Source organism: Symphalangus syndactylus, chromosome 24 (genome assembly GCF_028878055.3).
Source record: "Symphalangus syndactylus isolate Jambi chromosome 24, NHGRI_mSymSyn1-v2.1_pri, whole genome shotgun sequence".
Taxonomy (NCBI): Eukaryota; Metazoa; Chordata; class Mammalia; order Primates; family Hylobatidae; genus Symphalangus; species Symphalangus syndactylus.
The window spans coordinates 39,298,104-39,527,528 of NC_072446.2; the positions used below are offsets into that span (position 1 = coordinate 39,298,104).

Genomic DNA, 229,425 nt, shown 5'->3' on the forward strand with positions numbered 1-229,425 from the left:
TGAACACTGAGTGCCAGGAGCCGTGGGCTCTGGGGATCCCACAGAGAGTGGTCAGGCAGGGTCCTTGTCCTCATGGAGCTCACATACCAGTGGGGAGACACACAGTCTTCAATTATCCCTGCAACTGAGCATAGGATTATGAAGTATGGCCCAGCGGTGAAGGAGGTGGGAGGTACCGTGGGAGGGCACAGGGAGGGGATACCTGGCCAATGGGGGAAAAGGGATGTCAGGGAAAAGACCTCCCCGAGGAGGTGGAGTTTCTTCAGCTGACATTCAAGGGAAAAAGCCCGGGTTGGCTGGGCACCCCACGCTGGTGCTCTCAGGGAGGATGGTGGTGGATTGAGGACTGCTCCTTAGTGAGCAGCTACCTGGAGGCTGGTGGGGCTGGCGTTTCTCTGTTGGGACCCTTCCCTGTGTGAAGCCCGCTCTGTGGTCTATCCCATTCCATCCTCATGCCACAAAGGTGAGGAGACGGGGACCCAGAGAAACCCAGCGGCTGCCTAAGCTCCCAGCCAGGAAGAGGCTGAACTGGCATCCCAGCGGTCTTTCTTGCCTTCCCCAGAACTGCCTCAGACGCTGTTTTCCTTAGACACTGGAGCTGTGGAACACCACTGAGCCTCACACATTAGCAGCCTCCTTCACTATTCCAAATAGCTTTCCTTAAAACAAGCTTCTTTACTTTCTTGGGGGACATTTTGAAAATGCACTGGAAGCTTTGGTTTGTCTTTTAGGGAAAAAAATGCACCAAGCTAAAAAATGTTGCACACAGTACCAGGATTGCCATGGACCTCTTAAGGCATGCCCATGGGTTCAATGGTAAAACCCTTGCTCTCCTGGGAAATTGGCTTTCAAGGAGTTTGACTTTGAAAAAAATTCATTTATCCATCCACCCAATCGTTATTTACTGTGGGCCAACTGTGTGCCAAGCACTGTGCTTGACTCCAGGGAATAACAGTCACCCTATTCCCCAGCAGCTTATCATCTGGCAAGGGAATCAGAACAAGGTGAAATAAACAAGAAACCAAATAACCATAAATTGTATTATGGGGAAAAAGCTTAATGTGAGATTGGAAATAGCAAGGAGGCCACATTAGACCAGGGTTAGGGAAGGTCTCAGGTGACATTCGAGCAGAGCCCAGGAGGAGAGGAGGAGATGGAGCCAGGCTTTAGTATAAAAATGGGGAAGGGGAGCCAGGCAGAGGGAACCATGAGGGCAAAGGCCCTCGGGTGGGAAAGGGCTCGGCAGGTTGGAGGAAGAAAGGAAGACAGTAGTGGCTGTCTATGGGGTGAGAAGTCTGTACCCACGTGCCCAGGGAGAGGGCCTGTCTCACATCCCTGGCTGCAGGAAGAGGCTGTCCAGTGGGACAAGGAGGCAGGAACCTCCCTTGGCAGAACTCTGGGCCAAGCAGGCTTATGCACACCTGTGAGCTCCAATGGCCACTTGGGGTGGCCACTTCCCCTCCTTGGGGCTCTAAGGAAATTCCAAGTCCCTAGCAAAAGGCAGAGGTCCCCAAACTCCAGGGAACAGCAGAAGAGGCAGAAGCATTAAATGCAGGTTCCTGAATCTGATTTAGTAGGGGCTGGGGGGAGGTGCTGGGAGCTGCCTTTGGAATGAACACCCTAGGGAGATGATGCAGGGGATTCAGTCCATACTTTGAGAGTTACTCTTCTAAGGAATGGAATTCATTATTCATCTAATCATTCATTCGTTCCATTCTTTACATATATATATATGTATATATATATATACATATGTATATGTATATATATATATACATATGTATATGTATATATATATATACATATGTATATGTATATATGTTTGTGTGTGTATATTGTTTAACATAAATATGCTTAACAACTACACTGAACTAGGGGCTGGAACTTTAATCCAAACGCGAATTTCCTTAAAATGGCAGGGGAAGAGAGAGTGGGGACCGTTTCTGAATGGCATATTGGGTTTGACAAAGGAAGAGTTGATCTTGTCTGGGTTCTGAGGGCGGCCTGGAGAGGGCAAAGGGAAAATGGAAAAGCTGGAATTTCCAGGGGAGCATCACTGAATTTTGGAGGGAGAGATGGGACTTGTAAAAATGCAGATTCTTAGGTCACCTCTGATGAATTGAGTCAGGCTCTCTGAGGGGGATCCTGGGAATCAGCTTCTGGACAATTCTGATGCACACAGTGTGTGAAGATCACTTAGCTGAAATAATAACAGTGATACTAGCTAACAGTTATTGAGTGCTGACTGAGCTCCAGGGCAAGCTAAGTGCTTTACCTGTAATGACTTATTCAATTCTCAACACAACCCTTTGCAGTAGGTACTGTTATTATTGGCCTCCTTTTGCAGAGGCACAGAAATGTTAAGTAAAATCCCCAAATCCACCCAGCTGGGGAGGGGTGGGGCTCGGATGGGAGCCAGGTAGCCTGGCCTGCAGGAGGGAGCTCAGAGGAGCTGTTGCTCATTCCCCACCAACTGCTTCATCCCACACCCCATTCTGCTGCCCAACATGATCCTCAGCCCCCATTCCCCCAGCCACAAGCATTGCAAGGAGAGGCAGGAAGAATAATAATGGCAGATAGATGTTGAGCCCTGACTCTGGAGTCACTTGTCTAAGGATACACAGCTGGTAAATGTGGAGCTAGGATTTGAACTTGGGCCACCTGGCTCTAATAGGCTCTACCTTGTTTCTGGATAAATTCACTTACAGCCCTTGACCTTCCCCTGCAGGGGTCTGCAAGCCTGTTCTGTCCAGCTGCATTTCCTCTTATATACTACAGAGGCCACTAAGATTCTGTGGGACACACATGGGAAATGCCAACATTTTCAGAGAGTTGATCCACCAGATGGACTGAAGACTGCAGGTCTCACCATAACCATGAACACTCTGGACCACAAGGGGGCAGGAACCAACCTGTCAAGCCCCGAGGCTTACCTAGCAGGAGTGTTCTCAGGAGGAAAGGAGGAAGGCAGGTCATTAAAGATAACCAGCTAGGCACAGCCTCACCTGCCCTTAAATGTCAGCCAGTAGGAAGAGGAAACGGGCATGGGTCCTTCTTTTAAAAATGCACATTCAACCTGTTTGATCATTAATTTTATTCTTCAAGCAACTTGGCTTCTCTTCTGCTTCCGGCTGCCTTTCTCAAAGGGACCAAACTTGCTTTCTGTCTTCTTCCATTTTCCGCTTTTGGATCCCAATCCCCCTTTTATTAATTTTCTCAAACATGTGTCACCCAATATTTGCTCATTTTGCTTCAGCTGATCCTAAATTCTCATGGTTACTGGAGATAGCTGCAGCACTAAATTTCTTCACCTGGATCCTCTGGGAATTGGGGAACTGTCTTTGGGAGAGGGATTTTGTGACTCTGAGGGCCACATTCTCCATGCTATTGTGCAGTGTGTGGCATCTCCCAGGAGCGAGCATTTATCAGGGAGTTGGCAGGTTTCACTGAGCCCCTCCATGTGCCAAGCAGTGAACAGGACAGATAAAAATCCAGTCCAGTGTTCAGCCCTGAGGTTGGAACAAGCTGAGGAGGCAGCACAAGAAAGCCAGTGTGATCGGAGCAAGTGAGACAAGGGGAGAGTGGTGGGGACGGGGTCAGGAACGTGAATATGGACACAAACAGTGTGCCCACAGGCCCAGTGAGGACCCAAACTTTCATTCTAAGGCAGACGTAGGTTTGAGTCCTGACTCTCTCATTATTAGAGGTGCAGCTTGCACACATCACTGCACCTCTTTGAGCCTCAGTTTTCTCACCTATTCAAGAGAAAACAACAGTTACTTCCTAGGTTTATCATGAGAATTAAATTAGAATAATACTTTGGAGAAGGAAGCCATATTTAAAAAAAAATGATGGCCGGTTGCAGTGGCTCACGTCTGTAATCCCAGCATTTTGGGAGGCTGAGGCAGGTGGATCACTTGAGTCCAGGAGTTCAAGACCAGCCTGGCCAACATGGTGAAACTCCATCTTTACTAAAAAATAGGAAGATTTGCTGGGCATGGTGGCACACGCCTGTAGTCTGAGCTACTCAGGAGGCTGAGGCAGGAGAATTTCTTGAACCTGGAAGGCGGAGGTTGCAGTGATCCGAGATCACACCACTGCACTCCAGCCTGGACGACAGAGCAAAACTCCATCTTAAAAAAAAAATGAGCAAAGGTCGAAGGTGAGGAAGGAGAGGCAGTGAATAGCAGCATGTGTTTTGGGAAGTTTGGTGATACAGGGAAGAAAAATGGAGTTACCAGGGCCAGGATAAAATTTCTCCCATAAATCACAACTTTGTAGGCTGTTCCTGCCTGAGGGCTCTGGGAAGATGAGATCAACATTCCCACTGCACAGTGAGGAGACTGTGGCCAAGAGGATGGAGCCACCCAAGGTCACAAAATTAGTTCAGAAAACATCCCAGACAAGACAGGAAATCTTTTAAAAATTTTAATTAGCCTTTGGGAAACATCATGCCAGAGTTTTCAGATGTTTATGAGATAATGGATAAATCAACCCAAGTATCCTCCCCTGCTTTCCCGACTTTTGTTATCATGACCAGACTCACCACCATCTCTGGCTACATTGCCCCCATCCACATGGCGCTGTGGAAGCTGGACAGTTTGCAGTTCAGAGCTGCTAAAAATTTATTGTGGGAAGATTACAGGGAATCAGCACATGGGTTCTGGTGAGGATTTACAGGGAAATAACCTCCGTATCCGGAGAAGCAGGGGATCTTTTGGTCCAGGGTGGGTCATGCAATTCCAGGCATCAGCTGAATAATCAACACGATCTACGCAGGTGGTGTCCTGGAGTGTGGAGGACATTCCAGGGAGGAGATTAAGATGCAGAAGCTGATTCTGTGTGAGATAATCCAGGTATTAGTAAATTTCATACCCTTTCTTCCGGTCAGAACTGACAGCCTTTCCCACGTCTGCCCTCCCACTCCGCACTGGCACGACTGCTGTCCGTGGTGCTGAAGTCTATTCCTGTCGGGACACCCATCCACTGCCTCTCTCTGGATAACGTTTTCTCATTGTTTCCCTGGACTTCCTCTCATCGATTAAGGTGGCTCTTCCTCGTCGCCTTGGCCTACTTCACAACACAATAATACAAAATATCACCAGGTACCCTAGCTAATCAAAAGACATTTCTTACTTTTAATATTGGCAACTCAGTCACATGTATAAAACACTTTATAGGCTAAACCAAACATGTCTGTAAGCTGAATATAATATGGAGCGGGGGTCACAGATTTGGGACTTCTGTGCTAAGTGGCAGCCTAGATATATTGGCAGGAATACATGAGATGCCCTAGACCTTTCAACGTTTTGCAACTGCCAGCCGATTTACTTAGAGAGAGCTGCATTGTCCAATATGGTAGCCACTAGTCACCCATGGATATCAACATTTGAAATGCAGCTACTCCACATTGAAATGTGCTGTAAGTATAAAATACACATCAGACCAAAGACTTACTGCAAAAATAGAATGTAAAATATTTTATTACTTTCATATTGATTCCATGTTAAAATGATAATATTTTGGATATGGTGGGTAAATATAAACTAGTAAGGTTAATATAATCTGTTTCTTTTTCCTTTTAAAGATGGCCTTGCCAGAAAATTCAAAATTACTTGTGTGTCTCTTGTTATATTTCTATTGGATAACATTGGTTTAGAGTATTACATAACTAAGCTAATTAACTCAAGGATGTAGATTCCATTATGGTGTTGGGCACTTAATTTTTTATGTCCCCTGTCATGGACTGTACCTTCTTACAGCCCGATTCATCACATGTGACCTTGTTCTCACAAAGCATGTGTACAGCATAGCTTATTACATGCTTATCCTTACTCCTCAGGGGAGGATACCTCTGTCCCCCATGACTCCTATGGGCAGTCACCCAGAGCTTCTCCCCATTGCCCAGAGCTTCTCCCCATTGCCCAGAGCATCAGACCCTTTCCTGCTTCTGTGTACTTGCACATGCTGTATCTTCTGCTTATAATGTCTTTTCTCACAAAGTGAGTCTTTATCATTTTTCAATACCCAGTTTAAATCTTGCCTCTTCTGTAAAGACTCCTAGAAGTCCCCTGGCTACTGGATCTTGCCTCTCTACTTCCATAGAACCTCAACTGAGCACCTCAATGCACATGAAATTGCCGATTTATTTGTTTTATCTCTTGCTAGGCTGGGAGCTCTTGAGGTCGGGGCCAAGTGTGATTCGTTTTTGTAATCCTGGAACTTGGGATAAAACAGGGAATAGATGAAGTCCCTGACTTCATGAGGTCTAAATTCTTTTAAGATGTGGAGAGAAAAGATACAAATAATATAGTGGGAAGTCAGATAATAATGAGTGGTATGAAGAAAAGTAAAGCAGGGAAGAGAGTGGTGGATGTGCCACTTTTGAGAGACCTGAGATGGTGACATCTGAGCAGAGTGTATTCAGCACCAAAGAGTTGCAAATACATACATGATAAATGAATGAATAATGACATCTCCTTTTATAGAAAATCCCTTCCTTTTCTCTGCCAAATATCACTCTTGTAAAGATGTCTCCTACAACTGAGTTCCCTACACACTCCAGCCCATGTCGGCCTCTTTCTTTACTTCAGAAAGGCAAGTTCCTTCATTCCTGCCTCAGGGACTTTGCACATGTTCATCCTCTTGCTTGTGATACTTTTCTCCTGGGCCTCGGCACAACTCCTTCTGCCTTATCATTCAGGGCTCAGCTGAAATGTCTGTTCCCCAAAGAGCCTCTGTCTGACTATATTAATTTGATGACTCTCTCTCTGCCCCCACCCCAGTTACTTTTGCCCACATCCTCCTGCTTTGTTTTCTTCTGAATACCCACCATCCTCTGGAATTTAGTTGACTATATATTTATTTCCTTGTTCACTGTTAGTATTCCCAACTAGAATACAAGCTCTAGGAAATCAGATTCCTTGTCCATCTTGTTCACTGCTGTATTCCTAACATGTGGAATAGAGTCTAGCATATAGTAGAGGCTTAACTAAAATTTAACAAATGAATGAGTAACACACTTATAATGACCCTAAAGGCCAAAGGTCATCACTAAGCAATGGAAACATGCTCTGGTTTCTCACCGGATTGCTACAAACATAGCTTCTTCACTTTGGGGACATTTAGATGGTGACTTGGTACTTTTCCTGCAGCAGGACCAGATCTAGAATGCAAAAGAGATACCTCAGACAGTGGGGGTGGAGGAGGATCAGAGAGGCCAGGGAAATTTCCCCCTTGGAACAGCACTGGGAGCAGAATAGGGATGAGAAATGAGCCCAAGGTGTGGAGACAGAAGGCTGAGGCTGGAAGCTCTTATTTGCCACTGGCTGGCTTGTATGATTTAACTGACAGTTCTTTATCCATGCAGTACAGTGACTACCAGTGTGGGCTCTATAGCTGGAGGATGTAGGTTTACTCTGGCTCTGACATTTTCTTCCATGGAAATATGGGCAAACATTTTGATCTTCCTTTGTTTCTGTTTCCTCATCTTTAAAATGCAGATAGTGATAATACCTAGTTCACGGAATTGTGTGGACTGATCAAATTAACATATATAAAGTCTGCAAAGAGCCTGGCACATAGTAAAAGCATTTAATATGCATTTAGCTTTTATTGTTATTATTTTTTACTAAGTAATCTTAGGCAAATTGCTTAAAGTTATTGGATCTTGGTTTCCTTATCTACAGATTAGGAGCAACCACTTCCTCCCAAGCTAATCACATAAGAGCTCCTACACTGGAATGAGACAGTGGAGAAAGGTGCCATTACTACAGCCGGAGTCTCCATTCACCTGGCCGTCTCTCTGAAGGGATGGCCCATAGTAGAGCTAAGGTGTTGGTTGAGCTGTCCCATTCATTCGAGTGGGCCTGGAAACACAAGCTTTGGGAGTTTTTAGGCTCATCCAGATTAGTTGCCTGAAGCTTCCTACCTCATAAGTAGTGAGTTCTGGCCGGGCTCACTGGTAGTGGCTCACACCTGTAATCCCAGCACTTTAGGAGGCTGAGGCGGGTGGATCACTTGAAGTCAGGAGTTCAAGACCAGCCTGGCCAACACAATGAAACCCCATCTCTACTAAAAATACAAAAATTAGCTAGGGGTGGTGATGCCTGCCTGTAATCCCAGCTACTTGGGAGGCTGAGGCAGGAGAATCGCTTGAACTCTGGAGGCAGAGTTTGCAGTGAGCTGAGATCGCACCACTGCACTCCAGACTGGGCTGGATTCCATCTCAAAAAAAAAAAAAAAAAGTAGTGACTTCCCAGTTAATGGAATAAGCAGAGGTCAGAAAATTGCTTGCTGGGAGAGCCACTTGAGGAATTTTAGAAACTATGGCATCTAGCACTTGGCAGGACTAGTGAATATTCAGTGAATGAAGGCATATACCTTTCAATTCAGCATTTTTTTTTTTTTTTTTTTTTGGTGGAGGAAGTTTGGAATCCTGCTGGGGGCCTGAGCTGCTGAGATTCAATATTGCATTTTTTGCTTTGAGTTCTGGCAGATATGAAAACTTTGGATGCTTGAGGTAGGGACTACTGAAAGGAGGCAGTGTTTGTCTGGGCTGAAAACAGACCAATTTTCTGCCCATCATTTAACATCATACAATTTTAGAGGAGGACAAAGGGAGAATTGGGCAGATTTTCTCCCCTGGAGAAGTTTCCATTCATATCTCAGCTGCTCTAGGCTTTGGGGACAAGAATAGAATTGAAACCAGCAAGTCCTTAGCTAAAGGTGCATGTTCAATTGCTAGTGCAGGCACAGTGCTTCATGTTGGCACACTGGGCTCCCTCAGTAAATGTCAGCTGAGTTTATTATTAAGGTTGTTATTATTAGGGACCATTCCACTTCAGCAGGAAAGAGAATTTTGGTCTAGGAGAAGTGCCAGAGTGAGGTAAGGGGAAATGAAATACAAAGGGTGAGGGAGGGTTCTGAGCTTTCTTCTGGAGGGTTCCTGTCCCTTCCCACCTCCAGCACTTACTAATCAATTCTTTAACCACATGCTGGTCCAGGTTGTAGAGCCATTTATTAATCACAGGACACACCTGAAAGACAAGGAAATAGGCAAAAGTCAAGAGGAGGGCTCCACTAATAACGCCTAAATGGGAGTGAGCAAGGCAAGTTCTCCTAAGCCAACGCATTCTGGGGACAACCAAGTAGATGGGTTTTGGGGGCAGACTGCCCTAGGGTCACAAGCCAGCTCCGCCACTTGGTAGCTGTATGACTTGAGTAAGTCATTGGCCTTCTCTGGAACTTAAATCTGGAAAACGAAGACGATATTGTTACCTGGAGTATGAGATTGTTTGGAGGATGAGATAAGAAAATTCATTTCAGATACTTAGCACAGTGTTTGCATGCTTAGTGAATGTTAATTTTGTGATTACTTATCTCCATCTTACAGATAAGGAAACTGAGTTTTGGGGAGATTTATCTACTCACTTCTGGTCACATGGATGCTCATTTTGACCTGAATGATTAAATAATGTTTGTAAAATACTTCACCAGTGCCTGATTGCAGAATGGAAACTTAATAGATGCCACTCCATCTCTCCCTAACTCTCCTTCCTGGAAGATTTCTTCCCACTTCATTAAGAAGATCCAACCCCCCCATGCTCTGAGTCTCAGCTCAAAAACAGAAGTAATCTGGGTTTGCATACTTACTTTTCGTCCCAGATCATGGGCTACTATGTTTTTCAGGTTTCTCTCTATGTTTGCCACAACAAATTTTGCTGCTGGGGCAAGTCTAAATGAAGAGGCAGAAAATATGCAGAACAGATTAACTTCTCTCAGACTCTCCTTTATCCCCATCACTTCTTTGCTCAATGCCTGTGAACTTCTTCAAGTCCACTCCTTGTTTCCATGGCATTCCATCACCCAGCCGTGTTCTACTGCTCTAATCCACACTCTAGGGCTCTTTAAAATTAATCTTCCAATTTAAATCACCTTGCCCTTATCATTGTTATTCACCATTATATTTTCTGTGACTATTTTGCATCTCCCTCTGGAGATGCTTCTTCAAATTCTGTCACTTTGTTAGGCCCAGCCAACTGGTTTCCTCCAGAAAGCTCTTCTTGACCATCCTAGCCAATTCTATGTTCTCTCCTTCCTTCTCACTTTCCCATTTCTCTGATTACCTGATGCTACAGTAGAACTTATCTCCTCTGCCAGAGGGCCAATGCTTTCATGGAAGGAACAGTGTAACATCGTTCTTTAATTGGGAGAAAGGAGAAAGAAGCAGGGAATAGCATAAAGGTGTCCTTGTGTTCTATGTTCCTGACTCAGTCCCTAATCCTTAACATGTGAGGGTAAATCTCTCTTATTGTCAGTCAAGGGTTTATGTCTTTATTTCTTAAAGAGTTCGCATAGAAATCAGCTATGACCTACTGCTTCCAACCTGAGGTCTCAAATTCCTCACAAAAGAGGGACATGTTTTCTTTAGTATATCATGGGAGAGAGAGGTATTTGCAGAGTTTTCAGAAGGGGAGATGGGCTGTGAATCTGGCCTGGTTCTCACTTATGTCTGAGCATGTCTGGAGGACAGGACCAGGTGTGCAAGGGTGCAGAAAGCATTCCACACCCAGATCTTTCCTGAAACAGTGAGCAACTGAGATGAATCAAAATAAGAAGAAGACAGGATAGAAAATGGACTGGTGATGACTACTGGATTCAGCTAAATGTGGATATCAGCCTTAATTAAAAAAAAAAAAAACTTTAAAAAGAGCTAGGTGTGGTGGCTCATGACTGCAATCCCAGCACTTTGAGAGGCTGAGGCAGGTAGATCAGTTGGGTGCAAGAGTTTGAGACCAGCCTGGGAGACATGGTGAAACTCTGTCTCTACAAAAAACACAAAAATTAGCCAGGCATGGTGGCCTGCGCTTGTAATCTCAGCTATTCAGGAAGCCTAGATGGGAGGATCGCCTGAGCTGGGAAGGCGGAGCTTGCAGTGAGCCGAGATTGCACCACCATTGCACTTCAGCTTGGGCAACTGAGTGAAACCCCGTTTCAAAAAAAATATTTAAAAAGAAGATTTTTAAAAAGAGATTATAAATTTAGAAGTAAACACTAAAACTCTAGTTAATAAAAGGGCAAAACCTCTGAAGACAGTTTCTCTGAAGAGGAAATATCAGAGACTAAGAAATGATGAAATCCTTCTGTACTGGTAGTAAAAGTAATGAAAATAATAGCATTCATGGGATTTTCCTCCTAGTGAAAAGAAGATCTTGTCTTAACATACCTCAGAATAATCATATTCAGCACTTTCCCAGCACCAAGCAGGCTGAAATAAATGAGTGAGTAAGACTGAGAGCCATCTATAGCAGATGCTTGGGGAAGGTATGTATGTATAAAAAAATAAATGTTGTGAAAAAGAGAATAATTGGGATTGATCATATATGGGACAAAACTGCCCAGTGTCAGCTACAGACATGCCACTTGGTTCAGTTCCATTGGTAAGGCATTTGGTGAGTGGTTTGGCAGTGCCATAAAACTTAGAAGTTGTAGAACTGTGTATACTTTTGGAATAATCTTAAAAATCTACAATAAGAAAATAATTCTATTTTGGAAAGTTTCCTGTATCAAAATGTTCTGGGTTATTTATGTTAGCAAAATATTTATCTTTTTAATTAACTAATTATTTTGAGATAGGGTCTTGCTTGTTGCCCCGGCTGGAGTGCAGTGGCATGCTTATGGCTCACTGCAGCCTCAACCTCCTGGGCTCAAGTGATCCTCCCACCTCAGCCTCCCTAGTAGCTGAGACTATAGGTGCCCACCACCACACCTGGCTAATTTTTGTATTTTTTGTATAGACAGGGTTTTGCCATGTTGCCCAGGCTGGTCTTGAACTCCTGGGCTCAAGCTATCCACCTGCCTTGGTCTCCCAAAGTACTGAGATTACAGGCATGAGCCACCTGGTTAGGCCCAAAAAGTTTAGAAATAACCTATCAACAAATGGCCAAGCAATCCTTCTTTTTTTTTTTTGCTTAGTACTGTTTGGTAAGTCTCTTTTCATGTCGATAGAATTATTACTTTTGTAAAAAACAAAATTTTAAAGACACAGAAAGTCCTATTTATTATACACACATCACCATACACACAAAAGCCTAATTTTGTAGGGTATTGTTTTTCTGGTGACATCTTTCAGGTGAAACCTCACTGGGGACGTCATCATAACCAGCTGGACACAGAGAAAGACAGATTGAGAACTCACTGGACTCCAGTTTGGATCCAAATTGCCTCAGGCAAGAGCCTGCAGTTCCCAAAGGCAAGCTCATATCTGTCACCTACATTCTTCTCCAAACGAATCTGGACTTTTATATCCGACTGCATATTAGCTGTGAAGGGCTTCATGGTCAGGAGCCTGTAGGAGGGAAGAGGTAAGGCAGGTGGGAGAGAAGCTCAGAGCTTACCATATCCTCATTTGTTTCTAGAACTAGGGTTATGCAAAACCACCCTGTTAAGGTCATTTTCTCATTCTTCAAAAGAGGCCATTCAGTCCTGGAGAATGGGAATGGCTTTCTCCAAGTCATGCATCCAGCCAGTGGCTAAGTCAGAGGGTTCTGCACTCAGGGAGTCTAACTAATACTTGCTACCTCTGGCTCTGAGGACAGTTAGGAAGGAAAATGTTGATTCTAAGTATGACATCTTATCAAAGCTGGGAAACTGCATCTGACCTTGGAAAGTCCTTTTCTAGAGGTCTCAAACTCCATTGCCTTGATGGCCAGGCTTGAAATGGAAATGAATGAAGTAGACAGGCAATTAGTTTCACAGGGAGCGGTAAAGGCTGTGGTGAACTGGAGAATGCCTGGCCTCTGCAGATGCACCATGCAAACCAGACAAATATATCAGTGGGTCAGATGCAGCCCCTGGGGCGATCTCTAGGCAATAGTGCCACGGAATTGGGGTCCAGAGGTGATTCTGTGTTCTTGTCTTCAGTTACATTCAATCAGAACTAAGTAGACTCATGAAGTCCAAATAAATGAAGGTGGGGGCTGTCTGGATGAGGCAGGGAGAGGAAATCTGCTCAACTCTTCTGCTTTCCCCAGAGAGGCCCCAAGCTTGGAGCACTCAAATATTCTGCAGGCCTCTCATTCTACACATGGGGTGACTCAGGCCCAGAGAGGGTGGATGTTTTGCTCTAACCGCACAGTGAGTCTGTTGCTGAGCCCTTTAGTTAGGGCTCTGCCCACATCTCCCGACTCCTGTGCAAAAGCCGATGCAGCCTGTGAGACCCATAGCTGTGACTTACTGCACAATCAACTCAGACGTGAATGGTACTCGTACAGTGGCCTCCTTTCTTTGAGGGGTGCTCTCGATGGAGACTTGGAGGAGTTGAGGATTTTTCACCTGTATCCTGGGTGAAGAAACAGCACAACACAGGGAGGCTGTGGCTCCTGCTGCAGGTGGACCTCACTTTGTGCAATGGCAGGTCCCTTGCAGAGAAGAAGCTGAATATATGCAAAGATGGTTACTCATTCATTAACCAGGTAGTTTATTGCAAAGTTATTATGTGTTATCAGCACGGGGAATGTATCCCTGAGCAAAAAAAGCTCTTACCTTGATGTATCTCAGAATACTCACATTCAGCACTTTGCCCAGTACCAAGCAGGCTGAAATCACTGAGTGAATAAGACTGAAAACTATATACAGCAGATGCTTGCAGCAGGTATGTATGTATAGGAGAATAAATCCAGTAAATAAATACATATAGAAAGTGATAGGCACAGTGAAAAAAAAGGCCCTACAGGATCAGGAAGATGGAAGGTAATATCGGGAAGAGTGGAATTTCAGACAGGGTAGTCAGGGAAGGTTTATCATAGGAGGTGACGTTTGGGCAGAGTCACGAATGAAGTGAGAATGAGTCATGCAGATAGCCAGGAGAAGGAAAGGACAGGCTTAAGACAGAGCAAGGCTAGGTGCAGTGGCTCACGCCTGTAATCCCAGCACTTTGGGAGGCCAAGGCAGGAGGATCAATTAAGCCTGAGAACTCAAGGCTGCAGTGAGCCATGATTGTGCCACTGCACTCCAGCCTGGGTGACAGAGAAAGATCTTGTCTTGAAAACGAAACAAAGCAAAACAAAAAATCAACTAACCAAACAAAAAATTAGCTGGGCATGGTGGCACGTGTCTATGGTCCCAGCTACTCGGGAGGCTGAGGCAGGAGGATGGCTTGAGCCCAGGAGGTTGAGGCTGCAGTGAGCTGTGGTCACACGACTCACTGAACTCCAGCCTGGGAGACAGAGCAAGACCTTATCTCAAAACAATAATAATAGTAAAAATAAAGAAAACACGGCAAGTGCAAAATCCCTCAGGCTGAAATGTGGCTGGTGTGTTTGAGGAACAGCAACAGGCTTTGTGTGGTTAGCAGGCAGAGAGTGAGGTGAGACTAGTAGAAGAGGTGAGCGAGGTAGCCAGGGCCAGATTGCGTGGAGCCTTGAGGGCCAGTGGTAAGAACTTTGGGCTTGGTTCTGAGGGTGAAGAGAAGACATTGGAGGGTTTGGACAAGGGAGTTACAGGGTCGGCTCCACTTCTTAGAAAGATTTTTCTGGATACTGGCAGAACAGAACAGAGGAGATGAGGGCTGGTGGGTGGAAGCAGGATAATCTGGGGCTGTAAGTCAAGCGGGGAGATGATGGTGGCTCAGATCATCAGAGGTGGAAAAAAAAAGTGCTGAGATGCCTGGGTATGATTTAAAGGCAGAAGTGACAGGCAGGGTTTGGCAACAGGCTGGAAGCAGGTACAAAGGTGACAGAGGAGCCAGGTAGGACATCACGCTTTTTGGCCAGAGCAACTGGATGGATGGAGTTGTCATTAGGTAAGATGGGCTGGGCAGGGGGAGGCATATGTTGGGGCAGGGATGAAGGTGGGAGTCAGCAGTTGAGTTTTGGACATGTTGAGTTTAAGATGCTTGTGAGACAAGGGACCCAGGTTTTCTATATTCTGGTGGCCAGTCTAACCCTAAAGCCCAGCATCATCTAGTGTTAGGATTACCACATTCTTGTTGTTGTTGTTTATTACCTGTGATTGGATGCTTACTGAGGAGAGGAAGATGTGCAAACATTTTACACATATTATTTCACTTAATGTTCACAACAGCCCCTTGGGGGTAGAAGCTATTATTTCCCATTGAACAGGGCAGATGTTGAGGCTCAGAGAAAGGGAGAGATTGGTGATGCTGTCACAGCTGGTGAGCAGCCATCCTCTTCCCAGACAAGGGGACTGAATCCCTGTGTCTTTAGCCCCTCCCCTAGCTTCCCACCGTGGGAGTTTCTCCCAACCAGGGGATCTCAGGCCATCAGAGTTGGAAAGGCTTTTTGCAAGGGAGGGGCCTCTGTGAGGTCAGGAAATGTGGGGAGAGCTCTAACAATCCAACAAACCAGGACAACCTGGATCGGGGGTGGTTGGTGATCAGAGACCACTCACCTAACAGTGTTGATCTCATTGGTGAGTGGAGGCCCCAAGATGTCCAGGAGGCCTGATACACCGTCAAAGGCACTACTCATTGATTTCTGGAGGCCAGTTGTCTGCAGGCTGGGAAGAAAGTCTGCCCTGAGGAGTCCTTGAGTCAAATCTGTAAAGAATGCCCCACCCCCAAACCCAAGTAGACATTTAGATGCCAAAGATCCTCAGATACAACCTTGACCTCCGAGCATGTCCCCTATGTGGCTCTGACTTGTTCAGCTATTTCTGGCTTGCTGGGCTCTGGGCCAAGTTCCAGACATAATCATCCAGCAAATATTCACAGGGGCCTACTATGCACCCAGGCCATGCACCCAGTCTGTTCACCACCCTGGGCACCACTCTGATGGAGCTGGCATTCTTATGGGACTGAGGAGAGACAGATGAAAAAGTAGAGAATAAAGGGACAGGCAGGATTCAGGTGCAAACAAGTGCTGTGAAGGAGTTGGTTTCAAAGTATTTAGCAATGAGCTCAACAGGGGCACTGGCCATAGCTCTGGATCCAGGTCCTGGGCTCCCTGGGCTGTGCCAGGTGTTAATTTCATAGTTGTTTCGCTCATGGGGAAGCTAGAGTTCTGGGGGTGAAGCTGGGATGGTTAGGGCAATGGCGGGCACCTGGAGAGTCTCTAAGCAGGAAATATTTCCCAAATAGTATACCCCAAAATTTCAATGTTTTAACCACGATGACCATGCTGCTGAATATCAGTCCATCCTATGACAAAAAAATAAAAGGCAGGGTGAGGGATTCATTTATGCAGGAGGTCAAGGAAGGGCTTTCTGCAAATGTGGCATTTGAGCAGAGACCTGAAGGAAGGGAGGCAGCCATGTTGACAGGTGGGGAAAGAGTGTTCCAGGCAGAGGGAACAGCAGGTACAAAGGCTGGGACACGGACCAGTCCATGTAGAGCTGGTTCCTTTGATGGTGGGTCTTGATAGATAAAGCACAGCAAGGAGACAGGAAAGAGGGGGCTCTCGGAAAATGAGGATTAAACGATGTTGCAGTCAGGACAGCTAACAATTAATAGTGTTAATTGTGTCCCAGGCACTTTGCTAATGAGAACTTAACTGGCATTGGCTCAGGGTTCTGCATGACCCAAAGCAGGACAGTCTCACCATTAAGGAGCTGGGAAGAAACTCCAGCCAGGACCTCCTGTGCAGAGGATGAGGCAAGCAGCCCACAGAGGAGAACAAAGAGGCTGGAGACATTCAGCATCTTGGGTCAGGTCTCTGTGGAGGATCAGGGCAAAGAGATCATTTGCAAGGACACTTTCTCAGAGGGTCTTCCCAGAGCTTAGATCTGAAGTGGCCACAGAACTCATGTGGACCCATTCACCTATGTCCATTTTACAGATGGGTCTACTGAGGCTCAGCGAGGGACCTGCTTTTCCTCATAGTTTAGAGCAAGAAAGGGAGGGTCCAAGAGATGAAGTCACTTGCCCAAGGCCACACAACCTGTATTTATGCCCAAAAGCTGGACATACGGTTTTTCCTGCAGGGACACTGCCTTCTCCAGCAGGACTGCTCATGGCTGCTGCGAGAGGCTGCATAATGTTAAAGTTATGACAATGGTCTCTGAAGTCCCCCACCTGTTAGCAGCTGTGGGATTGTGGGATTTAGTGCAAGTTGCTTCACCACACGATGTTATGCAGGACACACTATCCTCATTTTACAGCAAAATGGTGGTGGTGATATGCCCTGACTTCAGAGACAGACAGACCTGGGATGGAATCCCAGCTCTGCCACCTACTTGCTGGATACCTTAGGCTTTCCTCATCTGGAAAATGCAGAGGATCCAAACTCATACCTTCCTCTTGCTCTTGTTGTAAGCACTTAGCACAGCACCTTGTACATTGTAAGTGCTTCACGATGGTCACCGCTGTGCTGATGCATCATTATGATCATGATTTTCACTTGACATTTTCAAGGGCTTACCTCACTGAGCTGGTGGGAGAGAGTAGGCTCCGCAGCATGGACAAGAAGGGCCCAGGCTGAAGGACCAGTGCTGGAGTATGTGGACACTGCAGGCCCATTTACTGTGCCCGCTTGAATGGCGCACTCCCTGGGCTAGGAGTGGCCCTCGGGATCTTGACACACCCTCCACACCTCCTGGAAAGGAGGTGCATGCAGATGTTCGTGTGGCTTCCTGGGACTTCAACCAAATGTCAGTGCAAACGGTCCCACTGGGACCTGAGACTAACAGGTAGAGGCTGGTAGGGACCGATTCTCTCCTTAGACACTTGACAGATTCCAAAGAGACTCTCAGCCCGGTCCCAGGTCACTATTCTCATGCAAATTCATAACCCATTTGGTTTAGCATTTTATTTTATTTTATTTTATTTATTTATTTATTTATTTATTTCTGAGACAGAGTTTCACTCTGTTTCCCAGGCTGGAGTGTGGTGTGGTGTGATCTCTGCTCACTGCAACCTCTGCCTCTTGGGATCAAGAAATTCTCCTGCCTCAGCCGCCCATGTCACTGGAATCACAGGCACCCACCACCACGCTTGGCTAATTTTTTTGTATTTTTGGTAGAGACAGGGTTTCACCATGTTGGCCAGGCTGGTTTTGAACTCCTGACCTCAGGTGATCCATCGACTTGGCCTCCCAAAGTGCTAGGATTACAGGCATGAGCCACTGCACCGGGCCAGGTTTAACATTTTAATTTGGGTGATCTGTTTTTAGGCAAGTAGAAAAATTAGAAAATAAAGATATGTACAAAGAGAAAAAAGTAAATAAAAATCAGTTCACAGAGATAACTTCTGTTGTATCTTTTTTCGGAAGTTTTTCTTTCCATAGGTGTGCATTCATGTAACATGATGAGAAACAAAGATTGGCCTGTCATGCTTCTACAGAAGCATTTATTCAAGTAGCAGCACATCAGGACTGTCTACCTCCTTGTCTGCAGAATTTTCTAAGGTATGTGTTGACCGATGTTCATGGAATGTCTCCTCTTTTGGGCTATTTTCATGTTTTTACCCCAGATGACACAGGCAGGAATATCCTTAGGTGTTTTTCTGCATTTACCTGCCACATTATAACCCGTGAAGCATTTTCTAGGAATAACCAACCCTGAAGTTCTTTTTGTTTGTTTGTTTGTGTGTTTTGTTTGTTTTGTGTGTTTGTTTGTTTGTTTGTGTGTGTGTGGTGTTTTGTTCTGTTTTGTTTTGTTTTTGAGATGGAGTTTCGCTCTGTCACCGAGGCTGGAGTGCAGTGGCGCAATCTCACCTCACTGCAACCTCTGCGCAAGCCACAACACCCGGCTAATTTTTTTTTTTTAATTTTAGTAGAGACGGGGTTTCACAGTGTTGCCCAGGCTTGTCGTGAACTCCTAAACTCAGGTAATCTGCCCGCATCAGCCTCCCAAAGTACTGGGATTACAGGCGTGAGCCACCACACCCAGCCTGTTTTTATAAGTATGGAAGCATTCTCTGTGTTCATCCTTCTCACCCTATCCCTGAACCCCAAATGAGGGGTTGCACAGTCCCTGTGAAATCTAAGTTCAAGTTCCATCTACAGAGTTCTGGTTTTGATCACGACAGAGTATCTTGCATCAGACTAACACTCCCAACTAAAGTCAACTATAAGAGATGGAAATCTGTAAAAACAAAGGAGGACATCCATGAGCAACTACATGGGCACAATTTGAAACCCTGTAATTCTTGAGAAAGAGGCATCATTCAAGGCGGGCTCCATATTCACCCCAGCTTTTGCCTGAGTTCATTTTCCAACATGTCAACCAGGGTCCAAGCAAAAAGAGCTAGTCTTACAGGGATGAGGAGACAGAAGTTGGAATTTGGGGCCACCGGAGTGCCTGGGACTTGAGGGGCAAAATCCCAAAGAGGAAGTTCCCCAGGGAAGGAGCCTTGAAATCTCAGCTTTTTAAGCTGCACCCTTGCAGTGTGGGACTCTCAGCCATGTGGCAGAAAATAGCAGCTGAAAGTTAAAAAGCTGAACAGAGGCATCAGCACATCCACTGTGTGATGCTGGGGAAGGAAGCACTAGTTGGAGGTGGGGCCCCTTTGATGGGAGGAACCTTGGTACACATCTTAAGCTCTCAGTGAAGACATAAAACACTGTGATCTAGGAGAAAGGGCCACACCCTAGAAATAGTCTCCCTCTAAAAGAACAAGACCAAAACAGTTCTACCTAATAAAACACAAAGCTAAGCCTAGGCAGGGTCATGATCCATTTCTGCTCTATCTTTCTGACATCTTCGTTTCTGGAAAAAAGATAATGTCATTTCACCATCACGTTCAGCATCCAATAACAATTTACAAGGCATGCATGCTTAAAAAATGACCAAGGGGCTAAAGGCCAAGAAATTAAAATATACAATATAATAAACCCACAGGCAAGTCAAATATTCAAATATTGAGCAGACAACAGGGCAAGAAACCAACAGAGGATAAGGAGGCCCAAGACCTTCAGCATCTTGGGGCAGTACCTGTGGGATACCAGGTAAGTAGAGTCAGCTTCAGGGTCACTCTGAGAGGTTCTCTATGGAGCTAAAGGAGATAGGAGGGAAGCAAAGGAGTCATTTGGACTCATTCCTACCCACCCAACACCCATTTTTTTTTTTTTTTTTGAGATGGAGTCTTGCTCTGTCACCCAGGCTGGAGTCAGTGGCATGATCTCGGTTCACTGCAACCTCTGCCTCCCGGGTTCAAGCTATTCTCTTGCCTCAACCTCCCGAGTAGCTGGGACTACAGGTGCGCACCATCATGCCCAGCTAATTTTTTTATTTTTAGTAGAGACAGGTTTCACCATATTGGCCAGGCTGATCTCAAACTCCTGACCTCATGATCCTCCCACCTCGGCCTCCCAAAGTGCTGGGATTACAGGCATGAGCCACCACACCTGGCCCAATACCCATTTTACAGATGGGACACTGAGGCTTGGATCAGGGTTAAGTTTTCTTAAGGCCAGCTGTAGTTAGTGGCTAGCACCTCGCTCTCCCGTCTTTTAGTTTTTTATACTTTAATCTGCATCTCACTCAAAAAGGTTACTAGGAGAATTCAGCAAGCATTTTGAAAATTGTTTAGCCTAGTGCCACTAAATAGAAGTTAATTTTGGATTTGCAAATTAAAGTTCCTTTTTATCCCTCCCTGGTTCTGACAGTGAGTACCCTTGGAAGACCCACAGACAGTCTGAAGGAGGGGAGGGTGGCCAGGGAGCATCTTTCCTGCTGGGTGTTGGAGGAGTGCCCCAATTCCTTACAACACCCCAATCCTATGAGACAGTTATTGACATGCTTCCTTTACAGAGCAGGAAACGGAAGCTTGGAGAGCCGAGGGCACATGCCCATTCTTCCCTCTTTATTTACAGAATCCTTTTATTTTTGAAGGAAGAAATGTGCTTAACAAAGAAATTATCTTTCCCAACCTTCTTTGCAACCAGGCAAGATCAATGAGATATAAATGGAAATGGTAGGTCGGGGCTTCATCTAGAGTGGCTGACCCAGTTGTAAATTGTATGCTTTTGTTTTCCTCTCCTGCTTTTTCCTAATTACTTATAAGACATGACGACTGGAGCCCAGCAGTTATCTTACTAGCAGGAAGATGAAAGCCACATCTTAAGGGTAGCCAAGGAAGGAGATGGCAGGCTCCGCCAGCCTAACTCTGGGCTTCTCATCATGATTGAAGCCACGATTTTTCATATTCTGTGCTAGAACCAAACACAATTGGTAATAACTGGTAACATGTATCAAAAGCTTTAGTCTGGTTCAGCATCTGATGAAGAGGCAGGTTGGAAAGTGCCATTGCCTTGTGCTTACCTGGATTTCTCTGGTGTGCTGTCGAGACACTCTGGCCTCTGTAGGTTGATTCCCGATGACTCTGTAGGGGGGCAGACTTTATAAATGGCAGGTGATCCCATTGCTGGGGGAGACGTGGCACTGGGTGATGGACAGCTAGGAAGCTGATGGAAAGCCCTTGATTTTACCACGTCTATCCAGTACCTCCAAAGCAAACATTCCTGCCTGGAAGGCCCGGGGGAATGTCAACAACATATTTGAATCTGTACATCACGAATGCCATCAAATGGAGAGGTGCAGACAGTGTGGAGAGCACCGAGAGGGGCTGCAAGTGGGAAGATGGTGTGCAGGAGTCACATTCACATCCCTGCCCCGCTCTGAGATGCTTTTCTCATCTGTACAATAAGCAAAATGGGCCTGGTGACTCTGAGGAAGGAAGCTGCTCGGTCTTCTGTGAGTGGGGAGGCAGAGGGTGTCCTAGCTTCCGTTTACTGGTCTGTGGTCCCAGACCCTTGAGTTCTAGCATGGCGCTGCCCATTTCTTGCTGTTTGATGCTGAGCAGCTCCCAAGCCCTTTCATGATCTCTGTCTCTCCATCTATAGTAATAGTAGCTCACATTGACAGGCAATTTTCACAAATGCATCCTTACCATCTAAGAACTAATTCGCCTCATTTTACAGATGAGAAAACTAAGACTCAAGAGAAGACAAATCTTGCCCAAGGTCCTAGAGCTAGTGTATAATAGAATCAGGATTTGAATCTAGTTCTACCTTCTACAAAAGCTTGTAACCTTCACACTACATCACAATTCCCTCCTTTTAGAGCAGAGCTGTGGTTTCCTTGTAGGGTAGGGGTAACTGTTCTCTATCTCACTGAAGATGTGTGTTCCTTGAAGACTTGAGAACAGATGTGCTCAACCATTTTGAAAGGTTGGGACCCCACTAAAGCCTTAATTGCAAAGATGTCTTAAAACACGTGCATGGTTTGAATGCATGTGTCCCTCCAAAATTCATATGTTGGAACTTAAACCCCAAAGTAGTGGTATTAAGAGGTGGGGCCTGTTGGGAATCAATGAAGTCATAAGGGTTCTGTACTCATGAATAGGACAGTGTCCTTATAAAGGTGGCCTCAGATAGATGCCTGGCCCCTCTACTTCTCTTCTGCCATATGAGGACACAACATTTGTCCCTTTTTGCCCTTCTGTCCTTTCTCTCTTGCGATTGCAGTGAGAAAGTGTCATCTTGGAAGCAGAGAGAAAGCCTTTAGCAGACACTAAGTCTGCTGGCACTTTGATCTTGGACTTCCAGCCTCCAGAACTGTGAGACGTAAATTTCTATTATTTATAAATTACTCAGTCTAAGATATTTTGTTATTGCAGCAGGAACAGGCTGTACTTTCCTGATGGTGGGAACAAGTCTTGCCCTCTTCCCCTCTCAGTCCCTCCAGCCCCTGCAACAGGCATAGCAGGAACACATTCCTTGCATGCTGAGGTTGGAGAGGCACTGCTTAGGTCACCTCTGAATTGCCCAGCACAGGCTTGGCTCAGCTAGATACTCAACAACCTTCCTATTTTTTTTTGAAAATGCATTTTTTTTCTTGCATGCACTAACACAGAAATAAGAGTCAGGTCTAACAAATAAACTTCTGTCAAATTTTGGCATCCCTTTTCAGTTTTTTCTCACTTCCACTTTTTTGCATCATTGTGATTCCAGCTAAGCAAATTCTTAGATCTGTATTTCCACCCAGCTGGAAACTACAGCTATTTTTCCATTTTTAAAAATGCTCAGAAAACAGTCTGTTGAGTTGGTGTAACAATTGACTCCCCTAATTTGAGAACTTTGGCTTTTCCAGTGTGATGAAATTTATTCTATTCCCATTCACAGAGCAAATATTTACTGTAAAGGTTTCCATCTGCTGGCAAAGATGTAGTGAAATATGTACACGCTATCATTGTAGTGTAAACAGAAAGATCCAGTTTGGTAAATATTTCGTGATGTGTTCCTGGGGTCACAAAATGTTCCAAGGCATAGAGTTAACAATTTGGATCCTGAAATGTTATCCTGTATAAATCAGGCAAACATTGCAAAGATCCACATGAATGAGCAGCATTGATTTAACTGAATAAAGGCTTCAAAAGAGCCTGCACTAGAGTTGAGTGCTTTACTCTCTGGATAACCTCATGTCCACTTAGGTTTTGCCTTCATTCTTCCTACATATCCCCTTATGGTAGATGTCCCTTTCCCTCCCAAAGCATCCTCCTCTTCCCCAAAACCTCCTTCATCAGACATCACCACCTCCAGGAAGCCCTCACCACATCCCCACTTTTACGTTCTGGGCTTGGTGAAAAAGAAGCCAGAGCTGGTCCTAGGGAGGCTCACAGAGGGGAAATCCCCCCACCCCACATTGGCCACATCAGTCATCAGTGGGTCCTGATGATCTTGGCCTTACGCCCTCCATAGCCTGGAGTCATGCTTCTAGGAGCCATGCGTTTGGTCCATAGTCCATCAATTTTGTCCTCCGTTATCTGTCTCTGGTTAACAGAAAATAATGCAGGTCTCCTATACCCCCTAATCCTGGTTTGCTAGAATTTTCCTGCTTATTCACCCATTCAGCTGCCCCAGAGATGGTGTCCGTGTACAGTCAAGCAGAGGTTCATTCATTTATTCGCTCATTCATTCATTCATTCATTCATCATGGGTTATTTGCTTGCACCTTTGCTAGGCACTAGGGCTGTTGAAGAGTGAAGCACCTGCCCTCAGGCAGATGGGCAGAGGGGTGAATGAGAAAAGTGGAAGCCACGCTCTTGAAAGCTGATGATTTTTGAGTGTTCTCTCTGCATTTGACGCTGGTGACAGGGTAGCTTGGTTAGACCTGCAAGTCAAGAAATACAGTGTCTCATTTTTGGAAACATTAAGGAGCAGTCCCCACTTAGCTTGGCGGTGACTCCTGAGCAGTGAGTCTGGAAGGTTGAGGAGGATTTAACCAGCAGGTGAGGGAGAAGGAAAGGTGTCCTAGGTGATTGAGACAGCACGGACTAAGGCTTGGCACCGACGCGAGTTAGTTACTGCCCAAAAGAAGCTCCAAATTTTGAGCACCTCCTTGTGTATTTTCTGTGGGAGGTGGGATTGCCACAAATTATAATCAGCAGGGAAAATTCACATCCTTCATCTTTGGCTAGTGGGGAAAGCTATGGAGGAGATGAACTTCGGATTAAATGCAATTTTGCCTCTGACCAGCCATGTGGCCTCAGGCAAGTCACTTCACCACTCTGACCCTGAGTTGCCACACCTATCCAAAGACTTATTCACTGGATCACTCAGAAAAAATCCGAATTCAATGAGATAAATGTGTATGAGGTCCACTACAGGATTTCTTCCCCATCTCACCACTCCCACAGGTTTTAAAATTTAATACATTGTAATCATAGTAGCAGCAGTAAATAAACACTTTGAAAAACAAGCAAGTATCCCCCTGTATCTGGAAGAATATTAAGTCGAAGTATTCTACATGATAGAAGGGAGAACTGCCAATGTCCGTGGTTAGATAATTCAAGGACATCTTGGAAATTTCTTTTTTTTTTCTTTTTTCTTTTTTTTTTTTTTTGAGGCACAATGTCACTCTCACCCAGGCTGGAGTGCAGTGGCGCGATCTCAGCTCACTGCAACCTCTGCCTCCCAGGTTCAAGTGATCCTCCTGCCTCAGCCTCCCAAGTAGCTGGGATTACAGGCATGTGCCACCACGCCCGGTGAGTTTTTGTATATTTAGTAGAGACGGGGTTTCACCATGTTGGCCAGGCTGGTCTCGAACTCCTGGCTTCAAGTGATTTGCCTGCCTCGGCCTCCCAAAGTGCTGGGATTACAGGAATGAGCCACTGCGTCCAGTCCAACTTGGACATTTCTAAAGCCATTTCCAAAAAATCAATGGCAACAGGTTGGGACACGGCTACTTCAAATGGCAAAATGTCTATATCTACATTGGTTTTTATTAACAGAGATCAAATTGTACCTGTATAGCATGACATTCTTGTCTTTAGCTTTAAAAGAAAAAAAAGCCTTTTCCATTTGCACCAGTTTGAAATATTTCCAAAATAAGGCTCCATTAAAATGGATTAGTACAGTACTTATTCATATGACAGAGTTCATCCATGTAATAAAAAGACAAATACAGGCCAGGTGCAGTGGCTTACACCTGTAATCCCAGCACTTTGGGAGGTCAAGGCAGGTGGATCACGAGGTCATGAGATTGAGGCCATCCTGGACAACTTGGTGAAATCCCGTCTCTTCTAAAAATATAAAAATTAGCTGGGTGTGGTGGTGTGTGCCTGTAATCCCAGCTACTCAGGAGGCTGAGGCAGGAGAATCACTTGAACCTGGGAGGCAGAGGTTGCAGTGAGCGGAGATCGCGCCCCTGCACTCCAATCTGGTGACAGAGCAAGACTCCATCTCAAAAAAAAAAAAAAAAAAAAAAAAAAGGCAAATACAGGGCTTCATGGGCTTTTTTTTGTTTATTTGGTAAATTGTAGAAAATGAGAGAGAAATACTCACAAGCATGATCTATTTAACAACTGTTTAACTCCTAGGTACATCAGAATTTAAAATATAGAATGCCCTAAAAGAGACTGACGAACAGGCATATAAAATTGTGGTGAAGCCTGGGATCAGCTCAGCTCCTGCCATCCCTTCAGCATTCCTATGAGGAGGTCTTTCTCTCCTCCTGGAGCATAGACCTTCGACCTAATAGAAAGGAACCTCAGAAAGTCAAGGCATTCTGGTAAAACACTCCTCCAGCCTTTACATGGGACATTTTATTTTTAATTTAAAAGGATCAACTGGCCTTGGTCAGCCTTAGGAAGGGAGGTATCACTTAGGTGAAAATACCTGGGGAAACTTTAAATACCTAGCTGCCTCTTTGCGCATTTAAATCAGACTGACTTTAGCAGTTCTTACAAATAATTCCGCATAGCTATTCAGAGCAGTCACTCAAGTTTTGGTTCTCTTTTACATAGCTGCATTTGGAGATACTCTATGTGAGGCATGTTTAGGAAAAGAGAAACACAGCTGGGCGCTGTGGCTCAGGCCTGTAATCCCAGCACTTTGGGAAGCCAAGGTGGGTAGATCACTTGAGGTCAGGAGTTCGAGACCAGTCTGGCCAACATGGCAAAACCCTGTCTCTACTAAAAATACAAAAAATTAGCCGAGCATGGTGGTGGGTGCCTATAATCCCAGCTACTTGGGAGGCTGAGGCAGGAGAACTGCTTGAACCTGGGTGGTGAAGGTTGCAGTGAGCTGAGATCATACCACTGCACTCCAGTCTGGGCAACAGAGCAAGACTCTAGTCTCAAAAAAAAAAAAAAAAAAAAAACCCACTTATACCTGGAACTAATAGTCTTCCAATTAACTTTTAGTCTTGTTGGTAAAGGCCGTTCCCAGATATCACTGCCTGTTAGCAGTGGGTTCACAGAGATGCTGTAGTGATGGTGTTTCCGGCGGAGAGTATCCAGGTTCTTGGCGTCTTGAACAAAGAATTGGACAAAACGCACAAACAAAGCAAGAAAGGAATGAAGAGATTTATTGAAAAGAAAGTGCAGGCCACAGTGTGGGAGCAGGGCCAAACACAGGGGCTCACAGGCCCTGTTACAGAGTTTTTGTGAGTTTAAACACCCTGTACTTGGAGTACGCCCTGTGTAAATGAAGGGGATGAAGTAAAGTTACAAAGTCTTTTACTCAGGGTAGGCCCTATGGAGAGGACATTTCCTGTCATAGCTGAAGTGTGAATTGGCCTTATGTTCCCTGCCTCCAGACCCTATTTTCCTGCTTCATCAGTGCTGATGGGTAGAGTGATTTGGTCAGTAAAGGTGAGCAGTGCTATTCTGGGGCCTTCCCTCCCATCTGCTCATCCTTGCACATCTGAACATAGCAGTCAATCAGATGAAACCACACTTGCCCATAGGACAGAGTGCAATCTGAATTTACCATCTTGGTATTTGATTGGAAGATTAGTTGGTCCAGCTGATGTTTTAACAGATATTGTTAGTAGGTCGTCTGAATGGGAGCTATCTCTAATCAAGGAAGTTCCTTCTGGTGCCTCTTGTAATTTCTCTTTGGCTCCGTGGACATATTTCCCCAGTACCATCCTGTGGGAGCTCCTGCAGGGCCTGGCCAGACATGCACCGCCTTCGGGCACAGCTCCTCAGTGACCCTGGGGTCTCCCTGCTGGCTCCGCGTCCCTTCCCTGCCATTCCTGGAGGGCTCTAGACACCGCAGGGTCATGGGAGCAGGGTCACCGTGGCAAAGACAGGTGGCCACTCGAGCTGGCTGGGGTCAGAGAAGGGTTTGTGTCCTTCCGGGAAGTCAGTGGGAACCCCAAAATGAGTCCATCTGGGGTATCTAAAATGGTGGAGAAGGGGTAGGGGACGGGGTTCTTTCTCCCCAGGTCTGAAAACACAGATGGCAAAGTCCTTCGCAGACATGGTCACCCACAAATTGCATGCCCCGGGCTCCCCAGCTGCAAGTGTGGGGAATCCTGAGGCTGCGCCCCAGGGTCCTGGCCCTCACTGTTCTCAGTCAATGCCAGTTGCCTACTATAGGGTTTCTTTTTTTTTTTTTTGAGATGGAGTCTCGCTCTCTCGCCATTACAAATGTTGTCAGCATTTCTAATCTTGTACTTGGTTTAATTATTTGCTTTTTATTTCAGGCTTTTTGTTTTTTAAATTCCCATCATGAATGCCCCTATGTCTTTGTGCTTAAATGTATCTGGACTTAGGTTTGTGGTCCACTAACACCCAGCCTGGGTGAGAGTGACACTGTGCCTCAAAAAAAAAACACCTCACAACTGAGTTGTCCCCAGTTTTCTGGACAGAACCAATGTACTTTTTACATATATCGATTGATATCTCATATATCCCTAAAATGGGTAAAACCAAGCTGTGCCCCGATCACCTTTGGCACATGTCGTCAGGACTTCCAGAGGCTGTCATGGGCGCACATCCTCAACATTGGTAAAATAAACTTTCTAAATTAACTGAGACCTGTCTCAAATTTTCGGGGTTCATACCAGACATTACCAAACATTCCCTGGAAGGCAAAGTCATCATCAGTCTAATACAGTGTCTGGCATGTAGTAGAAACTTAATAAATATCTATTCTTTCCTTCCCTCTTTGGTTATGGAAGAAACATTAATTTCTGTCCTGTCAGAGTAGGAAGAACCTTCAGGGATATGGAAACAGGGGTCTGAGAGGGGGAGTTGGCTGTCTAATGGTCACACAGCATGTGATTGGCAGAATGAGTTAGGTACAATGTAGACAAAGCAGACTTAGCAAAAAGACCCCAACATAGTGGTTTAAATAAGCAAGTTCACTCCTTTCTCCCGTAAGAGCCCAGGGCTGGGTGGTCTGGGGCTGCTGGAGCAGCTGTGCTGTACTCAACACAGGGGCTTCCACCTCTGGGTCCAGGGCAGTTGCTCCAGTTTCTCCCATTTCTAACTGCAGAGGAGGGAGAATGCCAGGAGGAAGTTGAGGGAATCCTCTTCCTTTTAAAGCACAAAGTGGAATTTGCATAATTAGTTCTGCTTATATGCCATTGGCCAGACCTTAGTCACATGGCCACAGTTAGCTGTAAGGGAGGCTGGGAGATGTGGTCTCTCGCTGGGGTCCGTGTGTCTAGCTAAAACTTGGGGAGAGAAGAATGCACACTGGGAGTTAGTTAGCAGTCCTCCCTCAGAGAGACAAGGTAGAAACTCAAGATCTCCTTGAGCCACGATTCTTCTACCTTATTAGTGTTTTTATCAGTCAATCAACAAACCTGAGTATGGCAGTCATAACAGTAGTTTCAGTGTGTAGAGGCCAACGTTTATCCTGTGCTTACTTGATGTGAGGCCCTGGTTAAACACTTTCCATTCACTGACTCTTCATTTTATCCTCACAAGCCTAGTGAGGGAGATTTTACTATTAATTCCATTTGACAGGTGAGAAAGCTGAGGTTAAGTAACTTGCCCAAGATCACACTGCTAGAAAGTGGCACGGACTGACTCGAGCTCAGATCTGCCTAAGTCCTCAGTTTCACCCTGTGTCAAGCAACTCACAGTCATAACCAGAGCTGAGGTCTTCAGCAGAGGGGCTCAGGAGAGGATTCAGCTTGCTGGTCCAAGGCTCTCTAGGCCACTTCAAGGAATCAAAGGACCCTGTAGGTCACCTGACTCCGTGAGGCTGCCTTTATCAGAGAGGAGGCCCTCGAGTGAATTAGCAGCTGGGTGCAGGCTTCTGTGTGGCCTTGGCCTCTCTGAGTTTGAGTTTTTCGTGGTGACAAGAGCCGTCCCTGCCTCCTAGAGTTGTGCGGAGTAATGAGATGGCTGCTTGGCAAAATCGGCAAAGGTTTCTGGGGCTGGGTTCCCTACTGGAAAGGAGAGGCTGCTGGGATCCTGGGGCGATGGCGTGCATTAGTGTGTGGCCCATGTTGCATCTCTGCTGAAGCCAATGCGGTGGTAGGGAACGGGCAGTGTCCTCCCCCTTCTAGAGCAAAAGAAGAGCTGAGGGTCTACACATGGGGGAGAAGAACAGCACCCAGAGCACCTCATCTGTCCTGGGCCAGGGAAGTGGAGCCTGCTGGAGGCTGGCAAGAGTAGCGGCCAAAGTGCCTGGAAGCCAGGATGTCACCTCTCTGAGCCTGGGCCCTCTTTGTGCCTCAGTGTCTTCATTTGTAGTAAATTCAGGGGTCCTACAGCTGTGGATTCAAAGCCTGGCTCTGCCCCTTGCTCACTGTGTGACCTGGAGGAGTCACTTTGCCTCCGTCATCCTCAGAGTCCTCCTCTGTCAAATGAGTGTGATAATGGCTCTCCTGGTGCATGGGTGTGGTAAGGAATCAATGGAGCCCGTGAAACGCACAAAGGCAGTCCCCCATGACGTGTTGCCGTGAGCAGCATGATGCCGTCTCTGCCATAGCCTGGTGCAGCATGGGCCGAGCTGCATTCTGGAGTGCGGATGGAGGGGCCTTGGGTGGAGGGGGAAGCTGTTCTCCATAGGATAGGTGAGCATCCCAGGGTTCTCAACCTCACTAGGGAGGCTGGGCCTCCAGGCAGCCTGGCAGGTGGGTGCACAGGCTCTTAGGTGATGGGAGGGGTGGGTGAGGGTGCTACAGACTGAGAACTCTCAGCACCACCTGGAAAAGACATCTCTGCTCCAGTGGGACCCCTAGAGGGCAGCAGGGCTAACAGGGCAGGTGGAGATGGGGCCACAGGCCTCTGACCCTGCATCACTCTGCCTTATACTCCTGACTCCAGTCAGGCTAGGTGTCCCCTGATTCTCCAAGAATCCTCAGGGCCCCTGGAGAGGAATGGAGGAAAGCGCTGGGTGGGGCTGTCCCCAGAATGTGACTTTCCAGTTCCCATTGTCTGTCTGGCACAGAGTAGGTGTTCACTACCTACCTGTTGAATGCGTGAATGGATAGATCAGGGGTCTGCTATTGCCACAGACTGGCTGTGTGACTTGGGCTAGTTTGTTGCCCTCTCTGTGTCTCAGTGGCCCCCTTTATAGAACCGGGAGATGGGGCTGGATATTCTCACTGAGACTTCTAGCTCTGGATCCAGGTCTCTCCCACCCTAGTTGCAGCCCCCAACCTCCCTCCCCAGTTCCCACCAACAAATCCCAAATGGAGGGAGTGCAACAAGCCACACAGAAGGGTGCAGAAATGGGCCTTTATTGCCAGGGGCAGGAGAACATGTGTAGAGGCTGCTGTTCTGACTGTGAGGAGAAGGGGTATCTGGGAAGGTCCTTCTGGTGGGACTCAGGCTTTCACGCTGGTTAGGTGGTGGCAGCAGCTTCCCGGAGGGAGATGCTATAAGGGGGCGGGGCAAGCCGCTGGGAACCAATCTGGAATGAGACCATAGGGGGTTAGGACATTTGCAGCTAGGCTGCCCTTACACCCAGCTGTCAGTCATCCACTGGGCACTTGATGGGACCCAAGTTGACCTGGCTCCAGTGTCCCAGCTCTTTCCCACAATACCCCATGTGGTTTAAGTCCTGGGAAGAAGAAACTGGCACCTGTGGTTTGGGGTCTTTCATTGGCACCTGGCACTGACTCATCTTCATTCCCCTCACCCTCCTTCAGAACAATGGCAGATGTGAAAAGATTGATTGGAGGCCACTACTGGAGTCAGGTTCAGGGCCCAATATGTGATCAGAATCATGGATCCATTTGAGGCCAAGGTTGGGGCTCAGTCTGTGACCAAGACTAAGGCTCAGTCAATAACTGGCATCAAAGCTCAGTCTGTGACTAGGATCCAGGCTCAGTCTGGGGCCAGAATCAGAGTTCAGTGATTAAGGCTCAGTGTTCAGAGTGTGACCAGAATCAGGGCCTAGCCTGGGATGGAGGCCAGGTCTCAGTCTATGACTGAGATGAAGGCACAGTCTTCTAACACAAAAAGAAGGGAAGCCGTGCTTGACTTTTGCTTCACCATAGGCCCCTGTGCATTGGGGCACAGAGCCTGGCTCCTCACCAGCATGCACCACAGTGGTCCTCCTCATTCATCCTCTTCAGATAAGGGTTTGCAGCTGGGTTTCGTGCTGAAGATTATCTGAAGAAACAAAATCAATAGCAGGCCTTAGTTTCTGCCACTGGAAAATTGAATAGAGACCAGACTCCAAAAGATGCCGCTCTCCAGCCGGTAACCTGACAGTTGTGGGACCCCAGGGATGTTGCTCCACTTCTCTGAGCTTCAGTTTGTTCATCTGTAAAGTGGGTACAATGACAGTACCCACCCCACAGGGTTGTTGGAAGGATCCAGTGAGATAGTGTGTACAGAGCACAAAGTGACTGCCTAAGGGACTGGACTTGTGGCTATTTCCTTTCTTCTTCTCCTTCTTTTTTTTTTTTTTTCTTTTTTTGAGATGGGGGTCTCACTCTGTCACTCAGGCTGGAGTGCAGTGACATGATGTCAGCTCACTGCAGTGTCCGCCTCCTAGGCTCAAGCAATCCTCCCGCCTCAGCCTCCTGAGTAGCTGGGACTCCAGGTGCATGCTACCACGCCTGGCTAATTTTGTATTTTTTAGTAGAGATGGGGTTTCACCATGTCACCCAGGCTGGTCTCAAACCCCTGAACTCAAGTGGTCTGCCCATCTCAGCCTTCCAAAGTGCTAGGATTACAGGTGTGAGCCACTGCGCCTGGCTGACTTGTGGCTGTTTTCATAGAAGGGTCACCTCCAGGGTCTTGACAGCTTTACTTACTCCATTTCTCCCCAGCAACCCCAGCCATGCCTGTAGACCCAAAAGCCAAAGGGAGCCCCCAGGTGCCTGTGGAGGGGAAGCCATGGCTCCCAATTTGCTTAGGACAGTGGGTCCTTCTGCTTCTCCAGGGTCCCCTGACCAGAACTCCTTATGGGGTGGGCACAGAGCTCCATGCCTGCCTCAGAAGGTCCCAACTTCCCCATTGACTTACCGATGACCTGCTGAATGACATTCACATTCAGGGAGTGGATGAAGATGCGGATCAGTGGGCATATCTGACAGCCAGAGAGAGGAGGAAGAGGAGGGTCAGGAGAAGGAGGAAGAACAGATCATTCTTCTCAGCTGGGAACAAATTGCTTGCCACCCACAGAGGAGCTCATTTCTAGGGATCTTAGAACCTTTGAACCTTAGGATTTTATTTTGTTTTAATTAATTTTTTTTTTTTTTGAGACAGAATCTCACTGTCTTGCCCAGGCTGGAGTACAGTGGTGCAATCTCTGCTCACTGCGACCTCCACCTCCCAGGTTCAAGTGATTCTCCTGACTCAGCCTCTCAAGAAACTGGGTTTACAGGCACGCGCCACCATGCCTGGCTAATTTTTGTATTTTTAGTAGAGACAGGGTTTCACCATGTTGGCCAGGCTGGTCTTGAACTCCTGACCTCAAGTGATCTGCCCACCTTGACCTTCAAAAGAGCTGGGATTACAGGCATAAGCCACCTCGCCTGGCCTGAACCTTAGGATTTTAGAACAATGGGATCCCAGCGGTCTTAAATCTGGAAACCCTAGGGCGTTAGAATCCTAACACCTTAGAACACTAGAATTCTAGGACCTCAAAAATCTACATTCTAGAGTGTTAACATCCTCATGTTGAACTTTGGAACCCTGGAATTTTAAAGGGTCAAATGGTGCCCTGAGGCATTTGCCCTGAGGTTGTAGAGCAGAGTATCTCACGCTCTTGTGTGTACACAGTTCCCCGCAGATTGCAATTCAGCAGGTCTGGGGTGGGGCCTGAGATTCCGCATTCCAATCAAGCGCCCAGCTGAGGCTGAAGCTGATGGAGGATCGCTTTTGGAATATAACTAAACTCCAGTTCAGGGGGTCACAGAGCCATCCGGAGGATTTTTCTTTTATAAACCCACATTCCTGGGTCCCCTTCCAGAATGACTGATTTAGAATCTCTGCAATTTGGGGCCTAGTAATCCTGCACATGGTACCTATGGTTTTGGATGATGCACAGATGGAAAAAAAAAAAATTAAAACTATTTTATAAGTCCATTGATTGTATGATATGTGATATTAATTTTCTATTTTTGATAGGGATATAAAGTTTTATTTTCAAAAATAAATGCTTCTAAAGAAACGTATTTAAGTAGAATTGTGTTGAAGATGTTAGCTACAAAAGCATATTGGTAGTGCGTGGATATGGTGAGTGGCTCAAGTTTGGAACCTGGCAATTTCAGCTAATGTCAGGTCTCTGTTCTCCCCTGCTACCCACCAGGCTGATTAGTAGAGGAGGAAGCTCCAGCTGACCTCCTAAGGAGAAGCTTTCACCTCCGAAGGAAAAGGGCTCAGAGGATACAGCCAGGCCTGCAAATTCCCCCACCTGCCCCCACCAGGCCTGGATCTGGGCCCCAATGAGTGGGAGACTCACCTCCTTCTGCACCAAGGAGGATATGCTGCTTTTCAGCGTGTTGATCACGCTATTCAAGAAATTGTTGATGATTTGGCTGTGTCTGGAAAACACAGGGAACTGTTAAAGTCTGGTCAAGTGGGCAAGAGATGGGGGAACTGCCAAGAAGTTGAGGGGGGGAATACTGTGGAGTCAGATAAACCCCAGGGACACGGAGACACCTTTCTAACTACAGACAGAGCCTCCCATCCACATGGATCATCACTTAGAATCCCACATCTGACCAGCGGCTCACCCCAGTGCCTCATGAAATTCTCAGCACAGAGACCTTATTCGTTCATTCATTCAACCCATATTTACAGAGCACCAACTATGCACCAGGAACCTAGCTGGGCCCTGAGGATACCGAATAAGCAAAGTACAAACATCCCCTAACCTGGTACCTAAACATTAAGGGTCCAAACATACCCTAATGTGGTACCTAAACAAATCTTGCCAAAGTTGGCTCCTCCCACCTTCAACTCTTAGTATAATTGCCACCTCCTCAGGGCATCCCTCCCTGACTACTTACCTAAGAGAGAGCTTTGCTATCACAGTGCCCAGTTAAGGGTAATGCTTTGTGCAGGACTCATATTTCCCTGGAGCGTTCTTTACTGATGGACTGAATTTGGGTTGGACTGGATCCAAAGTGCAAAGAAAAGCCCTGAGAGGATTTGGAGCTGTAGAGTGGTGTCATTTCATAGATGTGGACACAGATCCAGGGCAGCTTAGCTTTCCCTTAGGTAAGCTCCGCAAGAACAGGGACCTTGTCTGTCATCACCAATCAGTTCTCCACAGCCCAGAATGGTGCCTGTCTGGCACATAGCAGATGCTCAATACGCTTTTTTTTTTTTTTTTGAGACAATGTCTTGCTCTGTCACCCAGACTGGAGTGCAGTGGCACGATTTTGGCTCACTGCAACCTCTGCCTCCTGGGTTCAAGCAATGCTTGTGCCTCAGCGTCCCGAGTAGCTGGGATTACAGGCACCCGCCACCATCCCCGGCTAATTTTTGTATTTTTAGTAGAGACAGGATTTTGCCATGTTGGCCAAGCTGTCTTGAACTCCTGACCTCAAGTGATCCACCCACCTCAGCCTCCCAAAGTGCTGGGATTACCGGTGTGGAGCCACCGTGCCCAGCCTCAATACATTTTTGGCTGAAAGAATGAAAGAAGTGAACATACAATTAAATATATATTGAGAACTTGTGACAAGTGCTTTAAAGGCAAGAGTTAGACTCTTACGAGAGAGAATAGGAGGAGCCCTGTGAAGGCCCTGAAGGATGCAAAAGTCCATCAAAGTGGAGTGAGAAGAAGGTGCTCTACGTAGCCAGAGCACCCCATGCAAAGGTCTTAAGCTGGGAAAGAGCCTATCTGAGACACGGCACAAAGGCCACTGTATCTGGGCACAGTGAGTAAGGGGAGGGTGCAGGGATACAAGGGTGGGGCCAGATCAAACAGAGCCTTCATGACCATGGGGAGCACTTGGGATTAAACCACAAGTGCAAAGAAAGGCCCTGGGAGGATCTGAAGCTGCAGAGTGGTGCCATCTCACAGATGTGGGCATAGACCCAGTGCAGCAGGATGGAGTCCCTGAGGCTACTTGGGAAGATAGCACCCAGCCAGGCTCCGGCCTCTGAATTTACACCCTGGCCTTCGCAACTCACATCAGGCTATGGAAACTTTCTTTAGTTTTCAGGTGTCTTTGAGCAACCTGTGTTCAGATCCCTTGGTGCAGGGCGAGTGGAGTGTCCTCTGCTCATGGCCACTGGGGCTGATAGCTGAGGACCCAGCTTTGTTCCTGGCAAAGGCCAAGTAGCCCCAGCCCTCAGCTTCTGGGTCGTTCATCCTTTCCCAGCCATCGGCCAGCATCACTCTCCTTCCACCCTCTTGCCTGAGTCAAACCTGCTCTTTCAAGCACAGAGCTTAAGATGTAGATTTTGTGGATTAAAAGGGATCAATGAGTCAAATGGAGAGGACTAAGTTTTCAAGATCTCCTTTCAGGAAATTTCCACTGGGTGGAGGACGATTTGGGGACAATCTGAAATTAGAGCCCGTGGCAGGCACTTACTCTCCCCTCTCCCTCCCAACTGGAGGCAAGAAGGTAAATATAATTTTATCGTTATTATTATTATTATTGAGGGACATTACATAACAATAAAGGGGACACTTCTCCAAGAAGTCATAGCAATCCTAATGTGCATGCACCTAACAACAGAGCTCCAAAGGGTATGAAGCAGAAACTGACAGAGTTGAAAGGCGAAATGTACAAATCCATGATTATGGTGGGGAGCTCAACACTCCAGTCTCAGTAATAGAGGGAACCAGCAGGCAGAGAGGCAGCATGTTCCAGGCTGTGCTAAATATTTGTATTTTCTCATCTGGTCATCTCAGAAGCCTATGAGTAGTAATTATGAACACCCCCAGTTTACAGATGTGAAAACAGCCTTGGGTCAAGTTGGTGATAAAGTTACAAGTTAGTGGCAGAGCTGATGTCTAAACCAAGGTCAACATGACTCCAGAGCCTGAACACTTTCACCACTAGGCCTCCTCTTAGGTATAGGACTAGAGCTGAAATTAGGGGTCCTCAAGTTCCCTGAGAGCCCAGCTCTGCTAAGATGAATGGGACTTACTTGTCCAGCAAGGAAAGTGAGATGCTGGTTGGGTCACTGGTGCATTCTCCCAGGACGGCAACAGGCTGGTGTGTCTGGGGATCAGTATCAATTCTGACTGCAGTCAGGAGGTCCAAGGAGGCTTTCAGGTTGATAATCTGGCCAATGATGGGCCTGCAGGAAGTTAGATGCACAGTGAACAAAGTCTAGAAGTTCCTGCCTGTTGCCCAGTTGGGTTCCTCCACCTGTGTGGACATGAGTCAGAATGTCTATGTGTAATGTCAACATGGCCCAGGTAATGTCAACATGGTCCATATCCTCTATGAGATTTACATGTTTATATTAGGGGCTTCTTCGCCTGGCCACTGGGTTTAGCTCATATGAATTTTTATACGTTACACTAATAGGTAAAATAATAATAGTTAACATTTATTGACAACAATTTGTGTGTAGGTACTTTAAAAAAGTATTTTAGCGGGATTCATTTATTACTATCCCTATTTTCTGAATGAGGAGACCTTGGTACAGAGAGGTTAAGTAACTATCCCAAGATCTCATAGCTAAATAATGGGTGGCATCATTAGTGCACGTAGTTTACAGAAGTGCTTTCACATATGCTCATTTCTTGTCTATCTCCTTTAAAATTAAAATTTTTTATTTTTTGTGAGACAGGGTCTCACTCTGTCGCCCAGGCTGGAATGCAGTGATGCAATCAGGGCTCACTGCAGCCTCAACCTCTCCGGCTTAAGCAATCCTCTTGCCTCAGCCTCCCAAGTAGCTAGGACTACAGGCGTGTGCCGCCACACCTGGTTAATTTTTGTATTTTTTGTAGAGACAGGGTTTTGTCATATTGTCCTGGCTGGTCACGAACTCCTGAGCTCAAGCAATCCTCCCACCTCAGTTTCTCAAATTGCTGGGATTACAGGTATAAGCCACCACTCCCAGCTAAACTTAAAAGAGTTTAAACTTATATTTTGCACACACACACTTTATTATACACTGTGTATTATTGTATGAATTTTTCTGTAATGGTCACTGCAACTTAGAGAGAATCTTGACAGACAAAATAATGCTGGAGGAAATTTTGCCAAAGAATGATAAATGTTTGTTTTCTCAACTTGTCAAATTTTAAAACCAGATAAATGTCATGATTTCAAAACTATATTCAATGGAGCATTGTTTTTAAAAGACACTTGGTTATGGCCAGAGTTCTCTAGAACATTTTAAGGGTTGAGATCTTAGACCCAGAAGGGTTCCCTCACTCACAGATTGGGAAACTGAGACCCAAGGCCACCCAGCAGCAGGAGGAGGTGCCTAATTCCCAGGTTGGGCATCCATCGGCCAGGTTGCACTGCCTTTCCCAAATGTCAGATTCTAGTGCATACTCACCCGGCCACAGTGACATTCGCGGTGACAGGGAAGCTCAGGTTAAGGCCTTTGCCATCATCGATCGGTTCAGCTTTGACATCCAAGATGAGGGAGTCTCTGATTTTCAACCTGTGTGAAACCCACAATTCACCCTCGTCACTCCTCATGATAGCCACTTGCCAAGCACTTCCCTGGGCCAGCCTCGAGCTGAGCGCTTGGGTCTCGTCAGCCTTGCCTCCTTTAGTTCTTCACTATAGCCCTGTTCAGAGGTTTGATTCTCTCCATTTTATGGCACAGCACACTGAGGCTCAGGCTCGTGTGATTTTCCCCCAGATTCCTAGGGGAGTAAGTGCCAGAGGCAGATTTTGAGGCCAGAACTGTCTGACTTTAAAAGTTCATGAGTGGGTCCGGGCACAGTGACTCACGCCTGTAATCCCAGCACTTTGGGAGGCCGAGGCAGGCAGATCTCCTGAGGTCGGGAGTTCGAGACCAGCCTGACCAACATGGAGGAAACCCCGTCTCTACTAAATATACAAAATTAGCCGGGCGTGGTGGTGCATGCCTCTAATCCCAGCTACTCAGGAGGCTGAGGCAGGAGAATCGCTTGAACCCGGGAGGTGAGGCTATAGTGAGCCAAGATTGTGCCATTGCACTCCAGCCTGGGCAACAAGAGTGAAACTCCATCTCAAAAAATAATAATAATAACAATAATAATAATAAAAGTATATGAGTGGATCCACTGCCTGGGGTTATGTGGCAAAGACTCCAGTTTCCCTTCCCCTAAGGGGATCTGGGCTTTTACCCCCAGTTATATATGGAAAAGAAAAGTTTTATTCCTTGGAAAGGGACTTTGTGTACCAGCAAACAGGTAGAGGTAAGGATGAATATAACCTTCACCCTGACCCTGAAATTAAAGAACGCGGAAGCCCGAACCCATAAGATGCCCAGATTGACCCTGTAGCCCTGCCTCTAATTTACTCAAGCTCTGGTGGGTCTGGCCTCGCTCAGACCGCCTTGGCTCTGTGGGAGGGAAATGAGGCCTGTCCATCTGTCTTTCATCTTAAACTTACCTCCTCAAAGATATGTTTTGCCTTTTCCTAGAGCAAAGATGTCCACCCTGAAGCACCAACTCACCCAAAAATGTCCGTGTTAGTTGGAAGCAGCTTAGAAATGACATTGTTCAGCAATTTCTCAGCTTCCTGGGCCTTCTGCTTGGCCAGTTGCCAAGCACTGGATTTCTGAAGCACCCCTAGGTCGACCTTCAGTTTCTCAAGGACGCCTGCCAAAAATAATCGCCATTTTGTGTCATGCACCACTTACGAAGTAGCTGCAGTGCTCCAGGTACCGGGTAAGACTGTTTGCCTATGTTATTTCATTTAATCTTTATAACAACTTAGTGAAGTAGATATTGTCATTGCCTGCTTTTTTATAGCTAAGGAAATAAAGGCTCTAGATGGTTAAGAAATGTGTCTAACCACACAGCCAGGGAACTCTTGTTTCCTCCATGCTGCCTCTGTACTATTAATAATATATACTGATTATTTATCAACAGTGCAATCAACCAATTGGCCAGGCAATTGATACTGATTGTACACCAGTGTCTAGGAGTGACTTAGGGGTCTATTGTGCTATGTTAGATGCTCACGTGAGTTTGAAAAACCAGAAAGAATGAGAGAATACACTCAAGAAATGAAAAATCTAGAAGCAAGGAGAAAAAATGGCTCCAATCCATGAAACTGGCAAATGAGAGTCCCAGAATGACAGCTTTGCAGCAGGCCCACAAAGCAATAATTGTTACTATTATTTTTTTAACTTTAAGTTCCGGGATACACGTGCAGAACATGCAGGTTTGTTACATAGGTATACATGTGCCATGGTAGTTTGCTGCACCTATCAACCCGTCATCTAGGTTTTAAGCCCCACATGCATTAGGTATTTGTCCTAATTCTCCCCCTCCCCTTGCTCCCAAGCCCCCAAAGGGCCCCAGTGTGTTGTTCCCCTCCCTGCGTCCATGTGTTCTCATCATTAAACTCCCATTTATGAATGAGAACCTGCAGTGTTTGGTTTTCTGTTCCCGTGTTAGTTTGCTGAGGATGATGGCTTCTGGCTTCATCCATGTCCCTGCAGAGGACATGATCTCATTCTTTTTTATGGCTGCATAGTATTCCATGGTGTATATGTACCACATTTTCTTTATCCAGTCTGTCATTGATGGGCATTTGGGTTGGTTCCATGTCTTTGCTATTGTAAATAGTGCTGCAATAAACATATGTGTACATGTGTCTTTATAGTAGAATGATTTGTATTCCTTTGGGGATATACCCAGTAATGGGATTGCTGGGTCAAATGGTATTTCTGGTTCTAGATCCTTGAGGAATCACCACACTGTCTTCCTCAATGGTTGAACTAATTTATGGTCCCACCAATAGGGCAAAAGTGTTCCTATTTCTCCACAGCCTTGCCAGCATCTATTGTTTTCTGACTTTTTAATAACTGCCATTCTTACTGGTGTGAGATGGTATCTCATTGTGGTTTTGATTTGCATTTCTCTAATGATCAGTGATGATGAGCTTTTTTTCATATGTTTGTTGGCCACATAAATGTCTTCTTTTGAGAAGTGTCTGTTCATATCCTTTGCACACTTTCTGATAGGGTTGTTTGTTTTTTTCTTGTAAATTTGTTTAAGTTCCTTGTAGATTCTGGATATTAGACCTTTGTCAGATAGATAGATTGCAAAAATGTTCTCCCATTCTGCAGGTTGCCTGTTCACTCTAATACTAGTTTCTTTTGCTGTGCAGAAGCTTTTTAGTTTAATTATATCTCATTTGTCAATTTTCCATGCTCATGGATAGGAAGAAACAATATCGTGAAAATGGCCATACTGCCCGAAGTAATTTATAGATTCATTGCTATTCCCATCAAACTACTATTGACTTTCTTCACAGAATTAGAAAAAAAAACCTACTTTAAATTGCATATGGAACCAAAAAAAGAGCACATATAGCAAGACAATCCTAAGCAAAAAGAACAAAGCTGGAGGCATCATGTTACCTGGCTTCAAACTATACTACAAGGATACAGTAAGCAAAACGGCATGGTACTGGTACCAAAACAGACATATAGACCAATGGAACAGAACAGAGACTTCAGAAATAACACCACATGTCTACAACCATCTGATCTTCAACAAACCTGACAAAAACAAGCAGTGGGGAAAGGATTCTGTATTTAATAAATGGTGCTGGGAAAACTGGCTAGCCATATGCAGAAAACTGGAACTGGATCCCTTCCTTACACTTTATTAAAAAATTAACTCAAGATGGTTTAAATACTTAAAAGTAAAACCCAAAACCATAAAAAACCTAGGCAATACCATTCAAGACATAGGCATGGGCAAAGACTTCATGACACCAAAAGCAATTGCACCAAAAGAAAACAATAATTCTTATAGGAGGAGGAGGACAAAGTGTCTTTATGATAGGTCTCTGGAGAACAGGGGGATGAGAATAAATGTCGTGACTGGGTGTGGTGGCTCACGCCTGTAATCCCAGTACTTCAGGAGGCCAAGGCAGGAGGATCACTTGAGCCTGGGAGTTCGAGACCAACCTGGGCAAAATGGTGAGACTCCATCGCTACAAAAAATGTAAAACTTAGCCAGGTGTGGTGGTGTGCACCTGTAGTCCCGGCTACTGGGGAGGCTGAGGTGGGAGGATCAGTTAAGCCCAGGAGGTTGAGGCTGGCAGTGTACTCTAGCGTGGGTGACAGAGTGAGACCTTGTCTCAAAAAATAATAAATGTCATGATAGATACAGGATGATGCTCATGAAAATAATTAAGTATATATGAGAAGAAAATAACTCAAGTGAGAAACAACAGGGTAATTACTAACTTAAGGAAAAACAAAAGACTATACTGTATAAGAAAAGAGATGTAATCATAATATTGTAACTTGGCTCTGTAATGGACGATATCTACCTAGTTATAATGATTCAGAGAATGACACTTTAAATAAAATTGGTGATATAACTACATCTGATCGTATAACTCACGAGGTGACTTTGGTTTAGACATTGCTGTCTCTGGGCCTCAGTTTTCTCAGCTGTGAAATTAGAGTGTGAGTCCTTTCTGCATCTTTGAAAGTTACCTAAGCCCTTGACAAGGTTTGAAAGGCAGCCATTTGCAGAAGTTACCTCCTCCTACAAAAACTGTTTTTGATGTGCTGCTAATGTTTCCATAAAACGAAAAGAAAGCCAAGTTATTTTAATAGGTTAGCATAAAAAGGAGGTATAAATAAATATAAAGGTAAGTAGCTTTACAGATACTAAGGCTAGGTAGGGATAATTTCCTTAATTTTCACTGAATTAACACAAGTCAATAAAAGAATATTAAACAACCCAAAAGAAAAATATGCTAAGAATATAGACAAAATCCTCAAGTTAAAATGTGTAAGTACATAGTAAATATATGAAAAAAGAAGAGGGCTCCTTCATAATTAGAGGAATGCAAAGTGAAATAAGTTATAGCTTTTCATCTGTGAGACAGGCAGAATATTTAAAGTTGTCCATACCCAGTGCTGGAAAAGGAGTGGGAAAAAAGGCACTCTCGTAGACTGTTGGAGAAAGTGTTAACATAGGAGATTATTTGTCAGCAGCATAGTTTTTGAACTTTTGAAATCCCACATGTAGGAATTTATCGTATGCACGTTTATCAGGATATAATATGTAAAAGGATGTTCACTGTGGCATTGCTTGTTTCTAGAAAGATAAATGAATGAGTCAGGAATTGAATAGCCACTTTTCTCCGTAAACCACCCATAAAGAGTAGCCCCTGGTGGCAGCTTCTGGTAATGCAGGCATAGTGTTTAGGAGGCTAATTTAGGTGACACTGTTCATCACCCTTGTTTATTTACCTTTAAGAGTATTGTCAACTGTCTCAAGTCCATCGTGAAGAACAGGTTCCAGCTTATCCATGATATTGCTTAGGTCATTGCCAAGATTGTCAAGAAGAGACTCTGAGGTCCCAGTGAGCACGCCGCACAGGAGAAAAAGTTTCCAAAGCTGAAGCATCTTTTGTCTTGACACCTGGACAGTCATGGGAAGAACAGTAGTGAGAATTGCCCAGAGGCAAATGGACTCTTCAGTGAGTTCCCATCACTCTTAACATTTAGCATTCCATTAAGATAGATATGGTTATTTCCTGTTTTACAAATGGGCAGCCAAGGTCAGAAAGCTACAGCAACTTGCCCGGAGACACACAGCCAGTGAGCAGAGGAGCTGGGATTTGAAAAGTCGAACTTGACTCCAAGCCCATACTCTTGACACAAAGTTCCTTTTCATACGCTGTCTTCTCTGCCTAAAATATTTTTCTTCTTCTTTACTTTTCCACTTATGTCAATTCCTACATCATGCCCTCTGTGAAGCCTACTGTAGGCCCCTCCTCAGATTCTAGGTTGGGGGAGTCCCACCTTGCTGCCTTCATTATCCTGATCAAGGTCCTGGGTAACACTTCCCTCATGATTTGACCACCTTTCCTACCAGGCTGTGAACTCCTTAGGGGAAGGACTGTGACTTATTTTACTGTCGAATCCTCAGGCGCCAGTAAAAAGCCTGCACCTAGTACAGTACAGTAAACGAATAAATATTTGTTGAATAAAAGTATGAACAAATCAGTGGAGACCACCTCATGATCCTGCATTGTCCATTAGTTTGACACTTATTTTAATATAATCTATAGATCTCTAAATTTGCTCTGATTTGCTATTTGTCTTGACACCCAGACAGTCATGGGAAGAACAGGAGTAAGAATTGCCCAGAGGGAAATGGAATCTTTAGTGAGTACCCATCACTAACTTGCTATTTAGAGCAAATTTAGAGATATATTGATTATCTCTGCTATATTCAAAATATTAGCTACCCAAGCAATCCCACCCCTCTGCCTCTTGCCACCAAAGCCTTCTGAAGACCACCATGTGTGGTGCCACTGGGGGAAGCACGCCACTCACAGGTTTAGAGGAGGATGCTCATGAAATCCTTGCCCCCCTGCACAGTCTGCTGGGATTCTGCTGAATGGTGGCAGCTCTTATATGGTGGAGATGGGATGGAAGGCTGCCCACAGAAGCAAGCCTTGGTTCTGGGATCATCCAAGGACACTCCAAGGAAAATAACCCCTCTCCAGGATGAGCAGGGAGAGAGATTTCCAACCCAAAGGTCACCTAGGATGCTTGAATTGAAATGGGTGGCTATGGAGAGGGCTTTCTGCCAAGACTAAGACCAGGTCCTCATGGAGCCTGCAGCTACCAAGGGGGTAGCTTGTGGGTGAGGTTTGGGGAGAAGACCAAGAATGAATGAATTGGAGAATGTCCTGGCAGGAGGACCCATAATGACCATCCAGTCTAACTCCGTCATCATTTGGAAACTGAGGCTCAGAGAGGGAAAGCCACCAGCCTGGGGTCATTCAGCAAGACAGGGACAGAGATGGGTCTAGAATTGTGGCCCACAAGGAGTCAGACAGCCTCCCAGTGGACAGCGTCCTGCCCCCAGGGGTCTGCTTCCGGCAGGGGCAGCAGATGCCTGGCAGCTGCTTGTGCCGACACTGGGCTTGGTGTCCCTAAAGGGCACTTTAGATGCATTTTTCTGTTAGTCTTTATGAAAACTCTGTAAGGCAGGTTTTCAGAGCTCCATTTTCCAGTTGAGAAAGCTGAAGTTCAGAGAGGGAGGTGGCTTGTCCATACTTGCAAGGACAGGAACCAGGCATTTGGGCCACCAGGGAAGACCCTTCCACCCATATCAGGCTGGGGTCAGTTAGCAGAGAGGGAGAGTCCCTGGGCCTGAATATCCTGTTTTTGCTTTGGCCACTGATGTTTGGGTTGGTTGTAACGCCTGCTGCATTTGGCCTGTGTCAACCCGGAACAGCACAGGAAACTCGGGTGGGTGCCCACTTGGCCTCAGGCTGGGAAGGACTGGCACAGAGCTCAGGGTCACCGTGGGTCTCTGCCGTTCTGCTCTGCAATTCAGCAAGGACCTGGGGGGCCTGTCCTCAAAATGATGCAACCAAGCAAAGGGTGGGACAAGGCCAGTGGCTCCAGGAGCTGGCTGTTCCTATGCTGACCATGGCTCCACTGTTACAGCACAGAGTCGGGCGGCTGCAGGGAGAAGGTGACGGCCAGGCCCCAAGAGCCCAGACCATTAGACCCCTGCTGTGGTCTTGAATGGTTGTCATATCTCCTTCCCTGGCTGCCTGACACTGGGTTCTGCAAACGTCTGAGCCCCGCTCTTCCCCCAGTTGTGAAGCACAGAGCCAAGGGCAGTGCTGAAATCTTGTGAAGGCAGTTTGTCCCAGCCCAGGAACACAGCCCAGGGTGCTGAGCATGATGCAGTGACCTCGAGACCTGGTGTTGGCCCAGGCCTCAGTTGCCTCATCTGTAAAATGGGTAAACACCCTGTTCCTGGATCTCAGAGGCATGGTGGACAGGCAAGGATCTAGGAAATCAAAACGATGGTGAGGGGCTTTGAGGGCAGTGCTCAGAGCCTGGCACTGGACTTGGGCTGTCCTGGGCTTGAATACTCGCTCTCTGCTGGTTGCTGGCCGTGTGACCTGGGCCAGAGACTGCACCTTGCTGAGCCTCAGGCTCTTTGCCTGTGAAATGGGACTAAGAACAGTGCTCACCTCATGGTCGTGCTGTGAGGTCAAAGTAGTGTAAGACCCATGAAGGTTTAGCATAGGGTAGGCCCTTGATGCACAGCAACAGTAAAGATGGCGAAGATGATGCTGATGAATATGTGCACATGTGGTCCCGGCTTACGATGGTTTGACTTCAATATGTCAACTTTACTATAGGTTTATTGGGACACAATCCATCATAAAATGAGGACCATCTGGCCAGGTGTGGTGGTTCATGCCTGTAATCCCAGCACTTTGGGAGGCCAAGGAGGGCAGATCACCCGAGGTCAGGAGTTCGAGACCAGCCTGGCCAACATGGTGAAACCCTGTCTCTACTAAAATTACAAAATCTAGTCAGGTGTGGGGGCAGGCACCTGTAATCCTAGCTACTCTGGAGGCTGAAGCAGGAGAATCACTTGAACCCAGGGGGTGGATGTTGCAGTGAGCCAAGATTGTGCCACTTCACTCTAGCCTGGACAAAAGAGCGAAACTCCGTCTCAAACAAACAGACAAAAATAAAATAAAATGAGGAGCATCTGTCATAAGATTAATATTATATAATATATAATATATGGTCCTTGGTGGGTGGGGAGGTCAGGATCCTCAGAGGTCACCCGAGGTTCAGGCTGGCTGGTCTGAGTCATTCTGGAAAGAGAAGCAGTGACAACTCCTCCTGTGTGCTCCTCCTCCTCCTCTTCTTCCCTCTCCAGGTTACACAAAGTATTCTCATATGGAAGATGTTTGCCTCTTAGGGACAAAGGCCCCAGCCATGAGGGTCGCGAGATGAATTTCTTATTGAAAATTCCCAGCAAGGCATTAAAGATTAGCTGTGCCAAGACTAGGACATTCTACCCCCCGGCGTGACTGCTAATCCCCAGCTGGGGCAGCTTCCTGGTCCCACTGGCCCAGCCTTAACCTCCCAGCTGGTATCTTTTTCCATACCTGGCTCAGTGCCCTGGCTAGAAACAGCCTAAGAGGTCACGCAGCCTACTGAGACCAGAGAAAGCAAGTGACAGGGCTGGGGTTGCACAAGGGGCCAGCCAGGCTGGGGGGTGCTCAGCTGACCAGACTGCCCCACTGACCTTCCTTCTCCCCGTGGACAGAAGCAGCCCCCACCCTTTCTCCAGATAACAAACACACAGATGTGCGCTCCCATCGCACCCATCAAAGGTAATTGCCTTATTTTGCTAGTAAAATTGCTGAAAGGCTTGTCACCATTTTGCCTGTGAAATCAGTCAAGTACGAATCATCCATCCAATTTCTAGTAGGTCCTAGTTTCTCACACTTGAACTGCCTACTCAGGAATTCTGGGCAAATAAGAAAGATCAAAGCAACAAAACATGTTCACACATTACTGTCCTTCCTATGACTGCTAAATAGAGCAATTAATAACGTTGTCACAATGTTACAGTCTGAAGACCTTTAATTCAACTTTTAGTAATTTTGACTTTGCTGGGTTTTCTTCTGATTTCGGAGGTGACACATTTTATTCTTTCAGCTCTCAAGTATTTCCCTAAGTCTCGGATTCCACATCTGGACACTAATAGACCCCCCTCACGTCCTGCCCCTAGAATATGGAGAACCACTTCCTATGGACTGACTGATGGAGGGGGCCTTGCCCCACTGCAGGCTGGAGTCTTCTTCCTCCTGTCCCATGGAATGTTCCCTGAATGCTTTATCCAACACTCCCAGAGAAAATTTAAAGGAGTTTTCACCGGGTCAGGGTGCTCCCCTGGGTCCTTTGAAGTCTGGGCACCTTGTCTTCCTTCACCTTCGTTTCCCCAGAGCTGGCACAGGGTCTGGTCTACCGCAGGAGTCAAATGATGTTTGTGGCAGGAAAAAAGGTAGAAAGAAAGGAAGAAGAGAGAGACAAGGAGGAAAAAAGAGGAAGGAAAGAGAGAGGGAGGGAAAGAAGGAAAGAGAGGGAAGGAGGGAGGGAAGAAAGGCAGGAAAGGAGAGAGGGAAGGAACAAAGAAAGAGAGAGTGAGGATCTGGAGAGAGAAGAGAGGGAGGAGAAGAGGAAGAGAAGAAGGGAGGGAGGGAGGCCAGCCACATCCCACCAGTCCCACTCTCTGAGGGCAAGACCACACTATCTCCAAGGTCCCAGTACCCAGCACAGGGTCTGGTTCCCCTCATGGGCACTGACTTTCTGTCTTCCCCAGATGGGTGGGCCTCTTGACATGAGCGAACTCTCTCGGTCCCTCCCTGTTGTCACCTCACTCCCTGGAATTTGGCCCCTCAATCTGTCTGTGCCCTGTCTCATCTTCCAGATCCTCCCTGCTAAAGTGGGCCTGGCTCTGTACTTAGTCATCTGTCCATTTATTTATTGTTCATCCACTTTACAAGTGCAAATTATTTTCTGCTGGAGCCACTCATGCTTTTGACAACCCTTTATTGGGCACCCCAAGCCCTGTGATGGAGTCAAAAGATGTCTGAAGCTCAGTCCTTGTCCCAGAGACAAGCCAACTCCAGGGCAGTAGGTGAGCTCTTTCGATTGGCCCATGTCTGGCAAGAAGGCATAGTCTCTCCATTTACTCCTCCCAGCAACCAGAGGCAGGGACTGTCTTATTCCCATTTTATAAACAAGGAAACTGAGGCACAGAGAGGTTAAGGTGTATTGCCTAAGGTCACACACCTGGTAAGTGGCAGAGCTGGGACTTGAACTCAGAAAGCCTGGCTCCGGAGTCCATGCTCTGAGCTACTCACAGTGCACTGCCATTTATACTATATATATATATATTTTTTTTTTTTAAAACAAAGTCCATCTCGGCTCACTGCAACCTCCACCTCCCGGGTTCAAGTGATTCTCCTGCCTCAGCCACCTGAGTAGCTGGGATTACAAGCGTGCACCACCACACCCTGCTAATTTTTGTATTTTTAGTAGAGATGGGGTTTTACCTTTTGGCCAGGCTGGTCTCAAACTTCTGACTTCAAGTAATCCGCCCACCTTAGCCTCCCAAAGTGCTGGGATTACAGGCATGAGCCACCGTGCCCGACAGCACTGCCATTTATATTCTAATCGTCAGAATCCCCCCGGGGCTGTGTGGGTCCTTCCGATTCATCTCCATTGCGCTAGCACCCCCAGCCCCAAGCCTGTGTGAGAGAAATCCCTTCATAAAAGCTTACTGGTTGAAGGGATGTAGGTTAGCCCTTTCTCCTCCACTGGACTGGGGCTCCTTAAGGTTGGGGATCATGATTCTGCCATCTGTGTGTCCTCAGCAGCCAGCCTGGGGCCTGGCTTTTGGTGGATCCCAGTAAATACCACAGTTAATTAAAGTGAAAAAAGCAAGTTAATCCACAGACTGAATAGATGAATGTAGGAGATGAGACCCAAAATCAGCAAGAAGAGTCCTTCCTTCCCTCCACCCACCCATCCTGTCATTCATTCATTCATCACACACTTACGGAGCGTCTCACCTGGGTCCTGTCCTATGTGGGGCTATGGGCCCCACAGAGCACCCCCACATGTGTCCGCCCTCAGACCCCACTGGCAGGGGCAGAGGCCAACACGCACACTGACAATTACTTTCCAGAAAGCACGTGCAGTTCTTGCAAATTTTCTGTGCATTGATGGCCCCAAGCAAATGGGGAGCTGCTGTCCCTGGCACAGTGCCCAGCCCTGGCGAAGGTGCTTCCTTTAAGCACTGAATGGGGTCGAACTGAGCACTTTGGGAGTTGAAAGAGGAAGTGCTATGACACTGTGAGGTAGGCGGAGACAGATCATATAGAAGACAAATGATGAGAGGATTCCAAAACGTGGCTAAGTCTGGGTATATTTGTCTTGCAGGGGCTTTGGGTAACCAGCCAGACCTCAGTTTGGGTCCTAATCCTGCTGCTTTCTGGCTGTGCGACTCTGGAAAAGTGACATTGCCTCTCTGGGCCTCCATTTCCTCATTTGCAAAATGGTGACCATAATCATCTGCCTGACATAGCTGATCTGGGACTTAAGCCTGGACAAGAGTTAGCCCAGTGCGGGGCACATCATAAGTGCTCAGGAAAGAGAACTCAGAAGTGCCGTGCCCAGCGGCAGGATTAAGGGTGGGAAAGAGGGCAGAGCCTCATTCCAGACTCCGCCACCGGCCAGCTGTGTGATGTTAGGCAAGGCATGGCTGCTGTCTGAGACAGTGTCTTCTGCTCTCTAAAATCGGTGCTAATCCTGGCCAGTAGGGACTGGGGAGGCATTAAATAAAAGGGGGAATGCAGAATCCTGGAGCATTGTGTGGTGGCCACTCAATCAAAAGGGGGAATAAAAACCACCGGAGAGGCTGGGCACAGTGGCTCACGCCTGTAATTCCAGCACTTTGGGAGGCTGAGGCGGGTGGATCACCTGAGGTCAGGAGTTCGAGACCAGCCTGGCCAACATGGTGAAATCCCATCTCTACTAAAAATACAAAAATTAGCCGGGCGTGGTGGCAGGTGCCTGTAGTCCCAGCTACTCGGGAGACTGAGGTAGGGGAATCACTTGAACCCAGGAAGCAGAGGTTGAAGTGAACAAAGATCTCACCATTGTACTCCAGCCTAGGCGACAGAGCGAGACTCCTCTCAAAAAAACAAAAAAACCAAAACCGTGGGAGAAGTACCATAGCTCCTTGTCTTTTCTTCTGGGACCCTCGAAGGACTTGTGTCTGTGGGGTCTTGGCTTACCACCTCTGTCAGACTTCTCTGTTTCTGCTGGACAATTCCCAAAGCCTCCTCTCTGGCCTCTCAGAATTTCTTTGCATCAACTCTTCCTGGTGCCAAGGGCTAGGTCTGAGGATGTCACCCCCCCTGCAAATTCTCCCCATCCTGCAAGCACCTCTTATATAAAGCCTTCATTGAGCCACCCAGCTGACCTTTTCTCACGTTCTGCCTTGTCATTTTTGAACAGGTGTCTTCCTTGCCTACACACCCACAGCTGTCTCTCCTGCATTGTCAACTCCAGGAGGCCAAGTTCTCTCTGGGGTTCATCTTTGGCTTCCCACTACGGCTTGCCAATAAACTGAAATGTTTGTAAGTTGCATTTGTCAGGATTCTTTGGGTTATATTTGTAATTGAAAACATAACCCAAACTGACTTAGATGTGAAAGAGAGTCATTGGCTCATGTAACTAGCAGGCCAATGGGTTTCAGGCATGGCTGAATCTAGGTGCTCAAAAGAAATCTCCAGGCCTCTGTTTCTTTCCATGACTTGGCTTGGCTTTCTCCTCAAACTGACTTCCTCAAAGAGGTGGCAGAGATGGCCACCAACAGCTTCAGGTCCACATTCTCTCAATAGTCTAGCAGAAGAGAGTATGTCTTTTCTAATATCTCTTCAAAAGTTCTAGGACTGATTCTCATTGGTCCTGCTGGGGTTACATGCTGAGCACTGAACCAATCAGAGTGGCCAGGGTGAAGGAAGCCACTGGTTGGCCAGTTTGAAAATATTACATCTGCAAAGAAGGCAGAGGTAGAATGGTCAGAGGAGGAGGAGGAGAGCCAGGGGAGTAAGGCCAAGGGAAGAACTGGATTCATGGAGGAGGAAGTGATATGTGTGCTATGGTCAAGATGAGGCTGACCTCATCTATGGTCCATTGGCTTCCTCTACCTGGTGATCACGGAGGACCTGGTAAGGCCGAGTTTGGTGGGGCGACCAGTGAAAACAAGATGGGTGGTGGGGCGGATGTATCCAAAATAAGCATGCTGCTCAAAGGGTGGCCCATGGACCGCTGGCCTCTCCCTAGTTCAGACCAACTGCTCTAGAACCTGCATCTTAACAAGAGCCCAGGTGGCCCATGTGTGTGTTCAAGGTGGAGAAGCACAGCTCTAAGGAACTTTGGCTGCAAAGGGGACGAGAGAGGGAAGGAGGTTGGTGGAGGGAGTGTGGGATTACAGAAGGGACCTTTATTCTTCCTGAGAAGGGAGGGACTTGAGCAAGTTAGGTGTGTGTTCTTAACAATGGAAAAGGTGGGGGGAGGGGATGTTTTATTTAACTTTCTGTTCACCATGTAAAACTTAATATGTTGCAGGACACTGCTGCACATTTGCAGGTCGGATTCATATCAAATGGGACCTGGCTATGTTTACTGCCTGAAAGAATGAATGTCGTGATGGTGATATTTCCCAGGAGCCTCCCATAGTGGATCCTGTGGTGACCCAAGTCCTCGCCATCCATCTGAGCACTTATTGCTGGACCAAGAACAGGTGCCCTGGGCCTGTGGAGACTCAGGAACCCTGAAGGCCGGCTCCACTTGCTTCTTCTCTGCCTTCCTTGTGCCACCCTCGGGCTCCACGTGACTCTCCCCGCAGCCTGCAGGGCCCTCAGGTTGTTCACAAAGACGGTCCTGACAAAAATGTTAAGAAAACAAACATGGTCGTATGTGTCATCAGCCATGCATCCAAGTGACACTAGGGAGGCCCAGCGTGGACTGAGCTCTGGGTGGTTTTGGCTGGGGGATGGGGAGACACCCAGGAGCTTAGGGCCCTCCTCTTGCTGCAGGGCCCACCCCGCAACCCCAGCAGCCTCCTGGATATGGCTTTTTGGCTGTTGCACTGCATTTTCCTCCAGAGAACCAGGGGACTGTGAAGGCGTTCCACTTCAAACACCCCAATCCCTGTCGTACCTGTGGGGAAAGTGAGGCCAGAGGGCATGGGAGATCCAGCCAAGACATAGTAGGGTCCCCCCACTCCAGGCCGCAGACACCCACCACCTCCTGCAGCTCCTCTCGCTGCCAGAGGATCTGGGTGTGAAGCCCACCTCTGACTCCTTCCAGCTGTGCAGAAGTGGGCCAGGCAGCAGCTAACCTCACTGGGCCTCAGTTTCCTCATCTGCAAAATGAATATATATGAACAGCTGCCTCTTGGTAAAGGGTAAAGGGCGGAATGAAATGATCCATGGCTGGGCGTAGGATAAACAATCCACAAAGAGCTAAGGTCTATTCAAAACATTATTGCCATCATTGGCCCCATTTTCCCCCTTTGGAACCTGAGGCACAGAGAGATTATGTGTCCTGGCAGGCTGAAGAGCTGGGATTTGAGCCCAATTCTGACTCCCCAGTCCATCTATGTAGTCCCATCACCACTTTGAACCTCAGTCTCCTCATCTCTAAAATAGAGATAATGATACTGCTGACCTTGAGAGGTGGCTGTGAAAATCACATGCGATCCTGAAAGCCAAATGCCCAGCACAGTGCTTGGCATAAAAAATAAAAATAAAAATAAAATGTTGCATTATGCAAATATCCTTAAATTCTAACAGGTGTGAGAAACATGGAGCAGCAGGGTCACAGCTCCACCTTGTGGCAAAATCTGAGAACTGTGCCTGCCCTCACCCCAATCCATCTGCCCGGGAGCCCTGCCAGTGCCCAGGCCATTCCTGCTGCTCCCTGTGTGTGGCCAGCAGCGGGGGAGAGATGCGGAAGGACACGCAGTGTCCAGCCTCTGTGACTGTGCTTGTTTACAGGGAACAGGGAGAGGCAGAGAGTGTGACTGTGGGTTCTCACAGCCCCTTGCGGTTCACCACTCCACACCTTAGCTCAAGCTGCCTGTTCCTTCTGCCTGGTGGTGTTTAGACAATCCGCCAGTGCTCATATTGGTTTAAAAGTTGAGGAAACTGAGGCCCAGTGAGGTGAGCTGCCTGGCCCACTTCTGCACAGCTGGAAGGATGCAGAGCTGAGCTTCACACCCAGGTCCTCTGACAGCGGGAAGGAGCTGCAGGAGAGGGTAAATGACCGGAGCCTCAGGCAGGAGGAGTGTCTTGGCTGAGTCTTCCATGCCCTTCTGGTCTCAGTTTCCCCAACTGGTACCACAGGGATTGGGATGTTTGAGGTTGAGCTGCTTTAGCACCCTCTGGTTCTCTGGAAGAAAGGTAGAGTGCAGAGATGTGGTTAACTGGAAATGCAATGGTTCCAGGTAACTTTACATTTAGCATTCATTTCCTTTCATTCTTTTTCTTTTAATTTCTTTTTTTGAGACAGGGTCTCACTCTGTCACCCAGGCTCTGAGTGTAGGCTTTCTTCATGCATTTTCTCACAATTTTCCTATAAAATAGGTGCCATTCTCACTCCCATTTTGTGGAAGAGGAACCTGAGATTCCGAGTCATTGGAAGGGTGGAATTTGAACTCAGGTCTACCTGACCCTAAAGCCTGTGCGTTTCACTGCCACACCAAAGAGCCATGACAGGGGCCACCCACTTCCCAACACACAACAGCATCATGAGAGTTTCATGCAATTAAAGGACACAGGGCTTCAATCCTGTGGACCCAGCAGGCCCAGCACCTCTGCTCATTCCCACCCATTGCCAAGGTCTTGGAGTTCCCAAGACCTCTAAGTCCAAGACTCTGACCTTCTGGAATTCTAAATGTGTATAATCTTGGCATTCTTTTCTTTATTTCCCTTGGCAGATCCTGAAGTGAACCTTACTCATTGAGAAAGTGGCTTGAGAGCACCTTGCTTATGCAGGAGAGGAAAGCAGAGTGCAGAGATGTGGTTAATTGGAAATGCAGAGAGTCCAAGGGTTCCAGGTAACTTTACATTTAGCACCAATTTCCTTCAAGTCTTTTTTTTTTTTTTTTTGAGACAGGGTCTTGCTCTTCGCCCAAGCTGCAGTGCAGTGGTGCAATCATGGCTCACTGCAGCCTTGACCTCCCCAGGCTCAGGCCATCCTCCCACCTCAGCCTCCCAAGTAGCTGGAAGTTCAGGCACACACCACCACACCCAGCTAATTTTTGTATTTTCTGTAGAGATAGGAAGTCACCATGTTGTCCAGGCTGGCCTCAAACTCTTGGGCTCAAGCAATCCTCCTGCGTCAGCCTCCTGAAGTGCTGTGATTACAGACAGGAGCCACTATGCCTGGCCTCTACTTCCTTTAGTTCTAAAAGACTTAGAGTCAGGTTTGCAACCTGGCTTCATACATCTTACTGCAATGTCATTGTCCTGCTGGATGGAACATCTCATCAGCTTCAGATGGTCCTCAAGAATACTCGAACCCTAAGCTATAAATCCGACCATCTATCTGAAGTGGAAGGGACATTCACTGTCTGCCCTTCCCCCGTCAGGCACCGTTCCTTTAGTCTGGTTCTTACAGGCTCTTCTACCTCCATCAGCTCCATGCTGAATTACCTTCCCTTGGGAAGTTTCCCAGCTTATCAGCTTTGGGCATATCCAAACGTAAGCTCTAATGAAGGAACTATTTGTGGTTTGGATGCGGGAAATCATTGGTGGGTAGATCAAGGTCACAGCCACCTAGATGGGGTCAGAGAGTCCCACAGTGATGCTGTAGCGTTTGAACATCCTTACCATGTCTTGGCAGGATCCCATGCTCATCCTAGAAACAGGAAGACTGCGGGGTCACTGCAACCGACAGCACAGAAGACATTAGAAGACGCCACCATGAGAAAGACTTGCTGTGGCCAAGGTTTTGCCCTGCTTTCCACCTTCCCAACACTCATTATTGAAGGAAAGGCCTTTGGAGACTGGGCACACTTTACAGATGAGAGGAGAGAGACCCAGAGAGAGGGTGGGGCTGGCATAAATTCTCCCAGAGAGTTAGTGTCTGAACTGGGTCTTAAACCTAGGTCTCAGGATGACGGCTTAGGGCTGTTTCTGCTAACCTTTTCTGTCTTTCACCATAATATTGGAGAAGTCCCAGAGAAACAGCAAGAGGGCTTAAGACCTTCCCTGGCTCCCTAGGGGAATAGTAGGCTTCCCCACCTGCCTGGGGGAGAGGAGTGTCCCATCTTTTCTCCTGCCACCTGCCTGGGGGAGAGGAGTGTCCCATATTTTCTCCTGCCTCCTGCCTGGGGCCCAGCCTCAGTGAGGAACTGAGAAGTGGCACAAGGCACCCTATAACGGCAGTTAGTCCAGAAGTTTGGTCCAGGACAACTCTCCTTCTTTGCCTACCTCCCTCCGCTCTTGCCCTAACAGTAAGCATAGGGGATTTGGGAAATGAAATGGAAGCACAGTGATTTTTAAAAAAATTCCTCCAGACTCAGAAATCGGTTCTGGAAAGCTTCTCACAATAGAGCAGTGGGCTATCCCAGGAATTCCAGCCCTGTATTCTTCATTAAAAAGTAGTATAGCCCAGGAATGTAGCCATAATACCAAAACCGTAAAAACCATAACGTTTCACTTTAACACCAAGGGAAGGGGCTAGTCCTGAGCCCGATGGTAATGCCTTCTTTGCGGAGTCAGTTATTTCAATAACAGACCACAGTAGTGAAATATTTTAGGAATTTCACTATAATAGTCTTCCCTGTGGGGCAGGCTATCCCAGGAATCCCATAGCACTGATCATTATGGAGTGGGAAATTTCAGCAATTTCACCAGAAGGTTAGTCATCCTGGAGGGCGTGATCACAGGAAGCTCATGATAAAACCCTTCACTGCGCAGTAGGTCAGTTCAGGAGTCGCACCCTAACACTGATCAGTGTGGAGTGGGCTATCCCACGAACCTAACACTGGCCACTATGGTTTGGACACTCCAGAGATCCCTCAATAACAAGAATCACTATGGAATAGGATGGCCCTAAAATGCATTGTAACAGTAATCACCGTGGAGTGGGCTATCTCAGGAACCACACTGCAACACTGGTTACCACAAAATTGACTATTCAGAAACCCTGCTTTAGTGCTATTGATCAAGGCACAAATTCTGTGTCAGGTAGGTGCTCTGAGGCCCTACGGTTTTACACCAACGTTTCAGGAAGGACTGTTCTGCCCTGAAGAGGGAGGCAGGACTGGGGGACAGTGGGGTGGATATGAGAAAACAAAGCTTACTTTCAAGCAGCCAGTTAATGAAAGAGCCCGGGAAGTATTTGTCCTGGGGAGAAAACCAGCTAGCCCACATTAGTTGAGCGCCTATTGTATGCTAGACTCTGTGCCTCTCATTTAATCCTCACAACAACCTTGCAATATAAGAATCATGGACAAGGAAAGGAGAGTCAGAGATGGCTCTGCCCCAAGATCCCTGAAGGTTCTACTTTGTGGAACAAAACACATTCTCTGTAATTCAAGAATTCCTGTGAGTTAGAGGGGCAGGCAGGATTATGCTAAGGCTCGGGAGATGCTGAGAGGAAAGGGATGCAGGCCCACCATGGACCTAAAACCCCCGCATATTGTGATGCCAAGTAACTCACTTAATTTGACTTTTTAAACTAAGGGCAGCCTGGGCATGGTGGCTCATGCCTGTAATCCCAGCACTTTGGGAGGCCGAGGCAGGCGGATCACCTGAGGTCAGGAGTTCGAGACCAGCCTGGCCAACATGGTGAAACACCGTCTCTACTAAAAATACAAAAATTAGCCGGGTGTGGTGGCATGTGCCTGTAATCCCAGCTACTCGGGAGGCTCAGGCAGGAGAATCACTTGAACCTGGGAGGTGGATGTTGCAGTGAGCCATGATTGCATCACTCCAGCCTGAGACTCCATCTCAAAAATAAATAAATCCAAAAAAAAAAAAAATAAATAAAGGCAAAGAGGAATAAACCACTAGTGTTTGAGCTCCTAGTCTGTGCTAGATAAATAACCAGGCATGTTCTCATCTAATCATCATATTATATTCCACACACACTAGAATACCATTGATTAAGATATGCATTATTTAATGTGCCACTAAGAAATTTTTAAATTGCCAATTAAATGATGAAATGCCATTGAATATACATTGCATTCCGATTTAAGAAATTCACAATGTAAGGAAAATGCGTGTCTTGCAAGTGATGAATTAGCTTTATATGGGGAATGCTAATCATCCTCACCTGATGGAGGCGGAAACCGAGGCTTAGAAAGGTAAAGGGATTTGCCCAGGGTTGCACAGTCAAGCAGAAGCAGAGCCTGCCTGGCTCTGAAGCCATGGCACATACTCTCTCTTTTAAGGGGACAGCTGTGGGCACATTTGCCTGGGAGACTCAAGTGAATGATGGGGCACCATTGAGCTAGTTTCAGATGTGAAGAAAATCTCAGAGGCAAATCCCAGAACATTCCTCAGGAGAGAAGCAGCTGCTCCTACCTGAAAGTCCAGGCGGTGATACTGCTGAGACAACAGGAGTATTTGGGAGAGAGGTGAGAGGTGGTCCCTAAATAATCTGAGTGAGTGGACATCTGATGGAGACAGAGGGAGACAGGGGGCGACAGGAAGGGCAGACAAGAGAAACATAAGAGATAAGTCAACTGAGGTGGAGACTTATGAAGCTCATTCATTTTTCTGTGTCATCCACAGATTTATGCAGGAGAGGGAGATTATTCCCAAACTGTTACATTGCAGCTATAAAGCCCAGTGTTTTCTGGCTCAGACAGTGGAGCATTCTCAACTTGGCATGTTGTAATCCATCTCTCTTCCTTGTCCAGCCATGAAGCTCTCCTTACTGCCTGCCTAACCAGCATCTTTCTACACATCTTCCCATCCATCCACCCAGCCACCAAGTTTTCCTTTTTTTCTTCCTTCTTTTTCATTCATCCATCTCTATAGCTTTTTTCTCCCTTCACCCATTCATTAATCCATCTATTATTTATCCATCCACCTAGCCACCATTCATCTTCCCACACATCCAGTAATAAATCTTTCCTTCATTCATTCACTCACCTCTCCATCCACCATTTATGTACACTTTAATCCATTCATCCTCCTATTCAACCTTCCTTCTTTCCTTCTTTGTTTCCATACTTTTATCCAACTTTCTCCCTTTGCTTCTCTCATCCATCCATCCGTGTATTCTTCATCTTTTATCCATCTAAGTTGCCTTCCTTCCTTCCTGCCTTCCTTCCTTCCTGCCTTCCTTCCTGCCTTCCTTCCTGCCTTCCTGCCTTCCTTCCTGCCTTCCTGCCTTCCTTCCTTCCTGCCTTCCCTCCTTCTTTCCTCCCTCCCTCTATCCCTCCCTCTCTCTCTCCCTCCCTTTCTTCCTCTCTCCCTCCCTCTCTCCCTCCCTTCCTTTGTTCTCCATCCATCATTTCACATCCATACTTCCTTCTATTTAAATATCACTCATCCACCCTTCTATCCATACATTCTTCCATTCATCTTTTCATTTTTCTATTTTATCATTCATTCATACTTCTGTCCATCCACATTCATTCCTTTCATCTCCAGTTCCTATGCCAACAAAATTGACATGGTGGGTCTACTCTGTGCCCAACAAGGACTATGAGAAAAATACAACAGAGAGTACAACAAAGTCTCCACCATTAACAAGCTTCTGGTCTAGATAAAGACACAGCCAAGAAACAGAGAGTTACTAAGCTATATGATGAGTACTAGATGGGTGTGCACAGTCCTGCGGAAGTCCTCAGGAGGGATTCCTTCTGCCTGGAGAGATCTGCAAAGGCTTTGGAAGGACAAATCATTGGAGTCACACCTTGAAGTGGTAAAAGAGTTTTCCAGGCACAGAAAGAGGGTGTAGAAACTCTCCAAGAGCAAAGCCAGTGTGTCTCAAAAGGGGCTGGCATGTATGGGGGTGGCTGAGGCCAACCAGCTGGAGCAGCAAGAGGAAAGACAAGACTAAGGCTGGAGGGAGCAGTTGCAGGAGAGATCTCAACTGCCAGCCTTGAGGGTGTGCCCTTGATGCTCCTGGTCATCTGCAGAAGATTTTGATCAGAGGTGTGATCCAGAAAAATCTCTCTGGCAGCCATGAAGGGGAGAAAGCAGGAGTGGGGGAAGGGGGTATGCAATGGTCTAAACAGATTTGGTCTCAAGCCATTGGCACAACTCACTTTTCAGAACGTTCAACTGTTGATTGATAATGTAGAACCAGAACTGGACCACTGGGCACTGCTGAAATACAGAGGAGCAGAGATCTCGGTGAGAGGCGCCTTGGGCCACCCTTCCAGCCCAGCTGCCTCCACCTGGCTGTGTGACCCTAGATAAATCCCATCCCTCCATGGGCCTCGAGGTCCCCATCAAGGGGCTAAATCAATCTAATCCAGTCTAAGCTCTGCCATTTTCTGCATGATAGAAATATCATCACATTACCAACATCAACATCAACCATTTCATTCAGGGTTTCTCAGTGTTGGCACTATTGACATTTTGGATCAGATCATTCTCTGTAATGGGTGGCTGTCCCATGCCCTGTAGGATGTTTACCAGCATCCTTGGCTTCTACCCACTAGATGCCAGGAGCACTCCCCTAGTTGTGACAACCAAAAATGTCTCCAGATGCTGCCAACGTCCTTTGGCATGCAAACTTGCCTTGAGTTGAGAACCAACGTTTTAATCAGTTTGAGCTCCACTCAGCAATGAACTATATAGCAATGATAACAGCTAACACTTATATAGTGTCCTTGGGCAAGTCACTCCACCTCTCTGAGCCTTTTTTCGCATCTCAAAAATGGAAGGAATTATAGTCTACATCTCATAGCATGGCCATGTGTGGGACAAAATTATAAGCCTCAAATATTTAATTATCATAGCATTCTCTCTCTTTTCTTGAGATGGGGTCTTGTTCTATCACCCAGGCTGGAGTGCAGTGGCATGATCTCAGCTCGCTGTAATCTCTGCCTCCTGAGTTCAAGTGATTCTTCTGCCTCACCCTCCTAAGTAGCTGGAATTACAGGCAGCTCATTTCAATTACACCAGGCTCATTTTTATATTTTTAGTAGAGACAGGGTTTGACCATGTTGGCCAGGCTGGTCTTGAACTCCTGACCTCAAGTGATCTGCCCTTTTTAGCCTCCCAAAGTGTTGGGATTACAGGCGTGAGCCATGGTGCCCAGCCAATTATAGGATATTCTTATAAGCCTCAAATGCATTAATTCAACGTTCAACAAATTTAAAGAACAGAAGCACAAATCAGTAGATGTGATGGCATTTTAATGAGAAACTTTTAAGAAAAAGACTTTTGACAAAATGCTTTTGTGAGTGCATCCTAAGAGCTAATTATTACCTTTAGTTAAAAGATAAGGGAGTAAGTTGGAGATTCACATAATAGTGTAAGAGAACCAACGATTCTCTTACTTTATTCAGGTGGGGTAAATGCTTTATTCAGGTGGGGTAAATGATTTAGGTGAAATTTATGTTTATTCTCTAGCTTGTCATCATAAAATTGGATTTCTGGCTGGGTTGCTAAGAAGGTCAGGAAAACATTGTTCATACCTCCCCATACTCCCTTCCTTTGCCACTTGAGTCCAGCTTCCACTTGCATCTGTCTATTGGAGCCTCCAAAACCTGCTTTTCTTGCCTGTGCATAGGCTGGAAGTACCATGGAATCAATGTTCCCAGGAGCAGCCCTCAACCAAAGACTGATGGGAATTGGTGTATAAATACCCCAGCTCCCTTGCCCTTGGGAGGGGTAATTCTAAGGCATGTTCTATGCACTGAACCAGGCTTCCCCAGGGAGACCAAGCTCCAGTGCTCATAATGGTAACTGGCTTGATATCACACCATATGAGCTGCTTCCTCTTCCCTGTCTCATTTAATCCTCACTCTCCTACTTGTGCTTCCTGGGACGACCTCCCAAGTAAACTGCTTGCATTCAAACCCTTGTTTCAGTGTCTGCTCCTGGAGGAATCCAAACCTGGTCAGTGGGACACAGTGCTCTTTTTCAAAAAAAAAAAAAAATTCTTAAGTTACTTTGCAAGCATTGCAACCTATACCCTTAATCCAAACATATTTGTGATGGAGACACTGCGTTTATTAGACAGGCTGTTGTAGGGAATTGCGATTGTTCGTTTAAGTTGTAAACCCATGTTTGCCAGAAGAAGCTGATTGTTTACCAACCTTGTCATAATGAACTTGCTGGTGGAAATCTCATTGATCAAATTGTAACCAGTAAACAGATGCTGAATTCTCTTGATAAGAAAATATCTGTATGCCTTTCTCTTTGAAGAATAAATTTATCAGATGAGATTAAATGATTCTATCAGATTCCTTTGTAACACAATGTAAATCTTCGTCTTCCACAGGTGCAAACTACTTAGTATATAGTTGTCCCTCATGAAATGTCCCTTTCTCTCCCCCTTGCCCAGCATCAGGGACTCATAAAAAGGACAGGAAAGCAAAACTCTCAACCTTATCAAAAGCTATAAATTACCCTTCTGAGAATTAGTAAGTAAACAGAGATATGAACAAAGGTTTATTCCTCAAGATATTAATCACAAAGTTATTTATAAGCGTGAAAATTGAAAACAACCCAAGTATCTAACAATAGAATGGTTAAAAATATATCGTGGTGCATCTATGTATGGAATATTTATTGACATTCAAAATAGTGCTGGAAAAGGTCTGGAAAGAAGCAAATGAAACTGTTAATAGTCATTGTCTCCAAGCTGCAAGATTAGTGATTTTGTTTGTTTGTTTGAGACAGAGTCTCGCTCTGTCGCTCAGGCTGTAGGGCAATGGTGCGATCTTGGCTCACTGCAACCATCGCCTCCTGGGTTCAAGCAATTCTCCTGCCTCAGCCTCGCATGTAGCTGGGATTACAGGTGCCCACCACCATGCCTAGCTAATTTTTTGTATTTTTAGTAGAGAGGAGGTTTCACCATATTGGCCAGACTGATCTCAAACTCCTGACCTCAGGTGATTCATGTGCCTTGGCCTCCCAAAGTGCTGGGATTACAGGCGTAAGCCACCATGCCTGTCCAGATTAGGGATTTTTTTTCTGCCATATTTTATTTTTCTCCCCAAGTTTGTTACAATAAGACATAAAGAAATAGCAGAAAAAGAAAAACATTAATCTCACACCTAACTTTCTGTTAACAACCATCTCTAAGAAGCTGTTTAGGCAGATATTGTCAAGAATTGTCAGCAAATGCTAAGAATAACCAAAGGCCATTTTGTCAGTTGTTAAAAAACTGCCTTCTGAAAAGTAAAGAAGACTTTGTCTTGCATCTTGGATATCAGCTCAGCCACAATAGGATAGGGCACCAGGCAGAGTCGTGAGGCTGGCATTTCAGGCCCTAGCTCCTGGACCACGTTTCTAGACACACCTTGGGCCAGAAGGGAACTCACTACTTTGAAGGGAAGGAGCCAGTCCTGGGAGGATTCATCGCCTGCTGAATAAACAGCCCTTAGGCCCTGAATAACCAGCAGTGATATCCAGGTGCTACGTCAGGGCCTTGGGTGAGACTCTGAGATGTGTTGGCTTCAGGTAAGACCCAGTACACTCCCAGCTATAGTGGCAATGGTGAAAGACTCCTTCTGCTTGAAAAAAGCAGAGGGAAACATAAAGGGAACTTTGTCCTGCACCTTAGGTACCAGCCCGGCTACAGAGGGGTAGAGCACCACATAGGCTCTTGGGGTCCCCAAATCCAGACCTGGGCTCTTAGACATTTGTGGACCTGCACTGGGCCAGACGGGAGGCCACTGCCCTGAAGGATGAGTCCCAGGCGTGGCAGCATTCTCCACAAGCTGACTCGAGTGCCCTTGGGCTTTAAGTGACCATGGATGGTGGCCTGGCAGAACTCCCATGGGCTAAGGCATAAGTCTAAGGCAGTCTCTGCTCCTGTAGAGCTCACACAGGCAATATGCAGACAATTACAACATGGCATGGGAAGTGATTTGACAGAGATCCTGTCCAGGATCTCTCGCTGTGAGCACAGAAAAGGTAGCACACAACACTCGCTGTAGGCGGGGCACTATAAGGGAAGGCGTGTGCTTTCACGTGGCTGGTGGTGGTAGTGGCCACCAGAGAGGCTCCTCTGCCTGTGGAAGGAGCAGGTAAGAGCAGAAGGGCTGTGCCTTGTGGTTTGAGGGCCAGCTCAGCTGCAGTAGAATGGAACACCAGGTAGAGTTCTAAGGTTGCTGAGCACTTGAGCACCCAGATATATAAAGCTGAGAGATCAACTTTAACACTCCTCTTTTGGCATTGGACCGAGCTTCCAGATAGAAATGCAACAAAGAAACACGGAACTTAATCTGCACTATAGAACAAATGGACTTAATTGATATTTATAGAATACTTCATCCAACAGCTGAATAATACACATTCTTCTACTCAACACACAGATCATTCTCAAGGATAGACCATATGTTAGGTCACAAAACAAGTCTTAAAACATTTTTAAAAATTGAAATAATATCAAGCATCTTCTCTGACTACAATGAAATAAATGAGAAATCAATAATGAGGAATTTTGCAAACTGTAAAAACACATGGAAATTAAACAATATGCTCCTGAATAACCAGTGGGTCAATGAATAAATTAAGAAGGAAACTGAGAAATTTATTGAAACAAATGATAATAGAAACACCACATACTAAAACATATGGAACACAGTGAAAGTTGTACTAAGAGGAAAATTTATAGCTGTAAGTGCCTGCATCAAAAAAAGAAGAAAAACTTCAAATAAATAACCTAATGATGGATCTTAAAGAACTAGAAAAGCAAGAGCAAACCAAACCGAAAGTTAACAGAAAAAAAGAAATAGTAAAGATTAGACCATAAATAAATGAAATTGAAATGAAGAAAACAATACAAAAGTTCAATGAAACAAAAGTTGATTTTCTGAAAAGATAAATCAAATGAACAAAACTTTAGCCAGACTAACTAAGAAAAAAGACAGAAGACTCAAATAAATAAAATCAGAGATGAAAAATGAGATATTACAACTGATACTTCAGAAATTCAAAGGATCATCACTGGCTACTATGAGCAACTATACACCAATACACTGGAAAGCCTAGAGGAAACGGATACATTCCTGGATACACACAACCTACCAAGATTGAACCATGAAGAAATCCAAAACCTAAACAGACCAATAACAAGTAACGAGATTGAAGCCATAATAAAATATCGCCCAGTAAAAGAAAGCCTAAGACCCAGTGGCGTCACTGCTGAATGCTACCAAACATTTAAAGAAGAACTAATACCAACTTTACTGAAACTATTTCAAAAAATAGAGCAGGAGAGAATATTTCAAAGTCATTCTTATGAGGTCAGTATTATTCTGATACCAAAACCAGACAAAGACACATCAAAAAAAGAAAACTACAGGCCAATATCTCTATATCTCTGATAAATATTGATGTAAAAATCCTCAACAAAATACTAGCAAACCAAAAATATCATTCATCATGACCAAGTGGGATTTATCCCAGGGATGCAAGGATAGTTTAACATATGCAAGTCAATCAGTATTATACATCATATCAATAGAATGAAGGATAAAAACTATATGATAATTTCAAATGATGCCGAAAAAGCATTTGATAGAATTCAACATTCCTTCACGATAAAAACCCTAAAAAAAAAAACAAAAAAAACTGGGTATAGAAGGAACATACCTCAGCAAGATAAAAGCCATATGTACAGATCCTCAGTTAGTATAATACTGAATGGGGAAAAACTGAAAGCTTTTCCTTTAAGATCTGCAATAAGCCAAAGATGCCCACTTTCACCACTGTTATTCAACGTAGTACTGAGGTCCTAGCTAGAGAGAGATATCAGACAAGAGAAAGAAATAAAGGGCATCCAAGTTGGAAAGAAAAAGTCAAATTGTCCTTTCTTGCAGATGATACAATCTTATATTTGGAAAATCCTAAAGACTCCACCACAAAACTATTAGAACCGATAAACAAATTCAGTAAAGTTGCAGGATGCAAAATCAACATACAATAATCAGTAATATTTCTTTATGCCAACAATCAACAATATGAAAAAGAAATTAAAATAAAGTAATCCCACTTACAATAGCCACAGATAAAATTAAATACCTAGGAATTAACCAAAGAAGTGAAAGATTTCTACAATGAAAACTATAAAACACTGACAAAAGAAATTTAAAAAGGCACCAAAAAATTGAAAGATATTTCATGTCCATGGATTGGAAGACTCAATGTTGTTAAAATGTCCATACTACCCAAAGCAATCTACAGACTGTATGCAATCCCTATCAAAATACAAATAACATGGTTCAAAGAAATAGAAAAATAATTATGAAATTCATCTGGAACCACAAAAGACCCAGCATAGCCAAAGCTATCCAGAGTAAAAGGAACAAAACTGGAAGAATCCCATTACCTGACTTCAAATTATGCTGCAAACTACAATAACCAAAACAGCATGGTACCAGCATAAAAACAGATACATAGATCTATGGAATAGAATCGAGAACTCAGAAACAAATCCATACACTGAACTAATTTTTAACAAAGGTGCCAACAACATATACTGGGAAAAAGACAGTCTCTTCAATAAATGGTGCTGGGAAAATTGGATATCCATATGCAGAAGAATGAAACTAGGCCCCTATCTCTCACCATTTATGAAACTCAAATAAAAATGGATTAAAGACAAATATAAAACTTCAAACTATAAAAGTACTAAAAGGAAACATTGGGGAAACTCCAGAACATTGGTCTGGGCAAAACTTTCTTGAGTAATACCTGACAAGCACAGGCAACCAAAGCAAAAGTGGACAAATGAGATCACATCAAGTTTAAAAGCTTCTGCACAACAAAGGAAACAATCAACAAAGTGAAGAGACAACCCACAGAATGGGAGAAAATATTTGCAAACTACCCATCTGACAAGGGAGTAATAACGAGAATATATAAGGAGCTCAAACAACTCTATAGGAAAACATCTAATAATCTAATTTGAAAATGAACAAAAGGTCTGAATAGACATTTCTGTAAAGAAAACATACAAATGCCAAACAGGCATATGAAAAGGTGCTTGATATCATGGATCACTGGAGACATGCAGATCAAAACTACGATGAGATATCATCTCACCCCAGTTAGAAAGGCTTTTATCCAAGACAGGAAATAATAAATACTGGCGAGGATGTGGAGCAAAGGGAACCCTTGTACACTGTTGGTGGGAATATAAATTAGTACAACCACTATGTAGAATAGTTTGGAGGGCCCTCAGAAAACTAAAAATAGAGCCACCTTATGATCCAGTAATCCCACTTCTGAGTATATACACTCCCAAAGAGGAAATCAGTATATTGAAGGGATATCTGCACTCCCATGTTTGTTGCAGCACTATTCACAATAGCCAAGATTCGAAAGCAAATTAAGTGTCCATCAACAGATGAATGGATAAAGAAAATGTGGTACATATACACAATGGAGTAGTATTCAGCCATAAAAATAATGAGATCCTGTTATTTGCAACAACCTGGGTGGAACTGGAGATCATTATGTTAAATATAATAAGCCAGGCACAGAAAGACACTTTGCATGTTCTCACTTATTTGTGCAGCTAAAAATTAAACCAGTTGAACTCATGGTGATAGAAGGGTGGTTACCAGAGGCTGGGAAGGGTAGTGAGGTGATAGGAGTGGGGAGGGGATGATTAATGGGTACAAAAATCATTAGAAAGAATGAATATGACCCAGTATTTGATAGCACGACAGGGTGATTATAGTCAATAACAATTTAATTGTACTTTAAAAAACTAAAAGAGTATAATTGGATTGTTCATAACAGCAAGGATAAATGTGTGAGGGGATAGATACCCCATTTACCATGATGTGATTATTACATATTGCATGCCCATATCAAAGTATCTCATGTAACCCATAAGTATATATGCCTACTATGTTTCCACAAAAATTAAACATTTAAAAAAAACTGCCTACTATCTCCAAGAATTCTCTTCCACCTGGCTTCTCTTGCCATGAATAAGTTACTCACCCTGGGAGTTTGATAGTCAACCTGGTCTGAAATTCTAGTTGGAGGTTGGGTAAAGGATAGACCTTCTTCCATGCCACCTGGATGATATCAAAGTTGACGATTTTGAGCCTGAAGAATGGGAAGAGCAAGGTGAAGTGGAAAAGCAGAACTTCCCAGTCTTCTCGACTTATTACTCAAACTTCAACATGGCTTTTCTTCTATCCTGAGCCTTCCTATCCTTGACCTAGATTTCCATTCTAAATCCCATTTCCAAATCCTGACAAGAAAAGCATTAGCTGATAACTAACACTTTTGTAGTTAATTAAGAAGTTAAAGGAAAATTAAGATGTCAAATTCAAAGCATCCGTTGGAAATTACGGTGTTAGCATACAAAGATGCTGTTTTTAACCACTGGGGTATTAAATAATAACTAAAGTACTAGCTGGGAAGAGCTTCTGCTGTACCCCTTTTCAGTGCTATTTGTAATTTAATGGAAGCTTAGACAAACCTTCATAAATCCAAGGGGTGAAGCCATAATGAGGGGATGCTGGGCAGTGGGCTGAGAGTTTGCAGGAGGAGGCGGCGTCTGAGGCTGCCTTCTTACTGTCTGCCTTCCAATTAGGTGAGTCAGACTCCAACACAACACATAGTGAGCACCTAGAACCCTTGTTGATCAATGCATTGGGAAACTATTTTATTGATGAAGGACTTAAACTTACCAGCTGTTGAGTTTCCCGAAAGGAGTGCTCTTCAGAACACTGTTGATGCCAACAAGACTCCTGTGGCCACAGAGGTCCCCCAGAGAACCCTTGCAGAGCAGTTCTTCCAGAGCCAGAGACCCTGCTGCCTCCGGCAGGGGATCTTTTCCAATAGGTAAGGTCCTGCTGCCCAGGAGGATCTTAAGTAGTATCTCTCTCTCCCTAACCAGATTCTAGTTGTTGAGAATGATGGCTCCAAGCAGCCCTTCCTGAGCCAGGAGGTCTTTGTTGAAGACAGTTGTTGGCAATTGCTGACTGACTGTGTTTCCAGCTCCTGCTCCTATACCCCCTCCTTGACCATCATGAACCAGGGGAGGCAGTGTGTTGCCATTGACTGGACTCCTGTGTTGGGGAGGCTTATCATCCACTGGGGATCCCATGTGGCCAAGATCTCCAGATGGTGTTTCCCCAGGTGGACCAGAGGGGCCAGGGATGCCATGCCTAGGCTGGCCATGACCTAAGTAGAACCCAGCCCCAGACTTGTCATAATCATTAGGTGGCCTAGCTCCTGAGTGGTCTTAGCTAAAAGATACTCCAGCCCCAAATTGACCATAACCTCCAGATTGACCAAGCTTCAGACTGACCATGACTGTCATGTGACTTAGCTCCAGACTGACCATAGCCAACAGATATCCCAGCCCCAAACTGACCAGAATTTATAGATGATCCAGCCCCAGAATGCATTTCACGATCAGATGTCCCTTCTCCAAGTTGAACATTTCCTCCTGATGACCTTGCCCTAGATTGAACAGAGCCATCAGACAGTCCCACCCCAAGCTGACCATTCATTGCTTCAACCCTAGACTGACCCAACACACCAGATGACCTAACTCTGGGCTGACCATTCAATGATACAGTCTCAGATTGACTAAAACGACTAGGTGACCCACACATAGGTTGGCCATATCCTCCAGATGCTCCTAGCGCAAACTGACTGTCACCAGCATATGTTCCTGGCCCAGGCTGACCATTCATTGACCCTACCCCAGATTGATCAATACTACCCGTTTTCCCGTCTCCAGGCTGAACATTCATTAACCTTGCCCCAGACTGACCATAGCTTACAGATGTCTCTGTCCCAAGATGTCCATAACCACTAGATGACCTATCCCCAGTCTGACCACTCACTGACCCTACCCCAGACTGACCAAGACCACCAGATAACCCAGCCCCAGACTGATCATTTAGTGGCCTTGGCCCAGTTTGACCATAACCACTAGATGACCTGTCTCCCACCTGACCACTCATTGACCCTGTCCCAGACTGACCAAGACCACCAGATAATCCAGCCCCAGTTTGACCATTATCACTAGATAACCTATCCCCAGTCTGACCACTCATTGACCCTGCCCCAGATTGACCAAGACTACCAGATAACCCAACCCCATACTGACCATTTAGTGACCCTGCCCCAGTTTGACCATAAGCACTAGATAACCTATATCCAGTTGGATCACTCATTGACCCTGCTCCAGATTGACCCAAAGCACCAGATGATCCAGACCCAGACTGACTATACCCTCCCAATGACCCTGTCCCGAACTGACCATGGCTACCAGATGGCTTAGCCCCAGGATGACTGTTCATTGACTCTGCTCCAAGTTGACCCATACCATTAGATGATCTAGACCCAGATTGAACATTTATTGACCCTGCCTCAGACTGACCATACCTTCCAAATGACCCTGTCCTAAACTGATCATAGCCACCAGATTGCCCAGCCTCAGTTTGACCATAACCACTAGGAAACCTATTGCCTGTCTGAGAATTCACTGAACCTACACCAGATTGACCCAAATCCCTAAATGATCCAGCCCCATACTTACCATTCATTGGCTCCGCTCCAGATTGACCCAAGCCACCAGATGACCCAGGCTCAGGCTGACTCTTTATTGACTCTACCCCAGACTGACCATACCCTCCAAATGACTTGTTTCCTTGCTGACCATACTCATATGACATATCCCCAGTTTGACCATAATCAGATGACCTACCACCAGTCTGATAACTCTTTAACCCTGCCTCAGACTGACCAAAATCATCATTTTTCCCAGTCCCAGGATGACCAGTTAGAAGTCCTGCCCTAGATGGACCCAAATCATCAGATGATTCAGCCCCATACTGACCATAACTGCCAGGTGAAGCCACCCCAGACATAACAGCATTTCCTAAAGAGCATCTGAAGGTTGACCACTGCCTGAAAAGCTCATACCACCCACACCTGTATGGCCAGATTGGGTCATCCACTTGTGGTCAGAGCAGCCAAGACTCTTTATAACCTTCTGACTTAATTGTCCAGGGGTAGTCATGCCTTTGTGACCTAAGGATCCTTGACTGATCACAGCACTTTTGTCAGTAGAGCCTGGACCACCCATCTCACTCTGACCAAGTTTACCCATAGTGTCTTGATTGGTCACATGGATTCTCACAGATGGAGTAGGAGTAGAAGCAGCCATTCTCACTGGGGGTGTGGGCAGCAGAGTGGGCATCTGGAACATCCTGGATTTCCTAGACTTGGTGCTGTACTCAGTGGTGTCTTCGGCGTGAGAGGAACTCAGATAAATGTATTCCTGGTCATTCTCAAGGTGGTTTGGCTCAGAGAGGTGAGCAGCAACTCTTGTAGTTGGGGAACCACTGTTGGCCCCAGCCTGATGGTTATTCCCACTGAGAAGGCCTGTGCCAAGAACACCACCATTGCCGAGCACCTGGCCATTCTTGAGAAGTCCTGTACCCAAGAGACCACTGCTGCCCAGGAGACCTCCATCTCTACTACCTGTTTGGACAGAGACACATAAGTGAACTCAAGGCTACACACTCCCATTAGGAACATAGGAGTAAGGAGCTCAACCCAGAACCAGCTCTGTGACCACACTCAGGAATCAGGATAAGAATTACCCTTGCAAATTTAGAACTGAGACTCAATCTTGCACTAGATTTTCTTGAGCACTTGACCCAGGAGACAATGAAAAGTCAGATACATGGTGGTGACCACACTTGGGCCATCTATGGTGGAACAGATAAACAATAAAGAGAAAACAGTGATACAGTTATGCTCAGAGAATCAGAAAGAAGCACCGTGGCTGCTTTAGTTGTTGTTAGCTTCCCAGATCTTGGTTTTAATGCCCTGGGAGGTCCAGGGGATGTATAAACTTTGAGATCAGTGAGATAACTCTACTTCCCTTTTCACAATTTTTGTTTTACTGTTTTCTTTTTTGTCAGAAAAGTTTCTGCTCCTTGCAACCAAACCAATAACTAAGACAGAAACTGGTACCAGGAGTTGGGTTACAGATAAGAAATTTTCAGAGAAAACGTGGGTCAGGCTGTGGACTCGAAGCATACGGGTGATTTTTAAAGAGTTCTTTATTGTAAAATTGGAAGCTATAAATCTGTGATATGTGGTCCCAAAGCAACTGGCCAAGCTCTTATTTGCAATCTCGTGGAACTTAGATAATCAGTGATTAAGGCTAGAAAGATTTACCTGGGAACTAAGTGTAAGAATGGAATACTATGATTAAGACAGCAGAGAGTGCATGTGGTTTGTGTTAATATAATACATAACCTAGACACTAAGAGGTGATCTAAAGGAGATTAGGAACCTCTGAGTTGCCTCCAGTTGCCTCTTGTGACACTTGCAAATCTAAGCTCTTCTAATGAATCAGATTTGATGACAGATGACAGTTTGTCCAATGGAGGTAAACTTTGCTTCTTTTGAAATCTCTTTGGAAGGAGCTTCCAGGAAAGATGGGATGGCTTACCTGTTTGGGACCTGGCACCTCCCAACTGAGCATGGCTTATGCTAAGCAGGTACCAAGGGAGGAGGAAAGTCCACAAAAACATCCCCATGTTCAGAGCAGGTGCCTGTGGAGACAACAGTTGGTCAACAGGTCACCACTGATCTGGGATCCATTCTTACTGTTGCCAGGTAGGATATGTGTACCCATTCTGGATGAAACGTTCCATTACTAGGAGAAGCAGGAATTATTTTATTATTCTAATGCAAACACCTGTAAAATGTCAGTTTCTTTTTGGCCAGGTCCTTGTTTTGTTGACTTCTGTATTCCCAGCCTCTGAAAAGGGGCCTGAATCACAGTACACACTCAATAACAATTTGTCAAGAGGATGCATTGAAGCTCTTGGTTTTAAAACACCATAAACTAATTCAAAATTGTAAAATTGTTTAAATACACTTTGTCTCTCGCGCGTGCACACACACACCCACACACATCCCTGGGACTGCCAGTTTGAGAGCTCAAGCAAACCCAGGCCTAGGACTGAGTGAGCTGGGTGGAGAAGGAAGGTGGGCCCAGCGTGCTTGGGATTGGAGAACAGCAAACTAGGGCAGATCTTGCCCATCTGGGGCATAAGGAGGGCAGATACAGAACGGGAAAATCTGAGCTCTCGCTTGAAGGATGCTGAACGTGTGGCCCTCATGCAGGGCGGTGACACATGCTAGAAAGAAAGGGTCCAGGCCTCAGGTTGCTGAGGGATGGAGGCTCCAGCAGGATCCCCCAAGGCCACCCTGCAGACTGAGTGGTGAGCCTTGGTCATAGCCAACACACAGGCCAGGGGGACTTGTTTGCTGCCAGAGTGCACCCCAGCGGGGAGGGCAGGAGAGAGGAGAAGCCTGGGTTTCTGAACCAGATTTTTCTATTTTTTTCTGATTTTTCATTAAAAAAATAGATGTAGGAGTTATCTGTGCAGTTTATTACACGGATATATTGCACATAACAAATGGTGCAATGGACCAGGTGTGGTGGCTCACGCCTGTAATCCCAGCACTTTGGGACGCCGAGGCAGGTGGATCAACTGAGGACAGGAGTTCGAGACACATGGTGCAATGTTGCAGTTTAGGCTTCCAGTGTACCCATCACCCTAATAGTGAACATTGTACCCGATAGGTAATCTTTCCCCCCTCACTCCCCTTCCTTATTCCCCCCTTTTGGAGCCCTCAGTGTCTATTATTTCCCTCTTTATGCCCTTTTGTGCCCATTCTGAACTGGGTTTAATGTGTTATAGAAAAACAGATGTATTTGCTAGAAAGCTGACACAGGCAACAACATAGGGGAATCTCACAGACATGACATTGAACAAAAGAAGCCAGCTACAGAATCGCTCACACTGTATGGCTCTTTCTATGAAGTTCAGGAGCAGACAGTACTTGCCCACAGAGATAGAGGCCAGAAGAGGGGGTCACCTCTGGGGGCAGGTACTGACTGCAGTGGGGCAATAAGGGGCTCTTTCTGGGTATTGGGAAAGTCCTGTCCCTTGATCTGGGTAGTGGTTGCAAGAGTGCACACATAAGCAAAAGACTGTCTTTCTTACTGCAACTTTTACTGCATACAACTTAAACCTCCATTTAAAACACGTGGAATAGGCTAGGCAGGGTGGCTCATGCCTCTAATCCCAGCACTTTGGGAGGCCGAGGTGGGCAGATCACCTGAGGTTAGGAGTCTGAGACCAGCCTGGCCAATATATGGTGAAACCTCGTTTCTACTAAAAATGCAAAAATTAGCTGGGCATGGTGGCGCACGCCTGTAGTCCCAGCTACTTGGGAAGCTGAGACAGGAGAATGGCTTGAACCCAGGAGGTGGAGGTGGAGGTTGCAGTGAGCCAAGATGGTGACACTGCACTCCAGCCTGGGTGACAGAGCAAGACCCTGTCTCTCAAACAGGCAAACAAACAAAAACATGGAATAAAGAAAAAAAGAAAGACTACAGTGGGAAGGAGGACACTCCTTGCCCCTTAAGGCCTGGGAGTTCGTATCAATTACCTTGATGATGCCGTCATGGTTTTTACACCATGTTTCATTGGCTTGAAGACATATCTTTTTCTCATTTTACTCTCTTGGAAATCAGAATGCATCTTACCATCAATGTGTTTAGGTAGCAGTGTGTTTTCTTTCTTGGTAGTACATAGAAAAGAGTGGCATATTGTATAGCCAATGGCAGTCTTTCCATGTCTGCTCTAGAACCCTACAGACAAAGTAGGCAGGAATTCTCTCTTCTCAGAAATTGGACAGAGAAATGGAAAGACAACAACTATTGTTTGCAAACACTCAACTTACCCATCACCCCCGTGAATGGCTCCTCACGCAGCTTCCCGCCTGCAGAGTACGGGCATGAACTCGTTTCTGGAAGTGAAGGTGCTCTCTTCTCACCTGGGACCTGTGCACACAAAGCAGTTGTGCAAAGCAGGGACCCTGTTCTCTTCGGGGCTAATGGGGGAGCCCATAGAGTGATGACGACAACATTTTCTAAGCGCCAGGCCCTGTTCACAGCACTCACCTTGCACCATCTCTTTGAGTCCTTATGTCCCTACCCCCAGGTGGGAGCTTTTCTTAGTCATGTTCGACAGATTACAATTTTCTGCTGCTGATGAAATTATTATTATTATTATTTTGGAGACGGAGTCTCACACTGTTGTCTGAGCTGGAGTGCAGTGGCACAATCTCAGCTCACTGCAATCTCCACCTCCCAGATTCAAGCAATTCTCCTGCCTCAGCCTCCGGAGTATCTAGGACTACAGGCGCCCACCACCACACCCGTCTAATTTATGTTTTTAGTAGACACAGAGTTTCACCATGTTGTCCAGGCCGGTCTCGAACTCCTGACTTCAGGTGATCCATCTGCCTCAGCCTCCCACAGTGCTGGGATTACAGGCGTGAGTCACCGTTCCTAGCTGGAATCATTATTTTTGATTATCAGAGCAAGAAATTTTGTCCCCAGAATTAACGGCATTGTCTTAAAAAGGAACACATATGAGCAAAATAAACACAAAACGTCCATGAGCTGACATGGTTTGGATTCCTGGCTGAGTGGGCTTTGGTTCTCCCTCAGGTCAGGCGTCGGCTGTTTGACAGACAAAATATACAAAAGACCGAGAGTGCCTATTTTGCAGATCTGGAAATTGAGGCCCTTGGGTTCCCTGGCAGGTCAGTGACAAAGCCAGGACTGGGACCCAGGGCTCCAACTCTTTCCTCCTCATCACCTGCGCATTCCCCAGGGCTCTGAGAGCAGGGAGGGCAGGGCCCTTACCTAGGATGTGGTTCCGGTCACCCAAGACCTGTGGGACTCCTGCACCTGCCTCCGGAGTAAGATCCAGGAGGGGAAGGAAGCTTAAGTAGCAGGTAGGCAGGCCAAGTGGGGGCCAGGGCCAGGGGTGGGCAGAGCCTTGAGAGGCCTGAGCAGGGCTGCTGGAGCACCAGTCACTCTGGCTGACACCAGGACGGGGGTGGGGAGGGCATCCAGGGCCCCGCCTTGGAATCCTGAGGGGAATGAGGCCATAAGTCATCTGGGCTGGCAACTTTGGGAGGAGTGTGACTTCCTGAAGCCAGTGCGAGTCCATGTATGTTCTGGTGTGTGTCTGTGTCTGTGTGTGCTTTTGTGCAGGTGCCTGTGTGTGTCTGTGTGGACTGCATCTGTGCATGTAACTGTATGTGGCTTTGTGTGTGTGTACGTGTGTGTACTTGTCTGTGTGTCTCTTGGGGGGCGGGTCTCTGCTCTGAGTGAATATCCACAATGCATGGGAAAGAGCCCATCCCTTTCCCCTGATTGCTCAAGCTGTCTTAAGCCCCGGGAAGCAAGCTCCAGACTGGAAGGCAGCTCCCTGGGGAGTCTCTCCGTGTCCTTGGAGAGAATCACTGTCTGGGGGAGTCCGCTGCCCTCCTGTGAGGGTCTCATCGTTCCTCAGAGAAATCTCAAAATTCCCATGAGAATGCACACATTCCCGAGAGGACAGCCCAAATTCCTGAGGAATGCCAGCCTTTCCTTATGAAATGTCCCTATTTCCAAAAGACCTTTTACTTGTTTCTGAAGGAATTCTAATGACACTTCAGTGTTTCCTCAGAACTATCATTGTCCATAAGAATGTCAATGTCTCTGAAGATACCGTACAAATCCTGCAGGAATTCTAGGTAATTGGCAATGTTCCCAAGGAATCCCGGTTTTCGTGAGGGAATCCTGGTGCTGGCTGAGAGAAGTGTCACTATTTCTCTGGAAATGCCAATCATTGCACTGGAATTCTCCCTCCACCCCAGGGGCACCCAGGGCCCTTGGTGCATCCCAGGCCGGATCTGGAATCTGCACCGGGGCTTCAGGGCAGGTCTCAGCTCTCAGCTCTGCCATTGGCCAGTCGTGGGACTGACTCTTCTCTGTCTCAGGTTCCCCCTTGGTGCTGGCCTTAGCACCTGCTCCCTGAGGGACAAGGAGAGCAACTTGCAACCCGTGAAGGGTGGTACCCATTGAAGGGGCTGTTGGTCTTTCTGTCACCATTCACAACCTCAGTGTGACTCTTCCTGAAACCCTCTTGGGGGTTTGAGGAACGTAAGAGCAGGAGGCTGCAGCCCAGAGAGCCCGAGTCATATCACACAGCACTGATCCCAGTGGGCCTCTCCTGATCCCCCCTGCCATCCCTCTCAGGTACCCTGGCTCTACCCAGTGTCCTCTGAGTGTCACTGGTATGGAAACGGAAGTCAGCCACGAGGTGGCTGGGGCACTGCCCGAGGCTGGCTGGCTGGCCTCCTGTCTGCCTGCAGGCTTTTCACCTGTTTCACACTTTACTCAGCAGGAGAAAGAAAAACGGCCCCACCAGGGTGGGGTGATGCCAGGCCTGAGGGACAGGACAGCAGGGTCAGGCTGTGTCGGGGAGAGAGTGCTCACAGCCAAGGAGCCAGGGCATCCCACGCTTGAAGCTTGGTTTGCACCATCAGAAAAGCAGGCATCTGGGGGCTGGAGAGCTCCCTGTGGGAGGGCTGGCCAGGAGTTGTTCTGCTGGGGATGGTACAGACCAGCCTGGCCAGCGCCCCCACCTCCAGGGAGCTCTTCCCTGGAGTCTGATGCAGACGCTCCGTTTCTCTGGCTGTTCATAGCCTTCTGTGATTTATGCCAGGCATATTTCTACAGCCTTTGGAGGAAACACCATACTTGACGGTCAGAGCAACCTCTATGTTTTGTTCAGAATTCCTTAAAACCATGTGCCCCTCACACCATCTTTATTGAAGCAGGACAGGCATACATAAAGGGCCCATACCATAGGCAGAGGGCTGCGGGGATTTGTACAAAGTGAAACTTCCCAGGGATTAGGGACCAATCTGTGTCCCCAACCAGCACCCCAAATTCATATGTTGAAGTCCTAACCCCCCGTATCTCAGAATGTGACTGTATTCAGAGATAGTGTCTTTAACGAGGTAATTAATCCATTTAAAATGAGCTCATGAGGTGGGGCCTAGTCCAGTATGACTGGTGTCTTTATAAGAAGAGATGAGGACACAGACACACACAGAAGCAAGGCCACGGGAAGACGGAGCGAGGAGACAGCCGTCTGTAAGGCAGTGAGAGAGGCCTTGGAATGAAACCGCCCCTACCAATACCTTGAGCCTGGATTTTGAGCCTTCAAAATGATGAGAAAAATAAACACCTGCTTTTTAAGCCACCCAGTCTGGGGTACTTTGTTATCGCAGCCTGAGCAGGCTAACATGCCATGCAACCAGCATCCAAGCAAAACATATGGCATCGTCCACATCCCCAGAGCCCCACTTAGGCCCCTCCCAGTCTCTAACTCGTCCCCAGAGGGAACTCCAGTACCATTCTCACGTCTCACACCGCAGATTCATTTGGCTGGGTTTTGAATGTTACGTAAATGGAGTCGTGCAAAACGTGCCTTTTTGTGCCTGGCTCTCTCACTCAACATCACGGTTGTGCGATTCATCCGTGTGGTTGTGTGCAGGCCTTGTTTGTTCATTTTAAATGCCTGAGTGTGCTCCATTGTGTAAGTTACCGCAATGTCGTTTTTCCATCTACTGTTGATGGGTGTTTGGGCAGTTTCCAGTTTGGAGCTTATGTACAGTGCTGCTGCAAAGCTTCTGGTGCCTTTTGGTGAACGTGTGTGCATATTGCTGTTGGGTGTGTACCCAGGAGTGGAATGGCTGGATGCTGCAGTTTGTGAGTATTCAGTTCCAGTAGCCACTGCCAAGCAGATTTCCACATACACCATCTGATACTCTCACCAGCAATGAAGGCAAGTTCTGATCGCCAGCACTTGGCATTTCCCATTTTACACTTTAGCCATTCTGGTGGTATCACATGACCCTCACCCGTTTGCAAGTTGACATCTCAAATTTTCAGCATGAGTTGAAGTAGTTGCCAATTTTGTTTTCAGGGGATTGCAAATATTGACAATTAAAAGGAATACATTTATATTTCTTTATATGCATTTATACATGTATCCAATGGACTACAAATTCCACAGTGGTTTGATTTCCACCTTCATCCATTTAAAAACATGTGAACTGGCCAGGTGCAGTGGCTCACACCTGTAATCCCAGCACTTTGGGAGGCTGAGGTGGGCAGATCACCCAAGGTCAGGAGTTCTAGACCAGCCTGGCCAACATGGTGAAACCCCATCTCTACTAAAAATACAAAAAATTAGCCGGGTGTGGTGGCGCATGCCTGTAGTCCCAGCTACTTGTGAGGCTGAGGCAGGAGAATCACTTGAACCCAGGAGGCAGAGGTTGCAGTGAGCCAAGATCGTGCCACTGCACTCCAGCTTGGGTGACAGAGTGAGACTCCATCTCAAAAAAAGAAAAAAACCAAAACAACAACAACAACAAAAACATGTGAACAAATTCTTTAACAGTCGGAAATTTTGTGGCATTCTTTTTTCTCCTTGAATTTGTATTTGCATTGCACAAAAAGCACTGTCCCCCACAGAGTTTTAGTCTAATGTAATAGATATTTATGCTTGAGAGTCTAATGTTGATTAAACTCATTCATCCATTCCTTCATTTGCTCATTCCTCCATTCATCTAAATACAGTGTATTGAACGTCCGCTACAAGCCAGGCTTTGTACTGGGGACACCAGGTGAACAAAACAGATAAAAGCTCCTGTTCTCATATAACTGACATTTTAGTTGATCTATAAACAAAACAAATAAGTATAACAGTGATTGGGGGAGTAAGGGGGAGGCAGGCAGGGCAGGAGGAGAAAAGCGTTGAGGGGAAGAAGGAGAAATTTTAGATACAGAGGTCAGAGAAGCCTTCCCTGAGAAGGTGACTTAGAGTGAAGACGGCAGAGGGTGAGAGAGGCAGCCATAATTCTATTGAAGGTTGACCAGTCCAGGCAGAGGGACAGTACATGCAAAGGCCCTGGGGTGGGGAAGGTGCTGGTGCATTACAGGAAGAGTTAGGAGGCCAGCAAAGCTGGTGTGAAGCTCGCAAACGGAAAAAGAACAGAGAATGAGGTTGGACAGGGAAGGAGAGAGGTAGACTCTTCTGCATCAGAAATATGTATCTTTGTTGGTGTGGATGCGGTGAACAGGGAACACTTCTACACTGCTGGTGGGAATGTGAACTAGTACAACCACTAGGGAAAACAGCATAGAGATTCCTTAAGGAATTAAAAGTTGAACTACCATTTGATCCAGCAATCCCACTACTGGGTTTCTACCCAGAGGAAGAGAAGTCATTATGTGTAAAGACACTTGCACATGCATGTTTATAGCAGCACAATTCACAATTGCAAAAAATGTGGAACCAACCCAAATGCCCATCAATCAATGAGTGAATAAAGAAACTGTGGTGTATATGTATACGACGGAATACTACTCAGCACCTTCATCCATTTAAAAACATGTGAACTGGCCGGGCATATTCTTTCCTTCAGAAAGGAATGAATAAGTAGCATTCACAGCAACCTAGATGGGACTGAAGATTATTATTCTAAGTAAAGTTACTCAGGAATGGAAAAACCAAACATTGTATGTTCTCACTTATAAGTGGGAGCTAAACTATGAGGATGCAAAGGGAAAAGAATGACTTTGGCGGCCAGGTGCAGTGGCTCACGCCTGTAGTCCCAGCACTTTGGGAGGCCGAGGCGGGTGGATCATGAGGTCAGGAGATCGAAACCATCCTGGCCAACATCGTGAAACCCTATCTCTACTAAAAATACAAAAATTAGCCAGGCATTAGAGGTGCTTGCCTGTAGTCCCAGCTACTCGGGAGGCTGAAGCAGGAGAATTGCTTGAACCCAGGAGGCGGAGGCTGCAGTGAGCTGAGATCACACCATTGCACTCCAGCCTGGGTGACAGAGCGAAACAAAAAAAAAGAATGGCTTTGGCAATTCAGGGGGAAAGGGTGGGAAGGGGGTGAGGGATAAAAGACTACAAATCGGATCCAATGTATACTGCTGGGTGATGGGTGCACCAAAATCTCACAAATCATCACTAAAGAACTTACTCTTGTAACTAAATACCATTCCCCAGAAACCTATGGAAATACAAAAATTTTTTAAAAAGTAAACATTAAAAAAAAGAAATATGTACCTTGATTAAATTTTTTTCAAATCTCTTTTGACCAGTGGACACTATGTGTTTAAAATAATCTTTTAGATTGTTACTATTAATAGTGATATACAATTTATCAAAGCAAATTTTGATAATAATTAAACACAAAGTAATATTGATTTGGAAATGGATGTGTTAATGACATGGATTGGGGTTTTTTCCAATCAGTTCTTTTAACAAATTTATAATTTGCTTATTGCTAGAAGGAGGCAGTGTTTAGCACTCACCAGAGATCTAATTTTCATTTTTAGAGAACTAAGCGCTCTTAAAAAACATCCGCTTATTTATTTAGCAAATACAGGTAAGCAGATAAGAATGAACAGAGTTTTGATAAAACAGTGTTGCTCAATTCTTTGAACTGCTTTCAATGTAAATGCCAAAAATCATGTGATGATGTTTTACCAAAAACTGTTTCGCAACAATTCCAGCAGATTAATACTAGCAGCAGCAACAACACTCCTCTTTTGTTGAAAGCGGATTGAAAACCACCTGGCTTGCTTCTTGGCCATTGGAACATCACTCCGTCCCTTGCTTCAGAGCCCTGGAGGTTGAGCCCCCAGGCAATGCACTTGAGTAGGGGTTGGGGACAAAGAGAGAAATGCTAAGAAGCAGAACGGTTCAGTGGCAGCTCATATCTGTAATCCCAGCACTTTGGGAGGCCTAGGTGGGAGGATCGCTTAAGGCCAGGGGTGGGCAGGCTGCCTGGACAACACAGTGAGACCCCATCTCTACAAAAAATATGTTAGGTGGATGTGGTGGCTCATGCCTGTAATCGCAGCTATTCAGGAGGCTGAGGTGGGAGGATTGCTGGAGCCTGGGAGTTCAAGTCTGCAGTGAGTTATGATCACACCACTGCACTCCAGCCCAAGTGTCAGAGCAAGTTCCTGAATTTAAATTAATTAATTAATTAATTAATTTATTTTTGAGACAAGGTCTCACTCTGTCACCCAGGCTGGTGTGCAGTGGCATGATCTCAGCTCACTGTGGCCTTGACTTCCCGGGCTCCAGCGATCCTCCTACCTCAGCCTCCTGAGTAGCTGGTACCACAGGTGCACACCACCAACGCCCAGCTAATTTTTGTATTTTGGGTAGAGAGGGGTTTTTCTATGTTGCCCACACTGGTCTCGAACTCCTGAGCTCAAGTGATCTGCCCACCTTAGCCTCCCAAAATGTTCGATTATCTCTGTACTTAAAAGAAAAAACAGGAGAAAGAATGTGGAAAAAAAGATGGGAAAGGAGAAGCCACCCTTAAAAGGAAGATTCTTGGAAAAGAGAACACAGGAATGCTGACACTGCGGAAATGGATTCATTTAAATAATCCTATATTCAAATCCGTGGACAGTTTTCTTGTATCCCTGCTCCAATCCACTGGATTAAAGATGGTCGAGGCATCTGTGGGCACTGGGTTTAAATCCTGACTCTTCCATTTATGAGCAGTATGCTCTTGAAGTGGTCAGCTAACTTGACTAAACCTCAATTTCTCATCTGTAAAATGAGGACAAGAAAAAGTAAAGAAATAGGGAAATATAGGGCTTGGCCACATGGCACCTGGCACATGGCAAGTGCTTGGAACATCTGGGCTGCGACTGTGACCATCCTGTCCATCTTCCTTTAGTAGAGAGCTGTCACTATGGTTGCCATGTTATCCTCATTAAGTAGGGGCAGGCTTGGAGGTGAAAGGGTCTGCAGGACAGGGCTTCCAAGCCCCACCCTCCTGCACCCAAGCAGCTCTACCTGTTTTTCTATCAGGGAGCCCAGAAACCCCCCATCTGAAGCCGCAGCCATGCTGTGTCTTATATCAGGTGAATTGCAGCAGGGATACGAGAAAACTCTCCATGGGCTTGAGTATAGGATTATTCAAGTGTCAGTTTCAATGCTGATAGTGCAATGTGGACTGACTCCTAACCTCACCCCCATCTCCTCTGGCCACTTTCCAGGATCCTACCTATGGCTGGATTTAAATTTCCCCCTATAATCTCTGTGGCTTAGGTTATGATCTGGCGATCTGATGTCAGGACAACCTGCATTTGAAACTTAGCTTTGCTCATCATGTACCAGGTGACCTCAAGTCCCCTCTCTGGGCCTCAATTCCCCTCTCTGGGCCTCAGTTCCCTCACCTGTGGAGGTAATGGTTGTTCCTGCTTTGAGGAGCCGTTGTGATGGCTGAACGAATGCATGCCAGGAGCTTATCACTAAGCTGGGCACCGAGTAGACTCGATCCATTGTTGCTGTAATGATCAGAGGAAAGAGCCCTTCAGGCGAGATCAGGAAGCCTGAATCACCATCCCAGTACTGCCCTTTCCTCACCAGGTCACCTTCCCATGCTTCAGTTCCCCCACTTGTGAAATGGGAATTCAAATCTCTGCTTTCTCTCTCAGTTCCCAGATGAGGGTCAAGTGAGATTGCAACCACAACATGCTTTATAACCCTCTTGTGGGGTAGGGCACTGCCCAAGTGTGGGGAGGAGCATGGGAACCTGCTCCTGGACCCCTGGCAGTACCCTGGAGAAATAATAGACCCCCAGGGGTTAGTGGATGGAGATTGGGGGTGGAATCACAGACTTGGCAAAGACTTCCAGGTCCACACTTGGCAGGCAAAATAGTAGAGCTGCCTAAATGTGGAGGACAATAGGGAAGGGAGGCTGTCCATGTAACCACGTAACCTGGCATATAGTAGTTGCTCAATTAATGCTCATTGGATGAAGGATCGGATGCTCAGATCTGTGACCCATGACAGGGCAGATCTGGGCAAAGACAGGACCTGGGAGTATTTTTGGTTCCAGAAACTAGGAAAGAAGGTCCAGAACCAGAACAGTGACGACAAAAGGGTCCCAGCAACTTGAAATGGAGAGGGCTGTGGCAAGTCTGGGTGAGGACAAGAGCAGGTGGAGGAGGACTGAGAGGGCCATGGCAGGGTGGCCTGAGAGACTGGGAGGGAGGTGCGGAATCCCCCAGGGGGCAGATATATGGCCTCTGGTGAGGCCAACAGGTGAGATGTCAGCATTCAGGTGGGGTGGAGAGGGATGCAGGTCTGGAGTCAGCTCAGGGCTCAGACAAGTATTCCTTAGAGCTGGGCCCCTGTGGCTCCCTTTGGTCAAATGCCTGGCTTGTTTTTATCAAACCTGGGCCATGCCAGCTTCTGTATTCATCCTTTTCTGAGTCACCTTTTGCCTGGAAAGTGGCTGGGCTGGGATTTGACAGCTGAGCTGTCACACTTGGCTCATACCTTGAGCAGGGGAGGGAGACACTCTTGGGGTTTGGGGGATCCTGTGGAACACCCTCACATGTAAGTCATGGTCACCTGGACTTAGAGGTGGGCATCAAATATCTGGTTCTACAATCAACTCCATCACCTGCTTGCTGTGTGCCCCTTGCCCTCTCCAAGCCTTAGTTTCCCTGACTGCCTAAAGGCAACAGTCGACTAAAGCAATGTTTCTCCAAGTGTCTCCCCCAACCCAGCTGCATCAGACCCACCCATGCAGCTTATTAAACTTGGATTCCAGTTCCCCATTCTGGAACTACTGAGGCAGAAGCTCTGGGGAGTGGGGGCCTGGGGATCTGCAATTTTTTTACCTGCTGCCCTGGGGCTTCTATGATGAAGTGAGAGAAACTTTGATGAGGACTCAGAGGCTGGGTCCTGACCCTGCCATACTACTCCTGGTAAGTGGCCCTTTGATGTCCTGGGCCTCAGTTTCCACAAAAATTAAAGGTCTTCAGCGGGGAAGCAGGAGAGGACTTGCATTTCTTGAGGTCCATGCTGGGGACTTTTAGGCTGATGGTGTCAGTGAACCACAGACACTCACTCTACTCCAGAATCATGTGCAAAATGGAAAGTTTAATCATCTGAGAGCAAGCATTGGTGACATTGGCAGGGTGCCTGCATCCAGTCGGAGAACCTCAGGCATGGCAGAAAGAAGGTGGTAGCTGGGGCATGGGATGGTGCTTCATGCCTGAGCTCAGACCTTGGGGCTTGGCAGTGGGGGCACCTCAGGGATCCAGGCGGTAGCACTCACTTCACTCAAGGAGGTCTTATGAAATGAAATGCCAATGTCCACTTGATCAGATCCCCTCCCCTGCCCCCAGGGATCTCCTCTCTTCCTCCAAGGCCCTGACTCCAGCCTTTCCCACTCCAGTCTACTTTGTCCATCTCAGCATATCCAATACCAATGTCAGGTTCCTCTCCTCCCCAAGAAACTTCCATAGCTCCCCACTGCCTGCAGGAGAAAACCCAAACTCTTCAGCCAGCCTTCCAGGCATCCATGCATCCACGATCTCGCACCAATTTACTATACCCATCTCCTGCTGCTCACATGTTCTTATGAGACTAGTCCTTTTTCTTTTCTCCAAACCCTCTTGTTTTTCCTACTTCTGTGCCTCTACTCACTATGGGGCAGTGAAAGAGAGCAGGTTCTAGGGTCACACTTGGGGCCATGTCCCAGCTGCTCCACTTGCTTGCTGGATGGACCTGAGCTAGTCGCTTAAACTCTCTGAGCCTCACATCCTCATCTGAAGTGAGGATAAGCCCCCTTATTACCCAGGATGGCTGTGAGAGTTTCACAAAATAATCAATGGGTATATTAGTCTGTTTTCATGCTACTGATAAGGACATACCCAAGACTGGCAAGAAAAAGAGGTTTAATTGGACTTACAGTTCCACATGGTTGGAGAGACCTCAGAATTATGGTAGAAGGGGAAAGGCACATCTTACATGGTGGTGGCAAGAAAGAATGAGGAAGAAGCAAAAGCGGAAACCCTTGATAAACCTATCAGACCTCGTGAGACTTATTCACTATCATGAGAACAGCATGGGAAAGACCAGCCCCCATGATTCAATTACCTCTCCCTGGGTCCTCCCACAACACGTAGGAATTCTGGGAGATACAATTCAAGTTGAGATTGTGGTGGGGACACAGCCAAACCATATCATTCAGCCCCTGGCCTCTCCAAATCTCATGTCCTCACATTTCAAAACCAACCATGCCATCCCAACAGTCTCCCAAAATCTTAACTCATTTCAGCATTAACCCAAAAGTTCACAGTCCAAAGTCTCATCTGAGACAAGGCAAGTCCCTTCTGCCTATGAGCCTGTAAAATCAAAAGCAAGCTAGTTACTTCCTAGATACAATAGGGGTACAGGCATTGGGTGAATACAGCCATTCCAAATGGGAGAAGTTGGCCATGGCCAAAACAAAGGGGTTACATGGTCCATGCAGGTCTGAAATCTAGTGGGGAAGTCAAATTTCAAAGCTCCAAAATGATCTCCTTTGACTCCATGTCTCACATCCAGGTCACACTGATGGAAGAAGTGGGTTCCCATGGTCTTTGGCAGCTCTGCCCCTGTGGCTTTGCAGGGTACAGCCTCCCTCCCAGCTGCTTTCATGGGCTGGCATTGAGTGTCTGTGGCTTTTCCAGGTGCATGATGCAAGCTGTCAGTGGAACTACCATTCTTGGGTCTGGAGGACGGTGGCCCTCTTCTCACAGCTCCACTAGGCAGTGCCACAGTAGGGACTCTGAGTGGGGGCTCTGACCCCACATTTCCCTTCTGCACTGCCCTAGCAGAAGTTCTCCATGAGGGCACCACCCCTACAGCAAACTTTGGCCTGAGCATCCAGGCATTTCTATACATCTTCTGAAATCTAGGCGGAGGTTCCCAAACCTTCATTCTTGACTTCTGTGCACCTGCAGGCTCAGCACCACGTGAAAGCTGCCAAGGCTTGGGCTTCCACCCTCTGAAGCCACAGCCCAAGCTGTATGTTGGCCCCTTTCAGCCACAGCTGGAGTGGCTGGGACACAGCGCCCCAAGTCCCCAGGCTGCACACAGCACAGAGACCCTGGGCCCAGCCCACAAAACCATTTTTTCCTCCTAAGACTCTGGGCCTGTGATGGGAGGGGCTACCATGAAGATCTCTGACATGGCCTAGAGACATTTTCCCCATGGTCTTGGGGAGTAACATTAGGCTCCTTGCTACTTATACAAATTTCTGCAACCAGCTTGAATTTCTCCCCAGAAAATGGGTTTTTCTTTTCTATCACATAATCAGGCTGCAAATTTTCCAAACTTTTATGATCTGCTTCCCTTATAAATCTGAAAGCCATTAACAGTACCCAAGTCACCTCTTGAATGCTTTGCTTCTTAGAAACTTCTTCCTCCAGATACCCTAAATCATCTTTCTCAAGTTCAAAGTTCCACAAATCTCTGGGGGCAGGGGCAAAAGACTGCCAGTCTCTTTGCTAAAACATAACAAGAGTTACCTTTACTCCAATTCCCAACAAGTTCCTCAGCTCCATCTGAGACCACCTCAGCCTGAACCTTATTGTCCACATTGCTATCAGCATTTTCGGCAAAGCCATTCAACAAGTCTCTAGGAAGTTCCAAACTTTCCCACATTTTCCTGTCTTCTTCTGATCCCTCCAAACTGTTGCAATCTCTGCCTATTACCCAGTTGCAAAGTCACTTCCACATTTTCGGATACCTTTTCAGCAACACACCACTCTACAAGTACCAATTTACTGTATTAGTCTGTTTTCACACTGCTGATAAAGACATACTTGAGACTGGGAAGAAAAAGAGGTTTAATTGAACTTACAGTTCCACATGGCTGGGGAGGGCTAGAATCATGGCAGAAGGTGAAAGGTACTGCTTACAGGGCGGTGGCAAGAGAGAATGAGGAAGAAGCAAAAGTGGAAACCCCTGATACACCCATCAGATCTTGTGAGACTTATTCACTATTAGATGAATAGCACAGGAAAGACCAGCCCCCATGATTCAATTACCTCCCTTTGGGTCCCTTCCACAACATGTGAGAATTCTGGGAGATACAATTCAAGTTGAATTTGTGGTGGGGACGCAGCCAAACCACATCAACGGGCAATGCCTGGCACTGCTCTTGCACTTGATAGGCATTTAATAAACACTAGCTCCTTCCAATTTATCCTCCCCTCTGTCACACCTGAACTGTGTCCATGAATTTACACTCAAGAGGTCACTTCACCTAATCCAAAGACTAACCCACTAACACCAAAAGGCACAAGGATTTTCTCACCCAAGGAGCCCCTAGGTTGAGCTGTGGGTGCTGCCTTGTCCAAGACTCCCAAGTCACTGGGCGAGGATCCTGGCTGGGAGCACAGGGCAAGAGAAGAGGTCTTGGGAAGCCTTTACTCAAAGAGGCTCTCTTGAGCTGGGGCCGCACTGACACTAGTGAGGGCTATGCTGAAGGGAAGGCCTCGGGTGCAGTGCCTGGCTGCAATCCCCAGAGGGAATAACTGGGTTGTTTTGGTGCCCTTTGGGAATTTCTTTTTATTAAAAAAAATCAATTTCTGTGGTAATTTTTTAAAGAAGATACAAATTTGCTAAAAGAAAAAAAGAAAAGAAATCAACATCACCCTCTGAGATAACCACCACAAGAATGATGGTGTATCTTCTTCCAGAAGCTTTTCTGTGCACATACAGGTAAACTTGGGTAAAATTTTCCCTAAATAAAAATGGGATTATGCCCTGCACAGTGTTTTCATAAGCTCTTTTTTCATGTACCAATGTATTACAAATACGTTTCTGTGTCTTTTGTTAACAGTGATAGAGTACTCCACCACATATATTGAACATAATTATTTTAACTATCCTTCTTCTGTTGGGCACTAGTTGTTCCTCATGTTTACAAACCACTCTGGGATTGACACCTGGGCCTTCCACTTTGCTCACCTGCTTCACTACCAACTGGGGAGCCTGTGGTGAATTAAAGATGATCATATATTCTTTGCCACTCATTCCATTGCTGGGTGGAGTCCACTTCCTGTCTCCTTGAATCTGGGCTGACTCATGGGCTGTTTTAACAAAAATAATAGTAGAAGTGACACTGTATAACTTCCAAGGCTAGGCCTTAAGAAATCTGTAGCTTTCACGTTAGCCATTCTGGAATGTCTTTGTTTTGAACCACCATATTAGGAGGAAACTCAAGCAGTCATGTGGAGGAGAACAGAGGCTCCCTAGCCAAGAGTCCCAGCTGAGCTCCTAACCAGTGGCTGACAAAACTACCAGCTATGTGAGTGAGGTCATTTGGACTGTTCAGCTATCCCAGTGCCCCAGCCAACACCACACTTAGAACTACCTAGTTAATCCACAGAAGCATGAAAAACCATAAAGTGTTGGGTTTGTTAAGCTACTGAATATCGGGTGGCTTGTGATGCAGTAGTAAATAAGAAACCAAGTATTTCCTGGGAATCACCAGCCTGCTGCTTCTGGGGGGATGCTCTTTGTCTTTCTGAACCTCACTTGCCCATCTGAAAAATAGGAGGACTGGAGTAATATAGTACTCTTTTTAGTAGTCAACCTGCAGCTAAGATTATCAGTGTGGGATTGAAGGTCAGGGTGGTGAAGCTAAGAAGAAACAAAGTGAACCACTTCAGAGATGCTAGGGTCACTGAAAATGAGATATAAATAATACAAGGTGGTTACAAGAGAACAGAAAATTCCAGGCAGCAATTTCACATGACTAGTAAAATGAAACTGTTGAAATAGCTGATAAGATGGTGAAAAATGGTGTGCACCAAGCTGGCTAAGACAAACTGGACCAAATATGGCACTGGATTTGACCTAAGTTTCACCTAGGCCATCATTGTATGATCATTAACATACTAAATTACACACCCACCAGCACCATGATAGTTCCAGGAACATCCATATTTGGTGTAAAAATGAATGGCACCAGAGTTCCAAGAAATGTCCACCTTTTTTCAGGAATCTCCGTGCCCCTTGATTAAAGAAACCCACAAAGGTAGCAGCCTCAACCCCCCTGCATGACTCCCTTAAGTGCACCTGCACTCCACTTTTTTCGAGTGAGTACTTTTCACTTTGCAATAAATCTCCATACTTTCACTATTTTCTGACTCATCCTTGAATTCCTTCTTGCAATGGTGTCAAGAGCCTGGACGTTGGCTGGAGTCAAGGACCCACTGGCATTTGGGGACCTCCCCCAGCTCACTGGTATCATCAGGGTTCTATGCCACTGTGATAAGACTGATGAAGTGGCCCTTTGGTGAACCTGGAAGGGCTCTTGTGACCACCTTGACTAACTGTGTATAAGCAGAAGTGACACTACATGACTTCCAAAACCGGATCACAGAAGTACCATGCGGCTTCCATTTTGCTCCCTTGGGATACCAGTACCCAGTACTCAGAGGGGCCATGTGTAGGTGTCTCGGCTGACAGCCAACATCAATCAGCTGGCAGGTGAGTGAAGAAGACTCCAAATGATTCCAAACTCCTGTTGCCAAATCACCCCGAGTTGTTTGAGTCTTCCCAGCTGAGGACCCCGGATATCTTGGAGCAGAGATAAGCTGTTCTGACCCACAGAATCTGTGAGGAAGCTAAAATTGTGTTTTGTGCTATTAAGTTTTGAGATGTTTGTTACTCAGGATTAATAGCAGAAACATCTGCTAAGTGAAGTCTTTAGGAGGCTGTTTGAGTTTGTTATTTGTCATCTACAACTGAATTAAGACATTAGCGGAGATACGTGGCATATTCTGCCATGAAATCTGCTGCCACACAGGGCTTCCAGGAGCCCACAGCACTTACACACAGACAGCCAGAATTCTGACATTTTAAGGAGCATCTCTGGTCATCAGTGAAACCTCTGTATCATCCCAAACTGGTAGAGATGCTCAGTGAGGCTTTCCTTGTGTTTAAATTTAAAACAACCATTCACTTGGTTTTTTCATTGTCAACACAGGATGCAGTGATGGTTTGATCCACTGTTATGAGCAGCAGAATGGAGCAGTGTGGTCTGAGCCCTGGACCATCAGGTCAGGTGTTGAGGCCCCTCTCCTGAGTCAGCAGCACTAATCACATCCTGCTTCACTTCTCTTCTCCAGAATTCCAAGCCTTCCTGACCATCCACCATCATCTGGGCACTCAGCCCCATGCTGCTCTGCCCAAATTCTCATCTGGCCCAATCCAGTCTCTTCCTCCTTCCCTGGTCTCCCAAATCCTTCCACTTTTTCACTTTACAAGAACACATGAGCATGTCATTTCACTTTTGAGAAATCAGACCCAATGGAAAATGAAATGGGTTATTTTATTTTTTATTTATTTATTTTGAGATGGTGTCTCACACTGTCACCCAGGCTGGAGTGCAGTGGCACGATCTTGGCTCACTGCAACCTCTGCCTTCCGGGTTTAAGCAATTCTCCTGCCTCAGCCTCCCAAGTAGCTGGGATTACAGGGGATGCCACTACACCTGGCTAATTTTTGTATTTTTGTATTTTTTTTTTTTTTTTTTGAGACAGAGTCTCGCTCTGTCACCCAGGCTGGAGTGCAGTGGCGCAATCTCAGCTCACTGCAAGCTCTGCCTTCCGGTTCACGCCATTCTCCTGCCTCAGCCTCTCCGAGTAGCTGGGACTACAGGCACCCGCCACTACGCCCGGCTAATTTTTTTGTATTTTTAGTAGAGACAGGGTTTCACCATGTTGGGCAGGCCAGTCTTGAACTCCTGACCTCAGGCGATCCACCTGGCTTCATCTCCCAAAGTGCTGGGATTACAGGCATGAGCCACCGTGCCTGGCTGAAATGAGTTATTTATAATGCCAAAACTTTTTCTTAAGTTTCAAAAATCCTCTCAAAAACTGAATAGCAGAATAAATCAAACTTGTTAAAGGATGTGGGTATGTTTTAAGATGTCCGACGTAACTTGATGTGATGCCTCCTGAGGAAAGGGTGGGAGGGCCCCGTGGAGGGCTTCAGTTTCTCTTCTTCAGCAGGGGACTAGGGAGACGTGGGCTGGGGAACGGGGATGGGAGAAGACCCTGCAGGACTTTGTGGGCAGTGGTGAGGGTCTGGATTTTGCTCTGTGCCCATGAAAAGTGCATGGAAGGAAAACCTGCAGAGGGAAGTGATTGGATCTGCAGGTTTAAAAATCCAGTCCTATTACAGCTGAGTGGAGAATGGATGGTAGAGAGGTAGGAGATCACCAGGACTTGTTTTCCAAGCACTGGTCATAACCTTTGTCGTGACCCTCCTAATCAGAGCAGGATTTGGTCAAAACAGTGTGCAGTGGGGGATCCAGGGAAAACCAGCAGATGGCCACAAAAGTGACTCTAGTTGCCCCCACTGCTCATTAGCATAAGGACACTTCCACCAGGCCATGACAGTTTACAAATGCCACAGCAGTGGGCCATGGCAACAACTGAGAAGTTACTTAAATGGTTCCAGAAACTTCCAGCTCTTTTCCCAGAAAGTTCCAAAAAACCCACCTCTTAACTAGCATATAATTAAAAGTGGGTTGACATACAGCTGCCAACAGCCCATCCGCTGCTCCTCTGGGCACACTGCCTGTGGGGTAGCCTTGCTCTGCAAGGAGCAGTCCCTCTGCTGCCATGCACGGCTGCTTCAATAAAAGTTGCTGTCTGACACCACTAGCTTGCCCTTGAATTCTTTCCTGGGAGAAGCCAAGAACCCTCCTGGGATAAGCCCCAATTCTGGGGCTCACCTGCCCTCCATCAGTCAGGGCAGGAGTAGAAGGCAGGGGAGCAGCAGGGAGGCTGGAGCAGTGGCCCAGGGGAGAGATGATGGGAGTGAAACCAGGGTGGTGCAGGGATGGAAACAAATGGATGAATTCACGTGGATTTATAGCAGGTGGTTCTAACACAGTGGAAGGAAAGAGAGGGCAGCCATGACAGGAATGGAGCAGCCTCCTCCCCAAACACCACCGTCTAAGTAAGGACTTCCTCTTTAGTCCTCCCCTGGGCGGGCTGGACCGGAAGTCCCACCCTACTTCTTTCTGAGCCCCTTCCTTCTCCAAGGGGTTAGGGTTTGGGCGTTACCAAGGAGACCAGGAGGGACCTAGACCCAGGAAGCTGCGGAGGGAAGGGTGGTGGGCTGTGAAGGCCCCCAGAAGGGTCTCTGATGATGTGTTTCCTCCTGTTTCCTCCTCAGAGATGCCTTCCCTGACCACCCAATGGTGCCACCTCCTTTCCCCTTCCCTCCCCCGTAGGAGTCCCTGTTTATTCCCTTTATAGCCCCATGACAATCTCAAATGGCCTCTGTTTCTTGATTTACTCATTATTGTTTACTTAGGCTGTAATTACTTAAAGTCTGTCTCATGGACTAGAACCTAACCTTCATGAGGAAGCCCTGTGTCCCTTTTCAAGTGTAGAAATCCCAGTCTCTAAATCATTGCTAGACAGTCAGTGAATGCAAGAATGGATGGATGGTGAAGCCAGAAATCTAATATTGAACCCGACAACCCAGTAGCTTAGATTCCTGATATTTAAGTAAAAGAAAACAACAGACACCTGAAAAAAAAGTCTTTTTAAAAATCACTAGGAGGAAAAAAAAATCTTTAATTATGTAAAAGGGACTTCAGTATTTCTGCATGCCCTCAAGGCTGGGATCAAATAACTCTCCTAAACTGCCCTGAATGTGCCCTATGGCTCTACAGGGAGATGTGGCACTGTCCCTAGGAGGGATCCCCTGGGCACTGTCTCGGCCAAGAGACATGCCAAGGACCCCTCCTTGTCCTCAGTTTACCTCTGACTAGAGGCAAGGGGTTCCACAAGCTCATGCTTTAGGAATTAGTGGACTCTGTTACTAACCACAGTGAGCACATATGGAGCACCTACTGCATGTCAGCCTCAGTGTTAAGTGCCTCAGAGATACCTGATCTTATTTAATATCCTCACACTCATTTTGGAGTATAATAATTATTGCTATTATCTATTTTGCAGATGGGAAAATTGAGATTCAGAAAGGCTAAGGACCTCATCAAATCACACAACCAAGTGACAGAGTTGGGATTTGAACCTCAACCTCCCTACTCCAAAACTCCTGCACTTTAATGACCTCCTGATGCCAGAGTTGACAGTAGTGAGGTACGAAGCTGTCCTGGTGGCAGGGGACCCTCTCCGTAGAATGCTGTGTGGTTGTTTTAATATGAAGAGACAGGTTGCTTCCCCCGCTGTCCCCAGAGAAATCATCCTCCCCGCAGTTGTAGCTACAACTGCCAAGTGCCCAGGCGCAGCCAAAGAGGGAAAAAACCCCAAACCGTCCAGACCCTGAGGGAGGGTCCTTCATGGAAACTCGTCACAAGTGCGGGGAAAGTGGAATCTTTTATTGAAAGTGGGAATACTCAACCTGCTGTCAGGATGGGGTCTGAGAGGCCTCCAGCCCCAAGGTGACTCCCCTCCTCCTGGCAGGCTGACCATGGAAGGGAATGTTTGCCAACGGGGTAGTGGCTGGACCCTTTCTCGGGGTTGGGGCAAGGGAGGAAGAGGGTTGGGGGGCCAGGGAGGGACCTGTCATGGAGGCTGAGGGGACTCTGGGCAGGGGACTGTTTCCAGGCCGAGCCTCTCCGGGACTGGTTCCAGCTTCTTCCAGTTGCAGCAGCATCTCTGCCTCTGTCACTCATGCGCTCAGCACCAAAAGGTCCTTGGATGGCAGAACAGAGTAGCCAGTGAGGGGTGGGGTGGCTCTGGCTAGACCCTTTCTACTCACCTGCCTACGGATCTGGCCGGTCATGTTTCTAGGAAGCGGTAACTCTGAACAGTGGAGATAAAGGGGTCATGCAGGCCCGAGGAGCACCTGGCCATGTCATTATCTGGCCCTGTGCAGAGGACCTTGGGCAAGACACTTCCCATCCCCTTATTCCCCAAAATAAGAGAAGTAGGTCTGAGTCCCTCTTCACAGTCTTCCAAAATTCAGTTTTCATAATTAAAAAATAAAATTCTTTGGCCAGGCGTGGTGGCTCACTCCTGTAATCCCAACACTTTGGGAGGCTGAGGCAGGTGGATCACCTGAGGTCAGGAGTTCGAGACCAGCCGGTCAACATGGTGAAACCACATCTCTACTAAAAATACAAAAATTAGCTGGGCATGGCGGCACGCGCCTGTAATTCCAGCTACTTGGGAGGCTGAGGCACAAGAATCACTTAAACCGAGGAGGTGGAGGTTACAGTGAGCCGAGATCACGCCATTGCACTCCAGCTTGGGTGACAAGAGCAAAACTCCCTCTCAAAAAAAAAAAAAAAAAAAAATCTTCAACAAAATAAATAATAAAAGTAAGAGATGATAACCCATAGACCCAAAAAAAATTCATGAGTCTCTATCGACAGAAATAAATAATTAAATGGATAAATAAACAAATGGAAGAGAAGGGACAGCTCTTCCTCGGTAGAATTCCAGCTGACACATGTCAAAGGAACTGGAGAAGCAGAATATCACCATTAGGCACACACCACAATCATAACAGTTGCAGACGAAACCGTGAACACTGAATGGCAAAAATTAGTGGGAGAAAGTCTAACGAGAAACAGGATATTTGCATGGTCTCCTGGTACCTCCTCACAAGAGATGGATTAGCTACTAAGGGAAAAATAGTAATTTTACAGCGAAGAAGCACTTAAGCAAGCACTCGAAGTGAACACCTCCAGGAATAAGTCACATGGACATCGGTACCCCCTGAAAGGATGCATTGGGGACTGCGTCACTTCTGTGGTGTTCTTGCCAAAAATACAAAACTTCAATCCAATTGTGAAAAAAGTGTCCATCAAATCCAGGGCATATCGCACAAAACAGGCCAGACTCATTGGATATGTCAAGGTTATGAAACATAAGGAAAAGGTGAGGAACTGTCCCACCTTGGAGGACTCTAAAAAGACGTGACAACTGAATGCAAGAGGGGGTCCTTGACTGGACCCTGAACCAGACCAAAGGCAATGGAAGGAGAACTGGTGAATACGTCTGCAGATTCTTCATGGTTTTGTACTAATGTTGATTTCCGGGTTTTGATCATGGTACTCCGTTTATGTAAGATGCTAACGTTAGGGGGAGCTGGGAGAAGGGTATTCTGGAATTGTCTGACTATGTTTGCAACTTTTCTGTGTGCCTAAAATTATTTCAAAATAAAAAGTTAAAATAAATGGCCAGACTTATATAATAATAATAATAACAGTAATAATAATAGCAGCTGCCATTTACAGGGGGCCTACAGGGTCAAGCCTGGGACTGAGGTTTTCTTTAAACCTTTCAAACCCAATACCCATTATACATTTTATTACAGGCATTTGTGTTATCTCCCTTATTATTCTGGAATAAGGTTCACAGATTCTATAACACGTGTATACCTATATTTCAAAAACCAGCATAATTTCCTTACCAGAATATAAAGGAGAAAGAAAAGGTAAATCATTTATAATAAAATAATATGCATTTTGATATGAAAATATGCACACATTCAGGAAAGAAAAATTCATCTCTACCAATTTCAAAAAGGCCCTGGGGGCCAGGGAGGGTGTAGTACAGCCCCACTGAGAGCCATTGGTTTGAGCTGCTTCACATTGTTTTGGTGGAAACTCTAATTCTCACCAGCTGGGTGACCTTGAGCAAATGGCCTACCCTCTCTGATACTCAAGTCCTTCATCTACTAAGTGAGGGCAAACATCAACCAGGGCTGTGGTAAGGCCAAATCCATGAAAAACTATGCATGGGGCACTGAACATCTCAGTAAATAGTAGAGATGATGATGATGATGATGATGATGATGATGATGATGATGATGATGATAAACCTGTGCCAATCCTGTTCTTGTTTCCCAACCCCTTTGTTGAAGTGAATAGTAACATTTTATACTACAATGCTCTATCTCGTTTAATTTCTCATCACGAACTGTATGAGGTGGCCATTATTGTTCCCCATTTTCAGATGAGAAAACTGAGGCTCAAAGCAGTGCTGAGGTCCTGCAGGATCTCAAGAGACTGGGCCAGGGCAGGGAACTGTCCCAGAGCCAGCATCTGACCCCTGCCCACACTGCCCATCCAAGGTCATTGTCCACCTCCCTTGACTGACCCCCTAATGTGGGAAGGGGGCTCTTCCCTGGGTCCAAGCCTGCCATGAATGTGAGGGGCAAATATGAGGGGCAATTTCCTTCAGCAAGGAAATTGTCAATCTGGCACAAAGGCCCCATTCATTCCATTTTTGGGAATTTGTTCCAAGGAACTAAATCTAGAATCGAGAAACAGTTTATGCATTGAGATGTTCACTGCAGCATGCTTTATTATAGTGATGGTATTTATAATGGTGGACACTTCCAGAAGTGCTTATGATGTGCCAGGCCTGTGCAAGGCACGTTACACATAGAATCCCATTTTCTCCTAAAAGCAGCCCTATGGGTAGGTACTATGATTAGCCCCTTTTTATAGAGGAAATAAATGGAGGCTTGGAGAGGTTACCCAGCTGGAAACTGGCAGAGTTAGGATTTGAACGGGGTCACTGGGCTCCAAGCCCTCGTTCTTTAACCCCAATGCTCTACTGATTCCCTGAGCAAAGCCATGTTTAAAAATAAAACTTCAGAAAGACTGGAATGAAAAGCAGCAAAATGTTCTCAGGGGGAATTGCTGGATTGTATATATGTGTATATACACACACACACACACACATACACATATATGGATGCATACATGTTTGTTTAATCTTTTCCATATTTTCCAAATTTCAGATATTGGGCACAGGTGGTTTCTATAGTGGAAACAAGAGCCCCTGCATGTGAACTTCAAAGCAACTGCCATGATTATAATTAGCCAATTACTTCGGGAATATTTACCGAAAGGCCATCTCCCCACTGGGCTGAGAGAGCTTTGCAAGGGCCAGGATTGTCCTTGTTCACTGCTGGATCCCCAGGCCCCTGCACAGTGCCTGGCACACAGTAGGTGCTCAATAAAAGTTGTTCCAATGAACTATACCATATTCCATTTTGGGCAAGCCCCTTACTGCTGTGAGCCTCAGTTCTCACATCTGTAAGATGGCAACAATGACACCTGTGGTGAGGGCTAAATGAGACTGTGAATGGGAGAGTGTCTTTAAGGATCCTTAACAGCTCTGTTCCTTGTTCCCTCAGCCCCACACTTGGAAGAAAGAAGACCCTGTTTCCTCCTCTTCCCTCTTCTTCTCTTCCTCTTCCAAGTTCCTGGCCTGAATGCAGTGGTCAAAGGTGACGAGCGAAGGACAGGGAGGAAAAGCAGAGTGGAGCTCGATCTCCTCTTACCTCCAACACGTCAATGTCTGCATTGCTAAAGTCGATGTTGAGGATTTTGGGGAGAGGGACGCCGGAACCCAGCACAGCTGTAAAATAAAAAACAGTCAGACATGGTCAGTGGTCCAAGAGGTGTTGGTCTCACCCGAAGCCGGCAGTATTTGTAAGAAGATCGGCAATTTCTTTTTTCTTTTTTTGAGACAGAGTCTCGCTCTGTTGCCCAGGCTGGAGTGCAATGGCACAATCTCGGCTCACTGCAACCTCCACCTCCCAGGTTCAAGGGATTCTCCTGCCTCAGCCTCCCAAGTAGCTGGGATTATAGGCACACGCCAACACGCCTAATTTTTGCTTTTTTTTGTTTGTTTGTTTTGTTTTTTGTTTTAGTAGAGAGAGGGTTTCACTATGTTGGCCAGGCTGATCTTCAACTCCTGACCTCAGATGATTTGCCTCCACCTCAGCCTCCTAAAGTGCTGAGATTACAGGCGTGAGCCATGGTGCCCACGCCTGGCAATTTCTTTTTCTTTTTCTTCTTTTTTTTTCTTTCTTTTTTTTTTTTTTTTTTGACTGAGTGTTGCTCTGTTGCCCCGGCTGGAGTGCAGTGGTGCTATCTCAGCTCACTGCAACATCCACCTCCTGGGTTCAAATGATTTTCTTGCCTCAGCCTCCTGAGTAGCTGGGACTACAGGCGTGTGCCACCACGCCCAGCTAATTTTTCTGTTTTTAGTAGAGATGGGGTTTCACCACATTGGTCAGGCTGGTCTTGAACTCCTGACCTCGTGATCCACCCGCCTCAGCCTCCCAAAGTGTTGGGATTACAGGCTTAAGCTACTGCACCTGGCCCTGGCAATTTCTTTTATGCCTCTAGGCTTTTGTCCTTGCAGTTCCTCCTACCTGGCGCACATTCTCTCACCCTAGCATCCCTCTCTGAGACTGTTCAGATGTTATCTCCTCTGCGAGGCTTTCTGGAGCCCAAACGACTCTAAGCTCCTGCAGCACCCCCATCCCACCTCCGAACTGCTCTGTTAGAGAAACCGTAAAATATTAATTATCTGTTTCTGTATCTGTCACTCCCACCACATTGTGAGTTCCTTGAAGGCAAGAACTGTGTCCCCTTCGGAGGCCAAGGTGGGTGGATCACTTGAGATCAGGAGTTTGAGACCAGCCTGGCCAACATGGCAAAAACCCATCTCTACTAAAAATACAAAAATTAGCTGGGCGTGGTCGTGCACAGTTGTAATCCTAGCTACTCCGGAGGCTGAGGCAGGAGAATCTCTTGAACCCAGGAGGCAGCGGTCGCAGTGAGCTGAGATCGCGCCCCTGCACTCTAGCCTGGGCCACAGAGTGAGACTCCATCTCAAAAAAAAAAAAAAAAAAAAGAAGAAGAAGAAAGAGAGAAAGAAAAGAACTGTGTCCCCAGCATCACCCAGCCCTTTGCCCAGTCATAGAGGAGATGGCAAATGTTTGCCGAGTGAAGTAATGGAAAGTGCACGTGGAGCCCCAGCCATTGACTCTGCCATGGAATGTGCTGTTTGTTTTCAGATTGTCAGAGCCGAAGTACACCTGCTAATTACTGTTCTAGAGACAGAGCAGGAAGAGAGAAAAAGAAGTGGGGTAGGAAAGGGTGGATAGGGGAAGTAAATTAAGTGTAATTTAACAGACTTCCCTATTCCAGCAGGACTTTTCAAAAAGCTAAGGACGTTGTGAATCTACCCTGCAGGAGTATCTTCAGCACTTCCCAAACTTGCTCAGCCATGGAACGCTTTACGGAGCTCACTTTGGGGACTATGGACCTAGTCTAAGCTCTCATTTTGAAAATGGTGAATTGCACTTCAGTATGATTAAAAGACTCGCCCCCAAGTTCACACCACTCTTAGTGATTAAGCCAGGCAAGAGGCTCCGTCTCTTCCCTCCCAGGTCAGCCCAGCCCAGCACCTGACCCCATCCTCTCACAGGGGAACCACCACTTTCCCCACCAGGGAGACTCGGCTTCCTCTGGCCACAGGCCCAGAACAAGGGTTTGTTTGACATCAAGGTGGCTCCAAAAGAACCCCCTCTGGTGTAGCTGATGACATCAGCTGGGACGTGCCAGCCCTCCTTGTCTTCTCACCCAGGAAGCAGGAGTGGGAGAGAGTCTGGGGCCCAGTGGCCCCAGGGCTTAGGCAGTTTCCCAGTCCCAGTGTGTGAGTAGCCGATGACCCCCACAGTTCAACAAGTAGCCTTCCCGGTAACATTCCTGAGACGCCCCAGAGAGCAAAGCAAGCTCAGTCTATTCTGTTTATAAAGTCGGGCAAGGAAACCTCCTAACTCGATATGGCTGCCTAGGGGGGCAGATTCTGGGCTAGGAAGGAGGCTGGGGATGTCGGTAAGAGCAACTTTAGCTTTATATGCACCAATGGAACTTCTCACAGTAAGAATGTATTCCTGTAGTTCCTGTATAATTAAAAGTAAATACATGTTTAAATATGAGGCAGGAAATATCTCAATCATATGGGGAAAAAATGGAGAAAAAAGAGTTTAGAAGGAAATATACTCAGATGTTGAGATTCATTGCCTCTGCGAGGTGAGTTTTTTTTTAAATTGTTTTATATTTTCTAAAATTTACACACATACAATGTTCATACATAATCAGAATTTCCGCAGATAGTCAGAAAAATAAAACAATCAGCCAAACAAGAAAGAAGCAAATAGGAAGGTGCTGGAACTTTGGGGGCCACATTTGGATTTGGAGGCTTTCATCAACACGCTTCAAAGGAAGTGCTCAGAAATACTATTGAGGTGGGATAGATGCACATCCAGCATGCTCAACAAGCCAGTATCCCCCAGTACCCAAGCCACAAGCTCCCAGAGAGGTACAGGCACCCACTCTCACCGTTCATTGCGGGCATGAATGCCAGGTCAAAAATCTTCTCCACCAGCACCTCCATGAGGCCAATCTGCAGAGGAAGAAGGAGGACAGAGCCCGGGCAGGGGTTTGCTCAGCTTCAGGGGGCCCCCTGGGTCTGCTCCCCTGGCTCAAGGTGGAGACAGAGCTGCTCTGGGAGAGTCTAGGTTCTGGCAGTCAGAACCCCTGGGACCCCAGAATTTCTCACCAGCAGCCTTAAGGTGCCCCCCGTCCACTTGCACATTGTGCAGATGGGCAGACTGAGGCCCAGCATGGGCGGTGATCCAAGGCCCCTGTGAAGCAGGGATTGAGGGAGGCCTAGTTCCTTCCCTGGGAGGCACAGAGCACAGGTTTCAGGGTGGCCCGGCCCAGATGGCACCGTCATGGCATCACAGAAGCCCCAATGGCCCTGGAGCCAACACCCCAGGTTCCCATCCCAGCTCAGCCTCCGTGGGCCTCTGGACAGGCCCCTTCACCTCTCTAACCCTCCGCTTCCTCAGCTGTAAAATGGGTCAGCGAGCAGAGTTTGCAAGGACGCGGTAAGGATGGTGGGGAGATCATGTAAAACTCCCGGCCTTGAGGCTTTTCATATGTTATCTCCCTTAACTTCTCTAAGTCTTGGTTTCCACATCTGAAAACAGGAGTGAGTAACCCTTGCCTCATAGGGTGGTTATAAAAATCAGACATAAGCCCCTATATGTAACATGCCTGACGTTCCAATCTGCACAGGGTGAAGGCATTGACTTACTTTCCGGCAGTGCCTCTTCCTAGCTCTGTTGCCTTGGGCAAGTCACTTGAGCTTACCTTCCTTATTTGGAAGAATGGGTGTAATAATAATACCCAAATCATAACAAGATGGTAAGGATTAAATGAGAAAATCTCATTAAAAGAGAAAAAAAAGCATAATTCGGTGCCTAGGGCCCATCTCGATAGCTTCATATTCATTAATTTTATACTGTCAGCCCCTTTCTTCACTTGGAGTCCAGAGATTTCAGTTCTAGTCCCAACTCTGCCCCAACCAGCTGGGAAGCCTTGGGCACTTTCTCTCTATGAAATGAAGCTGGCAAGATCGGCTTCACAGGCTGCAGCTTTTTGGGTTAGAAAAGCTATAAAATAAGCAACACAATGAATGGGTTTGACTTTTTCTGCACATGTGGAAATCTCATCCAAGCTTGTCCCAGAAAGCTAGCAGATGCTTAGTTGTCAATTTATAAAAAGCGGAGGTGGGGGGTGGGGAGGAAGGAGTGTTTCTGAAGCCTTAGGTGGGGGTGGGGCACCCAAGAGTGAACAAAGAGATAAAACAGGACCCAACTCTAGAATGTGAGCATCTCAGATTCCTGGACCCTTGGAAAAGCAGAATTCCACAACCCAGGGGGCAAGAAGGGAGGTTAGAAATGAACTCAAATTGTATTCATTTTACAGATGGGGAAACTGAGGGTCAGAGTGGGTTGATATTGCTCAAGGTCACACAGGAGTCAGTGGGCTCCTAACTCCAGGAGGAAAGGGGTCCTGTAGGACAAGGCTGCCACCGTGCCTCCTCACCCTGAAATGGAATGATTTGGGCCAAGTGGCCCCCCATTGGGCAGCCAGTTAACATGGGACAGCACCCGAGGCAGAGTAGAAGGAGCTGCGAGTCTGTCCTCTGCCCTTCACTTGACTTGTGGGCCTCAGTTTCTACATCTGTCCATCTGCAAAACGAGGGCTGCTAGTGTTGATGGGAACACTTTGGAATTCACAAACTGCCCATGCCCAGCCAGCCTCACGGGAACACCATTCCCGGAAGACCCATCCTGGGCTCCTTCCCAGAAGATCTCGCCCTGGGACCTGAGGGTGATACTTACATCAAAGTTGCCCACATTTGAGGTTCTGAGGTTGAGGCTGGTCCTGTAGATGAAGAAAACAGCCTGTGAGAAGCAGGGATTGCCTGAAAATCATAAGGCTCTTGCATTGCAACAAATTGTGAGAAGCCCCTCCACTATCCTCACAATCACTCTCCATCTGCAGGGATTTAATAAGAACAATGCTGGCTCTCACATGCTGAGCGCTAACTACACATCAGACACCACGCTAAGGGCTTCATGCACCACACGGAGAAGGCTCAAATCATAGCTTTGCCTTAGTCAAAGTACTTTACCTTCCTATGCCTCAGTTTCTTCATCTGCAAAGTGGGTGGCTGCCAGGACTAAAGGGGGTATTCCCATAAAGCGCTGCTCCAGAGCCCCTGCCATACGTGCATGAGTGATCACCATCGCCTCGTGTAATCCTTCCAGCCATCCAGTGGAGCAGGAGGCTGAGGCTCCAGGGTAATTTACTGCAGCCACAGAGCCAGGGAGGGATAGCCCAGGCCTCCCACCCTGAGCCTGTACTCTCGCTGTTGTGCTGTTCTGAGATGGGAGGCTGAGGCCGGGGTTTGAGGTCTCACTCTGCTCTATAAGGGCCTCCGTCTTGCTGCACCTGAATCTCAATGCAGCTGTCAGTCCTACCCGAGAGAGCCCAGACCGGGCTTGCCCGTGGGGTGGAAATCGATCGGGGCTGTTCAGAAGCATCAGCTCGGTGTCCAGCAGGAGGGAAATAAAGGCATCTTCTAAGGAAACAAGACTGTCCGCTTCGGACATGTTTTCTTCCTTCCTGACTTCCTTACCCAGCCTCTCTCCCTCTCAGGCACCGCACCCCACAGTATCCATGCCCTTTTCCTCTCTGTGAAGCTTGCCCATGCTGCTCTCCCTGCAGGAAACCCCCAGCTCTTGCCCAGCTGGCCCCTACTCCTTATCCAGGCCACAGGCTGAATCTTGCCTCCTTGGGAACTCCTGGATGTCTCTGATGTGCACTATATTAATCATGAGTAACTGCCATTCGTGGGCTTAAGAAATATTGGTTGTAAAAGAAAAGCTTACAATGATCTAGTCACGTGCTAAAAATTTTACATATGACCTCATTTAATATTGAAATGGAAATAATGATAGTATTTATTTCCATAGGCTGATATAAAGAATTAAAGGAAGGCTGGGTGCAGTGGCTCATGCCCGTAATCCCAGAACTTTGGGAGGCTGAGGCAGGCAGATCACTTGAGCCCAGGAGTTCAAGACCAGGCTGGCCAACATGGCGAAACCCCATCTCTACTAGAAATGTAAAAATTAGTCTGGCGTGGTGGTGCACGCCTGTAATCTCAGCTACTTGGGAGGCTGAGGTAGGAGGATCGCTTGAGCTGGGGAGGTCAAGGTTGCAGTAAGCCATGACTGCACTCTAGCCTGGGCAACAGAGCGAGCTCCTGGCTCAAAAGAAAAGAAAAAGAAAGAATTAAATGAAGACACACCTAGGACTTAGCCAAATACCTGGCACACAGAAAGCATCCAATGAATAATAATTATTCTTTTTATGAATCTTATGAGGTAGTGACTATTACCCCCATTTTCAGATGAGAAAACTGAGGCTCAGAGTGAAGTTCGTTGGCCAATATCACACAGCCAGTCAGTAGTCACATCAGGATTTGAACCCATATTGCTTGGCTCCAAAGCGCATGATTGTACCCATCCGACGCAGCAGGTTACACGAACCTGGGTTGGCTCACAGCCCCTCTATGTACTTGCTGGGTGGCCCTGGGTAAGTAAATCCACTGTTTCCAGCCCTAGTTTTCTCCCTACAAAGGGAGAATAATAGCCCTGACTTCCATTGGGACCATCAGAGGGGAGAAACAAGATAATACGTACACTTCAAGTACATAGAGCAGAGCCTGGTGTGTCATCATCACCAGCATCCTCCTCCTCCTCGTCCTCATCATCATTGTTACTTAGAGACAGGGTCTCGCTCTGTTGCCCAGGCTGGAGTGCAGTGGCGCAATCATAGCTCACCACAACCTCGAGCTCCTGGGCTCCTGCCTCAGCCTCGTGAGTAGCTGGGATTACAGGCACATGATACCAAGCCCAGCTAATTTTTTCTAGGACTACAGGTGTGTACCTATGCCCAGCTAATTTTTCTATTTTTGTAGAGATGGTGTCTTGCTATGTTTCTCTGTCTAGTCTCAAACTCCTGGCCTCAATGAGTCCCCCAGCCTCGTCCTCCCAAAGCACTGAGACTACAGGCATGGGCTACTGTGCCCACCCCCCAGCATCATTATTATTACTGACTGTTGATTTTGGCAGTAGTTTCTTTCTAAGTTCATGGCTTCACCCACCTTGCCTGGCTTGTGACAGTGGTCTTGGCAGGCATGAGCCATCATCACCTTTGCAGCCCCTTGGGTTTACCCAGCCCTGATGGCCACACAGGAGACCTCTACCCGCTCCCTGGTGGCTCCTCCATGAGCAGCACCAGCACCATCAGGACCCCAAGGCAGCATAGCCCCTTACTTGTCCAGCTTGGCATCAATCATGAGCTTATCTCCTTCTACGGAAAACGAGGCCAAGAGTTCTGTGTCCTGGAGGGAAAGGAAAGGAGAAAGACGTCACTGCCATCACGTCTTGGCCAGTGCTTGCCAAGGACTCATTGTGTGCCCAGTGCTAGCTAGGGCTTCGTTAACCCTGAAAATGATGGCAGGTTGTTCCCTGAGGCCTGGGTCAGACCTCCTTTTACAAGCGTGAGACTCCTGGTTAACACTCACCATATAATGGATTTGCACCCCCTCTGGAGTGAATCGTAACTGTCCCATCCCCCAGGAGAAGATATAAAAGGCCCAGGATCATCTCTCTCTCTCTCCAAGTAGAGGCCTTTTTGTAGGAAAATCCCTTTTTCCTTCCCTGCCTCCCACCCAAAATAAATTGAATTTAACAGTTGGCTTTATGAAAAAACAGTAAGCTCCCGACAAATTCAGGTGATGTTAGTAGATAACAATGACCACGATGATTGGCCTGATGAAGAACCAGGGGCTCTGGGTGCACGTGGCAGGGGTGTAAGCTGGTGTGGGAAATGGTGTTTGGACTGAGGGCTGAAGGGTATGTAGGACTTGGCCAGATGAAAAGAGGGTGGGAGAGTAATCCAGGCAGTGGGGAGGGCATGGGCAAAGGCCCGGAGGCAGGGAAGAGGTTGGCATTAGAGAGGTAGAGAGGAGGCCAGAGAGCAAGGAGGTAAAAGGGTTCGTGAGGCTGCAGTGAAAAGGGGCCAAGCCAGGCAGAGCTGTGCGCTGGGGAGGAGTCAGGGCCACATCCCTGGGACAGCAGGAGTCATTGCAGGATGCCGGGCTGGCTCACACAAACCTCTGGGCTGCTAGTGGAAAATCTCCACACAGTAGAGGCTGATCGATGGAGGACAGATTGGGACAGCCATTTCCACTTGTGGGCTAGAATCGACCCTTTAACCTACCATCTTATAAGGCCCACACAAGAACCCCCACACTCTATGGCTTGGCATGCTCCAGCCTAGAGCACCTGATTCCCAACTAGAAGTGGCTCATTTGGTCTCAAGCTCTGGGAGTAGGAGGGACTAGCAGGAAGACAGCAGGTGGGACCAGAGTCCCAAGTGTCTGAGTCCAAAGCCTGAAGCCTTAATCATGGAGGGGGAAATGGCATTTAACACAGCTTAACACATTCCTCTGACCAATGTTTACTGAGCATCTACTATGTGCTGGGCCCTAAACTAGACTGTAGCCTAGGGTCTCACCACAGAGTGAGACTCCATCTCAAAGAAAAAAAACCAAAAAACAAAAAAGGAAGTAAGGGAGTAACTATGCAGATACCTGGGGGAAGAGCATCCCAGGCAGAGGGAACGGCATGTGCAAAGGCCCTGAGGTCAGACAGTGCCTGACATGTTGGAGGAACACTGAGGAGCTCAGAGGTGATGAGGGGATGGTCATGAGGACTTTGTGGGCCATTGTCAGGAGATGGGATTTTATTTCAGAATTGAAGGAATGCAGAGGAGACACATGGTTCACTTTTTTTTTTTTTTTTTTTTTTAGATGGAGTCTTGCTCTGTTGCCCAGGCTGGAGTGCAGTGGTGCGATCTCGGCTCACTGCAGCCTCTGCCTCCCGGGTTCAAGCGATTGTCGTGCCTCAGCCTCCCGAGTAGGTGGGACTACAGGTGTGTGCCACCACATCCGGCTGATTTTTGTATTTTTAGTGGAGACAAAGTTTCACCATGTTGACAAGGCTGGTCTCAAAATCCTGGCCTCAAGTGATCCACCCACCTCAGCCTCTCAAAGAGCTGGGTTCTCAGGTGTGAGCCACCATGCCTGGCCATGGTTCACATTTTAAGAGGACTCCTTTCTATGAAATCATTGTGAAAATTGTTGTATTTGTATCAGTCCCCTGCTAGGTACCAGGGACAAGAGAGCAGGCACCATCTGTCTCATTTCCCCTTTCCCCAGTGTCAAGTACAAAGCATAGCACATAGTAGGTGCTCAATAAATATTGCTGAATGAATGACCAAGACTGGCTTGGCCACACACTGGGTATATACAACCTGTGAGAATAATATCAGCTAACACTTTGGCAGCCTTTAGGGTATGTCAGGCACTGCTCTGAGCATCTTACTAATGCCCTACTGCCATCCCCCTGTGGTAGAGGAGAAAATCAGTCTTAATTTCATTCGATCATCACGACAACCCCATGTGGTATTTTTTCTCCATGTTACAGATGAGAAAACTGGGGCTTGGAGGGAAATGCCAAGCAAATTGTGCAAGGCCAGCAAGAGAGTTAAGATTCTAGTCTAGAGCTAGGGAGTGACTTGTCCAAAGTCATGTAGCTGGAAGTGGTAAAGGCTAGATTTGGGTTAGAGCCTCTGGCCCCAAAGTTGGGCCCATAGTCATGATGGTGGTGATTGAGGGGATTTGAAAGGTCTTTGGGCTCCAGGAGACCATGTGGCTCTGTCTTGAGGCCCAGCTGGGGGCCACCAGTACCTCCAGACACTCACCACGTCAATGAGGCAGATGGTAGTCTCCAGGTCGTTGGGCTGGGAGACCATGACCTCGGCAGTAGCCAACACCTTCACCAGCGCCTTGTCCTTCTGCAGCGTCACAGATGGTGGGTTCAGCACCTGGATCCTGATGATAAGTGGGCAGGACTCGGGGTACTGCTGGAACACCTGTGGGCAGGCACCAGGCCAGGTGGGCGGGGCCCTTAGCATAGGAGGTACCCAGGGGGTTATCAGCCAACCTCTAAACACAGAGCACCGGGGTCTTGTGTTGCTTGAGTCCAACAAACCACAGGCAAAGCCACTGACCCACTGTGAGAACTGGGCAAGGAGCTGCCCTCTCCGAGCCTTGCACATGGGGTTACTATGAGAAATAACTGTGATCATGCCGGCAAAATTCAGGCTCAATGCCTGACACCTGGAAATGCTCAAAACTTGGTACTGAGTGAAATGGGGTCTCCCAGGGATGCTGGCCAGGTGCTGAATGGACATTCTTAATTTCATTCAATCATTACAACAACCCATGGGGTATTTTTTTTTCTCCACATTACAGATGAGAAAACGGGGCCTCAGAGGTGAATGCCAAGGGAATTGTCCAAGGCCAGGAGGAAAGTTAAGATGCCAGTGCATGTCTGTGGGCTCGGAGCCCAGGGCCTCCCACTGCGTCTGAACACTGTTCCTGAAATGAGAAGTCCACGCCTGGGGAATCCCACAGGGAGGTCCCAGGCAAGGCACAGGCTGCCCCCGGGCCCGGATTGCTGGAGGGACTTGAGCTTGTTTGCTGCAGTTTGATTCCCTGAAAGCTAATTTACTAAAGGGACAATTCATAAAATGGCAGTTTGCCATATTTATCAAATGATTGACTTACCAAAAATACATACTTTAAGGAATATACTTCTTAAATATGTTAACTGACCATAGAGAAATGGGCAAAACCACAATATTATTTTCAAAAGAAATAGAAAGAAGTCCCCTCCCCTGGTGACTCCGTGCAGCCTGGGTCTCCAGGACACATTGCTGTGTCCAGCCTGAATCCCCCCTGCTGCAGTCCCAGCACCACTGAGGACTGAGTCCCTATTCTACCCCAGCTCTGCTACTGCCTCATCATGTGACCTCTCTGATCCTCTGTTTCCCCATCTGTAAATGGTGTGCTCCTCCTCTCTGGTCCCATGGATAGAGGGAATGATCAGAACCAACTGAAAAAGTATATTCTGACTAGGTGCTGTGGCTCATGCCTGCAGTCCCAGCACTTTGGGAGGCTGAGGTGGGCGGATCACTTGAGATCAGGAGTTCGAGACCAGCCTGGCCAACATGGTGAAATCCCATATCTACTCAAAATACAAAATTAGCCAGGCATGGTGGCATATGCCTGTAGTCCCAGCTACTCAGGAGCCTGAGTCAGGGGAATTGCTTGAACCCAGGAGGCGGAGTTTGCAGTAAGCTGAGATTGCGCCACTGTACTCCAGCCTAGGCAATGCAGCAAGATTCTGTCTCAAAAAAAGAAAGAAAAAGTATACTCTAAAAAACAATTTCATAAGCTGTAAAGTTCAGTGCACATAGGAAGTGACCCAGTAAATAAAAGGTCCAGTCGATTGAGGGGTCCACTTGCTCGCTGGAGCTGCCACTGTTATCACCTTAGAGAATGATGCTTCCGGTGTTCAATTTGCAGCCACATGAGGGCAATAGTGACCACGTGTTGAGTTTGTTCTCCCCCTAGAGCCTTTGAATTCCACCCAGAACTAAACAGGGCAGGCAGAAAAGAGGTGAAAAACGTCTAAAACGGCTATAGATTGCAGCCATCATTCGCACCTGCATAACACTTACTAGGTACAGAGCCCTTTGCTTCCAGGTGCAAGGTAATAGGCCCAGAACCAGACATGGGACCAGAACTGGGGTGGGAAAGGCCTTTGTTCCAACTCTATATGGTCACTAATTGGACAAAAGCACACTTGCTTTTTTTAAAAAAGAAATAATGTGTAATTATTAACAACAGTAATAATAGTTCACGTTGATCAAATGCCTGCTCCTTGCCTGAGTACAGACTGCAGGTCCACAGCCACCCTCTGAAGTGAGCATGGTTACCCTATTTTCCAGATGAGGAAACTGAGGCTCAGAGAGAGGAATTGTGCGCCTAAGGTCATACGACTGGGATGTGCTGACTCATGTCTGTTTGTTCCAAAGGCCTGGCTTTTCCCTCTTAGCAGCTGTGCACCCGAGTGTGCCTGGCCCATGTTGACACCTTTACATACATCACCTCATTTACCTTCCTAAGATAACCTATGGAATAGGTATCAGCAGCCTTTTTAGACAGATGAGGAAGCTAAGGCTCAGAGATGTTAAGACTCTTCCCCAAAGTCACACAGCAAGGGAAGTGGCCAGGCTAGGATTAGCCCTATGCAGGTTGGACCACCCAGAGAATTCAGGGTCTTTCCACCTCAACCCTCTGTGTCTTCCCCCGCCCCCACCCATGGGGGTCTAGCCTGCAAGCCCTTGTCACCGTCACTGCACACCCAAGCAGGGGTTCAGGGGAGAGCAACCCACCCCAGCGCTGAGCATCTTCCCTTCCAATCCAGTTTCTCAAACAACAAGATAGAGAATGAGGCTGAAGGCAGTGGGACCTGCCCACCTTACATACCTTAGGGATCAGGGCTCCCAGTGTGGCTGTTGTAAGTGGAGGAAGCTCTTCAAACTATAGGACAAGAAGAAGGGCCATGTGAATCCTGGAGGCTATCGGTACAGACAGGAGTTGCTAATACAGTGATTAAACTCCTACATGCTTTACAACACCCAGCAGGGTGTCTTCTCTCCCTTAAAGACCCCTGGGGAAGTCCTGCCTATCCAGCCATCATTGCCATACGTAGATCACGGTAGCCGGTTTGTGGTTAAGTGGCCTGGGCTGACTTAAGCTGACCAAGGAGTGTCTCAAAGAACAGCAGGCAAAACCTGAATATTTCTCCTCTAAAAATGTTATTCTTGGGCGAGAACAGTGGATCATGCCTGTAATCCCAGCACTTTGGGAGGCCGAGGCAGGTGGATCACTTCAGGTCAGGAGTTTGAGACCAGCCTGGCCAACATGGTGAAAACCCCGCCTCTACTAAAAATACAAAAATTAGCCGGGCATGATGGCACATGCCTGTAATCCCAGCTACTTGGGAGGCTGAGGCAGGAGAATTGCTTGAACCCAGGAGATGGAGGTTGCAGTGAGCCAACATCGCGACACTGCACTACAGCCTGGATGACAGAGCAAGACTGTCTCAAAAAAAAACAAAAAAAGAAAGAAAGAAACAAATGTCATTCCTTTTAAATTATTAAAACATTATTAAAACAAGGAGAGCAGCATCAAGTCCATTTGCAATTCATGACCTCTGCCACATCCTTGAACCACTTGTACTATTATTTACTTAGCATCTTTAAATTGGCTTACTTCTTACAACCTCAAATACTCAAAATGGAAAGCCAGTACCACTTGACACAAAGAGATGGCAACTGTAAAACCAAATACAATAAAAACAAAATAATGCCATTACCTTCTTCATGGATATCATTGTCTGTGGAGAGCTTTGGGCATGAGCTCTGTTCTCTCTTAGTTAAAAAGGGGACAATGACAAGTGCAAGAGAGTGCTAACTATATATGGACACCAAGTGGAGACTTTTCTCTTAATGGAAGCAAATGTTGGCATCATTTGTATGATGGCTTTGTGGAGAATGTCTTGTTCTTAGGAGACACACAGTGAAGTTTATGGAATGAAATGTCATGATGTCTCTGAAAACTCAAATTGCTCAAAAACAGATAAGATAGATGAGTAGACAGACAGACAGGGAGACAGACAGACAGATTGATAATGGGTGAGTGGGTGGATGGATATATAAATGGATGAATGCATTGGTGGATGGATGGATGGATGGATGACTTGTGAAGGAATGCATAAATGGGTGGGTAGATGGGTGGATGGGTGGGTGGATGGATAGATAAATGGATAGACGGATAGGTGGATGGATTAGTGGATATGGATGAGTGGGTTGATGGGTAAATGGGTGGGTGGGTGGGTGAGTGGATAGGTGGATGGATGGATAGATGGATGGATTGAAGGATGGATGGTTGGGTTGATGAGTAGATGGGTGGATGGGTTGATGGTGGATGAGTGGGTGGGTGGGTGAGTGGATAGGTGGGTGGATGGATGGATGGATGGATGGATGAATGGATGGGTTGATGGATGGATGTGTTGGTTGATGAGTGGATGGATGGATGGATGAGTTGATGGTGGATGGGTGGGTGGATTAGTAGATAGGTGGATGGATGGATAGATGGATGGGTTGATGGATGGGTGGGTGAGTTGATGAGTGGATGGATGAATGGGTTGATGGTGGATGGGAGGGTGGGTGAGTGGATAGGTGGATGGAAGGATAGACGGACAGGTTGATGGATGGATGTGTTGGTTGATGAGTGGATTGATGGTTGGGTGGATGGATGGATGGATGGATGTGTTGATGGTGGATGGGTGGGTGGATGAGTAGATAGGTGGATGGATGGATAGATGGATGGGTTGATGGATGGATGGGTGGGTTGATGAGTAGATGGATGGATGAGTTGATGAGTAAATGGGTGGGTGGGTGAGTGGATAGGTGGATGGATGGATAGATGGATGGGTTGATGGAAGGATGGGTGGGTGGATGAGTGGATGGATGAATGGGTTGATGGTGGATGGGTGGGTGAGTGGGTGGATAGGTGGATGGATAGATAAACGGATGGATAGATGGATAAATTGGTGGATGAATGGGTGGATGGTTTGATGGGTAGATGGTTTGATTGGTGGATGGGTGGGTGGGTGTATGGATGGGTGTATGGATGGGTGGATGGATGGATGGATAGATAGATGGAAGGACTGGTGGATAAATAGATGGATATACAAATGAATGGAAGGGTGGGTGGACGGGTGGATGGATAAATAAATAGATGTATGGGTGGATGAATGGGTAGGTGGATAGGTGGGTTGATGGGTGGAGGAGTGGGTGCGTAGGAGGGTGAATGGATGCATAGGCAGGTATGAAGCAACTGTGGCAAAATTTTAACTAGTGGATCTAAGTGAAGGATATATGTCCATCAGTTGTAGCATTTTGCAACTTTTCCGAAGGCTTGAAAGTTTTCAAAAGAAAATGACTGGAACATGCCTAAGGGTGATATTTTGTTATGTGCCATTTTGTTACTTATGTATTAGTGTTTACCAAATGAAAACATTCTAAACATTTATATTGAGGCACATATATGTGAATATATGTTATGCTTTTAAAAAACAATTGAAATAAACTTAAATAAAATTGAATAGGGAGCAACTTTCTCATCGTGAGATTTGGTCTGTGGACCACCTGAAATCCTCCCAAGCACCACACTTTGGCAAGTACTGACGTAATTGATGCACACCCATGAGCTGGAGGTGAGTCAAGAGGTGGACCATCTACAGTTCTCACTTCACAGCAAATTCCCCAAGTCTGTGGGGACTGAGAAGGGTCACTGGCAGCTGTCTGCTGCCCAGCCACCTCCCCTTGGTGGGGCTGTGACTCACCATGCCATTGGTGATATCCAGGTCTAGAGCGTGCTGCTTCTGCAGCAGAGTCAGCACTGAGCCCAGGAAGTTGGCAGACATGGCCAGCTGGGACTTGGTGTTGTCACCCATGGGAGGCAGCTCTGGCATCGGCTTGGGAGACACAGCTGGCCACCCCAGTGGGTAGTCGATGAGTCCTCCTCCAGCCTCCCCAACCAGCGTCTGGGGGAGAAGAGAAGAAAGGGGTCATGGGGAGGGAGAAGATGGAAAGAAGGGGACTGAAGGCTGGAGTGAGGCCCTGAATCTGCCTCCAGGCAGCCATTTTTGGTTAAACCCACTGAGTCTGAGTGGCTCTTTGATGTATGGTCCCCACTCTCCTCCAGTTTATGATGCAATGAAACCTTTTGCAGTTCCTGCTTCATGGTCACTTACAATTACAGCCATGGTATGACGGATCCTCTCCAAACTCAGCCCTGCAGTGATGAACTAGCATATGTATGCATCTGTACAATGCATATCTACCCTCTAAAGACCAGACTCCTCTCCACGGTCTACAGGGTGCTAGGTGATCTGCTCCAGGAGACCTCTCCAGCCTCCAAGCCACTCTGCCTCTCACCTTCCCTCTGTACAGCCACCAGGGCCTTTGCAGTCTCCCCCCAACACCACCACCCCGACCATGGAGCCTTCCCACAGGATATTCCCTTCCCCACATTCTTCTCTTGTTAAGTTCCACTCATCTGGCAGCTCTCAGCTCAAGTGTCACCTTCTCCAGGAAGCCCTCCTTGACTTCCTTGGGTGGATCATATACCCCCTGCTTTAGGCTCTGATAGTCTCAGATCCTTGATCACTGTGCTCATGACTTACAATTGCGTATATATTTGAGTGATTCTTTATGGCCTGTCCCCTCCAACGCATTCTAATCTCCATCAGGGCAGAGACTTTGTCTTGTTCATCATTGTATCTCCAGCACTCAGCCCAGAGCCTCAGTCAGCCTCAGCTCAGGCACACAGTGGGTGACCAATGAATATCTCTTGAACAGATGTATGTTTATGAATATATTAGGTGTGCATGCACAGGTGCTGGAAATATATATGCATGCACAGGTGCGCCTGTATACACGGGAGCACGGATGCACTCCTGCATCTCTGTATCTGCTGGAGCAAGTGTGGAGGAGTCTGTGTTCATGAAGCCCAGGGAAAGTACGTATTTGTGTGCGCCCCATACAAAATTAGGGGCCACATGCAGGCCAATGCTGGAGGAGCCAGCTCATACCAGCTCACACGGTCAGATTTCACACATCTCTTCCCAACTTTGCATCCACTGACATCACGTTGGTAACTTGAAGCTGCCCATGGTGGGAGTTTTGATACCATGGAAATTGGCCAATGCTACAATTCAGGACTTTTTTTTTAATCATGGAGAGATGATGGTTAAATGCTTATCAGCATCCCTCTGGCCACATTTATTGCTCTAGTACACCCAGTCCCATAGCAGCAGCTCTTTTAGCACCTAGTAGCTCGATTGCCTGGGTTCAGATCCCAGGTCCACATTTATTAGCTGTGTGACCAAGTGATTTAACCTCTCTGTGGCTCAGTTTCCTCAATAAGAAGTGCCTCTCTCATATGGTTGCTGTGAGGATAGGCTGAGTTAATCGACACAAAGCACACAGAATATGCCTGGCACACAGTAAGCATTTGGAATGCCGGCTATGATTATGTTTTCTAACACAGCTCCTAGAAGGCCTTCTTCTAATCAGAGAGAGTCCTGTCAAGTGTTGCTTCCCAGGCATTCAGCAGAAGCCCTGGGAGGGCCTCACTGATACTCCTGCCTTTGGGAGGAGGGCCACCACCCTTTGCCCTGAACCCCAGGCACTCACGTTGAGGTCCAGCTCCAGGAATTCCCCAGTCACAAGCGGGAGGCTGGAGAAGGTGTATTGGATGCTTCCCAATATCCCCAGAGGAATTAGAGCTGCAGGCAAAGGAGAGGGTCACAGGGAGGTCCCCTCACCATCCAGATGCCTTCCCTCCTTGTACACTGGGGCTGGGGTTGGATAAGGTAGGCCCAGGCTCCAGCTCCAGACACCATGAAAACAGCAAAAGTTCTGGGTTTGAATCCCAGCTCTGCCTCTTCCTTGCTGTGTGAACCCAAGCAAGTCATTACACTTCTTTGAACCTCAGTTGCCTCCTCTGTAAAATGGGTTTACTGTAACCTCTGAGACTACGTTGGTGGAGGCAGGGGGGTGCAATGATATCCTGGATGTTGATGAGCTTTGTAAACTCTGAAGTGCTGTGCACCAGGGAAGGAATTTAGGGTTCCACAATGTGGTGCTTAGTTGAATCTGTCATTTCCTTGACTGTGTAATGAACAGCCCCAGCTTTTAGGCTCTTCCTTCCTCATCTCTGACCACAAAGGGAAGGAGATTTCACTGTCTTGGAAAGCCATTCTCAAACTGCCTAGAGTCCCAGAGAAATGGGAGCACTATCAGAGACGGCTGCCCTGTGTGGCTGTGGCGGCTGTGCACTGTACGACTCGAGGCGCTGCCATTCCACTGCCATCCATGTGAAAGGAGGTCCCTGGAATGGTGCAGTGCACAAATGGCAGAGCCGTACAGGGCGGGCTTGCTTTCAGGAATGTTCACTCAGAAATCAGGGTGGAGCCTGGTTCTGAGGCCGTGGTCAGTCTCCACAGTGTGTCTCCTGCTAGTCACTCTCCAACCCCTCTGTGAATGAGAGATTTGAGAGATGGGGAAATTGGGAAGAGTCTCTCCAAGTCCACACAGCTGCCACGGCAGAGCTGGGGCTCAAACCCAGCTTCCTGACTCCCAGGATGAGCCATTACCTCCCAGACCCCTGACTCCCAGACCCTGGTGGAAGCTCCTCCCTCTGGTACTCGGGGGGGTGTTTGGGAGCAAGAGGGAAAGCCAGGTGGCACCTGACTTGTGGCATTAGCCACACCTCACTTCAAGGGCCTAAGGGAAGGTCTGTGGCCCCCACCACGTTGAGCCCTTCTCCCAGAAAGGGCCCGGTCCTCAGTGCCTTCTCCAGGCTGGATAAAGTGTATTGGACTTACAATCCACGAGGCCCAGCTGGTCATTGACAAGACCCAGCACCACGTCCACGATGGGGCAGAGCTGCAGGGGAGAAATGGCACAAAGCCTTGTTGACGCTGCAGGGAGTCGGAGCAAGGGAGTCAGGGACGCAAGACTAACGATAGCTAAAATTTACTGACTGCTTGCTCTGTGCCAGGCAGTGTCCTCACCACAGCCCTGTGGGGAAGGCTGTCTCTAATTCCCACTCACAGATGGGAAAATCAAGGTTCAGAAAGATGATGCAACTTGTCACCCAGCTAGGAAGTGCCCAAGCCGGGATTCAAACCCGAAACTGTGCAATTCTCAAGGTCCCTCTCCTTAGCCCTTCACTAATCTGTCCCTTTGTGTTCCTCAGGGTCCTCCCCAGACCCTCCAAAAACATGCCCCAGGCCCTGGCTCTCTCTGTCCCTCTGGGTTACCTGCAGGCCCCCAGGGATGGAGGCTGGACTATGGCCCCTCAGTCTGAGGGAAGCCTGTGCCCCTTGCTCCCATACTGGGACAGCTTCTTACCAAGTCAGGGAGGACGTTGGCCAGGACTCGGTTCACTAAATTGTCCACGAGACTGGGGAGAAGCCTAAGGAGACAGGAGCAGGATGAGGTCAAGACTCGCAGCCATGTGGGGCTCACCAAGGCTGTCCACCCCGCGGGTCACTAGTCCAGGCTCTGAACAATGAGAACCTCTGGGTGCTGGAAAATCACTCGAAAGCTGGGATGACAGAGTGCCTTCACCTTGGACTGACTAGACAAGCCACCCAGGCAAACTGTTTGGCTTGTCATGAATTCATGCATGCATTCATTCAATAAACAAAGTTTCTGGAGCTTTACAATGGGTCAGGCCCAGGCTGTAATGTTGCTGATTTTCAACTGCAAAAGTCATTCCCACCTGCTGTCCTGACCCTCAAATGGGCCATGTGCTGCAACCTTATGTTGTGCTTCCAAGGGGAAAACGAACATGTTTATTTATCTAAGCACCTAACTCAGTATCTAGTACATAGTAGGTACTCAATAAATGTTTGTGGAAGGGAGGGAAGGAGAAATACTGGCCAATAAAATGTGCTCATGTGATCCGCAAGAGAGGATGGATAGTTGGTGCTAAAACAATTGGGAGAGGTGATCCATTTTACAGACAAGGAGGCTGAGGTCCACAGAAGTAACCCACGCAGCTCTTTTTTTTTTTTTTTTTTTGAGACAGAGTCTCAGTTTGTTGCCCAGGCTGGAGTGTAGTGGTAAAATCTCCGCTCACTGCAGCCTTGAACTCCTGGGCTCAAGAAATCCTCCTGCCTCAGCCTCCTGAGTATCTGGGACTACAGGTGCACACAACTGCACCCAGCTCTTAACTAACCCCCACAAGCTGTTAGTTAAGTAGGAAAATCGATGATAGACAAGATATATAGATGGGCAGACAGATTTTTGGTCTAAGAATTTGTTTCCAGGGGCCTGCAGTGATAAGGAGACGAAGGAAGCATGACCATCCTGCACCAAAGTGTCTCTGACCGCTGGACCTCTTGAGAACTTCACTCCGTCCCTCGCCACCGAACACTGCCGGGGTCCCCGCTTCTGAGGTTGTGGCTGACTGTTCAGTGCTGCACCAATTCAGCAAAGCAAAGAATTTCTTGAAATAAAGCCCTAATTAGAATGTTTCTCCCAGAGCTAACTATGCATTTCGGTCCCTCTTTTAAGTGGATTCACCTTGATGGGCTTATCCTGGTTCCACCTCTCCTTAGTTGATAAGGGCCTTGAGAATATACATGTGTGTGTATGCGTGCGTGCTTTCATGTGTGTGTGTGTGTGTGTTAAGGGGATAGTTGGACTTTCATTTATGTACATTCAGGGCACAAACTCTTTCCCTCTTCTGGGAAATTATCCAACAGGTTCATCAACCCTCCCATGAAATGACATATGTAAAAGGTTATTCATTGTGACCTTACTTGTCAGGGCATAAGATTAGGCAAATTATATCCAACAATAGAGGACCAGCCAAATAAGCAATGGCTCATCCAGGCAATGGAATATTATGCAGCTGTAAAAAGCTAAACAAGGAAGCTCTCAATGTTTGGATGCAGAAAATTCTCCCAATACAGTAAATGAAAAAAAGCAAAGTGCAAAACAGTATTTATAGTATGTGCCCCTTTGCATAAAAGGAGTGTGGGAGATGAGAATCTACGTTCATATTTGTTTCATGTGTACAAAGAAACTGGAAGGAGAATTGAGAGATGAATAACTGGTGAGCTTGGTGGGAGGGAGGCAGAGGGAGGCAGGATAGGAGGAGGCCCTGTGCTCTGCGCCTTTTTGTCATTTTATGTTTGTGAACCATGCATTACCAAATATATATTTCCTAGTGAAAATGTGAATTTAAACATCTGTGAGGTTTCCATGGTTTTCCTCACCTTCCTCTCCTTGCCTGGACCCTGGGAGCTGATTTTCTTTGCCTCCATCGTCTCTGAAGCAGAAGCAAAGTCTCCGAGAAGCCCACAGGAATCAGAAAGTTTGGGGTTCAAGTTGCACAATGAGTTTCAAGGGCTGGGGGTACTGGGCCAAAAGATGGATAATAATGGAGCAGAAGAAGTGGGGTCGGAGGCCTCCAAGAGAGAAGCCAAAGAAGAGGGCAGGGAGTGAAGAGAAAGAGACTCCGCTCTGTGTGTGTCCTCATCCAAGACCATCACCTGGGGACAGCGTGCTGGCCAGTATACGAACACTTGACACCACTTCGCCAGAGGATGGAGACTTGGACATTTCGTAAGGAGCATGTCATAGGAAAACTCTCATCCCCTCACCAGGGTTGAATTGGGCAGAACCAAGTGGGGAATGCCCCTGTGATCTGGGGCACCAATGCACACACAACCCCTGTTGGAAGTACGTTCATCAGCTCTCAAGCTATCCCAGCTGATCACTAAGTGTTTTCCATTCCTTATCTCAATTCCTGAAGGAAAAAGAACTGCCCATTTCACAGATGAGGAAACTGGAGCTCAGAGAGGGCAACAGAGCTACCCAAAATCACACAGCAAGGAAGCGTGGAACTGAGATGTGAGTCTTGGGCATGCTCCTGACCATTCAGATCGAAACCTTTTCAAAGCTGGAAAGAATGTGTGTCACAAATGACATATTTTCCAGGCTGGTCGAAGGACCCATCCTGGGTTTGAAGGCGCAGCCCGTGAATTCCCAACAGGCATGTGCCAGGTCAGAGACAGAGGTGAGGGTACATCTGGCTCAGCATGAGTACTCACCACCCCACAGCATCATCGTCCTGCCCACCCCAGTGCCTGTGGGCAGGTGGGTGACGTCACATTGTTTGCCAAAGACAGACCATTCCAGCAACCCCCAAGGCACTCAACTGCCGGCTGGCACTCACCCTCGCAGCAGCTTGACTTTGATGCCCCCTAGGAGGGTGTCACATCGCTCAATGACCAGCCGAGGATAACCCGTTCGCTCCATGGTCAGCCGGACCTTGGCTGTGATGTTCACTTCCACTGTGATGTCCAGGAAGCCAATAAGACTGGAGGAGGCCAAGGGGCCAGGGAGACCATTAGTCACCCCCCAGCCGCCAGGAGCTCGCCCTTACCCAGGCCTGTCCTTGCTGTTCCTGCCATCTGTTACGCTCCTTGCTTATCTCTAAGGAACCCAAACCAGAAGTCTTCCCTGGTCCCTCAAGACATGTGTGAACAAGTCTATCTCCCCCTCAGCCCGTGAGCTTCAAAGGCTGGGAACAGGGCTCAGGACACATTCTGGTTTCCAAGGTGACTCCCAATCACCTAGCTTGGTGGACATGACCTCATCCCATGGGGATAAGTCCACACAGAAGCCCACCCTCTGAGGTCCTCTAGTCAGCACCTAGTGCATGGAAGGCCCTATTCCAGGAGGCATTTTGCTTGCCTTTCCCCACTTACAGCCACAATCACCTGGAAAAGGGGGTGACCTCATTATCCCATTGCCAGTGAAGACACTAAGGTTTAGTGACATTGGGGGACTGGCCCAAGGTCACACAGCTTATGAGAGAGTCAGGATTTGAACCCAAGCTGTCACCTGACTCCAGCCGCCTAGATTTATTTATTTATTTTGAGACGGAGTTTTGCTCTTGTTGCCCAGGCTAGAGAGTAGCGGGCTCTCGGCTCTCTCTAACCTCCGCCTCCTGGGTTCAAGAAATTCTCCTGCCTCAGCCTCCCAAGTAGCTGGGACTACAGGCACCCGTCACCATGCCCAGCCCATTTTTGTATTTTTAGTAGAGACGAGGTTTCACCATGTTGGCCAGGCTGGTCTCGAACTCCTGACCTCAGGTGATCTGCCTGCCTCGGCTTCCCAAAGTGCTGGGATGACAGGCGTGAGCCACCACCCCCGGCCCAGCCTCCTAGATCTTAACCACTGTGCTAGGCTGTTTTCACCGCTGACAGATGGCCTCTGGTCCAAGTCTGTGGGCATGTACTGGCAGAAGTTTAGGTCTTCCTAGCCTTTGTGTTATGGATACAGAGGTTGGGCCATAGGGTGGTGGGGACCCCTCCAGGGCCAAGGGCACGCACCTCTTCCCATTGATGGCCACACGGGTGTACAAGCTCAGGTAGACACCCACGCCAGGCAGGAGCCGCACAGACACCCGAGGGAGGGTCAGCTCCACAATACGCAGCCTGCTCGGGACACAGAGTGGTGAGAAGGCCAGCCACCCCAACTACCATCCACTCACCCTCCCCTACACCCCCTTTCTCTGCTCCCCATCTGTTCCTCCTGACTCTAAAGACACTAGACACCCGCAGTTCAAGGACAGAATGTGGAAAACAGAGAAATTAAGGCAAAAATGCCACGACCCGTAATCCCAATGCCCAGAGGCCCGCTGTGTGCATTCCATGTATTTCCTTTGAATATTTTCTGCATGTCACGATGCCATTCCCTCCCTCTGCTCTTCCCTGCCCCTCTTGCCTGGTTCCCTCCTATACATATAGGTTCCTCTTGCTTAATTCCCTCCTATACATTCTTCAGATTTCAACTTAAGGTCCTCTTCCTCCAGGAAGCCTCCCTTGACCTCCCTAGGTAGGTGAACTGCCCCATTATAGAGATTCTTATTTCTCCATGAACTTCTTGCCACTGTCAAAACTGCATGATTATTTTTAGGCTTCTTATCAATGCCCATGTACCCCATCAGCCTGCAAGCTCCGTGGAGACAGGGAATGTGTCTTTTCTTGGCTTACCATTGGTGATGTCCCCAGTGCCAACACAGTACCCTGCACATAGTAGGAGCTCTAAATATTTGTTAAATTAAATATTACTATGAGGAGCAGGCTGAGCATAGTAGAACTTACGATATATACGTATAGTTTCAAAATCCTCAGGGTCTTTTCCACTACACTGTATTACTATGACCATTCTACAGATGAGGAAACTGAGACTCAGAGAGATGATATCAATGGCCCAAAGTCACACACAAACATGAAAAGTTGAACTGGGTCTCAAACTTAGGACTGTTTCATGCCAAGACCCAAACCATGTAACCTGGGGGTCTTAAAACTTCCAATCCTGGGGCCAAGCCCTGAAGTGTGTGGGGTTCTGAAGACCTTCCCTCCCGCAACTCCAGCTTCAGGGAGTGATTACCCCCATTTGGAGGTGCATGGGGGCTTTCTGGGGAGAACCTGTCCCCTCCTTACCCGGTGATGCCTTGCACGGTGCTGAGGATGCCACCCTCGCCGAGCACACCCAGGACACCCCCTCCTCCAAGAAGTCCTCCGTCACCAAGGAGACCGCCTCCGCCGAGCAGGCCACCTTGGCCTGCGAGGATGCCATCGGCTGCCAGCATGCCTCCAGTGCCCAGCAAACCACCTGGGCCCAGTGCCCCAGTGGCGACTCCAGGCGGGATTTCTCCAGGCCGCAGCTCTCGCCGGTGAAGCCTGCCTACAGGTGCTGCCCCCTCAGCTGACCTGTATCGCCCGAGGCCCCTGTGACCGCCATACGCATTCTCCGCACTGCGATAGCCGCTGTTTCGGAGGTCCCTGATGCTTCCCTCGGACTCAAGGATCTCACCATATCGGTATTTGCCCCCCAGCTGAGCAGTGTTGTCGTTGGTCTCAATGTGACCATACTTGTAATTACCACCAAGTTGTTTGCCATTGGTATATACTGGGGGGGGTCCTTGGACATGGAAATCATTATAGGGAATTCCACCAACACCTCGGGGGAATTCAATGCGTCTGTAGTCATTGTAATGGTGTCGGCCACCACCCAAAAGACCATCACCACTGCCACCCAGCAGACCCCCTCCACTGCCACCCAGCAACCCCCCACCACTGCCACCCAGCAGCCCCCCACCACTGCCACCCAGCAACCCCCCACCACTGCCACCTCCTCCACCCCCACCACCAAGCAGGCCCCCCAGAAGACCACCTCCCCCACCACCTCCACTTCCACTTCCACCAAGCAGACCACCCAGGAGAGGCCCACCACCATCACCACGGGCTTTACCCAAGGGCACCTCTCTCAGGGCGGAGTGGAGAGCATCACTTTGCTGCAGGGTGCCCGAAATGGCTGCAGAGAGGCAAGGTCATCAGTCCAGCGTTCCTCCCTTCTTTCCACCTCCAGCCCCCAGACAGCACCTCACAGTGTTGCTCAGCTCCCTGGGCCTCACTTTTCCCACCAGCGAAGAGCAGAGGCTGAACGGGACGACTTCTGCAGGCTGATCTAGCCCTGGCATCCTGGCCAGCTCATTTTCTGCTGGGTTTTGTCTGGTCTCACTTTAACTAGATTTGGACATCAGCCAGCCAGCCCTTCATGGATTTTCTTCATCGCCCTCCCTTCTAAGTGCTCTGCACTTTACAGCTTTAAAAAATTGACTTCCGGCCGGGCGTGGTGGCTCATGCCTGTAATCCCAGCACTTTGAGAGGCTGAGGCGGGTGGATCATGAGGTCAGGAGCTAGAGACCAGCCTGGCCAAGATGGTGAAACCCTGTCTCTACTAAAAATACAAAAATTAGCCAGGCGCAGTGGTGAGCACCTGTAATCCGAGCTATTCGGGAGGCTGAGGCAGGAGAATCGCTTGAACTGGGGAGGAGGAGGTTGCAGTGAACCGAGATCGCACCATTGCACTCCAGCCTGGGTAACAAGAGCTAAACTCCGTCTCAAAATAAAATAAAATAAACTTTCTTATGTATTATCGCAACTGATTCCTGGGAAATAGTCAAGGCCAGAAGTGTACCCCTCTGATGGATAAAAAGATTGAGGTCTGTGAGGTACTCAGAGATCACTTAGATAGGAAAAATCTCATTTTTTTTATGCTCGTGATAGCCTGGGATGGGTGCTGGGGGAGAAAGTATGTCCTCACGTGCTAGATGACAGAAGCAATGTCCTAAGAATTGGAGGCAGGAATAATGATAGCTCCCACTTTTGAGGGCCTTCTAAGTCCCAGGAGCTGTGCTAAGTTTTCAAAAGGGCATTTCATTTCATTTCATTCTCATATCAGTTCTCTGAGATAGAGACCATAATTACACGCATTTTACAGATAAAGAAACTGAAGCCCAGGGAACTCAAGTCATGAACTTAAGGTCACACAGTCAGGATTTGAACCCCACGAAGGCTGATCCAGGGCTCTTAATCACTGTTCTCTATTGCCTCTAAAGAATGAGCATAAAGTCACCAGTACGGTGCTTGGCACATAGTAGGTGCTCAGGAAGTGGTAGCCAAAAGAAAAAGGGGAAACTAAGGCCCAGAGAGTAGAATTCACCCAGCCACCCGATGTGGACTCTGCCAGCAGGAGGAGGTCCCGGGGTACTTCAGAGTTGGCAGAGCTGCCCTGCTCACCCTGTGCCAACCCTCACCCCTTCGGGGCTGGACTCACCATTGCCCAACACATCTTTGGTCACCCTGAGGACCGTGTTTGTCTCGTGGCGGGTGCCACACACAGCCACCACAGACAGCGCAGCTACACACCACGCCATCCACATGCTGGCACTGCTTCCCTGTGGAGGAGAAAGTGCAGATGGAGATGTGGCTGGGCGCCACCACTCTGGCCGGCAGGTGGCACTAGGCAGCCCCAGCCAAGAGTCATCTCAGGACCCTGGGACCCAGAGACAGAGGAAACCAGCCAAGGTCACATACTAAGGCAGGGTCCAGAATTCCACATACTACCTTTTGAGTTTTTAAAATTGAAATGAATCTGGTGACACAAAGCAGACCCATTAAACACATTGTTTCAGAGAATGGATGTCTAATTATCTCCCAAGATGGAACTGACCAATTGAGCATCAGGGAGATGGGTAATAGGGATTCCAACAAAAACGCCAAACTGGGAGCTGGCAGGTTCCGAGGAACTCTCTCCAGCATCTACCCATCTACTCATCTACTCATTCCTCTACATCACTCACCCATCTACTCGTCTACTCATTCTCCCCTTCTTATTTATTCTCCTATTCACCCATACATTCAACCTACTATCTTTCCATCTGTCTATTACCCATCTGTCATGGAAACACCCAGCAAGTCATGTATCCATCCATCCAACCAACCATCCATCCACTCATCAACGCATTCTCCTCCATTTATTCATCCGTCCACCCATCCAACCATCCATCCATCTTCCCATATATCTATCATCCATCTGTCATCCAAACAGCTGGCAAGTCGTATATCCTCCTATCCATCCATCCATCCAACCATCCATCCATCCATCCATCCATCCATCCATCCATCCATTCATCTTTCCATCAGTTTATCTACTCATCAACGCATTCATCTAGCCACCCTTCCACACATCCAGCTCACCAGCAAACACTCTTCCCATCTCTTTGGAGGAGTTAGTTCTACACCACGTGGTTAATATTAATGGCTCTAGGTCAGAGCTATCTGGGTCCTAATGCTTAGGAGAGAGACTTTACCTTTTTGAACCTCTGCTCCCAAATCACAAACAAGTTGTATCTCATACATAGTAGACACTCAATAAAGAGCAGCTATTGTTACTACGTTGGGACTATTATTTCAGACCCCTGAGAAATGGGTGAGGAATGTTATGAGATTGGGGAGGTGAAACATGCATTTTGGAATGAGCTGCATAGCCTCTGGGAAACTTTCTTTTGCTCCTTTTGTGCCCTCACCCACTTCTCTCACTCCATCAGCCCCGGCTACACATCCACCAACCTCAGAGACTCAGCACAGGGCATGGCCTCTCATCTGAGCCAAAAAATTGTTGGTTTCAGCCACCTTTGTTTAGGCGCACTCTCCTCTTTTTTCTGTCCCCATTTCTCTTGGACTTCACAGAGCCCCCAAATTCTTTCCCTGCTCCTATCTGCTCCCAGAAGAATATTAGAGGCATTCATTTGCACTAGAATATAAAGGACTACTATATGCAATAATTTTTTTTCTGCCTTCCTCACCTCATCCAAACCTCACTTTCCAGAGAGCTGTGTTCAAAAAGGAATCACCCCTTTCAGTTAAAAAGATGGGCACCAATGGAAGGATTTCTGGCATCAGCAAACAGCTGAGGAGTCTCCAGGAGGTAGCAAAGGCCCTTGGTACCCAACATCCTTGGGAAAGATGAGTGCAGCTCTGCGCACGCATGTAATTGGCATGACCCAGGCCTTTTTGTTGATTCCCAAGAGGCTCTCCTGACTAGGCCCATGCTACAGACAAGACACCTGAACTTGGAGAGGGGCCATCCTGATGGATCTCCAGGCTGGGACTCTCTCCTTATTGCCTTCCCAGGCCTCTGCCTCCCCTGCTGGACACTGAGTAGAGAAGGGGTGCCTCCTTACCCCCAGGAGGTCCCTGCCGCTGAGTCTTGAGAAGTCCTGTTCCCCAGCCCCTCTGCTTTTGGCTGAGTCTGGTCACAGATCAGTCTTATATAGCAGCTTGAGGCTGAGCCCAGACCCCAGAGAGGGAAGTACTGTGTAATTACAAGAGACCGGAATTCAGATTTGCTCTGCAAATTGGGCATTGAGCCCCAAAACCATAAGGGTTTGCGGTTTGTGGCTAATTCCAAGACCTGCACTCAGCCCCAGATGGTGTCACATGAGCTGGGTTTTATCAGCCCTTGGGCTGGGCACATTCCCGGAGACCCCAGCTAGGCCCCAAGCTTGGGGAACTGGAATCACCCCCAGATGCATCTAGTTTCTAACTGTAAGGCAGGCACTAGCTATTTCAGATGATCTGGGTAGACAGGAGGTGCCCAGGCTGGACTCAGCATCAGGATGACCCAGGTTCAAACCCTGCTCAACGCCCAACTCACCGTATGAACTTGGGCCAGCCACTTCCCTCCTCTGAGCCTCACATTCTTTCCATCTGACAAATGAGTATAATACCTGCCTCACAGGGCTGATTTTAGGACTAAAGGAGACGAATATGAATCCAGCTCCTCAAACTTGGGACTGGTGCACGAATGTGCATTTTTTTTATCTGAAAAACATTCCTCACTCATTTCTTAGGGGTCTGAAATAATAGTCCCAAAGTAACAACAACAGCTGCTGTTTATTGAGTGTTTACTATGTACGAGATACAACAAGGTTTTTCCTAACTATTTCCTCATGAAATTTTCATACCTACAGCAAAGTTGAAGGAATTGTACAGCGGACACACATGGTTGTCACGTTGTTCCCACCAACTATACCCACCATTTACATTCTTGTCATATTTGCATCCATCTGTTAGTCCATCTTTTATTTTTTATGCATTTGAAAGTTGCAGACATCAGTATACTACCACTAAACACTTCACCCTGCATGCCATTCAGATTTTTTTCTTTATATCTTTAAATACAGTGACATGCACAAACCTTAAATGTTCACTTGCTGAGTTTTGACCATTTTTTATGGTCATGCAGCCCACACTCCTATCACAATATAGAACATTTCCACCACCCCAGAATGTTCCTTCTGCCTTTTCCCGGTTGCACCGTCCAAAACCTGCTGGGACACAGCCCAGACCACTTCACTTGGCATCCGAGGCCTTCCGTACACACATCCCAGTCCTCTCTTCACACAGAGCTGCTCATTCCTTCCATCCCCTCCTCATCACCCCCTGTCCTCCCTGCCTCTGGGCCTTTGCATGTGCAATCCCTGCTGTCTACAAAGCCCTCTCCAGATTCTAAGGGTCGAAAGGTCAGCAGCTGCAGGAAGTTTCCCCCAGCCCCTACATTTCCTCTGGCCCATCCAGAGATCCCTGGGGCCCATAGTGAGGTGTTCTTTCTCCAGGAGAACCAGCTATGTGCCCCACTCCTAGGCCAGCACAGGCCTAGATGCCAGTGTAACAAATGAACAAGTGAATGAATTAATTAACTCATCTTTTGCTCTCCACTGGACTGAATGCTCCCTTGCTTCCCACCCCACAGCCCCAACCCAGATCCTACCTCCATGTGTAATCAATGCCACCTCCTCCCTGCTCCAGCCCTGCCCGTCTGCGAATTCTGAGAGGCAGGGGAACATTTCTGTCTCCACCAAGGCCTGCTTTCAAGTCAAACTGGGAATAAACATGTTTTGTCCCCGACTCCCCAAGAAGATGCCTCCTCCTTCCACCCTGGAGGCAGTGGGGACTCTAAGGCAGGCGTCATTGATATAAGTCCTGCCAAGCTGGGCCGATGTCACCCCTCACTTCTGTGCCACTGGGCCAGTCCCACCTTGGAACTCAGTTTCCCCATCTGCAGTGGGTGCATTAACGGAACCGTTAAGAGCACAGGCTCTGGAGCTGGCTGCTGGGCTTGACTTCTGCTGCCGGTTCTCGCTGTTTCCTTGGTTGTAAGATGGTGATTGGAACCGTCCTGACCTGCAAAGCTCTGGGAACAGGGCCTTGCACACAGCTGGGCTCAGCGAGTGGCATTTGCATCCTTATCATCCTGGGTCCCACATGGCAGCAAGTCTAGAGGGCGATGAGGGGCATGAGGAAGTAGCTTCAGCCCAGACCACCTCATTGCCTCCTGTGCGGGCTGGAGGGGTTCCTGGAATGGGAAATAGGGACTCCAAGAGTCACACACTCCTGCGTTCCCACATCCATCTGCCCTTTGAGCCTCAAAAATTACTTCTCCCCGGCCTCCATCTGGCCACCTGCAAAAGGGGCATAATCACACTTTCCTAGGAGGGTTTTGAGAGTTACATAGGAAATGTTGGGAATGTCCCTGGAGCCTCGGATCTCCGTAAACAGCAGCCCCCTTTAGTTTCCCTTGATGAAAGCAGACACTGAGTAGGGGTAAGTTCTGCCCGGCCTGCTAGGAGCATAAACTTGTGACAATGACTTTCTTTCTCAGTGCCTCAGTCTGCACACTTGTAAAACGGGGAAACTAGAAAGGACATTTCAAAATGACGCTACTCATCTGAGTAACTCAGCTCCTGGGTCTTCCCTGTTTAAAGTCTTTGTGGTTCCCCCATTGCCTGGCACTTAGTAAGTGTGACAAAAATGCTTGTGATACAAATATATTACAGTTTTAAATGGAATACAATGCAAAGAGGGCAACTGTGCCTTTCCCCACTCCTAAGAAGGTAGGAACCAATCAGTGCACACTATAAACTGTAGAAGGCGGTGCACACATGAAGGTGGTGCCAGTCACCCAAGGGTCTGTGCCCATTCTTAGTCCTCAGGCCAGCCTGTCCCCTGGGTCCTTCCTGGCCACCCTGAGAGGATTAGGGCAGCCCTGGCGCCAGGGAGATCACCTGGGCTTAGCTTCCAAAAGGCACCTTTGTCTGGAGCTGGAAGGACCTAGTGGGGGACGGCTGGAAGGACATCCAGATTCCCTGGGAGGTGACTCACCTCCAAGGTGACTCAGCCACACAGGGGCGAGGGGGTCACACTGGGGCTGCTGAGATTAGAAAACAGATCCAGACCCACCACCAAAACTCCACTCAGCCCTTGCCCCCCTGCCATGAACTGTCAGCCCTCCAGGGCTGCAAGGGGCTCCCTTCAGTGTTGCTTGATTCCTCACCCTAAGGGCGGAGTTCAGAGACTGGGGTCCAGAGGCAGGGGTGGGTACTAGGTTCAAATCTCAACCTTGTCACTACCTAGCTGTGTGGCCTTGAGCATACCACTTAACTTCTCTATGCCTCGGTTTCCTCAACTGTATAATGAAGGTGAAGACAGTTCCTAGAAAGCAGGGCTGATTCAAGAAGCTGATGACATGATGTACCTAAAGCACTTAGAACAGTGTCTGGCACTTAGTAAGCATGCAATAAATGCAGCAAGAACTTTCTGGCATAGCAGTGAAAGCCCAGACTTTGGAATTCGAGTCAGAGGGGTCTGGTTCAAATCCTCCTTCTGCCACTTAGAAGCTGGCTGATTCCATTTCTCTGAGCTTCAGTGTCCTTATATGTAGAACAGGATGATAATATCCACCCATCCTGGGGGCTGTGAAGTTAAGTGCACTAAGGGATGCTAAGCATCTGACGTAGTGTCCAGGTGCCAGGCACTCTTCTCAGAACTTTAGGAGGATTGTCTGGTTTCATCCCCAGATGACGCGTGAGTAAATACTATAATATTCCCACTTCGCAGATGAGGAACCTGGGGCACAGAGACAGCTCTGCTCCCTCTGCATGCTCCAGGAGGAATCAGCAGAGGCCAGGTCACAGGCAGCCTTAAATGCCAAACCTCGGAGCTTAGAGGCTTTCCTGTTGGCACCAGGAATCCAGCCACTGCAGGGCTGTCTGTGACAGTGAGAGACAGTCAGAGGAGGTCAAGGATGGGCAGGAGGGGGATGGGATGGAAGAGAGAAAGGTGGGAGTCACGGAAGGGTGTTCCTTGTGAGAGATGAGGAGGGACAGCTGGGGCTGTGCATGGAGAGGAGATAGAATAATGCAGCCGTAACAAGAGCTAACCGGAACTGGGGGCTTCTTACGGATGGGTCACCATCCTGAGTGTTGGTTTAATCCTCAAAGCCATAATAGAACATCCTCAAGTTACTGATGAGGAAACTGAGGCTCAGGGAGAGGAAATGACTTGCCTGAGGCCACATGGCTAACAAGAAGCCAGGGTGGGATTTGAACACGGGAAGCTAACTCAAGCCACTCATTTAACCATGATGGGAATCAGTAGCACTGGAAGTGTCTGGAAATCAGACACAGGAAGATAAACCCAAGCATGTCACCCGGCACTGGCATGTAGCAGGCACCAATAAATGTAGGGTGGATGAATGCAAAGAAAGGAAGAGAAAAGGGAAGGGAGGGTGGGACAGAGGAAGGGAAGGAGGAAGGGAAGGAAGGAAGAAGGGGGGAAATGGATGGGTGCATGGATGGATGGATGGTTGCATGAATGGATGGATGGATGCATGAGTGGATGGACGGATGGATAGATGGATGGACGGATGGATGGATGGATGGGTGGATGGATGGATGGGAGAATGGATGGTTGGGTGGGTGGATAGAATAATGGATGTGTAGAAAGTTGGACGGGAGGGTGGATGAATGGATGAATAGGAAGCTAAATGGGAGGGTGAGTGGATGGATAGATGGATAGAGGAGCAGTTGGATTGGAAGGTAGTAGATGAATAAATGGATGGATGGGAGGCTGGATGGGAGGGGGGATGGATGGATGGACAGATGGATGGATGGATGGGAGGCTGGCTGGCTGGCTGGTTGGCTGAATGAATGAGTGGTGGACAAACCTTCAGATGAGCTCCAAGTCTCCCCTGCCTATCACCTAGCCTCAAATCCTCTGAGCCAGTTATCAAAACTTGGTTGGCACTTCTTCACTCAGGCCATCCGTAAGTGCCAACTTGGGGACATTTTTCACCAAAAGTGCCCATCTTAAGCAGTGGGGAGAAGCCCAGGACCTAGAGACAGGACCCCTGGTCTCTCATCCCAACTCTGCCACTGTGTGGACCGGGGCCAGCCAAGCCCTGCTCTGGCTTCAGTCTCCCCATCTGCACCAAGAGCGTTTGGCACAGCTCTGTTCTGAGCTGTGTCCATGTCCGATGTGCAGCCAATAGGGACTCCCCCACACCACAGGACAAAAACAAGTCTCACTCATCCTTGCTCCCTGGAAAGCTCCTATTCTCCCTTCAAAATTCAGCTCAGATGTCACTTCTGATAAGCATCCCAAAGTCAGAAACAGAGAAAAAGGCAGACTCAGAGAGAGAAAGAGAGTGAAGAGTAGAAGTATTGAGAGAGAGAGAGAGAGAGAGCTGGAGGCAAGGGGGGCAGGGACAGAGAGGAAGGCAGAACAGGACACAGAGGTTGCCCAGGCCAACAAGGTCTGTTTGGGACTCAAAGCTACAGTGACGAGGCCCTGAGTCCCCTCACCTCCCAGAAGCTCCTACCTGGAGCTAAGAAGGGCACTGGAGGCAAAGGCCAAGGCAAGTCCTATGTGACTGGGGAATAAACCAGCCAGGAGATACCGAGATAAAGGAGTCATTTATTGAAAGCTCAGGGCTTGCTACCGAGGCCCCAGAGCTCTCTCTGAGGCAGTTCTATGATTAGCCAGGCAGTTCCCACCCCAAACTTGGAGTAGTGCTTCAGGGCCAGAGGGCATTTTTACTGTCACCAACATCGGCTAGAGACTGGAAGGAAAATTGAGGCAGAGTAGACAGGTGGTCTCTAGTAGTCAACAGGGAAGGCTGGTGGCCATGTCTCAGCCTCAGGATGCCACGGTCAGCACAACAGCATTCTGTAAGGAACAATCACTCTTGGTTACACCCCTGAGTCTCTGCAATGCCCCATCCCTGCAGCCATCTTTTCTCCCCTGCCCTGGGATTGGCCCTGTACCTGGAACACAGCAGGCACTCATTAAATGAATAAATGAATGATGAAAAAGTGACATCCAGTGTGGGACAGGCTCTGACTTGAGGACTTAATAGACTCAAGTTCAAGTGCCATTTCTGCTATTAATTTACTGTGTGACCTTGGGCCAGAAATCTGACCTACTTCAGCCTTGGTCCTCATCTGAGAAATGGGTACAGAACTCTCTGCTCTGCCCACCTCCTAGAGCTATTCCACCACCCAAAGTTGGGCTGATTTGAAAAGGATTGTGAGGCCATATCAATATTCCACAAGAAAAAGTGTCATGATCCATTGGTCATATCTGCTGCAGACACAAGATAAGGGAGAGACAGCATATGTATTTGTTGCTGTTGGACCAGGGGAACTGTGATTCTGTGAGTGAATCTTAGGTTCCATTCCAGAGGCCAGACATGTGTCTGAATCCAATGGGAAAGAACTCTGTGATTGATTGATGATGTCTGCCATGGGCAAGAAATGGAGGAGTGGTAGCATACATGTCATATATTTGCCATTCCTAAGTTAGGTAATTTGTAACTCACTGAGAAATTTAGAAAATGGGTCAGGGAAAGACAAGAGGATGAAGCAAAGCATTCCCCTCATTAGTTTCAAGCAGGGCTTTCCAGAGACAAGCTTAAGGCCCATCTGGGCCATATCTGCAGAGAAGGCTCACCTCTATGATCTCCAGAATTGAATTGGAAAAATTAATATTAAGAACCTTAGGCAGGGGAATTCCAACATCCAGGGCCACTGTGAAGAAAGAATCATTGAAAACAAAGGTACGTTGGTGGAGAGGTCTTGGGCCCTAGGGACCCTCGGACCCTGCTGACCCTATTCCTTCACTTTCACTAGCCAGCCAGTTCTCTTCTCAGGGAATCAGCTTCTTATTGGCAAACTCCTACTCATTGTCCTACACCCAAACAAAAATGTCCCTATTCTGCATTGTGTCAGTGGTGCCCCTGTGTCAAGCCATCTAAAGGCTTCATCAATCCCTTACACACTCTGGGTCATCTATATTCTAATAATTTCTTTATATGATTATTTCCTACTAGACTGTGGGAGCTTAAGGCAGGACTGAGGTCAGATCAGCTCTTGAAGTCCATAGGCTGGCAGTATGTAGGTGCTAATCAATGTTATTTAAATGGAAAAATTGGTGCCTCAGTTTCTACATCTTGCAAATGAGGATCGACCTCTCTCTCTGGCCTCAGTGTCCCCATCAGAACCATAAAGAGAGGCAACAGACTAGACAATCCCAAATTCAGACACTCAATGTGTCCAAGAGAGCAAAACCTGCCATACCATTAAGCTTTGGTGCATACACTGCCCGGACCACATGGCTGAGCCATTCTTCTAAACGCGATTCCTGCAACAGAATACACAGGGTGGTGGGGGTGGTGCTCTGGGGTGTGGCTTTGCAGGCAGCAGCATCCCCTTCCCAGGGAGAGAAACCCAGGGGCCCAGCTGCCTCAGCCTCCCCCAAGCCTGAGGACACAGCTCAGCCAGGCACAGGGCACTTGGGGGTGGCCTGGGCTGTCCACCAGTGACCCCAAAAGAGATTCTGTGATTTAGGCTGGCTTTACCCCAGGCCCCATGAGCTTGGAAGAAGTGCCTTCCTGTAAGACTCTGTTGGGGCTGGAGGTGGGCAGTGCCTAAGAAAGAGGGAAGGAAATGTGCCCAGCTCCAGTCTATGGGGTCTGACCTTAGAGTCCTGTCAGTTTAGGGACTCTGAGAATGTTCTAGAACCTGAGCCCATGGTGAGATTCCAGAACCTCAGAACTCTGTAAGAAGCAGGAACCTCAGGGCTCTGTGAGCTCTGAAACGGAACTTTCTGAGTTTGGGAAACTTATTACTTGGGAGAAGCTCCAGAATGATGGACCCTTGTGAGGTTCTAGATGTCCACAACTTTGTGAGGTTCCAAGACCGTGAAAGATCATGAGATTCACTTTCCTAAGATGATCACTGTTTCTCTCTCTCTTTCCCCACTGCCCCCCACCCCCGCTCTCTCTCACACACACACCCTGATATTTGCCCACTCTGGCTTATTGGGGCAGAGCCCAATCCCGAGGTCAGTTCAGCCATGTGGCCCATGACTCATGGCCACCCCCTTTCCATGCCACACCTGAAGATTCCCATCACCGCCAAGCCCCTCACCCTCCCAGGAACTTACGTCAAATGCATGGGTAAAGGAGGAGGCCACCTTGACACTGAGCCTGGTGGAGAGAAGAGAGATGCTGGGGCCCCCGCTACCCCAACCAGCCCTGTCCCACCCCCAGCCTGCCCCACCATAGCTCTCAGGATCAGGAAACATGGTTACCAGCCCAACACTCTGCCTCTATCCAGCCTTGACTCAGAGACTCAGTTTTCCTACCTGTAAAATGGACCCAAAAGAACCTAACCTCCCTTCTGAGGCATCTTGACCACCACCTCTAGCCTTGGCGCCTTTGTCTGACTCCCAGCTATTTGACCCTGAGCAGGTGGCTGAACCATTCAGAGGAGTGACCCTCCCCCAGACTGAGCACTGGACACAGAGTGCCTTGCATACAGCAGGTGCTCACTCAAGGCAGCAACTCACTGATGGATTATATCTGGCCCAAGTGCATATTCAGGGCCAGAGCCTGGGCACACATCTCTACCTCCTAAAAGACTGAGGCGTGAACTGCCATCAAGAAGCGGAGGTACACCCAGGCAGCAGGCGAGGCCCTCCATCAAAGTCGGCGATGGGGCAACAATGGAAGGCAGGGGGCAGCAGTAGCCTGAGGAGCCTGCGGGGGTGCTAAGATGGAGTCAGAGGAGAACTGGGTGCCTGTGGCACAGGACGTCAGGCCTCAGCAATCTCCAGGAAAGTCCCTACTGCCAGGGGAGGGACAAACAGTCCGGGGCCTCTCCATGGTGACAGCACTGAGGCCCAGACTGCAGACCTGCTCTAGGGACAGCCTGCCGTGTGAGCCTGGGCTGGCACAGTGCTTTGCAAACTGCAAAGTACTGTGCATGTAGATGAAGGACTGTCATCAACACCATCATTCTGGTCATTATGATTATCATGATGGATGCCTAGTTACCACGGGGGTGAGGAGAGTAGAGAAGTCACAAGTCCGCATAAATAACAATGCACTTCCTGACACTCAAGGCGGGTTGTCTCTTGGTTAGCCTCTGGGGCTGATAACCCAGGAGTTTGGACTCCACATCCTGGTGGCAGATTTATCTCTCAGAGGCAGGTTTTCAGCAGCAAAAGGGTGCCATGGAAGAAGCCCACTCTTGAGCCTGCTGCTCTGAGCCCCTGATTCCTTGTCTATAACATGGACTAACACTGTCTCCTCCCTGGCGGGTCCTGAAGGCAAGGAGGATGATGGAAAAACACCTGGAATTGTGTTAATGCTCAAGAAACAGGAGGCGGATCCTGTCAGCCCCTAATTCTTGTTCCTAAAGACAAGAACAAGATCCTGTCCCCAGGATCCCATGTTACCGTTCCAGGGACAGGGAGATGTGCAGCTTGGTAGCCGAGGGAGCCAGCTGGGCACGCAGAGTCATGACCTGCATGGGCAAAGCAGGCAGAGGTCACCCCCAATTGGCAGAAGGAGCTTGAGGATGGGTCTGCCTCCATCCATCTGTTCTGTCCACTAACCCTTACTGAGGCCCTACTGTGTGTCAGAGTCCGTGCTGAGCTCTGAGGAGGTAATTTGAAGGTTTTGCTGTTCTCTTGAACAGTAGAGAACCACAGTATTAAAATTGAGGGCAATTGGTATTGCAGGAGAGGAAGCTCTGGGGCTGCAGGAGCTTGGAGCGCCCCTCAAGCATGCCTGCGGTGCGGTGAGGGAAGGCCTCTCCAGTGAGGTAACAGCTGAATCTTGAAAGATGAGGAGTTAGTGGAAGGAAGGGGAAGATGGCACTCCAGGTGGTGGATCCAGCACAGACAAGCCAGGGAGGGAGGACCTGGTAGACCTGAATAGCTGAGGCTTAGGGGATAAGGATGGGCAAGGCAAGGATGGGGCAGGAGGACAATGAATGTCAGGCTCAGGTGTTTGGCCATGGGGAGCCAAGGCGGAGGGTCGGGGGAGGGAACTGCCTTGGTCCAGATGTGTGCAGAGGTGGGGTGAAGGAAGCCGACTGGAGCAGGAGGGTCAGAGGAAGCCGGAGGGTCGTCAGGGAGAGCTGGACAGATAGAGGCTGGGGAGATGGGGAGCAATGCCTGAGGTCCCAAAGAAGCAGCATGGGCAGCCCAAATAGGCCCAGGCAGATATGACAGGAGGGAGCAGGCAGGAACTGAGGCAGGGGCTTGGGGCTCAGCCCAGATGATGACAATGGTTGTGGCGGGTGGGAGGGCTTCCTCTGCTGGACTATATGGGGCTCCCACCCTGAAATCGGGGGACGGTACCTCCACAGTCCTGGAGATGGTCACCCCCATTTGGAACCCCAATGCCTGTCCCCCACCCACCCCTTGACCACTCACCGAGTTCAGCTCAAAGAGGGATTCAGGGGTCCCCTGAGGGACATAGAACAGCACATGGATGTTGGCTGGGAGGGAGACCAAGGCCTTCTTGTTGTGGAGTGTGACCGTGGGAGCTTCCTTCACCCGCAGGGACAGCAGGAGGTGCTGGTGCAGGGGCAGCTTCCCCAGGGCCTGGAGAAATGCAAGGGCAGAACTTAGATGCCCAAGGACTACAGTCAGTCAGTCAGTCAGCAGATAATCACTAAGCACCCACCAGGCACCGGGCAACGTGCTGGGCAATGAGGTTACAGCCTGAACCACACAAGCCTGGTCTCAGCCCCCACGAGGCTGACACTCAGGTGTGGGGACACCGACCTGCAAGACTGCCAAATCAGATTTCCTGTCTCACGCAGAATCAGAATCTTCCCCGAGGCCACAGGCTCTGTGTCCTCCATCCCCCGCCCACCTCTCCACTTCACCTGCTCCCCGCCCCCCCCACCCACTGCTGCCCTGCATTGTCCCTCCAGACTCACAGGCCACGTGGCTGCCAGGGATGCTCCCGGCAGGCACCAGGGCCTTTGCACTTGCCGCTCCCTCTACCTGGAAATATCTTCCCAGAAACTGCAAAGTTCCCTCACTCACCTCCTTCACTCAAATGTTACCTCCTCAGTGAGGCCTTGCAGAGCACCCTGTCTAAAAGCACCAGCCAGCACTCCTAAGCCACCTTCACCACTCCATGCTCTTCCACCTTCTGATAGTGTTTCTGTTTTTGTTTATTTGTGATGTCTGTCACCTCCAGCCGAATGGCAACCCCTTGAGTGCAGAAGCTTTTTCTCTTTTCACCTTTTGCCCTTTGTGCAGCCCCAGCTGCAGGTATGCCCTTGTTCCATTGCAGGGCCTGTTACACAATAGGTGCTCAGTGGATATACGCTGACTGCCTAAATGAGTCACACAATCAGGAAATTCTGAGTCTTATAATTGCAACATCATGAAACTAAGGAAATTACAGAACCACAGAAGCTTGGAACACATAATTATGTCCCTTGGGACACTTGCCTGCTGGAATTTGAGTCTAAGCTTCCTCAAGCCCAGAATCTCCAAGTGGCAGGATCGTCAGGACCAGGAATCGCCTGATTCCACCCTCACATGCCACAGAATCTGAAGCTACATGGGGCTCTAAAGCTGCGAGGCCAGCAAATGGAGACCAAAGGATTCAGCCTCCAGAGACAAGCCCAGCTTCCCCATGCTAGAGGGGCAGGCCCAGCTTGCTGCTTCTGGATACCCCTTCCCCAGCCATCTCCGCTTGCCCCATGTCCCTCTCCACTCCTACTCTCTGGAGGTTCTTCTGAGTGTCTGACTCCAATCGCATCCCTTCCACGAGGCTCCTAGGCCCTTTAGTCAAGGGACTCTGGAAAGCTGAGGCCTCGACCTCATTCATCCAGACTGCTTTGAATCACCACCTTCAAGAACTCACAGAGTTTGTCCTCTGTGCCCCCAAACCCAGCTTCCATTTCCATCCTCTCTGGTGAGAACCCAGGCCGCCTAGGCCTCTTTCCAACCTCTTTCAGAACCTGCTGTTACATAAGGACCTTGTAGTAGACATTTTAACTTCAGTACGAATTCCAGTTCTCACAGCTGGAAAGCAGCTGGTCCAGCCCCAGTTGAAGGATGGGAAAGCTGAGGCCAGGATTTGAAGTCATGTACTCATGTCCACTAGTGAGACCTACCTGACCCTCTCCCTTTTCTTTCCTCTCCAAGACAAGTGCCCTGAGTCTTTTCTGTGGGGACATTGAAGATTAAGGTCAGGATGAAGTAAGGCAGTTGGAAGGAGGGAGCTCAGTAACCTGAAAAGACTTTTGTCCTCATGTGCTACAGAAACAATTTCCATAGGATAAATGCCCAATTGATTTCTGGGGCAGTCAAGCCCTAATCCTTTATTCTCTAAGCAAAATCTGCTATCAGGAAAGGATGTCATGTTAGTCATTCACACTTTAGTGTGAATTTGGACTCAACTGTTCAATTGCAGTTCCCTGGAGAGCTGTATTGAGAAAGATTCTGGAGTCCATTCATGGTCATCAGGAAAGAGCTACGACGATCAAAACCCATGAGAGCATCACTCACCTCAGGGAGCAAAGCTGCCAGGTCTGTAGTTGTCAGTGGGACATCACTGGGAACCTGGACCCCCAGTGGGAGAGAGGGTTGGTGAACACAGAGACAGAACAGGAATCCCTCAGCACACAGAGCAGTTTTGTTCACCACTCTTCCTCCCACCCTGCCAATTTCATACATATATCACTACAAACACTCAAGTTTGTTCTATCAGCTAGTGATTACTGAGCACTTGCTGCATGCCAGGCAGATGCTAGGGGCTCTGCATGCCTTTGCTCATTTCACCTTTACAACAGCTCAAAGAGGTGGGTGCTACCATTGCCCTCATTTAACAGATGGAGACACTGAGGCTGTTGCCAAGGGTCACACAATTGGTAAGTGGTGACACGAGGATTTGAACCTGGGCAGGCTAACTTCAAAACCTTTTACTCTGCCAAGGCTCACGATCTAAAGGCCCAGAGATCAGACCCCAGATCTTTTTGCCTTTTACCCAAATAGTATTTTCAAAAACTATGAATTTATTTCTAGTATTTATAAATCAGGAAGTCATACGTAAATTTTTCAGTTTCCGGCTAAAGAGTTGGAAAATCTGGTCACACTGAGCCTGCACCCCCTCCCCTTGTGGCAGCTGAGTGGCAACTGCCTGAGAAATGGGGCACAGGGTCCCCAGTTCACTATGGTCCCATCAGGCTGCTAACTGATGATGGCCCAGCCTTCGAGGGCCCTGATGTTTGAGACCCCCCCACCACCGAACTCCACATGCCCACTTCTCAGAACAACCCTGTTCACACAGGATAAGCATACACGCAGCACCAGGACGAGGCCTCTGACATTCCTCTCTCTTGCCACGATGCTCATATGCAAATACCCAATGCTCCTATACACACACCCACATCTGCAGGCCGCTCAGACATGCACGTTCTTACATGCAGAGTCTCTGCCTGGCTATGACTGCCCCCATCCTCCAGCTGGAAGACACCCTCTCCCCAGCTCAGGGTCCTGTTCCAGCCTCCCAGAGGCCTTCAGAGTGCTGTCTGGATCCCACTTGCAAGAAATGAGTGACCAACCCGTTTCCTTGGGCCTGAGCTACAGGTGGGGAGCCCAGGCTGAGACCAAAAGAAATGCCTCTGGGTGGGGCTTCTGGGGTCTGGGCTTTCCAGGATGTCAGAGGGGCCAGAATGGACAGAATGGAAGTTGGGAGGTACTAGAAGCTGCAGAACAAATATTTGGGTAACTCTTGGTACAATCCAACCCTAGTTTTCTTCCTTCCTTCCTTTCGTTCCTTCTTTCCTTCCTTCCTTTCTTTCGTTCCTTCTTTCCTTCCTTCCTTCCTTCCTTTCCTTCCTTCCTCTTTCTTTCTTTCTTTCTCTTTCTTTCTTTCTTTCTTTCTTTCTTTCTTTCTTTCTTTCTTCTTTTTTTCTTTCTTTCTCTCTCTCTCTTTCTTTCTTTCTTCTTTTTTTTTGAGACAGAGTCTCGCTCTGTCGCCCAAGCTGGAGTGCAGTGGCGCAATCTCGGCTCACTGCAAGCTCCGCCTCCCGGGTTCACGCCATTCTCCTGCCTCAGCCTCTCTGAGTAGCTGGGACTACAGGCGCCCGCCACCACGCCCGGCTAATTTTTTTGTAATTTAGTAGAGACGGGGTTTCACCGTGGTCTCGATCTCCTGACCTCGTGATCCACCCGCCTCGGCCTCCCAAAGTGCTGGGATTACAAGCGTGAGCCACTGCGCCCGGCCTGCCTGCTTGCTTTCTTTCTTTCTTTCTTTCTTTCTTTCTTTCTTTCTTTCTTTCTTTCTTTCTTTCTTTCTCTTTCTTTCTTTCTTTCTTTCTTTCTTTCTTTCTTTCTTTCTCTCTTTCTCTCCTTCCTTCCTTCCTTCCTTCCTTCCTTCCTTCCTTCCTTCCTTCTCTTTTTCTGAGACAAGGTCTCATTCTGTGGCCCACACTGGAGTGCAGTGGCGTAATCACAACTCACTTCAGCCTTGACCTCCCAGGCTCACGTGATCCTTTCACCTCAGCCTCCCAAGTAACTGGGACCACAGGCATGCACCACCATGCCTGGCTAATATTTGTATTTTTTGTAGAGATGGGGTGTCTCCTGGGCTCAAGAGATCCTCCCAGATCAGCCTCCCAAACTGCTGGGATTACAGGCATGAGCCACCCTGCCTAGTTTTCTTTTCTCCCACTCAAATCTGCTCTTGAGAAAGCAGTGGAGATGTTAGTGGTTCACACTTTAGTGCTTAGACTCTAGAAAGGCTCATCTGATACAGGGATGGAAAGTGGGCTTCATTCCATATGTCAGTCCTGACCAATTGAAAGTGACCTCCTGGAGTGCCAAGTTGAGAAGGATTCAGAAGTCCCAGTCAGGTTTAACCAGGTAGAGGACCACGATCGATTAGCAATGTCTCCCCTAAGTACAGGAGTGGACGACAGCAGTATACACACTCTAAACTTGTTCAACTCCCTTTTATTATAGAGAAGAGGGCTCAGCAAGTGTTGACCTCAGGGCCTAGGTCAACACTAGCAATGCCAAGGCACAGCAGGGCAAGGAGCCCCCATCCCCATCCCCCGGGCACCACACTCACCAGCTCAGTGGTGATGTCCATGTCGAGGGCGCCGTTGGTCTGCAGGAGTCCAAACACGGTGTTGAAGAGGTACAGAGGCACTGTCGCCTGGGATGTGTGGTCTTTCTTGGGGGGCACCTTGGCTGGGGCACGGGACTTGGGGAAGTCAATGATGTCACCAGCTACACTCTTCACGATAGGCTGCAGGGGCAGGAAACAGGGCCAAGGAGGGTGTTGAGGTGCTCACCCACCTGCCTTGATCTGGCATTCCCTATGTAGCCACCCCCAGCAGGAGGAGAGGCCCCTCTGGTTACTCACGTTGATGTCCAGTTCTATGTACTGGTTGGAGATGAGAGGCAATGTGGCCAGAGAGAATTCCAGGGACCCAAGAGCCCCAAGGGGCACCAGGCCTGCATGTGAAAGTGGGGGCAAGAATGACCCCATAAACCCAGTTCCCAATCATAATAGCCCCTATTTCCATTTCTTGAGTGTCTGCTGAATGCCTAGCACTCTACTAAGCATTCACTTGGCTGCTACTGTCATCCCCATTTTACAGATGTGGAAATTGAGGCTCAGAGACAGGGGAAGTCACCAGGCCAAGGCCACACAGTCACGGCATTCAAAACCAGGATTCACGTTTTCCAGAGTTGGTGCCACTAACACACTGCTACCCTTCCTGCCTTACATAACACCACCTGTAGAGACATACCGGCCCCAAGTTTTCTATTCTTTTCCTGGTTGTGCTTTTTATATTTTCCCAAACCCATTTTATGAACACAGAAGGCACTTGTGTCTCCATAAGGCACAGAGAGACTGGGGTCTGCTATGGCTGCGGGGCCTTGGGTTCCCTACTTGAGCTCTCTGGGCCTCAGTCATCTAGTCTGACCAGGTAATCATCATATCTTCCCGCTGTTTCTGACAGTGCTAAGCGCACACCAGGTGCTCAGTAAATGTTGGTCTGCAGCACCCAACATAGAGAGAATCGATGGTTCTGGGTCTGTATGCCCTGCTAGGTGGCCTCAGCTCAGGCCTCCTCCATGAGGCTCCTCAAAGGGGCAGCCTGTCAGTGTGAGAAGGAACTGAAGGACCCCGAGATCCTGCCGCTTCCAGCTCCCCTTAGTACCCTACCCCACTGGGGCCATACAGAGAGGGGTAGAAGGGGCAAAGAGGAGGGCATTGAGCCCTAACTTACCCAGCACAGTCCCCAGGAGCTCATTCACCACACCCAGCACACTGTCCACCACGGGGCACAGCTGTGTCAGGGAGACAGATGTTACAGGGCAAAGAAGAGCTCGCTGTGAGGACAGCTGCATGTTCTTTAAATGCTTTGCTATCTGCTGCTATGTGGTGCTGGGGACCAAGGCAAGGCAGAAAGCAGAGACAGACAGAAGACACACAGGTGGGAGGCAGGGAAGGGGCTGGAGTTTGAGGTGTCAGAGGGTTGAGTGGCCCCCAAGCTGTCTTCCCTTGGTTACAAGAGCCCCATTAGAAAACCCCTAAAGGTGGCTGGGGGACAATGGGAGACACATTTCAGGGGCTGGTTTGGGCATGTGGACAAGGCCTTCACCTGAGGAGGCAAAAGCGGCTTTGGTTCCCCATAAACTCACAGGCCATCCCCTGCCATCCTACGTGGGCACTGGGAAGCCTAGGATCAAGACCCCACAGAGGGGCACCTCCTCTTCTCCACCCAGAGAGTCAGGCCTGGATCTGGAATGTCCATTCTGCATATCACCACGTGTTCGTTCCTAACCCCTGTGCTAGGAGAACAGGGAGCAAGTGGTTCGACTTTCGGAATCCAAGTCAGGGAATCACAGAACCTGAATCCCATAGCCCACTGGAGTGGGAGCCTCAGAGAGGATGCAGTCCAGCCCCTTAACCTTCCAGCTGAGGCCAGAGAAGAAGGTGACCTGTCCAAGGTCACAGCTGTATTCAGAGAGACAAAAGAGGGCTGTTACATGTCAAGTGGGGGCCCCAAACTCCAGGACTTCTGGGGTCAGGCAAGCCACAGAAATGAGAGGAGACCAGAGGCACTCTGCTGGGGGTGGAGAAAGCAAACCCTCTGAGCACCAGCTGGGAGGTACCAGAGGCACTTCCCACTTACAGGAGGGAGGTATCAGGCAGCCAGGGTGGCTGATTGCACAACAGAATCCAGAAATCTGGACTGTTACGAGAAATCCTTAATGCTGAATGTTGGCAATGAATGCTCATTTTCAAAACGTCTTTGTATCACACAAAACCTAGCTGCTGGCCAATTGCCCCAGAGACTAAGTTAGGGGCTGCAACTGAAATATACCCTCATGCCCTGGTGGAAACCTACCTGACATGGTCCTGCCTAGAGGCCCCTCCTCCTGCTAAGCTGCTTTTCCCAACTGGCTTCCCCAAGCCCAGGGCAGTTTTGCCAACCCTAGGCTCCCATTCCTCTGCTGCCCCCAGCAGCGTTCACAAGAACGCACAGGGAGAGCCAGCCAGGCCGTAGGGTCAGGAGGCCTGACTGCCCTTTGCTGTCTATGTGGCAACTCCCCTCTTCCTCGGTGATATGGGGTTTGGGCCAGACCAGCTCTCTCGAGTGTGGAAGCCAGGATGTTCTGGGGCAGGCCATGGACAGGCATCCTTTAATCTTAATATGTTTAATTATGATGTATGAATAAAGGTACATGTGTTTTTCTAGACATGATTGTCAAGCACAGGGCTCAGTTTAAAACCATCAAGTGATCCAATTTTCATTTCAAGCTAATTTAAAGAAAAACATAAAGTCAGTACTAATACAAATGGCAGAAACAGAGCAGGGGGTAAGAGGAGCCTCCGATTTGGGAGCAGGGGACCCAGGCCAAAAGGATCGTGTCATCCACCCCCAGACTAGCAGGCGCTCCAGGAAGGCGGGTCAGCAGGCCCGGATGGGATTACCGGGTGGGTGTGGAAGGGAAGTACAGCCTAATCCTGCCTGGCGCCGAACTTTACCCAAAACCGGGGGGGGAAGAGGCCCAGTCCTGGGAGAGGGCATGCTGGCCCACGGCCCACACACTCACCAGTCCCGGAAGCACCTTGAAGAGCATCTGTTCCACGACCCCAAAGAGTGGCGTGGGCAGCAGCCTGAGCAGAGGGAGACACGTGTGGGTGAGGCTGCCAGGTTCAACCCAGATGACAGGGTCGGGTGGACACTAGGGGCTCTGGATTTCTCCTGTCTCTTCTTTTGGGGGTGGGGTTGGCTGGGGCTTTGGAGACCTGAGTTAAACCCTGGCTCCTCCTCCTGAGGGGACCCAGGGGATGGCTTCATTTTCCCCAACTGTACAATGCCCACCTTAGAGAGCTGCTGCTGCCCGGGTTACATGGGAGTGTGTATATGGCTGGTGTGAAATCTGTGCTTGACAAATGTCTGTCTCCTTTGTCCCTCTAACGTTTGTAGACAAGAGATATTTAGGCCTAGGACAATGGTTGTTATTGAGCCCCCAGAGTGGGGGTTCAACAAGTATTTGTTGAATGAATGAATGAATGAATGAATGAATGATGGCCTGAGGATAAGTGCATGTAGATGGGCTCAGGTCTGTTTGGAGACCATGGGGGTGCAGGATGGCAACCACAGAGCCCCAACCACAGGACACCAACACCATCCTGGGCTCCACTCCTCCCCAGGGCCCCTCCATCCCGGAGGAGCAGGACGGAACCACTGGAATTTAAGGAGCCCTTGCCTGGAATCCCTTTCTTAGGGCCCTCGTGGAGACAGGAGCAACCCAGTTACCCTGTTCCTGGGAGCTAACGCAGAACTGCCTGATGACCCCCCACTACTCAGAGTTACCCAACAAAGATGGAGCAGGGGCTGGGATTGGGCCTGGAAGGTGGACACAGAATGGGGAGACAGAAGTGGGAGGCAGCTGTGGGCTGGCTCAGAGTGCTGGTAGAGGCCTTGGACCCAGCCAGAGCACAGCCCCTCTCCATTCCTGCCGGATCCGTGCGTGTGACCCTAGGCAAGGAGATTTCTGGGCCTCCATGGTCCCATGAAAGTGGCGATTCAGAGGCCAGACACGGTGGCTCACACCTGTAATCCCAGCACTTTGTGAGGCCAAGGAGGGCGGATCACTTGAGGTCAGGAGTTCGAGACCAGCCTGGCCAACATGGTGAAACCCCGTCTCTATTAAAAATACATAAATTAGCATGGTGGTGGGCACCTGTAATCCCAGCTACTCAGGAGGCTGAGGCAGAAGAATTGCATGAACCCGGGAGGCAGAGGTTGCAGTGAGCAGAGATGGCGCCACTGCACTCCAGCCCAGGTGACAGAGTGAGACTCCACCTCAAAAAAAAAAAAAAAAAAGAAAGAAAAAGAAAAAAAATGATGATTCAACAAGGTGTAGGGAGGGCCACCTGGCCAGCCCCTGGGAAGAGACTGATGTCATAGCCCCTTCCAAATCATCAAATCCAGCTCCACATATACAGATGGGGACACGAGGGCCCAGAGTGGGGAGATGGGGAGTGGGTCTCCCTGAGATTACACAGCAAGTCAGAGGCAGAGTTGGGTCTCATGGGCTGAGAGCAGGGGCTGAAATCCTGCAGATGGAGGGATCCCAGCAGACCCTGGGTCCGCTCTAGGGGAGAGGGGATGGCAAGATCCCATGAACCAGACTAGGGGAATGCCCAGGAGTGGGTGGCACAAGCTATGGATTAAGCCGGAGTCCCTGTCAGTGGTGGGACTCAATCTGTCGGTCTGTGCAGCAGGTTGAAACTGGTGCGGCAGGTGGGGGTAGGATGAGTTCAGGCCCACGCAGCTGGCAGCTCCAGGGAGACCCGGGAGACACCCAGATGGGTGCGAGATGATCCTGAGCAGGTCAGGGTTGCAGGCTGGAGCCTGCAGACTCACCCTGAGAACAGGCTGATGTGGCCCAGGAGTGTGCTGCAGCGCTTGAGGATAAGGATGGGCGTGCCCCTTGAGCTCACGCCCAGAGCCACCCGTGATGTCACGTTCACCTCCGTAGCCAGCTGCAGAAGGGCCCCAAGGGGGCTGCAAGAAAGGACGCTGGGGGCGTGGCCAGGCAGCCAGCCCCCACCCTTGGCCCTGCCCACCAGGGTGGCCCTGCGAGTGGCCTGGGCCCTGTGTCCCCTTCTCAGCCTCTGCCTCCCTGCCCCATGTTGCACTTCCCTGCACCCTCTTCCCCGACCCTCTCAGGTGAGCCTGAGCAGTGGGGTCCGGGTCTGGAGGAAGAGCGAAATGGAAGTCCCTGGGGAAGGGCAATGGCATAGGATCCACGGGGGAATCGGTAGGATTGGGAGTCCCTTGGGGAGGAAATAGGGTGAAAGGAAATGGGGGGTACAGAGGGGTGGGAGTCGGGGGACAGCAGAGTAGGAGTCTCCAACAGGGCAGGGGGTGGGATAGGAAGCAGGAGGGTAGAGGTCCCCAGGACACACTCACCCAGAGCAATGCATGTACACTTTGGTGTGCAGGTTCAGCTGCACCCCAAATCCCGGCAGCAGCTTCAGCGACACCTTTGGTAGCGTGAGCTCCTCAATCTTCAGACTAGGATGGGAGTCAGGGAGAGGGTTGCTCACTCCCAGACACCCCCAATGCCTCCACCATCCCAGACCAGGCGGCGCCCAGAGTGGCTCTTGGTGGTGTTCCCTATCTCACCTCAAACCCACAGAGCCAGCTGCGAGCCTTGGCCCATCACTTCATCTCTCTGGGCCTCAGTTTTCTTATCTGTAAAGTGGGGCGATACTAGTTCCTGCCTCGTGGGGGTGTTGTAAAGACAAGTGAGATAATTCCAGTGCAGAACCTGGTACGGTGTGTGCTCAACAAATGTCCTATCATCCTCACCGCTAGAGGCTCAAGGAATTAAAGTTTTTCCCACTCCATCCCCACAGTCTCAGCTCTGGTTTGGTTTCTGGCCTTGACATTGCACCCCGCTATAGCCCCGCACACTCACACAAATGCAACCCAAGTGGGTTCTCAAAACACGACTCCTCACAAGTCATTACCCTCTGTCCTCTGGGTCTTTGCCCAGGCCATTTCCTCTGTCTGAAACACCCTTCCCTTGACCCTTCTTCCACTCTGCATCCCTCTTCAGCTTGCTGACTCCTCCCAGTTCATGTGCACTCCTCTAGGAAGCCTTCCATCCTGGTTTTCTGCCTTGGGCAGATGCCCTCTGAGCGCCTGTGCCACCCTGCCCGGGCTGCCTCCATCACTGCCCTGAGCCACCTCCATCACTGCCCTGAGCCCATGGGATCTTCGCTATCAGACTCCACCACCTATGAGGAGCTCTTCAAGGCACGAACAATGCCAAGCTCATGTCTGAGACTCCAGCCTCACCAAGAAAGCGGATTTCAGAGGGGAGGGAGCGTGAATATTGTAATAATAATAATAATAATGATATCTATCCAACACTTACTCTCTCCGGCTGTATTTCAGCTGCTTGGCACAGATTAACTCACTGTCCTGGCAACCACCCCATGAGTAGCTGCTAATACTGCAGCCAGTAAAAGGTAGACGGTTCAAACTCCAGCTCTGCCACTAACTGACTGGATGGGCTTGGGCAAGTCACAGTGCTGCTGTGCCTCAGTTTCCCCATCTGTAAAATAGGGACATTGACAACACCTACCACAGGATGACACACAGCGAACCTCGAGCAACATCCCCATTTACCAGCCCGCTTTCCGGGCATTATGTTCCGTTTAGGGAAGTGAACACCCATCAGCCCTTCTTCTGCTCCCAGTACCCCATCGCCTCCTGTGCAGTGACTCTTCTCCATACACTGGGCTTCAGCCTTGCCTGGGCCCTGTTGTTTGACCTTCCCCTAATTTGTCCACCAGCCATAGACTGGTTTCCACTGGACTTGACCAGGCAGTATGGGCTGTGATGAAACACACAGACACATTCCCCTCTCCTACCCTAGCTGGGTGACCTTGGGCAGGTCACTTCACTGCCGTGAGCCTCTATCTCCTCACCTGTTAAATGCAGTTCATAATAGTCCTACCTCTGGGCTCAGTGAGATAATTCATTTACAATGCACAGTGCTAGACACATAGAAAACCCTGAATAGGTGGTCACTGAGTTAGTACATATTAGCTATAATGTGATGCTCTTCATTCATTCATTCAAAAATACTTTTTGAGGCCGGGTACAGTGGCTCACGCCTGTAATCCCAGCACTTTGGGAGGCCGAGGCAGGCAGATCTCCTGAGATCAAGAGTTCAAGACCACCCTGGCCAACATGGTGTAACTCCTTCTCTACTAAAACTACAAAAATTAGCCCGTCGTGGTGGTGGGCGCCTGTAATCCCAGCTACTCGGGAGGCTGAGGCAGGAGAATCGCTTGAACCCAGGAAGTGAAGGTTGCAGTGAGCGGAGATCATGCCACGCACTCCAGCCTGGGCAACAAAGCAAGACTCTGTCTCAAAAAAAAGGAAAAAAAAAAAGGCTTTTTGAGCATACACTGTGTCCCTATTTATGATCCCGGGGACACAATAGTGAACAAGCCAGATAAAAATCCTACCCCTCCTGGGGTTTATAGTCTAGCAAAGGAGACATAAAATAAACCTGTAAAATGTATGGTGGGGATAAGAAAGGGTTAATCAGCGCACACCTCTTTTGAGCGGACACCTGGAGGAGGTGAGAAAGGGGGCCGTACAGATAGCTAGATTAGCCCAGAGAGACTAAGCAACTTGCCCAAGGTCACACAGTGGGTAACTAATGTTGACCCCAGAGCTGGAACCCTCACCTACAGTGGCATTCTGCTGTTCTTGTCCTGCCAGGCGTGCAGTAGAGTCATCATTTTTAGACCCGGATCACGACCCTCCCACACCACCTTCACTGCCTATTGGACAAATTAAAAAGATCCAATCTCTCCTCAATTCCCGGAAGCAAAGCCAAGTCTTCCTGTAGGGCATGCAGCAGGTGGGACTCACCCAGAGAGCTCCTCGACAGCGCCAAAAATCCCTCCATGGCCCAGCAAGCCGCCTCCTCCAAGCGGCCTTCCTGAGCCCAGGAGGCCCTGGTTCACGGCTGTGACCGATCCCAGCACATTCTGCAGAATGGGCCCCCCAACCAGTGAGTTCTGGATGGCTGCAGACAGAGTGGAAGTAGGAAGGTACTTGAAACTCCAACCGCACCCCCAGGACTATGGCAGCTGCCTCCTTCCTCTGAGATTGAGTAGGCTTCTTTTTAAAAATGGAATTAACCCAGAGGTTACACTCAAATGGTGGAATCCACTAAGCCATAACAGCCTCTTACTCCTGCCGCAGGGCCTGTGGCCACCCTCCCTGCCTGGCACATGGGAGGTACCCAGTAAGTGTTTGGAGAATGAATGAGTAAATCTCATGACAACCCCTTCATTTTACCAGTGGGAAAACTAAGGCTCAGAGAGGGGCAGAGACTTGTCCAAAGTCACACAGCAAATTAAGTTGGGGTCAATAGTGTAACTTGGGCTCCTGATCCTGGACTGCCCTACAGCACTGAAAGGAAGGGCAAAGAAGGGCGAGCTTGCAGCCACCAGGGCTCAATCAAGTTGGAGGAGATGGTCCCTGCTTCTCTCCTGGGCACTCCAGGCCTGACTCTGTGCAGACTATGGGAAGGGCAGGATGGAGGAACGGCCCTGTAGAAGTAGGGGCAGGCCAGGGGGCCTCCCTGAAGCATTTCCTGCCCATGACCGATCTACTCTATCCCTGAGACTGTCACCACAGGCCACTGGGCTCTGTAGTGCCAAATGCCAAGTACAGTTCCCCTACCCTAGTAATGTGAGGCAGACACACTGGCCCAGCTAGCACCCTCCTCTCGACCTCTTCAACCTCACCCTGTCCCTGTCCCTGAGCCACATGCAGTCCCCAAACAGCCTCAGCCCATATCACCCAGTCCACCTCCCATAAGAGGGAATTCATCACCCATTCAAGCCTGCAAGGGAAACTTTCACTCCTGCACAGCTACTCCCAGGAGAATGCACTCTCTAGGCAGCTGGGAATCACAACCTGCTCTTATCTGCTCTTAAAGCAGATGCTCTAAGCATATAGATTGAGTCATTGACATTGCAGCAGCCCCCTCACAGACTGCCCACCTGGGGCTCACCTTTGCTGAGTTCATCCTTGTCAATCCGAGCGAGTGTGCCCACCGTCTCTAGCAGCCCTTGGCATGGAGTCGCCAGGCCCCAGAGCAGAAGCAGGGACAACAGGCCCAGCATGGCTGGCTGCATACCTATAAGAAGCAGAAGGAGGAACTCTGAGACCCTTCTGCTGCTCAAGCCTTTCCCCTCTCTGTTCCCATTATCAGCCTTCCCCCTCCCTGCCCACCTGGCACAGCCCAAATTCAGCTTCACTCCCAGGAAAGCCTTCTCCTCCCAAATGGAAGCACGGCTAACACACAGGTGGCACAGTGCAGCTGCCAATGCACTCAAGTCTCCAAGGCACTTTTCAAGCATCTCCCTCATTGGGTTCCATTTCTCAGATGGGAAAACTGAGACCAAAAGGGGTAGGGGACTAGACCAAGGCCACAGAACTAATCAGAGACAGTCAGAATTCAAGCCTGAGTCCATCTGACATAAAAGTCTTCGTCCTCAGAGGCCCAGTGAGCCTGGCCGGGTGTCTGGAGTGACAGCTGTAGACAGAGCGGCTTCCCCCTCCAGGACAGCAGGATGAGAGCTTTGTTTCCAGGAGCTGCTTCCGACCAGCTCATGAGGCTGTTTCAGAAGGTCTAGCTGACTGGGGACACCCAACACTTAGACTTAACATGTCCTATCTTTCTCCTTCCCCCGCCTCTACCCCAAATCTTGTTGAAGAAGGGAATGGGGTGGCAGGTGGGGTCATGGCTAATCTGCTAAGTTCAGAGAGTGGGATTTTTCTTTAAGCAGTTCACTATTTGCCCACCCAATCACATATCCATCTATGCCCACCTGTCACTCCTGCTTAAACCTTTCAGTGGCTCCCGGCTATCCTGGGTTGAAACCCAGGCTTCTTGCCATTACCCACAAAATCCCTGCCTGCCTCTTTGCCCTCCTTGAGCTTAAACACGCCAGGCCCCTTCCCACCCCAGGGTCTTTACACATGCAGTTCCTTGTTAGGAAGGCTCCGCCCCAGTTCTTTGCATGGCTGACTCCTTATCATTGAGGTTCCAGATAAACATTGCCTCCCTGGAGAGGCCTCCGTCCTTCACTTTGTCTAAAGAAATCCATCTGTCACTAAACATCACCCAGAATATTTATTTTAAGGTGCTGATCTCCATTTGCAATTATGCATCTATTTGTGTCCTCATTTCTCTTCCCTGTAAACTCCACGAAGGCAGGGACCATGTCTAAGGCCTCTGTGCATGGTTGTGTGTCAGAAGGGGTCCCTGCTGAGAGGGCAGGGGATAGAAATTCAGCAGCATGTCACTGGCCAGGAGAAAAATGGGCACTCCTGTAACTCTCCTCCATAGGATCAGCCTATGGACAGGGATCCCCTGCCCACCCCTCTGGCTGTGAATGTGCACAAGTCTTTGCCTCTCTCTGGGCCCCAGATCTGTAACATGGTTTTTCTCTTCATCCACCCTCTTGGTACCCCCAGTCTCCTCCTAGGGTGAGTTCTTTCCATGCCCATCATTCATATGGGAGGGCAGAAGGCGGTGGGGTCAATGGCTGGGCTTCAGGACAAGAGCAGGGCTGCCTCAGGCTGTCTTACCCTCGCTCCTGCAGCTCCACAAGGGGTAGGTGGGGGCTCCCGGCCTCCTGTCGGTTCCTCCACCCACCCGAGCTGAGGGATGGCCCTTATATGCCCACGCGGCTCTGAGGACACAAAGGGGCCACGGCCGCCAGAAACCCGTCAATATGTCATGTCAGAAGCAAATTGCGGTTTTCCCCGAGGGCCTGGGCTAAGCCTTCCTCCTTGGAGGCGAGTAAGGGGACTGGGGTCGGTGCCCAGGAATGGGAGTGAAGGCGTAGGGGCTGCACAGGCAGCCACCTCCCTCAGAGCCAGGGGTGAGGTGTGGGGCCCTGCCACCTACCCATTCAGCCACCTATTGGGCTCCCTCCAAGCCTCCCCAAGAGCCATTCCAATGGCACAGAATCCACCCCGCCTACCCCGCCCCTTCGCCTGAGAAGGCCTAGGGAGGGAAAGAAGGGACTTAAAGCTGCTGGGTCTTCTACCCTCCGCCACCCCCACCCCAGGCCTCACATGGAGAGGGCTATGGGCCTGGAGACAGGGACTCTGGGCACACTTGGGGGAGGGGCATCAACTCCATCCCGACCTCCCAAGGCTCAGTATCCCCAGAATTCCAGAGTTTTGTCCCCTTTCCAATGCTGGTCCAGATGACAGCGATGAGAAATGCATCCATTCATTCACTCCACTGCAGGCATTTGTGAGGCACCCACTGTCTGCTAGATGCTGGGGAAATCGCTGTAAATAAAAGAGACAAACTCCCCTGCCCTGAAGGAGCCGACTAGTGGAAATGCAATGCAATTTAAAACTTTCTAGTAGCCACATTTTTTGAAAGGTAAAAAGAAACAGGTGAAATTAATTATAATAGTCTAGTTTATTTACCCCCACCAAATCCAAAATATTCTCATTTAACATATAACCAACAGAAAACTATGAATGGGGTACTTTACTTTTTTTTTTTCTCATACTAAGTTTTCAAAATCCACTTACAGCACACCAAGATTTGGATTTGTCACATTTCAGGCAATCGCCATGTGTGGCTATTGGCTGTCATATTGGACAGCACAGCTCTGAAAGGGACAAATAAGCACATAACACAGTAAGTCGGGGCTGGGCGTGGTGGCTCACGCCTGTAATCCCAGCACTTTGGGAGGCCGAGGCAGGCAGATCACGAGGTCAGGAGTTCAAGACCAGCCTGACCAACATAGTGAAACTCTGTCTCTACTAAAAATACAAAAATTAGCTGGGCGTGGTGGCAGGTGCCTGTAGTCCCAGCTATTTGGGAGGCTGAGAGAGGAGAATGGCGTGAACCCGGGAGGCGGAGCTTGCAGTGAGCCAAGATCACACTCCAGCCTGGGTGACAGTGAGGGACTCTGTCTCAAAATAAATAAATAATATACATATATACACACACACACACACACACACACACACACACACACACAAATTAGCCAGGCTTGGTGGCGCACACTTGTAATCCCAGCTACTTGGGAAGCTGAGGCAGGAAAATCACTTGAACCTGGGAGGCGAAGGTTGCAATGAGCCGAGATTGCCTCACTGCACTCCAGCCTGGGCGACAGAGTGAAACTCCATCTCAAAACAAATACAGTAAGCTGGAAGCTAACGACGAAAATAAAGCAGGGAAGGGGCTCGGGAGTGTGGGGAGTGGGTGCCATTTTCAATAGAGTGGTCAGGGAAGGCCTCATATTGGAGCAGGGGTGACTTTTGACCGGAAGGAGAAGAGGGAAGGAGTCAGATGGCTGTCTGGGAAGAGCCTGCTGACCAGAGGGACCCCCACACAAAGGCCTAGGGTGGTGTTCTAGGAACAGCAGGGGGGCCATGTGATTGGAGGGGAGTGAGAGATAGGCGGCCAACAATGTGTGATGAAGCCCTGGAAGCTACTGTGTGGATTCACAGACTTTGGCTTTCATTGGCAGTTCCTCTGAAGGCACCAGCTCAGGCATCTCTTCCTCCAGGAAGCCTTCATGAGCCCCAAGCTGCATGAGGTATCACCTCTGAGCTCCCACAGTCCCCAGAGATTTCCTCTCTCAGAATCTGTGACATGCCAAGCTGTCACTGTGTCTGTGGCTCTGTGAGTCTGTGGGTCTGTCTCCTGAGTGGGGCCCTGAACCTCTGCCTGCTAAGATGGGGAAGAAGGATGGCATTTGCCTTGTTTACCTCAATCACCTCTAAAGCCCTCACCCTACAATGTTCATTCTGATGACTTTGGGCCCTGGACCAGGTTACTCAACCACACCACACTTTTTTAAAAGATAAACTTTTTACTAAAATCTAAACCATGTACACAAAAAGGGGCACAGATCACAAGTATACAGTGTGATGAATTTTTACAAATGGAGCCCTCTCAAAGCCCTCTTTGTGTCCCCTCCAAGTCACTGCCCGCCTGGGGGTGACCACTGTCCTGACTGCTAACTCAGTGCTGAGTCCAGTGTGTTCCTGGGGGTCGCCAAGTGCAACTGCAGTGTGCTTTATGTGCGTGGCTTCCTCGCTCCCATTGTGTGAGGCAGTGACTCGGTCTTCTTTGCTGTGTACTACTTGATTGTGTGAATCCCCACAGTTTGTTTGTCCATTTTCCTGTCCAGAGGTGCCTGGGCTTTCCAGGTGTTGGCTATTATGAATGAAGCTGCTATGAACAGTCTTGTTTGTGGACATTTTTTTTTTCTTTGAGACAGAGTCTTGCTCTGTCACCCAGGCTGGAGTGCAGTGGTGTGATCTCAGCTCACTGCAACCTCCACCTCCTGGGCTCAAGCAATTGTCCTGACTGAGCCTTCTGAGTAGCTGGGATTACAGGCATGCACCGCCACAGCTGGCTAATTTTTGTATTTTTCATAGAGATGGAATTTCACTATGTTGGCCAGGCTGGTCTCGAACTCATGAGCTCAAGTGATCCTCCCACCTCAGCCTCCCAAAGTGCTGGGAATACAGGCATGAGCCACCACCCAGCTTGGGCCTATGTTTTTATTCTTCATTTCTGTTGGGTAAATAACAAGGAGCAGAATTGCTGGAGCACAGCATGCGTGTGCATGTTTAGCCATACTCTCTATGGCTATGGTTCCCCCAAGCATTATGCCGTTGCACGTGGTCACTGCTGCTACTCCACAGCCTCATCTGTGCTGGGTATCCCCAGTGTTTTTAAGGCATTTGTTTGAAGGAAGAGGAAAGAAAACTAACACAAGCATTTACTGAGCACATACCGTGTACAAGGCACCTGCTGTATGTGAGCACATCTAGTCACCACAAAGACCCAGTGAGATCAGTGCTGTTATTATTTCCTCCTCTTACACTCAAGAAGCCAAGTCTCAGCAAGGGTAAGCAGCTTGCTGGATGTCACACAGGAGTCCAGCCAGACCGTCTAACACTCACTGTCTTAACCACTGCCCAGCCTAGCCTCTTGGAAGAGAGGAAAATGCTACCTAGTTGTTTCTGGCCTGCCTCGTCTCTCCTCCTCCTTCCCGATCCCCACCCCACAGGGGACTCTGACACATCCGTAAGCTCCCCAGGCATCCCCATATCCCCTCATGCACCAAAGCCAGGTCAGGGATTGGGCCTGCCCACGGGAAGGGATTCATTAAAATAGATATCTCTTGGCCTCACCTTTGGCAACCCTGATTCCACTGACAAACACCTAGGGAGACGTTTAACAAGTCCCCAAGGCAATATGATATGCAGCCCTTTTGAGATCCCTGGTGAGGGTGATGGGGAGCCAAGGAAGGGATTAGAGCAGGGGAGGGACTTGATGAGGAGAAATACCCCTAGGCATTAGTTGCTAGAGTAAAGGCTCTGGAGCCAAAATTTCTGGGTCCAAATTCTGGCTCTGTCACTCACAATTGAGTGACTTAACTCACAAAGCCACAGTTCTCCTATCTGCAAAATGGGCTCATATTAAAGGTGGCCCCCCTCACCTAATTGGTATGGCCATGAGGACAGCTATCCTAGAAATGAACTTTAAGGCATCAAGGGAGGGGGGCCAAGGGTGCAGATGGTGGTGAGATCCCTGGGAGGCCTCCCCATGCTACTCGAGCTGAGAGTGGGCTGAGAAGGGAGAAAGCAAGGTAGGTGGGTACTGGCATGAACACAGGTGTGGGGAACATTGTGTGGTCTCCATTTTCCCAGGGTGAGGCTGTCTGGCAGGTGCTGGTGGGTCAATAGCCATGGGCCCAGAATTGAAGACCTCACTCTGCTCTTTTCTGACTCTGTAGCCTTGAGCCTCACTTTCTTGAAAGAAGTACACTGCATTCCACTGCTGAGTGTGGTGTGAAGGAGCGAGGAAGAGACTTGGACTCAGGAAGATAGGGTTCAAGTCCAGCTCCACGTGTGCCATGTGCCCTTGGGCAGGTCACTTCATCTTTCTGGGCCTCTACTTTCTTATCTGGGATTGGAGGAGTCTGGGAGGTGAGCAGTGCCCAGCAGACCTCCTATCACTGCCTCCCCAGGGAGTGGGGTCATGGAGTAGGGCTCCCTTGCCAGTCCAGCCCCCATTTTCTGCTCAGGGTGAATCTGGAGGAACTGACCACTCAAAGACTGTTGACATCACATTAGAGGTCAGAGCATACAACCCCTTCCTTACTGTAAAGATGAGTAAACTGAGGTTAAGAGAGGAGCTGTGGCTTATTCAAGGCCACACAGTACCCAAGGCCTGGCAAGAAGCCAGGCCTTCAAACCCTAACAGCTTGTGCCTTGGTTTCCCCATCAGCACACTAAGCCTGGAGAGGGTGGCAGCAAGGCTTTAGGTAGCCATAAGTGTGCTGTGGGAACATCTAAAGGGGGGTTGGGGGCAGAGGGGCATCTTTGGCATGCTCAGGGCCAGGCATCAGCAGCCCATGGATTACCCCAGCATCTGAACCTGCCAGGCCTCCCTCAAGGCTGCCATTGTCCCAGAGCTGGGGAGACGATGAGTGACGGGATTAGAGCTCATGGTGAAGGACAAGGGAACGGCCCTGGCATCTGGGAAGGGGCAAGAGGAGCCCTCCCTCCTCTGTGGCATGGGCCTGGGCCAGGCTGGGACAGGGTTTACCTGCCAGGGCCCCATGGCTAGGGGAGCACTGGCCTGATCAGGCCTCTGGCTACACCACACCACCCACAGACACATGCGTGTGCCCAGACACAGACCCACTCACAAAGATGCCCCTGATCTCCCACATCCAGAGCCTCACCCCGGGGAGACAGACATTCTGACACACACACACACACACACACACACACACACACACGCCAACAGACACATGGACACACATAGCCACCACTCCCATAATTTCCAGGGCTGGGGCACCAGCTGATCATAGGAGGCCCTGATTACCTTTTTCTCCGCATAGTTAAAGTTTTTTTTTTTTTTTGATGGAGTCTCGCTCTGTCACCCAGGCTGGAGTAGTGGTGTGATCTCAGTTCACTGCAGCCTCCACCTCCCGGGTTCAAGCAATTCTCCTGCCTCAGCCTCCAGAGTAGCTGAGACTACAGGTGTGCACCACCACACCCAACCAATTTTTGTATTTTTAGTAGAGACGGAGTTTCACCATGTTGGCCAGGATGGTCTCCATCTCCTCATGATCTGCCCCCCCTTGGCCTCCCAAAGTGCTGGGATTACAGGTGTGAGCCATTGCACCCAGTCTAGATTTTTAAAAAAGACATTAAGCAAGTGACACTAATTTGTGGGCTCCACTTAGAAGTCCTTTGCGGGAACCCACAGTGCGTGTGCAGGGCTGGCGGGTGCACGCGCACCTCCTGGTTGCCCCAATGCAGCCCAAGGCAGAGGCATCATGTCTGTACCCCTGCGGCCCACCACCCACCTCCTCTTCGACGTGGATGGCCTGCTTCTGGACACTGAAAGGCTCTGTTCAGTGGTGTTTCAAGACATATGTGATCACTATGAAAAGGAATACACCAGGGATGTGAAGTCCCTGGCCATGGGTAAGAAGGCATTGGAGGTGGCGCAGGTGGTCATGGAGGTCCTGCAGCCCCTGGTGGTGTCCAAGGAAGAGCTGTTGGAAGAAAGCCAAGTCAGGCCGAGGGATGTGTTCCCCTCCGCAGTGCTCATGCCAGGGGGCTGAGAAACTCATCCTCCACCTTTGGAAACACAACATCCCCTTTGCCGTGGCCACCAGCTCACAGTCCGCATCCTTCGAGGTGAAGATAAGCAGGCACAAGAACTCTTCAGCCTGTTCCATCACATCGTGCTGGGAGACGACCCGAAGTGAAGAGTGGCAAACCCGACCCTGCCATATTCCTGACTTGTGCCAGGAGGTTCTCTCCGCCTCCTCCCGTGGAGGAGTGCCTTGTCTTTGAAGATGCACCCAACGGGATGGAGGCAGCCCTGGCTGCCAGGATGCAGGTGGTCATGGTTCCAGATGGAAACTTGAGCCAAGACCTGACCAGAAAGGCCACCCTGGTGCTGAGTTCCCTGCAGGACTTCCAGCCCCAGCTGTTTGGTTTGCCCCACTATGAGTGAGAGGGAGTCTACATGGTGGTCCTCCCAGGCCACTCTCATGGTCAACACTACTGGGGGAAAGAGAGAGGAAGTCAATAACTCCCACATTGCCCCCTACATCACTAGTGATTTTAGCCTCCTGAAGTCTGCCTTTTCATCCGTGTTGCCTTGACCCACTCTCTAAAGTATTGATAAGACGTAACTTGACAGTTGAGAGAAAACACAGTAGCCCAGAACAAAGATCAAACTTGAATTACCATCTAAAAAATCAAACGGATGTAGCATATGATAAAGTGAATGTACATGCATACATATATATTAATATGCATGTAGGCATTATATATATGTATGCATATATATATGTAAAATATATGATTTTCCTAAGACAAAATAATTATATTTGTCCTAAGACAAAATAAAATTATATTTGTGTTTGTTTCTTTTTTATTTTAGTTTTTCTGAACACTGCCTGGGAAATGTAAACTATCCATATATGTATACACTTTATGTGTGTATGTGTGTATATATATACACACATACACATATATTTCTGTCATATACCGCTTCCTCTTCTTGGTGTTAATGTTAACATTGGATAGAACTGATAAAGTGAGATGGTAGTTCTATCTGATTTACAAATAAACCTGAGTGGGAAAGCCATGTTTTTGATGAGCACTAAGAAATAATTTTCCTTATTAACTAGCATTAAAATTATTTTGTTACCTCAAAATATCTCTGGATCTTTGCTCATTGCCTCACTCTGAGCCATATCATCAATAGTGTATTTTTCAGCTACTCTTCAACTCTGGAAGCTATAGATGAACCATAGGAATGCATGTGAAGGGCAGAACAAGCCTCTGGCAAATTCGTTTCCACATCCCTGATGGCTTGTGTATGTGTCTGCACTTTGAATTCTCTTTCAAGCCAGATGCAACATCTTACTGTTTCCTTCACAAATTGATTTAGTTTAATCTTTTGACAGAATTTTTTTAAAAAAGAATACATTTAAGATGTATTTTAACTTGATTACATGTAAACATAATTTATGTAAAAAATGAGTCAGTTTAAAGAATAGCATCAGTGTGAATCCCAGGAGAGGCACCGGGGAGAGATATGGCAAATGTCAGGGAGCTGATCCTCACATGAATGAAAGACACAGAAACACCCTTGGCACAGACTATGTGCAAGTGAACATGGGAACACAGACACACACAGACACGGATGGACACCAGGGGCCTTTCACACAAAAACCTCCACTCTTGGCCCTGCCTCTGCACAGACCCTCCCACCAGGTCACTCATCCACAGGCTGTTTATACAGTGAACTGGTTCAGGGCCACGTAGTTACCTGCCCACACACCAACACAAAAACACTTGTACACATCTCTCTGACTCAAAAACCCACCTGCAGCTAACATTTGTTGAGCACTTACTCTGTGCCAGGCACTGTACTAAGCACCTTTTAAGATTTCACTTATGTGATCCTCACAACGACTCTGCTGAGGTTGGTACTGAGGTTTATCGGGGGAACCAGCCCCCAATATTTCAACGTAGGTTCTTTTCTATTTTCCCTAAGTAAAAGAGAAAGAGTACAAAAGAAAGAAATTTTACAGCTGGGTCTCCGGGGGTGACATCACATGTCGGCAGCTTCCGTGATGTCCCCAAGCTGCAAAACCAGCAAGTTTTTATTAGCAATTTTCAAAGGGGAGGGAGTGTATGAATAGGTTGTTGGGTCACAGAGATCACATGCTTCAATGGCAATAAAATATCACAAGACAAATGGGGGCAGAGCAAGATCACAAGGCCAGGGCAAAATTAGAATTACTAATGAGGTTCCATGTTCCACTGGGCACACATTGTCATTGATAAACATCTTAACAGGAAACAGGGTTTAAGAGCAGACAATCGGTCTGAATAGAATTTCTCCAGGCTGGAATTTCCCAATCCTAACAAGCCTGGGGGCGCTGCAGGAGACCAGGGCGTATTTTGTCCCTTATCTACAACTGCATAAGACAGACACTCCCAGAGCGGCCATTTTAGAGACCTCCCTCTGGGAATGCATTCGTTTTTCCAGGGTTATTCCTTGCCGAGAAAAGAACTCAGCGATATTTCTCCTATTCGCTTTCTGAAAGAAGAGAAATATGACTCTGTTCTGCCTGGCCCAGCAGGCAGTCAGACTTTATGATTATCTCCCTTGTCCCCTGAAAATCACTGTTATCCTGTTCTTTTCAGGGTTCCCAGATTTCATATTGTTCAAATACACATGCTTTACAAACAACTTGTGCAGATAACACAATCATCACTGGGTCCTGAGGTGACATACATCCTCAGCTTACGAAGATGACAGGATTAAGAGATTAAAGTAAAGACAGGCATAGGAAATTATAAGAGTATTGATTGGGGAAGTGATAAATGTCCATGAAATCTTCACAACTTATGTTCAGAGATTGCAGTAAAGACAGGCATGAGAAATTATAAAAGTATTAATTTGGGGAACTAACAAATGTCCATGAAATCTTCAGAATTTATGTTCTTCTGCCATGGCTTCAGCTGGTCCCCTCCTTTTGGGTTCCCTGACTTCCCGCAACAGAGGTTGGTACTGCCATCATTCTCATTTTACAGGTGAGGAAACTAAGGCTCAGATTGGTGATGTGACTTGCCCAGGACACACAGCAAAGAGGAGGCAGAGGAAGGATTTGAACCCAGGCAAGCTGGCTTCACAGCCCAAATTCCAATCCCAGCTCTGCCTCCTGACTTGCCAGGTGGCTTAAGCCAGTCATTCCACCTCTCTGAGTCTCAATCTCATCAGTGAAATGGGGACCTTTCTCACCCCTGTCAACTGCTGTGAGGATTAAAGAAGGTGACACAGGGAAGGCTCCTGGGGTAACAGGTTCCAAGTGAATACAGCCATCCTCAAGTTGCCAAGATTTTGCACATAGCTAAGGTGGGAAGAGCTTTGCCACTTGCTAAACTGTATGACCTTGGACAAGGGAGCTGGCCTCCCTGTGCCTCAATTTCCCCATCTGTAAGGTGGGGATAACACTTGCCCTCCACCCATAAAGTTATTGTGTAGATTAAATGAGATGGTACAAGTAAAGCCCTGGGCATGGCATTGAGCAGGTACTCAATATGTGCCCAAGAACTCCCCCAAGCTGTGACCAGCTGCCCTCCAGATTCCAAGCTGGTCTTAGACCCCAAAACCCACCAAAAGGAAAGAATCGCCACACACAGATTTGTCACTTAAAAAAAATAAAGAGACCAAAGCATCAGATATTTGTAAGAGCCTTTCTCCTGTTTATTGGCAAGGCTCCAGCCTGGGCCTGACCCATTCACTCCTTGTCAAAGGAGGCAGCCACCAGTGGTAGGGGGCCAGGCCCACTTGGCTCCAATCAGGGGGTGTCCTCCATGGGGTGGAGGCGGTTGGTGGTAAGCAGGCAGCTGGCAAGGGAGTTCTGCCATGGTCAGCCCAGCTTCAAGTCCAGCATCAGGGCATTCTGGCAAAAGGCAAAGGGGTAGGAGAGCAATGACCAGGGACCACCTAGGCCCAGGGATGGAATGGAACTGGGCCCCTTGTCAGGAAATGGAAACCAGTGTGGTGTTTAAGCAAAGGTTGAAGTAGACTTGCCTTGTGACCCTGGAGAGGTCCCTTCACCTCTCTTACCTTCAATTTTCTCAACTGCTAAGTGAGGACAAGCACCCCCACCTCCCAGAGTAGAGAGATCAGATAAGAAAAATGTACATTTACCACTCCAAGCTCAAAGGCTGGCATGCAATACAAAGCTAATATTTATTGAGCACTTACTATGTGCCTTTAGGTAAATGATCTTAGTGAAGCATAATAACAGCTCTATGACGACAATATCTGTATTATCATCTCCATTTTATGCACCGGAAAAAGGAGACACAGACAGAGGTGAAGTAATTGGCCCAAGACGGTGGAACAAGAGAGTAGCAGAGTCTAAGTATCCTTCTATGGAATCCCTGGTCAAGGAGGGTTCTAGGTTCTGAGGGGCAGGATTATACTGATGGCCACCTGCCCTCCCAGGCTCTACCCCTTCCAGTTTGAGAGAGGTAGGCTCTTGCTCATCACTCATTGGCTGACAGTGTTGATTGGCATGACCTCCCCCAGCCCCTCCTCTCACCTCCACTATGTCCAGCTCAGCCAGGCTGTAATTCATGGCCAGAAAGTCCGGGAGTGGGAGCCCCACTTGGAGCACATCTGAGAAATAGAGTAAGAGTCATATCAGCCTGACTGCTGTGCAGTTGATTAAGGAGTGGCAGACTGGGGTAGGGATAATGGGAAATAGTGCAGTGATTGATTCATGATGCCTGCCAGCTGTACCAGCAAAGAGCTAATAAGCCTGATTTGCGATGTATTTACATCCCAGGTCAAGATGTGGGGTTATGATATGGGGTCAAGTGTCAGAGCCCAAATTGTGGGAGAGGCATTTGTCTTCAGACAGGTGACATTAAGACTATATTCACTTCAAAGATACAGCAATTATCTTCCACTCCCTTTTATCTTCCCCCACCTGGGCCCAGTGATAGGGCTTTGAGATCACCCAGGTGGCATCCCTTATTGCTTAAAGTGCTTCTTGGCACCATAGTCCAAAGCCTTTTGGAGCCCTCACCATTGACAACTGGGATGTAGGCTTCTTCGAGATAGCTGGTGATGAAGCCAGTTAATTCCTTCTCCTGGAGAGAAGAAAGAGAAAACATCCGCATTCCATTCAGTCCAATACCATTCAACAGATCTTTTCAGCCCTCTCTGGCTAGGCCTGGGGACCACAGAAGTGAATATTGGGCATCAAATGGTTTGTCCAGCTGGCATCAAAACTGGGCCTGGCCTTGGCTCTATTTGGACTGTAGACCCGTGTCCTTCATCTCTGCCTAGTACCTATGACATGTGGGGCTTTGGGCCATGGTGCAGGAAGAGGAAAACTCATGAGACAAGAGGTGGCTCTGTGGACCCCACTTCTGATCCTACAGAAACTCAGTAGTTTGCTGAGTCACTCACTTACCACTGCTCTATAGCTGAGTTTCCCCATCTTTGAAAGTGAACTATAATCGCACCTGCTCCCAGGGTTTCCATGAGGATTAAAAGAGTTTGGGTAAAGCACATGATCGCAGAGTAAGTGGTGGTGGTGTTGGCACCTTCTGGGGTCAGGTTCTGTGTTGGGCCCTGAGGCTACAGAAACTAATGAAAATAACAGTTTGGCCAACCAAGGTCAACCCAGGCTGCCACTGTTCATGACAATGTTTTTAAAACCAATCCAGGGAGATGTCCAGATTCTATCCAGAAAAGGAAAACAGGGATTCAGAGAGGATAAGGGAGTTTCCTAAGCTCATACGGCAAGTCAGGTGCGCCACGCCTCACAGTGGCCTTGCTCTGTTCATCTGCCTCCATTTCAGGGCCTCGGCCCTGCAGTTCCGAAGGAGAATAGGCCCAGTCTTTTCCTCATGCCGGACCAGGCAAGAGCACTTGGGACACTTACATTGAAGTTGCCAATCGATGAGGACTTCTGGGACAAGCTCAGTAATCTGTGGGGGAGTGGGGAAGCAAGCCAGGTGGGGAGGGGAAAGAACGGTCAGAACCAGTGGCCCTGGCCCTGGAGAAGGGGGTCCCAAGCACCCCAACACCTCCCTGATGCAGGAGTCCCCTCCACAGTCTTCAGAGCAGGTGTTCCTGAGTCTGCTTGCCTGCTACCTATGATGGGACACTCACCACCTTTCGTTACAGCACATGATTTCTCAAAGCTCATATCACTAGACTGGTCCTGACTCTTCCCTCTGGGACCCCCATTCCTGTCTATTGCTCCTGCCCAAGGCCAGCTATGCAGAGGTTTACAGCCCAACTGGGCAGTCTCAGATCCTTGCAGGACACAGAACAGGAGCCCTTCCCACGGCCCCCTCCTCTGCACAGCCTCCAGGAGGCACTAACATATGTTGCCACCAGAACAGGCCATGTGATGGCCATCTGGTGGCTCTGCTCATCTATTCTCTATTCCAGTAACACATCCTCCATTTTCCAACTCTGATTCCAAGTCATTCAGATGGGCTGAACCCAAAGTCCCTCAGGTGAGTCTATGACCCAGAAGCTGCCTGAGAATTTAGTCAACAAAGTGGGTAGCAAAGTCAAGAGGAAGAGGGAGATAGATTCTCGAGGAGTTCATTTGTGTGCCTGGATCCAACCACACCTGAAGGCAGAACTACCCCTAAAGTTAGGCCAGGCACGGTGGCTCACACCTGTAATCCCAGCACTTTGGGAGGCCGACGTGGGCGGATCATGAGGTCAGAAAATCGAGACCATCCTGGCTAACAGGGTGAAACTCCATCTCTACTAAAAATACAAAAAATTAGCCAGGCATGGTGGTGGACGCCTGTAGTCTCAGCTACTCTGGAGGTTGAGGCAGGAGAATGGCATGAACCCGGGAGGCGGAGCTTGCAGTGAGCTGAGATTGCACCACTGCACTTCAGCCTGGGCAACAGAGCGAGACTCCGTCTCAAAAAAAAAAATAAATAAATAAAAAAGAGCTACCCCTAAAGTTTTCAATTATATGAGCCAAGGATTCCCTTTGGGGCTTAAGCCAGTTAAAGTTGGAATTCTCGGCCGGGCGCGGTGGCTCACGCTTGTAATCCCAGCACTTTGGGAGGCCGAGGCGGGCGGATCACGAGGTCAGGAGATCGAGACCACGGTGAAACCCCGTCTCTACTAAAAAATACAAAAAATTAGCCGGGCGCGGTGGCGGGCGCCTGTAGTCCCAGCTACTCGGAGGCTGAGGCAGGAGAATGGCGTGAACCCAGGAGGCGGAGCTTGCAGTGAGCCGAGATTGCGCCACTGCACTCCAGCCTGGGCGACAGAGCAAGACTCTGCCTCAAAAAAAAAAAAAAAAAAAAAAAAAAAGTTGGAATTCTCTCTCTTGCAACTGAAGGAATCCTGACATAATTAATCCTGACATGATTCATTATTAAGGCAAGTACAAGAATTAATAGGGACCGAATGTTAAGCTAAGATGTTTGTAGTACCCTCCTCCCAAAGTGTAAGAATGAAATAGGGTGATGAATATAATGTATGCAGCCAGTGCCTCACATATAGAGAGAGCTCCATAAATAAATGTTAGCTGCTATTAGTATAAGGAAAGGCTTTGTGGAGGAGGTGGCATTTGAGCTGGACTCTGACTCTCAGGTGACATTGGAATGGCATGGGTAAAGGCTTATTAATGGAAAGGGGGGCATGGGCCCATGACCAGATTCACTGTAAAAGACCTAGGGGAAGAGTGAGAGTAGAGGTGGAAGAACTTGAGAAGGGCCTTGAGTACCAGGCTAAGATTTGAGAAAAGATTATGCAGACAATAGGGAGCCACTGAAGGTTCTAGATCAGGAAGAGTAACTAGAGCAGCCTGGTAGTTGGGGGTGTGCTGGGTGGATCAGCCCGGTAGTGTGGGGTGTACTGGAGCAGAAGGCCAAATGTGAAGGTAACAGGGATGCCAGCATAGGGCAGCAGGGTCCTACCTGTCCAAAGAGGTGGCCATCTGCAGCCGGTTCTCTTGCACTGAGTACTGGACTTTCAGATTCAAGTGCTGGCATGGTGGGGAGGAAGCAGGGAGAAGGCAGTGAGTTCCCCAAAATCAGGGCTGGCAAAGCCAGAGACCACCACCCTCCAAGCACCACCACCATTGCCAAGGCAAAGCAGGGGATCATCTCGCTGCCCATCCTCAGGAACTGAACCCAGCCATCTCCCCATAGCCCCAGCCCAGGCTTCTCATCCCTCCTTGTCCTGAGCCAGGGCTGCATCCCCCAAAATACCTGGCACCGTCAGTAGGTCCCTGCACACATCATACTATTGATCCAGGCATTTGCACATGCTGGAACCTCTGCCTGGGGTGTCCTCTGTCCCCAGTCTCCCTGGTAAGACTCTCTGTCCCCAACCCTTCTCTGGCAAGCTCCTGTTCAACCTTCAAAACATAGCTCAGCTATCACCTCCTCTTGGAAGCCCTTTGTGATTTCTCCAAATTGGATTTGGGATCTCCCTAGGCACCCATAGTCCCTTCAGTGCACCCTTCACTGCCTTTGTAGTTGCTGAAGAATGTTTGAGGGAGGAAAGAGAAAGGAAGGACTAAGCCACTGACCCTCCATTTTCTGGGCTTTCCAGCCATTCAAAGGTTCAGTGGCAGAGCCAAGGATCAGATATAATCAAGATTAACTGATCCCTCTGATCCATGACTTGGCTGTCAACTAAAAATCCCATCCTCCAGCCTTGAATATCCAAGAGGTTGGGAATAAATGGGGAATGATTACCCTCACCACTTCTAGGAGAAAGAGGGACATTGGAGCCTTGCCCCGCCGCCGAGCCGCGAACATCTCCAGGGTGCCGTGGAGGTGTGGCAGGCTCTTGCCTGTCTTCATAGTGACCTTGGGAGGCTTCTTTATCTTGATCTGGGTCATCAAGGGCTTTGACTTGGGATAAGCTACAGCCACCTACAGAAACGAGAACACTTCACCAGGGCCAGTCCTTAGACCGGTGGCTTCAGTTGAAATAAGGGGTCCCTCAAGACATAGCTGATTTCTACGTTGGACACAGGAAGTACAACATGCAAAGGCCAGGATGTGTCTATCAGGAAATAAAAGAAACAAAATACACAATTTGGCTATTCTCTATTGGAGAGAAAGTACAATGCACAAAAGTAGAGCTGTTTCTATGTTGGACCCAAAAAGTACTTTATGAAGAAGAAAAGATGTTTCAGCATTGGACAAGGAATATGTGGCATGAAAAGCTGTCTCCCAAGTCCCACTGCAGGACAGACTGGAGGACAATAGGGCAGGACCGGGAGCAGTGGTGATGGGGAGGTGGGGCACTCACTTCAGGAATGAAGCCAGCCAGTGTCTCGGTGGTTTGTGGGGGCAGCTCACCAATCAACAAAATAAAAGTCAAGGTTAGGGTTGCTGGAGTCCTCCCTAGCCCATCCTAACAAACATCTCCACTGACTTAATAAGGTGTACCCTTTGAGGCTCCCTTCATCACAATACTTACACTCTGAGTTTAACTAAATATTGTGCTTTCTGGGCAGCCCAGGTGATGACTTACACATTTCAATGCTCATAACTCTTAGCACAAGGTCAAATGCTAAGAAAATGTTGTTGGATGAAAAAGCAGGAAGATAGATGGGAGAATGGGTAGATGTGAGGGGTAAAGGGGATGGGTAGACATATTTGGAGATGGATAGACAGATGGATGGGGAAATGGATAAACAGAGGAGTGGGTAAATGGGTGGGAGGATGATGAATGGATGGATGGGTAGGTGGAAATCTAGGGAAGAATACATGGATGGATGATGTGTGGATGGAAAGATGGGTGGGTGGATGAATGAAAGGAATGGTGGATAGGAGGATGAGTGGATGGGAAGATGGTGGAGTAGAATGATAAATGGATGGGAAAATGGATGAATGGACTGATGCACGGGAGGATGGATGGAAAGGTACATGGATGAATGGTAAACAGGTGGTTGGGAAGATGAATGGATAGGTCAGTGGGGAATGAATGGACATGTGGGTGGATGGTTGGATGGATGGATGGCTGAATGAGTGGATGAGTAGGAGGATGGATAAAAGAAAGTTGGGTGGATGTAGTGGTGTTTGGGTAGTAAACAGCAGGTGCATACATTCATTCATTCCACAGTATCAGACTTTGTAGTAGGTGTTATGTGGATGATATGAAGGGATGGATGGATGCTAGTTGGAAGGATAGAACCTATGGCATGAACACATGACAGCTAGAAAGATGGGTGGGTGGGTGATGCTTGGATAAAAGGAAGGTGGATGGATAGCCAAGACATTAGAGATGTAGGTTGATAAATGGTTGGTTGTACGGACAGATGGATGTACAGATGAGTAGACGGTAGTTACATGGACAGAGGATGGTGGATAGTGAGATGAACTGCTGAGAGATACTCAAATCAGTCCTGGATCTTCCAGTCCTAGTGTTGCCCACAAGGCCAGGATAATTTTCACGATAGAAAAACTGGCAGGGACTGCATTGTAATGGACAGAGGCAGATGGAAATGGGGAACTGGACAGCTCACCATCGTATCCTGGACATTCACATGAAAGGACTTCTGCAGAAGGGCAAGCTCTGCGGAGAGGAGGGTGGCTGGGAGCAGCAGCTGCGACGAGCCTTTGGCATAACCTTCAGGGAATGCGAGGGCCTCCCTGGCATCAGCAAGCTTGATGGTTTTGCCCTTTTGCTGCTGCACCACAGGCTATGGGGCAGCGGGAGGGAGACACTCAGCTTTGGCCGAGAGGGATGGTGGCCAGGAGTGTCTCAGTACTCCAAGCAAATGGGGCTCCAGCCAAACCCAAAGTCAGCAAATCATTAAATGTTATTAATAGAACCACAACGGGCTACAGTGGGCCAACCCTCCCAGTGTACAGGTGGGTAGACTGAGGCCTGGGAGGATAAGGGAGTCAGTCACTAAACCACCGGCACTTTCTCCTAGCACTTCTTTAGTGGCCTCAGTTGCTCTGAGTGGTTGGAGCCTTCATTTATTCAGAACACGATTTCTGCCTTGTTCTCAAGAGAAACAGGCAGGCAGAAATCGACACGAGGCATGTCAAGAATCCTGCTGGAGGAAGACTTCACAGGGAGGTAACATCTTGGCATTTTACTTCACGTTCCTGGAAGATGCATCTTACCTCTTCACCTGGAGCTCTGAAGATCTGGGTGAGGGCCCATCTCTGACACCAACTGCTGGATCCTAGCCCAGCCCTACCCTCCCCCAAGGTCTCAACATTCCCATCTGTAAAATGGCAGGGTACAACTGGGTGAGGGTGAGGTGGGAGTGGTGGGGAATGCTGTGCCCAAGACCTTAGGAGGCCAGGTAATAGAGCTGGTGAGGGATGTGGGGTCTCTTCCCTGCCTTGTGCTGTCTTGCTGTGTGGCCTTGGGTAGGTCACTACTCCTGCCTGTGCCTGGACCTCCTCAGCCATTCACTGGGGACAATATTTGCTTCACTCACTAGGAGAAGCAAACAGCCTAGCGGGGAACATGAGTGTGAAGTCAGCAGCCCCGGAAGCCAGCTGGGGCACTGAAGGTTCGCGTTTAGAACAGAAAGAGGGAGAGGCCCAGGGTCCACAAACACCCACATGACATTGGCCTCCAGGGCTTGAGGGGCCTCCCTCCCTCCACAGCCCTAGTCCAGCCACCTGTCCTGGCAGAAGCAGCACCCACTACCCAGACCAATGAGCCTAAGACCCCAGGTCCCAGGTGGCCCCAGGCGCTTACACTGAAGTCCAGTTGGATGTAGCTGGCTGTGGTGGCTGGTGTGGACCTCAGGACATATTTGATGGTGCCCATCTGGCCCACGGGCACGGGGTCTGTGTGAAAAGGAGGTTCCACTCAAAGAGGCACCAACCCCAGGAACAGCCCAGAGAAGCTGGCACCAGCCAGCTGCTACCTGCGCCTGGCCCTCCATGTGACTCAAGGCAATTTGCTTAGCACCTCTGGGCCTCTGTAACTTCATCTGTAGAGTAGAGGCCATGGTTCCTGGCCTGGAAAATCACATCACTCGGCCAGCACAGAGCTTGAGAGTTCACCAAAGGCCATCACCGCTTGGCCCTTGCAACAGACTGGCATGGTCAGGATTATCAGCTCTATTTCACAGCTAAGCAGACCGAGGCTAAGAAGAGTGAAGCGACTTTTCCCATTCCACACTGCTGGGGGCATGAATGAGTTTTCTTCAGTTGCAGTCACTGAGGTTTCCTCTCTCCCACATTGGGACCCAAAATGGGACCCCAAACTGATGGAGGCAGTATATCCCCTCAGCAAAGGCGATTCAGGCATTACCACCATCGGCATTACTACATAGGCATGAGGCTTGTGGATGAGTAAAGAAGGGCTGCTGTCTTTGGAGTCTTGTGGGGTTCGGGATGTAATATTGAATAGGGAGATGAGAGAAAAGGAACCCAGATTCCCTGGGGACTTCAGGCTTCCCATCGGGACAGTGGGGAGATGAACATCATGACCTCAAGCCTCCTCTAGTCCCAAGGCTGGTCTGGAAGCAGGCACTAGGATGGGGAATGGGACATCAAAGTCCATCTATCCTGATGTCCCTAGGTAGGGGCAAGGTGTGGGTAGGGCTACACTCACCACTGAGATTGGTCCACTTCCTGTTCACATACATCAGGACTGCATCGATGGCGGGACACATCTGGAAGCAGAGAAGGCACTGGGCTGAGAGGGTCCCTGCATGGAGAGCCTCCACACAGCTGAATGGTACTCCATGGGCCATCCCAAGAGCCCCGGTGGGACAGGGACTGGGGAGAAAACTGAGGTCCCAAGTCCCACAGAAAGTCAATGGCAGAGCCCGGACTAGAGTCCAGATCTGTTGACCAAATCAAAGTCTGCAAAAATTAGCAGGGATTCTTTCCCTGGGACTGGACATCAAAGCACAGTTGGCAAGCTGTGCATGCACGCTGTCATTTTCTCCTCCTCTGTTCATGGCAGACATCACTAGATGATTGTGGCACTTTCTTCCACAGAGCCAGCCACAGTCTCAGAACCCTTCCCAGCCACTATCAGCCAATCAGGGTCAGTACCCAACATGAAATGCATTTGCCAGCCCTGGCCTAAGCAGTCCCAGCAACAAGGGGTGGAGGCTTTCTCTGGGCCACTCACCAGCCCAGGGAGGACCTTGCGCAGGGTGCTGTCCAGGAACTTGTTGACCACCTTGGGGAGCATGCTAGATGGACACAGGCACTGAGGATAGGTGGGCAGGTGCACCAGGGCAGGAATTTAGGCACAGGACATGAAGGGGCATGGTTAAGGAGGTTCCATGGCTCAGGAAGTGATATGCTGGGGGGCATAGCAATATGGACCGGCCTTCCTCCCCAGCCACAGAGCCCCTCACTTGCTAGGCAGGTTAGTCTTCACATTGACCAGGATGACCTCACAGCCCTCACTCTTGAACACGGGGAGGCCTGTCTCCTCATCCCACAGAAGCCGGTTGGTGGCTGTGATGTTCAGGGCCACGATAATCTCCATGTTCCCTCCCATGAAGCTGGAGGACAGAGCAGACGGGCACCATGGGCATCTCTGCCGTGGTGTCCACTCTCCCTGCCTTCTCTTTGCTCACAATCTGAGCAGCTGAGAGGGAGAAAGGGTAGGAGACCACCCCTACAAGACAGAAAAGGGGATGGGACCTGCCCCAGGTCACACAACCAGCTTTTCTCCCTCCCTCCTTGTTTTGGTGAACCCCTACACATCCTTTAAAATCTGCTTTGCTGTCATTGCCTCCCCAAAACCTTTTCTGACCCCCACCACTGCTCAATGCTTCATCTGTCCTAGATCAGTCACTCAGTCTGTGATTGTGCTTAGGTCTGGTTCCTGACAAAGGTAGGGACCAAGTCTACATCATCCCAGATTACAACACTCAGATGGTACACAGTAGGCACTCAATAAATGTGCATGTAAGGATGAGACAGGAAGGCCGTTCTCCTCCCCGCTGCCCCTCCCCTGCCACACTCACCTCTTGCCAGTGATGGTCACGCCTGTGGACACACATTGGAAGATGCCCACTCCAGGTACAAAGTTCAGTGTGATGACGGGCAGCTGGACATCCTTCACCTTCAAACTGGGAAGGGACAGGCAGCCACACCAATAAGATCTGAGCAGGCAAGACCCAGGACCTCCACCCACTTCTCCACCACTTTACTGGGAGGCCTTTCGATTACCCCAGCCCCCTATCCCATGTCATGGGGGTAAGCCTGCCTCATGGGGCCATTATGAAATGCAAACAAAAGGCTGGAAATGAGTCAATTTGTATACAGAAAGCACTCATTATATGGGAGGTGGGACACATGGCTGACTCTGTGTGACCTTGGGCTGTGTCATTTTCTTATGTGGGCCTCAATTTCCCCATCAACAAAATGGGAGGCTTGCTTAGATCAGGGTTTCTCAAAAGTGGCACTATCCACATTTTGGACAGGATAATTCTTTGTCATGAGGCTGATTTGTGCATTATTGGATGTCTAATAGCATCTCTGACCTCAGCCCACTAGATGCCAGTAGCATTCCCCCAGTCCCCGCAACTTGTGACAACGAAAAATGTCTCTGGACATTGCCAAATGTCTTCTTGGAGGCAAAATCACCCCTGTTTGAGAATCACCAGCTGAGATCCAGGGTAACAAAAGATGTGGCACACATACCCTCACTTGCCCATCCTGAGCTCTTGGCAGACATTGCTAGTTGATCACAGTCCTAGTTCCTGCCAAATGCAGATAGTGCCTCAGAGCCCTCCCAAGTGCATCGTTTCAGGCAGCCCCTACTGATCAATCTCATATGGCACTGGCAGAGGAACCAATTCCCTCCTGTCATTAGATGATTGTTGATGCCTTTCCAGCTCTACCATTTGAGGATGTTTTCATTAATTTCACATACATTCAGTGAGCTCATGTTGCAAGCAGAGTTGAAATTTGAATTTCCAACCTCATTTCCTCCTCAAAATGACCCTGCTCACTACAAAGCAGAAACTGTCCCCAGTGAATGGCTGAGGAGGTCCAGGCACAGGCAGGAGCAGTGACCCACCCAAGGCCACACAGCAAGACAGCACAAGGCAGAGAAGAGACCCCACATCCGTCACCAGCTCCATTACCTGGCCTCCTAAGATCTTGGGCACAGCATTCCCCATCACCCTCTGCCCTAACCACCACCCTCCAGCTCCCCTCCCCCACTCACTTGGCGATGCCCTTGATAGGTTTCATCCCTGGCTGTTTCTTGCCTGCCTCAGCTGCCATCTTCTCCAGGATATGACTCTCATCCATGGCGCTCTGGACCTCTGGAGTGGAGACATTTAGCTGGAGAGATTATCCCTGGGCCAATCACTCAGGTATCCCAGGCCACTCACAGTCACTGTGCCCCACCCTGGGCTGGACGATGGCAGAGACCCAGAGATGAGTCCCACAGCACCCCAGCCTAATAGGGGAAGATGGAGTCACCAGCAATGACAGTAACAAGCTGTAGGAGCTGCACGAGGGTTTAGGCAGGAAAAGAAGAGCTAGGGAAGGCTTCCAGGAGGTGGTGACAGATCAGTTGGTCCTTGAAAGGGGAATGGTAATTTTCAGCAGGAAGCAAAGGGATAAAAGGTATCAGTCTGGGCAGAGGGCACAGCAAGTGCAAAGGTGGGTGGGAGAGAAGGTGGCACAGTTGGGGGAAGAGGATAGATTCAGCATGGCTGGAGGGTGAGGACAGACACGACAAAGAAACTGGAGCAGTTTGCAGGGGGAGCAGTTTGCGGGGGGCAAAGTTTGCAGGTAGTGAAGCTCTTGAACCCTAGGGTACTGACTCTATCCTGTGGACCAGCCACTCCCAAGCCTAGGTGATTAGGGGACTCCTCTGGGGACTTGAATGCAGATTTTGGGCCTGAAGCAGAGAAATTCTGATTCCCCAAACCTAGAGGGCCCAACCCCAAGTAATACCCCCCCAGAAACACCTCCATTATGGTCACAAGCTAATTCCAGAGAGGGGACAAACACTCAGTTGGTAGAACAGTCATTAGCCTTTTGTACCTGGATGTGACTCAGTTTCCCTTGTGCTAGTGGAGTGGGGGATGGAGGTGGAAAACACATTTTACTAAGGTCTCCTTCAAGAGATTTTAATCTCACATTTTATTCTATCCTGCTAGGGACAGACTGGTCACCCTATTTTACATTTCTTTACATTTCACCTTTACAGATGAGCAAACAGCAACACAGAGAGGCCAAGTAACTTGCCTGAGGTCACACAGCAGGTTGTTGCTGGGATTTGACCCTTGTCTGTCACTCCCACAGCCCACTTGTGGCTAAAACCCCTGCCATCAGGGCCAAGGAGAGACTCCAAAGGAGCAGGATTTTCAGCTCTGCCTCTCACTTGCCAGGGAAGCATGGGAAAATCATCCCATTTTCTCTGGTCCTTGGTTTCTCCCCTCTGTAAAGTGGGAGAATAATAATAACACTTGCTTATAAGTTTACTTGGAGCTCACAGGATGCTCCAGGATGTGCAAGCAAGAGCAGTGACTACCTACCACCTACCCCAAGCACCGCCTCCCAGCCGCACGCCCGGGCCCACAAGCTCACCGCGGTTCATGATGTCCATGCCCAACCGCAGCAGTGCCCCAGGGTCAGCTCGCGTGCCGGTCAGTAGGCTGCAGAGCGCCAGGCACAGGATCCGCAGCATGGCGCCACCTGTGCCAAGGGGCCTGAATTGGGTGCAGCCCACCAGACCCTGGTTCCCTTGGGGACCTCCTGTCTCAGAGCAGAATGAACCCCCTGGATGTTTCTGGGGTCCAAGAGCCTTTGGACTCAAGCCAGTTCAGCAAACATGAGCACTGCCTTCTCCCAAGGGATTGAGGAACCCCCAGATTAAACACAGGGCCTCGAGCCACCCCCAGGTAGCTCGTTTCCCTCTGTAAGCCTCAGTTTCCTCATGGGCATGATGTGTTCTGACCAGCCTGCAAGATGGGATTGGAGGAAGGTTCAACTGCAGTTTTTCATGGGTTCAAGGGCGGCTCAATGCTGGAGCCACAGAGAGAATTCCAGACCTTCCTTGAGCTCCACACTGCATTGTGGGAGTGGGGAGTCCGGTGTCCCCACCTTGACCCTACAGCAAGTGGCCCTTCCCACCTCTTCCAGCTCAGCTCACTTCCATGTGGAACTCAGAAAGCTCAACTCTGAGCCCTGAAAGGCCTCTTGAGACATCGCCTAACCGATAGAGAAACTGAGGCACAGACATTAGGTCTCCTGGCATAAGGACCTCCCACCCCAGACCTTTTCAGGTTCCCAGGAAAGCCCTACCCCACCCTGGGCCCATAGAAATCCTTCCCTCTTACTTACCAAGACCTGAAACTCTCCCAACCAAGGGCCAAGCGTATATTTCAGTTTTGAGCTTTGGCTGAAAAGAATGAAGGCAGGGCCCATGGTAGCAGGGCCTGTGTCCACCCAGAGAGGGGAGGTTCCCACCAGACTCTCTCTTGCTCTCAGCGGGCTAAGTCACTGAGGGCTCCCCTAATGCACAAACTAAGATGGGCCCTTACCATGGGCCTGCCTTCCCAGTCCAAGCCGATGCCTGCATTCATTCACTCATTCACTCATTCATTCATTCATTCGGCTCACATCTATTGAGTGCCTTCTATATGCCAAGCAGACTGGACTTGTCACTTTTATCTCTGTGGCAGAGACAACCCTGCTCCCCCTAAATCCTAAAGTCTGGCGGGGAACGAGAAGCAATAGGGTGGGATATGGGATAAAGGGGTCAGGGACGGACTGTCTACGGAGGAGACATTTAGGCTGAGACCTGAGGGATGAAAAGGAGCTTAAGTATTGAGAAGCGTTCAAGCCAATAGTCAATATTCACTAAATGGAAGATATATCTGGGCTTAAAATAATCCACTGTAGCGCTTCTCCACAGCTGTGAATGCACAGGTGCGTGTCATGACATGTGCTCACGTCCCTGCACACCCCATGTCAAATCTCTTTGAAAATTACCCCCAAAGGGGCTGTGAAATTCTGAGCCAGGCAACAGAGCTGGGAGGGACTTGGTGAAGGTCTCCTCCAGCCCCAGCCCCATCTCACAGACGGGGTGACTGAGCCTCACCCCAGTCTCCCATCCCCAGGCCAGAACTGATGCCAGGCATTAGGGTCACTCAGGGCAGGGTCTTTTTTTGCCCTTTCAGAATAATAAGTGGCTTCAGGTAACATGGCCATGCGGGTGTCTCTGGGACAAATGGCTAATGCTAGGGTTTTGTTTCTGAATGTGCTTGTCCTAAGCTGTCCCTCCATTTTAGAATGCCTTCCCTCCATCCATCTATCACCAGCTCAACCCTCAAGTCCTAATTTCAGCCCTTACCTCGTCTACCAGGAAGCCTCCCTCAACCCCGGACTGCCCCAAGCCTCAAAAATCACAAATTGAACCTGACTGCAAATAATCCACCGTACCTGTGATGAGTGTTTCCTGCTACCCCCAACCACCCCCATCCTTTGCTCATGGTTTCCCCCACCAGAAGTCCCTTCCTCCCTCTCTCTGCCTGGCACATACTCCTAGATGCCCTCCCACTCCTGGGTGCCCAGCTCGGCTCTGAGCTCTTACAAAACAGAGCCTGGGGTTTCCCTCCCTAGTCTCCCTTCAACCTCAGATGGAGCCCAAGGGAGACCCATTGGATCTACTGTCTCCTCGATCTTTCCTAACTCCTACAGCATTGGAAAATTACAATGCCCAGTGGTCACCTGTGAGGTGGGGAGCACTGAATGGGGGTCAGGACATAGATCCAAGTCCTAGCCCTGCCACCCATTTTCTGTGTGACCTCAGGCGAGTCTCTTCCCCTCTCTGGGCCTCAGTTTTCTCATCTGTAAAATGACAAAGCTGGATAAGACACTCTCTGGGGAGAGTCCCACAGGTGGGGGACTGTCCTTACCTTGCTGAGCTTAGGGAAGTTCTGCAGATGACTGATCCCTGCCTCCTGACCCTGAGCTGAGGAAGCCCTTATATTCAGGAGCCTGATTAGTGGCTTGGAATAATTAAGGGCTTAATAAGGCCCAGATAATTATCTAGAGGCTTGAAGAACAGGACCCCCATTGCTCACGTGACGTTTCAGTCTGTTCCAATGTAAATAGCACGGAAGACAAGAGTGGCTGGGAATCCTGGTGGCCACATGAGGGCGGGTACCAGGGGCAGGATGTGGCTGCCCAAGTGACCATCAGTGCTCTCAATGTCCCCTTTCCTAGACCCAGCACCTCCCACAAGTCTGGGCACACAGAGGGCATGCATTTGTTTCTTCAAGAAACATTTATTGAGCCCCTACTGTGTGCCACGCCTGTGCAGGGCACTGGGTTTATCTCAGTGAACAGGCAGTTGGGGTTCCTGCCCTGAGAGAGTTCCTGGAGGCCAAAGGGGGAGACGGGCACTGTGCAAGTCAACAACCACAAAGCCTATCGTTCCCGAGGTAGGCGAGGGTGATGAAAGCCACTAAACCAGAGAGATGGGACAGAGATGGAAGAACAGGGTGCTCATCAGAACCTGGAGACCCGTGAGCAAGGGTTGTTGGAGCTGATGCCAGGGAGTGAGCAAAGCCAGCTCTGCAAGACAGGGGCAAGGTGTTTCAGGCAGGGGCCAGCAAGTGCAAAGGCTTAGGAGATGCTGGCTAAGCCCGATGGGGCTTGTGTCCCCCAAGGTTCATTCACAGGGGACACAAGGAGCTAATGGCCACGTGAGGTGTCTTCAAAGGACCCCCTGAAGATGCTACCATGCAGTACCAGGTGGGGGGTGCTTTCTCTCAAGGTCCAAACCTGGGAGAAACGAAGGCGGGGGTGACTTCAGAGGCACAGGGGGAGCCGGCCACAGACCCAGGACCAGGCCTTGCGGTTTCCAGCCTCTGTTCTGCCCATCATGAGCTTCTTGGGGAGGCTTGGTTCAGAGGCCCCTTGAGGGCTTTTGTACTTGAGGAACAGTCCCCGGGAGGCTGCTGGGGGCCTGGGGTTTTCCTTTCCCATCCCACACGGACTCCACAAGTCCAGAAAGATGGAGGAAGCCACTGTGCTCGTGTGCACCTGGGGCCACTGAGGCCAGAGGGGAGTGAGGGCCTGCCCGAGGTCACATGCCGCGGCTGAAGCCAGGCTGGGAAGGGCGAGAGCAGGACCCAAGGTGGCCAGATAGTCTCTACTCTGATCCAGGCCCTGAGCTGCAGGAGCCAGGTCCACAGAGAGCATCGTCTTATCCCTGCTGACCCACCCCCGACAGACAGGCAGGCCTTACATCCTCTCACCACCCACAAATCCACCCCAGTGTGCCTTGACTGCAGCTGCCTGGCTCTCCCTGCCTCCCACCAGGGCGGAGCGTATTTGGGGTGGACAGCAGAAAGGACATGGGGTGGGTGAAACGGGAGAAATCCCTTGAATGGGTTTAGGGACCTGAACACCAGTCCCAGCCACTTCCCTCAGAAGCTGTGTGGCATTGGGCAGCTCCCTCAACCTCTCTGGGCCACTTCTGTTTAATCCTCTTTATGATGGATGAGAGGGTAGAACTCTATGCTGCTGACAATAACAGTAGGACCCATTTACTGTGCATTCCCCCTGTACCAGGCATCACGCTAAGTGTTTATTTACACTCACCCATTTAATCCTCAGAACTACCTTATGAGGCAGGCACTTAAGCAATTTTCCCCATTTTATAGCTAGAGAAACTAAGGCTCAGAGAGGTCAAGTCATTTGCCCAAGGTCATACAGCGAGTGAATGGCACAGCTAGGGGTTGAACGTGGATCCAAGTGCTCCAGAGCCCAGGCCAACACCTGCCAACGCATACTCAACAGGGCTCTTCTCTTCTCCCGGGCCCCAGGATCGCCCTGCCTGGCTCCTTACAACGCCCTCTCTGCCCCCAGCTCTAAATTCAGCCAGCTTCCAGGACCAGCAGAGGCTCCTTCCTCCAGGGAGCCTTCCCTAGCCTCCTTTCCTCTCTCTAACTCTCAGAAGCTAGAGAATGGGCCAGTCCTGAAGCTCAGTGTCATCTTTTCCCTTCCCCACTGACCCTCTGGGGACCCAACACAGGGGACTCCAAGTCTAGCAGCCCCCACCTGCCTATGAGGATGGGGCTCTCCACACGGCATGCCCAGGGCTTAGGGTTGAGGCAAGCCTTGGCCAGAGCTCCACCATGTATGTGTGCAAACAGCTCGCTCACCACACATTTATTATGCATTTGTTGTACACAGGGCTCTGGGAGGGGTCAGGGAGGTGCAGCGGGGAAGGAAGCCACAGACACCAATAACCATGGTGTGCAATCAAGGTGCATCAGAGTGATTGGGGAGGAGGGGTTTGGAGACTGAAACAAGGCAGGCAGGTCACCCCATGCTGTGGCCAGGGGAGACTGCATCTGAGCTGCTGCGTGGGGGTAAACAGGTTCCGGTAAAGAAATCCCATGTTGGGCAAAGAGCCTAGCGAGGAAATCTGCAGGGTAAACATTTAGGGCAAAGAGTGGCCATGCAAGTGGACAAGTGAGAGTTGCAAAGGCTCCTGACCTGGGAAAACACCGTCCTTTTCTTCTCTGCCCCACTGTGTCAGTTAGCAATTTATCACTGCCTCTCAGCTCCAAAAGCACCCTTCAGTGTATGTTCCATGATAAGCAATGGGACTCATTTAAGCATTTCTCCTTTAAAGTGAGCAAGATGTCAACCTTTCTTAGGAGAGGGCAGTGCAAGAGGAAGAGGCTTCCTGCAATTTCCAGTGTGGGTTGGAGTTGGCTATGTGAGTGTGTACAGGTGAAGCCTATCCCAGCCATGGGTCCAGAACTCAATCCCTCTGCAAACTTGCAACCTCAGCCTGGGGCCAGCCCTTCCAAACATAAATCAGAGCTACTCCCCATGCCCCCATCCATCTGACCCAACCCCTCTGAAGGCCTCTTGCCCATGCCAGTGCCCAGACTCCTCCATAAGTAGCCCCACATTACCTCTATCCAGTCGGCTGTAGTCCAGAGAGCCACACCCTGAGCTGCTCCATGTGCAAGCCACACTCCAGCCCTCCCCTCTTTCGTCACCCCATGCTGCTTGCACACTGGTTCCCAAGGTCTTAGTTTCCTGTTGTTTGCCCAGCAACTCTAGGCCAGCTGAGGCCATCTCCAACCTGGCCACACCAGCCAACATCTTTGCTATCCACTAGGCTGAGCAATGCCTCCTCCAATGAGGCCTGAAGCCCTTCCAAGTTTGTCTTTCCTTGGGTACTCTCCCTCAGCCCTAGAGGACCATATAAAGTTTCCTTATGTCTTTCAGTGACTCTTTTATCATAGTTAATAACTCTTCATATTAAACTTCCCCTGTTTGAGTTCCTGTGTGGTTTCTATCTTCTAACTGGACTCAGACTGCTACACCCATCTGTCCCTCTCAGCAGCCAGAGCCCAGCAGACACCTAACTGAATGACCAAAGGGTGTCCCTTAGCATTAGGGCAACTCTCTTTGGACAGACCACCAGCTTCCTTCTGGGCAAGGAGCTTGACTGAGGCATTTTCATCCCCCCTTCACCTTAAAGAATATATATTATTGAAATAGGTACATCATGGGTACAAACAAAGCCTGGGTGGTTGGAGAAAATGACTGCATAAATGAGCAGATGGATGGATGGATGATGAAAAAATGGATGGTTATATGGATTGATGGGTAGTGAGTAAATGGATGGATGGATGATGGACAAATGGATGGATGGTTATATGGATTGATGGGTAGTGAGTAGGTGGATGCATGGATGGATGGATGGATAATGAACAAATGGATGAATGGTTATATGGATTGATGGGTAGTGAGTAGATGGATGAATGGATGATGGACAAATGGATGGATGGTTATATGGATTGATGGGTGGGTGGATGGATGGAGGAATAAATGGATGGATGGTTATATGGATTGATGGGTAGTGAGTAGGTGGATGCATGGATGGATGGATGGATAATGAACAAATGGATGAATGGTTATATGGATTGATGGGTAGTGAGTAGATGGATGGATGAATGGATGATGGACAGATGGATGGATGGTTATATGGATTGATGGGTGTGTGGATGGATGGATGGATGGATGGATGAACAAATGGATGGATGGTTATATGGATTGATGGGTAGTGAGTAGGTGGATGCATGGGTGGATGGATGGATGATAGATAAATGGATGGATGTTTACATAGATTGATGGGTGGGTGGGTGTGTGGGTGGATGGATGGATGGGTGAATGAACAAATAGATGGATGGTTACATGGATTGATAGGTGGATGGATGGATGGATGGGTGGATGGATGGATAGATGGATCACTGGACTGACATATTGAGCTCACAATCTTTTCCTAGGTTATTAACTTCCTTATGGACTATGGCTCTGTCTTAAGTTTTTTGTCTCTCTCATACTCCAGACCACTCTGAGTGCCTGGGTCTCCCTCCCTCACTTCTAGAGCTCAGCCTATTTTAACCCTCAATAAAAGTAGGATGAATGAATTAATTAACCAAATAACCAAATGAAATACAAGTCACATTGTCCTGAGCAAAATCTTGGGGGTGGATTTTCCAACCTGCCCCTTGCCACTCTCTCAGTACCACCCCCAACCTATTCTCCACCACCAAGACTCTGGGCTTGGTCCAGTACCTTCAATCTCTCATGCAGGAAACTTTAGGAATGAACCTGAACCCTCACAGGAAGAGTGGCTAGGGTCACACCGTACCAAAGGCTTTGCTTACTGGTGGTAAAAATTGAGGCACCTTTTACTCCCCAAAGGAAACATAAACAGAACATAAACCCCATATATCTAGGCAGGAAGGAATCCTATCTCTGGCTAAAAGATTAGCTTATCAGGGATAGAAAACCACATGGCTTTGACTTGCCGGCATTTACATCCCTTGGTGTTACTTAGGTCATCTTGTCCTGTGTGACTCACTGGGTGTGAAGGGCATTCAAAGGGAAAAGGGGTTAGACATGTTCAGTGTGACCAGAAGGGCAGAGGCCTGGGAAGCAGATGTTGCCTCCTTAGAACAAAAAAACTTGCTCGTAAAACCAAAGACGGAGAAGCTGCCTAGAAGAGCAATGAACTCCCTATCACCTGAAGTTCGTGGCTCAGGGACAAGGTCCAGCTCTGGGAGCTGGAGAATAGGAGACGGAACCAGACATCTTATGTCTGGATTGAAGGAAGATCGTGTCACCATCCAGCTCTGAGGCACCATGCATTCCCCTCCTCAGTGGACCTTAGTCCCCACATCCATAAAATGGAACTCCAGTCTCTGCCTGCCTGATTCATGGGGCTCCTATGAGGTTCTAATTACAAGATGTGGCAAGCTGCCAGGCAAGGGGCACTGTGCCCAAAGTGCCACCTTGGTGCTGTAACTTCAGGCTCATCCATGCGGCTCTCCAGGGTCCTCTTTCAAAACAGGAGCTCCCCCAGGCAAAGAGGTGATACAGTCAATGGATGTCATCAACAGGGATGTCATCAACAGAGATGTGGTTATGTCTTCTTCTTCTCCCAGGCAGAATTGGTGGCTCCAGGGACAGACAGAACCTGGAGACTGCATGTAGGGAACTGGCCTTAGGTACACAAAGAGTTTGCTGGGCTTGGCTGAAAGTTGCAGCTCAAGAGAAGTTGTTTAATGCAAGAGGGCAGGTCTATACAGCCTGGAGGAGCAGTCTGCTCCCCGCTGGGGTGGGGCAGAGGAAGGAGGGAGGAGGTGAGGGAAGAGGGAGGAGAAAAGGAGGAGGAAGGGATAGGGCAGAAGTGAGGGAGGGAGACCCAGGCACTCAGGGAAGATAAAACAGCCCAGCTGAGCAGTCCAGCTTCTTGGTGATGACTAAGTATGGTTTTGCCTCAGTTTCCCCAGTGGCTTGAGATGAGAAGTTTGCCTGAGCAGCGAGCTGGCCCACTCTCAGGCCTCCCAGTGGTCTTGCCTCAGCTCTGGTAGAAGAGTTCACTGGATATCACCACGTAGCCCTGAAGGGCAAAGGAAACCATGGACCAGGTCAGAGGAGGCACAGGCAGGACCCCAGCCACCCCACTCAGCCTGGCTCTGAGTTCCGCTCTGCCATTCTTGCTGTGGGTTGTGAGGAGAGTCCTTTGCCTCTCTGGGCCTCAGTTTCCCAGTCTGTCACTTTGGGGGTAGTAACAGCCTCCACCTCACAAGACCACTGTGAGGATGCAGTGAGACCCCCCCAAGAAGGCAATGGTTGCTGCTTGGTTGGTGGATACTATTGATGCTTTATGAATGGGAGCCCAGAACCATGGAGCATCTTCTCCAAGTCCAAGTCTCTCCAGCAGAGTCAGGGGTCCCCCATAGCTCCCCTATGCTACACTCCACTGCAGGAGCATTCTGGAGGGCTGCCGATCATTCATTCATTCATTCATTCAGTAAATCTTCATCAAGCCTCTACTATAAGCCAAGCCCTGTGGCAGGTGCTGGGGAGCCAGCAGAGAACAAGCCAGACCCGGTTCCTGCCCCAGTGTAGCTCGTAGTCTAGGGCTATGTGGTCCAATAAGGCAGCCACAGTTAGTGGCTATGGCTAATTAATTAGTCCTATGGCTAATTAAATTGAAATTCATTAAAATGAAATAAAATAAAAAATTTAGGTCCACAGTTGCACTAGCCACATTTCAGTGCTCAGTAGCCACATGTACCTGTGGCTTATCATGGCTGCTGCTTTGGACAGTATAAATTTCCATCCTTGAAGAAAGTTCCATCGGTAACAGTACTAGACTAGGGACTTTTCACCTCTGACCCAGTGGCTGGGTCAAGTGCCAAGGTGGGTCAGCCACTAACCTTGCCTGTTTTGGGAAGTCCTAGGGAAATTCCCACAGAGCTCTGCTCCTCTGTGTACCAATTGTTCCTTCCCATGGGGGCAGATCACCCAAGTGCCTTGAGACAGTAGTTCTCAAGGAACAAGGGCATCCTCCCTGGAATTACATCAGCAGGTCACACTGATGGGGTATGAACAGCACATGAGACACTGGGCTTGAGAGACCTGGGTTCAGCTTTCTGTCTTAGGCATGTCTTGTTGAGTGAATTTCCTTCTACATCCCAGGTGCAGAAGAAAGCAGTTGTAGGATCTCACCCTGGGCAGTGCTGTGATTGAATCTCACCCTGGGCCCACAATTTCAGATCCAGGGAAAGCAATTTTAGAAAGTTCAGGAAGTTCCCTACTCCCATCCAGCCTGCACAGTTTGTCTACAAAGTGGAAGGAGTCCCACTGTCATCTGCCCCAGATATCAAAGGGGTTGTGCCCATTCCAGGGCACAGGATCATGGGACAAGTGAAGGCCCCAATTCTCTGAGTGTGGCCTGGTGTGATATTTTATGAGGACTAAAGGAAGAGTGAAACCTTTGACCCAGCATCTCTTGGCATCCTGGACTTTTCATTTCATTGCAGTTAAGGATTCATGGCATGGTTTTGGCAGCCACAGCAGGGGAGGGAGAGAGGTGACCCCCACCTCAGTCAGTCCCTCTGAGTGAAGGAGTTCCCTCTGGTCACACCCAAAGGCTCTCACCTCATAGACAAAGATCTCGGGGGCGACATAGTGGAGGTTGACCACGCCGGGGAGGGCAATTCCCATGGCCAAGAGAGCTGCAGGCGAGAAAGAAGAAAGGATCGTCCCCTGGAGCCAGCCTGTGCTGAAGCCCTCATGTGCATCACAGCACTGAGTCCTCGCAGGCATCTGGGAGATGGGTGCCATTATTGTTATACCCATTTTACAGAAGGGGAAGCTGGGGGTCAGAGAGAAAAAGGAACTTGGTGAAGATCACACAGCTGCTACACAGATGTGTGCCAAGGGGCATGCACACATGGGCTGCTAGACTCCAGAGGCCCCCTCTCACCCCGTGAGCCTGGGAGGTGAGAAGGGGGCTGGGATTGAGCAGTGAGCAGATGTGGGGTATGGTGGGGGCCAAAGGGGCCCTGCTGGGGTGGAGGGCAGGGCTTACCATTGAGATGGTCCAGCAGGGGCTTCTCAAAAACGGTGCCCATCAGTGTGCGCACCTGATCTGTCTGTGGCCACGGAGCCAGGGAGATGAGCCCGTCCCAGCCGAGGGGCCAGGAGAGATGGACAGTCAGGCACATACATAAATATACACAGAGACAGTCAGACAACGGATAGATGGCAGAGGCTGAGGCACAGGGAGGAAGGCAGATCACCCATGTCCTGGGTTCAAGCGGGGCCCAGAAATACCCCCGGGGCTGGCTCAGCCTTCGCAGGATCACACCCAGCAGCAGTGCTCACCGGAGTGGAGGCTGAGGGACAGGCACTGACTGTGGACACTCATGCACTGTGTGACCAACAGGTGGACTGGCCAGCAGACTGCCTGACACAGATGATCGACAGACAGACAGACTGACAGCTGGGTAGAAGGGGGGCATGTTGATGGCATACCAGCTGACAAGTGGATGTATGGTGGCCGATGACCCAATCACATCACCTGGCTGAAGGGACAGCTGACCTTCTTTGTCCAACTGACCAATGGACTTTTGGGGTGAGGACTGGGTGACAAGTCATTGACTGCCAGGCAGAGTATCAGGCAGATGGACTGACTGGCCACTGTCCCCAAGCAGCCCAGGGAAGCCTGACTATAGTGGCACACACAGGCACACGGGTAAGCACACATACACTGACATGCCTTCCCCAGGCTCAAGGCGTGCCCCACCCAGGACAGGGTTTTCTAGAGGCCCCAGCCCCACACTCACATCAATGAAGCCCACGTTGGAGGAGGCCACCGTGAGCTGGACATCCCTGAAAGAGAAGCAGGAGAATTCAGGACAGGGTCTGGCACCTCCCTACCCCCAGGCTCCCTGACTAGCACCGTGACCCAGGTTGGCGACGGACCCATTGCACAGAAGAGCACACTGAGGCTGCTGGGTCCAGGTGGGCTCGCTTACCCCAGCACAGACGTGGTCCCCTGAAGCTTCACCTTGGACACAGAGAGCTGGAGGCTCAAGTTCACTACCTGGGTACATGGGGAGAGCAGGGTCAGAGGGCACAGAGCCACAAGGGGGGCACCAGCCACCCAGCCTCCCACCCATACCCCGACTCATTCAGGCAGCAGGTGTCTGTGGAGCCCCCACTATGTGCCAGGCCCCACGCTGAATGCTGGCAACAACACAGTGTGAACAAGGCAGACCAGCTCCCTGCCCTGGGAACAAGCCGCCAGCTGTGGGAGAGGGGGACCATGACCACAGTAACCAGACGCCATCCTTTCAGAGAGTGGCAGGGGCCACAAAGGCAGAGAGGAGGTGCCGAGAAGGCTGATGGGGACCTTCTTACTCAGAGTAGGCCGGGAAGGCTGCAGCATTTAAGCTGAGACCTGGAAGAGGAGGAGGAGCTGGCCATGCCAAGAGCCAGGGTGGGAGACTCCTGGGCCGAGGGCTCAGCACATGCAAAGGTCCTGGGGCAGGAGTGTCCTGACATGTTCAAGGATCAGCGAAGACATTAGTGTGACTACAGCAAAGACGAGGGGACAGCGCAGTAGGGAGGGAGGTCTCTGTGACAGTTGCCTGCCTTCCGACCGGCCCCACCGCACTCACCACATCCACGGAGAAGAGGGACTGGAAAGCTGAGTTGGAGGCTGCGGCCAGGACCTCCACAAAGGGCTGCAGACGCAGGGTGGCATTGTTCGTGTGGAGCATGGCCACAGGTGTGGCACCCAGCCGCACCTTGAGCACCACAGGCATGGGCTTGGAGAACTGGCGGGCCACCTGGGGAGGCAGAGGCAGAGGAGGCCCTGCTGGGGCAGCGGCTGGTGGGCTCTCTGGTCAGTCACTCCTCAAATGCTGATTGGGCCACCACGGTGCTGTATGTGACTAGGCACAGACGTGGGTCCCCCCCAGGCCGCTGGACAAGACGAGGGGGTTGGATCTCCCCGAGGAGGTGACCTTGAGCTTGGTCTTGAAGAAGGATAAGGGAAAGGGAGGAGAAAGACATTCCAAACAGCGGACACTGCTCAAGCAAAGGCACCGACAGACAGAGTGTGATGTCTGGGCAGAAGTTAGAGCCTCCCCAAGACGGAGGAGCAGGTTTAAGGACAGATGCTGAACTTCACTTGGGACAGATAAGAGCCAGCAGAGATCCCACGACCCAGAGAACCCCCACCCCAGTCCCCTGTCTCAGTCCCTGGAATGATCAGAAACATCACCAACCTCCGGGATGAGCCGGCCCAGCGCAGAGGTGTTCAGCAGGTTGTCATCCGACCTCTGAAATCAGCCCCCCAGGCCACAACAGGTTTTAGGGCAGCTGCTCCCCAAGACAGATCACCACTTTCCCCCTGAGCAATCACTCCCCATAGCCCCTGTTTAACCCTTCCAATAGCCACCCTGTGGCGCCAGCTTCCGCGGCCCCACCCACCCACGATTAGGCCTCTAGGGGGGTCTCCCTAGGCTGGGCCACAGGGAGGTCTTGCCCCACGGGCCCTGGGCTGCAGGTCGGGCCCTCACCAGCTGCCCTGTGATGTCCAGGTTGAGGGCACCGGACTTCTGCAGCAGCAGGAGCGCAGAGTCAAACAGGTGCTGGGAGAGGCCCACGGTGGCCATGGAGCCCTCGGTACCCACAAGCCTTGGCAACACAAAAGGGGTGGCATCTGTGGGCAGGGTGATGGGCTTGCCCAGCAGGAAGAGAACAGCCTGTAGGGGTGGGGGGGGGGGAAGTGGGAGAAAAGCGGCAGGGCCTCAGCACGGAGGTGGCTCCATGGCCGAACCTGGACTCCTAGATGCCACTCCCTGCCCCCCCAGCCCCTGCAAGATGCCACATGTGTAGCTCACACTTTTGCCTGTGTGGCGTGCTCCCGGCTGGGACACTATTCCAGCTCCTCCTCTCCTTTCCCACTCCCCCGCTCCTTTAGGAATCTTCTGGAACACCAAGGACTCCAGGGGCAGCAAGCCCCCAGCCCTGGGCTGGCCGGCAGGCACTTACATTGACTTCCAGGGAAATGTAGTCACTGGTGACAGTGGGCACACTGACCATGGAATAGCGGATCTGGGACTCAGGACCCACGGGGTTGAGGCCTTCATGAAAGCAGGGTGTAGAAGAAAAGATGACATATTTAGCACTGCTCACAAAGTTTCATCTATCCAGAAAAGTTTATTCATTGTCTGATTACCCTGATTAGCCAGAGCCAGGCCACAAAACAAAAGAGGCAGAGCAAGCCTCTGAATAAGCAAATTTAAGTGGCAAAGTGCACACGGCCAGGATTGAGCTACTCATAGCCTGCTGACTCTTAGTTTAGACACAGTTCTAACAGGTATGCTTTCTGCTTTCCCCCTCGGTGGGAGACTAGTGACCCCAAGTTAGAAGGAAGGGGAAGGGCCCAATTCAGGCACAAATATCCCCTGACAAAGGTGAGAAGCAACCACAGAAAAAGAAGAGAACTCTCACTTATCGAGGTCCAGACGTTTGACTTACAGCATCTCATTCAATCCTCGTTACAATCCTGTAGGGTTATTTTATACACACGCACGCACACACGCACACACACACGTACACACACATGCACACACAATCTGGTGAAGTTCAGTCTTGCCCAGGAGTGTAATACCTGGTCAGTCTGACCCCAAAGCTATGCTCCTCTCACCTCATCACACTGTCTCCTATGAGAACTCCAAGGGCACACCCCACTGGGGCCAGTTATGCAAGATCACAGAAGTCCAGCTTCCCTAAGAGACCCTCCGAGCAGACTTCAGGGAGGCATGGCTCAGAGCCCAACTCCTCTGAGCCTCAGAATACTCTTGCAGGGAAGTTTCAAAGGGCGAGGCCAGGCGCAGTGGCTCATGCCTGTGATCCCAGCACTTCGGGAGGCCGAGGCAAGAGCTGGTCTCTGGAATGATGATTCTAGATTCTTGAATGATTCCAGATTCTAAGTGTCAATGGTCCTTGGATTCTCCAATGTTAAGACTCATGATTTCAAAATTGTATTTTTTCAGATTTTTTGATCTAAGATATACAGATTCTAGAATCAAAGACGGTTTTGGTTCTAGAATTTGGAGATGCCCAGATTTCATGAATAATTACACTGTTTTGGGAGCTCACAATTCAGTCACCCTACAACTGACTCTCCTAGAGGTCAACCGTGATCCAGAGTGGAGCCTTTGGAGGGTCCTAGGGGCTTCAAGGGGTCCCAGAGGCCCCAGCCCCCTCCCCTGGCTCCCAGATCTTACCAATTAAGGTGCCCAGGTGGACATTGACACCTTGTACCAGGTTGGAGATGCTCAGGCACAGCTGTGGTAAGACAGAGAGAAGGAGGCTGGGGTTAGGGCAGCCCTCGGGCTGGAGTGCACAAGGCTGGGAGGGATCTAGAGTCCCTCTCTAGAAGCCTCCCCAACCCATACACCATGCCTGGAATCCCTTCCTCCACCCGCCAATGGGCATCTCCTGGGACCCCTTCCAGGCACCAAAGAAACAGGGGAGAAGCAACCCAAAGGCTGATGGCAGCGTGAGCATAGGTCCCCCGGCACGGAAGAAAGAACAGGGGCCGTGGAGCCCAGCGGAGGTGGTCACAGCTGGGCCTGAGCAACTGAGGCAGGGAATCTGTTGCAACAGGGCTCAGAGCTCAGTCTTGAAGCTCAGCTGGTGAGAGGATGGTGCCCATGCAGAGGCAGGCAGTGATCAGCAAGCCAGACCAGGCCAAGCTTCAGATGCCAGGCCAGGGAGCTACAGAGGTTTCCCCTGGGCACCATGAGCAGCCAGAGAAGTATATTATGTTGGGATCAGTGTGATAGAAGATGGGGGCAGAGGAGGAACTGCAAGGCCAGGGGCACTCACAGCCTTAACCAGGCAACAGCTGGCAAGACTGGGCAGGGCGAGGTTGAGAGGAAGAGGAGAGGGTGGGTCTTCCTTCCTGCAGTGCTGCCTGAAGCCCCTTGCCCAGAAGAGGCTGGCTATGAGGGCAGCAGGGGGATTACAGGGAGAGGAAGAGGCTGGACCAACAGGCAAAGTCAAGCCGTCCACTTGGGCATCCCACAGGACTCTCAAGAGGAGCTGCCCCACCTTCACCCCTTGAGCCTCGGTTTTCTCATCTGTAAGGTGGGCATGCTGCAGTTGCCCTCTTGGGGGTGTGGGGTGGCATGCGGGAGGTTGACTTCATCTCTACTACTGCCCCTTAAAGCAGTAGCGGGGTTGGGATGGGATAAGGCAGGGAGAAAATGAGCTCCCCCTGGGCAGTGGGACCCTAGCCCCTGGGCTACCCTCTCTCACCAAGTCAGCTCCATGCAGACAATGACAAGAGCTAAAATAGTAATAATAATAGCAGCAGCCACTCTGCCAACCCCTGTCCCGAACTCTTCTGAAATGTTAATGCATTTCGTGCCTGCCACCACCCCACGGAGGAGGGGCTCTGTCTCTTTCAGTACACATGTGGAACCAGGAGCAGAGACTGCACATCTGGAAAGGACCAGGACCCATCCAGGCCACAGCTGGCCCCATGCCCACACCCTCGTTCACTCTCCTTCTGTCTTCTGTTCACAAACCACAGGCCCATGAACCCCACTCCATCCACCCTCTAGCATGAAATTGGGGCTGCCCTAAGAGGATGAACCTCCCTCTACTCTAACCCCATAAACTCTGCCCTCATTTGTGCCTCCCCATCACTCCCCTGGACCTGGCACCAGCCTTTTCCCTGCCTTCATGGGGACCATGAAGAGGCTTCTTTTTTTTTTTTTTTTTTTTAAATCCCAAGCAAAGTCCCCCCTGCCTGAAATCCCACTCTTTCTTCACTATGCCTTCTCGGTGAAGCCATGCCCTCCTTTCTGAGAAATCTGCAAGCCCTTTACCTTGTTACTCAAGACAGCTTTAATGTGCTTCTGCACCAGGACCAGCAGCGCGTGGGAGGTACTGAGGGAGAAACAGAGAAAGAGTTCCTGGGCTCCCAAATATATTAGGTCCTGTCGTTCAGCACAGTCGCACGTCTGGGAAGAGAAGTCTCTATCCTCAGCCAGGAGGCCAGTCAATCCCATTTGATGCCCTGCCACCTGCCAGACACAGTGCTGGCATAATTGGCCCCACAGATGAGGAAATTGAGTCTCAAAAGAGAGGGTCATTCATCTCAAGGTTTGGAAATGGCCAAGAATGTGGCGAGTGAGACAGAGAGGGCCTTGCAAATCCAGACTTGGCCATGACCTTGGCCAGCTGGCTTCGTGGCCACTCTAAGCCCAGTGAAGGTTGGATTAGGGGGTAGAGCTGGGATCCTCGGTCTGCTTCATGCTTTGGGTCCAATTTTCTGTGACACACCTAATAAAATCCCTTCCTGACTCTGGGTCTCCATTTCCCCTCTAAACAACTCAACAGTGCTCCATAGGCACCTATGATTCCTTGATTTGCAAAAATGTCGATCCAAGCCACAGCCCAACCTCGCTGAACCAGCTCCCTGGGGAGGTGGGAGGGTGACCTCTGTGTTTCCAAAGCCTCTGGGCTTCCATTTCCCCTTCAATAAGCTGTGAGCATCCCCTGCCTGTGAGGACAGCGAGGGGTCATGAGTCACACGTGGTGATCATGGGACACAAGTGTGAATGGGTTTATGCAGCCACATCCCTCCCTGGGGAAAAAGCTCAGTCTTGATGCATACGTTGCATTCTTCTAAGCCTCCAAGACGCTCAACACCTCAGCAAGCCCGGCTCACACTGGGAAGGTGCAGGCATCATCTAGGGGGATTTGCAAGCCATGGGATTAGTTGGGCTGCCTGGGCATGAATCTGGCTACACCATTTGTCAGCCAGTGGCCTTAGGCAAGTCACTTAACTGCTCTGGGCCTCGTTTGCTCTCCTGTAAAATGCAGGAAATACTTAACCCCTACCTGGTAGGATACTGTGAGGATCAAATGAAATGACCTACCGAAAGGGCCTAAATAATCCTCAGCACACAGAAGTGCTCTGGAGGCGGGAGCTGCCATCAGCCTTTATGCAGAAGGGAGCAGCCACCTGCGAGAGCTCGCTCTTGGTGGGTCCCAGGCCCTCCCTGGCTTCCTTTCCCTCATCTCTGCTAGGAAGGGTGGGTCTCTGAGGTCCTAACAGCCAGTCTGATCCACCCAAAATCCCTCCCCAAAGAGTGCTAATAGCTAGTGTGTATTGTCAAGTGGTGCAGGGTATGGAAAGGTCCCAGGCTCTGGCTGCTCAGTTGCTGTGTGACCTCAGGCGTGCCTCTCCCCCTCTCTGAGCCTCAGTGTCCTCCGACATAAAACAAGCACAATAACGGGGGCCCCTGAGGCCCCTGTGGCCATTGGTTAAAGTCCTGAGTGGGCAGCTCAGGAAACAGCAGCACAGCTTTGGCATCTGAGATTCCTGTGACCCTGCCCTCGCCAGACACCCACCTGTTACTGCCATCAAACTCGTTAGCATGGCCCGAGAATAAAGAGCAGGCAGAGATGCTGACCACAGGGGTCCTGATGGAGCTCTGGGTCACACGGGTGTCAGCCAGCAGTTCCACAGGCAGCATCAGCTCCAGGGGCTCTGGGGTGCTGTAGGGAGGCCGGTCCTGAGCCCAAGCAGCACCGCCCAGCAGAGCCCACCATGACTGACAATAGATCTTACAAATTCCCCAGCCCCTGCCTGCCCTCCACTTGGCCCAGGCAGGCCCCCCCACCTCCCAGAGTGAGATGGCCCTACCTGGGGCAGGCCCACAGTCCCTGGCCCCAAGACTCCACTGGGGGTCACAGATGTTGCAGCAGTGGGTGTGAGCACTGGCTGTCCGGAGCCTCTCACTGTGAGACCCTGGGCCAGTCATTTACCATGCTGAGCCTCAGTTTCCTCTTCCATAAAATGGACATAAGGTTGATGGGACCTATTTCGCAGGGCTGTGCTGAGTTTCCTGTGAGATAATCATGTGAAAACACCCAGCACAGAGCCTGGCCCACAGGAAGCACTCATAAAGTCATAGTGCCAGGGTAGAGAAGCTAGATAAGAGACCCTCTGACTGCACAGCTCATGGAGTGAAAATTAAATGCAGTAACATACAAGATGCCAGGCACACAAAAATAACTCTGATTGTTATGCTTATTGAGCGTCTCTCACGTGCCTTGCCCTGGGAAACGGAGGATAGTCATTATAATCACAGCAATGAACCCATTCACCAAACTCTCATTGGCACTCTGTAGAAGTTCACCCTATTCTACAGATGAGGAAGCTGAGGGATAAACAAGCGAAGTGACTCTGCCCAGTTGCAGAACTGTTGAGCAGGGTTCTCAGAAATGTTCTAACTATCTTGCTCCCCTCCAAGGGTGAGGGGAGAGAGAGCACTGGACAGGGAGTCAAGAGGCCTGGATGAGGGCCCTGGAGGAGTTTCTACCCCCTTCCCCTCACTGTGCCCCTCAGAGCACCCCCAAAACCCTTCTCACCCCCTAACAAGGAGATCCACTCACCGAAAGACCTTGAAAGTAAAATTAGCTGCTGCCAGCAGGCGCACTCCGAAACCAGCAATGAATTTCAGGTGGAGGCGGGGCACATGGACATTCAGAATCCGGATCCTGCAGGGTAGTAATCAAGGTGACAGAGTGGCCCCCATTAAACCATGGGATCAACTCTGGGATGGGTGCTCTGAGCCATACCCACATGATGTTATAAAGAAGGGCTTTCTCACAATTGGAACCATGAGGTAAGGGGGAGGTGGTGAGTTCTCCATCACCATGGGGCATGCAAAGCAAGGTTGGACACCAGCTGGTACGGAAAACATGCAGAGGGGCCCCCGCTTTGGGCAGGACTTCAGTGAGACGATGGCTCAGGTTTTTGAGTTTCTGACCCCTGCCTGGAAATTTGGGAAGGTTGGAAAAGAAAAACTTCAGGAACCACAGAAGGCAGAAATCCTCTCTCTGGTATCCTAGGCAATGTCTGCAGCTCGTAGCCTACAGCAACAGAAACTCCCCCACTTCAAAGCTCCAAGCATTCTCCAGCTAATCTGTGATTTCTTTTATTTCCTAAATGAAAGTCATTTCTGCACTGTACAGTTCAGATCCCCTGTACAGAAGCTGCTTCTGTGCACTCAACAATCCTGGGTTCGATCCCGTGTCTACAAACAAGAGCCCTGGGCACTGTTTTCAAACAGCCCCGTGGTGTCCATTGTGTGGCCAGACCACAAGTGATTTAGGCATCTTTGGTCGCTAGGTATTTATGTCCAGTTCTCCACCTTTATTAACCGTGCCATGAACTGCATTTCAGCTCTACCTAAGGGATCTCAAACTGGTGGCCCCCCAAACCAGATGTTTTTTTTACCACCCACCCATTGTTCCAAGGTCTTAAAGTCTTACATGTTTTTTGTTTGTTTGTTTGTTTTTTGTTTTGTTTTGAGACAGAGTTTCACTCTTGTCGCCCAGGCTGGAGTACAATGGCACGATCTCAGCTCACTGCAACCTCTGCCTCCCAGGTTCAAGAGATTCTCCCACCTCAGCCTCCTGAGTAGCTGGGATTACAGGCACCTGCCACCACGCCCAGCTAATTTTTGTATTTTTAGTTGAGATGGGGTTTCACCATGTTAGCCAGGCTGGTCTTGAACTCCTGATCTCCGGTGATCCACCCGCCTCGGCCTCCCAAAGTGCTGGGATTACAGGTGTGGGCCACCGCGCCTGGTCTTTAAATGTTTTTTAATTAGTTGCTATCATTCCAGATTTCATGGATTCTAGATGTATATCTTCTCTTGGAAACCCAAAGATCTGACAGTAGTGAGCCCTAGTTCCTATGTGGAAGGTGACTGTTGACCAGCCCGGGGGTGTCTAAGTTTGGGATGCTCCACGTCCCTATGCCTTTAGTGTCTGCATTAAGCAGAGTAGGGTGGAAGCAAAGGAGGCTCAGATTCATGTCTACATTCAGTGTCCAGTTTCTAGAAACAGAGGGTCTTGCCAGCCCTGGGGACCCAGCAGCCAGTCTTAGCCCCTGAGGGCAGAAATTCACTAATTCAGAGGCACCAGGCCCCGGCTTCTCCACCTTGAGTCTCTCTCTTAAATCATCCTGTGACCACTCACCTTGTGGGAGGGAGCACTCACCTCCAGTGGAGAGTACTCATCTGGAACGCTTTGCCCCGTGGATAGGAGCATCTGCCCAGCAGGCAGGAACACATGCCCGGTGGACTGAAGCACCCACCTGGCAAGCAGGAACACTCCACTTGGTGGCAGGAGCACCTTCTCTGGAGGAGGGGAGCACTCACCTGGTGGGCTGAAGCACCTCTCCACTCCAGTCCAGGAAATGAGGGACAGTGACCTGCAGGGCCCGCTGGAGAGGGGCTTTCCCAATTTCAGACACTGTGGGGCCAGGGTAGAGTGAGGTCAGGGTGCCCTCGGGAGCCACCAAGTAGCAAGAACACACTGCCTGCCATCTACCCTGCACCTTGGGCAGAGGGTACTCAGACTGGAAGGGGTGGGCTTGCTCCAAGCATATGGGGAGGGCAGCTGACTCCCCATGAGCCTGCCTTGGGTGCACCACTCGCATCAGGCCCTCTCCACCTCCGCATGACCTCCTTCCCCCACTCTGCCTCTCAAAATCCTGTTGATTTACCCCGTCCTTCAAAAGCAACAAAATCCTTTGCCCTCTTGCAAGCTTCCAACCAGATCCCACCTCCTCTGGGAGCCTTCCCTAAGTTCCCAAGCAGAAGGGGCATCTCCCAGTCATCCCTGGCCTGCTGCGGAGGCGCCCATGGGAGCAGAGGGGACATCCCTTGGGAGGGGAGGGGACAGCCTCACCTGGAGGCTGAGGATTCAAGAATCTCTCAGATCCTGGGTTCAAACCCCAGTGCTCACTGCTACTCACTGCCTGTGTGGCTACTCTGTGCCTCAGTTTCCCCATCTATACATCTGCAATGATTCTAATGGTATCTGTCACATAGGATCACTGTAAACACTCAGTGCACAGCAAATGCTAGCTTCTACCATTGCTATTTATTTTTGTAATAATAGCGGCGATCACTTATGTCGTGATCCTGTAGTGCCAGGCCCTGTTCTGAGTGCTTTACTTTTCCTGTTATGGTGCCCAGTTTACAGAGAGGTGAGGGCATCTGACCAGGGGAAGCTGGCTTTGGACCAAGGGACCTGGCTCCCGAGCCTCTGGGCATCCTCACTCACCTGTGCTGCTGGGCCCCAGAGAGGTGCTAATTAAACAGGAGTTGAATTAAAATAAGAGGTAATGGTGCTGGAAGGGAGCTTCAAATGAGGAGTCAAGAGGCCTGCCCACTGCTCAGACTCACTGTGGGAACTTGAGAAGTCCCTGCACCTCTCTGGGTCTTAGTATCCCCCAACAAGAAGCATTAAGGCGGTGGTTTCCATGTTTCTCAGCACCCCTCTCCCATCTAACCACCTGCAGCTGAGCTGGGACTAACACCCAGACCTCAGACTCCATCTACAGTGCTCCCTTGATGCAGGGTTTGAACTCCGGGGCTTGCAGGATGGGGTGGGGAGGACACCGGAAGTGGCCAGTCAGCCCAGCCTGGGGAGCAATGCGTCCACCGTGGGCCTCCAGCCAGATTTCTGCCAAGAACAAACACAGGCAGGCAAGCTGGGGAGGGCTCCCTGGGGACAAAGGAGGCTTGCACAGGACAGGCAGAGGGCAGGAAGGCGGCGGAGGGCGCAGCCCTCATGGCCCTACCTGCGGGCATCCATGAATGGCTCCATGTCACGCTCTGGCACGGATCACTGACCCCTTTCATTGCCTGCCCATCAGCCCGGATACAAGGTCCCGGAAGGCTGCATGTACCCAGGGATGGGGAACCCTGCTACTTCCCTGAGCCACTGCTTCGTGTCCTGGGCCACTGAAAGTCCCATCTACTGTCTGACCTGACTTTCTCACACTGTAATCTGAGTTTGGCCTTGGGGGAAACAGCTTCTGATCTCCCAGCTTTGGTGGGAAACCAAATTCTCACCGGGAGGCAGCTCGAGGTGAATAAACATGTTTGTGCTGGCGCCCTGGACCTTGGCAATGTCCGTCCTTCCCTGGGCCTAAGTTTCTCCATTGTGTCCTCCGTAGGGGATTGGGGCAAGATCTAGCAGCGAAGCCATAAGACAGAGCCCTCGCACAAGTGGGACCCAGAGAGCGGATGGTTCTCTCACGCTGAGCTCAGAAGGGATGTAACTTTAGAACACTCCCCGCATCACGGTGCTAGACAGACCTCTCCCAAGAACACATGTGCGTGCACACACCACATACACAAACCTGTACACCCAGGGTACACAGCCATACCTGTGCACACACATCCAGTCAGCATCATGGGTTTGCACCATCCCCGACACTTAAGTACACACGTGGGCACAGCTCTATGAAATTTCAAACTCATAAGTAGACACACACAGGTAAAAATAGCCCCTCAAACTGACCTACACCCACATCACTAAAGCATGTGAGCAAGTCACGTGTGCACACTTGCACATTGGCCACGTGACGTACTCCCCCCTTGCACATTTATGTAATAAGCATTTGTTGAGCAGCGCCATGTGTCAGGCACTGTCTGGGTGCCAGGCACACAACTTCCAATTAAAATCTGGGTCCTCATGGGGCTTTCGAGTTCACAGACACACACACACACTTAGGATTGCGCACTCATGTACAGGCTCGCAGGCACTCATTGGGTGGCACACCCCTTACCGTAGCTCAGTGCTGCCTTGTTGAGTCGGACCACGGTGCCTGGTGTGGAGGCACTGACCACGGGCAGCAGCAGTGCCAGCAGCAGGCCCAGCCTATGTGCCCAAGCCATGGCTGCCCTGGCCACTGCCCACAGGATCTGTGGGCTGGGGTAGAAATGAGCATCAGGGAGCTCAGCCAAAACAGCCCACCCCTGAGCCGCCTGAACCCCACTCCAGCCTGGAGGGAACAAGCCCTGACTGGTGATCCCAGCCCTGCCCTAGGCCTGCAGACATCAGTTTTTGCATCTCTGCATTGGGAACCATCACCTTGCCTTGCTTGCTTCATCAGCAATCATGGGGGAGTCCCTTCTGGAAATGACCCCCAATGCCCAGGGAAGAAATGGTCTTGCCTAGGGCCACACAGTGGACTGGGACCAGGTGCAGGACCCAAGCCATGGCACAGAAGGATGGTGAGCCTCCCAAATGGGGAGGCTGAGGGTAGTTTCCTGTCCCAAGAAGATGCCCAGGACTGTGTCACCTGATGCCGGAGTCCAGCCCCGTGTGACAGCCCAGCCTGGTGTCCAGCTGTCCACCAAACTCAGCCAGGGGAGGACCCAGGGTGGCTCCTGTCCTCATCCCCTCCTGGCCAGGTGAGAAATGGCCTAAGAGTAGGCCTCTCACATGGCCCCCATCCACTCCTGACACAGTCTGTCCAAGTAGGCAGATCTGTGTCTGACTCAGGGAGAGGGAGCCAGGCAGGAATGAGGGACTGCTGCTCAGGTGGGTCAGCTGAGACCCAGGATGGCGGCCCTTGCCCAGGTCCCACAGCAAGGCCAGGGATGGAAGGACCCTTGTGCAGAGGGTGGCTGGAGGTAGCATCCCCACTGAACAGATAGAGAAGCCGAGACTCCTTGGAGGTGGCGTACCAGCCCAGCCCCATGCCTACCTCAGGTGGTTCCTGAGACAGGTGAACTCTCAGCTCCAGGGTAGCCCTCCTCTGCCCCAGGCAGGCAGATGCAGAGGCTACTTTATAAGGCTCCCAATGTGCAGAGTCCACTGGGAAGGGACCCAGGGAGCGGTGAGTTTGCTTGTGGTTGCAAGTGTTTTCCCTGCAAACATGGCCTCTGCCAAAGTGTCTCATCCCACATGTGCACTGGGGCTGCCACGTAGCCAGTAGCCAGGCCCAGCTCCCAACCACTACAAGCCCCTGGGGCTAGGCAACTATGGCCTTAGGGGCCAGGGGATCTCTGGAAGGAAAGCTGCTTCTAGGAGGGTATCCTTATCATGACCAGCCAAGGCCTGGGAGGATGGGGCCCATGAGGACCCCATCCCCCCTCCCATAGGCAAGGGGATGGCTGCAATGACCCCTCAAGCCTGGTATCTCCAAGCTCTCTCAGAAACATGACCCTTTTAGGAGGGGCAGAAGGCTACCTAAGCACCATCCTCAGTCATTTACTGAGCCCTGACCCTGTCACATATTCACACACTGAGCCCTGACCCCAGTTACTGAGCTCTGACCCTGATCACATGCTGAGCCCTGATCCCAGTCAGAAACTGAGCCCTAACTCAGAAGGGAACAGAAGAGAAAGTGTGCGTGACCTGTCCCCACAGCTTAACAACCCAGCCTCTCTCCAAATGCACATTCCACTCACAATGAATTAGTCCACCGTCTCTTTCCACATTACAAACGTCAGCTTCCGCCTTGGCTAGATGGGACCCAAGGAACTGTGTGTGCTGTACGCATGAAGGAATTTGCATATGCACATGTGTGGATGAGGGTTGTGTGTGTTGATATGTGCGTGTGAGCATGTGTGCATAGTCACATGTACACATGTGCAGGGAAAATGCGGGCTCTTATGTGTGGGCGTGGACATGAAATGGGCACATTGGTGTCTTGGTTTATGGTGTTGCATGCCTATTCACACAATCTGACAGGACCACAGAGGTGGGGAGTTTTGTGTACATGTATGCATGTGTGGGCTTGGCCCACTGAGTGTTTGTGGGTCTGTGAGTGTGTGGTGTTAGGTGCATGTGTGTATGTGAGTGGACTGTTTCCTGGGATGCGGAGGTACATGTGTATGTGTTCTTGTGTCTGTGCATACACGTGTGCACAGCAGGTGATGGCCTTTCCATTTTTCTTCATTGGCACAGGATGACTTGGGGCCTTTCCCCTCCAGGGCACTCCTTGACTCCCACTGACTCCACACCAGCCCAAATATCAGGCCCAGCTCCCAGGCCCACCCTGCACTAGGCCCCCACCAGTGTCTACAAAGCTGACCACAGATACCATCAAGCCCTCCCCTGAGCAGCTGGAGCTCACTTGAACCAGCCCTGCCTCCCAACCAGTGCTCCCCTGCCCCTATTCTAGAGGCAAAGAGGAATGAGAGGAGCCTGCTGTGAGTTCCCTGACACCCTGCTCCTGGCCTTGGTCTGTCCACCAATGCATAAGAACGGGCCCTCCTGCGCCCTCACCATAACTGATGCAAACAGCAGACTCAGTGGACAGAGGCGCAAATATTGACCAAACCCGCTCTCGGTGTTTGCTGTTGGCCTGGACACTTCCTTTTCTTAAATATTTGCAGCACAAGAGCCATTTGGGTGACAGCCCAAGACAGTAGACATAAAAGAGGGAGATTCTCACCATCCCATCCCAGATCTCAACCGGCTCCCGACAGCAATGGCAAGCACCGTTTGGTGAGCACCTGCTATATGCAGAATGTTCTGCCAGCCACTTTGCCTGCATCTGCAGGGATGGGAGCTGGTTCTGCTCAGCCCTGTTTCCAGCGCCTGGACCATACTAGATGCATAAATATTTGTCGAATGAATAAATGAATGAGTATACATTTGAAAGACACTTTTAACAATTGTAATGGTGGCATTTCAGAGTTTCCCCTTCACTGAATATTCTCAGGGGTTTTGCATTGGTGTCCTGTTGCTGCAATAATGCATTATCACAAACTTAGTGACTTAAGACACAATTTATCATGTTACCATTCTGGAGGTCTGAAGTCCCAGATGGGTCTCCCTGGGCTAAAATCAAGGAAGCATTGGCAAGGCTGCATTCCTTGCTGGAGGCTGTAGGAGAGTAATTGTCCACCTGCCTTTTCCAGCTTCTAGAAGCTGCCCTTATTCCTTGGCTCCTGGTCCCTTCCTCCATCTTCAAAGCCAGCCTGTTGCTTCTTGTGCTGCCATCTCCCTGCCTCCCTCTTCCACTTATAAGGACGCTTGTCATTACATTGCACCCACATGGGTAATCTAGGGTATTCTCCCCATCTCAAGATCGACTGATTAGCAACTTAAATTGCTCTTCTAGCTTTAACTCCCCTTTGCCTTGTGACTTAACATATTTACATGTTCAGGTTTTAGTATGTGGGCCTCTTTGAGGGACCATCGTACCACTTCCCATTGGTAATTAGCCTGCAATTTTAAGCAACTGCCACCAGGGGGCAAAAGTGAATTCATTTTAGCTTTGTGGTCCAAATATTCAAGCTCCCTACAGGCAGGGCTAACAGAAAAAACTTAGCTTGACGTTTCCACACGGTTATGCTTCTATTTTTCCCCAGTAAAAAAGTAGAACTTTTTTTTTGAGATAGAGTCTCACTCTGTTGCCCAGGCTGGAGTGCAGTGGCGCGATTTCTGCTCACGGCAACCTCTGCCGCCTCCCCAGTTCAAGCAATTCTCAAGCCTCAGCCTCCCGAGTAGCTGGGATTACAGGCACACACCACCACGCCCAGCCGATTTTTTGTATTTTTAGTAGAGAAGGGGTTTTGCCATGTTGCCCAGGCAGGTCTCAAACTCCTGAGCTCAGGCAATCCACCCGCTTCTGCCTCCCAAAGTACTAGGATTACAGGCATCAACCACCGCGCCCAGCCAAAAAGTAGAACTTTATTAAAGAAACAACACATGCATGTTATTTTGTGTTATGCACAATGTCCACCAGTGAGAAGCTCAGCATTACAAAATGCATTCAGGTGCAACCTAAGAAGGTGAAAAGCCTGGGAAGCTTGGGGCAGGAAGGGATCTAGGGAACAAGGAAAAGCATGGCTGGGTTACTGGAGCTTCAGCTCTTCCCCCTGTCCAGCTTCTGAGACCCCTGCATGGCCCTTCCTGTCTTGATGCCTCAATTTCCCCATCTTAAAAAAGGAAAGTGGGTCACAATGGCTTCCTCTAGGGGAGGTTCTAGGGCCAAGCTGGAGACTAGCCCCCATCCCCTGCCCCTCCACCCACCTGCTCTGTGAGGTCACAGTGCCAACTGCTCCACTGATCCTGGCAGATTCCACTTGGCACTTTTCAGAGGGCATTCAGAGGCATCAGCCACGTCCTCCTCACCAGCTCCCAGAGATCCCCACCTCCATCCCCAATCCTAAAGAAGGAAATCGATGCCACGGTCATCAAGGAGCCCTGGGGACCCAGGTGCCCTACTCGAAGATGTGGCCCACAATCCCAGACCCCGGAGGTGAGGATAGCAGCCCCTCCCTTTGCCCAGCCCTTTACAGTTTACAAAATGCTGCCCCTCCACCCTGTCCTTGGAGGTGAGCGGCATTGTCAACTCTACTGTACAGAGACAGCCACCAAGACCAGACAGGTTTGGCAATGGTATTCCCAAAGTCTCCCAGCCAGGAAGTGGCGAAGCAGCTATCCTTCCAGCACGCATTTATTGACCATCTACTGTGTGCCAGGAAATGCACAGAGGACGGGGAACACGCTGTGGCACCAGTCTGATGTACTCCGTTCCCTCATGGAGCTCACGGTCTAGTGCAGGAGACTGGTATGAAACAAGGAAACAAGTATTTCACCATCTTTATCTGTCAGAAGGCCTCTGGCTGCAGGTGACAGAAATTCCAACTCAAAATGATGCCTATCTCTGGGCACCCAAATCTGGGTGTATCTCCCAAGAGAGTATACCAAACAATCCCCAAGGGTGAGAAAAGAAATGACCAGGCTAGAATATATGTCTTTCATCCTCTTTTAATTTCTATTCTTCAGGAATGTTATCACTAAATCTGTACATTTGGGAAGGGTAAACAATGTATTAGTACAATTGGGTGTATATGTAATTTATTAATAAACCAATATAAATATTCTGAGGGTATGATAAACAAAAATGTTTAGAGACCTTTGACTTAAGAAATAAGGGAAAATTTTAAATCTCACATATCAAGAGGTCCCAAGGTGCAGGGGGCTCCGGAGTGCGTTAATTCCTCAGTTCTGCCACCCAAGACCCAGGTTCCTGTCATCATTCTGCTCTTTTAGCCCCCTCTCATGGTCACAAGATGGCCACCACAGTTTCAGGTGTCATGCAGAAATGTGGCTGTCTAGGGGAAGGAGAATAAGCATCGTTTTCTGTGGGTCTTATTTAGCTAATCCTAAACCTAACTTTTCCCCCAAGTCCCTTACATCATAACCACCCCCCTACCCCACCCTACCTCACCCCTGCAGACTTCCTCACCCTTGAACCAATCACAGCACAGGGAATGGGAGCATGACAGCAGGCTTCGACCAATCAAAATGGCCTAAAATCACATGGCATAGGAGCAGACAAAGGAACAAAACCAAGCTTCTGCCAACCTCGGGGACATGGCGACAACCACCTGTGACTGCCACAGCAACCTAGGTGTTTTCCTTGATGGATACCTGGATTTGGGGTCAGCCAGACCTGGATCTGTCCCTGAATAACAAGCTGGTGGTGTTGGGAAACCTTCTGTGCACCTCAGTTTCCCAATCTGGAATGTGGTATGCACATTCCAAGGACACTATGTTCCTCATAATTGTAAAATGCAACTATGAATCTTATCATCCCCAGGATTGCCCAGCGAGGCCGGAACACCAGCAGGATGGCAGAGGACACCTCCTCAAACATGAGTGAGCAAGGACAGGTGCCCTGGTATTTTCATGGGCAGCTGAGGGGCTGAGGCTCAGGGATGTCAAACGGGCAACCTGGGGCTACCCGGCAAGGGGCAGGGGGCAGGGATGTTCGCACCAAGCTCTGGGTGCTCCCCAGGTCTCTGCGAGTACCAAATCTAGAGGCTGGCAGTGACATGACAGTCCTGTGTTCTCTGCAGATGACAACTTCCGGTTGCCTGTCCGCATCAATGCCCAAGCCCTAGGCCTGACTCAGTGCATGCTGGGATGTGTGTGTACGTATATACTGAATAATCGCCTTTGTCATCAATATGGGCCTGGGGAGAGGGTCCAGCCTCAGCCCAGGCTGACCTGGGGGTGGCAAGGCCTGTCCTGGGCTGCAGGGATGGTGGGGAGCTGCAGGTTGAACTCTGGAGTTCTACCCATCGGAGGTGTCATTCCTGCCAATGTCTTTGGTGGCTGGAGAGGGGAACTGGGAGGGAGGCTTACTGTCTGGAGGAGGAGTTAACTGCCAACCCTCCTCTACCACCAGTCTGGCTGCTGGTTTCACCCATCCATCCACCTGTTGAGTTCATCAATTCACCCAGACCTTATTTCATAGGCACATCCACCCAGTCATCCCTCTTTCTATTCATCCACCCATCCTTTCAATCTCCCATTCTCTCATCTATCTCCCAATTCATCCATCTTCCAAGGCAGACAGCCATTCCCTTCTTCCTTCTTCCATCCACCCCTGTGTCCTCTCACCTTCCTGTCCATTCTGAGTCCCTACTTTTTGCCTAGCTCCATAGTGGGCATTCTGGGATGAACCAGACAAGGCCCCCACTCTTGCCAAGCTCCCAGTGTCTAGAAATGGGCATTGTTACATTCCAGGCCTTTTGTGCTCCTGAGTCACTATTAAGTGTCTATCGGCCGAGTGCAGTGGCTCACGCCTGTAATCCCAGCACTTTGGGAGGCCAAGGCGGTCGGATCACGAGGTCAGGAGTTTGACACCAACCTGGCCAATACGGTGAAACCCCATCTCTACTAAAAAATACAAAAATTAGCTGGGCGTGGTGATGCGCACCTGTAGTCCCAGCTACTCAGGAGGCTGAGGCAAGAGAATCACTTGAACTCGGGAGGCGGAAGTTGCAGTGAGCCGAGGTCAAGCCACTGCACTCCAGCCTGGGTGACAGAGTGAGACTCTGTCAAAAAAGAAGGAAGGAAGGAAGGCAGGGAGGGAGGGAGGGAGGGAGGGAAGGGAGGGAAGGGAGGGGAAAGGAAGGGAAGGAGGGAGGGAGGGAGGGAGGGAGGGAGGGAGGGAGGGAGGGAGGGAGGGAAGGGAGGGGAAAGGAAGGGAAGGGAAGGAGGGAGGAAGAAAAAAAGAAAAAATAAAGATAAGAAAGAAAGAAAGAAGAAAGAAAGAAAGAAAGAAAGAAAGAAAGAAAGAAAGAAAGAAAGAAAGAAAGAAAAAGAAAATGTCTGTTAACTGCCAGTGGCAAGCAGTGCCCACCTGTAGTGACCTGTACTCACTCCAGGCTAGTGCATACCCATAAGCAGAGCCCGGTGCTGTCCCAGGCTCGGCCAACAAGTCAAGAGGGTCTCCCAGCTCCAGGGCCTCCCCCAGCCCCGGATAGGTCAGCAGGTCCTTGCAGTGGGACAAAGATGAGGGCACAGTGACTCACTGCTTTTCTGTCTCCTGTGCAGCCTGGTTCACCTGTTTTGCTTGCTCCCTGAAAACTCAGGCCCAGCAGTTTCTGTTCAACACACACAGGTGAGCAGGGAAGGCAGAGGGAGGGTGATGGGGAGTGGGAAATGGCAGCTGGGGACCATAACAGCCCCTCCATCAGTTTGGATCTCCCCTTGGTAGCCAGACCAGAAAAGCTATCCCAAACCTGGCTTTTATCTAACACCCCCACCCCAGAACCCACTGTGGCCCCCCATTGCTCCAGCCCCTCAGCCTGCAGTGTCCTGGAATCCTGTCTCACCCTTCCTTTCCAAGCTGCTCTCACTTGGCTTCCTGCCAGGGACCCATTGGGCCAGCAAGGCCAGGGTTCTCACTCCCTGGACACACCATTCCTGTTCCTATTCCCGCCTCCACACATTTGCATGTGCTCTTAACTTTTTTTTTTTTTTTAGACAGGGTTTCACTCCACCGCCAGGGCTGGAGTGCAGTGGTGCCATCACGGCTCACTGCAGCCTCTACTTTTCGAGCTCAAGCAATCGTCCCACCTCAGCCTCCCAAGTAGCTGGGACTACAGGCACACAACACCATGTCTGGCTAATTTTTGTATTTTTTGTAGAGACAGAGTTTCACCATGTTGCCCAGGCTGGTCTCAAACTCCAGTGATCCTCCCACCTCAGCCTCCCGAACTGCTGGGATTACAGGCATGAGCCACTGCACCCAGCCCAGCACATGCTGCTCTTCCTGCCCGGAGGGCCTGCCCCGTTCTTTCTCTTTTCTTTTGTTGTCCTTGGAAATTCTTCCGAACTCCAGCAGAGATATCCACCTCATTCATTCATTCATTTGAAGTTTAAATTTTAAATGTTTTACTAACATCTATTCTGAGCCTAGCTCAGCCCTGCCACTCATGAGCTCCCAGTCAGGTGGGAAAGGCAGGCACCAAAACACTGCCAAGCTTAGAGGGTTGGGAGCGTTGCCTGTGGAGGTCTTTGGAGGAGGGGACATTTGAGCTGAATCCTGAAGGACACGTTTACCAGGGAGAGAAGAAGGGATAGGGCAAACAGCATGCCTACGGAGAAAGAGTGATAAGGAGGAGGGTGAACACTTGGCTGGGCCTTGTCCACCTGACCTTGACCACCACTCCCTGCCTTCCAGATGCAAGCTGCTCTGCCAGAAGCTCATGGAGAAGACAGGCATTCTGCTCCTCTGTGCTTTCGGTGTGTCCCAGGGCCCTGCCCAGTCCCAGGTCGAGGTATCCCTGGGCCCTGGCACTGATTATAGGACACTGGGCAAGACACTGCCCCTCCACATGACTCAGTTTCCCCATCGGCCTGATGGGTGTTGCTGTGAGAATTATGAAATGAAAAGATGACCATGAAAATATTTTAGAAGCCAAGAAATGCTTCAGAAATTATAAAGCTCTCCCCAAACCGTGTTATGAACATTGTTACTTCCGCTTTCTGGGTTTCCATGGCTTCTTTCCAGCCACCACCCCCACCTCCCACAACACAGCTTAGCTTTCCCAAGCAAAGGAATCTCCTCCCTCCACTGAAATATACTGGCTTTGGAGTGGAGGCTGGGGGTGGGGGAAGGAGGGAGAATTGGCTCCCCATGGGAAAATGAACAGTGAATCCTAGAGAACTGTCCCGCTTTAAAATCCAACAACTAGGACTTTGATAAATAACACCTTTGTTGTTGTTGTTGTTGAGACGGAGTCTCACTCTGTTGCCAAGCTGGAGTGCAGTGGCGCAATCTTGGCTCACTGCAACCTCCGCCTCCCAGGTTCAAGCAATTCTCTGCCTCAGTTTCCCGAGTAGCTGGGACTACAGGCGTGCACCACCATGCCCTCCTAATTTTTGTATTTTTAGTAGAGATGGGGTTTCATCATCTTGGCCAGGCTGGTCTTGAACTCCTGACCTCATGATCCACCCACCTTGGCCTCCCAAAGTGCTGGGATTACAGATGTGAGCCATCACGCTCAGCCTAAATAACACCTTTATTGTGACGCTATTAGAAATGGGTTTCTTAATTTTGTTTTCAGGTTATCTATTGCTAGTATATAGAAATACAGCTGACTTTTTGTACCTTGATCTTGTATCCTGCAACCTTGCTGAACCCGATTTTTAGTTATAACACAAGGCAAGACACCTAACCTCGGATCCCTTAGAGTTCTAATGCAAGATCATGTCATTTGCAAGTAGTGGTAGTTTAACTCTTTTCTGCATGATAATCTGGACGACCTTTACTTCTTTTTTTGTTTTTTAAGACAGGGTCTGTCTCTGTCACTTAGGCTGGAGTGCAGTGGTGCAATCATAGCTCACTGCAGCCTCAAACTCCTGAGTTCAAGTGATCCTCCCACCTCAGCCTCCTGAGTAGCTAGGACTATAAGTGTGCACCATCACCCCCAGCTAATTTTCTAATTTTTGTTTAATTTTTTTTGGAGAGATGGAGTCTTGTTGTGTTGCCCAGTTTGGCCTAGAACTCCCAGCCTCAAACCATCATATCTCAGCCTCCCAAAGTGCTAGGATTACAGGTGTGAGATACCACGCCTGGCCTACTTCTTTTTCTTGACTAATTGGCCTGGCTAGAACCTCCAGTACTGTGTTAAATAGAACTGGCAAGAGGAAGCATCCCTGTCTCATCCCTGATCTTAGGGGAAAAGTGCCCAGTCTTTCACTATTAAATAGGATGTGAGCTGTGAGCTCTTCATAGATGGTCTTTATGACGGTGAGGAGGTTCCCTTCTATTCCTAGTTGGTCGAAGGTTTTATCAAGAACAATAAATAAATTTTAAAGGCTGTTTTTGTTTTTTGGTTTTGGGGGTTCCTTGAGACAGAGTCTCTGTCACCCAGGCTGGAATGCAGCGTCATGATCTCAGCTCACTGAAACCTCTGCCTCCCAGGTTCAAGCAATTCTCCTGCCTCAGTGAAAGCTGTTTTTTTAAAGGCAGGGTCTCACCCTGTTGCCCAGGCTGGAGTGCAGTGGATCACAGCTCACCGCAGCCTCGACTTCCTGGCACAAGTGATCCTCCCACTTCGGCCTCCGGGTAGCTGGGACTACAGACGTGCACCACCACACCTGGCTAATTTTTGTATTTTTTTTGTAGAGACAGGGTTTCACCACATTGGCCAGGCTGGTCTTGAACTCCTAGGCTAAAGTGATCTGCCTGCCTCGGCCTTCCAAAGTGCTGGGATTACGGGCGTAAGCCACCACACCCGGCCAAGACTTTTAAATAATGGCTTGAATGGTGGCTTTTCAGCCAGCATGGAGATCATAAAATGCAGAGTGCCTTCTTCTCTTTGCCAATTATCCCCAGTAGAGTTGGAACAGGGAAGGGGGAGCCACAGATGACTTGGTTTATGTGCCATGTATTGCACATTTGATATCATCTGATCATGAAGTGGATATTATTGTTATTCTTATTTTTACAGAAGAGGAAACTGAGGCATAGAGCATTAAGTAATTCCCCCAATATTGCACATTGCTGGCAAGTGGCATAGCTGGGATTTGAACCCAGACACCCTAACTCCAGCACCTAGGCTCTTCATCTTACATGTTAAATGGCTCATTCTTATTCTCATGGCCTCACAGGATTCTGGATGGTTTCTATTCACTTACCATCAAAAATGAAAGTCTGGCAGGTGAGTGTGCACCCTCCTCAGGCCGCACGGCTGACTGGTCTCACCCTAACCAGTCAATATCACCTCCATAGCTCTACTCATTCTCACCAAATCGGGCCCCTAATCCGTTCCTGACATAACCCAGATCCAAATCTCTCCCTTCATCATGCCACCCACCTAGAACCCATCTCTTCTGCCAGAGGTGACTTTCAAAGTTTGGATGCGATAGTCCCTCCCCCAAGATGGCTCTCCTGTCATTGACTCTCAGAGACGACCCATCTCTCCTTTCTCAAGGCCCTACTTAAAGTGGGGTGGTGACAACAGGGAACACATTTCTGTACTTAAGGCATCTTGTCCTTCTGCTTAACAGCAATGATACTCATTTGCTTTTGGGTTTCTGAGGAGGAAGGAGGAGGAAATAAGTGGCAAAACTCCCTACTTGAGGTCCACAAAAAGTCTCAGAGGACCTCAGAAAGGGGATCTGAAAGGCCTGTCCTTCCCTCTCCTCTTTTCCTCCTTATGAATCCCTTCATATCCGTCAAGGTCCAGCTAAAATGTCACCTCCTCTAGAAACACCCAGGCAGAAGTGGTCACATTCCTCTTTCCTCCTATAATTTTCTGTGGTCATGACTGTCTCTCCAACTGTACTGGCAGCTTCTTGAAGGAAGGAGCCAGGTCCTATTCACCCCAGCAATGTTTAGTTTGATGCCAGCAACAGGGTTGCCACTATCAATGTTGGATGACTGGATGGCCAGATGGGAGTGTGCATGGAGAGAGAATGGATGGGAGGATGGACGGATGGAAGGTTGAATTTGATGGATGTAGGACTAGGGGAAAGAGATAGGAGGCTAGGTGAATACATGAATAGGTGAATAGATGGATGAAATAATGGGTGGATGGAAAAGCACATGGGAGAGATGAGTGGGTGGCTGGGTTGGTGGATAGATGGATGAATGAAAGAGTGAGTAGATGGGTTAGGGTATATGGATTGGAGTGTAAATAGATGGGGGAGGTTGGGGAGTTGGAAGAATAGATTGATAAGGGATGGTGGGTGGGTATAAGGGTGGATGGATGAAGGTGTGGATGGATGGATAAAAGTGTGGATGGATGAATAAAAAGGACAGTAAATTAGAGTTTGGAGAAATGATAGGTGGGTAGACTGATGGAAGAGTCAACAGGAAAGTGGATGAATGTATGGGCTTATAATTGTGGGAGAATAGATGGATGAAGTTCTCCTGGGGCCAGATTAAGCTATCTGAAGGAGACCCCTTTTCTCAATACTCCACTAGGATGACAGCATAAATGGTCCGCTGCAGAGCTTGAGGTAAGAGGAATCTTCTGGGTAACCATATTATTACCTAAAAAGCAGAGCTGTAGCCAGAATCTGGGGTGTATTGGCTACAAATGTAGGCTCTGCAGTCAGATTAACCTGGGTTTAAATCCTAACTCCCATACCTCCTACATGGCTGACCTTAGGCAAGTCAGCTCTTCTCTCTGGGCCTTTGACTCCTCATTTATGAGATGAAGCATAACACCCATCTTGCTCTTGGCAATTATGGGTGCTAAAGAAGATGCAAAGTGTCTTGAATAGTTCCTGACCCATAGTCAGTGCTCAGCAAATGGTAGCTGAGAAGAAATTTTAACCAAGACACCACCTGATGGCAGCATCCTTAATTGCAGACAAAATAGGAATATTTGGAAGGAATGAGCTGGGCATAAAGATATTCCAAGCAGAAAGAAGAGAATGAGTAAAGTTTTAGAGATAATAACCTGATGAATGGGTCCAGGGATGGGCCCAAGAGAGTAGGAAAGTCTGAAACTCATTCTTTGAGAGCCAACTAGCAAAGGGAAAATCTGAGGGTAACAACAACGCATCACAAATCAACCTGTTCTTGTTATCACTCCTTCCTGATAAGGTTGTACCAGGAGAAGGTGCGACATCACAGTGGGGAAATCCAGGACCTCCGAGGTAGCATGAACCTGCTCATTGCCAAGCTCCAGGAGATGGAAGCCATGTCTGATGAGGTGAGATGCTGGCCATTCTGCCCCAAACATCTAATTTCTCTTTGTTTGATGTCCTGTTTCCTATACCTCAAGTCTTCTTTCTTGGTTTTATCTCTCATTTTGAGGGAGCACATCCCCCAGTGACTTTCAGGAAAACAGTGAAAGAAGTATATTTTTAGTGCTTGTATGTTTAAAAACATCTTTTTCTATCCTTGTACTTGGTTGATAGTTTGGCTGGGTACAGAATTATAAATGTGAAATAGTTTCTCCTGAGAATTTTGAAGGAAGCCCACCACTGTATTATAGTTTATACTGTTGCTAATGAGAAGTCTAATGGCACTCTTATTATTGATCCTTTGAGTATGATCTATTTTTTATCCCTGGGAGCTTGTAGAATAATCTTTTTATCTCTAATGTTCCTCATATAACCTGCTTTGGGGTTTGCTGAGATTATTAAATCTGTGGGTTGATATTTTTCAATAGTTTTGGGAAACTTTTACCTTTTATCTCTTAAAATATTTCTTCTTTCCATTATCTGTCTCCTTTCCTTGGATTCTAATTACACCCATGCTAAGCCTATGCTTTGAAAGCCTTTAGAGTGCTTTATATGATTCCTATGCTATTACCTGGTTTGTTTTTTCATTCTTTTCCTGTACGTGCTTATGTTTTGAAATTTTCCTATTAACCTTTCTTCAGGTTTACTAATAATCTTGCATCATTCTGTCTCTCCAATTTATTATTAAATCCATGCATTTAGTTCTTCTTTTTTTTTTTAATGGAGTCTCCCTCTGTCGCCCAGGCAGCTCACTGCAACCTCTGCCTCCTGGGTTCAAGCGAATCCTATGCCTCGGCCTCCTGAGTAGCTGGCATTGCAGGTGCACGTTACCAAGCTCCGCTAATTTTTGTATTTTTAATGGAGACAGGGTTTCACCATGTCGACTTGGCTGGTCTTGAACTCCTGACCTCAAGTGATCCACCTGCCTCAGCCTCCCAAAGTGCTAAGATTACAGGCATGAGCCACCGCATCCAGCCTTAGTTCTTAATTTCAGATACTGCATTGTTTAGTTCTAGGATATACATTTGATTTTTTTCACAGACTTTAATTCTGTGGTGAAATTCTCCAACATTTCACCTATGTTGTCCATCTTTTCCTTTATTTTAATTAACACATTAGCAACAGTTGTTTTAAAAATCCTTGTCTGCTAACTCCAATATCTGGATCATCTGTGGCCTCCCTCTGTTTTCTGCTTTTTATCTTGGGTATCAATCATATGGTCTTGTCTCTTCAAGTCTAGTAACTTTCAGTGGTTTCTGAACATTGTATACAAAAGAACTGTAGCTGTTCCAAATAATTGTAATTCCACTAGAGAAAGTTCCCCTTTTCTTTATAAGGAAGATAAAATAGACTGGTCACTTCTATCTAGACATGCATTAAGCTAGTTCAGACAGATCTGGATCACAATTTTTAAAAGATTTATCCAGAGGTTTTAAGCTTAACTCTTTAGACTCCTTCCGATGCAGCTTCAAAAATTTGTCAACTATCTTAGTGGCAAAGACTTACCATATGGTTGAGGCCTCACAAGTCTCCAAATTTGTCTCTCACCCCTGCATGAATGTAAAAATCTCTGGGCCTGGTGGCAGCCTTCTCTGCCAGGGGCACACTTGGATTCCTGGGTTCTAATTGTGCCCAGGATTGGTTTAGTGCCCCCAGGTGACGTGCAGCTGAAGCACAGTATTGACTCATCACCACCCCTTCTAGGGCAATGGATCTCAAAGTACGGCCCACATGCCTGCATCATCAGTATCACCTGGGAAAATGTTAACAATTCGAATTAATAGGCCTCACTCAGAATCAGAGGCTTTGAAGATGGAAACAAATCATCTGTGTTCCAGCAAGCCTTCCAGGTGGTTCTGACACATACCAGAGAGAATCACTGTTCTAAGGCTTTGATCTCTTGCTTGTTGTGTTTTGGGGTGCCCTCCCTCAAAGAGACTTCGTTTCCTAAGCACTGTGAAGATATGAAGTTTTATTCTGCTTTTCAGAAATGCTTGAAGTGGTCTATAGCCTCCCATAGTCTTGAAATTCAGTTAATACCTTGTGAAGAAAAGTGGCCATATTTGAGGCTCCTCAAGTCCCCAGTTTTGTTACTTTAGCTCTTTGTCACCATTAAAAACTTTGCTTCTTTCTCTTTCACCAGTAGCAGCAGCCCATTGTCTGGCCTAAGCCCAGATCCTTAGCCCATACCTAGAATCATCAAATGCCCCCAGAGATTTAAAACAAACGGACAAAAAATGCCAGCACATCTCAGAATGGTTCTCTGCTCTGTAGAATTTTAGTTCATCTGGTCCTTGTTGCTTCCACAGATGTGCCTATGGGCTGCCCACCCTTTGGAATCTGTCAATCTGGAAACTCCTGGCCTTTGGGCCTAAGAACTGTTATTTATTCGTGTGATTAAATTGGCGATTTCCCACAGCAGCATTTGCTGTATTCTCATTTTTGAAGCTCCTGTTGTTTGAATGTCAGCTCCTGAACAATTCTAATTTTTTTCATGTCATTGGGTGAACATATATACTTATTGATCTTGGGAGTAGATATAACTAGGAATGGAATTGCTGGATCAAAAGGTATGAGTGTGTTCATGTTATTAGATGCTGCCAAATAGTTTTTCAATTTGCGCTCCCGTGAAAAGTATATGCAAATTCCGATTGTCCCACATCCTCACCAACAATTGGTGTCATATGTGTTTTTTACTTGATTTTGCAGGGTGAGAAGTGGTATCTCACTATGGCTTTAATTTGCATTTCTGGTTGTTGATAATGTGGAGTGTCTTTTCATGTATCCAGCAGCCATTTGGATTTTGTCTGTTGCCTTTTGGGGGAGAGTGCCATTTCTTATTGATATGTAGGAGTTCTTATGTGTTCTGGGTAAACATATTTTATTGGATGTACATATTGCAAATAAATATCTTCTCCCAGGCTATAGTGTGGCTTTTCACTCTCAATGGTGACAAACAAAAGTGTCTAATTTTAATTAAGTCCAGTGTATCTATCTTTTTTGTGTAGTGCTTTGGGTATCCTATTTAAGAAAACTTCACCTGTCCCAACAGAGCCCCTCTGTTTTACCCTCTCTCGAGAATAACTTCTAGTCTTCTACTGGGGAACAGAGAAGTCACTCAGCTTCTCAGAGTGAGAGGGAGTCCCCAGGGAATATGCAGATTCCTCTTAACTGTCTTAACACCCAATTCTCCACCCCAATTTCAGAGGCGCCTCAGGCCACCAATCCCGAGCTTTTTGAGGATGGCCAGTTTCAGATTCAGGTTTCTCATTTCTGCTAAATCAGTGGTTCTCAATTGGGGATTATTTTGCCCCCTGGGGAACATCTAGCAATGTCTGGAGATATTTTTGGTTGTTACAATGTGAGGAGGAGGCGCTACTGGCATCTAGTGGGTAGCCAGGGATGCTGCTAAACATCCTACAATGTTTAGTATTGTGTAGGACAACTTCCAGAATATTACTGCTGGCTCCAGGGCCACTGCTGGGACACAGTGTGCCTTTCTGCAGACTGGAAAAAGCTACCTGTGCTGGGCAGATGAATTTGCAAAATGCACCTTCCTCCAAATCAAAGAACAGGTGAAGAGCTGGGTTTCAGCCCCACACAGGGCCCCTTAACTGGGAACCTTTCTGCAGTGCGCAACATGCACAACCATATGCAGCAGCCTGGTTTTCTCCTCTCCTGTGCTTCCTATTCATATGGGTTTGGGTCTTTTCAAATCCCTTTACTGAAGCTGTAATGGAGTGTTGGGAGAAAGTAAAGTTAGATGATGTCTTCAATCCATCATCTTTACCTAGAAGCTGAATTTTTAAAAGAGTTCACAAAGGTAAATTCCACTGTGCAAGATTCAGCAAAATTTGCTAAAACTCATCTTTATCTTTTATTGTCCCAAAGTCCTAGGTCTCCAGTGCCCCTGAATCTCCCCCTCTAAGCTCTGTTCAGACAGACCCAGGAGGAGAGACCGTGTCAGTCACTCACTATCAAGTGAGTCTCTTCGCAGGTGTTTCCTCTGCCGTGGGCAGGGAGGCCCCGCTATGACTCACAAAGGCAGTAAGGCGTAGTGATTATAAGGACTGGCTCTAGATTCAGGCTGCTAGGCTTCGAATGTCATCCCCACCACCTATAAGCTGTGTGACTCTGGTCAATTTACTTACTGTCTTTGTGCCTCAGTTTCTTCAACTAGAAGATGAGTTGTAAGGATTAAACATGGTAATTCATGTAAATTTAGACTAATGTCTGTCCTATGGTAAGTGCTCTCTAAATGTTTGTTGCCTTTAAACAAAGGTAGAATCTAAAGGCATGCACTAATCAATGTGCAATCATTAAGTGCCTACTGCGTCCTGGGAATCCAGGATGGGGGATCAACTAGAGCTCGTCCTTGCCCTCAAGGCAGTCCCAGCACCTGTGGATCCCAGAGAAGAAGACTGCACCCAGCCTTGGGGCAGAGAAAGGGTGGGGGCCATCAGGGAAATTCCTTGGGGTTGGCGACCCAGTTTTGAAAAGCAATAGGTGAGATTATTGTCCCCAGCCAACGAGGGGAGGAGTTGGAGATTTTTTGCCTTTTGGAGCTGTGTAACCTCAGGCAGGTCATCAACGTCTCTGAGCCTCCAGTTTGCACATCAACAAAATAGAATCATAGTCACTGCCTTGTAACACCCTGGCTATTGTTCTAGTTACCATTGCTGCATAGCAAACCATCCCAAAACTTAGTGGTGTAAAACAATCACTTGTGCTCAGAGATTCTGTGGGTTAGGAATTCAGACAGGACACAGTGGAGATGGCTTGTCTGTGTTCCATGGTATCTGGGGCCTCAGCTGGGAAGACCTGAAGGCTGGAGGTGACTCTACATCTGGCGCTGGAATCATCTGGATTCACTCACATGACTGGAGATTGATGCTGTCTGTCAACTGGGACTCAGGGCTGTTGATCAAAGCACCCATCTGTGGCCTCTCTGTGTGGCCTGGGCTTCCTCTCAACATGGTGGCTGGCCTCCAGGAGTGAGTGTCCCCAGAGAACCAGGCAGTGCTGTATTGTTTTTTAGGACTTAGCCCCAGAAGTCACACAGCATCACTTCTGCCGTAGTCATTAGCCCAGACTGGTGGGAAGGGAGCTTAGACCCCAAATCTCAGTGGGAGGTCACACTGAAAGAAGAGCCTGGAATGGGAGACCTTGTTGCAGCCATTTTTGGAAAACAGAATCTTCCACCACTGTGAAGAGTCTAATAAAAAGAATAGCTGGTATTTATTGTGCACCTACTGTGCTAAGTGCTTTGCCATCTGCATCTGGCAGCAGAGTGGAGTGCTTAAGGGCCTGAACTCTGGAACCACAGTGATCGCTCTGCCTCATACCAGCTGGGTGATCTTGAACAAGCTACACCTTTGTGCCTCGGTATTCTCATCTTTAATACAAGGATGATAATAGTGCATACTTCTTAGGGGTTCTGGGAGGGGATAGGGTGAGCATACGTGAAGCTGAGAATAGCCCTGGCACATAGTAGGGGCTTTATAGATCTACAGTGGGAGGTAGACACGATTATTGTCCCCGTCTTACAGGCAAGAAAATCGAGACTCAGTGGGGCAGTAACTTGCCCAAGGCCCCACAACAGTAAAGGCTGGCCTGACGTCAGAGCACCTGCCTGAACCTCACTGAGACTCTGGGACCTCCATATGACATCCGGTCACAGTGGTCTTGAAAGCACCCAGTGAACCCAGGGTGGGGTTGGTATGGCTTTGTGTCACCTGGGCTTTCACAGAGCCACAGGCTTCCACAGGCAGGGGCGGGCTGTTAGGGAGAGGACAGCGTCCTGCAGCCCCCTGTTACCTCCCGTGGACACGTGGGGATCACAGTCCATGACAACACACCAGGACACAACTTGTGTTTTCTGCCTTCTCAGCAAAAAATGGCCCAGAAAATAATGAAGATGATACACGGAGATTACATCGAAAAGCCAGACTTTGCCCTGAAGTCTACAGGTAGGTGACCCCCTTCCCCACCATCTGACTGCCTCAAGTGTCCTCGGAAGCTCTACACAGGGTGGGTTTCAGTTCTGGTGTGGTACTCCCTCTGCCACTGGGAAGTTCATCCTCAGAGCTGACCTCTGCTCCAAGCTGGTTTTCTTGCTACAATTTTGTTTTCTCTCAAGGGGGTCTGGGATGGGGTGGGGTATGGGGGTAGGGGTGAGGTGGGGTGGGAGGAAACACAGGAATCCACAGACCCTCAACATTATAGAAGATCTATAAAGCCCCTACTATGTGCTTGGGCTGTTCTCGGCTTTACCTCTCCACCACCCCCACCCACCACTCTTCTCCAAACCATTGCTGGGCACACAGGTCAGCAGGACAGAGCCATCTCCACCCCACAGTCAAGAATCAGTGCTTCGGCCAGGCGCGGTGGCTTACGCCTGTAATCCCAGCACTTTGGGAGGCCGAGGCGGATGGATCATGAGGTCAGGAGATCGAGACCATCCTGGCTAACACGGTGAAATCCCGTCTCTACTAAAAATACAAAAAATTAGCCAAGCGTGGTGGTGGGCGCCTGTAGTCCCAGCTACTCAGGAGGCTGAGGTAGGAGAATGGAGTGAACCCGGGAGGCAGACCTTTCAGTGAGCCGAGATCACGCCACTGCACTCCAGCCTGGGCGACAGAGAGAGACTGCTTCTCACAAAAAAAAAAAAAAAAAAAAAAAAAAGAATCAGTGCTTCAGGGCCGGGAGTGGTGGCTCACGCCTATAATCCCAGCACTTTGGAAGGCTGAGACAGGCGGCTCACCTGAGGTCAGGAGTTCAAAACCAGCCTGGCCAACATGGTAAAACCCCGTCTCTACTAAAAATACAAAAGTTAGCCAGGCGTGGTTGTGGGCACCTGTAATCCCAGCTACTCAGGAGGCTGAGGCAGGAAAATCGCTTGAACCTGGGGGACAGAGGTTGCGGTGAGCCGAGATCACGCCACAGCACTCCAGCCTGGGCAACAGAGCCATACTCTGTCTCAAAAAAAAAAAAAAAAATAGAATCAGTGCTTCCGGAAGAATAAGGCAGGTGGCGAGGAGGGAGGGGACCTGGGCAGAGAGGCCTCCCACTCGGGAGAACATCTGGGCTGAGACTCGGTGAGGAGAGAAAGTATTCCAGACCAAGGGATGCTGTGAGGAGGCCGGTGAGAGGCATTCAGGGACAGCGGGGAGGAGGCAAAGTATGGGCCGCAGGCTGCCCCCAGTGCAGACCCCTACCAGGCAGCACCGCCAACTCGGGCACCCCCAGGATCAGTGAGACTTGGGGTCAGATAGTGTCAGCCCAGCCCCTGAGTGACGCTGGACCTCAGCCTCTCAGAGCTGGAATTTCCTCCTCTGCACAATGGGTATCGGTCGTCATCACGAGACTGTTACATGGGGAGCGCTTACCCTGTGCCAGGCACTTTGGGAAACATGCTCTGATGACTCATCTCAGCGCCACAGCAGCCCTATGACGTGGGGGCCATTCTTCCACCACCATGGCTCTGCTAATAATGGCCACCATGAGAATTGCTTTAACCTGGGAGGTGGAGGTTTCAGTGAGCCAAGATCGCACCACTGCAATCCAGCCTGGGGACAGAGCAAGACTCCGTCTCAAAAAATATAAAATAAAATAAAATAAAAAATAATAGCCACCATGATTACCATTATTAACATGGCTGTAATCCCATTTCCTAGAGGAGAACAGGGCTAGTGACTCATCCAAAATTCTCGCCCGGCACATAGTGAGGGCCCATCAGTGGCATCCCCTCCACCAGGCAGAAACACAGCTGCTTGGCTGAGACCCCCTTCTCCTATACAGGGGCCAGCATTGACTTTGAGCACACATCAGCCACCTATAACCATGAGAAGGCTCACTCCTACTGGAACTGGATCCAGCTGTGGAACTACGCACAGCCCCCAGACGTGATCCTTGAGGCAGGGGGGATGGCGGGAGATGGGACAGCAGCAGGGGAGTGGTCCGGGCAGGGTTTGGGGACAGGAGCTGGCAGAAGAGGTAGGGGGTGGGAGCAAAGGGAGTGGGGGCAGGAGCGGGGTTAGAGGTAGGAGCAGGAGACAGACGCAGGGGCAAAGGCAGGGAGCAGAAGGAGGGGACTATTGACAAGGCGGGGGCTGGGGAGAAGGCAGGGGGCAGGAGGTAAGAACAGACAGCAGGGGCTGCTGGGGCTAGGGTAGGAGTGAAGCAGAGGGACAGCTTGCTTTGGCACTGGAAGGGACCCCACCACTCAGCCCTTAAGACTTGAGGGTCAGAGAAACCTCAGGACTACACTGGGCATGGGCACATCATAGACCCATTTTGCAGGAAAGGAAACTGAAGCTCAAAGAGCCAGGTCACTTGACTGCGGCCACACAGCTGGTCACTAGTATGTAGGAGAGCCGGAGTTCAAACCTGAGCTCTTCACCCCTCCAAGATCCTGCCTCACAGAGGAGGAAAATGAGGCCCAGAGAAGGAAAGGGCTTGTTCTGGTCACAAAGCAGGTGCCTTCATTCAGCGAACACCGGCTGAGAGTCATCCCAGTGGCCGACCCCGGGTGATGCCAAAAGGTCACAGGCCACTCATCCGTGGGTTCTACCTTAGGGAGCTCCAAGATCTTGGCACTCGAGGTCAAGCTGGGGCACTGGCTTTGCTCAGCTTGGACAGGGCAAGGGGCTTCCTGGTGGACGCAGCCGAGGACTAGCAGATCCGCAGGCAGACAGAACCCGGGGCACAGGCCAAGCACAGGCCCTGGGAGTGCAGGGTGGTGCACACATCCAGGCTGGGGCAGAGGGCGTGCGGGGCAGTGGCTGGGTTGCAAAGCGCTGGCTGCAGTCAGGTTTGGAACAGTAGTGAAAAGCAGCCCAGCCAAGACTCTGCCCCTCCTAGGCCCTGTCCCAGCTCCAGCCTGACTGAGCTCTCCAGGTCCTCACATCATCAAGCCTGGCTCGCCCCTGGTCCTTTCCCGTGCTGTTCCCTCAGCTCCCTTTCCCAGCTGGCTCCTCATCTCGCCTGGCCCCAGCTCCTCTGGAGGCCTTCCCTGACACTCACAGCCCCCTGCACCCCTGGGCTAGCATCCACTGTTCAGATAAGGACTGTTCATGCCATGGCTCCGGAAGCTCAGAACCTACCGAGTAATCGCCTTTCCTGGGTGGTTTCCATCAAATCTCTTTCTCTCCCTGGGCCTGTTTCCCCCTCTGTGGGGCAGGAGATTGTGGTGGTTAATGGCAAGTTCCAAGGTCAGATTCTCCGGGCTGCACTTCCAGCTGCGCATGGCCCTGGACCAGTCATTGTCCTGCTCCCCCAACTCAGTTTCCTCACCTTCAAAACGGGGATAGTGATCTTGCCTAAGTCATGGGGTGATTGTGAGACCATGTAAAGAATAATGGGAGGGATGAATGAGTGAGTGAATGAATAAGTGAGTGAGTAAATGAATGAATGAATAGGTGCCAATGGGGAGTGGGTAGAGGCTGGGAGGGCCCAAGCAGGCCCCTCCCTTACTGCACTGAACTGAAGTAAGGCTTACGCTTGCATGGGTAGTCAGGAGAGCTTCCTGGAGGGGGTAGCACTTGAGCCAAGCTTTGGAAACAAGAAAGGACTGGCTCACCCAGGAGGGCCCAGGAAGTGCAGGGGATCAAAGGTGGGATGATCCCCCTACCCACCCAGCATATCCCTTATTGTACTTGCCTCTTCTAGCCCAACGTGACACCTGGCAACTGCTGGGCCTTTGAGGGTGACCGCGGCCAGGTGACCATCCAATTGGCTCAGAAGGTCTACCTGTCCAACCTCACACTGCAGCACATCCCCAAGACCATCTCACTGTCAGGCAGCCTGGACACCGCCCCCAAGGACCTCGTCATCTATGTGAGCACTCCCTGGCAGGGAGCTATGCTTAGCTAAAGGGACAACCTTCCAACGGTGGTATTCCAGGCCTGGGGTAAACAGTGTCTGCACAACGCTTGCAGGCTGGAGGGGCTGGTTAAGGCTGGAAGTGGCGAGGGCTGGGGTCCAATTTCAGCCTTCAAGGGTAGGGGATAAACAGCTACTCTATTATAAACCAAGCTTTTCAGAGCCAAGATAATCTTCAGAGACCATGGAGCCCCCATTTTGCTAAGAAGGTCCGAAGCGTTATCTGAACTGTCTCAGTGAAATAAGGTCCAGAGAAGGATCAAGGAAACACTCTAATTCTACAAGTCAATGGCAGAGCTAGTCATAGACCCCCAGCCTCTGACTCCCAGGCCAGTGCTCTTTCCTATTCATTACACTGTGCCACAGTGAAACGGTGCCCAAAGAGGTAGTGAGCTCCCATCCTGGGGAGTGTGCAAGTCTCCACTGGAGAGAGGAGACACCCTCTGAAGGCCCTGCTTGTATCTGACACCTTCACCTTGGTTCTGGTTCCACAGGGCATGGAGGGCTCCCCCAAGGAGGAGGTGTTCCTGGGGGCATTTCAGTTTCAGCCAGAAAACATCATCCAGATGTTCCCACTCCAGGTACCTGCAAAGAGCTGCCTGTGCTGAGCACCTGCTGAATGCACAGTGTGCAGTCTGTACCCAGGGACCCCCTCTTCATCCCCCAGTAACCCCAGGAGGTGCCCAGTCATGACTAACCTGTTTGACAAGCAAGGAAACTGAGGCTCAGAGAGTAGGAGCCGCTACCCAGGGCCAAGTGGGACTCCAGGGAGATCCCACCGCCTGTGGCCATGTCCCCTTTTCCCTGATGTGCCCAGGAGCCCTCTTGCTGTGTTTCTCCCCAGGGACAGCAGACACTGAGCAAGAGGTTCCCATTGGGCAGGGGCTGCTGGCTCTAAAGGTAGAGTCTCCATAGTGGGTGGCCCCATAATCATCACCTGATCCAACCACAGGTGGGGAAACTGAGGCCTGAAGGAGAGGGGTTTGGAGACAGAAGCAGGTCCGGAGGAGTGACCACTGGAATGGCCCTGGGACTTGACAGGGTGAATGTCAGGCTTGGGAATCAAACCCATACTGGCCCGAATCTCTGCCAACCACAAATTGTGTGTTAGCTTGGGCCAAGCCCTGCTTCTCTGGAGCCTCAGTTTCCCCTTCTGTCATTCCCTGGGAGGTTGAAACCATTCAGTGAAGGCCAAGCCCGCCCCACTTTTTACACTAGATAGGGAGAGTAATAAACACAGGCTCTACCCCCTCTTGCTTGGCAAAAACGGGGAGGGGCCTCACTTACAGAGCACTTACTGTGTGCCAGGAGTCTGTGGATGAGCTGCCTCTGAATGATTCTCTTCTAGAGAATCTCATTTCATGCCCACGGCAATCCTGGGAAGCAGATATTACCACTCCCATCTTACGGGCGGGGCAGGGCAGGAGTGGGAGACTGAGGCTCAGAAAGGGTGGAGGTTTGCCCAAGATCCCACAGCACTAAGGCCGGGACATTTCCTCACCCACAGCATGTGTGTCCTTCTGACCTCAGCACCTTCAGTAAGAGCTCCTGAATATCGACTTGTTGTGAGGCCTTGGGACAGTCCATCCTTCTCTCTGGGCCTTAGTTTTCCCACCTATGAAATGGGAAAGTTCCCCCCCCCCCCGCTCCCCACCTTTGGAAAGGCAGGGTGAGAGTCTATGGGTGAGCTGCCTCTGTGACTGATTCTCTTCCAGAACCAGCCGGCCCTGGCTTTCGGTGCGGTCAAGGTGAAGATCTCAAGCAACTGGGGGAACTCAGCCTTCACTTGCCTGTACCGCGTGCGAGTGCATGGCTCTGTGGCCCCGCCCAGAGAGCAGCCTCACCAGAACCCCTATCCTGAGAGAGATTAAAATTCATTCTTTATCCCCAGACCAAGTCTGAGTGTCTTTTGGCCCCAAAGAGAGGGAGTGGGCTAGCCTTTGACATCTGAGCGTTTGATGGTTGGCAATGGTTGATCCCATTCCGGGTGCCCAGGCACCTTCTCAACAGCCCCAGGAGACCCCATTCACAGATGGGGACAGTGAAGGCTCCAAGCAGCAAACTGACTTGCTGCAGATGACAGACAACAAATGGCAGCTCCAGGATTCAGACCCAAGTAGTCTGACTCTTGTACATGAGAAGCCTTTCTTGCTTCAAGTTAAGCTCTGTCCCCATACTATGTGTGACATCAGTCAAGACCCTACCCTCTAGGAGACTTGGTCTCCGCAGCCATAAAGTAGGGACAGGATTATGACTATTGTGTCAGACAAGGTGATAGATGAGAAGTCCCAACCCTACCCACTGTGGAGTGTTTCAACATCATACTGACAATTTACTGTATGACCATTGGGCATGTCAGAAACCCTCTCTGGACTTCAGTTTTTCCAGGTATGTAAGTATTGTTTCCCAAACTTCAGTCGCTCATATTTTGTCTGTGTAATCTTTGCCATAGCTGAGGTCCATCCTGCTCTAGCATTGTCTTGAGAGCTTATAGAGGTGCTAAAAACAGTGCCTATTCCTGGTACCTACAGCAGCTGTGTGCACAAGGCTCTCAGCACAGAGCATGACACACGATAGGTGCTGGGTAAATGACCCTCAAGGTTATTGTCAACCTCTGGCCCCAGGCAAGTGATAGGAGGCCTAGTCCTCTGGGAGGGGCTGAGCTCCAGAATAGGGCAGGCTGGCCCAGCTGGAATGGCAGCAGGAACTGGAGCCTTTCGGGGGAGGGAATTCCTAGCAGGCAGGGGCAGGGAAGTGAAGATGCTGGCACAGGGCCAGCTGGGCATTAGAAGGGTGAACAGATCAGAAATATGCTTGTCTCTGGGGAGGGCACCCTGCACCAGCCCGTCCTGCTGCAGAATCCACCATTCTGGCCATCTGCCAGGCCTCCACGCCAGCATCTGGGGTTCCTCCAGCACCTGGCCCAGGCCCATCTCTGATGGGCCTCACAGTGGAATGGGCTTCAAGGGGTCGCCTCACATCCCTGCTGTTCCCTGCTCCTCCCAGTAATCGGGGCACCTGGAAGCCACACACGTCCAGCCTGGCATCATTCGGGTAGTTTTTCTGTAAACCATTCTTGTTATTAAAAGTCAAATCAAACTGAGGTTTGCTAAAAAGCGAATCCATTGAAAAACCCCACTTCCCCCACCCCCATATGCCGCTCCCAGGCTCACTCCTCCAGCTGGTCTGTGTTTTTTCCCAATCATTTGTCTTTAAGTGTCTTTTGTTCAACAGATTTTCTTGAAAATATTATCAACTCAATGTTTTCCTTTATGGCATCTAAGTTGTGTGCACTGTTGGGAAGGACATCCCCAGTTCCAAGTTTATAGGCATATGCTCCTGTATTTTCTCCTACTAATCTTTTTTTATTTTTTGGAAACAGTGTCTCACTCTGTCGTCCAGGCTGGAGTGCGGTGGTGTGATCTCGGCTCACCGCAACCTCCGCCTCCCAGGTTCAAACAATTCTCCTGCCTCAGCCTCCTGAGTAGCTGAGACTACAGGCGCCCACCACCACACCCAGCTAATTTTTGTACTTTTTGGTAGAGATGGGGTTTCACAATGTTGGCCAGGCTGGTCTTCTATTAATTTTATTATACACACATTTTATACATACATATATATGAATACATATACACTTGTTGGTGCATAAACCCACACAAGATATAAATGTATAAAAGCTCCTTAATGCATCTGGAATTTATTTTTGTGCATGGTGTGAGGTAGGGAATCTAATTTAATTTTCATGTATTACTACCCAAAGACCACAATATGGGATCATCATTGAATGGTTTGTCTTTTCCCAGAGCTTGGAAACACTCTCCATGCAGTACCTGGCCTCTTTTTTGTTTCACTGAGCCCTGTCTCGTCCTGCATGAGCACCATGCTCTGTGACTTCAGCTTTGGAATATGTTTGGTACATGCCAGCACCCCCTCTTTCTTCCTGTTTCAAAACCTTCTTGGCCATTCTCTCCACTTTCTTTTCCAGACAAACTTGAGAATAAGCTTGTGAACTTGCATTTTTAAAATGCTGCTGAATTGGCACTGGTTTTATGCATGAAGAACAAATCTCTTGGCCATGTCAGCTCTTCTCAAAACGTGGACTCCTCTCCCATTTCTTATGGTTTTCCTTCAACGTCCTTCAGTCAGGTATCCTCGCTTTTTTCGTATGAATTCTGCACTTTTCTTGCCAGATTTAATCCTGGATACTTTACCAGTTTTAGGGCTATGATGAATGGGATCCTTACCCTTGGTGACATTCTCTGTAGTCAGGGCTGTGGTGGAGGTAGCTCCTGTTGCCTGACACTCATGTGGCACTTGCCCCCAACCCCATGCCACCCTCCTGAGGCTTCGTGTAATTCTCCCAGGTGGACACCCGGTCCACAAACACTACATAATCCACGGTGTGTCACACCTGTCACCACATCTCCCCCCAACTATGGGGACCGAACATTCCCCTAGACATGAGGAAACCAAGGCACAGAAAGATGTGGCAGCTTCCCAAGGTCACACAGTGAGTCACAGTGATGCTCTGACCCCCAATCCAGACCTGCCAGGCCCCAAAATGCTTGGTTCCCCCTGTCAACCCTTCCCACAGCCATTCAGGTCCCAGTAGGTTTGGCTGAGCCACTCTGTGGAGCCGCGAGTAGAGGGTTGAACCCTGGTTCTTACAGCGATGCCCAAGGGAGCAGATGGTGGCCCACCCCCTCCCCCAACCCAGATGGCTGGGACTGTCCCACAAACAATGGACAGGCGCTCAATGAATGGGAGTTCTGTCATACATCCGAGGAGCCCCACTGCATGCAGCTCAGCCCCCTGCCCGGATGATCAGGTACCCTTTATCCACCCACCCCTTCCCCACACTCCCTCCCATCCTCCAAGGTCAGCAGTCCCTGGATGGAGCATTACAGTTCACAGTGCAGTCGAATAGCCCCTCTGCATAGACAAGGAGGCTGAGGTCCTGCGAGGGACCCAGTCTCACCCAAGTCCCACAACAGGACCTTGATTCAGCCCAGCAGGGGCAGGGGCTCGTTTCTGGGGCAGCAGGAGAACAAAGGTCTCCCTCCCAGCCACCCCCAGTCCAGGTCCACAATGCACAAGGCTGGCCACCTGCCCGCCACTCAGCCCACCCACTGGACTGCAATAGAGGAGTCGGCTGCCAGCCAGGGTGGGATCCAAGGCGACCAAGACAAGAACCGGAGGTGCAGAGTGCCAACCACCCACAGGGCCCCCAGAGTGGCGCCTCCGTTAAGCCCAGTTCAAGCCCTGAGGTTTTAGCTAATCCGCTAATCCCTGGAGGCCAGACCAGGCACGGCTAGGGCAGGCTGCTTCTCTGAGGCTCAGAAACCCCTGGGCAGACGCTGGCGAGAGCCTTAGTGATGAGACCCCATACAGATGGTGGCAAGGGCCCAGTGATGAGACCCAGAGACCCCTGGACAGACGGTGGCAAGGGCCCAGTGATGAGACTCAGAGACCCCTGCACGAGACCCCTGGACAGACAGAGGCGAGGGCCCCAGTGATGAGACAGAGCCTAGGCCCTTCCGTTGGCCTGTGCCCCTTCACTGAGTGCCCAAGGGAGTCAGTCTTTGAGCCTCACTTTCCTCATCTGCACCAGGAGATGCCTATCCTCACCTTCTCCCTGCCAGAGGTGGCCTAAGGCCCCAGGATGCCAATGTAAAAGGCTGTTGCCGGCTGTGTGACAAGTGGGGTCCCCAGAGCCTAGCACAGAGCCTGTCACGCAAGAGCCGCCCCATAAATAGAAGTCAGATGAGTGAACGGGAAGGCTCTTGACGGCACAGGAGACAGCACAGGTTCAGGTTCTGGGAATTGGAGCAAACAGCGACATTTATCTGCAGCATAAGGCCCGCTGTGGATGGGCAGAGGGCTGGCACAGCCTGCCCTCACCCAAGTCCCCAGGGGACACTCCTTGAGGGTCCTCACTGAGGCTAGGGTCAGGGTCACAAGCACACCAGCAGCATTCCCTGGACAAGACAACCTCAAGGTGACAATCTCATGGTGGCTCGTCCACAAACGGGCAGGGAGAAAAGCAAGGGCTGAGAAGTGGGAGGCCTGGGGTCCAACCAAGGCCCTCTCTGGGCCTCAGTTTCCCCATCTACACAATGGGCACACCACCTCCTACTCTATCGGCCTCACAATGGTGCCCACCAGCTGACACCCAGGACACTGGGCAGAGAGAGGGGGAAAAGAAAGAAAGAAAGAAACATCAGCCCTATTAATCCTGACCAGAGTTAGAAAGTGTAAAGTCGGCCGGCACAGTGGTTCGTATCTGTAATCCCAGAACTTTGGGAGACAGAGGCCGGCGGATCACTTGAAGCCAAGAGATTGAGATCAGCCTGGCCAACATGGCAAAACCCTGTCTCTGCTAAAAACACAAAAAATTAGCTGGGCATGGTGGTGCACACCTGTAATCCCAGCTACTCGAAAGGCTAAGGCAGGAGAATCGCTTGAACCCGAGAAGCAGAGGTTGCAGTGAGCTGAGATCGCGCCATGGCACTCCTGCCCGAGTATCAGAGTGAGACTCCATCTCGAAAAAAAAAAAAAAAGTGTAAAGTCATCAAGACTTAGGACCTACCGCCACCACCATGTCCATGATACCCACTGGCCCCCAGAACATTCTAGGAATGCCCTGGCCAAGCCAGCAAGTTGGGAAGTGACACAGGGTGGCAATCTCATGCAGAGAAAGGTAAAGAAATTTACCTGTAAGTACTTAAGCAGTGTTTTCTTTCTTTTTTGTTTTTTAGATGGAGCCTCAATCTGTCGCCCAGGCTGGAGTGCAGTGGTGCGATCTCTTCTCACTGCAACCTCTGCCTCCTGGGTTCCAGCAATCCTCCCGCCTCAGCTTCCCAAGTAGCTGGGATTACAAGTATGCACCAACACACCTGGCTAATTTTTGTATTTTTTAGTGGTGACAGGGTTTCACCATGTTGGCCAGGCTGGTCTGGAATTCCTGACCTCAAGTGATCTGCCTGCCTCAGCCTCCCAAAGTGCTGGGATTACAGGCGTTAGCCACTGCGCCCAGCTGTTAAGCAGTGTTTTCATATTAAATTATATTATGGGGTAGAAGGCCAAAATCAGGCTAATCTACGTAAAAGAATCAGAGCCTTCTGCTGCACTCTTTTGGGCTATGTCTCCAGTGGGTTCCCAGCTAGCTACCTTCAGAGAGACTGAGATCAGACCCACACTGGCCACCCTTCTCATCACCCTCCAAATACCTCTCCCTCGCCCTCATGAGCTGGGGGGACTCAGCCAGTATCTGAGGCACCGAGTCCAGGTTCTGCCTTCGGTGTCCACACCAGGCAAAGCTAGCTCATTCCCCCTTTCCCGAGACTAGAGGTCGCTACAGGATCTGGTGATCACAAGAGCCCTGCCACATGCAGGCTGCTGGGCTGCAGGACATGAGCACTCCGGCACTGCCAGGGGGAAGCTGGGTAAGTGACACCTCAGCTCGACCACCTCCCAGCTATGTGACCGCTCACCAGTCCCTATCCCTCGCAGGGCCTTGGTTCATGCAGGAAGGACTAGACCAACGCCTGCCCTTCCGTTCAGGTGTGGATGCCTGAGTGGCCTGCTGGGCACTGTGTGGGGTCCTGAAGCCGGTGGAGCTAGCTCAGAGGTCAGCTGTGGAGCTCAGGCAGGCAGGGCAGTGCTATCGACCACAACCCCACCAGGAAGGCCAGGTCGGAGCTGACCATCAGTGCTGGGCACCAGGAGGTCACACTGGAGCTTGGGAGTTCACAGGCTGAGGTCTGACACCTGGGCTGGTGAGGGAGGAGGCATCAGAGCGGATCTCCCTCCACCAACAACCCTTCATCCTTCAGAGAGAATGTGCCCGAATCCCCAAGCCCTGGCCTCACTCACAGCAACGTTCCTCATGAAAGGTGAGGACCCGGCGAGGGAGGCACAGCAGAGAGACAGGACATCTCTGAGGCTCTCCCCGCTGTTCCCCTGCCTTGGAACAGCCTGGGACGGGAATCCAGCACTCAGCCCTGGTCACTCGCTGTGTGGCTGAGGGCAAGTCTCAACTTCTCTGAGCCTCCGTTTCCATCAGTGTGACCAGGCGCCATGGGAACAAGGAGGGAGTGAGCTCTGGCCCTGCTAGGTATGGAGCCAGCCCCTGGATCCACAGGGAAAGAGGCAGCCTCCTGGGAACAACAGCAACAAGCGAGGACTCCCCGAGCAACCGTGAGTGCGGAGCCTGCCAGCTGCCTAACCTCTGCTCCCCAGGAAGTCTGGGTTGTGCCTGCAGCCATCCCGCTCATCTCTTTATGTCCACAGAGACCGTGAATTTGCATCCATCAACCACAAACATGGCTGTGAGGACGAGATCCTGCAAAGGGGATCAGGAGTGAGACAAAGAGGAGCTCCCAGGTGTTGGGAGCTGAAAAGGCCAAAGGAATCGTGAGCAACTCAGCACTCCACTGGAGGCTATATGATCAAACAGCAAACTGTTCATCATGAATGCAGGATGTGCGCAAACTCACGACTGCGCCTACTGCTAGAAGGTTTGCTGAGGGCCCTGGCACCGTGCTCATTGAGGTTATCTACTGGGACATTTAGAACCTATTGTTCAAAGAATGCAGTCTTGCAAGCCTGCTGTAAATTAAGCCACTGACTGACAACCACCCCCACTTCTCCCTATCTCCTTTACCCAATCAAATTCGAAGGGCTCTAAAGCTCAGGGCCCTTGTTCACTAGAAGCAAGGAGCCCCCTGACCCCTTCTTCCAAATATACTCTTTTGTCTTTATCTTTATTCCCGCGTTCGTCATCCTTTGTTCGGTCCCGCCAAAGTCCCTGCAGATGACATGCAGGAGTCGCCCCACCCCTCAAGGCCCTCCCAGGCCTCCACCCCCACCCCACACCTGTGATCTCTGCCTGGAAGTGCAGCTCCCTGTGGGCCTGCTGCTGAGATCATTCCATTCCCATCACGTGCCTTTGGCCTGAAGCTCTGTCCCTGTCTGTGCTGCTGTCAGTCACTCACCCCTCAGTGGGGAGGAGTGCGGCAGGGCCTATGGCACAGGGACAGTGAGGGGAGGAGCTGGAGGGTGGGGGTGCCTCATGCAGCACTCACCTCTTTGAGTCCGAGCAGCAGGAGGCAGCCAGCTGTTGGGTCCACACAGCAGCAGCTCCATGAGGGCGCACATCTCCACCATCCACGGGCCCTCCTCCAATAGCACCATGGGGGCACCCAAGTCAGCTTGAGCCCCAAGGTCACTGCTGGTGAGTTTGATAAGCACTGTGGGGTACCTGCGGCTGTCCTCAGCCCTATGAGAGCCCAAAGGCCCCGCCACCAGCCCACGTCTTCTCCCCACCAGGGAATTCAGCTGCCAGTCATTCATCCCCATTTTATGAACGTGGAAACTGAAGCTCTAAGAGGTTTAGACGCTTCCTCAGGTTCACACCAGGAGTGAGTAGAGAAGCTGGGATTTGAACCCAAGTCAGTCAGTTCAAGTCCAGAGCCCACATTCTACAGAGCATCAGCTCAACCCTGAGACACTACCCGTTCTAGGGTCCTCCCCATCCTGACAGCTCATGTTGAGAAAATGAGTCCTCATGTTAAGAAACACTGATCTAATTCAAGCCCCATGTGGCAAACGAGGCCCAGAGAGGAGCAAGGTCTTGCCTAAGGGTACCCAGCATGTCTATGGTAGAAATGGGCATAAGTGCAAGCCTCCACGGGCCTTTTCTTCCTGTGATTCTACCACTGGGATAAAGGTTCAGCAGCTCTGAAAACTGAACATGCCAGGCCCTGATAGTCAAACCCTGTCTCGGCGTCAATACTAATGTTGTACCTGACTGAGTTAGAGAAAACGCCACACTTTGAGACGAATTAAGAGTCC

General features: G+C 49.1%; 7 protein-coding genes, 1 long non-coding RNA gene and 1 pseudogene across 11 annotated transcripts; 3 read left to right on the top strand and 6 right to left on the bottom strand.

The window, feature by feature from the left end:
- Positions 1 to 4,416: 4,416 nt before the first annotated feature.
- On the bottom strand, positions 4,417 to 21,256 carry LOC129474318 (putative BPIFA4P protein). Its single transcript, XM_055265543.1, has 9 exons — positions 21,220 to 21,256; positions 16,560 to 16,673; positions 15,412 to 15,559; positions 13,238 to 13,342; positions 12,200 to 12,349; positions 9,655 to 9,736; positions 8,975 to 9,038; positions 7,086 to 7,165; positions 4,417 to 4,838 (listed from the first exon to the last, which is right to left on the bottom strand). The coding sequence occupies exons 2-8, from the start codon at positions 16,657 to 16,659 to the stop codon at positions 7,125 to 7,127; spliced, it is 690 nt and encodes a 229-aa protein (XP_055121518.1). The 5' UTR covers positions 16,660 to 16,673; positions 21,220 to 21,256; the 3' UTR covers positions 4,417 to 4,838; positions 7,086 to 7,124.
- Positions 18,232 to 51,993, top strand: LOC129474319 (uncharacterized). Its single transcript, XR_008654517.2, has 4 exons — positions 18,232 to 18,362; positions 39,164 to 39,410; positions 42,978 to 43,200; positions 51,704 to 51,993. It is a non-coding gene; the product is annotated as an uncharacterized lncRNA (long non-coding RNA).
- BPIFA2 (BPI fold containing family A member 2) lies at positions 30,873 to 50,498 on the bottom strand. Of its 2 annotated transcripts, none has more exons than XM_055265542.2 (9): positions 50,365 to 50,498; positions 42,971 to 43,142; positions 39,197 to 39,341; positions 38,084 to 38,191; positions 36,716 to 36,868; positions 34,068 to 34,149; positions 32,627 to 32,690; positions 31,688 to 31,765; positions 30,873 to 31,061 (listed from the first exon to the last, which is right to left on the bottom strand). In XM_055265542.2, the coding sequence occupies exons 2-8, from the start codon at positions 43,125 to 43,127 to the stop codon at positions 31,725 to 31,727; spliced, it is 750 nt and encodes a 249-aa protein (XP_055121517.2). In that variant the 5' UTR covers positions 43,128 to 43,142; positions 50,365 to 50,498; the 3' UTR covers positions 30,873 to 31,061; positions 31,688 to 31,724. The 2 variants fall into 2 exon arrangements, with proteins under 2 accessions (XP_055121517.2, XP_055121516.2); XM_055265541.2 differs by lacking the exon at positions 50,365 to 50,498 and adding an exon at positions 44,063 to 44,113.
- A 41,408-nt stretch (positions 51,994 to 93,401) lies between the features above and the next one.
- On the bottom strand, positions 93,402 to 125,458 carry BPIFB4 (BPI fold containing family B member 4). Its single transcript, XM_055265536.2, has 18 exons — positions 125,398 to 125,458; positions 124,525 to 124,632; positions 123,489 to 123,609; positions 122,121 to 122,183; positions 121,310 to 121,829; positions 120,194 to 120,298; positions 119,032 to 119,175; positions 116,193 to 116,256; positions 115,664 to 115,724; positions 114,471 to 114,562; positions 112,616 to 112,816; positions 109,690 to 109,743; positions 107,055 to 107,225; positions 104,561 to 104,628; positions 102,059 to 102,101; positions 100,206 to 100,269; positions 97,349 to 97,425; positions 93,402 to 93,739 (listed from the first exon to the last, which is right to left on the bottom strand). Exons 2-18 carry the CDS (start codon positions 124,567 to 124,569, stop codon positions 93,716 to 93,718), a joined length of 1,917 nt encoding a protein of 638 aa, XP_055121511.1. The 5' UTR covers positions 124,570 to 124,632; positions 125,398 to 125,458; the 3' UTR covers positions 93,402 to 93,715.
- Positions 125,459 to 130,949: 5,491 nt separating this feature from the next.
- Positions 130,950 to 151,107, bottom strand: BPIFB3 (BPI fold containing family B member 3). The gene is made up of 16 exons (XM_055266771.1): positions 151,045 to 151,107; positions 149,462 to 149,587; positions 148,309 to 148,465; positions 145,822 to 145,926; positions 145,273 to 145,413; positions 143,450 to 143,513; positions 141,616 to 141,676; positions 140,742 to 140,833; positions 140,445 to 140,624; positions 137,879 to 137,932; positions 135,779 to 135,949; positions 134,795 to 134,862; positions 133,499 to 133,541; positions 132,631 to 132,694; positions 132,005 to 132,081; positions 130,950 to 131,221 (listed from the first exon to the last, which is right to left on the bottom strand). The coding sequence occupies exons 2-16, from the start codon at positions 149,583 to 149,585 to the stop codon at positions 131,192 to 131,194; spliced, it is 1,431 nt and encodes a 476-aa protein (XP_055122746.1). The 5' UTR covers positions 149,586 to 149,587; positions 151,045 to 151,107; the 3' UTR covers positions 130,950 to 131,191.
- A 5,687-nt stretch (positions 151,108 to 156,794) lies between these two features.
- LOC129474909 (pseudouridine-5'-phosphatase-like) lies at positions 156,795 to 157,483 on the top strand (annotated as a pseudogene).
- Positions 157,484 to 160,922: 3,439 nt separating this feature from the next.
- BPIFB6 (BPI fold containing family B member 6) lies at positions 160,923 to 173,665 on the bottom strand. The gene is made up of 15 exons (XM_055266777.1): positions 173,569 to 173,665; positions 172,190 to 172,289; positions 170,982 to 171,086; positions 170,364 to 170,513; positions 170,132 to 170,195; positions 169,604 to 169,664; positions 168,740 to 168,831; positions 167,543 to 167,717; positions 166,322 to 166,377; positions 165,766 to 165,939; positions 164,974 to 165,041; positions 162,957 to 163,002; positions 162,093 to 162,156; positions 161,604 to 161,680; positions 160,923 to 160,955 (listed from the first exon to the last, which is right to left on the bottom strand). The coding sequence occupies exons 1-15, from the start codon at positions 173,663 to 173,665 to the stop codon at positions 160,923 to 160,925; spliced, it is 1,362 nt and encodes a 453-aa protein (XP_055122752.1).
- Positions 173,666 to 181,562: 7,897 nt separating this feature from the next.
- Positions 181,563 to 197,488, bottom strand: BPIFB2 (BPI fold containing family B member 2). Its single transcript, XM_055266772.2, has 16 exons — positions 197,432 to 197,488; positions 196,508 to 196,650; positions 194,085 to 194,178; positions 192,310 to 192,414; positions 191,263 to 191,409; positions 189,732 to 189,792; positions 188,121 to 188,181; positions 186,880 to 186,971; positions 186,405 to 186,590; positions 186,111 to 186,164; positions 185,499 to 185,669; positions 184,854 to 184,921; positions 184,662 to 184,707; positions 183,905 to 183,968; positions 183,472 to 183,548; positions 181,563 to 181,924 (listed from the first exon to the last, which is right to left on the bottom strand). Exons 2-16 carry the CDS (start codon positions 196,614 to 196,616, stop codon positions 181,883 to 181,885), a joined length of 1,377 nt encoding a protein of 458 aa, XP_055122747.2. The 5' UTR covers positions 196,617 to 196,650; positions 197,432 to 197,488; the 3' UTR covers positions 181,563 to 181,882.
- Positions 197,489 to 200,770: 3,282 nt separating this feature from the next.
- SUN5 (Sad1 and UNC84 domain containing 5) lies at positions 200,771 to 221,462 on the top strand. Of its 3 annotated transcripts, none has more exons than XM_055266773.2 (13): positions 200,771 to 200,941; positions 202,289 to 202,347; positions 202,548 to 202,622; positions 204,034 to 204,100; positions 205,166 to 205,227; positions 207,601 to 207,650; positions 208,919 to 208,953; positions 209,546 to 209,654; positions 215,579 to 215,657; positions 217,489 to 217,604; positions 219,358 to 219,525; positions 220,065 to 220,151; positions 221,286 to 221,462. In XM_055266773.2, exons 1-13 carry the CDS (start codon positions 200,865 to 200,867, stop codon positions 221,439 to 221,441), a joined length of 1,140 nt encoding a protein of 379 aa, XP_055122748.1. In that variant the 5' UTR covers positions 200,771 to 200,864; the 3' UTR covers positions 221,442 to 221,462. The 3 variants fall into 3 exon arrangements, with proteins under 3 accessions (XP_055122748.1, XP_055122749.1, XP_055122750.1); XM_055266774.2 differs by having other exon boundaries at positions 200,787 to 200,941; positions 217,489 to 217,592; XM_055266775.2 differs by lacking the exon at positions 202,548 to 202,622 and having other exon boundaries at positions 200,787 to 200,941.
- Positions 221,463 to 229,425: the final 7,963 nt, after the last annotated feature.

Bases quoted from the DNA above. Each gene is read 5' to 3' on its own strand.
- LOC129474318 (XM_055265543.1), bottom strand. From the start codon at position 16,659: ATGCTGAATGTCTCCAGCCTCTTTGTTCTCCTCTGTGGGCTGCTTGCC. The intron at 12,350-13,237 runs GTAAGTCACAGC...TCCCTCCTACAG, and splicing joins ACGTCTGAGTTGATTGTGCA to GCTCCTGACCATGAAGCCCT. The intron at 9,039-9,654 runs GTAAGTATGCAA...CTTGTCTTTCAG, and splicing joins CCCATGATCTGGGACGAAAA to GTGTGTCCTGTGATTAATAA.
- BPIFA2 (XM_055265542.2), bottom strand. From the start codon at position 43,127: ATGCTTCAGCTTTGGAAACTTTTTCTCCTGTGCGGCGTGCTCACTGGG. The intron at 34,150-36,715 runs GTAAGTCCCATT...TGTGTTTTCCAG, and splicing joins TCACTTTCCTTGCTGGACAA to ACACAGCCAAATCATCAACA. The intron at 31,766-32,626 runs GTAAGTCAATGG...TTGTTTCTTCAG, and splicing joins TGTCATTCAGCAGGTCATCG to ATAATCTTCAGCACGAAACC.
- BPIFB4 (XM_055265536.2), bottom strand. From the start codon at position 124,569: ATGAGATACAACTTGTTTGTGATTTGGGAGCAGAGGTTCAAAAAG. The intron at 114,563-115,663 runs GTAAGTCCAATA...CTTTGCCTGCAG, and splicing joins CCAGCTGGGCCTCGTGGATT to CTCTAATTCCTCTGGGGATA. The intron at 109,744-112,615 runs GTGAGTCACAGC...CTTGTCCTATAG, and splicing joins TGGATATCACCAATGGCATG to TTTGAAGAGCTTCCTCCACT.
- BPIFB3 (XM_055266771.1), bottom strand. From the start codon at position 149,585: ATGCAGCCAGCCATGCTGGGCCTGTTGTCCCTGCTTCTGCTCTGGGGC. The intron at 140,834-141,615 runs GTAAGTTAGGGC...TTTCACATGCAG, and splicing joins GCTCCTGGGGACTGTGCTGG to GCCTGGTGCCCCTTGGGGCT. The intron at 131,222-132,004 runs GTGAGCCTTCTC...TGTTCCTTACAG, and splicing joins CAATTCTGGAGATCATAGAG to AATGCTGTTGTGCTGACCGT.
- BPIFB6 (XM_055266777.1), bottom strand. From the start codon at position 173,665: ATGCTGCGGATCCTGTGCCTGGCGCTCTGCAGCCTACTGACCGGCACG. The intron at 162,157-162,956 runs GTAAGTGTCCCA...TCTTCTCTCCAG, and splicing joins CATCGATTGGCAACTTCAAT to GAGAAGGAATTAACTGGCTT. The intron at 160,956-161,603 runs GTGAGAGGAGGG...GCCTTTTGCCAG, and splicing joins CTGAGCTGGACATAGTGGAG to AATGCCCTGATGCTGGACTT.
- BPIFB2 (XM_055266772.2), bottom strand. From the start codon at position 196,616: ATGGCTTGGGCACATAGGCTGGGCCTGCTGCTGGCACTGCTGCTGCCC. The intron at 186,591-186,879 runs GTAAGTGCCTGC...CCACCCCTACAG, and splicing joins ACATTTCCCTGGAAGTCAAT to GCTGTTCTCTTCCTGCTGGG. The intron at 185,670-186,110 runs GTTGGTGATGTT...CTGCCTCCCCAG, and splicing joins TGGGCCGGCTCATCCCGGAG to GTGGCCCGCCAGTTCTCCAA.
- SUN5 (XM_055266773.2), top strand. From the start codon at position 200,865: ATGCCACGGTCATCAAGGAGCCCTGGGGACCCAGGTGCCCTACTCGAA. The intron at 202,348-202,547 runs GTGAGCAAGGAC...TGTTCTCTGCAG, and splicing joins GGACACCTCCTCAAACATGA to ATGACAACTTCCGGTTGCCT. The intron at 209,655-215,578 runs GTGAGATGCTGG...CTGCCTTCTCAG, and splicing joins TGGAAGCCATGTCTGATGAG to CAAAAAATGGCCCAGAAAAT.